This window comes from Gopherus flavomarginatus, chromosome 6, assembly GCF_025201925.1.
Source record: "Gopherus flavomarginatus isolate rGopFla2 chromosome 6, rGopFla2.mat.asm, whole genome shotgun sequence".
NCBI classification, from domain to species: domain Eukaryota; kingdom Metazoa; phylum Chordata; order Testudines; family Testudinidae; genus Gopherus; species Gopherus flavomarginatus.
The window spans coordinates 78,202,968-78,491,325 of NC_066622.1; the positions used below are offsets into that span (position 1 = coordinate 78,202,968).

General features: G+C 41.9%; 2 protein-coding genes across 4 annotated transcripts in view; both read right to left on the reverse strand.

Moving 5' to 3' along the window:
* Nucleotides 1-2,788: 2,788 nt before the first annotated feature.
* On the reverse strand, nucleotides 2,789-200,769 carry DLG5 (discs large MAGUK scaffold protein 5). The gene is made up of 33 exons (XM_050959879.1): nucleotides 199,834-200,769; nucleotides 125,058-125,126; nucleotides 98,464-98,629; nucleotides 84,752-84,895; nucleotides 79,301-79,484; nucleotides 72,825-73,084; nucleotides 67,176-67,488; nucleotides 62,509-62,739; nucleotides 53,590-53,774; nucleotides 52,654-52,779; nucleotides 51,588-51,720; nucleotides 50,524-50,651; nucleotides 47,994-48,169; nucleotides 47,453-47,556; nucleotides 46,386-46,478; nucleotides 43,112-44,131; nucleotides 34,955-35,093; nucleotides 32,071-32,215; nucleotides 30,555-30,676; nucleotides 29,825-29,914; nucleotides 28,261-28,429; nucleotides 23,304-23,466; nucleotides 22,279-22,412; nucleotides 19,933-20,097; nucleotides 19,407-19,590; nucleotides 16,739-16,887; nucleotides 16,162-16,332; nucleotides 13,592-13,788; nucleotides 12,972-13,115; nucleotides 12,612-12,739; nucleotides 11,635-11,744; nucleotides 8,191-8,300; nucleotides 2,789-4,473 (listed from the first exon to the last, which is right to left on the reverse strand). Exons 1-33 carry the CDS (start codon nucleotides 200,147-200,149, stop codon nucleotides 4,370-4,372), a joined length of 6,072 nt encoding a protein of 2,023 aa, XP_050815836.1. The 5' UTR covers nucleotides 200,150-200,769; the 3' UTR covers nucleotides 2,789-4,369.
* Nucleotides 200,770-240,133: 39,364 nt separating this feature from the next.
* Nucleotides 240,134-288,358, reverse strand: part of POLR3A (RNA polymerase III subunit A) — a 1,141,582-nt gene continuing 1,093,357 nt past the window's right edge. For 2 of the 3 annotated variants that reach the window (XM_050959979.1, XM_050959978.1), the window contains 28 exons: nucleotides 288,176-288,330; nucleotides 286,696-286,935; nucleotides 284,825-284,987; nucleotides 284,466-284,602; nucleotides 281,822-281,925; nucleotides 281,003-281,144; nucleotides 280,299-280,439; nucleotides 277,474-277,543; nucleotides 276,740-276,867; nucleotides 274,691-274,829; nucleotides 272,654-272,818; nucleotides 272,230-272,402; nucleotides 270,645-270,756; nucleotides 269,350-269,468; nucleotides 267,674-267,811; nucleotides 264,774-264,944; nucleotides 263,620-263,733; nucleotides 262,307-262,342; nucleotides 258,590-258,676; nucleotides 258,413-258,495; nucleotides 256,166-256,336; nucleotides 255,410-255,503; nucleotides 255,192-255,284; nucleotides 252,382-252,546; nucleotides 250,384-250,548; nucleotides 249,869-250,000; nucleotides 246,008-246,140; nucleotides 240,134-243,495 (listed from right to left, as the gene is read on the reverse strand). In XM_050959979.1, coding sequence (XP_050815936.1) covers nucleotides 243,350-243,495; nucleotides 246,008-246,140; nucleotides 249,869-250,000; nucleotides 250,384-250,548; nucleotides 252,382-252,546; nucleotides 255,192-255,284; nucleotides 255,410-255,503; nucleotides 256,166-256,336; nucleotides 258,413-258,495; nucleotides 258,590-258,676; nucleotides 262,307-262,342; nucleotides 263,620-263,733; nucleotides 264,774-264,944; nucleotides 267,674-267,811; nucleotides 269,350-269,468; nucleotides 270,645-270,756; nucleotides 272,230-272,402; nucleotides 272,654-272,818; nucleotides 274,691-274,829; nucleotides 276,740-276,867; nucleotides 277,474-277,543; nucleotides 280,299-280,439; nucleotides 281,003-281,144; nucleotides 281,822-281,925; nucleotides 284,466-284,602; nucleotides 284,825-284,987; nucleotides 286,696-286,935; nucleotides 288,176-288,330 — 3,716 coding nt within the window. In that variant the 3' untranslated portion in view covers nucleotides 240,134-243,349. The remainder of the gene's footprint in view (nucleotides 243,496-246,007; nucleotides 246,141-249,868; nucleotides 250,001-250,383; nucleotides 250,549-252,381; nucleotides 252,547-255,191; nucleotides 255,285-255,409; nucleotides 255,504-256,165; nucleotides 256,337-258,412; nucleotides 258,496-258,589; nucleotides 258,677-262,306; nucleotides 262,343-263,619; nucleotides 263,734-264,773; nucleotides 264,945-267,673; nucleotides 267,812-269,349; nucleotides 269,469-270,644; nucleotides 270,757-272,229; nucleotides 272,403-272,653; nucleotides 272,819-274,690; nucleotides 274,830-276,739; nucleotides 276,868-277,473; nucleotides 277,544-280,298; nucleotides 280,440-281,002; nucleotides 281,145-281,821; nucleotides 281,926-284,465; nucleotides 284,603-284,824; nucleotides 284,988-286,695; nucleotides 286,936-288,175; nucleotides 288,331-288,358) is intronic. The other variant, XM_050959980.1, reaches the window with a different exon arrangement.

Below are 288,358 nucleotides of genomic sequence, written 5' to 3' on the forward strand. Positions count from 1 at the left end.
ATGTCTTTCTGTCGGGATCTTCAGCCTCTTGATACTTGTTTGGCATCACTTTTCTACGGGGAACTGCAACAGAACAGATGCTTAGTGGTAAAGTCTTGTCCAAGTGTCTTTACTCAGAAGGGGAAGATATAAACTATGACTGCTGGATCTATATGCATCACATCACAAGAGAAGAAAATACCATACACTGTAAAATTTCTTGGGTATAGAGTTAATACAAGAAGACATCATGTTCTGCAAACATTTAACAAATAAGATTGGCATCTGCAGGAACTGCACCCAATGGCAAATGGTAGATATACTGGTCTGACTCAAAGACAATTTGACTTGACTAGTCACTGTTTTGATGGAATGTGATTGGTTATCGTCTATATCACCTGGGATTACTTCTGTGCTCTGGTAGGGCGGAACTTTTAACACAGAATGAATAGTAAATACTTTTGCTCACACATGCAACAATCTCCTGACTCCAGGTGAATAGGGACACTTGTTTTGGGTAAGAACTTTTCTTCATACATTAGCTCAGTCACAAACTTGTTCATAAATGGCATAGTAACAAAGGGGTGTGAATGATGCCAAATCAACCTGAGGTTTGGAATCTGGGTGAAAGTTTAAACACACTTTTGGAATATTCACTTTAGTACAATTCTCTCTCAATTCTAGTGTAGACTGTCTCAAATTCAAAATGATAAGTTGGTGAAGGTATAATAATCACTTCTGTTAAAAATAAAAATTGCTTTTCTTAGTGTTATGTAGGAAGAGCACGATGCCTAAAACTCAACCCCCCATTTTTACAAACTATTTGAGGACACAGGCTGCACATCTTACTTTAAAAACAAAATCATACAAAAATATTAATGTTCAATTTCATGCATCATAGGGTTATTTCCAGAACTTGATGAAGCAACAGTAAAAATGACCGGATAAGGCAAAAAGAAATGTTTGCACACTCCATGCTAGTGGACTCCATTTAAGAAAGACATCCTACTAATGGCTAAGAAAACAGTCTGAAATATGGTAATATTTTGAAAAGGTCACTAGGTAAAGTACTGTGCTATGTCTGACTGCAGGCATAAGATTTTCAGAACTCGCTTTCTAACTACTGCAGTTTTTAGAACAGGCCTATGTGCATTATGTAAAACACTGGGCCAAAATTATTTCTTCTGGAATTACTGGCAAATCTAGCCTTGAAGTGTTGTGTCTGGCACTAAGTCTGTCTCAAATTAAGCCAAAAAGCTGAGAATAGCATCTGACAAAGATTTCCATTTCAATCTCCTGAAAGTCAGAGCACAGGGATAGTGTGCTCTACTGACCCACAACAGTTCACTTATTTCTCACATACACAATTCCCTGCTTGATAATAGGACTTTTCCCCTCAGTACAATATTATGTAAATTCCTGTATTCTGACTAAGGGCCATAATTGGGTATTCAAAGTATAGGGATGCAGATAGGAATTGCCTTACCTATCATGCAGTATGACCATGGGAGGCTAAAGTTGGCTGCCTGGCACTTAGAAATTAAGTGACTACTGATGCAGGAATATTCAGATATGATAATCTATACCCTTTTAGCTTCCACATAAATCAGTGAAAAGAGCAGGCTGTGTCTGCCTATAATGTAAAAGCTGGGGTACAGACTTGCATGATGGGCCTCAACCTGATGTTGAAAGTCTCATGTGCCACCCTTTCACACTTTCCTCTCTGGTAAGTAGCCTTGATAGCAGTGATGTTAGCTTGATCTGTAGTGCAATTTAAAAATTCTGTCCAGACAAAACCAGTACTGAATTTTTCATGCCGATAAAGTGCTTCTTTGAACAAACCCAGAATTCATTCCTCAAGTCAACTGCATTATCCAGAAGTCTCACAAAATTGCACTATAAATCTGTCCCAAGCCATGGATGCCTGCACATGCTAAAAATAGACCTAGCCAAAACCAAGGCAGTCATTCAGCTGATCAAGTTCACTGTATTTCCTATCACTTGGCTTTAAGGTACCAAGTTATGTGTGTTGGATGCACTAGGCAAGAAGATTATCTTCTGCACTCAGGCCACACTACTTAATCCATGTTCTCCATGGATTTCTTCACAACATACCTAGTAGTTGAATTACAAGTCTTCATGAGGGTGTTGCTAGGAGGATGGTGTTAGGCTGGTTCCCAGATGACTGAAGCATGTTGTTCATAGTTGTTTTGTTTACATTAGTTCAAATGGTTTTGGTGTCCTTGCTATACACTTCTGAAAAACTACCACTGTATGAAGTGGGACACTCACTATGCTGAAGAATATGTATATGTGCCACCCCAAAATTTCCTTTCTTCAAGTAGGAAGGGACACAGATCCTGTGCAGGGTTGGGTACTGGATCACCAGTTTGGTAGACATGTGATGGCCTACTGCAGAACATGAAAACTTGGTTAAATGAATTGATCTTAATATTTTACTTATAAAAATATAGGTAAAGGACAGTTTTTCATCAATTATCTCAATTGACAGGTGCTTCAGAAAGGAATGTATCCTTGAAACATCTATTGACAAGTCTGAATTCTTCCAACACCCTGAAAACCCAGGGAATTGGAGGTAAGTGTACAAATTATGCCTGCAGAATCTATTTTGTGGAGACAGCCTGTGTGTACAGAGCCCACATGTCAATTTCAGTCTACAGAATTAAGATTTCGTATGTGAAATGTTATGAGTACAATAACTAAAATTGGCTCCGTATGTCTCAAGTAAAAGTGAGAATATACAATACATAAATAGTTCTCATGCACAAGTCAAGTTCTAGAAATTGACTTAACACAATAATCAGTTTCTTTACTTTTTTTTTTTAATACAAAGTGACATTTTTATTTTTAGTACAGAAAATCCAAGTCAGAACTGTACCTGTCTGTTTCAATTGTACCACTGGAGTCCAACTCTGATCTCAACTTAAAAAAAATATAACTGCTGTCCCTCAACATGTAAAGTATTTTTACCAGTAATTCATCAATACATTTCCTATATTTATTTTTTTAAAAGTATTTTGAACTATAAAACAGTATCTGGAAAACAGAAGTTAAATTTTAGGACCAAATTTTTCTTTGAAGAACTGTACAAGAAGAATCCCTTTTTTAATTAAAAAACTGAAAATAAAAGCAAAACTACACAATGTTGGGTAAAACTACAAAATACTTCTTGCTACATAATGAAATGTTAGGAACAGTCACTGAGAAACAGTTCTACTTCAAAAGAACAGCTGAAGTACAGTATCTACAAACATGACATACAGTTAAAGAGAGATAACAACAAACTTTGTGTTAGGAACACAGACTCAGAAGTGCAAAAACAAGAAAGGAACTGATACAATGGAGTTTGGTACAATGGGTACATAATTCTTGTAACCAAAACTAAACGATTGCTTATTTGTTGACAGTGACAACACTAACAATTATGGTACCTCCCTAAAGGCTTTTAATCAAAGCCCTAAAACTGTGACTGTTCTTATATTAAATAAAAATCTATGTGAATGCTACACACTGAAGTACAATGCATAAGAATTACCCTGCAAAATTGCACCAACATAAGCTTTCAATATTTACAGTCTCTGAAAGTGACAAACACAGCATGCTAGGCCTAGCTATTGACTCTCCCCATCTCTATTTAATCCAGGCCCAACAACCAAAAATTATTTCTCAACACACATTAAGTTTAGATTTATCAGATATATTATGATGTTCAAATATTCGATCCATGCTTAAAAACGAAAAACAGTATCTTTGACAGACAAACGTTTGTATTTTATCAACAGTGGTCTGCCCTGTAGAGGAGTGCACTCCCTTCTGAGCTCACTCCCAAAATGTACCGTTCACAAAACCCATGTGATTATTCGGTAGTCATGTCAGTGTGCTCGGAAATGGTCAGAATTGCAAGGTAGAATCACACTGCCCACAACCATTCATTCATATGTAAAAACATCACTCCATTTTGGAGATATGCCTCATTTGGGGAAAGGAAAGAAACTTAAAAAAAAAAAAAAAAAAAAAAGACATTCAAGTAAACATCAACAACCAAATACTTGGAAAAGGTTTTTGTAAACTTGTCATTCTAAAGGGTTTTTGTTTCGCAGCATAACTAAATTAATCTCTTACGAAAAAGTACACCTACGTTATATCCCATTCTGTTTTGCATAAAAGCACACCATAAAATCCAAGTTCTTCTGATAAAGTGATCCCTCTCTTCAAGCACGCCTTATGGATGTTTTTTTGTTCAGTGTATCAATCCCCTTCATAAATCAATCATTTATATCTCTACAGAGATAAAAATGGACAGTGTCCATTGGACAAAAAGAAATGCCAACTGTTAGTTACATCCGTAGAAGAGTTTCATGGCAAGTATCTATAGCGGGCCAGCTGGAATCCACAGGACTTTATTTTGTTCTTGATCAACCGTTGTCATAATCTGAGTGCAAATGCTTGAAAGGGCTCCTCCCTGGACAATACCTACAAAAATAAAGAACATTGCAGTCACACACATCAGGCACTAGAAAAAGCAATTCTTAGCCAGGTATTTTCCTACATAGTATTTATCAACAGACCATGCATAAATTAACTACTTGGATAACTGGCAGATACATGAATATGGGTAAAACAATAACAATGATAAACAGAGCAGAGAAGTTAAGTACTTAATATGCAGACTCTCCTGCTAACCCTTAAAATGACAAAGGAAGGCAGTCAGAGCTCTGGCTATAATCAATTAACCAACTGTTTTGTTACTGAGTCCTTTGCTTGCTATTTTCAGAGGCAGATAGCAGAATTTTTTCATTACCCCTAAAGATGGCCAGAACCCCATCATATCATAATAAACCCACACAGCTGAGCAAGGGTGTTCAAGATTTAATATTTATATAGTAATACGCATAGAAATTATATAGCTGTAGCAACTAGGTGCTGTTTACAAATATTTAAAATTAATTGTATAGGGCTGAGCTAAATAAAACTACTGGTGCTGCCACCACAAACTTATTGAGAGGACTATGTTGTGTTGTTTTGTTTTGGGGGGGGGGAGGGAGAGGAGAAGCAAATAGCCATAAATACACTGTGCATAGTGTTCGTAGGCATGCCAAACTCAGACAAGGGTGGAATGCCAAGCAGAACAAGTTCAAAAGGCAAGGGCCTTCTTGTTGACAAATTCGTACTGGAGAGCTCAGTCTCAAAAACTAACAGCCAGAGTTTTGCATCATGGTGCTACCCACTGAAAAACTTTGCCCAGTACTCTCAAGCCATGTAAAATAACTAGAGCAGGCAATTAGGAACAGGAAATGAGACATAACCATAATAATAATCCCCAAAGCTTTGGCCTTGCACGTATTGACATTACTCTTAATGTCCTGCCTGCTGGTCCTTGCTCTAGCAATTGTTCAGCTGCAACGACACTGGTGTAGGGGGGGAAAAATCAGCATAGACAAGGGAGAGTAGACCATGGGAGCTTTAAAACATTAAAGAGTCCCTTACATGTCTCAATAGTTGTGCCTGAAAAAGCCTCTGTGACCACAGCTAACACTAGTCTAGAGTAATAGGAAAAAATAGCAAGAGGCAGATGTTTTTTCGTCTTCTATAATACCACAAAAATGTATTCTAATTGACGCAGCACACCGTGCCGTACCAACACTATGAGAATTTGGAAGTAGAATGCACTGACTCAAAAAATGACAGGTCTGTACATGGGAAAAGAGCATTTAAAACGCAATACGATCAAACCAAGTGTCCAGTCTCTGAACTAAAGATGGCCTGAATGGGCTAGTGACCCAAAAAAGTTGGTTACTGAAGCAGCCCCAGGGTTCAGACCTCTAGGTAGTCACACCAGGGAGAAGAAGCTATTGTGTGCAAGATTACATATCGCTCTATACTTAAACTACACACTTTTCGCAGAACACTGCCACGTCAGTTAAGCAGTGAATCTTAGCCTGGGAATTTTTAGTATGTCAAAAGTATAATTCAGTTTCAACCTAGTTATTTTGGTTCTGTCTCAGTAGCATCCAGGAGCATCAAATTGGGGCACCCAAACTGCTAGTTCACGCCTCAGAGAACTTACAAGGCCCCTCATCATGCGATGAGTCTCTGGTCAAACATGATTTTTTGCAGGATTGGGCCTCAATTAAGACAACATGCAACAAGTGGGGGCAACACCCACTCACAAGGAGCAGAGGATATCATATGGTTAGTTATGTGCACATTTACAAGGTTCATGGTCACTTCTTTGAAAATGGAGTAGTTCTCTTATGTAATAAGCTGGAAAACTGCCATTGTTAATGATTTGTGAGTTCTCAACATGCAATAGTAATACCTTCTTACGGAGAGACAGACCTGTTCCTAAAGATACTGTATATTGTGTGTGTTTATGTAAAACCACTTCTGTAAACATCGCAGTAGAATTTCTTCTAAATTAAAAGAAACATTAAGGACTATAGCTCTACATAAGGGCTAGGAATTACACCTCTATCTCAATATAATGCTGTTCTCGGAAGCCAAAAAAATCTTACAGCGTTATAGGTGAAACTGCATATTGATTTGATCCGCTGGAGCGCACAACCCTGCCTCTCAGAGCACTGCTTTACTGCATGTATCCACATTTGTGTTATATCAGGTGGCGTTATATCGAGGTAGAGGTGTATTCTTAAGGACTTCATGCTGCACTCCTAGGCACCTTTTGTGTAATGTTGGGGCCATTCGCTTCTATGGTACTGAGATTTCAGCCTGAATGTTATGAGTTTATGCAGAAGAGTTTGGTGCACTGAAACGAGCTGAAGTATCCTTTAAGTACTGCAGCACTGTCTTGGGTAAAATATGTTAGAAAACATTCCTCATATGTTCAGTGGCTCATATTATGAACTATGCCATTAAAACAGACCTCTGATACGATTATGTATAATGGTTCCATTCCAATGACAGTGTACCTGCCTTCTTAAACCCCACCATAACACGTCATATCAATATGTACTATCCCAAAGCCATTAAATCCCACTATAGCTTTCTTACATTAAAACTCCAAAATATACCATACTATAGCAGCCAAAAAAAAAAAAAATCAAATAAAAAATCAATGCATGTTGTAGTGTTATGGCAACAGTCACGCTGTTCCCATCAATAACACTTACACTTCATGTAGTTTCACCATAATGCTCCCAATACCGGGTCATTTGTGCCAAGCCATTTTGAGAGATGTCATTATAGAATATAGAAGATACTCTAAATACTAAAACCAAACAAACAAACTCCATGTTATAGACCAGAGGTGTGCACAAACTACGGCCTGCGGGACCGTTCTGCCCAGCCCCTGAGCACCTGCCCCGGGAGGCTAGTCCCCAGCCCCTCCCCCACAGCCGTGCCGCGGGTGCAATGCTCTGGGCAGTGGGGCTGCAAGTTCCTGGGGTAGCACAGCTACAGAGCCCGGCCTGACCCGGGGCTCGTGCTGTACGATGTGTGGCTGGCTCCAGCCAGGCGGTGCAGCTGTAGCACCGCCAGCCACTAGTGCTCCAGGCAGCGCGGTAAGGGGGAAGGGAGCGGGGGTTGGGTAGAGGGCAGGGGAGTTTGGGGGGTGGTCAGGGGCCGGGGTGTGGATAGAGGTGGGGGCAGTCAGAGGGCAGGGAACAGGGGGGTTGAATGGGGATGAGGGTTCCGGGGACGGTCAGGGAGAAAGGTGTGGTTGGATGGGGCAGGGATCCCAGGGAGGTCAGGGGGGTTTGGATGGAGGAGTGGAGGCAGTTGGGGCGGGGGAGGTCTGGAGATGGTCAGGGGACAGAGAGCAGGAGGGGTGGATAGGGCAGGGGTCCCAGAGAGGGTCATCAGGGGGTGAGAAGCGGGGGCGGGGGGACAATTGAATAGGGGCTGGGCCATGCCTAGCTGTTTGGGGAGGCACAGCCTCCTCTAACTGGCCCTCCATACAATTTCTGAAACCCGATGCAGCCCTTAGACCAAAAAGTTTGCCCGCCCCTGTTATACACTAAGCACTTGTGACTTAAAAAAAATAAAAAATGTAGAGAGAAAGATGATATATTCTCTCTTTAAAAAGAATCAGAGCACAAACATGACTGGAACCAAGGGAGAGAAAACACACAAAAAGCCTGCTATGTAGTAAAGGTTCTTTTGAAACATAGTGTAGGTGGAATGACCTGCTATTGTATTCTTACTGAAATGATGATTACAGTAAATACTAACCTGTGAAGTACTTGCTATATTCCTGTTCTATTTTTTGAGCTGTCTCAAATTGTTCTTTGGAATGTTTTTGTGTAACTTTGTCCCTCAGAAAGATTGGGTCTTTTTGCTCTCTATAAGAAAAGAAATAAAACATTTGCTTAACAGTTATTCTTTCAACAGACTCTAGATGAATTACATACAGTTATGGTAATGTCCAAGCCTCTGATTAATTTTCAGGCATACAGAGAGCGCCATCTGGAGATTCAGTGTAATATTACCAGTAATATGAGGTTTAAGTGATATCCAAGGCATATGAATTGCTGTAGTAGGAAACACAGCATAACATTAGCAAAAATTCACTCAGTGAAAGCAAAGAAAAAAACTTCCAACTTTTCAGTTTTAAAGGATATTTTCAGAAGTCTCAGATCATCCTACACTTTGAAAAAACACTAAAGAAACTGCTCTATCGAAGGACTTAAAATGTAAAAATGTATTTATTAAACTTTTCAAATAAACAGAGAATCTTATAATACAAATTGGGAGGGGGGGACAAGGGGGACAACTAGGGACAAGCTGTAAAGTCCTCCTCCAGATCAACATTTTTCCAGCACTCAGGACCATTTAGATCCATGGATTTGGTTCAAGCCCATCTCTAGAAAATGCTCTCATAAGTATGAAACAAAGATCTGACATTTTAGCTATCACACTTTGCATACTGCAGCAACTGGGCTAGGTAGGTACAGAGCCCTAACATAAACAGAGGCTCTCCTGGGTATTAGTGAGTAAAGGCAAGTTTCTGTCTGAAATGGTAAAAAGCAGATAAAAGTGGGAGATAGCTTGCCTTTGCAATGGTGAGCTAATGCATCAAGCTGGGCCAGTGTTGGTGTTATTGTAGACATGGTCCAAGTTATCAGAGTGGTTTTCAAAAGCATCTAATTGATCTAGGAGCACAGATCCCTCCAAAAATTAATGAGACCTGTGTTAAATCACTTTGATGCTTTTGAAAATCCTACTATTAAACTTCTGATGCCCAGGCCAGGTACTCCCAATGCTAACGTGCTAATACACCTAATTTTGATGAGCACTGAGAAATCACGACTTCCTGTGTCAACAGTTCAATCTTACACAATATTATTCTATTTAACTTGGTTTTCTAAAACAGCAGCTGTAAGAGCTATTGGCCAGCTTTTCAAGAGAGTGTTCAACAGCAGCAGTTTCTTTATATTTTGAAAATCTGGCCAATAGCTAGTACAGCTTTACACAGTTTTATTACATCTGATTCATTTTCTGGTTATATTTAAAAGAAGTGGTGGCGTTTTACTTAAATAGATGTGCTTCAAAATTCATGTTTGGGCCTTGATTAGCATCTAAGCACTGTTTACTTGAAGACAAATAACTTAGTATTAGGGCTCTCAAGCAATTAAAAAAAAAGCATGATTAATCATGTGATTAAAAATTGTGTTTAATCACGATTAATCATGTTGTTAAACAATTATAGAAAACTATCTATTTAAATTTTTTGGATATTTTCAAATATTTTTGTATCAATTACTACACATAATATGAAGTGTACAGTGCTTACTTTATTTTTAATTACAAATATTTGCATTGTAAAAAAACGAAGAAATAGTATTTTTCAATTCACCTAATACAAGTACTGTAATGCAATCTCTATCATGAAAGTTGAACTTAGAAATGTAGAATTATGTACCAAAAATAACTGTGTTCAAAAATAAAACAACGTAAAACTTTAGAGCCTAGAAAGTCCACTCAGTCCTACTTCTTGTACAGCCAATTGCTCAGACAAACAAGTTTGTTTACGTTTGCAGGAGATAATGCTGCCCGCTTCTTGTTTACAATGTCACCTGAAAGTGAGAACAGGCGTTCGCATGGCACTGTTATAGCTGGCGTTGCAAGATATTTATGTGCCAAATACGCTAAAGATACATATGTTCCTTCGTGCTTCAACCACCATTCCAAAGGACACATGTCCATACTGATGACAGGTTCTGCTAGATAATGATCCAAAGCAGCGAGGGCTGATGCATGTTCATTTTCACAGCCGAGCCAGATGCCATCAGCAGAAGATTGTTTTTCCTTTTTGGTGGTTTGGGTTCTGTAGTTTCTGCATCAGTATGTTGTGCTTTTAAGACTTCTGAAAGCATGCTCCACAGATTTTGGAAGGCACTTCAGATTCTTAACTGTTGGGTCAAGTGCTGTAGCTATCTTTAGAAATTTCACACTGGTACACTGCTACCTCAATATAATGCCACCCGATATAACACGAATTTAGACATAATGCGGTAAAGCAGTGCTCCGGGGGGTGAGAAGGGGGGTAGGGAAAGGGGCGGGGCTGTGCACTCTGGTGGATCAAAGCACGTTCAATATAACATGGTTTCACCTATAACACGGTAAGATTTTTTGGTTCCCAAGGACAGCGTTATATCAAGGGAGAGGTCTACCTTCTTTGTATTTTGTCAAATCTGCAGTGAAAAGTGTTCTTAAAATGAGCATGTGCTGAGACTTCTATAACATGAAATATATATTGCAGAATACGGGTAAAACACCAGGAAACGTACTGTTCTCCCCCAAGGAGTTCAGTCATAAATTTAATTAATGCATTCTTTTTTTCAAATGAGAATCATCAGCATGTCCTCTGGAATGGTGGCCAAAGCATGAACGGGCATACAACGCTTAGCATATCTGGCATGTAAATACCTTGCAATGCCAGCTACAAAAGTGCCATGCGAAAGCCTGTTCTCACTTTCAGGTGACATTATAATCAAGAAGCGGGCAGCATTATCTCCCGTAAATATAAACAAATGTATTTCTCTGAGCAATTGGCAGAACAAGAAGTAGGACTCAGTAGATTTGTAGGCTCTAAAGTTTTACAGTGATTTGTTTTTGAATGCAGTTATGTAACAAAAAAAATCTACATTTGTAAGCTGCACTTTTGCGATAAAGAGATTGTACTATAGTACTTGTATGTGGTGAACTGAAAAATACTATTTCTTTTGTCATTTTACAGTGCAAATATTTGTAATAAAAATAATAATATAAAGTGAGCGCGGTACACTTCGTATTCTGTGTTGTAACCGAAAACAATATATTTGAAAGTGTAGAAAAAACATTCAAAAATATTTAATAAATGGAAATTGGTATTCTATTGTTTAATAGTGCGATTAATCACAATTTTTTAAAATCGCAAATAATTTTTTCAGTTTAGTCACAGTTAACTCACGTGATTAATCAACAGCACTACTTAATATGCTTTATATCAAATCATGGTAAGTTACAGAAGTCCCTTCATTTTATCCCTCTGTTGCATGGTGATAAGTCTACCTACCTCATAAGAGAGTTGCAAGGCTTAATTGATTCACATTCTGAGATACTACAATGAAATGGACTATACAAACTATTACTGTATAACAAAACAAGTGGCTGTAAGCTATATTCCTCACTTACTTGATTTGCTTAGCGTTTTTGTATCGAATGAAGATGACAATAGGGTAGATATGAACACTGTGGAGCCGTTCAATGGCATGAGGAGCAATGTCCAACAGACAATGACAGTCCTAAAAACAAATATTTGGGTAGAAAGCATAAGCAAACTTACAAGGCCCCTATTAATCCCTCAGTGAAACCCCAGTAACTCAATGGAATTTCTGCTTTACATTTATATGACAGGGGATTAAGCAGGCAGTAACTACAAAGTGCATTGTATGTAAAGGATTTATCAATCCTTAGGATGACAAAAATACATGAAACAATAAACCCTATTTAGAGTACAAAAAAAAAAATCTATTAATAGAACAGGCATTTATTTGAGGATATTTGAGAATCAATTAATCTCAAACCTAGTGTGATAAAGGATTCATTTTTGTCTTTAAGAACAGATAAATAATCTTTCATATCTCCTAACTAGACCAAATATGCAGCTCTACTCCTTAAGCAATAAGAGTATCTATCTATCTGGCTTGACAGAACACATTTTAATTCTGTTAAAGTCAGTTTAGAGTTTTCTTTCTTGCAGTGTTTATGAACTAGCAAATTTTATCCAATCTGAGCAATGTTAAGAAACTTAAAAATATTTTTAAAAATCAAAAGTTAATTCAAACTATGCAATGCACAGAATTGCTTTTTTTAACTAACATTAAGAGGACTTAATAAAGAACCACTAACACAAACAGTTTCTCTACACCTAGGACTATAAAACAGTCTTTGAATAGTGACATGATGAAACAAGGTAACTGCATTTATATTAAATTACCTTGTTTTTCTCAATAAGAAAATGCCCTGGGAACAATTCTTTGGTAATCTTTTGAAACAGAACAAAATCAGCACTAGTACAATTTTTTTCAGGAAACACAGTATATAATAATTATCTGTAAATTTTATAGTAAACTGGAGAGCGAGAGAAGACACCATAAAGAGACAATCACCTTCTCTGTTATCTCCTTTATTGAAGCTACTGTTGTCACATCAAAATGTCCACTCCTTCGTTTGTAATCTATAAACAAACAGTCTTTCACTCCCCGTTCGATGGCTTGTTGGGAAGCTTTCATCACTTCTGTTTCAGAGAACAAAAATTGATACGTCATTCATTTATATTTCTTAACAGAACAAGATTTACAGGATAGAATTTCACAGTCCTGCTTTCCCGCCCCCCCCCCCCAGCCCCCAAATCTTTGTGCTACCCTTTAATCCAGTTGTTAGGCCAGATGATTGTGTTATTTCTACAAGTACAAATAAACGTTACATGGCAAGACATATAAAATTGCTCTTATTAATTGTACATTTACCAAGAGGACATCTGCAAAATTTTCCAGGAGATTCTTTGACTAGCATGTCCTTCACAGCATCAAGTAATGGTCCTAGAATGAGTACGGGCCTGGGAGAGGTACAATGCACCTTCTGTACACGCTGATAAGCCAGACTCACAGAATCTAAAAAGAGTAACAAAAAAGTCACTTATGCACAATTTAAAATTTTTTTGGAGTATCGTTCAGATAAATAAAGGGCACACAACTAATTACAAAAGGTTTCAATATAAATCTTTGGCAATTTACAAAGGGCCTGTAGTCCTGTTATAAGAAGCTGGAATTAAAGGATTTAAACAATGCTGGTGGCATAAATGTCAAAGAGCTTTTTTTTTTTGGGCTAACCCCGCTCAAAAGGTTAAATTTTAATATTCATATAGCAGGGGATGGACATTTTCTTTTTCAATTAAGAAATTACAAGCACTAATTTGAGATGATGATCTAGCTTGTCATTTAATGCCTATCTTGGTGCCTGATGACAATGAGTGTCATAGGACACAGATGATTCTCCAGTGTTTATATGCAGACCAATCAGAAAACCACACTTCTCTTAGGTGTTTTTTCATAGCCTTAAGAAAACTAAATATAACGAAGGCACTTGCCATCCAAGAAAGGAATGGAGTCTGTACTGATTGTATCAAGAGCCAGTAAATCTTTTCCATCTTTGGAACCACTACGTTTGTGTTTATGCTTTCTTCTAAAGAATGATCTTCGAGCTGCTGCTGACAAAGTCTTAGTGGAGCTGTTTTCATCTTTAGCCTCAGACATACTGTGTCTCCTATAGAACTCCTGGTCCATCCTACAGTGAAATGGATTGAATAATTGTATTCAGGTTAGCACAAACACATAGGGATTTTAAGAACAATTTTTCACAAAAGAAAAAAATCTAACATCACTAAGGAAAACTTGTCTAGGCCCTGGTCTACGCTACGAGTTTAGGTCGAATTTAGCAGTGTTACATCAATTTAACCCTGCACCCGTCCACATGATGAAGCCGTTTTTCGACTTAAAGGGCTCTTAAAATCGATTTCTGTACTCCTCCCCCAACGAGGGGATTAGTGCTGAAATCGACCTTGCCGAATTGAATTTGGGGTAGTGTGGTTGCAATTCGACGGTATTGGCCTCTGGGAGCTATCCCAGAGTGCTCCATTGTGACCGTTCTGGACAGCGCTCTCAACTTAGATGCACTGGCGAGGTAGACAGGAAATGACCCACTAACTTTTGAATCTCATTTCCTGTTTGGCCAGCGTGGCAAGGTGCAGGTGAGTGCAGATCTCATCAGCAGAGGTGACCATGATTGATTCCCAGGATTGCAAAAGAGCTCCAGCATGGACCGAACGGGAGGTACGGGATCTGATCGCTGTATGGGGAGACGAATCCGTGCTATCAGAACTCCATTCCAAAAGATGAAATGCCCAAACATTTGAAAAAATCTCCAAGGGCATGAAGGACAGAGGCTATAACAGGCACCTGCAGCAGCACCGAGGGAGGGTCGACTAACGAGTTGGCTTACAGGGAATTAAAATCAACAAAGGGGGTGGGTTTGCATCAAGGAGAAACACACACAACTGTCACACAGAACGGCCCCCTCAAGGACTGAACTCAAAACCCTGGGTTTAGCAGGCTAATGCTCAAACCACTGAGCTGTCCCTCCCCCCACTATTCCAGGCAGGACTGAATCTCCATTAAACTTTTCAGGGTTGCTCTGACAGACCTCACCAAAATGATTGTCAGCCACTGATTTCACAGAGAGAGGGAGTGGGGAGCAAATGAATACAAAACACTCTGATCGCTTTCTTGTTTTGATCCACTCCATCTCTCTTATACATCTTAGGGTGGCAGCAGACGGTGCAGTATGACGGCTAGCCATCGTTGTCTCCTGGCTGCTCGCCAGAAGTTGGTGCAGTACGACTGCAGGCAGGACTGAATCTCCAGGAGACGAAACTTAAAAAGAGAATGACCTGGAGTCACTCTCATTTATGTCCAGGCACCCCTGACAGACCTCACCGAGGTCTGCCAGGAGCATCCATGTTGCCCAGGTGCCCCTGACCGACCTCACCGAGGTCGGCTAAAAGAGCACCCAGGAGACGACGACGACGGCCACAAATTGTAATGCACCATCTGCTGCCAAAAGGCAATGAGCTGCTGCTGTGTAGCAATGCAGTACCATGTCTGTCAGCACCCAGGAGATGTATGGTGACGGTATGTAGGGTGACGGTGAGCTGAGTGGACTCCATGCTTGACGTGGTATGGCGTCTGCATGGGTAACCCAGGAAAAAAACAAGAAATGATTGTTTGCCGTTGCCTTCATGAGGGAGGAGGGGAGGGTTAACGACATCTACCCAGAACCATCTGCGACAATGTTTTTGATCCGTCAGGGATTAGGATCTCAACCCAGAATTCCAATGGGTGGCAGAGACTGCAGGAACTGTGGGATAGCTACCCACAGTGCAATGCTCTGGAAGTCGACACTAGCCTCGGTACTGTGGACACACTCCGCCGAGTTAATGGTTTTAAGTGGGGACACACAAAATTGACTATTAAAATGGATTTCTACAAAATTGACTTCTATAAATTTAACCTAATTTCATAGTGTAGACATACCGTAGGGCAACTGCCAAGTGATCTCAAGCAGCATCAACAGAATATCCATAATCTGAAACTACTATTGATCAACAATGGAAGAATATATCCCATGTATTATATATCTTAAGTCTGACTTTCTGGGCCTTTTTTCAGGCACACTAGAATGTGGGTAAAAAGCACTAGAAAGAGCTTGACAAATTCTGGCTGAGAATTTTGGAGGAGATTTTTTAAAGGTAATTAGGTCCCTAATTCCCAGTGAAAGTCAATCTCCCCCTACCATAGACAGAATGGAAGGTATCACACTTTTGGTTATAAGATGAGGCACTGTCTGAATCTTCTTTCACAGCACAGTACTGTGTCTCCTTTCCACTTTTAGGAGGTTACTATTAGCAGCACTAAAAATGACTTGATGGAACATCTTATTTAATTAGATGTTATTAAAACATGCCACCCCTAAAATAACACTTCTAGGAAACTCATACCTCACAGGAATCACACAGCTTTGAAGACTCAAACCCGGTTCTTTCTTGTTTATAGCTCATCGTTCAGGAACTTTAAGAAGCAATTTGTCACTGAGGTCACTTACATATATTTGCTGGGAATCTGTCCTCTCTCTAGCTTTTGAGCATTCTCATCCAGCTGCCAAGCCATCCAGCAACCAAAGTTCCCCTGTGGTAGAGTATCATCAACATACAAAATGTCATCCTTCTTAAAGTTTAAATCCTGCTCCACCTCTGCCAGCCGATCATAAAGTGCTCTGCAAAGAGAGACATAAATAGACTCTATAACTGAAGCTCCACCATCTCAAGTGAAGCAAGTGGTGTAGATATTTAGAAAAATAAATGACTCTGTTGGAGTTGGTCTCTAACATTCCAAATGCCCATATAGTCAGAGTGAAGTACGCAGTTACACCTGGGATATAGGTTGCACACTTTCAGCAATTGCAAAGAATCAAGGGCTAGCTGAGATATGGCATTGTGCTTTGAATTTCCAACATAAGCCTTAAGACTGATTTGCTGCCTCTCTGACCCCTTGCATACAATGGTCAGCATACTATTCTAGCAGCTTTGTACGGTCCATTACCTTTAAATTATTTGCAGCTACATGTGATTCTTGCTGGCAAAATAGTTAGGACACTAGCTATTTAATGGACATGTCAATACCTGATATAGAATCCATCTCCAGGTAACTCTTTAATCTTGTTGAATTCTTCCATTCTGTACTGAGTCTTTACTCTTATATTTTCTCCTGGCTTCAGCATTTCAAGGTAGGCTTCCTCAGCTGTTTTATTTCGCATATCAACAGATCCATACTGTAAAATACAGAAAAACCAAAACTCATGAGGTCTCGGAGCTGATGTTGTGTCTTACTAGATTGTAGGATTAGAGTGGAGCCTGAGGAAGCATGTGAAGTGAGAGTTTGGTTGTCCCAATGGCAGGTACATGTGTAAAAGGAAAACTCACCATAGCATGATACAACACTAGTGTAGGCACCAGTTAAAATATCCAGTATTGAGACAGAGAGTAGGATTTTTAAAAAATCCCTGAAGAAAATGCAGTGGATATACACAGAAAGGGAAAAAGCCACCATATTCCCTTAGCTGTTCTGGACACAAAAGCAGAAAATCACAAGATTCCAAGGAGCTCTTATTTAGGATTCCTAGAGAAACCAGGTGGGTGAGGTAGGCTTGTACTGCACTTCAGGGTTAGGTCAACGTAAGCCACCTTACATTGACCTAGCTAAACGTCATTGCTTAAATTTGGCTCCTGCCAACGTCAATGTATCTTTATGCTGATTGTAACACCACTGCCCCAAGCAGCATAGAGTCATGGTTGATATAATTTGGTTGACGCAGTGTCATTGTGTTGTTTATGTCGACTGTTACGGCTTTCAGGAGCAATCCCACAATGCACTGGCTGTATGCGTACATACATAATCTTGCAGACATGGCTATAATCTCTTTTACTGCACCAACTTCAGCTGATGAGAGAGAGAGAAGCTTTCAAGCTACACAGAGCTCTTCTTCGGGTCTGGGAAAGGTACTCCCAGAGTCACAGCAAAATGCAGGGTGGAACAGATTGTTAGCATAAGTAGTGAGCACATATTATAAGGTATTACTCAAGGCTGAGTGGCATTAACACCTCTGCAGTCAGAGGACAAAAATCCAGTGTTTCTGTTCAGTCCAGGATTTTTATTTTAGGATTCCTGGGCAAATCAAGTGGTCTGAATCAAGGCATAAACTTAAAAACAAACCCTGCACACCTCCAACATATGGACTAATATCCAGAAGTAAGCGGGTACAATGGGCACATCTACCAAAGTACTCATGTGGACTCCAACACAGCAGGATCTGGGCAGCTCACAAACAATGTATTTATCCTCCCAACACCCCTGTCTGGTAGGGAAATATCCCCATTTCACAGATGGAAAAACAAGCCACAGAAAAATTAACGGGTTGCCCAAGGTCACAAGGACAAGACCAACCTTCTCTGTTACACAGATCGTCCCTTCTCCTTGCTTCCCTCATACTCTTTCTCCCCCCCCCCCTTTTTCCCCCTGAAATGGGGAGAGGGCCTGCGGTTCATAGGGGCTATTGTATCCCATCTACAGAGTCTGGGCTCAAGTTTTCCCATCTAGAGCCTACTACCCTCTACAGCAGTAATCCTTCAACTCTTAGTACATGTACACCAACACTAGTACTTCAGGCTTATGTGTGGTTTGTACTCTAAACTCCGTCTTTAGCAAAGATAAGCCTCTGTGTACTGCTAGTGATTGCCAACTATTTAATTGTGAGAGTTATAACCAAGGCCCTATGCCCTCAGTAGTATATTAGGCCCGAGCTATGGGCAGGGACTCCCTTCCCTCCTCAACAGTCTGTTCCAATGAACACAGAGTTCTTTGGGAAATTTAGGGTTTTCATACTAATCCAATTTTTTGTATGCTGCTGCAGCTGTTACTCTAGCAGCGTGCTGCAGGTCTTTGTACTGACAAGGAGTAAGTGCAGCGTAGGTCATGGGACAGTTTTCGTTCTGGGAAGTGGATGATTCTCCTCTGAAAGCAGTCTGAGGTCTTCTCTGTACTGAGGGTTTGTCCTAATTACAGCCATCTGTGTGGCTGTACCACTGCAAACCCCCACTGCAGACAGACAAAACGGTGCTAACTGTGGCTCAAAGCAGTTTACCACATCTACACTAGGAAATATACATATGGCTGAAAAAGAGATTAATTTCTGATAATGGTCATTTCACATTTCCCAACAACTAGTTGCCCCAAAACACCCTGATCTAGTTGCTACTCCAACCAACAATGGAAAATAAGCACATTTCTGCTAAAATGATCACCTGTGAAATAGTTTCTGTTGGTATTTAAATGCTTCTGAGACTTAAGTCTTAACACACCGTTGAAATGATGGGGACAGATCTCAGAGCTATTGTTTCAAACAGACTCAGAGTTCTCATCACTTAGACATTGTTAATGTTTGAGAGAGCTGTCCATCTGCACTAGGTTTTCCAGGGTTACTAACACTAGTGGAAATGAACTGGTCTTAGCGGGGGGGAACTTTTGCCGAGTGCCCCCAGGGGAAGCAAGGCCTAACATGAAGTGAAGAAAAGAATGCTTTAGGACAGAAGCCTAAAAGAAAACAATGTATTTCCTATGGGCAACTGCATGGAGCTATCAAACCCTCCAGAAAGTGCTCTGCTGTAAGGAATCTAGCAGCAACAACCAATTTAATGGACTGCCATCAGGCATGCTCTCAAGTACATGCTTTTTTAAAAAGTTGAAACATTAGAAGGGAATATGTCTTCTATATTTTGTATCTTCACAGTTTACCTCAAGTATCATGTCTCCTGTTACTAGTCCATCAGGTCCTTTTGCTGGGCTGTCATCTTCTACATCAGACACAAATATTCCATGCAGGTTTCCACCACATATCTGGATTCCAAGCTCCACTTGGGATTTTTTAATGACAACATTTCTTGGTTCAGGGGTCCTCTTGTTTGTGTCCACAGTGACCCTTTTGATAACAATTTGAAAAAAGTGTATTAGCTGGTCTCACTTACAGTTCAAGTGCACCTAGTCATCTGAACAAAAGTAGTCTATTTGCCTCCTTATTACATCTCTACAGCATAACTTCAACTTCATGCTTCCTATATCGTTCTCAATTAAACTAATCTTGTTGCTACATTTGTATTTGAAGTGCTTCTCAAATAGGTCTGCAAGAAACACGAAAATTGTTTTATCTCAAGGCTCTTGTCTATTGAAAAATGTCAGTGCACTGCAGGAAGCACATTTCATTTTATGTCTTGTCCTTCCCTCACTTTTGGAAAGCAGAAAATGACATGGTCAGACTATTTACCTCATGGAATTCCGGGGACTAGTTGCAGGTGTGGTTTGTTGGGATAGAGGTGTCATTGTTCCTTCATCCTGTTCACTCACAGTATCAATTATGGAATGATTGTCAGGGGTTGCAGCTCCACTGCCTTGAGGAGTGGAATGATTGCTGACCGGTTCTAAGCGAGAACTAAACAAAGAGTGAGAGATGGTGTAAAACACATTGATAAATGTTAACAGTTCAACTTCAGACATCAAGGAACATTTGTAATTCAGATACTGGTTTTCCCTGGAATCTCAATCTGGGCTATAATCAAGTTGAAATCAATTGAGAAATCTCAAAATAGTGCAATCAGTATAAACTTTCTAAATTTCTTTTTAGGCAAACTTGCATTAGCGTTATAGCTAATATCTTTGGGTTCTGTTCTGAAAGACTTCTCTGGGCAGACCTCCCAGTTAGGTCCTTGGTTTCTACAGGGAACTATACTCCTCAATAGTATATTTTTGCTTTTTATTGTGATTTCTGAATAAATAATCTGAATTAAATTATCTGGAAATGCCCTGGGAATGTCTTTTCATGTCTATACTGGGAATATCATTTAAGAAATCCCAATAGCCTCATGGAATTGCAAGCATTGTCATAATGCACATTATGAAAGAGAAAGACAGACTTTTAAGTGTGATCATGTCTGAAAAGACTATTAGTAGTTTAACTGAAGTGGGACTGATTTTCAAATACTTTTTGGGAAATCCTCTGACATGTAAACGGTTAAAAGTTTTTATAAAAATACTAAGAGCTGCTTAAGATCCCAAATCAGACAGGACTGCACCTTCACCAGGTCTCCTTAAAGGCAATTGCAGTGTCTTGAAATGTATTACCTGCATATACAAAAGCAATTTGCAGTTTTGGTAACTGTAAATGGACATGTACAACTCAACATGTGACATGAGGGTACTTATGGAAGCTCTAAAGGGCACATTTAAAAATAAACAAAATACTATTTGCAAATCAGTTTCTGCTTTCCTTACTTGCCAACAACTGAAAATCAGTACCCCGTGGGTATGTCTACACAGCTGCTGGGAGTGAGTCTCACAGTTGGGGTCACTATTGCTATTTTGCGGGGCTCACTCTAGCATACTAAAAATAGGAATACAGATGTTCCAGATTGGGCTGAATCTTGGGCTCTGATGCCTACAGAAGGTGTGAGGGGGGAAGAAAAAGGGGAGTGGGGCTTGAGAGCCTGATGCCAAATGTCATAGCAACATCTGAACAGCTATTTTTAGTGTGCTAGCCCGACCCTTGCTAGCATAAGTCTGCTGACTGAGGCTGCAAGAGTCACTCCCAGCAGCTGTGTATAGTTACCTACCTAGCATTTATACTGAGATCTTGTCTACATTTACCAGGGGATTGACGTGCGGTGATCGATGCATTGGTGGTCAGTTGATTTAGCAGGTCTAGTGAAGACCCACTAAATCGACCACAGATTGCTCTCCCATCGACTCCTGTACTCCACTGGATCGAGAAAACTATGGGAAGCATAGTGTGGACCCCGCGGTAAATAGGTCTAAGTTACGTTGACTTGAGTTATGCGATTCATGCAACCCAAATTGCGTAGCTTAGATCGACTTTTCCCTGTAGTGTAGACAAAGCCTGACGTTATCGCAGTACACACCTGCTATAAGCACAGGACAACAGTAACAACTAAAGCTGACCAAGGAATGTGGCTGCTTAAATACTGAGGGTGTCATTAACTTGTTTTTTTCCTCTTAAGAACTACAGTTCGCCTCTGTGAATGTCCAGGTAGCCTCTCCAGGGTAGATTTTCTGCCTTCCCTCCGTTTTGCTAAACCAGCCTGTTTCTAAGGATTCAAGTGGATTCTTACAGAAACAATTCCTTATTTTTTGAGATGTAGTCCAGTATACTTTAGATAAGAGTGTCCCCTTTTCAAAGGCCAGTAGGTTCTTCCCCCAACATCTCTGAGAAAAATTCCTAAAAAAGTCTATATATAATTGTACAGACTTTGCCAAAAAAACCCCTTCAGTACTCTTGTGACAAAGTGTCAATGCTACTAGAGCTCCTACAGTAAACCAATGTGTGATTACTATGGTAGAAAGGAACATTTTTGTTTTTAGTTTCATGCTTCTAAAAAGTTAATTTTTCCTTGTTTAGTCTTAAAAAAAAAAAACAAAAAACAAAAAAACGCCCTGGTTTTAAAATGGATGCTATTCACCTTGTTTTGTTTTTTTCTATGCACTCATTTTTTTTTTAATCAAAACATCTTTAGTTAACAGTCTCAGTTTAGAATGTTTTTAATATCTTGATAAATGACAGACCAGACAACAGCATTTTCAAGGTCTAGCTAACTTTTACCTCGATCGTGAGTGATTGCCAAGTTGATACATATGTGGGTTGTACTGAGCCAGAATAGTAATGGTGTCACATTGCTGTCCAATGATCAGTCGAGCCTGCTGCTCTGTAGCATTTCTCAGATTTATTCCATTGAACTAGAATGAATAAAATATAAGACATTAGACATCCAATTTTCAAAGGAAAGCCAGCAAAATCATTACAGAGTATCAGCAAATCAGGATGCTGCAAGTTGCTTTTTGAAACCCGAGTCTCTCAATCTGTGGGAGTGCTGCGAGATGGTTGTCTGAAGAAGGGAGAGAGAGAGCGCGGCTACTGAACTATTGATTTTTCTTTTACTATTTAATTCCTCCTTTGGAGGAATCAATGCAACTTTAATATTTGACAACTTGATGAAAATCCTGAAATGCTTTTCTTTTTGGATGACAGATAGCATTCTACTGAAGTACTGCAAAGATTGTGAAATAGCACCTAAAGTTGTTTTTCTGTTGAATATTTGCTAGTTCATGTTACACCATGATAAATTGGGTTGCCAACCCTCCAGGATTGGCCTGGAGTCTCCAGCAATTAAAGATTATGTTATGTAATGAAATCTCCAGGAAGACATCCAACCAAAACTGGCAACCCCAGTGATGAATGATTTTAAGTACTGATGTGTTCAAGACAAGCTCTGGATCCAGCTATGAATTTCAAACACCAGGTTTCTGGTTTTCTGGCTCCATGGTTTTGCTTCAGGTACATCTATCTTCCACAAATACTGCAGCAGAAGACTTGGCTGTCTACACAGCCACCTTCAAAGCAGCATTATCCTTTATACAAGACACGCTTAGTAAAGTAAAAACTGATGAAACTTCATATAGAATTAATGAAGTATTATTTTATTATGATAATCTAGAATATCCCTGTTATTGTATCATTTATAATTTTGAGAGACAGGTTCTCATTCACAAGATACTTTGTATTAATTTTATACTCACACAACTGCATTTGTTTACTAAGTAGTAGAAATATTAAGCAAACAAAATTACCTCCAGTAACTGATCACCATATTCAAGACCAGCTTGTTGGGCAATGCTCCCACCAGTTACTTTAGATACAAATATCCCACCGTTTTCTCCGCTCACAATGGAAATCCCTAGTGGCTCAGATCCCTTTTGCACTTTAACATGGCGTGGTTCTTCCATGTATGGCCTTTAAAAGGAAATTGTTAAAAACTGATTTTGACAAAATGGCACTTGAAGCATGATATTTAAAAGCGACATGCACTATGTATCCAAAGTGGAATATCAAGAGTGGTTTAAAAAGCTACTAAAAATACTCTAAACGGCCTACGCATTCCTTAAACACCATGCAATGTACAGTGGTTGAACTAAATGTTCATCAGATACACAACTCTAGATACATGACTTCACAAAAAAAGTTATGGCAAACGTGAATTATAAATACTATGATGGTGAAATAGGTAGGAAATAAACCTCTACATCCATATTATATAAAAGTAAACCACTATATATAATATGCAATTTACAAACCATACTCTAGAAAGGCGCCTTACAGTTTATAAATGCTGGGAGTCTTAATATCCAGTGAAAATAAACATTGCAAATAATAAAGTGGTGAACCAAGAGAAGCCAATACACAATATCAGTCTTATACTTGTATGCAGGGAAATGCAAATTAGTAATGAAAATTAAGCAGTTGCAAACTCAAGCTTTAAGACAGCAGTTTGCATGGTAGCATTACAATTACCATGCAAATTCTCCTTGAGGGAAATTATCCAAACATGTAAAATAGCACAAGGTGCGCAATGCTGCTTGAGAAGGACAACTTTATATCATGCCAACCTCAAACTCCTTAGTGATGAGAACCTAGGCCTAGGAGCCAGAGGGATTCTCAGAAAAGACCTATTACGGAAGAGATATCTGAAAGATGCAGAAGATTTGAGAAGAGAACAACACTTAGACACACATTAGTAACAGACACTAATATGTATAATGAGAGAATAGTCTATACACATTTTAGAAGGAAAGCCTGGTGCAGTTTTCTTCCCATCTTTTCCTCCATTTACAGTACTCTTAATCTGATCTGTATGTCTGTTTCTTGTTGAATAGCAGTGTGTTATAAAATGTAAGGTAAGAGTCTATGAGTCTCTCAGAAGAAGGTGCAATTTCTACTCCTTACTCCAAAAGGCAGAACAAATCACAACTGCCTGGCACCTATAATTTTTCATGTGATGCCCAATTCTAACCCCTTCAAAATGGCAGAACAAGACACACTCTCCTGTACCACTAAAGGCTTTCATGGCACATGCAAACAGAAACATTAACCTTCTAGAGCAGCGGTTCTCAACCTGCGGCCTGCTTACGGCCCAATCAGCAGTGTGTGGATGAGGCCCTTGTAACACAGAGAGCTGCATTTGTGGTCCACAATGGTAAATAGGTTGAGAACCACTGTTCAAGAGAATGCTTATAAAATGGTGCTGCTGGCTCCCTCGGTAAAATTTTCAAAAGCACCCAAGTGACTGACTGACAGCTTTGGAAAGGGGAAGGTGGGAGAACAAGGTGGACTTTTCCCCTTTATTACTGTAAAAACAACATTTATGGTTGTATTCTCTCTTTCAGGAGCACCAAAAATCCTTAATGCAGGTTCCTTCTGATTTGCTTTTAATTTCTCTCTTCAGCCAACCATTTCTCCTCTCTCCCTACCTCCTGCCTGTGTTAGCAACCCTTTCCAAGACAACTCTCTTCTGGTAACCCTTCTTAGTAGGGGCATCCTCAATGTCACAAGTTTCTATGAATAAAAGAAAGGTCTGGTCTAATGGCATAAGCATAATTCTGGGACCCACAGACTCCTTAATTTTAATCCTAATGCTGATACTAATTCCTCTCTGGGGCACTGGCTGTGTCAGCATCTCCATCTGAGTATCTCTATCTGTAAAATGAGAACAGTATTATTGACTAACCACCATTACAGGATAGAATCACTGCTAGGACTGCTAAATCAGTGCACTTTGAAAATGCAAAGCACTATGTGCTAAACATGTATTATTACAAACACACTTAATCTACTTTAAACCAAAAACTAAATGTTCTTTTATATGCTGTTATATTAACTGAGATGTGCTAAGTCCCAGAAACCTGAAAATTGTTCAGAAACAGCATTTAAATTTCTACTTCTTTAGGACATTTAATCCATTCTGAAGACAGATGCAGCTCATCTCACATTACATTCTTAGAATAGGATGCAATCACATATAACATGGCAATGCAAAATTTAGTAAATTGGATTCTATCCCTAAAGCTTCCTTCGTATTTTTTTTTTTAACTACCCCTTAACCTGTTCCCGCATGTATATTTGAATTTCTCCATTGTGCGTGGGAAGGAGTGTTGCTGAAAACACGTTTAGCCCAAATTCCATGTTTTAAAATGCACCTCTACCTCGATATAATGCTGTCCTTGGGAGCCAAAAAAAATCTTACTGTGTTATAGGTGAAACCACATTATATCGAACTTGCTTTGATCTGCCAGAGTACACAGCCCTGTCCCCCTGGAGCATTGCTTTACCGCGTTATATCCAAATTTGTTTTATATCAGGTCGTGTTATATCGGGGTAGAGGTGTATATGTGGAATACATTTTCTTGGAAATCAAATCTGAACACCTCTATTCCTGTACACAATTTTCAAATGGATAGAACTAGCATTATCTTGGGATTCTATTAAATGCAGATGGAAATTAATCAGTAATGCACAGTTAGCTGAGCATCTAATAATAATAAGGGAAAATTGTAATGTTTAAAAGCTATCTAACTTGATTAGTAATTTTGATAATCAGCTATAACACTTATTTCTGCTGTAACATTCACTTTATGTGGTTACAAGAATGTTTTAAACTGATTGCTTCTTTTGGTCTGCTTTTAAAAGTTAAATTTTTTTCATTAACATCATAGTAAATAGTGTTGATATTTTTGGTTCATTTATCTCACCTTGAAAAAGTTACAGTGTGTTAAGATGTGTGGAGGGTCAGGGGAGTGACTCAGTCTTTTAAAGCACATAAAACTTTTAGAAAAGTGTTTACAATGGGCAAGTCCCATTTATTCAGGGACACCAGCTGCTCTCACTAGCGATGCTTTCATGAACTAGGATCATAAATATGAAAAGTAAAACCAGCAACTTCTTACTCAGCAGATCCTTACTTTGTGTGTCTGGTTTTTTCACACAAGCCTAGCAAATCCAAAATGGCTAAAAGTGAGTGGGATTTTACTCCTGCTTGTACATCATCAAAAGAATTCTTTATTAACAGTATGTCTTCACTACTGGCTGGATCGGCAGGCAGCAATTGATCCCTGAGCACTCTCCCGTCCACTCTTGTACTCCAGTTTGGTGAGAGGTGCAGAGTTGATAGTGGAGCGGCAGCAGTCAACTCACCGTAGTGAAGATACCATGGTAAGTCGATCTAAGTACGTCGACTTCAGCTATGTTATTCACGTAGCTGAAGTTGCATAACTTAGATCGATTCTCCCCCCAGTGTAGACCAGGGCTTAGTTCCAAGCTCTTACACCTGCATAGCCCCATTGACAGGAATATGAGATTACACAGATCTCACTGAACACATCATTTGTGCTGCCAAAATGCTCTCTCCATTAGTTATGTGCAAGAAGGGGAAAAACCCTGCTTGATCTTCAGATTCAATGGTAAGCCTGCAAGGCTGACCATTAGCAGAAGCATCTTTTTACTTGAAAACTGAATACAGTTGTGCTAATCAGGGTGAATAAATAAATAAAGCTCCACAATGTGCTTTCTACAGTCACTTTCAAAACAGCAATGTACAGTACAATATATACGTAGTGGAATAAAAATTGCTGAAATATCTTCAGTTACCCTGTGATGAAACCTGATAAAATTTCATAAAAGATTTATTTTAGTATTATTATGTAGAATGTCTTTGTTATTGGATTATTTACATTTTGAGGGCCAGGTTGCTATTCATACAATCGGGGTCTTAAAGTGCATATAAATGTAATTTACTCCCACATCAAGGTTTCTTTATTCTGCCAAAATGGTGTAAAGAGGCCTTAATATAAATACAAATCTGGCCTTTAGAGTCCATAGTTTGTTGTTTGATATTCTGAATTTATGTAAGCTCTGACAAATGCAGAGGTAGCACTTTTACAATAAAAGTAAAAGCAGAAGTCCAAAATGAATTAGCACAAGCTGAATGTGCATTATAAGATACAGGGATGTGACATCAACAAAAACCTACATTATATTAAAAACCCAACATCTTACTTAGGCTCCAAACCTGCAAACACTCAGAACTTAACCTTACTATTGTGAATAATCCCATTAAAATCATTGGAACTACTTCCGGTAGTAAAGTTAACCAGGTACAAATATGTTTGCAGGATCAGGGCCATGGTCCTGAATTTAAACCTTGTTGAAGAGATCTGCTTGGACTGAATCACAGCAAGTATAAATGATGGTTAGGCCTGGCGGCCAGTCACATTAAAAAGTTTAGCATTAACCACAAACTATTTATCGGGTCTTCATTTTCTTTTGACTCCTAGTGAAAAGATTCCACCAGGGACCGACATCTGAGCAAGCCTACCAGGAGGAGGAGGAGCAGTCCACTTTAGGAGCTGTACCTGTTTGGTGAAACCATTAATCTAACAAAAGATAACTTGCTCTACACATCAGTCTCGGAGTTTCTGGAAGCTTTAACATTACCCTATAACTTCTGAAGGAAGACTATGTGAAAGAAGCTTCTTTCACAACACATACATACATACATACATACATACATACATACATAATAATAATAATAATTTTTTAAAAAAAGAGTAACAAGACTTAAAGTACACCTCAACACGTATAATATACTCCTGATTTTGCACAGCCAATTGTTTACATTTCTTCACTCTAATAAACTATCAAACAAGATTATCTTTGGTACATCTATATGAAGGATGATGACAACTATCACCTTACCTATCTTTTCTACGCTCTCCAATTGATACTGGGCTAATAGAAATCCTAGGTAACGTAGAAAGCGAATTCTGTGACTGGCTGCTGGCAAAAGATGATGTTTCCAGGTTCAGTGGTGATTGTGGAGGGGTTATCAGGCTGGGACTGCTACATTCAGAATGTGACAGTGAACCTGTAATAATAAAATAAAGGGATTCAGTTTTTATATGTAGTGCTTATTGTAAATATCTTGCAATGGAGGAATCTGAAAAGACATTAAAAGACCACGGCACACCAATAATACAAACGTGATGCACAGTTTACATAAGTATGAGAAGATATTTACACATGCAATATCCTTTCAAATGTGAGTTGATATTACTACTTTAGAAATTGAGAGCACTGGCTTGAAACTAACAGTGAGAACCGACCAGGGGCAAGCTCCTTCAAATGAATATTTAAGCGCACATGAGTAATGGAAAGTTTGACATAATAATGGAATAAAGACAATCTCGGAAAAAAATAAAGATCTGAATGTTAGGGACAGTCTCAAAGGAACACTCTCCTGGGTTCTGGCTATAGAATGCCTTATGAAACATTTCAAAACAACAACAGAGCTTAAGCAGCACAAGTCCATGCACATAACCTATAGGTCAAATACTGCAAAAAATTATTTGCGAAGATCTACAGTTTTAAATAAATTTGCTCTATTTTTTCTACCCAGGAATATTTGACTGAACATTCCTGCTCGTCAGCTTGTTCAGCTCAATCATTTGCTGCATCAGGGAATGTTGAAGAAAGTAAATTTGATGGTAGTAATCACAAAAGAAACTTGTTTGTAAGAGCTACATTCCTTCAGAGTACAGTAACGTAACATATGACCTATATATGTCCAATTAAAGCATCTTTAAATTTTTAATTAACGATACAGAATACTCAAAGCAATAATGTCAGTCAAGAACTTGCAAGCAATTTACAGACTGAATTCTACTTGTGTAAAATATTCTCTAAAAAATTAAAAAAATTGTTCTGCTGTACAGTTCATATTGTTTGCTGAAAATAATTTGTACTATTCTATATATTTCCAATCATTAAAAAAAATTTGAAAAATGTTTAAGTTCTCTGATGAAGAATGATTTATATAAGCAAATTAATTAATATGGAAAATCCTTTAAACTTTAAATTCATATCCTGGTTAGAAAGACTTCAATTTGCAAAGAATATAGTGTTTCAGAGCTAACAAAATTATGCATACACCTTTTATGGAGTCATTTCACCACTACTGTAAAATTAGGAAATGACTTAAGATGGGACTAGAACTCTTACAGAGTGCTGTGTTGACACATGGTATTTTATCAGGAGACTTGTGATAATTGATGTTTTCAGAGAAGCTCCAGCTCCTGGAATCAAGTGCTTTCATTTGGAAAAGTAAATAGGAACTTTCTACTCCTTGTAGTTATGAGAAAATCCTTGAAAAAATAATTTTAAAATCCTATGATTTTTAAAACAATCTTTTGGGGACTGGACTCGTGAATTTTTAATGCTGGGGATCAGCAACAAATAAAATGTTAAGAATAGAAGGTTTTACCCCTGTCGGAGCCAATGATGGACCTTGGATACCTTGGGGTTAAAGGGATCTTAATTCTTTCCGTTCTGTACTGCAAGTTGCTGGAAGAACCTATTTTATAACAAGAAAATATCACAATTTATGACACATGTAAATGCAAACAGATAACACACATTTAGGCCCTGATTCTAAAGACAAGCTAAATGATCTCTATGTGGGTGCAAGAGTCCAGTTCTCCCAGCAGAATCAAGGCTTACCAAAAAAAATCCCTTTATAATCCCACTTTCATGGCTGGCAAACTGCCTAGTGCAAACAGCTAGTACAGCTATGGCATTGCTTAAATGTACCCATTACTGAGTGCTACAAAATGACTGAGCTATCCAATACTTATTTGGGCACCAAAGAGCTCTTTAAAATGTTTTTTGGCCAATTTACAGGACTGAGATATAACACATGTCCTGATCACCTGTGAGCATTGAACTTCCACTGGCACATTCGCACTCAGCTGTGACATACTAAGGAGAGGCAGACGGGTTGTAAAAGGGGTTTCACCCAAATTTTTTCAGTAAGGAGAATGGAAGCTTAAATTGTAAGAGCCAGGAACTTGAAGCAAGAAAAAATAATGGGCCCTTAAGGTTCTGACAGCTATGAAGGATCCCTGAAAGATGCTTTTAGTAGGGTGGCATTTTCTCTGCTTCGTCTTAGATGTAAACAGAGTACTTTGCACGAACGAATTTGAAATGTTAATTACCAAGTCTTGCACTGGATGGTAATGAATTTGAACCATGTGAAGCTCTTGTCCGTGAATTTTCAGAATAATCACTGGAGTGTTTGTGACTTAGGTCCAAACTCAGGCGACCTTGGTGCTGAGCACTGCATCAAAACCAAAGTAGGTTATAGTATCTTCAAAAAAACAAACAAACAATCTCTTCAAAACTAACATTACCCCAGCCAACCAGGGGAACAGGAAGAAACCCAACCCCGCCGAGCAGTGAAAGATACCCGAAAAAAGTGTATCTACAGCAGCACATTGTAGCTCACTGCCATTGCTACTTTGTTTTAATTCTCTAATACTATTTGGACAGCAATTTAATCCATTAATTTAACTGCAATATATCCTTAAAATCGCTGAGCCATAGACAGCTGTATTCTACAAAGTATTTCATAAGAAGCACATTGAAGCACAATAAAGATACTTTATTATTCAGTCCCAGAGAAAACATTTTGTTTTGAGAAGATATTTGTACAAGCTAGTCCCAGACAACACATACATAAGACTTCCTGACATAACACTGAATAAATTTTTGCCAATGTGACTGTCAGCTACCTAGCATATTACTGTACACCACATAGACTGCACTCTCCAAAAATTGTTCTTGAGACTGAGTTATGTATATTATGAGAAACATATCTGTTCTTCATGAAATATGCTAATAGATTATTACTTACTTGGAAGTCAGAATTCAGTGTTCATATATCAGATTCTTATATAGACGGTGCACTGACTCACAGTTCAACAGCAATCATTTCTATAGGCTTTAATTCAGCTCCCTAAGCTTTCTACAGAATATGTACTTCATGATAAATTCAATCTTTTTCTAGTAAGCTTCTGGGTACAATTTTAAATATTTGCAAAATATATACTAATATAACCTATTCATGAACAAGGTCTTGGTTTAATAATTCAAGTAGGGAAGCAGGAATTGGGTTTGATCTCTGACTTTACCAATGAGAACATAGTTGGGCCCAAAAAAATCCACAATAACTTAATAAATTTGCTCAAATGTAATTTATTGTCTTCAATCATAGGTAAGGTTCAAAATTTCAAAGCCATTTAACTATGGAAATTCCAAATGGATCAAAGAGTTGAGCCAGTGGGAGACAACAAAACATCAGTCAATGTTTCAGATCAGGGTAAGTTTTTAATTACCTTTAACTCAAAGAGCTGGCTGAATTTTCTACAGACTTTGCAGTCACTTTCTCCTTTACTTTCAAATCATTTTCAAGCAAAAATGTCCAAGCCAAAGTTGCAGGGCTTTCTTAGGGAAGGCCATAGTAACATTACATGGGAAGAAGTCACTGCCTTTACATCATGTTTGTAAAGTGCTTTGAGATTCTCGGATAAAAGGTGCAACAGAACTATTATTTTACATTATGCTGCACTAGTATAGTGTTCGTCAATGTGCACAGCAAGAAGCAGCTTTCTCTTATTGATTTTATTTATAAATATCTTAAAGATCTAAGGTTGTGAAGCTCTGAGTATATACCTGGGATGCAGATGCTGATGGCAGATTTGGCTGGCAACGGACGGGCAATTGTTGGTGTGAACTCTGTGGCTCCAAGCAGTATAAACTGGATTTCTCATGACAGCAGTTACTGCAGGACATGGTGCTAAACTTCTTGGTACAGTACCTATTTTAAAGTGGACAAAATATATGGTATGAGGCATACTCAAGATGCTGGCATAAAGTCATTTGCCTGTAACATTTACGCAAATAGCTAATAAAATGGGAAGCTGAATACCTAGCTCCAAGGCTCAAACCACTATTTAGACTGTCTTATTGAACAGTTCAAAGTTTACTTGCCCACCAAAAAGATGTCCTCTCCTGTCTCAAAGTCATGATAGTGTCAAACATGTAACTGAAATAGTTCCATACTTCCAGCTGAATAATAATTAGAGAGCGCCCCAATTTTAGTGTGGTGCACAAAAAACTGATCGCGGCTACAATTGTTCTTTTTCCGCTTCAGTGGGCTCATGTACTTCCAACTTCGATAGTGTCCTATGACCTCAGACTATAACGATTCACAACTCCATGAAACTGACATTTATACGTGAATCTCATTATTTAAGGTTTTTATTTAAGTATGCTCATACTTTACTATCAAACAAAATGTTGTTCAACAACAGTTTTGGTATTGTAGTTCACAGTTGCAGAAACATTTTGAAAGACAAAGAATGAATATTTACTATCACATCTACTTTGATGAGGTTTGTTCTAAAATTAAGGGCACTATTATATAAAAATAAGGAAATGGCTTTTTTAGTTAAAATACTTGCCAATAAAGTTACAGTTATTAATTAATAATAGTTTTATTATTGCATTTTACAATACTTCGGATGAGAGATGCTATGTGGATTAAGAACTCTCAGTTTTACTAATCCTGATTAAATAATATCCTCATTTACAGGTGAGCAATGTGAGGCACAGAGGCTGAGTTTTCTGCTGTCAGCCAGTAATTTTAGTGACCATCAGGATGATAACCAAGGAGGCACTAACAAGAACGGTGAACAATATTCAAAATTAAACTTCATGCCTATTTGAGCTAGACCTTGGCTTTGAGAATTGCTGAACGGACATACCTCAGACCCTGCTCACTAAACTCAGGCAAATACATATTGGTATCTCTGGGATCCTCTATGCTAGTTCAAATGCAAACCATACTAAACCAGTATTTTGAAAGACACCGGGAAAAGATTTCTACCTACCAGTGGCCAGGTGGATGCTCCCACTGGCCACCATATCAGCCAGTACCTCTACATCAATTCTACAGTGGGGTTTTTGTTACTGTTGTTTTTTAAAAAGGTAGGCAATGAAGCTCAAATGGCTGCTTTGTAAACTTCTCCTGCAAGAAAATGCTCATTTTTGCTAGTGATCTCACACAGTTGTCTCACACTGCCTTTTTAGCAACTAAAGTAAACTTCTCGGGTGTGCAGCTTCAATCTGATTGGAGAAGGCAGACAGTATTTACATTAAAATTGCACCCAGAGGCCCCAGTGGGTTAGGCACATAAGAGCCTTGAAAATCTTAAGAGTGTCATTTGTCAGATCAAAAGGTGAGAGGCAAAAGAGGCACAGAAATGACTTGCTCAAGGCTACACAGCAAGTTAGTGGCAGTGTAGCAGAGCGGTCACCCCGATCATGCCCTGAAAGGTGTAAAACAGCCCTGGGGCAGGGAGAAAGCTAGGCTGATTGGGAGAAGCAGCCATAGTGGGGCCGTGCCCCAATCAGGCCACAGCTGGCCCTATAGAAGACACACACACACTCTAGCTTCAGAGGGAAAAGGACCTGGCTGGATGGGAGCTGAAAAGGGTACCTAGGGTGAAGCAGTGCTGGGGAAAGGCAGAGGGAGCTGGGGAGCTCCAACCTAGCAAAACCCCAGGCTGCAGGCCTAGTTTAAGACCTACAAACAGGTACTGGGGCTAGAGAGGGGCAGCCCAGAGACAGGCAAAAGCAGCAGGTCTTAACCCCTTTGCCGATGATGAGTGGTTTACAGACTGCAGTCTGCCCCAGGGAGCGGGGGCTATATGATGACTGGCAGTAGCCACTGAGGCACAGTGGGGATAGAGGGTTGGGGATTCCCTGGAAGGAGAGACCCAGAGACAGTGGGTTGCTGCTGGGGGCAGAACCCTGAAGTAGAAGGGAACTGGGGTCTGGGAGGGACACAGGGGGCAGCAGAAGGTGAAACATCAACCATAGAGGGCACTCCAGGCTGGAAAGAGCTTATTCTCGAGACAGCCAGCAGGAGGCGCTGCGCCGGTGAGTCATCACCCCGCCACAGGCAGTGACAGGATTAGAGTCCAGATCTATTTATGCCCACTCCAGTGCCCCATCCTTAAGACTACGCTGCATCTCCACTTAGCATGAAGACCTTTTCCGAGATCCTTGTGAAGCATGAATAACCTTTCTGACTCTCTAAATTCATGAGTTCTCTACAAATAAATTCCCAGGTCTCTGGTTATGTCTGAATAGCGCAACTTGAATCTTTTGTGATCTTTGGTGTATAGCACCCACCACAACAAAATGCAGCTTGATGTGATAGCAAGACAGAGAGCAATGCCCAAGGGACCGTCTGTGACTCCATGGTAAGATGTTGCAGTGCTTTAGGAGTTCAATGGGTTGGTGAAATCTAATTAAAGAACATACCACCAATTTGCTTTCTGATACTCTGCCCTGAGGTTGGCACTCATGGTTGTGAACCAGTCCAGACAGTGTGACAATCATAATGGTCACTTCTGGCCTTCACATCTACGAACTGAATTCTGCTTTGAACACAAAATGAGTAAGTCTAGCTTGCTGTCAGAATATTAAAATTGAGGAAAATTTATCACCATAACATTACAGACATTACCATCCAGGTCAACCTCACTAACCTGCTGACATGGCTCCAGCGTACAAGGAGGAAGAGACAAAACCATCACTGTGCCTAGTGGAACGTTTTGGGGAATACGGCGGCCACTCCTGGAGCTCCGGAGAAAGATGCTCTTCACTGGCTGGAGTGTATTTCTGTACCTGTAAGCAAAGTACAGAATTCAATCTGCAACTAATCCAGAAAGCTTTGTATAAACTGGTACAAAAATAACATCCTGGCTATCACTTGATGTTGATTATTAGGCTTTGATCCCACTACTTTACTGATATCACTGTTCTTCACTTTTCTTTCATGTTGTCTTCATCTTCAAGCTCCTCTCTGCCAACATCTCAGCTCTCATTCTCTCCCATAGGACTCTCCCAATCCCTTACCTATGGCCCTCCAGTCCCTCTTGTGGACTCTCTGTATACTACGCCCACTGTCCTCCTCATGCCTTCTTCCCCCTTTATGGCCCTGATTCAGCAAAGTACTTAGGCATGTGTGTTAACTTTGAGCATGTCAACAGGCCCAGTGACTTCAAGAGCTTGCTCAGATGCTTAAAAGTTATGCACCCGGCAAATTATCTTGCTGAATCTATGTTGGAACTCACTCCCTCTTCATGCATGCAAAATGTCTACCCCTCTATTCAAATTCTTTCTTAAAAACACATTGGTCCCACATGTTTTCAACAACAACCCCTCCAAAAACAGATGTTTAAAAACAAATTCTACACTTTCCCCGCTCCCAGCCATTAGAGCACATGACTGCCTAAAACAAGACTGGCTGCTGGGCCTGAAGGTGTAGCACTCTGTCTCAGCTTTCAGGTGCAGGTGGAGCAACTTCTCATCTGGCTGCTTTAACAGGAAAGCTGAAAGAACTGCTTTGGTGGATACACATTTCTACGTTGTCTGCTTTACACAGAGTGAACAGGCATGGGTGAGTGAGGAAATCTGATGTGCACTGAGATTTCGTTGGCCAAGAATGCCAGTGAGTTTAGGCAGCTGCAAGCACAGTTTTTTTAAAAAATGCATAGCCCTCATAATGCTATTTTCAAGGTAAAAACAGTACAGCATAAAAAACCATGATATTAAAAACATAATATACAGAATATGAATCACTAAAGGCTTCTCAGATTTCTTCATGTGACAGGAAAGTTGTGTTACATAGTGAGAGAGATTTAACACCACACACAGGCACGCATTCTTACTGCCATGCCCTCCTTGCTGCATCAGCAGCAGACATGACTGTTACCCAACCATGAGAAAAGCCATTTGTTCATCTCTCGTTTTTTCCCCCCTCAGTCTGATTTAATTAAAATTCTCTAATACACTCAATCATCTTGATACCCAGGCACATTCCACAATAAAAAGCACAACAACAAATATACCCACGAACTCTGCCACACTGCACATCCTGTATATTTCTGACATAAATTTAACATTAAATAGATTCACATTTACATGTAGGGCAACACTCTGTCTTTCAAGCTGAGGAAGGGGTACTGCCTAACCTGCACCAGCCTCAACCTAAGAGTAGCTCCAGAAGACATTGTTCTTGGCGACACTCCTTTGCTCACAATGCCTCCCTTGCTCCTTGGCATATACCAGCTGATGGGTTCCAAGGCTCTGTCCACTTGTGGGAAAGTAGCAGACACATAGCATCTGCACAACTACCTAGTTCAATCCAATCCACAGCTACCTAGTCCAATCTAGCTATCGGACCAGAAAAACATCCTCTGCAATACGGCTATTATTAGCATTACTATCAAAAACGGGACATTTTCATTTCTGATTTTAAGTGTATAAATATGGAACTTTAATCTAATTTTCTGTATTTTAAATATCTTCATTTTCCACCACTAACCCTTCTCAAAGGCCCAATATTAGCTTAAGTACAGCCTCTGCAATTATTTTAGCTATGATAGTGCATAAAAGTCACTCTTGTGAATGCCATTCTTTTAAAAAGACACTACACAAACCCAATTTTAAACCCTGCTCTGAACTTCACAGCTCTCTTCTCCAGAGAGAAATGTGTGCACTCTTGCATCTCCAAACCTGAAACCCTCTCACATGGGTATTATTCATTCAACATGCTGATGCATAAACCACCTTAAAGAACAAGTTGCAAAATTATGCTGTGTTTTCATTATCTGAAAAATATTTATTGGGGGTGCAGAAACTATAAATCTCTATCTATATGGTAACTCCAAGACCCTTTGGAAAGTATTACTAACCAATACTGACATGTCCTGACAAGGTTCACCTGTTCCTATCTTGATTGGTAACAAAGGTACAGTGGAGTCGCATCTTACACGGGGGATAGGTTCGAAAGTCAGCGCATAAGGCGAAAATCGCATATAGTCAAAATTACCCTTGAAAATCCCTTAAATCACCCATAAAGTACAGTATACACCCCTGTACAGTAATATGTATAAATGTATAATATATACGGTAATGTACAGTACATAAGAGTAAATATGCAAAATATAATTTTACAGTACTGTATTTTTAATTACAAGGGGTCATCAGGGCTTGATGTCGATCCAGGAGACGGAGGTGACAAAGAGCGAGTCGTAGATGAAGTGGTTCAGCGTGAGAAGTTGATTGCGTAGGCTCTGGTTCAGCGTGAGAAGTTGATTGCGTAGGCTCATCTGCTGCTGGTTGTTCTTCCTTGAAAAACATGGTGATTGGCAACTGTCGCTGTTGTCTCTTGAGCTGCTCAAACATTTCTTGATACGGTCTCAAATCATCCATAATACTACGTGCGATTTTGAGGCTTTGTTCCATAGAGGGATCATATTTAGAAGTTAAATCATTCAAGTGTTTCACTGCTTGGAATACTTCAGCAAATTTATGAAGATTCCAACTTGCTGGCTCTTCCTGTCCGTCGTCGTCATCTTCTGTAGACGATTTTATTGGTTCCTCTAACTCTTCATTAGTCATTGTTTCTCTATGGCTCTCAATTAATTCTTCAATTTCTTCCTCAAGGATGTTGACAAAGCCGTCACCACCCACCTGCCTGGCCACCTGAACAATGTGTTTCACTTCTTTGTCAATGGTCGGGAAACCCTTAAAATCATTCATACATTCCTTCCATAGGTTTCACCAACATGCATTGACTGTTTCAGGCTTGATTGCATCCATTGCCTATTTAATATAAGTGATGCAATTGGCAATATTGAAGGACTTCCAACACTCCCTCACATTAAGATTGGGATAAGCATTCTTAGTGCTACGTATCCGTTATGAACATAAGCCTCATGTATATTGCCTTGAAACAGTAAATCACGCCTTGGTCGAGAGGTTGGAGGATGGAGGCTCCAGCATGGACCGTACGGGAGATGCTGAATCTGATCGCTGTATGGGGAAACAAATCTGTTCTATCAGAGCTCCATTACAGAAGACGAAATGCCAAAGCGTTTGAAAAAAAAAATCTACAGGCTACACAGTGCTGCGTGACAAGCGTAACGGGAAGCCAGAGACTCAAACGGATGCTCATGGAGGGAAGGAGGGGGTACTGAGGACTCCAGCTATCCCACAGTCCACAGAAGTCTCCGAAAAGTATTTGCATTCTTGGCTGAGCTCCCAATGCCTGTAGGGTCAAACACATTGTCCGGCGTGGTTCATGGAACAGCTCGTCAATTTACTCCCTCCCTCCCCACATGAAAGAAAAGAGAAAGAAATCGTCTCTTGACTTATTTCAATGTCACCCTATGTCTACTGAATGCTGCTGGTAGACGCGATGCTGCAGCAGTGAAGAGCAGTATCCGCTCCTCTCTCCTCCCTGGTGGCAGACGGTACATGCTTGATAACTGCTGAATACCCCTGGCTGGCCTCAGGGGCGCCTGGGTAAAAATAGGAATGATTCCTGGTCATTCCCAGTAGATGGTACAGAACGGCTGGTAACCGTCTTCATCATAGCCACGGGGGGGGCTGAGCTCCATCAGCCCCCTTCCTTTCCGGTGTAAAGAAAAGATTCTGTACTGCCTGGACTATCATAGCAGTGGGATGCTGGGCTCCTCTCCTCCGCACCGCTTAATGTCCTGCCTGGATTGTCATAGCACGGGGAGGCTGCCTCCCCCTCATTTTATCTCACTAACAAGTCACTGTTTCTTATTCCTGCGTTCTTTATAATGTCATGACACAAATTGGGGGGGGGGGACATTGCCAAGGTAGCCCAGGAAGGTTCGAGGAGAAGGGAAGCAACGGGTGGGGTTGTTGCAGGGGCACCCCCCATGAATAGCATGTAGCTCATCATTTCTGCAGGATCTGACACGGAGCAGCTGTACTCTCTGATACACTGCTTCTCTAGTACACTTGAACCATATTCTAGGCAGGACTGACTATTTTTAGAAACCATAAAGGAGGGATTGACTCGGGGAGTCATTCCCAGTTTTGCTTTTGCGCCCCCGGCCGACCTCAGCAAAGGGCACCCATGATAGCAGCAGACAGCACAGAAGAACAGATAACCGTCATCTCATTGCCAAATTACCCTTGCAGCAGACGGTACAGAATGACTGGTAACCGTCTCTGCTATCATGCAAAAGCAAATGAATGCTGCTGTGTAGCGCTGGAGTATCGCCTCTGTCCGCGGCATCCAGTAAACATACGGTGACTGTAAAAAAAAAAAAAAGCTGAACGGGCTCCATGGTTGCCATGCTATGGCATCTGCCAGGACAATCCAGGGAAAAAGGGCGCGAAATGATTGTCTGCCATTGCTTTCCCAGAGGAAGGAATGACTGATGACATTTACCCAGAACCACCCACGACAATGATTTTTGCCCCATCAGCCACTGGGCTCTCAACCCAGAATTCTAAGGGGTGGGGGAGACTGCGGGAACTATGGGATAGCTTCGGAATAGCTACCCACAGTGCAACGCTCCGGAAATCAATGCTAGCCTCGGACCATGGACGCACACCGCTGAATTAATGTGCTTAGTGTGGCTGCGTGCACTCAACTTTATACAATCTGTTTTATAAAACCGGTTTATGTAAAATCGGAATTATCCCGTAGTGTAGACGTACCCTAAGACTCGCACAATTTAAATCCTGGGGCATGCCCTGGCCCAAACTAACTAACTAAGCTGAAACTTTATTGAACTGACATGGGTACTACTAACAACGAAACGAGTTCTGGGATGAGCTGCAACAAAGCTGGAGCAAGTAGTTTTGATGCACTGTCACTGGCGGCAAGAAGGAACTGAGGGTGGGTGGGGGAGCGCACGGCTCCCCTGATAGCATGCTATAGAGACGCCACTCCAGGGGTTGCAGCAGTGCTCCCCTTATGGGTATTGCTGAGGGAAGAACTTCTGGCACCGGTGCACGCGGCGAGCATGCACACCTACTGCAGTATACACATGAGCAAACACTCGAAGAAGTTAAATAAGCGTATGATGAGATTCACCTGTATTGGTTTTCTATTCAGAAAATGCCCATGTCACAGATGAGAGCCCTTTAAATTTCTTGTACTGTAACTCCTCACTTAAAGTCATCCCGGTTAACGTTGTTTCGTTGCTGATCAATTAGGGAACATGCTTGTTTAAAGTTGTGCAATGCTCCCATCTAATGTTGTTTGCAAGCTGCCTGCTTTGTCCACTGCTTGCAGGAAGAGCAGCCTGTTGCAGCTAGCTGGTGGGGGCTTGTAACCAAGGTGAACCAGCTGCCCCCTCTTCAGCTCCCCGCTCCGTTAAGTTCCCTATGCTGCAGCTGCCCAGCAGGCTATCAATCCCTAGTTCGGCTGTCCCTCCCCCCACTGCCATGTGCTGCTCCTGCCCTCTGCCTTGGAGCTGCTCCCAGAGACTCCTGCTTGCTGTGCATGGGGGGAAAGAGGAAGGCTAATGTCAGGGTGTCCCCCTCTCCCGTGCTCCTGCACTCCACTTACCCCTTCTCCATATAGAGCAGGGAGGGGACATGGATGGAGAGAGACAGAGAGAGCTTGGGGCAGCAACTGCTGTCTCAACTTCCTGATCCACTTAAGTGTATTGTCTTTAAGAGTGGGTCAGCTTACTTAAAGGGGCAGTGTGCATCTCTCTCACTCTCCCACACACAAAGTGTTTGTCTGTCTCTGTCTGCTATGCTGTCTCCCCTCCCTCCTGTTTGTGCTGCCTTGATGAGGCCCTACATTAACAATGTGTTAACCCTTGAGGGCTCAGCTGAGTGCTAGTTCATCATTTAGCAGCAAGGCATTCCCTGGGAAATATCCCTCCCTCTTCCATCCTGTAACTTCACCACCTCAACCAAGCTTCACAATCATCATAGCTGTGAACAGTATTAAATTGTTTGTTTACCTCCTCACTTAAAGTCATCCCGGTTAACGTTGTTTCATTGCTGATCAATTAGGGAACATGCTTGTTTAAAGTTGTGCAATGCTCCCATCTAATGTTGTTTGCAAGCTGCCTGCTTTGTCCACTGCTTGCAGGAAGAGCAGCCTGTTGCAGCTACCTGGTGGGGGCTGTGTGTATATCTATATAATATATAGTTTTTTGTCTGCTGAAAAAAATTTCCCTGGAACTTAACTCCCTCATTTGTATTAATTCTTATGGGGAAATTGGATTCGCTTAACATCGTTTCGCTTAAAGTCGCATTTTTCAGGAATATAACTACAACCTTAAGCGAGGAGTTACTGTATTAAATAAAGATGATAGACAACATTTGTCTAGACGTTAAGGACAATATAAATGTGCTGTGCTTACAGTGACTGATTACTACAGTTCAAATAATAAGCATCCGAGTAACAGCACACATAGATCAACTTGACATTCTATTTAAAGTAAATTCCTTGCACTCAAATGTATAATGGTTTGCTTATATTTTGTTGGGTATGCTCCAAAAGGCAGCAGTTGCCTACATATTAGTTTCTTGCAGTGCAATTCTGTTTTAAAATGGCACCTTCTTACAGGCCACATCTGCTTCCTGTGCTTATTCAGTAATAATCTGCTGACTTCACTTACAACAGTAAACTGTTATTACCTTTATACTGCTGTCAGCACTGCAGAGTTAGCTGGATTCTATTCTGGCTCAGATAGAATGTTTAATTAAAGGCCCAATCCTACAGGCTGACAAGTGTCTCTTGAACTCCCACTGAAGTTAAAATAGGAGCGGAAGGTGCTCAGCAGAACTGGCAGAAATTGCTATATTTTTATTGAGAAAAACTGTAATGAAAGTTTTCCCACCAGCTCTAATACCAAGCGCTTTGCAGAATCAGGCCCCAAATCCTGCTCTCGCTTATACCTTCTACTCCATTGCCCGCTCTCAGTTACACCTTTGCAAACCCACTGAAGACAGTGGGTCTGTTCCTGTGTAATAGATGGAAAATCTGACCCACGGATATGGAGGCCTTGGGGGAAACTAACCCTGCGGCCATTTTTCCTTTATCTCCCAGTTAACACCCTATCGACCTTAATCAACCACTTGCAATCCTTCCTTTGTCTACGTTAGTAACAAATTGCCAAGTATCTCCATGGAGGGATTGTTCATTCATGCCTTCTGCCACAGCAAAACCAAGTGTTTTCAGGTCCATATCCTCCTAATAAATATTGTCAACATTTACAGAGTACAACTGCACTTTAACCACTATCAACTTCAGACCAGGTTTACAAAGGTATTTAGGCACCTAAAGATGTAGATAGGCACTTTGTGAGATTTACAAAAACACCAATGTGAATCAAGAGCCAAACTCTCATTGACTTTCAATTGCTTTTGTGACTCCCACTAGTCGCCCATCTGCATCTTTGGTCACCTAAATACCTTTGTAAACTTGACCATCATGATTCAGTTTTTGCATTTTGTCAACATACATTAGAGAACCTAGAATTATTACTGAGAACATCTGGTACCAAAGAGCCTAAAAACCATACAACGTTCATCAAGCAAGACACCATTATCCCTCTTCGTAGCCATCACTGGCTTTTTAATATTGTAACTCTGAGAATTACTTTTGTAATTCAAGACACACAAGAATTTTATTGAAGGTGTCAGGGGCCAATATTTTCATTACTATCAATTTTGGGTACCCACTCTGAGACACCCCAAAGGGCCCTGATTTTCAGAATGTGCTGAGTATCTATCCTCTGAAAATCAGGCCCCTTTGAAGTGTGCCAAATTGAGTACCCAAACTTGAGTCACTTTTGAAAATAATGGCCAGAATCCCTGCTTTGTGCTTCCGTATATTTAATTTGTACCTGAAGTGAAGGATTAGGAATGGGCACAGGGGTCAGTTTATGTCTCAAAGCAGGTGCCGATTTTGGTCTTGGTCTTTTTATCTCTGGCTCTTCAACTCTTTGAAAGCCAATGTCATCTTCACAAGATTTTCTTGAAGACAGATGAGTGCAGTCGATCCCCTCCTCCCTGTAATAATGCCCAGCATTCCTGCTGTGCCCCTTGTGAGTGTCTGAGTCCTGCTTAAGTGCCAATGACGTTGGGGGGTGGGCAGTAGCTGGGCTGGTAGGTGGGGATCCAGTCGTTACAGTAGAGTCTGATGCAGAACTTGTCTGCTGTTTATGTTTAAATTTAATAGAGTCACTTCTCTTGGGAGGGGTTGGAGGAGTTGAAGCCACTTCAGCTTTTGAGGGCTGAGGCGAATGCGTGGACACCTGATTAGTGGAGAGATAGTCCATTTTGGGAGGAGTCTGTGGTCTTTTGAAAGTGTCAGGGTCGAAGATGGACTTCCTTTGTTTTGGCTTTTTGTACACAGTGAACTTTTCAGTTTCTGCTGTTGAAATATTGACCATCACTTTAGGCCACGTACCACCGCTATGCTTAGCTCCATGCCCTTTGTCTAGGGTGGTCTCAACCATGATGCAGTCGGCTACCGTTGGCTCAAATGGAAGCCTCCTGCCATCCAAGTCAACAAGTCCATAGCCTCGTTCCCCATAAGCGTCTGGACTAAAGGAGCTAAGACTGTGTTCTGAATTACTGTGGCAGCTGTGCACAGCACTCCTGCGAGAGTCTGCCCGTAAAGCACGGCTGGAAAAGGGTGTGTGATCACAGAACGAACCACTCCCCTGGTCACTCTGGTCCTTCTTGCCATCCAAGATGTCTGGATTGAAAATGTCTGTCTGTGTTGAACTGTTGTGTTTCAGGTTTCTTTTATTCTGAACTTGTATCTCTGATGTATGAACCCTGCAGTTTGATATTTTCTCTGAATCCTTCAGGTTTTCAAATATGTTCTGACCGCTCCACGATGAGCTCTGAGGAAAAACCTAGGAGGAGAAAAATATTTAATCAACTCAAGACTGTGGCAGATTTGGATTTTGCACATGACAGCCTCACCTCCCTCTCTTTCCCCCAAGCTCCCAATTTACATGGAGACTGTACCGTGAAGATGAACATCAAGGAATAAGCCTATATTCTGGGGAAAACGATGGATAGCGTGTGCGTGGGTGGGGAGACTAGGGAGCAGCTTAACAAAATCTCACAGATTGCTGGTACAGGGAATCAGACTGAATGAGGACTGATAAAACAAACCTTTTTGATCTTTTAAAAATACTTTCACAGAGGCAGCATGGTGTAGTTGATAAGGCCCTGTACCAGGAGTCCAGAGATCTGGATCTAGTTCTAGATCTACAACTATGCTGAATGACACCGGGCAAGTCACCTTTAGTGTCTCTGTTTTCCTTTCCACCTTTTGTCTGTCCTGTCTATTTAGCCTGTCAGCTCTCTAGGGCAGGGACTCTTACAGTGTGTATGGGGCACACCTTACATAATCGGCCCCTAACCTCAGTTGGGGTTTCTAGGAACAACCACAGTATGAAATGTAAGTGTTTCCCTACTGACAGCCCTTCAGAACGACAATTTCTTTTTATTCCTTATCATGGGCAGAGTCTGCTTTTCCACCAGTGATCCTCACTCCTGACCCAGAGGGGACCCTTTCTAGGGGCAAAAGGACATATCAGTTTCCATATCCATGCAGACTTCCTGCAGCTGATGCTAATGAGGGGATTATATTACCAGTTCTGTTGGTAGGTTCATTTTTTTATGTGAACAGCAATCCATTGGGAACTGAACTGAGAGTAACCACTGAATTTCACATACTGTAGAATACCTAACAGCCAGGCAAAGGTGGTAACTGATGTTGCACTCAATATGACTTTATAACAATATGCCAGTAAGTGTGAATATAATGTAACTGGAACATGCTTCATGCAAAAGGTCTCTTGTTATCATTACAAAGCTTTAGTCTACTGAGTGTGGTCATCCTATATGTATGTACGTATCATTCTTCTATCTGAAACTAGAAATATAAAATATAACTCTGAGGGCCTATTGTAATTATGCAAAGCGTGGGCCACTAATGGTGGTCTGGAATCTGGATGGCTCCCATCAATGAGGACAATTGACTGTGGATGGCTCTGTTTGCTTGCAGATCTTTCTGTAAGTCAGGCTGGGAGGAACGAGGGCTTGAAGTCTTATAGTAACATGTGATCATGCTATCTGAACCGGTATCCATCTTTAACATGGCACTTTTCCAGTTAGAAGGAGAAGTGGGAACCCAAAGAGGGACAATGGATTTCCTCCTTGTGCAAAAGATATATAAGGGCGTGGAACAGAACAAAGGGGGCTGCAGTCATGAAAAATCCCTTAGTTACCGCCTGAGCTGGAACAAGGACTAAACCAGGGGAAAGGATTGGACCCAGACTAGGAAGGTGTCCAGTCTGTAAAAGAAGCTTCCTGGAACATCTCTGAGGGTGAGATTTCATTTGTAATCACTTTCTTACTGTATTAGGTTTAGACTTGCATGTTTTATTTTATTTTGCTTGGTAATTCACTTTGTTCTGTCTATTATTACTTGGAACCACTTAAATCCTGCTTTCTGTATTTAATAAAATCACTTTTTACTTATTAATTAACCCAGAGTATGTATTAATACCGGTGAGAGAGAGAGAGAAAGAGAGAGAGAGAGAGAGAGAGTGTGTGTGTGTGTGTGTAAGAGCAGCTGTGCATCTCTCTATCAGTGTTACAGAGGGTGAACAATTTAGGAGTTTACACTGTATAAGCTTTATACAGGATAAAAATGGATTTATTTGGAGTTTGGACCCCACTGGGAGCTGGGCATCTGAGTGTTGGAGACAAGAACACTTCTTAAGCTGTTTTCAGTTAAGCCTGCAATTTTTGGGGAACATTGTTCAGACCTGGGTCTGTGTTTGTAGCAGGCTAGTGTGTCTGGCTCAAACCGGGCAGGATACTGAAGTCCCAAGCTGCCAGGAAAAACGGGCTCAGAGATAGTCCCAGAACATCAGTTGGCAGTCCCCAATGGGCTTTCTGTGATCCAACCCATCAAAGTAACTACTGACAAGGACCAATCCCTACTAACCAGGGCAAAGCCATTTCATTTAGCTGAGTTTCCACATTACTGTATTCATTTTATGAATGTATTCTTCTCTCCTTTACAATTACAAAAAATTAGTATAAATGTACAAACTGCTTCACTTCCTCCTTTTCTGTCCCCACACTCACCTTCATCAATGAGAGGGTAAGGGAATCCCTACAGTTTCGTAGCAAAGCTTCACATTCAGTCAGTGATTTATTATCTAGTGCAATGCCATTAATCTGCATAAAAACAAGGGTAAATTAGCAAAACAAACCTAGCAGCAGGCAATTGTCTTAGTTTACATACACCAAAAAACCAATCTAACTAAAGCAGAAAGGAAAATGTCAGTATCTTGGTAAACTGGATCATTTTTGCATATCAGGAGACTGTCTTTTTCAGATAATTTCACTAATGAGAGATTTGCTCTAACCAGAACTGCAAGTATGGACTTCCTTCTTCACTGGAGCTGGTATTTAATGTATGATTGCTCCACTGCATATACCTCTACTTATCTTTATATATTTGCATGAATCTACACTCCCTGAGATCTGTTACTCTGAATAAAATATATAACTTATTTTAAAGATATTATTCAACAGATCACAGACCCCCAGCAGAGATAAGTAGCATCCTGGACGAAACAAGAAGCTAATCACTTTCTTTAACTTGGTTCTGGAAGAGCAAGTATATCAGAGGGAGAGTCTTCTCAAGTTCAGAGGATCTCTGAAGGTAAAGACAGGCTTTCATGGGATTTTACAAATTGCAGGAGCACCTGTAGTTTAATCAACGCATCCAGAAGTGGAATGGAGACGTAGGTCCAATTTTAAAGGAAGAACAGCCATAAAATCATCCCAGATAATTTCTATTTCTAAACTCTAATGGAGGTCTAAAGAAGGTTCCTTGAACTGAAGTCCTTGTATTAAGTCACCTTACCTATCGTTTATTGTGAAAAGGGAAGTCAGTGAGATTGTCAACAAATACGTCTGCTGGATGAGTTACTGCAACCATATTTTCAAAACTTCACCAATGAAACTACTAAACGTGGGCTATATTTTCTATTATTCACCCAACCTACTTATTCATTAAATCATTAAATTTAAAACAGAGAAAAACATGGTAAAATGAGTCAAAAAAAAGTTTTAGGTTTTTAAAAAAAAGAAATGTGTTTCATACTATCTGTGGTACTGAAATTCTATTTGTTCTTTAGACTTACGGCAATTATTCTATCTCCCACAGCAAGGGACCCATCTTTGGCAGCAGGGCTACCGGGCACAACAGCAGCAGCAAATACTCCATTTTCTAAACTAATTCCACTATCTGAAATCCATAAAAATAAAATAAATTCATTCCTGCAGTTCAAATAATTTAGCACATATCTGACTTACCTGCATGAAAAAGAAACACAAGTAATAAAAATGTAGTTGAAAATAAATTAGCTTAACTTCTAATAACATTAAAAAAAAAACGAACAGAAAAACAATGTGAAAAGGGTTACAGATAACCTGAAATTTAATATAGCTTTACAAGCACTTTCTACTGGAGAAAAAAGATTGTAGGGATTTGCAAGCTTATTCAGCTGAACTAGAGGTGAGAAATGATACATTAGCAGTATCCGTGCAAGAAATCTATCCTTAAGTCACTACTTCTTGTTCTGTTAAAAAAACATCTAATGAGAACCCTTATCTAGGAAGTCATAACAATTCAAGTGAGTGGGACTAATAGCCTGCCCGGAGCATTCAAACGTAAATAATTACCTTTATGCCCAGCAAGATTGATGTGCAGGGGTGTTATCACTTTCCCGCCTAAGGACTTCCTTCTTCGAATCACCATATTAATAACTCCTCCTCCATTAAGTACAGCTTTTATAACTTGCTTCTTATCCTTATTAGTAAGATCCACATCATTTATCTTCAGCAACCAATCATTCACTCTGGCAGTTAAAACAAAGGCAAGGAAGGCCATGTTATAAGAATACTTTGCTGCACATTGAAAATATGCAATAATTAATTAAAAGGATCATAAAAGCACTAGCACAACCTTGATATGCCACCCTCAATTGTCTAAAACTTCCCATTTCTGAAAAAAGTATGATGATTCCCAGCATCTATTAATGACATTGAGTAAGCCCCAGATCCTCCTGGTTCCACCGCCATTGCTTACGTCACTAGTCCTAGTCAAGTTACTGATCCTTGTGGTGAGTGGCACTGCTGTACAGGTATATTAAGCATTATTAGTTCCATGTTAGAACTGGCCTAACTAAACACAGGTATTTAAAACAATATTTATGAGAGGTAGGTACTCTTGTAAAGTGAGTAAGTCATGGTTATTATCTCAATAGTAGGGTTCTATCTCAGATTTTGGCAAGACGCTTAAATTTGCCATTCTTCTGTTACCCCAAATATTTTATTGTTCTTGAAAACTGTCTTGTGCATGAGACAATCTCAAAATCTACCTGTGTTTCAAGTATTCTGATGCAATTTTCTTGGGCAGAGATAGAATTTCATTAGACACTTCCAAAAAATTTCAAATGGGAGCCATTTAAAGCCTTTTAATATCAGAGCATACTCCCTTAATTTAAACAAAAAGGTCACAGTATGTTTCAGCTTTTAGTGAGAGCTCAACTGTAAAATTCTGAAAAAACATGAGTCACAAGGCAAGTGAAAGTCAGCCTTATAATAGGACTGTGGCTGCAACTTTAACTATGGAGAGGCTTCTTTCCATAATAAACCCCACACACATCTGCAGAGCCTGGACAAAAGCTCTGGTTCTACTGCGTCAAAACACAAGCCTCTACCACTTACAGAAAAGGAAGGTCTTCTCTAGCTTTGTGGAACAGACACCACGATTTTTTGTAAGCTTAACCAACCAACAGAGGGCCAGATGCTTGCATAGTCCATGATTCTAATTCCACTTAAGTAAGGGAAAAAACTGCAATTGACATTATGGCATCACAACTGGATCACAAACTATCCATAATCTTTCCCCCCACAACTATAGCTTGCCCACAAATTCTCAAGAAGATCTAAGGGCTTGTCTACATCACAAAGGTGCAGCGCTGGTGAGGGTGTTACAGCGCTGCAACTTAGGAGGTGTACACATCTGCAGGGCATCACCAGCGCTGCAACTCCCTGTTTGCAGCGCTGGCCGTACTCCCGTTTTGTCTCGGGTGTAGAGGATCCAGCGCTGGTAATCAAGTGCAGACACTTACCAGCGCTTTTCTTGACCTCCGTGGAATAAGCAGGTATCACAGCATACCTGAGGAAGCCTCTCTGGTAATCAAGCAGGTCTCCTTCCCCGGTTTGCTCTCGCGTTCCCCGAACCCCTGTGCAAGCAGGTCTCCTTCCCTGCGGTTTGCAGGGGGGTTCGGGGAACGCGAGAGCAAACCGCGGGGAAGCAGGTTTCCTTCCCCGGTTTGCTCTCGCGTTCCCCGAACCCCCGTGCAAGCAGGTATCCCTCCCTGCGGTTTGCTCTCGCGTTCCCCGAACCCCCGTGCAAGCAGGTCTCCTTCCCTGCGGTTTGCAGGGGGGTTCGGGGAACGCGAGAGCAAACCGCGGGGAAGCAGGTCTCCTTCCCCGGTTTGCTCTCGCGTTCCCCGAACCCCCGTGCAAGCAGGTCTCCTTCCCTGCGGTTTGCAGGGGGGTTCGGGGAACGCGAGAGCAAACCGCGGGGAAGCAGGTCTCCTTCCCCGGTTTGCTCTCGCGTTCCCCGAACCCCCGTGCAAGCAGGTCTCCTTCCCTGCGGTTTGCTCTCGCGTTCCCCGAACCCCCCTTGAAGCTGCCCAACAGCGCTGCAGTGTGGCCACATCTAACACCACTTGCAGCGCTGGTTGCTGTAAGTGTGGCCACTCTGCAGCGCTGGCCCTATACAGCTGTACTAATACAGCTGTAACAACCAGCGCTGCAAAATTGTAGATGTAGACATACCCTAAGTAAATGGCAAGTTTGAAGAGACAGAAACAGGTTAAGTGCTAGAGGCAGACAAACCAGCAACAGACAAAGTCAACATTTCAAACCGGGATTTTTTTTTTTTAAATTATCTGTAAATCAAGAATAGCTAGATTTATTTCCATAATGCTTTGCAAACACCACCTTCTTACTGCAATTTTCAGATCAAACCAATTTTCCAAGCCTAAGTTATTAGGGAGCTAAAACAAAACCCACTTAAAATATGGAGAGGTGACCAACCATCCATAGTATTTTGATTTTTTTTTTCATTTTACAACCAAAGCAAAATAAGTAAGTGTTTCCAATTGGCATGCAAATGATTTACCAGTTAACACTGTACCTTAATCGACCATCTGCAATACTTCCTTTGTCTACTTTGGTGACAAAAATCCCACAGTCTCCAGGGAGGTATGGTTCATTCACACCTTCTGCCACATCAAAACCAAGTGCTTTCAAGTCCATATCCTCCTAACAAACATTGTTAATGTTACAAGCAATTCAACTGGAATTCAAACTAATTTGCATTTGTATGTACACAGAAATTGTAAACTGACTACCAGGTTTCAGAGTAGCAGCCCTGTTAGTCTGTATCCACAAAAAGAACAGGAGTACTTGTGGCACCTTAGAGACTAACAAATTTATTTGAGCATAAGCTTTTGTGGGCTACAGCCCACTTCTTCGGATGCATAGACTGGAACATATATTGAGGAGATATATATACACATACAGAGAACATGAAAAGGTGGGAGTTGTCTTACCAACTCTGAGAGGCCAATGAAGTAAGAAAAAGATTTTGAAGTGGTAATCAAGATAGCCCAGTACAGACAGTTTGATAAGAAGTGTGAGAATACTTACAAGGGGAGATAGATTCAATGTTTATAATGGTTCAGCCATTCCCAGTCCCTATTTAAGCCTAAATTGATCGTATCTAGTTTGCATATCAATTCCAGCTCAGCAGTTTCTCCTTGGAGTCTGTTTTTGAAAGACAACTCCCACCTGTTAGGAACTAATCTCCTTATTTTAAAAAATATTATATATATTTGTTTATATATTTACACACACCATTTTTATATAAAGGCAACAGTTGTGTGGTTTACAAGATTAGATGGCAAAGTTATCTATTGTTTGTACTCCACAGGAGGGAGTAGATTTCCTGTAACAAATCTTTTTGATAATGGTCTATTGTGCTTTAATGTGTCAGCTTTTCATATCTGACTGGTATGCTATTTGTTGTAGATACTGCATTTATGGTATGTAACCACAATTAAAACTAATAATGTTTAAAAATACATATTCAACAAACAGCATTATTTTTATAACCCATTGTACAAGGGATGTAATGCTGAAACATCACACAATTCATTCATATAACACATTAAAGTCTTCAACGTATCTTGGGCTTACTCGGTCTTTTTCAAACTCCACCACTTCTGTTTCCCATTCCAGAGAATCTGTGTCTATAGCTGAATCATGAGAACTGTGGGCCATCAACTGCCGAAACCTGGCTTCCTTTTCCAACTGGTTCTCCATCTTCTCTCTATGGAATGAAAGACATGTATTTATAGGTGATTCAGCAGCTCCCTTGTAAAGAAATGAATGAATGAGATTAGGTACTTTACAGTTCCTTCCCTAATTTAGCAATACAATCTCTGCTCAGTCTATCCAATCCCATAATCTAAGTAGAAACCTGAAATCACTTTTTAATACTTTATTTCCTTCCTCCACTCTGAAAAATTATGTAATGCATGTTTTCTCCTCTTATTTATAATTCAGTGGGAATCTGGAGGTAATGAACAAAGCTATAGTGAAAGCCTGACTGCAGTGAAAGAGTTGCTTCAGTGCATTTCAACAGACACATTTAGTATGTAGACATGTTCAGAACATATTATGCTTTGACTGAGCAGTCTAATCAGAATAAAGACTCTCTTATTTGCTGGGGGGTAACATGACTAACCAGCCAGCTTGTTTTGCCCTTTGTCAGGCATTTTACACAATGTTGATCTACAAATTCATCTACACATGTATCCTATTGTGTACAACAGGCGTTTAAGATTCATTTAATCTTAACGGAAATGGTGGGTATATTGCAGGCAAAAGGTTATGATAAGCCAGGGGCACATAGATTTCAAAATAATTACTATTTCATCAGTATATGCTGACTTGAAAATTTCTCTTTATCTAACTGAATAGCTTTTTAAAAGCATTAGAACCAAGATGCTTTCTTAAATCTCAAGCTGCAATAAAGCTTTTGATTACTGTTTAAGCTGAGTAAGTTACTGAAGTTAGCTGGACCAGAACAAGTCCTGCTTTGTGTTGGGGCAGTGTGTCTACCCTAAGGGTTTGTGAACTAGTGTTTATCTCAGTCACACGGATACAGACTTCGCTTACACAGACAGGCCTGAAGAGTCTGTTAATGAAAGGTTTCTAATATACAAAGCATTCTGTGCAATGAAATCATTTTATAACATACTTTAGTTCCTTCAGTTCACGCACAGCATCATTTTTTTGCTTTCTCATGTCATCAAGATTGCGAAGAGCTTCTGCCAAGTCACTCACAGCTCTGTCTCGCTCTCTCCTCAAGTTGTCACACAAAGTCCTTGAAAACAACATACATTCAGGTAAAACTTTAAAGCTGCAACTTACATTTACTAACTTACAGAACCCTGAATCCTTATACCAATCATGTCCTTTAACTGCTACAAAATCCTTCCTTTAGAAATTCCACTTTTGTACTTAGTGTTTATCTAGAACAAAAGAGGTGTTAGATGTTTTACAGACAGTAAGACCATGACTAGATCCTCAGGCCTTGGCTGCACTCACACTTTACAGCGCTGCAACTGGGGTGTGAAAAAACACCCCCCTGAGCGCTGCAAGATACAGCGCTGTAAAGCGTCAGTGTAATCAGCGCTACACCCGTAAGGGATGTGGTTTACATGCAGAGCTGGGAGAGCTCTCTCCCAGCGCTGCCGCTCTGACTACACTCACACTTCAAAGCGCTGCCGCAGCGCTCCCGCAGCGCTGCCGGGGCAGCGCTTTGAAATTCCAAATGTAGCCATACCCTCACAGGCTTCATGTCCCTTGCTTTTTTAGACCATGGGTACTACAGAGTTGGCTACTATACCACTCTCTGACTGCTGTGCTGATGGGCTCTGGAGGGATGTTTACTAGAGAGAAGTTAGTATGGTGATAATGGGGATGTCTTCGAAGACCCTACCAAATTAAGAAGGGCTATCTTCCTATTACTTAAGTACACTGTGATAAAATCACGTTTTGGCTCAAAAAAAGTTAAATGATGTGCTATCAAAAACCATCAATCTCTGAAAGAGTCAGCTGCACTACAAGAACACCACTGCCATTTAGCCATTGAAATTATGAAGAGCACCAGAATATCATCTAACATGTTTACCGTATACTCTCTCTTTCTGCAACTATCTTGTCCCGCTCTTGAAAGGCCCAATCTCTCCGACATTTGGCTACTTCTGCTTCCTGGACGGCTTCCTTTAGCTCCTGTGACATGGCCTCATATTGCTTCCGAAGCATTTCAATTTCTTTGTTAGCTCTTTCTATGTCCAGTGTAGCAGAATCTTGGATCTATGAGTTCAAATATATAGAAATATATATTTTATGTACAATTCATAGAATGAGTATTCACACTGGGTTTTGTAACCCTTACTACAGGTTTGTTATATGAAGGGCTCAGTCCTGAAATCCTGCCACAGACTAAACTATCATTCAGTGGGAATCCCAAAATCAGGTTGAATTTTGCCTGCGTAAAGGGTTCAGGCTTGACTCCAAGCATTTTAGTCCATAGGAAGAGAGGACGGTCAATGACTCACAGGACTGATCAATGGTAGAAGATTCTTCCTCTTAGAGCAAAATCAATATATACTTCATAATTCAGTGATATCTTGCTGACTCATTGATGTGTTTTAGCACACAGAGACAGAAGGTGTCTAAGGACAGCTAGAAACAAGATAACACAGTGAACAATCATGGCACAGACTGGCTGTTTTAGTGTCTAGGACTGATCCTGTAAAGGCAGTAAACATCAGATGCACAGATTTACAGTACACCTACGCTTGTGATTCACAATCCCCAATCTCCCATGGAGAATAATAGCTCTCCAAGCAGTTTTTGTTTTAATTCAGCGTTTTAGAAAAGATTTTATTTCTCCTTTAAAAAAAAAAATCCACACCACTCTACCATTGCAGATTTCAAAACACCAAAGGAAATAGCGACAATGACAACGCTGACTGAAAGAGAACACTTCCATGTGTGCCCACAAGAGAAACAATTTTATTTCTAACACAATCAGACTTCGAGCCCTAATCTTGCAGATAGTTACAAGTCAGTTTAACTTGACATATGTGAGTAGTCCTGATGAACTCAATGGGACCACTGTCTTGAGTAAAGTTAAGCAACTGTGTGTTTGCAAGAACAGGGTCTAAATACATATAGAGGGGTCAATACACCCAGGACACTACACTTTTAGGGCTGTATGCCTCCACGAATGGTTCTAATTGTAACCATTCATGCTTAACCCCCCCGCCACATTCCAACCCACCACTCTGAAAAGTGTAATACTAATTCATGAGAACTAACAAAGGCAACAAAAATTCATGTCTTGCCTTTCGGTGTGCTATCTCCCTTCCCACTCTTCCGCCCACACCCCCACCGCATCCCTCAAAACCCCCAAATGAACCCACAGCAACCAAGATTTGACTCCATGTAGTATGTATCCAGCAGTGATTATATCACAGAGATCTCCACTCAGCTTGTTCAGAATCCTCCACTCCCCTTCATAAAACAAAGACAGGCCCTAAGAACTCACATTCAGTGATTTCCCTGTACACCCTCCCTGAATTTCCCCAACACCCCTTCCCCTAGTTTTGTGAACTAGTTACATGCCAAACCTGGAGGCTAAACTTTGCGACTTTGTCCTCACAAACAACTATTTCACATTTGGGGACAATACATACCTTCAAGCCAGTGGCACTGCTATGGGTACCCACATGGCCCCACAGTATGCCAACATCTTTATGGCTGACTTAGAACAACGTTCCTTAGCTCTCGTCCCCTAATGCCCCTACTCTACTTGAGCTACATTGATGACATCTTCATCATCTGGACCCATGGAAAAGAAGCCCTTGAGGAATTTCACCATGATTTCAACAATTTCCATCCCATCATCAACCTCAGCCTAGACCAATCCACACAAGCGGTCCATTTCCTTGATAGTACTGTGCTAATAAACGATGGTCACATAAACACCACCCTATACCAGAAACCTACTCATCTCTATACTTACCTACATGCCTCCAGTTTTCATCCAGGACACACCACACGATCCACTGTCTACAGCCAAGCTCTAAGATATAACCACATTTGCTCCAATCCCTCAGACAGAGATAAACACCTGCAAGCTCTCTATCAAGCATTGTTAAAACTACAATACCCACCTGCTGAAGTGAAAAAACAGATTGACAGAGCCAGAAGAGTACCCAGAAGTAACCTACTACAGGACAGGCCAACATAGGAAATAACAGAATGCCACTAGCCATTATCTTCATCCCCCAACTAAAACCTCTCCAGCGCATCCTCAAAGATCTACAACCTATCCTAAAGACCATTCCCACTCTCACAGACCTTGGGAGAAAGGCCAGTCCATGCTTACAGACAGCCCCCCAATCTCAAACAAATACTCATCAGCAACCACACACCACAGAACGAAGACACTAACCCAGGAACCTATCCTTGCAACAAAGCCCGATGCCAACTCTGTTCACATATCTATTCAAGTGACACCATCATAGGACCTAACCACTTCAGCCGCACCATCAGGGGCTCATTCACTTGCACATCTACCAATGTGATATATGCCATCATGTGCCAGCAATGCCCCTCTGCCATGTACATTGGCCAAACCGGACAGTCTCTACGCAAAAGAATAAATGGATACAAACCTGACATCAGGAATCATAACATTCAAACACCAGTAGGAGAACACTTCAACCTCTCTAACCACTCAGTAACAGATTTAAAGGTGGCAATTTTGCAACAGAAAATGTTCAAGAACAGACTCCAACTAGAAACTGCTGAACTTGAATTAATATGCAAACTAGATACCATCAATTTAGGCTTAAATAGAGACTGGGAATGGCTGAGCCATTACACACATTGAATCTATTTCCCCATGTTAAGTATCCTCACACCTTCTTGTTAAACTGTCTCAAATGCGCTATCTTGATTATCACTACAAAAGTTTTTTTTTCTCTTGCTGACAGTAGCACATCTTAATTAATTAGCCTCTTAGAGTTGGTTGGGCAACTCCCACCTTTTCATGTTCTCTGTATGTATATCTATCTCCTCACTATAAGTTCCATTCTATGCATCCGATGAAGTGGGCCCACAAAAGCTTATGCTTAAATACATTTGTTAGTCTCTAAGGTGCCACAAGTACTCCTGTTCTTTTTTCGGATACAGACTAACACGGCTGCTACTCTGAAACATGCCAATTTAGTGACTGTTTGGAAATTTGAATTGAAACTGAAACATTACTACACACTTTAAAAGCATATACAGTGTATGATAAAATATGTGTATCTGAAAGCATAGTAAATTTGAGAAGTATGAACATAGACTAGATTCCTTATATAGCTGCTGTTTTTTATGACAATGTCAGTGCATTCATTTCGGTGATGTTGGCCAACCTAATAATCTCAAATGATGATTTGTAAACAAAGTCTAAATGAGTTCTCTCTGACAGCTAGGGATGAGCTGGGGGCTGGGGAGAAAGGCTTCAGGACAAGATTGTATTTACATTCACATCTTATCTACTTAGGTATCCAGCAAACAGAGCTGTGTTGCCCAAGTGATAGATTTTGGCTGGGGTTGGGTTACAAATCACTTGAATGTGGGGTGTGGGAGTGGGGTTGGGAATGAAATGTTCTTATTGTATGAGTAAAGGGCAGTAGAACTATACTTAGCCTGTGATGACTGAGGGCATCAAGAGAGATGGTGGGGACCTGTCCCTCTCCACTGTTTAAAGACAGAGCTGATTAGGCTCCACAGATAGTCTTTTGTTCTGTTAAGTGACCACTGCAGCTGAAATCACTGATAATCAGGTCTAAGTGCTTAGTCCTGCTGTGGGGACAGTGTTCCTGTGGGTACAGTGTTTTTGTGTAAAAGACAGCCCAGACTGCACTGGCAGTGAGGTTTCCCTCAGCTGAAATCACTGAGAGCTGGGTGGAACCTCAAGAGACCAACTCGCAGAGGTCACAGTGGCAGGTGGCAGCAGAAGGTGACTGTGCAGGGCCATTGGCAACAGAGTGATGAAGTGAACGGTTGCACAACGAACAGTCATGGCCAGAGCAAACAGTGAGCAGCTGAAGGAACGAGCAAGGTGTCTTCTTGCCCCCCACCTGGGAGGTGAACTCACGTGAAAGCACCTCTGACAGCTTAAATAAGGGGCACGTTAAATAAACATTTGTTTGCTGGACTATATTTTAGTGACTTTGCTCCAGAATGCTAGATTTGTGACTGGGAATGGAAACTTATATAAATATATAAATATCCAGTGGGGATCCAGTGGACATAGTGTACTTAGATTTCCAGAAAGCCTTTGACAAGGTCCCTCACCAAAGGCTCTTACGTAAATTAAGCTGTCATGGGATAAAAGGGAAGGTCCTTTCATAGACTGAGAACTGGTTAAAAGACAGGGAACAAAGACTAGGAATTAATGGTAAATTCTCAGAATGGAGAGGGGTAACTAGTGGTGTTCCCCAAGGGTCAGTCCTAGGACCAATCCTATTCAATTCATTCACAAATGATCTAGAGAAAGGGGTAAACAGTGAGGTGGCAAAGTTTGCAGATGATGCTAAACTGCTCAAGATAGTTAAGACCAAAGCAGATTGTGAAGAACTTCAAAAAGATCTCACAAAACTAAGTGATTGGGCAACAAAATGGCAAATGAAATTTAATGTGGATAAATGTAAAGTGATGCGCATGGGAAAAAATAACCCCAACTATACATACAATATGATGGGGGCTAATTTAGCTACAACGAGTCACAAAAAAGATCTTGGCGTCATCGCGGATAGTTCTCTGAAGATGTCCATGCAGTGTGCAGAGGTGGTCAAAAAAGCAAACAGAATGTTAGGAATCATTAAAAAGGGGATAGAGAATAAGACTGAGAATATATTATTGCCCTTATATAAATCCATGGTACGCCCACATCTCGAATACTGTGTACAGATGTGGTCTCCTCACCTCAAAAAAGATATTCTAGCACTAGAAAAGGTTCAGGAAAGGGCAACTAAAATAATTAGGGGCTTGGAGAGGGTCCCATACGAGGAAAGATTAAAGAGGCTAGGCCTCTTCAGCTTGGAAAAGAGGAGACTAAGGGGGGATATGATAGAGGTATATAAAATCATGAGTGATGTGGATAAGGAAAAGTTATTTACTTATTCCCATAATACAAGAACTAGGGGTCACCAAATGAAATTAATAGGTAGCAGGTTTAAAACAAATAAAAGGAAGTTCTTCTTCACACAGCGCACAGTCAACTTGTGGAACTCCTTCCCTGAGGAGGCTGTGAAGGCTGGGACTATAACAATGTTTAAAAGGGAAATGGATAAATTCATGGTGGCTATGTCCATAAATGGCTATTAGCCAGGAAGGGTAAAGAATGGTGTCCCTAGCCTCTGTTCATCAGAGGATGGAGATGGATGGCAGGAGAGAGATCACTTGATCATTGCCTGTTAGCTTCACTCCCTCTGGGGAACCTGGCATTGGCCACTGTTGGAAGACAGATACTGGGCTAGATGGACCTTTGGTCTGACCCGGTACGGCCGTTCTTATGTTCTTATGTTTCCTAGTAGGCCAAGATTTTTAAAATGCAGTATTTGCCAAGGTTATCATCTCATATTGTTGCTATCTTGAGAGGTCATTATGTTGGGCACACAATGTACTAAACATTTTTATTATTACAATTAATTTTTACATAAGAATGGTCATACTGGGTCAGACCAATGGTCCATATAGCCCAGTATCCTGTCTTCCGACAGTGGTCAAGGCCAGGTGCTTCAGAGAGAATGACCAGAACAGGGAATCATCAAGTGATCCATCCCCTGTTGCCCATTCCCAGCTTCTGGCAAACAGGCTAGGAACACTCAAGGCAGGGTGTTACATCCCTCCCCATCCTGGCTAACAGCCACTGATGGACCTATTCTCCAGGAATTTATCTAGTTCTTTTTTTAATCCTGTTGTAGCTTTGGTCTTCACAGTATCCCCTGGCAAAGAGTTCCACGGGTTCACTTTATGTTGTGTGAAGAAGTACTTCCTTTTGTTTTTTTAAAACCTGCTGCCTATTAATTTCATAGGGTGACTGCTAGTTCTTGTGTTACGTGAAGGATTAAATAACATTTCCTTATTCACTTTCTTCACACCAGTCAAGATTTTATAGACCTCTATCATATCCTCCCTTAGTCGTCTCTTTTCTAAGCTGAAAATTCCCAGTAATTTTAATTTCTCCTCCTGTTTCATACCCCTTGTCATTTTAGTTACCCATCTCTGTACCTTTTCCATTTCCAATATCTCTTTTTTGGGATAGGTTGACCAGATCTGCACACAGTATTCAAGGTGTACACATACCATGGATTTATATAGGAGGCAATATGATATTTTCTGTCTTATTATCTATCCCTTTCTTTAAAAAACAAAGGGTTCAGAGTAGCAGCCGTGTTAGTCTGTTTCTGCAAAAAGAACAGGAGTACTTGTGGCACCTTAGAGACTAACAAATTTATTTGAGCATAAGCTTTCATGGGCTACATCCGATGAAGTGGGCTGGAGCCTACAAAAGCTTATGCTCAAATAAATCTGTTAGTCTCTAAGGTGCCACAAGAACTCCTGTTCTTTCTAAAAAAGCATACAGAATGCTAGGAATCATTGACTGCCGCTGCACACTGAGTAGATGATTTCAGAGAACTATTCACAATGACTCCAACATCTCCTTCCTGAGTGTTAACAGCTAATTCAAACTCCTTCATTTTGTATGTATAGTTGAGATTGTTTTCCAACGTGCATTACTTTGCATTTATCAACACTGAATTTCATCTGCCATTTTTGTCGCCCAATCGCCCAGTTTTCTGAGATCCCTTTGTAAAACTTTGCAGTCTGCCTGGGACTTAACTACCTTGAATAGTTTTGTATCATCTGCAAATTTTGCCACCTCACTGTTTACCAATTTTTTCCAGATCATTTATGAGTATGTTGAACAGTCCCAGTACCGACCCCTCAGGGATACCACTATTTATCTCTCTCTATTCTGAAAACTGATAATTTATTCCTACCCTTTGTTTCCTATCTTTTAACCAGTTACTGATCCATGAGCGGACTGCCCTCTTATCCCATGATGGTTTACTTTTCAAATGTCAATTTAAATTAAATACATTTTAAAAAAATTATGTTTTATATATTTTTATAGAAATCTAGACATGTTCTATGTTTTGGTGTAACTTGCATTATCCTTATGTTAAATTTGCATTATCCTAACAAAACATTTACTTTATTAATATCTCTTTTATATATCTCATTGGTCCTGACACCCCCCCTGTAATTTCAATTCCTCAGGAAACCACTGCTCACATTTCACTCCTCTTGAATCCCCTGCTGTAAAGATTCTTAAAAGCTGTTGTAACAGCCATCTCTCATTCAGCAGTAGGCTCCTCCTTTGGAGTCCATCAAATGCAACGCTTTACCTATATGGGAAGTGGAGCACACTGCTGAGTGACAAGGTGCTACCGGTCCTGCCTACATGAAGTATTCCTAAACTCGTGCTGATCCTCTGCAGAATGCTGTAAGTCAAGCCAAAGTCTTCCCATATCAGTGGCTTTTGATGCGGGGGAGGTGGAGAAAAACTTTCTGCACAACAAGATAAAGAGTTGGAGGCATGATAGCCAACTGAAAACAAGAGGGTTCTGCACAGCCCAGTTGAATTCCTACTTCTATTGCTCACTCGGATGCTGATTCAAGATTGACAAATATACCTGGCACAGAAAACTGAGGACAGGGAAATTCTTCTGGTGAAAAGAGTCTATTATGATACAGGATTGATACCATAATGAAATTAGATGAATGAAAATACGCCTTTTTCATACACACAAAAAACCTTCTGAAGGGTCTTCGCTAATATCAAAATTACTGTAAATCCTGTAGTTCGTTCTCAAGCATGAGAAGCAGGGATAGTGTCGGATTTTACAGTATATGAATGTACGTGATATATTACATACAATAGATCTACAAACATGCAAAACTGCAAGAATATTTTAACTTGTTTACATAATCACTAACAGTCACAGCTTGATGTGTTCCATCATCCCTTTAATGATCTGTATATCTTAGTGTGATTGAATGTACAAAAATTATGCAGAACAGAAAAACTTTAGTCACACATAAATTGTTCTATAAAGGTTTAAATTGTTGGCACACACAATAAGCATGTTACAGACATAAGTAGCTATGTAACAGATATATACGAGCACACCAGCAGGAGGTATTACAGATTGTTTTAAATGATTGAGAGGACTCATAGCAGCAAAGAAGGGGCTAAGGAGAGCCTTTAGATCCAACTACCCCCACCCTGCTACACCTGCAGCCAATGCCAACCCAAGAAGGAGAATAAAAAGACCACCTGACTCAGTTCAGGGCTGACAGGCAAAGAGCCTGCTAGCCGGAGCAGCCATTGGAGGAACAGCACGACCCCAAGGAGCGCACAACACTCAAATCAGAGACTAGTGGGGGAACCAAGCCCAAAGGAAAGGGCAGGGACGCGCCGCCTCACCCCTCCTCCCACCAGAAGACTGGGGGACAGACTGGTATTTGGGGATTTTTTTTTTGTTATTCAACATTTTTGGGGTTGAGCCCCTCAAAAGACTGACAGGAAAACTAGCTGGTGGGACTGAGCTTGCCTCAGTGGGGTCCTGGAAGATCCATAAGGGGGGGTGATGCTCCAGCCACACCACTACTGTAACCTGCTGAACTGTTGGGCTATAACAGTCTGTTAACCATATATTAAAAAATCTATTAACCATTTATTAACTCTTTATAAATGGAAACTTTAAAACTGTGACTGACTGACTTACTTTAAACAAGTAGTCTAGTCACTCCCCCCTCATAAGGAGTGTGTGCAGGCATGCATAAGCATTCTTCATTGAATTAAAAAAAAAAAAAAAAAAAAGCTTTGTATCAAGACATTTACATGCCTGCCGAATGGCATTTACTCTCCTCGACCTAAAAAGAAAAAGCCTTCTACAAAGACAGCCAGTACCTGACGAGCTTGGTAATATTCCCTTAGCAGATGGTCTCTCTGGATGATAGCTTCTGTTCTCTCTTTCCTGGCAACATCTCTTTCTTCCTTCACTGTTTCTATATCCTTGCAAGCTTGATCAAGCTCCTTCTGGGCCTCAGCCTTGTCCTTCACTTCATGACAGTACTTTTCCAGCAACTCATTCCTCTCACAAATTGCTCGATCTCTTTCCACTAAAGCTGAGTTTAGCTCCTACAACGAGACCCATTGTTTGCAGGGTGTTAGGTACAGAGCAATATTTCTTCTTTCCAGTTGAATACACATTGACACCTTAAAAACTGAGGGCGTATAACGAACATTCTGCGAAAAGGGGAATTGTACAGCTCTGTTCCCATATTAAATTCAGAAAAAGAATAGCTAACAATGTTCAGCAAAGTGTTAAAACTGCCACACCACCACCTTTAAACACCTTGCTGTCTGAATAACGAAGCACATAATCTAGGAACACTCATGGTTCTGAGAAACCTGGAGAAAGGACATTTGTTGCAAGTCCTCAGGAGTCCTGGATAGCCAGTCAGATTTAACGCAAAACAATCATATTACATATTTTAAACGTATTTTTATTCAAAGTTGTAATAACATAGTGCTATACAGCTCCCCTTTGCAGAATGTGAGCACAAACCTTTCCCTTTTGTGTTATTTCAGAGCAATTTCCTTCATTATTGCACAGCTGAGATAATATTTTCCAACCTAAGTTAATGAGTGTCCCGTAGCTTCACATTTGTTTTAAAGGGACATGAGTATCTTACAGTGTAAGACACCAATTGTGTGCACATGTACCGTGAAGTGTTACTATTATAAGAATACGATGTGCCATAAAATACTGTGAACAATACATTATATTGAATGTAGCATGCAAATCAACTGCAAGGTGTGAACATTCTACTAATGGGCCTGTGCAACATCATGAAGACAAAGAGTTATTCTTAGGAGACTTTAAACAGAGCTGTTAAGATCATAAAAACAATCCTGCTGTTATACTGCAACAAAGATTTTTGTATAGCAGTTAGAGTAGGAGACTTGCACCAGGACTCCTGGGTTCTATTCCCACCACTCACTCACTGTGTGGCCTTGAACAAATCATTTGTCCCAATTTTCTGAGGTGCTGACTTCAGTGGGAGCTGTGGTTGTTTAGTGCCTCAGAAAAAAAACAGGCCCACCACATCAGTTTGTAGCATGGCTTGAATAATTTCTCCGCAGAAAGTGCTTTGAGATTCTTGGACAAAGGTGATATAGAAGTAATAAAGCGTCATCGGTGTTCAGCAGAGCCAAAAGGCCAACAAAGCATTGGGGCAAAGGAATCACTCCTGAAAAGGCTTTTAAATATTAGAAAATCATACTTTAAAACTTTGGGAAAATTAGGCACTGCAATAATTTTCTCAGAGGTGCTCACACTGATATAAAATAACGCAATTCGCTGATTTAGGACAGATATCTCTTCTTTCCAACCAATAGTAAGGCCTCCTCTCAGCTTCATTTGTTTTATGCAGTTTAGACTGAACAGCAACCTGACAGCACAAGATCAAATACCATCCGATGCCCGTCAAAACAATTCCCAATAGAAAATGCTGCTCTCTGATCTGAAGAATCATTCTGTGTGGCACCGGCATGATGGCTGAATAGGGTAGAGTGTTAAATTCCACACAATGGTGGGAAAGCAGGACTGCTGGATATGAGTAGGTGAAAACAGACTACCAGTGTGGAAGGGAAGATTGCTAACATGGTTGTGTGTCCAAATCACCAGAGAATTCTCTTCTCTTTAGCCAACAGAAATGGATGCTGTAAATATAAAAAACTGTGGAACTTCAGTCCCAAATCCCAGCTGAAGAATTTATCCTATTCTCTTGGTAAACAAGAACTGCCATATTGCTATTATTTACAAAAGGTGATGCTATAACTATAAGCGTGGGACAGTGCTAATAATGATTGGGCAACTGTTGCTCATTCTTGCTCAATTTGCTTCTGCCTATAGGTATGTAGAACTCAAATTACACAGTTTCATTACTATATAATCAAATGGAGAATGTAGCCAGTTCACAGGCAGAAAGTGAACTGCTGTTCGCATCTGTGATAAAAATTCTTACTCTTGTAGGAAGTTTTCAAATGTGAATACATTGTGATGAAGAGCCCCATAAGATACAAGAGCGAAGACAACGTTTTCGGCAAAGAAAAGAACCAACTGAATTGCTGAGAGAAAAGTATCATATACCCAGGTAGTTGCTTGTGCACCCCCATCCTAAAAGTAAAATGGTATGGCAGGCTACCTGAGCCTGCAAAAACAGACATAAATCCCTTATCGAAAGCTCTGCGTATGGCTAAAATCATTGGGCTCTTGCCTGAAATTGTCCACAATAAGAACGCTTAATTCAGTTTTCCTACTTTTGATTTGTTCTACCACCTGTGTGCGCCATACATTTCAGAAGTGTCTGGCTATGGTTTAATCCATTTGTATTGGAGCACACAGGATGCCTGAAGATGTAGAAACCAGGGAGTAGCACTAGGTCTGAGAGTTCATGGCTCATTTGTTCATTTAATTTTTAAAAGCTAAATTATAAGAAAAACCTCTAGCTTTGGTAGCTTTTACATTTTAGTAATAGCACAAAAACTGCATCACTATACACAGATGTACTGCAGGATGAACATTTAAAACAGTTTAAATTGATGCAGTGCTGTTTTAGACAAATAGCTATGACCATAATACATGACCGTCATAACTGCAACATATCAATAGGTGGAGCTACACACAATAGGCAGCAATTGCAGTATGAGATATACTCAAACTCTTTGAAAGGATAATCCCATTTACATGGGATTCTCATGCATGGTACTCCAAGTGGAAGTGTCACTTGATCAATAAACCACCCGTATATCCCTCTCAAATTCCTGCCCAGGTACTAGATCCAGTCAGAACTAGATAAATGCAAATTCAGATGGTCAGCATTACATAACAAAGCAACGTCCTGCTCAGAGGCAGACTATGCCCATAATTAAAAAGAAAAACTGAAGTGACAATTAAAAGAGTTGTTCTAGCAAAAGCTATGGCGGCAGCCTCACTTTACAGACACAGGAGTTGTATCTACCCTTAAAAAACATTCATAACATTTTATTTTAAAAAAATGTCAGCAACTAGCACCTTGTTCATCAGGATTATCTCCTCCTTCTTGTCCCTATTCAACTACTCATTCAAGTGGGCTTTCAAGATTGTGAGCCAACTCTCCAGGAATGCTTATTTATTTTATTTTTTTAATCCTACGCTTAATAAGCACCCATGCAAATTGTTGTAGGAACTGTGTTGATTGTTAAATTATGAGCATTCAGTCAACTTTGGGTAAGATTTACAGAAGTGTTCAGAATTACCTTTATTCTGCTTTCACTGAAGTTAATGGTAAAACTATGATTGTTTTCAATGAGATCGGAGTTAGGCCAACACTGAGAGCTTCTGAAAAACCCACCTTTTGGCATTGTCTATGCTACAGCACTGCAGCTATGGTGCTGCAGCTGTGCCTCTATAGAGCCATAGTACGGACACTTCCCATGTCGATGGAAAGGGTTTTTCTATGTAGTTAATCCACCCCTCTGAGTGGCGGTACCTAAGTTAACAGAAGAATCCTTCCATTAACCTTGCCATATCCACAGTAGGGTTAGGTTGACCTAACTAAGGTGCTCAGGGTGCAAAAATTTTCACAGCTGAGTGACATAGCTAGGTCAATTATTTATTTTATTTAGTGATTTAGATTCCAGGTAACTGAACTTAGTAGGTGCTAGCTGTTAGACCAAAGTTTTTTGAAGTTGGTTGCTTCAGTGTTGGCTACATAGCCTAATCCATATTTATGTATCTAAATACAAGAGATCTGGTTTTCAGAAGTGCTGCAGTTAGATATTATTATATAAAGGATTATTTGTGATCCATGACAAGCGTGTGAAAGAAAAGCATAAAAAAAGATTGATGGGTACTAGAAAAAATATTTGGTCGTATGTGAATCATACCTAAGCAAAATATTTGAAAACTGAATGACCAAGTGAATACTATTTTACTATTTAGCAGAAAGCTGCATTTGTAAATCCTACTAACAGCACTCGTGTTTTAAACATTTTAAGAATATATTGCTGAAGTAATACCGCTTTCGGATTAATAAAATTATAAAGCAGTGCCGATATTTTTGTAAATCGCAGTGCCAAATGTCCTCTAATTTTGAGAGACTAAATGACCAAGAACAGTGGACATACTTGTAGTCTTTGAGTTGATGTTAAAATGAGACAGAGTCTATTTTATAATGCTAGGTCTTATTCTTAATAGATAATACCCAGATGTCTCTCTCAGCTACCAGTTAAAAATGAAAGAAAAAAATTATATATCTGAGTTCTATCTATTGTTATACAGTGCCTCACTTGCTGGATACAAAAGGCTGGCTTTTTAAAATGAAGAATTTGAAGTGAACTGATCAGAACAAGTCAAGTGCACAGCAGATCACAGCTGACAGGAACTCGACTGTATAAAGAGTGCCACCAGGAGAGAATTTCCTTTTCACAATGAAGCCACATTTCCCATCTTTTTTTTGCACAGCTGCGAGAAGGCACTAGTAAAACCTCTTTATCCTCCCACCCATAATAAAATGGTCCCTTGGTACCTGTCTTAAAGCTTCCATCTCTTCACTAGCCACTCTTTTCTCTGAGGAAGTGTTTTTTAGTTTGGACTCTGCAAGCTCTAGCTCAGTTTGAAGTTTATCCACCTCTTTGATCACTTGGTCTCTCTCACTCATTATGAGGCGATACTCATTGAAAACAGAGTCTCTCTCTTCCTTGTACTTCTCTGCATCCTTCACTGCCTTCAGCTGCATTGTTTTGAACCGCGTCACTTCTGATTGTAACCGCTCCATCTCTCTCTGCAACTCCTTGTTCTGCGCAGTTGCTTTGCTTAGTTCTTGCTGAATTGACTCAAACCTAAATAACAAAAAGAAACAAAGGCGCTTGCATCATTTTGAATTTTCCTTTTATAGAGTTGTAGAAATGTAGGGCTGGAAGGGACTCAAAGAGTCATCAAGTCCAGCCCCTTGCACTGAGGCAGGGCCAAGTCAACCTAGACCATCCTTGACAAGTGTTTGTTCAACCTGTTCTTAAAACTTCCAATGATGGTGACTTTGTAACCTCTCTCGGAAGGTATTTTCCAGAGTTTAAACTACTCTTATAATTAAAAAGTAGTTTCTAATGTCTAGCTTACATCTCTCCTGCTGCAGATTAAACGCATTACTTCTTGTCCCACTTTCAGCAGACCTGCAGAACAACTGATTACTGTCTGCTTTGTAACAGCCCTTAACTTATGTGAAGACTTACTAGCTTTTCTTTCTCAAGACTAAACATTCCCAATTTTTTTTTTAACCTTTTCTCATAGGTCTCATAGATAAACCTTTTATCATTTTTGCTGCTCTCCTCTGGATAATCTTATTGTAATGCACATCTATATAACCAAATGCTTCCAACAAACAGCAAAACTTCACAGAACACCTTTTTTTAAAGGGCACCCATCCACACTACAAACTGACAGCAGTTTAACTACGTCTCTCAGGGGTGTGAGAAATCCACACCCACAAGCGACAGTTATACTGACCACACCCCCAGCGTAGACTGCAAATATCGAAGAGAGAGTTTCTCCCATTGGCCTAACTACTGCCTCTCACAGTAGCATCTTCACTAAAGTGCTACAGCAGTGATGCATGTGGAGACAAGCCTTTAGTGTATTAGTGCAGTCCTTTCCAATCATTTCTGTCCCAGGAGCCCCTCCCCCATTCCCCAAACTCCTGTCCCACCTGGCCAGAATCCATTTAGGGATTGAGAAGGGCCAGGTAGTTGCAACTAAAGATTTGTAATTAAAACAGTAAAAACATGCACTTGACGCAAAGAAGCAGTAAAAATAAAGCGAATAAAAATGTTACAATGTATATAAAATGTGATCAATAATAATACTGAAAAACACCATTACAGAAATTAATGGTCTGTTTTTGCCTGAAATAACGTGTTCTGTTCTGGGCACTCCATCCCAGAAAGGATATAGCAAAGGCGAGCGTGGGAGGAGAAATGGGGTCCCAGATCTGGACACTGGAAATTATCAGTGTCATGGTTTAGAAAGGAGATAAATCAGAGGCATGGAAAATAATGTGGGGGATAAGGACAGTAATTTGGATGCTCCTGTTTGCCTTATTTTGATAAGAAAACAAAGGGACATCAGCTAAATTAAGGGCAACAAATTTAAATTTGGTTTAAAAAAACATTTCTTTTTAACACAAGGTGTAAGAGGCAAGAGCTTAGTGAGATTCAGAAAAGACTTTGATGTCCATATGAATAATAAGAGCATTCACAGTTATATTGATAGAATTTTAAAAATAATGAAGGATATAAGCCAACCACTCACTGATGGGAGTTTAGAAGAAACTTCTCCTAGGAGCATATTCTTCCATAATTTTACACAAAGGGATTTCTTTGCACCTTTTTTCCTGAAGCATCTAGTTATTACCAATGGCAGAAACAGGCTACCTGACTTAATGGACTTCTAGTCTGATCCAGCATGGCAATTCCTATATGCCTCTGGCATAATCTGTGTTCTCACACACACACTTGGCATGATCTAGCCTGATTGTCAGGCTGTGCCAGGCTCTGGGCATATCTGGCAAGCAGGGAACTCTACCTGAGATATTTAGTTGAAGGCACCTGCAAATTTAAAGCATCTCCATGCCACTAATGAAACATCTGTCAGTAATTTGCAAGCGTCTCCCCTGCCATTAGTGCAGATTAAAGAATCTTCTTACAGACCACTAGTTTGTAGAGAACAGAAAAATCTACTGTTAATTACCGTATATACTCATTCATTAGCCCGTTTGTTCATAAAACAGATAAGTAAAAATAGCAAAAAACTGTATGACCCTTTCATAAGTCAACCCTGTATTTCAGGGGTTGGAAAACTTTGGCTCCTGGCCTGTCAGGGTAAACCGCTGGCGGGTCCGGACGTTTTGTTTACTTGGAGAGTCTGCAGGCATGGAGACCCTCAGCAACTTGTGGCCGCGGTTCGCCATTCCCAGCCAATGGGACCTGCGGGAAGTGGCGCGTCATTGGCTGGGAATGGAGAACTGCGGCTACAGGGAGCTGAGGGGCTCCATGCCTGCAGACGTTCCAGGTAAACAAAACGACAATATATTAAATCAAGGATCCGCAACCTTTGGCCCGCAGCCCACCAGAGTAAGCACCCTGGAGGGCCGGGCCGATTTACTTGCAGTGTCCGCAGGTTCGGCCGATCACAGTTCCCACTGGCCGCGGTTCGCCACTCCAGGTCGGAGCCAAAGGATGTGCTCGCCGCCGCTTCCTGCCACCCATATTGGCCTGGAGCGGCAAACTATGGCCAGTGGGAGCCATGATCGGCTGAACCTGCTGATGTGGCAGGTTAACAAACCGGCCCGGCTCGCAGGGGTGCTTACCCTGGCGAGTCGTGGGCCAAAGGTTGCCGATCCCTGTATTAGATATTCAATTCAATGATTCCATAGAGTTTAAAATCATCAAATTTTGGTGTAGACCCGTGTATAAGCCGAACCCTGTTTTGATGCATCACTTTTTTACCAAAAAATATTTGGCTTATGAATGAGTATATATACAGTACTTTATTTTTTTTTCCTTTTGCAGTTGTGGGCAACCATGAGGATGAGATTGAACCAGGCATAGACAATACATTAAAAGCCTGTGAGATACACATCCATGATGCATAATCTTGTGGCTATGTGCATTCCAAGCACCATTACAGTCACAGAGAGGGGAAGGGAAGGAAAAAATCAAATCAAATCAGTATCTGCTGAACGGAAACGGATGATCAGCTATAAAGAAGATACATGCTATAAAGAAGATTCTGTATTTTTAAGCAGAAAAAAACAACCAACAGCTCTGAGCCATCAGGAAGTATCTAAATGGGGAAGGAAAATCATATCTTCTGTAGAGGATTCTTCTATCTGTTAAACTATCATAATACGGATAGCTGAGTAGATATATAATGAAGTTCCATGTGGAAAACCAGGCTTCAGAACTGACCTTGAGCTGACTGCTCTGTGCCTCCAAGGAAGAAAGAGCAAGAGACAGCTGGCATCATACTTTCACAGCTCAGAGGCTTCCTGTTCTGTCCACAGGGTCAGTGCAGCATTTGCAGCTGCCGTTATGAAAGAGGATGAGTTAAATTGTAAGGAGGACTAAGTTGAGGTATTGGCCACCATTCCCAAAGAGTGCTCACTGGGGGACAGACTATATGCCACGTCTCTGTTTTGATGCAACTCCATACAATAGGTGGAATAGTAGGGGTAACTTAGTCCATGTTCAAAATCCTGAGGGCCATGCCGAAAGGAAAAAGGTGTTCTGCACTCAGACTACCAAGCCATGTTTTGTTACACACAAACAAAATGCAATTTAGACTCTGCTTAAACATGTTTTTAAACCAAACTGCAGTTAAAAAGTGCTGAAGTTTGCAAGTTTTGTAGTGAGTTAGTCTTTAACCTAAACTGCAGGTTTGGTACATTTGATACTCTGAAAAATGAATTTTGATAAGAGCAATATTTCATGCTTAAAAGCAATATACTGACCATGCACAAGGATTATTTTCAAGCTGTTTTTAATGATAATTTTGCCATTCAGTTAAATATATTTTTGATTGAATGGTTATGAAGAGGGAAAAAGAAGTCACAAGCAAAGAGCTAACAGGTAAAACCTCCATAACCATGAACGCACCAGAAACAAAAACAAAACACACCATATAAAATTAATAAAAACCATGAAATAAAGTTCCTCGGTCCAATACACTTGCTTTCCCATATGCTTCTGAGGAACAGGACTGCAGTTTCTCAAATTCCCCAGACTTGACATACCACACAACACAATAGATTTACTAACAGACTTCATTTCTTCATTAGGACTCTTTCAGTGACTATACAGTACCAGCCTTGAGCAGAGTATTCCATATGCCTCATTAAAAGTCAGTATATTATGCAACTCCCCAAGCAAGTAGATTCTAGAATTTAAACAGAAGTCTGCATATAAAATTTACTTCCTCTCTAAAGAGGAGTCCTATAGGACAGGACCGTAACATCTGTCACCAAGCCTTTGTCAATGCAACCAGAGTTCCCCCACTGCTCACTACTGCATGTTAAGCTTTTGCACATTTCCAGGAGTAAACAAAGCAGTGTATAAAACGTTCTTTTAAACTTCTGATGCATCACAGATACATAAATGGCAATACAAATGTGTCCATGCCACAGCCCTCATACCAGCTAACAGAGAGTTCTGTGTTCACGGATGATGGGAGGAACTTGGAAAACCGTGAGAAAGAATTTTAGACTTTCAGCTCTGATTCTGATAAGGAATGCGGTTATCCCTAACTTACGGCAGGAAAAACCCATGGCACCCACAACTCACCCATACACATCCTTTTCAGGCCTTTTCTACACTTGTACATTTCTGACCCCCTTTTAAGCATTCAGCTCTAGCATAAGCCAGGCGCAGGGTAGAGATAGATGACATGGTGCTAAAAATGCCTGTGCCCACTCTGTGCTGGCATTACCCAGCTGAAAGCCCTGCTAAAGAACAGGTCAGAAGTTTCCTAGTGAAGGCACACCCTCGAGGGCTTCTGTTTAGCAGACTCTAACCAATGATGTGGTCAGGTTGCTGCACCACTGGAGACCAGCACGCAGTCTAAGATAACCTTCATGGTGCTGTAAATGTTTCTCCAGGCATGGGGCCCTCTTCATTAGCGAAAACTCCACTCCCAGAACAAGAACTCTACCTGGCAGCCTATGTTTATGCTACAATGGATTCATCATCTATTGAGTCGAGTTCATTAAACCCAGCAAACAAAGCCCCAAACATTTCAGGTTTGATAACACCTAATATATCCTTGAATGTACAATTGACTCTTCTTAGATAGGAGTCAAATACAGCTCAGAGGGAAGAATACCATTATGAACCACAAGTTCTCTTAGATGAACCAAAGGACAGTTTTTACAGGATTTCATATAGATAAAAACATAATCCTGGAAAAGGTTGGGCAGGACAATCATTTACTCTCAACGATTTTTAGTCCCTGAAGTTGTGCATGGTGGTGGCTGGAGTTTTTTGTATACTCATTAAGGGCCTTCCACTGTAGACACACAAATGGTAACATAAACCAGTATTTGTCTAAACATCTTTTTATAATGCTACTTGCAGCAGAATTGGTATCGCCTACACAAAGTACAATAACCACCAAAAGCTGCCTATACCTTCTAAGAGAGGAGGAATACTGCTGCTGGACATGTATTGCTGTGTCCCTCTGTTTCATTAACATGTCAATCTGCTTCTGAAGACGCCTGTTCTCCTCCTCAATCTGTTCTAGCCGGCTAAGTTCTGTATTGTGGCTTGTTATCTTCTCATTGTACCGTTTCCTTAACGCATCATAATCCTTTTTCACACCTTCTAGCTTGTCCATTGCTGTATCATAGAGTTTATTTAGTATCTCTGAGGATCCATTCTGTTTCATAACCTAAGAAAGAAACAAAAGGATAATTTCAGTAAGAGGTAGACATAAGAGACTTTTCACTTGTTTTTAAGTAATATGAATATCTTAGGAGACCTGTTAATATATGAACACTACGTAATTTTTTTGCTTACAGCTACTTGTCCCCTCAAACTCAATGTCCAAGAAAAAACATTTAAGTTGAATTAGGCCATTTTGAAAAGGAAATCTCTACATACAAGGTTCTTACCTTCAGGTTGGTAATACTCACATTCAATAAATTTAGATGGAAAAAACATGACTATATCAATAGTCCTATAAAAACTGTTTTGCTATACACAAGCAATCTAAATAAAAAAAAAATCAACACACACAACACTAGACAAGGAGATATCAAACTTAGTTTGCTACTACTAGTTGAATAAATATTGATAACAACTTCTCCACATTTCAACTGCCAAATTATAAAACACTCCTCCAAAACATGACTTTGGAAGCTGTGATAACAGTGATAATGCTTCATTTTATCACTCTCACTCACAATGACAACTCAAACTCAAATAACCTAAGTTTCAAGAGATACAAGGCTAGGCTGGGTAAGATTTACATACAGTCATGCATTTCAATATTCATCATTATTTCATCTAAAAAACATCTAGTAAAGAAGCATTTGTTCAGAAAGCTACCCATAGCTAGATTATTTTGCTCCTAAAAACATTGTGTTATGTTTAAAAGGGTTGAATCTAGCCTAAAGTTTAGATGCATTTAAGGAGGGTACTAAAGAAACTTAAAAGGAATACTTTCATAAAATACTTCCCGCAGCTCCCATTGGCTGGGAGCAGTGAACCCCAACTACTGGGAGCTGCTGGCACTGTCTGGCGGCCCGCCAGCGAATTACCATGACAGGCTGCATGCGACCTGTGGGCTGCAGGTGGTCCACCACTGCTCTAAGGAAAGAGTGCTGACAGTTTCGTTGCAAGGACCACAAATACAGAGAGCAATCTTATGGATCACTTCCCCTTCTGTTCATGATCACACAGACTACTAGGATACCATTTGCAATTGCCCAACACTCTCTTGGCAATTATACACCTCTACCTCGATATAACACTGCCTTTGGGAGCCAAAAAATCTTACCACGTTACAGGTGAAACTGCATTATATTGAACTTGATTTGATCCGCCGGAATGCGCAGCCTCGGTCCCCCTGGAGCGCTGCTGCTTTACCGCGTTATATTCGAATTCGTGTTATATCGGGTCACATATCGGGGTAGAGGTGTAGTTAAGGCTACCATTTAGTCATGAGTATGGACAAAAGTCATGGACAGGTCGCAGGCAATACACAAAAATTCATGGCCCTTGACCTGTCCTTGACCTCTGCTAAAAATACCCCAACTAAATCTTGGGGAGGGGAGTGTTGCTGCCCGGGGGTGGGCAGTGGCACCAGCTGATGGGGCTGCCGAGAAGTGGCTGTTCCAGCTGCCCCTGGGACCGCTGCTTTGGTCATCCCCAGGGCCAGCTGCCCGGGGCCAACCGAGCAGCAACCAGAGCAGTTGGCTACAGGGCCGCTCATACAAGTGGCTGCAGAGCCACTCCAGCAGCAGCTGGTGTGGCTGTCCTTGGAGCCAGCTGCTTGGGAGGCCCTGGGGTCAGCCACACTGTCCGCTGCAGAAGTCACAGAGGCCGCGGAAAGTAACGGAATCCATTACTTCCGTGACCTCTGAGACAGACATGGAGCCCTAATTATAGTCACTGATGGCTCCTTAATTCCTGCTGCTTCTACACATGCTCAGGATCCTCTTTACACTGAGACATCTAGCCTCTTGGAGAAGCAGCTGGAAATGAACTGTCCAAGAAAAACAAGTTCTGAAAAACAAACAAATAGTACTGAAACCAAACTTAGGGGCAGAATATTTGAAACTCTCAGACAGAAGCAAACATTTTCTCACAACCTAATATGTATGGGGCCCTTTCTCATTGACGATGTCTTAAACAACTATCAGCTTAAGTAAACTGAAAGAGAAAAGACAAGACCAAACATAGCAGGAGTTTATTTTAAACTTAGTCAAAGGTTAAAATGCAAATGGGGTTTGGAGGGAGGAAGGGAAGAAAAGAGAAAATGCCACAAACAGGAAGGGCAGTAATAAGGAAGATCTCCCATCCAAAGCTCCAATATGAGGAAGAGTAAATAGTCCAAGCTGGACCTAAGGGTACAGCCATGGCAACGAAAACCTCATACGTGAGCAGTAGAAACGTAAAGGCCAGGCAGCTGCTGTACAGGAAATCAAGGACAACCCCACAGAGTAGGAGTCATTTGATCAACAGTTTTTGTTTCTCAAGCAGTTGGGCTGCTATGTTTTGCTATAGTCTGGCGATGGCATGACACGTCAGAGAGACCGTCAAAAATAGAATTAGATTAATCCAGATGCAAAGTGACAAAGACTGAGATAAGACTGCTGACATTCCTTCAGGACAACATGATTCACACTGACACACCAAGAAAAGGAGCCACGCACGTTTCTCACTGTCAGAGTAACAAAATTTCCTTGAAAAGGGTAATGATGAAGTTTGCACAATATTGAATTATTTTGCAAAAATAAATGATAGTAATAACACTCCGACTTTATGCTGTACTTCCCATCAAAGAATCTCCAACTGCTGGACAAACATTGAAGCTAATGCCATTCTGTGGTAGGTTTCACATCACCATTTTACAGAGTGAGAAACTAAGGCACAGAAAGGGTAAGTGACTTGACCAAACTCGCATAGCAAGTCTGCAGTATAGCAGAGCAGGAAATAAAAATCCAAACTTCTGTAGTCCCAATTGTTTCATATACAAAGATGTATAGGAGCACCCCTTCAAGTTAACCTGATATCAGAGGAAACGAGCAAGACAAAATACAAAGAACACTCATAAAGAAACAAACCAAAAAAATCCAACTAAAAACATGGTAAACACCTCAGTCTGTATAGCTTATTTTGACTGTTACCCTTCAAGCCTGGCAAGTAATTATTTTTGTTTGTATAGACTTTGCTTCTGAAGCTTAACCATTTGACTTTAAAGGCTGTCTCATGAATCAGCCCACAGAGTTAGGCAAAGCCATCTATTCAGCCATTCTACATGTTACTGTAACTGTTCTAACTAAATGATCCCTTTTCTGTAAAGGAACCATGGACTCTCTGCCACTTCCAGGTTGTTTTTTCTGCCAGCCTATTTTGCCTATTTTTCTCTCTAGCGTGTGAACTTTACTAAGATTAAAAAACCAAGCACCTTGGTGTTGAGACTGCTTAATTGTTAGAAACAGCCATTATTTCATCCCTGCAAAGCTCTTCTTTTAAGTTTGAAGTTTAAAAGCATTAATCAACCTGTAGCATTGTTCTAACTGAATAGTGTCTGTGAACCTAAATAACCAAACTTTGTTCAATCATTCCCCTAACCTTTAAAGGTGTCACTGGGAGAAAAAAAACTGCCACTCATTTTTTGTGGTACTTTTACAATATAAACACAGGCTGCACTTTTGCATGTCCATGGCTATTCCTGTCCCAAGAAATACCTAAAGATCAAGGGACAAAGCCATTCTTTTTTCATTATTATAAGCCTTTAAATTAGATTTAGCATGACTAAAAATTATAATTATCCAGAGTTCTTTCTTCATATTAGGAAAGGGTCAACTCTAAGAACAGTTTTATTTTAAAAATGCTCTCAACTTCGTTACTATGGGTATGATACGCTGTTCAAGAATGATGAATAAACAATCAACAGTTAACTATTAACAACGTGCCCAAAATTATCAAGTCAGCACTGATATGCTTTAATTCACTGTTATTCTGGCAGAAAGCGATGCTGTAACTTGTGTTGTGTTTTCATTGTAAACCCTTAAGTTAAGAGGTATGTAATTCAATTATAAGTCTCTTAAGGCTGAAATTTAGCCTAAGGGTTGAAATGAGGTTACAGTAACATATTTATATATAAATTCCTATCCCCAAAAATACCAGACCAAACCAAACACCTGCACCCAAAATACTCATGTAGCCAAAAGTAGTCATATCCATTGTCTTTTCAGGATGGGCCACAATCAGTATTTCCACTGACTTCAAAGGGCTTTGGAACAGATGCACAGAGCTGAGTGCTCAGCATTTCTGAGAATTGGGCCACTTATTTGGGGTCTTAAATATGAATTTAGGAGCCTACGTTTAGGCACTCATTTTTAAAACACAGAAGTTTTAAAATGACTATGTCCCTTCAAACTATAAATCAGTGTTAAACTCAGACATTTGGGTCTGTTGATGTCAAAAGTCCTTCTTATTTAACAGTTTATGTAATCCCAATTCCTCTTTACAATTAATTGATGCTTCAAATTTTTTCCTACTAGTACAGATAAATTAAAGCCAGTGATTTTTTAACTAAGATTCTAAGGGACAGCTCCCTTTTATTTTACTGGCAAACAAGGAGGGGAGCATACAGAGCAATTATAAACAAGGTAGATCCACAACTCACTGGTAAACAGATTTTACACTGGATTCTAAGGCTACACAAAGGAAGGTACTTGTAAAAGGGCAACCAATCTGTAAGAGCAAGGATGGGCTGGTAGATGCAGACAGACACAGGCACTCTGAGTAATGTCTCAGAAGGTATATTTAATATCTGCCTCTGGCTGATTGAGGAGAGTTTAAAAGAATGTGGATTTTTTGTTACCTGATAACAATCCATACGTTCTATGCCTAGATCATCTATGCATATGAGAGAAAATATCTATTAAATGAAAAGAACGTCTTGGCAAGTCTTCTCATATGTTCCTTAAGTTGTCCCTCAGTCTAACTTGTCCGTAATGTCTAATAATGGATTCCCTTGTTTTCCTACTTTTCATATTTCTCTCTTTATACAGTGTCTTCTCCTTCCTATCCTCACAGTCTCTCCATTCCAGAATAAATACCAGCAAAGGAAAGGAGTTATTTAAGTTAAGTGCTAATGTGGACACAGAAACAAATGGATATAAATTGGCCATCAACAAGTTCAGGCTGCAAATTAGATTAAGGTTTCTACTCATCAGAGGACTGAAGTTCTGGAACAGCTTCCAAAATGAAGCAGTAGGGGCAAAACACCTAACTGTCTTCAAGACTGGGCTTGATAAGTTTACGGAGGAGATGGTATGAGGAGACTGCCTACAATGGCATATAGCCAATCTGCAACTGCTAGCAGCAAATATCTTCAATGGCCAGTAATGGGACACTAGATAGGGAGGGCTCTGAGTTACTGCCAAGAATTCTTTCCCAGGGGTCCGGTTGGTGGGTCTTGCCCACATGCTCAGGGTCTAACTCACTGCCAAATTTGGGGTTGGAAAGGAACTTTCCCTGGGGTCAGACTGGCAGAGACCCTGGGGTTTTGGTTGTTTTGCCTTCCTCTGCAGCACTGGGCACGAGTCATTTACAGGTTTAAAAACTGGTGTAAATGGTGGATTCTCTGTAACTTGAAGTCTTTAAATCATGATTTGAGGATGTCAGTAGTTCCACTAGAGGTTAGAGGTCTAGTTCAGAAGTGAGTGGGTAAGGTTCTGTGGCCTGCAATGTGAAGGTAGTAAGGCTATATGATCATGATGGTCTCTCCCGACTTTAAAGTCTATGAGCCTATTCATCTCTTCCAGTCCTTATTCCCTCTCTCACACACACTGTTCTCTCCTTTCCCCCAAATCAACTCATCATAACCTCAATCCACAGCAATCCATACCCTTCCTCCTCCTTGCACGTCCCCATGCCGAAATTCCCCTCACACACATCAAAGCTCCCAGTCAATCCCAGCTGACACTGCTAAACTACGGGGGAGTAAGTAGTCTCCTTTTGGGTTTTTTGGGAGAGGCAAGTAGTGAACTCCTCATCCTATTAGAGGCCGAAAGACATTTCATATTGCAGATCCAAGTTTGCAGGTTTTAAAAGTAAAGATTTTTCTAACTGAAAGACACTAGATCCAGAGTCACTGAAACACAAGGAAGAAGGAACCACACACAAGATCAATTTTAGAGAGTCACTTATCAGAGAACAGTGATAATTAAATGTACACACTATCATTGTGTTTTAAATGGCAGTTTTGTGAGTTGCGCTGTCAGATATATGATGTATAGGGAAAATCACTCCAATTGGTTCAATGGTAAAAAGAAAGGCAAGTGGTATGCCAGCCATGCAATACTTTACATTCCATGAAAACATTAAACAGCCGCTCAAAGCATTCGTGCCAAGAGCTGCAGGCTACCTGCTGTTGCTGGCTGCGTAGGTCTGTTATCTCTTTCTGATCCTCATCATGAAGTCTCTTCATTTCCTCACATGATTGCTGGAGATGGTTATGCTCTCGCACCAACTGCGTATTCTTCCTCTTCAAGGTATCCATGTCCTCCTTCAACTGTGACTGGTCACTCAGCAGTCGACTATGCAAGGTACTAGAATGTCACCAAGAAAAAGCACTTAGATGAAAACTTCACAGGAAGCCCTTTTCATGCAGATACACTAATCCATATCAAACTAAGTCAAAGTTTCAAATTAAAAAAGGCAGATGAAATTAACTAACTCATTTCTTCAGATCTGAACATTCCAAATGCCATCTAAATCCTATGGACGAAAGACAGGCAGCACAACCAGAGACCTTCTGGAGTTAAGTGATTTGAAAGCTCTGTGCAGCATTAAAACAGATATATTACAGATTTATGCAGAACAAGCAGCCTACCCAGTAGACCATTTCAACAAGGAAACTGCTAAACAGGCACAGAAACTGTGTCCCTGGGCATACAAGATCTTCTAGGCAAAATAAATTAGCTGCATATTTGAACAAAACAATACAATACAATAGAACAAGACATCAGTGGACTAGAAAAAGCTTTCTGCTCATTTGCTTTTGTTTCAAAAATATTTTGCAACACTTCTAAGCAGGTAAAGCTACCTGTTGTTATCCCAAATTGGGTATACTGCTTATAATTGTTGACAGGTTTATATTCACATTTAAAATCACAACTAAGTCACATTATTGAGGATATAATTCAAACTCTAATTCAGTACAGCAGTACAGATTGCTGTTGGAGCAGACCAAGAGATATAATTAAATGGTATTAAGTTGCAGTTTAGAGAAAAGAAAGACAATAGGATGTGGTCAGGTTTTATTGTTGAAACAAAGTGATTCAGACCTAACTCTCACACCTACCAGGGAACTGTTCAAAGTCCCTATGATAAAATTGCTGCTGCCTGTAGTTTCTATTTCTCTTTCTTTCTTTTTTGTTTTTAAATGATTGGAATCAAATTTACAATTAAAAAAAATCTGTAGAACTGTTCTATAAGTGCACTTTGTACTCCCACTTCTTTCATAAGCAATAAGTGAGCTACATTTCCTGTACAAAATAACCCAATGGAGAGCTTACACAAATCAAACAAAAAAATGTGGCAATAATTCAGGCAAAAAATTAAGCCTTTGGTAAATTATTTTTACAAGACTAAACATATGTAATCCTTACACCTGGGTTTGACTGGTCTCAGATCTGCTATTCAGATTTTACTTAGATTGCAAGTTCTTTGGGGCAGGCTTTTTGGTTTTGTATTTGTACTGCACCTAGCACAATGGGGTCCTGGACCATGACTGGGGCTCCTAGATGCTACCACAATTAATACAATTGTCATGGTATAATTCCCCACTCTGAACCTTAGTGTCCAAAAGATGGGGTACCAGCATTAATTCCTCTAAGCTCAATTACCAGCTTAGTACTTGTAGCGCTGCGACCAACCAGGAATTCCAGTGCCTGGTACACTCTGGTCCCCCCAAAACCTTGCCCGGGGACCCCCAAGACCCAGACCCTCTGGATCTTAACACAAGGAAAGTAAACCCTTTCCCTCACCGTTGCCGCTCCCAAGTTTCCCCTCCCTGGGTTACCCTGGAAGATCACTGTGATTCAAACTCCTTGAATCTTAAACAGAGAGGAAAATGCACCTTCCCCCCTTCCTCCTCTCTCCCCCTCCTAGACCTTCCCTGAGAGAGACAGTAATCCTAACACAGAGAGAAATTAGCCTCTCTCTCCCCTTTCCCTCCTTTCTCCCCACCAATTCCCTGGTGAATCCAGACCCCGTCCCCTGGGGTCTCACCAGAATAAAAAAAACAATCAGGTTCTTAAACAAGAAACTTTTAAAGAAAGAAAGAAAAAACAGTAAAAATTATCTTTGTAAATTTAAAAAATGGAATAGGTACAGGGTCTTTCAGCTATATACACTGGGAATACCTTCCCAGCCTAAGTATACAAGTACAAATTAAAATCCTTTCAGCAAAATACAAATTTGAACTCCTTCCAACCAAATACACATTTGCAACTAAAGAAAACCACCATAAGCCTGACTCGCTTTATCTACCTAGTACTCACTATTCTGAACTTATAAGAGCCTGTATCAGAGAGATTGGAGAGAAACCTGGTTGCACGTCTGGTCCCTCTGAGCCCCCAGAGTGAACAACCACCAAACACTAACAGCCCACACAAAAACTTCCCTCCCTCAAGATTTGAAAGTATCCTGTCCTCTGATTGGTCCTCTGGTCAGGTGACAACCAGGCTCACTGTTCTTATTAACCCTTTCCAGGCAAAAGAGATATGAAGCACTTTTGTTCTATTAATTTTTACTTATCTGTTTATGACAACAATGTTAAAGTCAACCCCGACTAGAGAGCTCCACCTACTCCAAAATAGCTTCAAGAATAATTCACAGGACAAACATGATTTTATGCATAGGCCTCAAAATTAGGTGTCTTGGATTAGACATCCAAAATAACTAGTCACTTGAAATCACAGGCCAACTTGGATAAAAGTTTTGTTGAAACCAGGGTAGTGCCAAACTTTCAAGATTTTGGTTCAGCATCCAGAACTCACTAAACTCAGAGTCTGCACGACACATACTAAGATAAATTCATAGCGCAAAAAATATCTATAGTTGAGTAAGGCTTGGTTCTAAACTTAGCAAATTCCTTGGCAAGCTGTGTCTTTCCCAGAAACACCTAACACCCTAATAATAGGCCTCTAGCTCCCCATTAGTCTTCATTCAACTTAGAGCAGGGCTCTCAAACTGGGGGTTGGGATCCGTCACGGGGTCACAAGTTATTACATGGGGGGGGTCGTGAGTTGTCAGCCTCCACCCCAAACCCCGCTTTGCATCCAGCATTTATAATGGTGTTAAATATATAAAAATGTTTTTTTAATTTATAAGGGGAGATGTCACATCAGGCTTGCTGTGTGAAAGGGGTCACCAGTACGAAAGTTTGAGAATCACTGACTAAGAGGAACCAGTCAAAAAGGGCTTAACAGACATGGCAGACAAGATTCCTGCTGAGCCTTAGCTGCCATTGCATCCAAGGTGTCTCACATTCCCGACTTGGGAAACACTGCTGGGCATACTCTATCCCAGGAGTCGACAACCTTTCAGAAGTGGTGTGCCGAGTCTTCATTTATTCACTCTAATTTAAGATTCCGTGTGCCAGTAATACATTTTAACCTTTTTAGAAGGTCTCTTTCTAGAAGTCTATAATATATAACTAAACTATTGTTGTATGTAAAGTAAATAAGGTTTCAAAATGTTTAGAAGCTTCATTTAAAATTAAATTAAAATGCAGAGCCCCCCCGGACTGGTGGCCAGGACCCGGGCAGTGTGAGTGCCACTGAAAATCAGCTCGCATGCCGCCTTCGGCACACATGCCATAGGTTGCCTACCCCTGCTCTATCCTAAAGCATGTTGATTTTTAAATGTAAAGAAACCAGGACCCAAAAAGACCGCAGGATTTGGTGGATCCCACAATTTTGGAGCATGAGCTTTCGTGGGTGAATACCCACTTCGTCAGATGTGTCTTCACCCACGAAAGCTCATGCTCCAAAACGTCTGTTAGTCTATAAGGTGCCACAGGATTCTTTGATGCCCAAGGATGTGTTTTTAATTTGAGCTACTATGGGAGGAGAGAGCGGGAAGAGGGGAGGCCCACAGGTCTATCTGAAGTGGCAGGTAAGGAGTCTACTTATCCAAATTTTAATAAAAGTTCATTTTGGGGAAAAGTGGGCTTACCTCTGAGACAATAAAAAATGCTGGTTTTTTTTCTGGCCAGATAGCCTCAGAGTACCTAGTCTTATACAGTACTTAGTGCAAGCATAAAAATGTGCTATTGCCTTGCATTTGTCATTTTGTAAAAGCCAAAACTGCTGTTCCTCAGAGAAAATTATATTCTTAGTGTACTTGTGTACGTGAGTGCAATTACAATAGAATAATCACTCTCAACAGCCTTTTGTCCCCAACAAGTAAAATTTAAATCCTTAAAATCCCTTCGTACTGATATAAAACATAACCAACACAAAACATTATAATCAGAGATTATAGAACTGTGGTTTGCAAATGAGGGAAATAAAATTCTATCATCACTTCAAGGAGTGCAAACATTTTACATTAGCCTTGCACGTGCACAGAAGAAGCAGTTACGGGGATCTGACTAAAAATAAAGATATCTGTAGTTTCATCTAGAATTTATTAGCAAGCAGAACAACTTGGAAAGAGAACTAAGGACAGAGTGTATCCAGCTCGTGATCTCATGGAACTGACATCTAATAAATAGGAAACAAACCACTTCTGAAGGACCCTTAGATAATGACAAAGGTATAAAGGGGTAACACAGTGTGTTGCAAGGATCTTCTATTGTTCCTCCATTTTCCCTTCTTCAAAGCAAAATCAAGTGGACAGACGGGATCAACAAATCTCCCCGGCAAAAATCCATGCAGTTCACTTAGTTTGCACATGGTGACTTTTTTACTAACATTTTTTCAAATTTTGCCTGCTGACGGTGTAAGAGCTACAGTACTAAGCCAGCCAAATCAGACAATGTCTTTCCCAGCTTGTTATAAACTTATCAATTCTGCATAGTGCCCCATTAGAGAACATTAGTCTTAAAGCTAATTCCAACATAATATTTGCCTCTTTTTTTCTCTGTAAGGTGAATACCTTTCCAGTTAATAAAAATTAAACGGGTCTAAGATCATGTACATGTCACATTCATTGTTGCACCAGTACCTGGTTTTGAGTCCAATATCTTGATCATCATCAGAGCAACAAACAGACGCAGGTAACTTCTCCCCACAACTTCACATTTTCACAAGTGCTCATTGATGGTCTAACTCTGCTCTCAAAGTGTTAAAGCTCCCATTGATTTCAATGGAAGTGGAGTCAGGCCAATGCAGAATCCATTTAAAAATCCCACCTTTTATTTTTAGACTGGCTGGATCATGAAATATCTGATCTCACTCATACTTTAGTTACTAGTTTGCCTTGCTCCATTCCACTAAACTGCAATTCCATCCTGGCTTTAGAAGTTGCTATTAAAAGATCCCTAAAGATCAAAACCAATGCTTTTCCCCTTCCGAAATCACAGAACTTCACCTTTCGCAGTAGGTGAAATAAATAAAATAATAAAAACCTTTGACTGTAGAAGATCACAAAATGTTGCTATTAAAACAGTAAGAGAAGCAAGACGATGGCAAGGATGATGTAATTTAAAATTGCCATATTTTAAAAGATCCAATATCTCAAGATCGACCAGATAAACACTCTTGGCAGACCAGCACTAAATTACAGCACTAGTAAACTTGTCTAAGCACTGCTCGTGAACCACTGAAGAGAAAGTTTTCACCCCTACCTTTTTTGTGTTACTTACTGATAAAAATCTGCCTCTTTGGCTGCTTCTTCACATCTTTTTAGTGTCTTGGTATGTTGATTCTGTAGAGACTGTAGGTCTGACATGGCTTTCATACACTGGATCTTCAATCTTTCATAATCATGACTTGGTTTTGGACTAGGCCTGCCATGGAAGGGAAAAATAAAACTAGACTTTAATTATTACATCAGTGGAGATTTGTGAAGTGACTATCCAGTTACTATTTAGCAAGTAATCATGTCAAATCTTGAGATATTGCTTTAAAAAGTTACACTATTTAGAATCTATTACAGTGACAAATCAATTATTCAAGACTGACCCTGTGTCAATATGCTGCAACGGAAAAAAAAGGCAATTCTCCTTCTACACCATTAATTTCTGCATACAGAATGCCATTACATTTTTAGATTTTTAAAGTGTGCTATCAGAAGTCCCTGAGGACATGAATAAAGTGTTGTTTTTTTTTTTAATTAAACACTATTACAAATTGATTCAATGCTTCTTGGCAGCAGTCACTTCTAAAACCCCACCCAGCCAACCCCCTGCTCCGGAAAAAAAACAGAATAGCAACTTACCCTGAAGGCCACCTACTCTAGGGTTTGGTGCACTAGAGGGTGAGGAGTACATTTGGGTCTGGAGCACCCTCAGTTAAAACACATTCTAGCAGCCCCATGTAAACCAGAGTTCAAATATCTCAAATACTGTGGAAATGTGCGGAGAGAGGCAGCCTCACGAACATAGGAAATAATTAAAACAATTCAGATGTTCTTAGCTACAATGTTAGCAGTGTTATAATTTTGCCCGGAAATCAAGTGGTAGTCAGTAGAATCACAGAGCACAGGTTTAGTGAGCTTGCTATGGAATATCCCACTTAAAAAGCCAACTATCACATTTGGCACAAGCTATATTTTTGGGAGGCTTTATGGTTTTAAGGTCCTATGAAGAACTACAGCAAGATCTGCACCCTAGAAGAAAAGAGGTTCTTAAGTACTTATAATGCCACTGTTACCAAAATATTTAAATACCTCTCAGTCTTGAATTTATTTATCCTCACAACGCCCCTGTGAGGTAGAAGTACTTATCCCAGTTTTACAGATGAGAAATGGAAGTGCAGAGATCCAAGGGCTTTTATACACTTACAGGGATCCAGGAGTGCAGCTGCAGCTCCCCCAAGAGGTGGTAGCTATGATGACAGGAGAAGCCCTTCCACTGACACTGTAGTGCAGGGGTAGGCAAACTTTTTGGGGTGAGGGCCAAATCTGGGTGGGGAAAATTGTATGCAGGGCTGGGGAAGGGGTGCAGGAGGGAGTGCAGGATGTGAGAGGGGGTGCGGTGAGCAGGAAGGGGTTCAAGGCAAGGGGCTGGGGCAGAGGAGGGGTGTATGAGGGGGCTCAGGACAGGGGTGCAGGAGGGATGTGGACTGCAGGAGGGGGCTCAGAGCAGGTGGTTGGGGTGCAGGTGGGGTTTGGGCTCTGGCCCGGCGCCACTTACCTAAAGCAGCTCCGCGGTGGCAGCGGCATGCACTGGGGTCAAGGAAGGCTCCCTGCATGCCTGCCCTGGCCCCATGCCATGCTGCTCCAGGAAGCGCTGCAGTCCCTGGGGGGGCGGGGAGATGGAAGGATCCGCATGCGCTACCCTTGCCACGCCTCCAGGTACCTCCCCCGAAGCTCCCATTGGCTGTGTTTCCTCATTCCCGTCCAATGGGAGCTCCAAGGGGGGGGGCGGTGCCTGGAGGCAAGGGCAATGCACAGAGCCCTCTGACTCCACACACACACACCCCCGCCCTGGGGGCCGCAGTGAACTGGTGCCACCTGCTTCTGAGAGAGGAACGGGGCCTGCCGCGCCAGGGGGGCGATCCTGTGGGTCAGATCCAAAGCCCTGAGGGATCCGGCCTGTAGTTTGCCCAGCCCTCCTGTAGCAATATCTACACTGGGAGTTCGGTCAGTATAATTGCATCACTCAGAGACGTGCATTTTCCACACCCCATAGTGACGTAGTTATACAAATGCAAGTTCGTAGTGCAGACCTGGGCCAAGTGACTTGCCAAAAGTCACATAGGCTCTGTGGTAGAACATGGATCTGAACCTGGCTCTGAAGAGTCATGACTGGCACCTTCACCACTTTATATTGATAGAGAGATACACACTGTAAAGAGATGTAACTCTTATAAAGAGATTATTTTCTTTAACAACAACAACAACAACTCAAACATGTATTAACAACCCATACACCTCTCCCAGGGACAAAAGAATTATTTTACAAAACAGAACTTTCCTGCTACATAATTCAGTCAGTCACAGTTGACTCTGCTTTCCTGGGTTAGCCTGCCAGCCCTGATCTCCTCAATGAATTTCAAATGGGTAACAAGTGCATGCATCTGTGACAGCATAAATTATCCACCTAACTCATGCTGCTAAATTCAACATCTGTCGAAGTGTTATGATCATATTTTAAGCTATTACAAATGAAGGATATAAAGATTTCAAAGACTCAAATTTAACTGTATACATCAGACATGCTTCTACTAAATACTCCAGGAGTTTTATTTTATTCACATAAGACAATATGCTAATTTTTAAGAAAACACACCACTAATAGACTCTAAAGAGATGTGCAAATTACAAGCCACTCTAAATCAAGCTGACTTCAGAGACCAGAATTTAAAATTGTATCAGAATGACTGGATAAAAGTAACAACAACAACAAAAATCATCTACCTTGGCTGGCATTTATCAAGAACTCTCACACAACTCATTTACTGAGCTAAGGCACGATGGAAAGGTTTTTTTCCGAAAACCCCCTAGTTGTGTGAAACTCTACTAATTTTGGTGTTGGAAACAAACCAAACTGGCAGTATTTTGTCTGAATGTGTTTTTGGCCCATTAAACTTCTGTAGAAACTCTAAATTAAACTCTTTGCTGTCTCTGGATAGCCACAATGTTTTTCCAAGACTGAGTTTTCTGGTTTCACAATGAAACATTTGATAGTCACATGATCTGTCTCCTGGGTCCCCTAAAAATCAAACTAGCCAGTCGGCAATGAACAGAGCTGAGTGAAACTCCGATTTCTTTTTGAACCTGTTCAGTCTCCTACCAAATTTGGTCAGTTGCCACTTTAGAGCACATTTCCCCACCCTCCAAATGTCAGCACTGCAAGCTCAGCCTGAAAAGTAACCCGGATTCTTTCTGCTTCAGACACAAACAGCAGTAACGAATCTGGAACTGAAATTTAGCTGGCAGTTCGATTGATGAGGAAGAATGGAAGTGGTCTTTGCACAGCTGCAGTGGTGAGAATAGCAAAAACAAAATACTGCTCACATAAGATGTGCAGACTTACAAAGAGTATGTGAGCAATACTAACGTGCCCATTTTATTTTATTTATTATTTAAGGAATAGAGCTATATTTTGACTGAAGAACTCAAAGTGAGTGATTGTGTCTCAGCATTTAACTCCCCTCTCCCAACATGAAACTGATCTTGGGAACAACTGTCTTGCCTGACAAATCGTAGCAGCATTTAAAACTGAATTTCACATTACAGATAAACTTCCAATAACGAAGCAGGACTTTCATGAACACTATTTTTACATGTTCTCCCAACAAGAATGCCAAGCAGCAGAATACCCCTTTATTAATAGTGCTGTATGAGTTATCAGCATTATCAACTGTTAGAGAGTATTTCCTTTTCAAAACGTTAATCCAAGTTACCAAAAATAAAAAAGTCATTCTACAATTAGCCACCCCTCCGACAGAAACATTCAGAACCCAACTATGACTTAAATGAGGCTTTAGGGTGAAATTATTGAAAGCAGACACCATCCGTCCAGAGTAATTAAAATGATGTTAATTGAAGCACAGTTTAAATCCCAGTAAATATACTATGCTTATTGAGTCCAATTAACACATGCTCATATTAAGCTTGTAATCAGAAATGTACATTTGGCAAAATATTTCAGTGTGAGAGATACAACCAAAAGGCAACTGATAAGCCTGTCTCAAAGGCAAACATTTGTTTTACTGTAAAGTGAAGAAAGAATGTCCTATGTCTCAAACGAAGCTGAAAGTTAATACTTAGAATCCTTACCTTATAAGACTCAGCTGGAAATAAACACATAGAAATACTGCAAGTGTACACAATCTAACCTACCTAAGCAAAGGTGGTGCTAATGACAATGCCAATACTTGTATCCTAGGTAGCTGGTCCAGATGTAAACAGAATAACGTTCTATATTGCCATTTTAGAGGTTTAAGCCCCACAAACTGAGGGCAATGTGGAAATGCAGATGGAATTATATTACAGATCAAAAAATCAAAGATCATATTGTTACAGCAATACACATCCTTTTAAAACTATACAGCAGTCAGATCAGAGTTCAGATTTGGGCAATTTTACTTTGCCTCCAAATTGAGGAACTATATTCCCTAGAGCAGGGAGATTATTTTCATTAAAGAGATATTTGTTATATTTTATAGAAATGTCAGTTTCAAAGAATATAAACAAATCTATACATCCAAAGCGTAAGAATTATGGGTCAAATCCTGATTTGACTCATATACAATAGAACCTCAGAGTTACAAACTGACCAGTCAACCACACACCTCATTTGGAACCGGAAGTACACGATCAAGCAGCAGCAGAGACCGGGGGAGGAGGAGGAGCAAATACAGAAATACAGTACAGTACTGTGTTAAAAGTAAAATATTAAAAAAATAAAGGGAAAGTTTAAGAAAGATTTGACAAGGTAAAGAAACTGTTTCTGTGCTTGTTTCATTTAAATTAAGGTAGTTACAAGCAGCATTTTCCTTCTGCACAAATTTCAAAGCTGTTTTAAATCACTGTCCAGTTGTAAACTTTAGAAAGAACAGCCATACCGTTTTGTTCAGAGTTATGAACATTTCAGAGTTACAAACAACCTCCATTCCCGAGGTTGTTTGTAACTCTGAGGTTCTACTAAAAACCTCCCCCCACGAAACTCCCTTTGGATTCCAATGGGATTGCCTTCGGTATACATCACGGCAAAATTGGGACCTGGTCACATTAGCAAGGAAATACAAACTAAGATGAATAACCAGTGCCTCTATTGCTGGTAATATCTCCAGCAGCTTGAAAATGTTTACATTTACTATCTCCCCTCTACGTGCAGTAATTGTTACAGACTACACATAATGTACTGTCAGCTCTCAAATGCAGCTTTCATTTTTGTGTTTCAAATTCTTTAAGGAAAAAATATTAATAAGGGCAATTAGAATAGTACCTGTAAGCATGTAACATACTCCTTCAACGCATAAACTCTAGCCAAATACTGGTCACACCACCATGTACATGCTGCACAACATATGTACATGCACACACAGTCACTGACAGATGTTACTTTAGCGTGAGCAACCCTGCTTTTACCCAGCAGGATGCCAAGTATCAGACAGCACTGCTTTTGCTCTTTTCAGGAGCTAAATGTGTGGCAACTCGGAACTCAGTTCAGCTAGCACTCTCTGGCATGGCAGTACCTACTTTTGAAGCAATCACTCCCCTTTTCCAGCATACTCCACTTGTATAGAAGTGATTTTAATCCCCCTCATCATGACATGCCAGGATCTCAGTTTGTCAATACCACCCGTTTACACCCACAAGCAGAAGGAAAAGCACAGGTATAATAAAAGCTAACAAAAAAAACACTTACATTAAGAGCTGGGGGGGAAATTTAAGGACAAAACATTTTTTCAACACACACACACACACACACACACACACACATACACATTTGGGTTGACCAAAACGTTTAAAGAATTTGACAAATTGTTTCTGTCAAAAAAAAAAAAAAAACCTGAAAAACAAAACGGTTTCAATATTTTAAAAATGTTTTAACTTTTTCACCTGAAATAATTTTTCATATGAATTGTACTTCAAATTCTTTAACAAAAAGGAAATGAGGCAAAACCACAAAAACTAAAACAAAATGTGTCCTTCTGGGTCAAACAATGTTATAATTATTTACTTTTTCTTTTTGGTTTGGCCACCGAAGCGGGGGGGAAAAGACAGTTACCTTTTCCGTAACCGGTGTTCTTCAAGATGTGTTGCTCATGCCTATTCCACAATAGATGTGCGTGCTCGCCACGTGCACTGGTGCTGAAAGTTTTCCCCCTAGCAGTACCCCTAGGGGAGCGCCCCAGTGAACCTGGAGTGATGCCTCTTGCCGGACAACTCCGACAGAGGAGAAGGAGGGTGGGATGTGGAATGGACATGGGCAACACATCTCAAAGAACACCAGTTACGGAAAAGGGAACTGTCTTTTCTTCTTTGAGTGATTGCTCACATGCATTCCACAATAGGTGATTCCAAGCTATATCTATTGGAGATGGGAAGGAGTTCACAAACTCTCAGGACGGAGCACAGCCCTAGCAAACCCAGCGTCCTCCCTGGTCTGAGAGACAATCGCATAATACGAGGTGAGCATGTGAACTGAAGACCAAGTGGCAGCTCTATAAACGTCCTGGATGGGGACATGGGCCAAAAAGGCAGCCGACAAGGCCTGTGCCCTAGTCGAGTGCGCCTTCACAATTGGTGGTGGAGGGATTCCCGCCAGGTCATAACAGGTACGCATGCACGAGGTGATCCAAATGGAGAGCTGCTGAGTGGAGATTGGCCGACCTTTCATGCACTTGTCCGAGGCGATGAACAGTTGCAAGAACTTTCTGAACGGCTTAGTCCGCTCCAGGTAAAAAGCCAGAGCCTGTCTCACATCCAGTGTGTGGCGGCGGCGATCCTCACTGGATGCATGGGGCTTGGGGTAGAGGATCAGCAGAAAAACGTCCTGACCCATGTGATAGATGGAGACCACCTTCGGGAAGGGTGTGGGCAGAGCTGGACCTTATCTTTATGAAACACCGTGAACGGGGGCTCAGAGGTCAGGGCCCTGAGTTCTGAGACCAGCCTAGCCAACGTGATCGCAACCAGGAAGGCCACCTTCCAGGAGAGGTGTGACTAGGAGCACATGGCTAGCAGCTCAAACGGGGGCTCTGTGCAACACCTGGTTTAGGTCCCGTTGTGGTACTGGGGACCTAACATACGAGAAGAGATGATCCAACCCCTTAAGAATCGGCCAGTCATAGCATGGAGAATACCATGTAGCCTTGCACTGGCAGATGGAAGGCCAATATGGCTGCCAGGGACACCTCGACTGACGAAGGTGCCAGGCTCTGGTCTTTAAGGTGAAGGAGGTAGTCCAGAATAAGCTGGATCAGGGTGGCCACCAGGAAAACACCCCGCTCATCCACCCATCTGGAAAACCGAGACCACTTTGCCAAGAAAGCTCAGCGCATGGAGGGCCGCCTGCTTTCTAGGCGGACACGCTGAAACCCTTCCAAGCACGTCCTTTCCTCCCTACCTAACCATTGAGCAGCCACACCTTGAACCGGGGTCAGCGACGATTCTGCCGAGTCACGAACTGGTCCACCTGGGGAGTTCCCCACACTTGGAAAAGTCTGTGCACCACCTCTGGGTAGAGAGACCACTCGTGCTGAGAGGAGAAGTCCCTGCTCAAGCGATATGCCCATGCGTTCCAGGTGCCCAGCAGATGGAAGGCCTGTAGGCAGATATTGTTGGCTATACAAAATTCCCACAGCCTGAGGGCTTCGTGGCAGAGGCAGAGGACTGGGCCCCACCTTGTCTGTTGATGTAGAACCTCGAAGCTGTGTTGTCCATGAGGACCCTGACCACTCGGCCCTCCAGGTGCGAGTGGAAGGCCAGTTCCTGAGCTGAACACAGACCTTGAGTCTGAACGTTCCCCACCTGCACTCCCCATCCCAGGTCCGAGGCGTCGGACACCAGTTTGAGCGACGGGGCCCTGCCTCTGAACGGGACCCCTTCGAGCATGTTTCTTGGGGAGGACCACCACTGTAGGCAGGTGATCACTGGCTCGGGCACTGGGAGGACTTTGTCCATTCTGTCCCTGGCTTGAGAGAACTCCGACGCCAATAAGAGCTGGAGGGGCCTCATCCTGAGTTTAGTGTGACGGACCACATACATGCCTGCTGACATGTGACCCAAGAGCTGGAGGCATGCTCTGGCTGTCACCAGAAACCTTGTGACTGTGTTGATGAGCCCCTTCAGAGTCTCGAACCTGTTCGGTGGGAGGGAGGCTCTTGCAGATGAGGCATCCAGGACTGCCCCAATAAACTCTATGCGTTGTACCGGGACTAATGTGGACTTGGTATTGTTTACCAACAGGCCCAAAGTGGTGCACATGGACAGAAGAAGCGCCACATGATCCCACACCTGCAACCAAGATTTCCCCTTGACCAACAAGTCGTCCAGACAGGGGAAGATCTGGACCCCCCACTCCCCAGCGCCTGAGGTAGGCCGCCACCACTGACAAACATTTTGTGAATACCCATAGGGCAGCATACAGGCCAAATGGGAGAACCATAAATTGGTAGTGTTCCTGCTCCACCGTGAAACGGAGGAAGCGTCTGTGCCCCTTGAATATATGAATGTAGAAGTACGTGTCCTGCAGATCGAGGGCGGCGTACCAGTCCCCGGGATCCAGGGAGGGGATGATGGAGGACAGGGAGACCATGTGGAACTTGAGCTTCACCATATACTGGTTCAGGCCTCGCAGGTCCAAGATGGTCCTGAGCCGCCTTTGGGATAAAGAAATACCAGGAGTACCACCCTTTGCCTATGAACTTCCCCAGTACCACTTCCACTGCTCCTAGGCCCAGGAACCGCACCACCTCCTGCTAGAGCAGAACCTCATGTGAGGGGTTCCCCAGGAGGGATGGGGGTTGGGGGGAAGAAGGAAACTGGAGGGTGTAGCCCCGGGAGATGGTGTTGAGGACCCATTGGCCAGAGGTCAGCTGTGATCACTCCAGGAGGAAAGCGCACAACCAATTGGAGGAGGGAAACTTTTTTGAGGGTGGATCCCTGATAAGAACTGGCAGGGCGCCCCCGGGTGTCCCATCAAAACCACCTTTTCCCCGCTTGTTTACCCTTGGAGGACCCAGGCTGGAGGGCAGGCAGAGACTGTCTCTTGGGGGCGCCTCTTATAGTCCCACGACTTCTTATAAGCAGTCTCGTATTTTGAATGGGTGGCCTGAGCAGGAGTCTGCTGCGGCTTGAACTTAGGTTTAGCCAGAGCTGGAACACAGAGACCCGGAATCTGGACTGTCGCGCGGGAGTCTTTCAGGCCATGCAGCTTTGTATCCGTTTGTTCCACAAACAGAGCTTTGCCATCACATGGGAGGTCCTGCAGAGAGGTCAACACCTCACTGGACAGCCCAGAGAGCAGGAGCCATGATGCCCTTCTCATGGACACCACGGAGGCCATGGACCATGCAGCCGTGTCCACTGCATCTGAAGCTGCCTGCAGGGTTGCCCTGGCAGCCGCTGTGCCCTCCTCCACCAGCACTTTGAACTCCTTCCTGTCACGCTCCTGGAGGGAGTCCTCAGACTTGGGCAGGGAGCCCCACAGATTGAACTCATATCGGCCCAGGAGAGCCTGGTGGTTTGCCACCTGTAACTGGAAGCTCGAGGACGAATAAATTTTTTCTTCTAAATGAGTCCAGCCACCTTGAATCTTTATTTTTCGGGGTAGAGGCTGGTTGGCCCTGCCATTCCCTGTGGTTGACTGACTCAACCACCAGGGAGTTAGGAACAGGGTGAATGTATAAGTGTTCATGCCCCTTGGCGGGTACAAAGTACTTGCTTTCCACTCTCTCAGAGATAGGGGCCAATGAGGCTGGGGTTTACCACAGGGCATTTGAAATTTTTGCCACCCCTTCATGGAGAGAGAAGGGCACCCTGCTTGATGCCAAGAAGGACAGTACATTAAACAGGGAGTCCTAAGGCTCCTCCATCTCCTCTGCTTGGAGATGGAGGCTTGATGCCACTCTTTTAAAGAGTTCTTGGTGGGCCCTAAAGTCCTTCTGTGGGATGGAGGGAGGAGGGGCCATAATCGCCTTATCCAGGGAGGGTGAAGAGACCGGCATGGTACTTTGTGTGTCCACCGGCACCAGAAGGTTCACCACGTGGTCAGTCTTTGGGCACAGTGGCAAGGATGTATGTCCCACCAACTCCTTCCTTGGAGGTCTGGAGAGGGAGGCCAATGGTCCTTCTGTGGCTGTTCGGCCTGGCCCATTGATGGACAACTACGAAGGTAGGCCAGGCTGACATGTGACTTGCTATTGTCCCTGGACCAGGAGAAGCAGTGGCACTGGGAGCAATGCCGACCATGGGACCACAATCCCAATGTGGAGGACCAGTACCATCAGTAACAACTGCTCCGCGATTGGCTTCGGCGGGTGGACCCGCGAAGGCGAGACACAGGTGATTGACGCCCAGGGCCATAGTGGCGGTGCTGTGGCGGGATCCTGGAGTGGGACAATGAACAGGAATGACGTTGACGTTTGTGCTGTGACTGCCTGTCACAGCCCCTGTCCCCCCCAAACAAGGACCTTTGGTGTCGTCTGCCTTGGTCCCATTGGTGTTCACTCCTCGAGGTGGAGCAGTGCGAAGAGTCTCGGTCAGACAGAACCCAACCAGACAGCCTGGTGGGTGTCAAGGGCGATCCACGTGGACTCTATCCTGAACGGTCGCTGGGCAACGAATGGCATCAGAAACATTCTCTCAACCGAGACTGGTACTGAGCTGGGGGTGACTGTGGAGATCTCAGGAGCAGCTTGCCTCTGGAGCGCAGGGCCAATATCAGCGGTGCTCCAGTGTGGAGGGCATCCGGACATCCAGGGAGGCCTGCTCTGTATTGGCCGGGCTACTCCATTCGAGTCAGAGGCCTAGCAGCTGTGGGGATCGAGGACTGCCCAACATGGGTCTAGCCTCTGTCCTGGGTTTACTCCAGTGCTGCAGCAAAGAAGGCCTCTTCCTAGCCTTCTTGGCATGCCCCGTGGACGGGGAGCAGTGCCGACTAGTCGATGGCGCTGAAGAGTTGCTGCGCACCAACACTGCAATGCCGACTAGGAGCCACATGCCGGAGCTGATTCCATCAGAATAGACTGGAGCTTAATGTCCCTTTCTCTCTTGGTCTGAGGCTTAAACGACTTGCAAATCTTGCAGCGATCACTGAGATAGGTTCCCTCAAACAGCATGAACAGGCCGTGCGTGGATCACTCACTGGCACAGATCACCTACAAGTGTCGCACGACTTAAAATCTGCGGCACGGGGCATGCCCCGGCCCGGGCACACTAGCTAAACTAAACTAAACTAACCTAACCTAACTACAGGTACCGTACACTGAATGAAAAAGCAGTTTTGGGGATGAGCTACACTAACGCTGCAGCAGAGCAGTTCCAAAGCACCTTCACTCATGGCAAGAAGAAACTGAGGGTGGGGGGAGCGCATACCGCCCGTTATACCACGCCATGGAGGCGTCACTCCAGGGATTGCTAGGGTGCTCCCCTACTGGTACTGCTAGGAGGAAAACGTCCAGCACTGGTGCATGTGGTGAGCACGAGCACCTATTGTGGAATACACATGAGTAATCACTCGAAGAAGAAAAAATGGATATTCACACAGCTCTACTTACACTATCTGGGCTCAACCCTGGGGTCCTACAGAGATCAATGGGAGTTTTGCATGGGGAAGGACTGGAAAATGAAAATTAAAAGTATTATCAAGGAGATTTTTTTTTTTAAAGAATGAAAGTGAAATCAACTCAAATCTATTCATTTCCTATTTCTGAAATCCCTTTAATTGTTTGGAAGCTAGTACCTATCCCTCTTTAATATGAGGTGTTTAAACACTGGTCAACCACAATATTTATTTTTAAAAAGTAGTTCTTAAGACTGTGAAAAGCTTATAAATGTATTTTCCATTGCACACATTTCCAGCAGCTATAGCAGTGGATTGATCTCTTGTTCAAAACAAAGAAAAAAACTTGGCATTCTAAAAGCCCAACAAAATCTTATAATAATATCCTGACTTATATTACAATAAATTATTGTTATAAAATAGTCAAGCAGCCAAATCTTTAAATCAGGCAAAGTCAGTCTGCTTCAAATGGGAGTTCTTCCTGAGTAAGGACTAAGTGAAAAAACTTAATAACTTCAGGATTTGGCCAAATGACACACAAAAACACTTTGGATATCCTTTGATAGAATATATGACAGAAGTTCAAAGGGCTTAATGCTTATTAAGTAAGTCTCACAGCACCCCTGTGAGGTAGGCAGAATGGCTGGCTCAGAGATTAGTAATGGAAAACACAGCCTTTCAACTCCAGTTCACTGGTTCAAATCCTGACCACATTCAGAGGGACTTAAAGTTTGCAGTTAACAGTCTTGCTTCTAATACTCAGGTTAGCAGAGACCCCATAACAATAGGCATCAACACTGACAGATGGGGAAACTGAGGCACAGACTAAGATTTGCCTCAGGCCTCCCAGGAAGCCTGTGCTTGGCAAATGCATTTCAGCATCCAGTGGCCGTGGGACTAATTTACTCCAGGGCTCAACATATTTCCCTGACAAGTACTATGCTGAGGACTGAGTCTACTAGTGATGGTGGAAAATACCTCTACTAGCATAGCCCTTCAAACCCATGTTTCTATAGGTTCACATCCTCGCTCCTCCAAAACAAACCAACCCTTTCCCCATCTCCATTCACCTCCCTTGGAGACCCCACACTCTGAATTAATGCTTCCCGCCTAACAACGGATTGCTAGGCAGCCCCCTTTTCAAATTAAAACAATGAATATTGGGGTTGCCCAGGCTTAGTTTATTGGGGGTGGCACTAATTATTTAAATTTGTGTGCCCAGCATTGCTTGATGGAGAGTTGCACATTAATAGTGTGCAGCCCCCACAATCAGTATATCCTCCATCCGCAGTAAGCTAGTGCTGGGGAGCCCCCCTTTCCTACAAGGGATTTTGTGTTGGGCCATATCTCTATGGAGGGCTCTATTGCTGCTGCTAGTCTATCTGCCCTGTTCTCACACAGAAAACTGCTGGCTTCCTCTCTTACTCCCAAAGAGAAGTGGTTGGGATGTTGCTCTGCTCCTTGGCTTCCTCTCCTTTGCTTTGTAAACAGAAGCAGCTCTATCCATTCTGCCCACTGACTTTCTCCATTGCTCCTCAATAACATTAGCTATGACTTCTTCACCCTTCCTCTCCAAGGAAGGAGCAAGTGACTTTCCAGCCCTAAGGAACCCACTCACTGTGGGCAAGTGGGTTTTACAAGTGTTTTATATACTCTCACAGCAGAACTCTTGGAGTGGAAGAGATGTTCACCCCTCTCTTTCTAATCATTAGCTCAGAAGCAATGGGCAGTAATATGTGGCTCTTAATCCTACATGTGGTCACCCAGTTTCCCCTGACGATCCCAGGAAGAAGTTAGGAGAACGCTGTTCCCCAGATGACATAGGACCTTGTGGTTGGTCTCAGCCCCCCCCAAAACTACAAAGGTAAGTGGTGAGAGGACACTCAGGTCTGTGGAGAATGGACTCATACCCAATGATACATGAATTTCCATGGACTGGAAAGCTGCCAATGTTCATTTGAACCCAACAGCAAAGTGGGTTTGAAAAATGCCCTTCTATAGGCACTTGACATTTGTCTTTTGTTGAGGTAACACCCAGGAACTACAAAGCTATATCTCTTCACCATCCACGAGTCAGCAACAAATATTAGTGCCAGGTGTATACATTCTGGGAGTGGTATAACACATTTTGCAATCTAATTTTTTTATTATTATTATTATTTTTTTTTTTTTACCTGCAGTCATCGAAGGTTGATCCAGGAGATGAAAGTGCAAGGCGCTTGCGTAACTCATCCCTCTCGCGTGTAACCTGGCGGAGCTGAAATAAAATAGTCTCTAGTTTCTCATTCATCTGCCTTGTGTCTAAGACAGGTGGTGGGGATGATGCTTTGCCTGTCGTACCTGATAAGAATATAAACATTTTGATGAGATTGTCAGATAACTTCTCAAGGCTTGAACGAATAATATATTTTCATTATAATTAGCCAGGCTAAATGGATAAAAAACATGCATAAGAATTTTGTTGTTTTAAAAAAACAAACAAACAAACAAGTTGCAGTCCTGCATGCTGGCTCGTGAGGCTCCAATGAACTCACTCAGACTGTGAGTGGGTGCAGGGATCTGAAAATGCAGACTGGTTTGCAAGATATCAAGGCCTTTACATACTTGTTGGTGACTTTGTTGACAAGTCAAGGTGATAGAAGTGCAAGGCATTTTATGGGAAATAAGTAGCAGCACACAGAGAGGCCTCTGTCTACACTGGATATTTATCCCAGTTACAGACACTGGTTGCCAGCTGCTGGTGTGGCTGCAGTATTGCAAATCCCTACTATGGACAAAGATGTTATTGACAATGGTGAAGCCTATTGCATGGATGAAACTGGAATAAGGTCCATCAGTGCATGTAGCAGCTTTGCTAATCTACACCAGGAACAACAAAAATGCAGCTGCTCCAGAATTCCACCCCACTTTCTGCAACACACACACACACTTAACCTAACTATATACATTCATTGTTTTGCAAAGTACTGTATTACAATTGACACTCTCTTTAAAATAAATAACTTGACCTTTAGTTAACTATTTGCCACCACTGATGATGCAGGATAAGCCCAAAGTAAAACATGGAAAGCCTGAGACATTTTGAGACAGTCTCTCAAGCTTCACTAAATCAGCTGCCAGGATAGAATCTATGCCCAAACATTGTGGATTAAGATGGTACAAAAACCCATAAAGACATTAAACATTATATAACAACTTTAACATTCAAAAAGAAACTGGTATGTAATACCTGTACTGAATGACAAAATAATTCAATACCCCATTACACAACAGATCAATCCAGTACATTTGAAATATGCCTTTAAGAAATATATATATCAAAAGGTACATATGAAAATTATCTTGCATTACATTTTAAATATTATTTTCTAAAATGAATTAATCACATATTTATCAAGCTGAATTACATGACCAGCCTCCCAAATGGGTTGTCACACATCAGGTTTAGATGGCTGTATCACTCTTGTTGTTATTTAAATTTCAGCAGTGACTGATGGTGTACATTCCCTCAGATAGCTATAAACATCCATGGTTCAGGTCACTGTAAGAAGAGGTTAACTTCCAGCCTAGACTTGTTAATTTGAAGTATTCTGTTTCAAAACATCCTGGCATTAAATTCAGTTGTAATTTTAGCTCTGCCAGCTAATTTGTCAGATTCTAATCTTAGATGCAGGTCACAGATGAGAAGTTATAATCTAGAGCTATGTTGAGATTTGTAATTCTGTAATTTTCTAATGCAGTTTTCCACAACAAAAACTGACAATTTGCCTAAGTTATAATTTTTTTAAAAATAACATACAGATGAAGGATTTTAAAGTGAAGCCTTGTTAAGATGTGCTTGTATTATAATCACACCTGCTTTCATCTGAGGCCCTCAAAGCACATTACCAAGGTAGATAGTATGATATAGCATGGCCAGAGGCAGCAGGAGAATGATAGATGGGAGATATGTAAGCCTCAGGATGATAAGAGCCTTATTCCCTGTAGAGGGAAGAGAGGCTGCTACAGATTAATTAGAGAACCTGACACCAATTAAGCCAATTAGAGCACCTGAAGCCAGTCACCTGATAAAACCCCCCTGCTTTAATCAGACAGTTGGAGGAGTGCAAGCAGAGTGGTTTGGTGTTGGAGCGAAGAACAGTTTGGAGAAGTGCCGTGGCAGACGAGAAGACCAAGACCGTAGGTAAAGGGAAACCCTGCTTGTGCAGAGCAGAGAGACTCTACGGACACAAGAGGTTGGGAAAAACTTGGCCCAAGCGGAGAGAGAGCAGGAAGCCCTACAAGCTGAAGGGCCGGAGAAGGAAGTAGCCCAGGGGAAGGAATCACTAGTTCAAGTGGTTCGCCGCTGTCCCTGGGTTGGGACCCGGAGTAGAGGACGGGCCAGGGTCCCTCCCTCTCCACTCCTGTTTTCTGGGACATTAGTGGGACAGCTGATATTCCCATTCAAGAGTGGTAAACAGCACCCTGAACTCCCTACAAGAGGGCAAAGCGCGGGACGCATCATAATAGTGCTGCCAATTTGGCACAGTAGTTATCACCATTTTAAGGATAGGCAACCTGAGGCACAAAAATTTCAAAAATGTTACTGATTTTGGGTGCGTTACTTGAGACACTGTATTTCCAATTTTCAGAAGAGCTAGCCACACAATTTCAAATGAATCAATGGACTCTCAGCATTTCTGAAAATTATGCCCACCATCTCTCAGATAAGGCACACAAAAACTGAGGGAACAAAAATCAACGGCAATTTGAAAATGTTGGCTTAGGTCCGTGGTTTTCAAACTGTGGGTCGCGACCCAGTACTGGATAGTGAAATGTAAGGCAGTGGATTGTGGTGGATATGGTCAGCATCGCCGACCGAGCCATTAAAAGTCCCATCAGTGGTTCTGCCCAGTTAAGACAGGCTAATCCCTACCTGTTCTGACATCACACTACACCCCTGAAGCGGCTAGCAGCAGGTCCAGCTCCTAGGATCACTGCCCCTACCCTGAGCACTGGCTCCACACTCCTATTGGCCAGGAACCAGCCAATGGGAGCTTGGGGGTGGTGCCTGTGGGCGAGAGCTGCATGGAGCCACTTGCAAGCCTCCGCCTAGGAGCCAGACATGCTGCTGGCCACTTCCGGGGCGCACTGCAGCCCATGGTGCCAGGACAGGCAGGAAGTCTACCTTAGCACCCCGACTGCATCACTGACAGGTAGCTGCCTAAGGTAAGCCCTGGCCCCAGCCCTGAGCTTCCCCGAATGCCTCTTCCTGCACCCTAAACCCCTCATCCCCATCCACCCCAGAGCCCCCTCCCACCAACCCCAAACCCTGGATCCCCAGCTCCGTTGGGTCACGGGCATCAACAATTTTCTTCAACTGAGTCACCAGGAAAAAAAAAAGTTTGAAAACCACTGGTTAGGTGACTTACCCAACACAACATAACAAGAAATAGTTGGGAGCAGAATCAATACATGCTTAGACATAAAGAACAGTTCCTTTCGGTGTTCAGTAAGAAAGCCTGTGCCTACCACAAGATAAACCATGAATTTATAAAAAAATAAGTGTATGAAGAAATCCAATGAACTGTATGGTTTTGCTAGGTTAGAAATAATAAAAGGCAGATATGTTTGGCTCTACAAGAACCCACTGTGTCTTCTTTCTCTGACGTTTTTAAGTTGGAGATTCAGCATCACATGATTCCCTATGGTACACTCCCCACTCCTATTGATTTCAGGGCATTGAATAATCTAGATACCAAAGGTAGTTGTGTAAGAACTCAGTTTGGCAGTATCTCTGCTGTCCCACAGTTTTACTTTATAAACTCTCTGCAGTTCTCCATGGTTTGCATGTGGTACAGAGGCTATATTTCAACTGTTCATGTTCTAGGACAGGGGTTCTCCAATTTCATTCCACTGTGACCCCCTTCTGAAAACACAAATTACTACGCAACCCCAGGAGGGGGGACCGAAGGCTGAGCCATGCCACCCTGAGTGGGGGAGGGCCAAAGCCCAAACCTCACTGTCCTGGGTGGGGAGAGCCAAAACCAAGGGCAGGGGGTCTGTAACCTGAGCACCGCTACCCAGGGCTGAAGCCCTCAGGCTTCAGCTTTGGCCCTGGGAGGTGGGGCTAGGGCTTCTGCCTTGGGCACCAGTAAATCTAAGCCCGCCTTGGCAACCCCATTAAAACATGGTTGCATCCCACTTTGGGATTCCGACCCACAGTTTGAGAACTGCTGTCCTAAGCAAATGGACTGAACTGAATGCATGTCATTGTGACCCATATTCCTATACTGCTAGGACTTCACCCGCTGTCCCAGTGTATTGAAGATCTGATCCCTTTGTCTTTGGTCACCAAAATAGGTACATCATGGGGAGTGGCAACACAAGTAATATGCAAGCAGCAGCTACATGGCTTATTCCAACTAGCTTTTTTAAATATTGTAACAAACAAGTCAACTAATTTCATTAGACTGTGAACTCTCTGAGGCAGAGATCACCCTTCTACTCTGTGGCCCAGACAGAAAAAGGTACCTAAATACATATGTGACTTTACTACAATGGGACAACTTATGCTTTGAGTTATGCATGCGGAAGGAACTTACTGGATCAGGGCCTATGTTTGTACAGCACCTTGCTCAAGTGTGTTCCTGTCATTACTGGAGTGTCTAGCTCAGGGGCAGGCAACCTATGGCATGCATGCCGAATGCGGCACATCAGCTGATTTTCAGTGGCATTCACACTGTCCAGGTCCTGGCCACCTGTCTGCGAGGGCTCTGCATTTTAATTTAATTTTAAATAAAGCTTCTTAAATATTTTTAAAACTTTATTTACTTTACATACAACAAGAGTTTAGTTATATATTATGGACTTATAGAAAGAGACCTTCTAAAAACGTTAAAATGTATTACTGGCACGTGAAACCTTAATTAGAGTGAATAAATGAAGACTCAGCACACCACTTCTGAAAGGTTGCCAAGCCCCGGTCTAGCTGTTCAGGCAGTTTATTTATATACTGCATGTTTATTAATATACGGCTAAATATTTCAGATAACAATTTAGTACTATCACAACAAAAATGGAAGAACTAGTAACCACGAGAACTGCTCTGAAGTCAATCTAGGGCAGAAACAGATACCCCTAAACTGAATGCTCATTGGACTATCTTCAACTTGATTTGCAAATGAGCCTCCTTCACATCCCTACCTCAACTCATAAGGTTCCCCCAATCCATCTTTAACAATTTCACAAATGTCACCACTGAGTAAAATTAAGGTCCATCTCCTTGAGATGGATTTTCCAATCCCGATGAAAAGTTCAGCATCATTTTGGAGAGGATAACAACTCATACACAATATTTTTTACTGGACCAACTTCTGTTGGTGGAAGGTGCAAGCGTCCAAGCTACACAGACCTCTACCTAAAAAGCTTGTACCACCCACCGGCAAAAGCTGGTCCAATAAAATATATTACTTCACCTACCTTCTCTCTCTTATCCCGGGACCGACATGGCTACAACAATACTGCAAACACATATAAAATAACAGTTGTAAACTACATGCAAAATGATGGGTTTGTAATGCAAAGAAATGGTGGGGAACAGTATTTCAGGTTGGTGGTTTGCTTTAACTAGCAACAGGTACATAAAATGATCTAGATGGGATAAACAGAGAAGTACAAAAGGAGAGAAAAAAGATCCAGAACTATTTCTTGTTTGTAATGATGTGGACATATGCTGAGAAGCAGCGTTGTTTAATGGTTAAGCACAGATCTAGAGCAAACATGCATTCTAATCCTAGTTCTGCTATAGATTTGATGCATGTTTTTTAGGCAACTAGCTCTTTCTGCAGCAGCCTACGTATCTGTCTCCACTTGCACTGGAATATTAGAAGGTCAATGGGAACTGTAACAATAATAATGTAATGATCACTGGGATGTCCTTGAACTGCTTGTTGACAAATACTTACTCCAGAGGCGAAAAAAAGGAAAACCTGAGTGCCTGATGTTCATGAAAAGCCCGTTGGTCAAGAACAGTCCATTGTTAAGTAAACATTGACCACTCTCCTACTTCCACAGCCAATTTTCACTCGGGACATTAATTGTATAAGCTCTGAGCAAGCCCATGAAGGCTGCTCTGGGGACTTAAGCATATGAAATGTTGAGTTCTCTATTTCTGCACCTCATTTTTCTTGCCCCCTTTTGTGATACAACAATCAATGTCCCTGGGTCAGTCTTCTTTGGACTAGAAGAATGTCCTTGTGCACAGTTAAAAATCTAAGACAAGGAATACGAGTTTCCTCTAAGTAATGTGGCACAGTAGCTAGCCTTATATGACAAGTTCTCAAGATACGCAGCCACAAAACTGGAAAGCAATTACTATTTTTAATTTAGTAATTGTCACTTCTACAAATACCTTCAGAATAAGAGTTTTGATCACAGTGTTTTAAAATTAAATATGCAGAATAAAACTAAAATGTTTTTCATATGGCTCAAGTATCTTCATTAATTTTGTCACAAGTATTGATTAAAATAAAGCGAAAATGATTATTATTGAAAGTCTAGATCAAAAACATGTATGCCTTTTGCCTTGGGTAAATGTACATTTATAATGTATACATCCCCCTCCTATCCCTACAAAGAAGTTAAAGAAAAAAAAAAGCTTCTATTTGCCCAATTTACTAACAACTTTACATTTTCAATAATGCTATGAGACCTTTTGTAGTATTATGTGTGACTTGTATATACTTCAAATAACTCAAGTAAGCCTCTAGCTCATAAGAAAAATTCAATACTCTTCATTTCCCTTAAAGGGAACTTTTCTAGCTGAATGCTAAAAGTCTTGTATTTCATCTGACACCTTGACGTACTGTAAGGAAAGTGACCTGTGCTTACTGGTCTGTATTCTTTTTCCACCTGGTTGCACGTTTTACACAACAGTGTTTCGTTTCTGTACTTTAGCCAATCAAACTGGTCTTAACATGCACAAGTTTAAAGGCTAAAGCTCTATTATCTAAATAATTCGGCCTTTCAGTAACTTACCTGCTTTTTCAAACAAACCAGATTTGTCAAAACATATTTATACAATTACTGCCAAGTGCAACTTGTCTGTCTGCTTACAAAAGCTCACATCTAGCCTCAAGAAGCGATCAGTATGCAGGTCACTTTTTTTGCCCCATCTCCAGGAAAACAGTGTTCCCTTCTTACCACTGAAATAGCCATATTGTTCTACTAGGGAATGGTTTGTAAGCAAAATTAATTTGCTTACGTGATACTACATACATAAAATCTACAGGAAACATTAACACTCACACAACATTACATTTTCACAAAACAATCACTCCATATCTGACCTCTTGGTCCTCATCAAAGGAAACTTGCAATACCACCTTCAAAAGATGAGCCTGGGAGCTTATTCCATAAGTTTGTTAGACACTAAAAATCACGGACTCAGTAAAGACACTGGATTTATGGCTCATTACAACAATCTATAACCCAATTTATCCTACAACTGCACACTTCACATGTTAACATGTGAACTGCTTATGCTAAACTATTTAGTTGTGACAGATGAACTCTGTAAGCTGGAAAGCTTGTCTCCATCAACAGAAGTTGGTCCAATAAAAGATACTACCTCACCCACCTTTTCACATTAATGTTTGAGCAGGAAAAGCAAAATCCAGATTTTGAAGTATCCTTCATAAATTCTTTTTAAAAGAGCTTAAGTACTCATACTGTAAGTAATTAGACGTCAAATGTTTGGGTTTACAAAAATCTGCAAAAATCTTTTCCTTTTACATGCAGAACATACAATCCCTGATGACTGATCAAATGAGAGTAGTGCATGCTGACCCTCAAAATATTGCTCAAAGTTAGTTCCATAGATTACATACTTTGATATTTCCTAAAATGAAAGTCTCTGATCACAGTTCTTGAACCAAAAAGAGGAAATATCTATGGCCAAATGCATGAGTGACAGAATCGGAAAACATAAGCTGGCCAGGAAACACCACAGTACTAGACAATTTTGTAGCGCAATTCTGAATGGAATTGATTGGTGAGGAAGTAGTAAATCTAAGTGTTCCTAAGAATATGTTATCAACTTATTACAAAATAGGATAAACCAGTCATTCACTCTATGGACGCTGTATATCTGTGATGCACACTTGTGACATCATGAGGGCCTGTGTGATCTACTAAAATATAATCTGAGGTCATCGAACAGAATGCTCACTTCAGGTTTTACCACAAAATTATTATAAACAAGTGCCAGCTATTACATGCAAATACCAAAACAAAAAGACATTATTCAGCAAGTTTTGCACATGCTGTGCATCCTCTACTACCTGAATAACCACCAGGGGAACTCAGATCATCAAAATATTCTTATGGTCCTGTGAATCATGACTCAGAACATCTCAAAGATTCTTGCCAAATGAAGACAAAAGACAAGAGTCAGAAGTTATTAGTCATTTATTTGTGTAGCATTTGTTTTAAGAAAATGTTTACATCAAAACAGCAGTTCACTTCAGCAAGAGCAAAAAAACTAGGATCATGTCCCAAAGACTAAGGACAATTTAGATGCATACATTAGAAGTAGCATAACAAGATGTAGCAGGCAAGCGACAAGAAATATTCCAATAGAAAACTACTATGTAGATAAAGTAAAACATTAGTAGAGGCAAACAACAGTCCATTAAAAACGTGAAAGTGAAAGGTACAATACTGAACTGTAGGGGCAGTTTACTGTGACAGGCAGAGACCATAATGAGCTGTGAAAGCAGTAAGAATCATGTAGTTTACGCACAAGACAAAATAATGTGTGGCACCTGCGTGCTTGTAATGCACAGTGAAATGAACCAACATTACCAGTGTGTAAAAAATTCCTTTCAACGCAACTGAAAATAACTAAACTTAAAATTTCTGAAAGACCTGGGGGGGGGGGGGGGACGAGGGGCTTTGGAAAGATCCGTGCAAAGATAAACACCGTCTCAGCTCACTGACACGCCCACAAAAAGGAAGAAATAGATCAGTTGGTCCAGAAAGAATTCCTAGAACCTTGCTAACTATAATAAGCAAAGTAGAGGAAGGCTGTTTTGCAGCGTGTGCAGCTGAAACTGCTGCTTCTGTTTCTGTGGGATCCGACTGGAAGGGAAGACCACGCATGGCATTTTCCTGACCCTACATCTCACACACGGGAAACAAGGAGAGCCCATACATAGGTATCCCATATGTATTCAAGCTGACTGTCAGGGCATCCAACAAATCAGACAAAAGAGAACAGTGATTCCTTTGGTAAAGTCTTTGGAACAGGGAGCCATAAAGCAACAAGGCACTGGGCACTAAGATAGATTGATCTAAAAGAAAACAGCGGACAGCAAGAATGGTCACTAGGCATGTGAACAGTCAAGCTGATGGAGAAGTCTGGGGGAAAGAAGCCTTCCAGAAATAACACTCAAGGTGAAAAAGATGGAGACACAAAGACCGTGGATCACTTGCCTTTATTCAAACCAAGGTAGAGAAGTTCTGCCTAGACCTGCAGATTGGACACCAGTGATGAGTTGCCAGATAACACCAAGATACTAAATATGAGAAAGGGAAATGGATGAACCAGAATGTGATGAGCAGAAATCCTAGTTTTCCAGGATTAAAAAAAAACAAAAAATTCTCTGATACAAAAACAAAAATCTACATTTTTCTGCAAATAAAATGAAACTGTTTCCCGCAGCTCTCACTGGCCAGGAACCGCAAACCACGGTCACAGGGAGCTGCGGGGGGGCCATGCCTGCAGACCGTCAATGTCAGCAAAATGTCTTGTGGCCTGCAGTCACATTACTCTGATGGGCCACATGCAGCCCACAGGCTGCCCACCACTCCTCTATGCTGGAAGCAGATTACTGAAGTATGTTTAGCAATGTAAATTTAAAGCGCATTCAAAAAATTAGCCACAAGAGGGAGAGGTTGTGTACATTGAATAAGTGACATTGGTATCTTCAGTAAAATTAAGTTAATAGTTAATATTGTTTTTATTTTTTCATAAAATGTAAAAATTAAAGATCCTGTGTAAAAATTAAATTCTGCATTTTTCCATGGCAAATGAATTGCTAGGATTCCTGGTAATGAGACACCAATAGTGACTGGAGTATGTTCTGACATATATACTACAGACATAGGTCTGAAATTAATGAAAATATACAAGGGGATAATTGGCACTCAAGGTACTACTTATGTGACAGGCCAAGCCAGCTGAATCTGGCCTTTAAGGAACACGGTGGGAACTAGGCCAAGAAATAGAGAACTCATCCAATGGAGGTCACAATGGCTCGTGACACAGTAGAGACCAAAACACTCCTAGGACGCTGAGGAAACAGTGTTACTATACAAGTTAAAAACTCTTTTCCAGTAAATTAACCAATTACCAGAGTGAAAGGCCAACAACCTGATGTTATTGTATTTGACTATATAAAAAGTATTTTGATGTGGTATACTGCTAGCTTTCTTAATGACTAAATGGTTTTCCCATTCATTTGTGGACTTTCAACAACTCATGTAAATCTTAACATATGTTGACAAGGAAGCAAGTGACAAATGTGAGATAGCTTTACCAAATGTACATTTTGTGCTTGTGTTGCCATAAAGGAAAAAGATTCCCAGGGCTGACCTGGAGAAAGAATGAGGATAGTTATTCTAAAAGCCAGAAACAAAGAATGTTTGCCTTTGACTGAAAAACAAGTCTTGCAAAGCATGTTTATGGATCAGTTAACAATGTTCCAATGGATATAGAAACAAGTCACTCTACTATGAACAGATATAGAAACACTGAGGAAATAAAGTGAAATGAAATTGATTAAAGATCACTGTTAAAAATAATGCATAAGAACATAAATAAGTTGGACACTGATAAATGCAAGACTAAGATTGTGAGAAATAAATTATCAGATCTTTATTAGGAATGAAGTGTTTATTGCGCTGAAGTAACTAAGATTTAAGGGCCCAAAATTAAGCAGCCTCAATGAAAGACTCTCTCAAAGCACATTCTGTGGCACGCTGGTTAAGTCCACAAAATGGTGGGCACAGTAGCTCTCATGGTGGAAGTCATATACTTTGGACAAGCCTGGCACTGGAAGGGAAAAAAGTCTTAAAATCATAGTGCCAGTTGTGGTGGTGATTGTTACAGAGTGTAATGACAATCTTGATGAGAAATGCCAGTACAATAAAGAGTGAGGACAGAGGCACCTGTGGCTAAGGACATGGAGCCAGTGGTGAAGAAATTAGAGGATGTGAGCAATATAATGGAATGTAATTAATTGATAGATAATGAAGACCAGACAACAGGAACTGGCATGAAGGGACTGACACTATAGAGAAGTCAGCATTCAAGATAAAGGAAGGAAGAAAAGATTTAAAATATTTATTAAAGCTGATGTTAAAAAAATTGTATAATACATAGGTTGAGAAAAGAATGTCTGTATATTGGGGTACAATGCTTATATTATCCGCAGATATAGAATTTGTTTTTAAAAGTCTATTATACAGAGTACATAATCAGCAATAACCCAAATTTAGGTGAATAGATTTAACAATACAGTTTAGATATTAGAATCAGAATACTCGGGTACATCACTCATGAAAAGTTGTACAGAGATTTGTTTGTGGAAAGCAATTATATATATCTCAATGAGTGGAGACTGTCCCTCAGTAATTGAGAATTAGATAGATTGTCCATTTAGAAAATACAATCCATGAGAAAAGTATTTGTTAATTTCCTGACTGATACAACATTAAAGGGGAATGAAAAAGGACCCACTGGACGAGTGACAAGGTCAGGGTTGGCATACCATGTCAAGAAAGAATCTGAAAATAGGAAGAAATGGAGTTAAGAACATGGAACAATGAATTTAATGCCATCATGTTAACAGAGTTTATTTTAATTCAGAAATCTATTAAAATGCTTACCAGCAGATTATCCTCAGAGTCAGACACTGCCCTCTCTCTGCACATGAAATGCTTATTTATGTTAACTGGAGTTTCTATACAGTGCTGAGGGGAGGAGGAAACCAATCTCTCTACACTCTGAAATACAGCCAAGATAACAGAGCTAGAGGCAGAATTTGTAGCTACAGTAGGGTGGAATAGAGGGGGGCCAAATTTCAGAAATTATAATCTGGCAGAGGGAAAGAGTGCCAAGTGATTAAGTTATTGAAGAGTGTAAGGAATCATACGCCAGTGACCAGATAAGTCTTGAGACATAACGTGAACTGTCAGAGTTAATTAGGAAAGACTATTTCAGAGGGTGCAGGGAGGGATAAAGATCTACTCTCTACTTTGGAGAGACAGAAAGACGTCTAATTTTGGAAGAGGACTGAGAACAAAGTGGAGACTAAAAAGAGGACAGGTGGAAGGAGAGAGTCTCGTCTGTGATTCTTAGAAGACTAAAAGCCAGTGAAAAACGAAAAACAGGCACCGTGCTTCTGTTTCCAGAACAAACACTGGTGGTTTAAAAGTAATGTATCTTAGAACAGGGTAATACTTTGACAATGCAGATAGCACAATATAATATCTGAAAAGGAGAAAGGCATATTGTAGTATTCCAGGGAGCTAATAAAAAGACAGATTCTGGAATCCCACCTTCAAACAAACAAACAAAAACAAATAAACAAAACAAAACAAAAACAAAACAAAAACTAAACTAAACAAACAACCCCACAAAAACTTTGTTAAATCCCATAATCTTCTGTGTATAAATGATGTGGGTTATCAAGGTTAGTAGGGGGTGGGGGTGGAGGGAAGTGACTTTTGGCCACAAATGTGGTTGCTTCACTTTCTTTTGAATGCATCCCAGTCCTCCTACTTCCAGGTCCAGGATGGTAGCTACTGGGAGAGGAAATGCTTTATCTGCAGCACTTGTTAATGAGTGAGAATTACTAGTAGTACATGACCCCAGCTAGCACCAGAGGCAAAATGTTTCTTTACAAGAGTGCTGCCCTGTTCTTCCCCAGCAGCTTATTCCAGTTGTCCAGCAGACAGCAGGTACTGGCTAGCAATGCGGGGAGGAAAGGGGAGAGAATAGATAGTACCCCATTAAGGAGCATTCCATGTATGGTAAAAGGGGAAGGGGAGAAACAACATGAATAATAGAATATCAAGTTGGAAGGGACCTCAGGAGGTCACCTAGTCCAACCCCCTGTTCAAAGCAGGACCAATTCCCAGACAGATTTTTGCCCCAGATCTCTAAATGGCCCCCTCAAGGATTGAACTCACAACCCTGGGTTTAGTAGGCCAATGCTCAAACCATTGAGCTATCCCTCCCCCCCCGTTACTAATTTTATTCCTCTGGATAAGGAGGAAAGCAAACAAATGCTGATTCATACCCTGATCTTGTAAACACAACTGTGTGTAACTTTATGCATAGGTGTAGTCCCAGTGAACTCTGCGGAACTCTGATTCTGTGTAAAGTTCCTCACATGCACATGTGTTTACAGGATTGGGCCCATATGGGTTACAATCCACAGGAGGAGCACCATTCACAAACCTGGTTAATGGTCTCAACGTTTAGGACAGACCTGGGGTCACATGGATTTAAATGGGTCCAAAATTTCACATCTAAATTTTAGCCTGGCTACACAGAGTCACTCCAAGATTACCTTAATCTTGAAACTTTCATATAAATTAAAGAGAATGTCCTTTCATTTTATTGAAGTGTTAAAACGTAAAAAATTCTTAAATGGATCTCAATAGGGTAACACTAGTTTTTTTTTTTTTAACTTGACCGTTAAAAATTGCTTTTACAAATCCGTATCTTAAAATACGTTCTCCCACTTCCCTCCCTGCCACCCTGCATTCCATTCCTTGAACCAGCACCTCCTTTTTAAGTCCTTTTCCAAGTCATTTCTCTGGTCACTGTATCCCTTCCCTATGGCGTACCTGCATGGAACATCCGCCCCACACTTACAGAACGCGCTGCGACCTCTAGACTAACTGCCTTCACACCTCAGTTAAAGCCCTCCCTGAACCCACTGTGGGGAAGGCAAAAAAAATACCACTCCACCTAGGCCAATCTGGTGGAGAGGGAAAAATTCCCTCCCAGCCTGCTTCGAAAGGCGCAGCTAGCACAAAGCCCACAGCATGTCCTGAACAAACCTGGTATTTTGCCACCTCAAGGGTAGGGAGGGTGGAAAAAGGACTTCTCATGCCCAGGCATGCCCCCTTTCAACCCTTCTGTTCCCAGGCAAGGAATCAGTGTCACCAGACTGACCCACACCTCCATTTTTGCAGCAGCTTCTGACCTCGCTCCCTCTCTCCATCAGTAAAGCACTGTTGCCTTTCCTTCCACAAGTCAGACAATGTTCTTCCATCCCCGCCTGCCTAGCTTAAAGCGGTGGGGCAGTCATTATCTGGACATTAATAAAAAGCATTTTCAGGAAAGTTATGCTCTAGAAATGATTATTCTAAAAGAAGTTCTATGACTTGTGTTATACAAGAAGTTAGGCTATAGGAGTGGCTCTCAACATTTCTAGACTATTGTACCCCTTTCAGGAGTCTGATGCATCTTGTGTACCACCAAGTTTCACCTCACTTAAAAGCTATTTGCTTACAAAATCAGACATAAAAATACAAGTGTCACAGCACGCTATTACCGAAAAATACTTTTCTCAATATTATCTGTAATTATAAAATCAACTGGAATAAAAATATTGTACTTACATTTCAGTGTATACCATATAAAACAGTATAAACAAATCATTGTATGAAATTTTAGTTTGTACCAACTTCGCTAGTGCTTTTTATGTAGTCTATTGTAAAACTAGACAAATATCTAGATGAGCTGATGTACCCCCTCAGAGACCTCTGCGTACCCCTAGGGGGAAGCTCACCCCTAGTTGAGAACCACTGGAGTACGTGATCACAAAGGTCCCTTTTAGCCTTGGAATCTATGAATCCTAAGATTAAAAGCATATTGTAACTACCAATAATTATATAGAACTCTAATTACGTCTTGAAAAGTTACCAATAAAATACAGTATTTCTATGAGCTGCTCTAAATTTACTGCTAATCTGAACCAAAAGTTTACAGGCATTTCTTTTTGTCTGGTGACATGACAACACAACTTAATATGTCATGTTAGTGGGTTTCACTCTTCACAGAAGACCTTCTTGCTTTCTCGTAAGGATCACGTATGATTTGCTATATTGCTATTTTAAAATATTCATTAACACATGTAAATGATTAAATAATTCTTAATTAGCATAATCAGCATCAACAACAAATACAGCAAAATATTCAAAACATTTCAAAATTATATGTAAGAAAAAAAACATGCTTAGTCTTTTTTTAATCTTTTATTCAGCTTGCTATGCCACACTAGGTCAGCTAAATGTTAACAGAACTTCTTCCTCAAGCATAGAAAGAATCATTTCCATTAAAGACAACCTATACATATATTTATGTGTGAGAGAGAGAGAGAGAGAGAGAGAGAGAGAGAGAGAGAAACACACACACAGACAGATAGAGACCAGGGGCAGCTCTATGTACTTTGCTGCCCCAAGCATAGCAGTCAGGCAGCTTTCGGAGGTATGCCTGTGGGAGGTCTGCCAATCCCACGCCTTCGGTGTACCCGCCGCTGAATTGCCGCGGGACCGGCGGACCTCCTGCAGGCATGCTGATGAAGGTAATCTGACTGCCGCCCTCACGCCCCACCCCTCCCCAGCTTGCCGCCCCAAGCACGTGTTTGGTGAACTGGTGCCTGGAGCAGCCCATGACAGACACACACAAACATCCCAGCAGTTTTCATGTGCAAACATCTGCAAACTACTCTTGTAGTTGAAAAATCATCTGATTTGCATGACAAAGTGCTCAAAGCAATTAAATTGTCTAAACAAAATTCTTTTAATAATCTGGAGAAACTGCTGCCTATGAGTTTCTAAAATCTTTCATCTGGAGCCTAAAAAAAAAAATGTAAAAAGTAACAGCCACTGTGAATACTAAACAAGTCCCTCTGAAGTTGCTGGGTAAACTGCTCCCAGAATCAACAACGCCTTCTCAACACCATATATTAATGTTTTGGATTTAATTATTTTCAGGCACTGCTACAAACCATGTACCCATACAGTAGAGTATGTAAAACCTAATGGGGCAAATCACTAGCGGAAAAAGAAGTATTTCGACTAACATGTTCAAAATGCAATAATGAACACAAATTTAGGGCTAGCTTTTAATTTTACAGCCTACCCTGAGTAAGAGGAAGCATACAGCTGCACCACCTCAGAAACACACATTTTCTTATTAGTTTTCCCTCCATCCCCTTTGCTTTAGGGTGAAAATCTGCTGCTGCTTTCCAACAGGAGTAGATTACTCACCCTTCTATGCAGACTCAACTCTGCTAACTGGCGTAACTGACGATGGGTGCAGAGCCAAGACTCCAACCATTCTTACCCCTGCATGGCCACTAGTGCAGCAGTAGTGGCATCACAGAGCCTGTTCTGCTCACTGCTCTGGTATCCACTTAATGGTACACCTCTATCCCCATATAATGCGACCCGATATGACATGAACTCGGATATAACGCGGTAAAGCAGTGTTGGTGGGGGGTGGAGGCGGCTGTGCACTCCAGCGGACCAAAGCAAGTTCCATATAACGCGGTTTCACCTATAATGCGGTAAGATTTTTTGGCTCCCGAGGACAGCGTTATATTGGGGTAGAGGTGTTGTTCCACTGAGCCCACATTTCTCCAGCTTACTTATCAGAATGTCATTTAGGACTGTGTCAAAAGCCTTGCTTACATCCAAGTATATTATGTCCACCACATCCCCCTATCCACCAAACCAGTTACCCCGTCAAAGAAGGAAATCAAGCTGGTTTGGCATTTTTTGTTCTTAGTAAATCAGTGCTGGCTGCTAGTGATTAACCCTTCATTATCCAGGTATTCGCAAATTAAACGTTTGATACATTGCTCTAGTAGTTTCCCAAGTATCTAGGTCGTGCTGACTGGTCTATAGGTCACCAGCTCCTCCTCCTTCTCCTTTTTAAGGATGGGCACTATGTTAACCCTTCTCCAGCCTTCCGGGATCTCTTCCGTCATCCATGAGCTGCAGATTTTATTGCCAGAGGCTCTGAGATTTCTTCAGCACCCTGAGGTTAATAGTATCAAGCCCCACTGACTTGAATTCATTCAAATTGGTCAGAAGATCTCTGATGCATTCATTACCTATCCTGATCTGTATCCCTTCCCCTTCATTGTCTATGGTAACTTTGCTAGTTGTCCAGTCACATTATTTTTTGTGAGAAGACTGAAGCAAGTAGTCACCGAGGAGCTCTGCCTTCCTGTTATCTTCTGTTACCACCTCACCTTCTCCACTTAGCAACAGACCCCACCATCCCTGAGATTTCTTTTTTATCTTACATATTTGAAGTATCCTTTCTTGTTGTCCTTCTTTGCCTTGGCTTTCCTGATTTTGTTCCTACATGCTTGCGCTATTCCCATGTATACTTCCTTTGTGCATGCCCCTCCTTCCATTCCCTGTATGTGTCCTTTTTAGTTTTTAGATAGCTAAAAAAATCCTTGCGCAGCCTCAGTGGCTTCCTGTGGCTCTTCTTATCTTTCCTCTGCATCAGAATAATTTGATGCTGAGTCTCTAGTACTACATCTTTTACAAACTACCATCCCCCTTTGACTCCTGTTCTTCCTAATTGGTCTTTCCATGGGATCTTGCCTACTATTTCTCTGAGTTGGTTGAAATCTGCCTTTCTGAAATCCAGTGTCCTCCTTTCCTTAGGATCTTGAACTGTATAAGTTCATGAGCACTTCCTCCCAACTTCCTGACCACCTTCGCGCTCACAACTAATTCACCCTTGGTAGTCAAACATGATCCAAAATGGATAACCTCCTAGTTCAGTAGTCCCCAAACTTTTCATGGTTGCACACACACACCTCTTACACCTGTCCCCCCACCCGGGAGTGCGGCAACAGCTCCTGGGGGTGGGGGAGCACAGACAGAAGTAAGGGGTCTGAGGCTGGGGTTGGGCCTGGGGCCAGGAACCGAGGCTGGGTCAGGCTTGGGGCCGGGAGAAGAGCCGTGGCCATGAGCAGGGAATGTGGCTGGGGACAGGGGCTGGACCAAGGTCGGAGCAGAGCTCAGGGCGGAACAGGGTTGGGTGGCGTTCCTACCCCACCCCCAGGAGGGCTGAGCCAGGCCTCACAGCACTCCCCCTCTGTCCCCCGCCCCAAAGGTTCCTTCACTTCACCCTAGGGGTTTTCACAAGGAAGCTGGATGGTTTAGATCCAAGAAATCCTACATCTTGGCAGGGGGTTAGACTACATGACCCTTACTGTCCCTTCTAACCTTATGATTCTATGACTATTATAGTAAAAACTCTGAGCATTCAAAATGATATGAGCAAGCAACAGAATGACAGGGCACAATCCAAGAACCATCCAGGAGGATGCATAGCTTCTATCCCCAACAGAAATGCTGGAGCAAACAGAAAAATATTTAATCAATACTCCCTTAAAAACAAGTTGTGCCTACTTTATGTTCCCTCCCCACAACACTACTGCCTGCCAACAGGGGCGGGTAAACAGAAGCTATCACCTACATGCTCTGCCACTGCTTTCTGCCCAATTCTTCAGTGACAGTGCTGCTCAGTGCTTGGTGCATAAGCACTTATCTCCATAAAAATTAGTCTGATTTCACAGAAGCTGGATTGTGGCTCCGCTGATTGATTCTGCCTGGCATGGGGAGCAGGCTGATGAAGGAAGCTTCTATTAACACACAAATATCTTTGTGATCAGCAGGGAATACTGAGAAAGGAAATACAGCAAGACTATGACAGTTTAATGAAGAGTTGCTCTGGTGGGGTGGGGCAGGTTTGAACCACAGTGGTGTGGTAAAGGGAAACGAACTATTGCAGTTTGTATCACATCTATTCTGTGGATAACAGGATTTCTGCCGCTGGTACTGTCAAAACAGCACCTTTCATGTGCACAGCACGAGCTTTATCACAAAAAAACAAAAAGGAAGCAAAGAGAAAGAAAGAAAACATCATCTGCACAGGTTTGGCATTACGATGAGCACTTGTAGCGTAAAACATCTCAGGGATCAGTGACCGTAGCAGAACTACACAAGTCAATTTTCTATAGATTCTATTCTCTCACACACACAGCCAGACAGTGACCCTTGCTGCACACAGGGGAAGGAAAGGGACAATAAGGAATACTCATTCCTCTCCTAAGTGTGCTACCCATATTGCTGGTAGCAGTGCAAGTGGGAGAACAACAGCTGCCCAGTTGCTAATTCCCACCCTGCACAGCTTGGCAGGAGAACATGCAGGCAAGGTGGAGAAGTAGTTGGAGCCTTCGCTCCTGCCCCATTCCTAAGGCACCACCAGCACTGCCAAGCCGACATGGAGGGAAAGGCAATCTGTGCCAGCAAAAGGGCTGAGGCAGCTAATTATAGAGCTAGAGATAGGCAGGTCCTGAATTATTATGAGTCACAATTCAGTCCATGCTCTGCTCCAGGGACAGCAGAATGATGTGCTGCCCTTCACTGAGGGCAGACTGTAAAATAGCAATTTAACTCATGCATATATCAATATATAAACATAATGGGGGGGTGGCAATTCTTCAGCTATTTCCCAGAAATATTATACATAAATTGGCTCTCTCCAAAGCCCCAGCTATTTATGTGCTTCAGTGGGGAAACAGAAATCCTGGTACACATTGACAAAGCCGCTCAGATCAAAGCTCATGTTTTTTGCATTTTACCCTGAAGGCCTATCACAAAAGGATAGCAGTTATCAAGCATTTGTCTAATCTAGATTACAGAATTAACATGGAAAAGACAAAGGCAATTTTGACAAATTCCAGAAAATAGTCCAAACCTTGTAAAAAGTCAAAATACGAGTACTCGGGTTCCTAGCTTTCTGAATAAGCTAATACAGGGGTGGGCAAACCTTTTGGACCGAGGGCCAGATAGGGATTACAAAACTGTATGGAGGGTCAGGTAGGAAAGGCTGTGCTACCTCAAGCAGCCTGGCCCTGCCACTTATCTGCCCTCTACCACTTCCTGCCCCCTGACTGCCCCCCTCAGAACTCCTGACCTATCCAACCCCATGCTCCTTGTCCACTGACTGCCCCCTCCTGGAACCCCCACCCCTAACTGCCCCCAGGAATCCCAACCACTATCCAACCCCTCCTGCTCCCTGCCCCTGACTGCCCCGACCCCTAATTCACATCCCTGCCCCCTGACAGGCCCCCTGGGACTCCCACACCTATCCAACCCCCCCTTTCCGTTTCCCATCCCCTGACACGCCCCCAGAACCTCCATCTCATCCAGCATCCCCCTGCTCCCTGTCTGCCTCAACCCCTATCCACACCCCCACTCCCGAGACCCTCCCGGGACTCCCATGCCTATCCAACCGTCTCCTGCTCCCTGTCCCCTGACCTCCCCCTGGGACTCCCTGCCCCTCATCCAACCTCCCTTCTCCCCGCCCCCTTAGCATGCTGCTCAGAGCAGCAGGAGCTCACAGCCCCGCCGCCCGTGCTGCCCAGCAGGAGGAGTGGGCCAGAGCGCTGGTGGCACGGTACGCTGAGGCTCCGGGGGAAGGGGAACAGCAGGGGAAGGGCCAGGGGCTAGCTTCCCAGGCCAGGAGCTCAGGGGCCGGGCAGAACAGTCCCGCAGGCTGTAGTTTGCCCACCTCTTAGCTAATGTGTATTTACAAGCCAGGCATACCATTCCCAAACTACAACAGCTACATTGCCTGATTTCATGGTCCACTGATTTTTTTCATGGTCAAGAGAGTCAGTTTAATTGTCCTGGGCTCCATAGCATTGATGTGCATGGATTTTTCTCACAGGGACCACCTTGTTTGTACTGTTCTGTGCTCTACAGGAGCGCAATTGGTGAAATGGTCACATTAAGGGCCATGAAATCCCAGGCCAGCATCAAAGCCTCCCAGTGCCTAAAAGAAACCAACAGTTGTGCGAAGAGCAACTGGCTCAAGCACAATGCAGGGAAGAAAAAGGTTATGTAGTGGGAAGAAAGGGATGGGGAAATGAGGCTATTGGCTAATGCTCTGTTCCTCACCAATGGTGGAGGACAGCAGACCCCAGAGCATTGAAGGGTGTGGAGCATTAGGATCATGTTAGACTCATTGCTAGTTCTAGACATGCAGACTCCCATAGTGCCAATGACCTAGCCATAGCAATCCCTGCTTTCATCTCTTCCAGGTTAGATTACTGCAGCCCACTATACTGGGGCTGAATGCAACCAAAGCAGCTGATGTTGATAAAGCATCTTGTAGTGTGTCTCATAAGCAGCAATGTGAACACCTCATACCTGTGCTTCCTAAACGTCACTGCCTCCAATTCATTCAGTTGCGGAATTAAAAATCCTGGTCCCTATCTCCAAAGCCCTTAGCAGACTGGGATCCACCTGCCTCATCCTCCATAACTTTGCAACATAGCTACTCTCTTCAAGGAGAGCACAGCAGGAGACACCCTGGGTAAGACTACCAGCAACTGAGGGCAGAACATTCCAGGCAGCAGGACCCAGGCTTTTGGACTCCTTGTCAGAAGAGATCAGTTTAAGTCTACATTCAGATCGAAGTTCTTTTTCAGTAGGCTTTTCCCCAGGAACACTGCCCACAAATAAAAACTAATTAAAAGAAAAAGCCTTGTACATATAAACGCACACATCCCTGTAACCCCAGAGGAATGGATAATTTTTCTCCTTCAAACTTAGTTCTGCACTTAGATATCAAGGTGACAGGCATCTTGTAAATATAGATAATTCTCCTTCTCCTCCAGGTCCTGCTGTTCCTCTGACAAATCTCACTGAAGGCTTCTCCTCCCTTGAGGATTCCCAGTGCCTGGCAGGCTGCTCATGGCCTGGATACAAAGTGACACAGCATGCATCATTACAGAATGGAAGGTAGTTTAGGGCACCAGGTAGAGCAGAAATAGCCTGTTCTTAATCCCTATGGAGTGCTGCTTCACCGAGTACCAAACGCCTTCCCGCTCCCCCCAGTTTATTGTCCATCCAGAATGCCCATTGTCCTTCCCCCAAGTCTCCTGGAAGAAATAAACACTATTCTCCTCCCTTAAGTAAATTAAAAAAAAAACCCCAGCTAATTACTAAGCAACAAACCCAAAATAAAACAGAAATCTGTGGTAGAGGGAAGACATGTTCTCAGTGGGACATATGCCATGGGCAGGAGAGAGCCAAGGGCAGCAACTGCAGATGAATAACTGAGAAGAATGAAGAGGCAAGTCTTTCGGGGTAATATAAGGACCTAAAATTGATTTGTAGAGTATTGCTGCCATATTCCTAACAAAAAGGAGAAAGGGCTGAAATTTGCAGTCAGTACTGGTGACCAGGATTGCAGAGTATATACATTTATATATCAAGTTATTTATGGTTCTCTCTCTTCACTTCACCAGTTATTTCCCCACAATCCGTTCGTGCAGTTAGCAGAGATACACAGCAGGACTCAGCAATTACCAGCTCTGGTCCATTTGCACACAGAATGGTGCTACTGCAATGCACATAATTAATATTACAATAAACCCCAGTCATCAGCCAGAACCATATGCTAGGCACTGTATGAACGCTCACTAAAAAAAAAAAAAAAAAAAAGACAATCCCTGCCCCAAAATATTTATGCAGAATATTTATACAACATCATCATGACTTATAAAAGAGTGGATACAACAATATTTTCATACATCAAGTTGTCCTGGACAGGAGCTACTTACCACTATTAAAGAAGATTAAACCAGAGGACAGGTGCCAAGACAATTCTGTTTTTATTATCTGATGTCAGGGCCTGAACATTAAACTCACCTACTCACCCCAGCTGTTGAGTAGCTTTCCCTGATGAGTGGGGAAATGATAACAAACCTAAGCTACAACTTGCTGCAGCTTCCGTTTTTCAAAATGAAATTACATTGATACAATAGCTTTCAAAATATGAACTCTTTCTGATTCTGCTGACTGTTCCAGGGCTTTCCCAAGACACTGATCAGTTTCACTGCTGCTATTCAGAATCCTGGGGCAGCTGTGAAATTAACAAGAACCTTTTCAGTTTTACTCTGTCTCAATTTATTGGAGCTATTCCAGGACAGAATCACCTAATGAAGAAGATAGGGGAGGGCAGCAGATACCACCACCCCAAGGCATCCAAGATGCTCTGGGCTGGAAAGACTGAGAAAGAATTTTCTCTATTTCAACAGTCAGGGAAGGGGGGTGGGGGGAGAGATTTATAAGACATATCAGGCTCCACGGTGCTACGAAATATGGAGCCCACAAGCATGGTCCAAGGTTAGACAACCTCTCTGCTAGATAGCTTGGGGCAGGATTTGGGTTTCTCTCTCAAGTGCTTCCCTGAGGCCCTATTAGAGGCCCTCAAATCTTCTGTATTTCCCTCCAGCAACTAGTAGTCCCAGTTCTGAGCCCTATTTGACACAATCAAGTGGAGTGGAACTAAAATTTGGAAAAACATTGATGGAAACAGGAGGATCACCTGAGATTATCCAGAGGTGAACAAATGAGCTGGATACTAGATGAACCTGTCTTTCCCCCATGAAAGAGAAACAGATGGATTCAACACACACACACACACGCGCCAAAGTGGACCTGTTTGAAGATTTACATTTCATTCAGAGGACATTTCTAACAGATTACTTTTCCCTTTCTTCCATATTGTGAGCATTTCACATGCAAAATCTGTTAGTTTCATTGCACAGAATGTTCTGTTAGTGAAAATCTATTTCAGTATACCTTTTTACATGTAATTTCTGAAACATTGTGGCAATTTAGTAATGCTAGGATTCCATTCAAGGAAGCCACATGAAGCCTTCAGGGCTCTGGCATGCAAACAGTTTCAGTTGTGATGGCTTGTCACTCAACAAATCAAATAGTGTTAAAAGAATGTAGCTGTAGTTGTGAGGTGACTTGCAAACAAAGAGCTTTTTTTCCTATAGGCTGGTTATTAAGAGGCAAAAATATCCACTGTTACTGGGTTCCATAAGAATACAATGAAAATATTAAAATTATTATTTTTCCCTGCTTAGAGAGGAGGGAAGTGACTGGATACAAATTACAGTTACATAAATGAGCAGAATATTGTGCCCTACAGTCTGGCTGCAGAATTAACAACTGTCAGCTTCAAACAACAAAGTGAGTTCATTTACCTGTGCAGGAGCTATATACACTACACTTACTAAATTATTTCAAGGGACCTGAACTATGAAGAATCCTAAAACTACAAATATTGATTGTTCAACATCTTTAATAGACCGCCTTCAGTACATGTTAAGAGATGTTCCATCATTGCCAATTCTTAACAGTATCGAGGCATCCCCTGAAGAGGTTTGTGTCCTTTAAATAAATACACAAGCCAAACTGTCACAGAGCAACACTGACTTTAGCGTCAAAATGAAAGTAGTTTCCAAGAACTCTACATCAAGACCCTGGGTCATATCTTGGACCACTGGATAGGTAAGGAAGATCTTGTCACATTCTGTATAATCTTCCTCTGGATTTTGCAGAATTTAGGAACAATCCACTGTATTTTTAGAAGTAAGACTGTGTTCCAAAGTACACTGAATTCAACAGAAAGATTCCCATTGAGTTTGACAGGCTTTGGATTGGGTCCTTAATTATTTATACTGCTGAACTGTTCTACATATTAGTTTTAATTTACTTTTTTTTTTTTTAAATTCTCCCACCTACATAAGCTCTTTCGTTCCCCCTCCTCCCCAAGATTTACCAGTTCCTACCTAATAAATTAGGGTTCTACTCCCTCCACAGTGGGAGAGTGAACACACAAAACATTTAACAGACAATATGAGTTTATCTAACATTTGCAGCCTCATTCTTGTGAAACTTCCTGTGAAATGTCTGGCAAATGAATCCAACCACATTGGGTAAAATAAAACAGCTGCTTATTTCTGTAAAAAGCAAGCAACAGTGAAATAATTAATATATTGGCATATGAGAAGCCACTATTAAGTTTCAGTGTTAACAACAATTGAAATGTGGCGGTTCATGACTCAGGGCTACTGTTTGTCGTTAACTACAGACTCTAGATGACAGGACTACATTGGTCTACATTTAGCAGAAGTACATCTTTGTATCCAGAAGAGCTAGAAAAAAAAAAATATATTTTTGAACATAAGCATGAGTTCTGCAAAAAAGTATCAGAAAGACCTGAAGTCTATAGACATGCCCTAAATCTGCACTAAAGCATGGAATTTCTGCAACTTATTTTGAAAGTGACATTAGTCAAATCCAAATAAAAATAGTGTTGAGTTACAACAAGATCACAGAGCTCTCTTTTCTGTTATTCTTATTGTAGGTACTGAGCTAGTGGCTGGAATAACAGTAATTCCAAAGGAAAACAGCTGTATTTCACAAAACTCTTTATATGATGATACCCTGGTTTGGATGACAGTATAAATCACAAGACGACATACTATTCAGAACAGAAATGGAAACAAAAATGATGTGGCTGCAGTTGGATCAAGGCCAGTCACACAAATCCTCCCCTCCCTCGCATTTTCAGAAAATACGCACCTGATAGACAGGTCACAGGAAAATGGAATTATGTATAGCTTGCTGGGATGCACTGCTGGAGAAGGAGTGATGTAAAATGTGTTTATGCTCTCAAAAGACAACTTTTGATCCACTCATCTCTTCTCTATTAAAATGATCAAAACTGCAAAATTTAAATAATCCCATTCCAACCATTTAGTATGTCCATCTACAGTACTAAAAAGTTTCTTTGGCCAAGAAACAGATGAATATATGTTTTTCTTTTTAAAAATAAAAATGTACACATCTTCCATATGCTGGCAGCCACCATGCAAGTTTAGTCTTGAAAAAAATCTGCAGCGTCACATCTTTCCATTATTTCAGCAAATAGTTTTAGTCAAGACTGAAATCTTGTTCTTGCATGTTGGAGTTAAAGTTCAATCCGATGTCTAAAGACATCCTTTAACAGGCAACTGACTTGTCTTGTGCTGTCAGAGAAATCTACAGATGTCTGATGCAACACTGGAACTTTAAAATGCAGGAGTCCATGACCTCTATTTAAGATTAATCACTTTCGTGAAGATTGCACAAAAATTTTATTTGTATACATGGAAAGCTGAATAAACTGGTAACCAAGCTTGCTATTTCAGCTCGTTTTTATTTTAGACCACACTTCACTCCCTCCAAATTCCTAAATATCATTTTCACCCTCACTCTCTTAAAAACTTCCAAGAAAGTAAAGTAACCAATACTATTAAGAACAAAGGGAATATTAGTCAATCCTTAAGTTCTGCAGCAACTGGACAAAGTTTAAAGAGTTGGATAACATTTAGTTAAAACCATTTTTCATTCTCTTTTCCAGGTGTTTTTTTTTATATAATCTCCATATCCGATTATGACCTACAAGTTAAAATACACAGGTACCATTGTAACGACATTGCTGTTATTATGGTCATTAATATATAGAAACTTAGTTATGTCATGTAACTCAAAAGATTTTAAACAGATTTTATTGGCTGCTCATTGCTAAGCAATTACATTTAACTATAAAATGTTTAGCCCTGCCTGCAACACAAATGAAGTATATGCTTTATCATTGTGCAGACATATGCAGTTCACGCTCACAGTTCAACACACATTTACATTTGTTACTATGCACAACCCGGAGAAATCCATTCATCCTTCCAATAGTGATTATTTAAAATGTATACCCCACAGAAAAGCATACAATTTAAGCTCTTCAATATAATACTTTACTCACCAATGCTACTGAGAGAACTGCTACTTTCGGAATCAGATGGCATTATGGACAGCACACTGTAAGTGGACCCTGGAATAATAATAAAAAAAAAAGGTTAGTTTTCTTGCTTCACTCCCCCGCCCCCCAGCTTCTCTTCGATCCCTCAAGAAAGCATTTGTGCCAATCTCTTAACAGGTCAAACCAGAGGTACAGAATAGAGGGATCTCTGCTGAGATTCAAGAGAGAGTTTGTTGTTTACCGAGGCACTTCTATAGCACATCACTAGAATGGTATCACAGTAATTGGAATACCTGTGGTCACTGGCTTCCTTTTTCCATTAACCATTCTTACTCAGCTGCATTACCCCTAAACAAACAATTACTTCTTCCAGCACTTGAGAGACAGTAATGTCTGGCATAGTTCAAGACTTCCAAAAGGAGGCCTATACTACTAGCGCTTTCCTGTTTTTGAGACACACCAAAGCTTCTATCTGAACATGGCACCTGCTTAGGATATGCTGACCCTCAAGAAGCCATTCCCAAGCTTAAAGAACTAATTTCACTGCTTGGGCTTCAATAAATCCAAGCTGCATCCATTTGCTTCCTTCAAGTAGCCACTCTTACAAGAGGAGAGCCTCAATACTATTTTGCTAATATTGGAAGATACTGAAGGCTGGGATCTTTTATTATTATTATTATGATGAAGAAAGTTAGCTAGATTTTATTTACAAGAACAAACAGAAAGAAAGGTCCTAATTGAAGAGCTCGCTATCAAACAGAACACCACCTCCTCCCCACCCACTCCCCCCAAAAAAATCCACCACAGAAAAGAGTGAGGGAAGGGGGTTACCAACTGTAAGGTAAGTGGCACAACAAGAGAATTTCCATTGGGTTATGAAGTCTACCCTCGAGGAACCTGGCCTTAGGCTGAACGTGGCTGTAAGAGACTCTTCTTTTTTTATTCTCCTAATTCTTTCCTCTCGAGCTTTAAGGTTTGTTTCTTCCAGGTTCTTTGGGATTAACAGCTGAAGCACTGGAATCTATGTTTCCAGTACAGGAAGCAAAAATACAAAAAGACTAGGAACTAAGAAAAAGATAGAAGTCTTTCTTGGTTTCCATCCTTTCAGATATGTCTCAACCTACCCTAGCCCCCAGACCAACTGGCTATTTGAAGGAGGAAAGAGAAGACATATGACAAATAACAGAAGCTTCCTCCCCCCATCTCTCTCCCCACTCCCACCACCACCTCCTCACACTACAAAATAAAATGAATATCAAAAACTGAGGCCCAGATCTTCAGCTGGAATAAATTGGTAAATAAATAAATAAAATTCAATGGAGCTATGCCAATTTACACTATCTGAGGCTCTAACCCTGAATTAGATAAAACTGGAGCAAATGCTGCAAAGATGAGAGCAATGTCAAAGTAGTATGCTGATGCCACAATCAATCCTTTGATGCAGACTCTTTAGCTTCACTAACAAACAAAGAAATACATACTAGAGAAATTGGGTTATTTTACCAGACAATTTTTTGCAAAGAAAGATTCAAAATGCCCTGGTTATTGAAGAATTCTAATTGATTATATAAGTTGATTATAACAACACACATGACAAGTATGTCCCTTTGATACAATGGTTTCAGAGAACACTACATTAGTTACCTCCCCTTCCCCAATACTTCTGAAGTTTTTGATGTGGTAAAATAAGTTCTGTTCTTTGTTACTGCTCATTAAAAATAAGATAATTTGAGCACCCAACTAGAATCAACCAATTAGTGCATCTCAGCATATGCTTCTTCCACACTTTCAAACTGCCCTTCAGCATGTCTTGTAGCTCACGCCTGAGGGGTGGGGGTGGGGGTGAACAAAAATTGGCCAACGCCTTAATTTAAGTGTGAGCTTTTACAAGATATGTGTAGCAGGAGGAGATCAAACAAACATAGGACTGGAGCAGGATCTGAATGCATGTCTTTAAAAGGTTAAAGCTAATCAATCACCTTAAAAAAATCACCTACTCTCATCACCTGTTTCCTTTTATGAATACAAGAAAAAAACCTTTCATCACGGGCATTGTAAATGGCTTCTGGCCCTTTCCAAGAGCTCCTGATAAATTGAAATCCAGGAGTGCTCCAACTCCAAAAATTCAGATTTTTCTCCAGAACCTGTTTCATTGTGGATTTGTAGATAGCTAAATTTGCTACTCTGCAAGGCATCTCAGTGACATAAGGGACTGATTGATAAGTGGAGAGGAAAGATGTTCTTGTGATTAAGGCTGCTGACTTTGACTCACAAGATCAGGATTTTGTTCCCGGTTCTAACCATGGCAATCATTTATTTTCTGTATCTCAATTTCCCAAACTATAAATATATTTCCCCAAGAAGGTTAATAGGATAAGTTAATAAATAATCATGGGGCACTCAGATATTACAATCATGAGCACTGCAGAGAAGTTGAAAAATATAATAAAAATTAGCACAGAATTTTCTCCCTGTCACCCAGTAGGACATCCTTTCAACAGTCACACTTCATACTCAGCCTGAAATTTGTAACAGACACTGAAGACACCATGATGGTCCAGAATGTCACTTGTCTTGAGGTTAAAAAAATAGCTGACCCCTTTAGGTTTTGGCTGAGATTCAAACGCTCCATCTTTCCTAGCTAATGAGGGCTGACAGATTCGCATATAATGCATATGCTGTGGGAACATACCTTCAAGCAGCAGTCAAAAATGGATTATGAGTATAGCATTTATTATCACTTACATACTGCTAATGGCATGCTAGGGAATTTATGACACATGATGAGACAGGCCCCTTCTCTAATCAGCTGATAATATAAGGCCCCAAGCTGCAAATGCACCCATGCATCTGGAGCCTCCTTAAAGTCGATGCAGTCCATGCAGGTACAAGATTCTGCTTATGCACATGCAGTACCAGGGCTTAAGTAAAGAAAAGAAACCATACATGGCAGAGAGGATACCAGCGTACAAACATATCATGGTTATGTTTGGTACATATCTTGTGGGTCCAAGATCAGCAGCAGTAGCATCTCCTCCTCCCTAGATGCCCAGTTGGCCCAACCAATAATTTTTCAGCAATAGAAATTTTGTTCTGCAACCCGTCTATCTGCTGCAATGTTTTTTCTCTCAAAGAAGTGTAATCTTTAAAAGATGAGCATTTGTAAAGAGGCCCCTCTTGGTAGGTTTTATAGGAATGTACAATTAACACAGAAGTAAAGCTCTTATTTTTGTTTTTGAAGAAGGATGTAACCAGAAAGAGTAAAAAATCTGGTCTGCTGTTGCTGACCTGATTTTAGACATTTTCAAGTAAACAGTAGTACAGGCTGTCTCTCAAAATCCACACTAGTCTCGTCAAGAATGGATAAAATATCTCATTTTGTTAGATCGCTGTTTTTATTCATCTTCAAAAAGGTTGAATTTGTTCAAAATAAGCAAGCCCAATATTTAAAAAGGAGGCAAAAACTCTGTAACAGAATTAGAATTTCATTTTGTGAAATACACCAAGATGGTCTAGATAAGTAAAGCATGACTTCTTCCTAGAAATAGTGGGAAGATGCAGAATAGCTGTGGGGAAAACTATAGGGGCAAAAATCTGACAGACGTCATGCGGCCACCTGAACACATATATCCAAGAGGAAGGGAGAAGAATCTATCCATTCATAGCTTTCATAACTTCCCTCCCCCTCCACCTGCAACCACAAAAAATTGCTCTTCAGGTTCTTCATGATAATACAGAATATGGAAAAGAGTTAGGCCTGGTCTACACTACTGTCATAAACAGATAGTAGGAGTTAATAGAACAGATGTACTTTATATCTCTTTTGCCTGTAAAGGGTTAACAAAATCAGTAAGCCTGGCTGTCACCTGACCAGAGGACCAATCAGGGGACAGGATACTTTCAAATCTTGAGGGAGGGAAGTTTGTGTGTGTGCTGTTAGTGTTTGGTTGTTGTTCACTCTGGGGGCTCAGAGGGACCAGACGTGCAACCAGGTTTCTCTCCAATCTCTCTGACACAGGCTCTTATAAATTCAGAATAGTGAGTACTAGGTAGATAAAGCGAGTTAGGCTTATGGTTGTTTTCTTTATTTGCAAATGTGTATTTGCCTGGAAGGAATTCAAATTTGTATTTTGCTGAAAGGATTTTAATTTGTACTTGTATACTTAGGCTGGCAGGGTATTCCCAGTGTCTATAGCTGAAAGACTCTGTAAAATATTCCATCTTAAATTTACAAAGATAATTTTTACTGTTTTTCTCTCTTTAATTAAAAACTTTTGTTTAAAAACCTGATTTTTTTTTTATTCTGGTGTGAGACCCCAGAGGACGGGGTCTGGATTCACCAGGGAATTGGTGGGGAGAAAGAAGGGAAGGGGGAGAGAGAGGCTAATTTCTCTCTGTGTTAGGATTACTTTCTCTCTCAGGGAGAGTCTGGGAGGGGGAGAGAGGAGGAGTGGGGAAGCTGAATTTTCCTCTCTGTTATAAGATTCAAGGAGTTTGAATCACAGGGATCTTCCAGGGTAACCCAGGGAGGAGAAGTCTGGGAGAGGCAATGGTGAGGGAAAGAGTTTACTTTCCTTGTGGTAAGATCCAGAGGGTCTGGGTCTTGGGGTTCCCCAGGCAAGGTCTTGGGGGGGACCAGAGTGTACCAGGAACTGGAATTCCTGGTTGGTGGCAGCGCTACAGGTTCTAAGCTGGTAAATAAGCTTAGAAGAATTCATGCTGGTACCCCATCTTTTGGACGCTAAGGTTCAGAGTGGGGAATTATACCATGACAACTACAAACTTAGATTGACATGTCACATTAAGTCAAACTAATAACGTCTGTGCACTACGAGTCCCTTCTGTCAACCTAAGTGGCCTGTAAAGTGGACTTCTGTACTCCACCTCTGCAAGAGGCATAGTGCTTGATTCGATATCCATGGGTCAACATGGGGATAGCGTAGACACTGTGTTGTGTAATTTGAATGAATTAGCCTCCAGGTGGTGTCCCACAGTGTTCCACTGTGACCATTCTGGAGAACGCTTTCAACTCCACTGCTCATCAGCCAGGTACACAGGAAACAGCCGCTCCTCTGCTAAAGCCCCCGGGGAACTTTTGACTTTTCATTTCCTGTTTGATCAGCATGGAGAGCTTGCCAGCACAGCTGATCATGGAGACTCAAGGCAGTAAACGCGCTCCAGCCTGGAGTACACAGGAGGTGGTAGATCTGATTGATGTGTGGAGAGAAAAGCGTGTGCAGGCAGAGCTCCGATCCAGCAGAAGCACCACTGACATCTATGCCAAGATTGCACAGGGCATGGGGGAGAAGGGCTACACCAGGGGCAACCAACAGCACTGCCTGAAAATAAAGGAGCTTCAGCAAGCGTAACAGAAGACAAGGGGAGAGAACAGTTATTCTGGTTCTGCCCCACAGACATACTGCTTTTATGAGGAGCTGCATGCGATTCTCAGTGGCGACCCCACCATTACCCCAAAACGCTCCATGGATACCTGCCAGGAGCCCCGGGTGACCCTGAGCAACAACCTGGAGGACACCATTGATGAGGAAGAGGAGGAGAATATAAGGCAGGCAAGTGGAGGATCCATTATCGCCAACAGCCAAGAACTATTTTTAACTCTAGAGCCCATCCCTTCAAAGGACCAGTTGGTGGCACAGCATGCACTGCTGGTGAATACACATTTCCAATCAAATTGTACGGATTACATGCTATTATTTTTTATGTTTAATCTGAACAAAAAAGTAGGGGTAGTGGGTATCGATGGCCACTCCAGCTACACAGAGGATGCTCACCGAGAAAGACTGTTTATATGCATGGGGATGGCCCTGGAATCCTCCACGGAGATCTCTAGGAAGCTTTCACGGAAGTACTCTGTAGTCTTTTGCAGAAGGTTTCTGGGGAGGGCTGCCTTATTACATCCCCCATGCTAGGACGTTTTCCCGTGCCACTCTAGTATTAACTCTACTGGCATAATTGCAGCACACAGCATAGCAGCATACGGACCAGGTCTTACAGCATCTGCTCCCTTGTTGCCTCTGTTAACCTCAGGAGAGTGATATCGCATAGGGTCACCTAGGGGGAACACGGGGAAGTTTTGAATGCTTAAACCACAAACAATTCAACAAGTAATCTGCCCCTCGACCCTGTTTGGGGACATCTGGGTCACACAACCATGCTTTCCCAAACAAGCCGTGGTTGTGGTTGGAAGAGCTCACCATGTATTGCAAGCAGCATTGAAAAAAAAAGTGGTGGGGGTGATGGCTTCCTGTTTGTCCACCCTCTCCCCACTCAGTGCCACCTTTGTAAAAAACAAACTGTTTGGGGAGCTTTAAACACTGGTGCCTGTCCTCAAACACCATCCAGGTTGCTAGCAGAAAGGGACTTTTCTCAAGTTTCAACCTGCGATCCTAAGAATGTCTTCACAAAAGCAGCAGCACAAGACCTCTCACCCATGCCTCATGGCCTTACTCACCATGGCTGGATCAGCAAACCGACTCTTGCAATAGCCAGTGGTTGTGATTACATTGTGGCTTGCAGTGTAGTGTACTGCGGGGCGGGAGAAGGGGTTATAAAAATATTAACCATGCACCCAAAACAATGTATGCACTGTCAATGCTACCCTTGTGCTTTGCATTCCTTGGAGCTGAAACCTTGTCTATCAGTGCATCCTTCACACTGAGACTTTCCCAGATTAGGTGGTGGAAAAAGACGACTCGGGAGGACAAGATGAGTAACAAGATGGAGCTCAGAGCATGGATGATTACACTCTCCAAGAACCAGGACATGGACAGGAGAGCATGCAGGGAACATGAGCATACCACGCAGGAAGAGATGCTGTGGATAATGAAGGATATGTTGAGGCATCTAGTTGAAGTTCAAGAAAGGCAGCTGGATGCTAGAGTCCTCCTGCAACCTATGCTGAACCTGCTGCCATCATCGCCCAGTTCTATATCTGCCTCCCTGAAAGTCCTATGAGGTGGAATGGGAAAGTTCAGTATCCCTTGCACTCAACACCAGGGGAGGATACAAGGACCAGAAGGTGCCCATTCCCATACCTCTGTTATTGCAGTGCATCTGTAAGCAAGCTTTCCTTGTTTCTTCGCCTCCCCTCCCCCCACCTGTGTTATCAGCCCTTTTGCCCCAGGTTATTTTACTTTTTTTTGCTGTCTTTGTGTGCATAAAACTTAATGGATTGAGGAGAAAAGGCTCTTTATTCATTCAACACACAGTGGTTGGTGGGGGTGGAGTTTACAGGGGAGAAAATGCACTGGAAGGAACAGTTTGGTAAGAAACAACATAGGTAAGTGTCACGTTACTCTGGCTCATTGCTGAAATTGGTTTTCAAAACCCTGCGGAGACACAGAGCCCCTTGATGTGCTCTTATTGCCCTGGTGTCTGGCTGCTCAAAATTGGCTTACAGGCGATCTGCCTAAACTTTTCTCCCTTTGTTTCACAGATATTATGGAGAGCACAGCAGGCAGAAACAGCTTTCGCTGAGGTCTAACCTAGTAAGCAAACAACACCAGCGACCTTTTAAACATCCAAAGGCATATTCCACCACCATTCTTTACTTGCTCAGCCTACGGTTGAACCAGTCTTCACCGCTGTCCAGGCTGCCTGCGTACAGCTTCATGAGCCATGGCAGCAAGGGATATGCTGGGACTCCCAGGATCATGACTGGCATTTCAACATCACCAATGGCTATTTTGCAATCTGGAAAGAAAGTCCCTGCTTGCAGCTTTCTGAACCGACCTGTGTTCCTAAGGATGCTTGCATCATGCACTTTTCCCAACAATCCCACGTTGATGTTGAAATGGCCCCAGTGATCCACCAGTGCTTGCAACACCATTGAGAAGTACCCCCTTTGGTTTATGTATTCTTTGGCAATGTCACCTGGTGCCAAGATAGGGATATGCGTTCCGTCTATTGCCCCACCGCAGTTATGGAACCCCATCGTAGCAAAACCATCCACTGTGTCCTGCACGTTGCCCAGTCACTACCCTTCCAAGTATAAGTCTGTTAATGGCCCTGCAAACTTGAATCACAACAGATCCCATGATAGATTTACCCACTCCAAACTGATGCTCCACTGACCAGTAACAGCCTGGCATTGCAAGCTTCCACCGAGCTATCACCACTCGCTTCTCCCCCGTCAGAGAAGCTCTCATTTTAATGTTGTGCTTCAGGGTGAAGAAAGCTCCAGTTCCTGGAAAGTGGCCTTAAGTATTCGAAAGTTCTACACCCACTGCTTGTCATCCCATAGCTGCATAACAATGCGGTCCCACCAATCAGTGCCTGTTCCTGGATCCAGAAACGGCACTCAGCTGTGTCAAGGTGATGCATGACAATTGTCAGCAACTGCTAATTGCGCCGCTCTATGTGTCTTCCAGCCAGGCTGCTTGTGTGGCATCACATTGTACCATGAGACAGCTCCTGTATCAGCTGTGTAAATACTGCAGGATAAGGCATGAGATGTCTGTAATGCTCACAACAATAGCGTACAGCTGAGCAGGGTCCGTGCTTATGATGCTATGCCATCCATGGGAGTAACCCAGGCTTACAAAAAAAAGGCACGAGAAAGGCTTGGTTTGTTTGTCGTTGATTTCAGGGAGGGAGGTAAGTGCATCATGGGAGTCTAACTCCATGCTCCCATAACCACCTGCGCCAACATTTTGGTCCCATAAGGCATTGCAAACCCAACACAAAATTCGACTTGGCTATGTGCTTGCCGGTTTGATAAGTGCTTCATGGTGTTGGAATTATCCCTATACCAGTATTTACATATTGGCAAAACAGTGTCTTATGTGAATTACTGTACTCCTGTCAGCTACCACTGCCTGAGACTAGTCAAAGTGATCCAGCATTGAAACTATTGTTCTACCTGCTCCTATTTAATTAGCCTGGAAAGGGGTGGGAAATACAACAAAAAGCAAAACTACTCAAACACTGAATTTTTTGACATTTTATCATCACCTCTAGTAAATGTTTTATAAAGTATCTGACAAATGTGGTCCATTTTCCATAGCAAACAATTTCAAAATTATAATTTTCAGATTTTTTTTAAAAGTTGTAAATGGCCAATTCATCAAATTTCACAGAAAATCTTAAAATTAGAGAACTACAAAAGTCACCCAAGAGGGAAGAGTGAATGTTTCACTAAAAATATCACTACATTATTCAACAGGTTGGCTCACACAGTTCCATTTTCACACAGACAGATCAGCTAGATGCAGGTGCTGTTCTTATTCCTATGCAGAGATTTTTTTTCCCTCAAAGATGGGAAGCATTTTATTAACATTATTCAAAGGGCACTTCGATTTTTCAAAACAAAATTTTAATTGACATATTTGCTTTTGGAGTCATCAATACTGAAGAAAAAAAATAGAACATTAGCCAAAGCAACTTTGTGGTGTTAAGAGTTAAGTATATAATGTAAAAAAAATTTAAGAAATAAATTGGTGATTAAATAAGTTTATGCTGTAATAAAGAAGTACTGTACTCCGCACTCTTCTGTTACTTGTCTTTCAAGAGGTCATTTCGTTTCCTAGTATTCCAAGATACAGTCCCTTAGTACAAAATTTTGTTACACTTCATTTCAAGCCACTGATTCAGAACAATAACCCTCCCTTTCAACAAATTTCAAGATTACAATATGAAATAATCAGATTTTGATCAACACACAGTGCATTATATTCACAGTTCCAAAATGAACAGTGACTTTTATATGCACTCTCTCACACTCGTAGTTTTCATAGCTTTATAAAGAAAAACAAAAAGATGAAGACAAAACATCAGCCATTTTTTCCTCTGTTACACAGCAAAATTGATATTGGGGCAATTCTTATTTGCTATTCTACATCATGATTCAGACCCTAATCCTGCAATGTCAGCCTGCATCAGCGTTCATTGCACTTCCTATTTTATTAACAATTTTAAGATGCCCATTTACGACTTGCTCCGATTATCAGATTTCCTTGAACAAGTGTCGTATTTATTGGCCTGGCAATACAGCAGCCACTTACGTACCTCAAACACAGCACTGGATTTAGTCCCGGAACACTGAGCCAACATAGAACAGGATTATACCATGATTTATTATCCTCAGAGAGCAAACCTGAGAGGTAGTGGACTTTCATTTCCTTCCTTCCCCCTCCATAGACCTACAACATTGAGTCATTCATGTCCATTTGAGTTTAGTATGACTTGCTCTCCCAGTTTAGGCAAGATGATGTCGTGGGGGTGGGGGGAGGGAAGAGGGAGAGTTACACATCCAAAGAGAATGCCAATGTCAAATGCTGCTAATTCCTCATTAATGATGCCAAGTCACAGCCACAGCCACCAGGCAATGCAGTTCTGCCATGCAAGTATTTAGTACAAGCCACAAAATCCAATATGGGAGACCAATGGAGGCAGTTGAAGGGTGTGGAGGGAAGGACAGGGATGAGATTAAAAGATGGATCCCACAGTAATTAAATGAAAACATTTCTCTTCTTGTGCCTCTAATTAAAATACTTGGCATCAGCTGGATTTGGAATAGACACTGAAATAAAAAAGGCAAACAAGGCAAAAATTGCTATGCCCAGACAGACCACAGAAATAGGACAGCATGATTTGCTCCTTCTGCAAGAAAGTGAGAGCACAGAGCCAAACAAGGGTATCCCTGCAACTGACTGCTGATTTGCTGCCAAGTAGCCAGTTGGCCAAAAGTGTCTCTAAATTCATTACACGGTTTTGAGATAAAGAGGATTTCAGGGCTACTAGCCCCACACACAACGCCACCTGTCAGAACTACAGCTCCACTACCATCTTTTCTATCTCTCTTTCTCTCTCTCAATGTCACATTGAACTGGACCACGCTCACAAGTAGGTATCTCCAATATACAGACAGCTTAAGTAAAATTGCCCAAACTCTGTCAATTCTACGTATGCTGCTAATGTCATTCCTGGGGAAGAAATCTATTGCCATGTGCTTTTTTAGTCTTCAACACTAGTTCACAAAAGCACATTAAAACTCATAATTAAAATAATAGGTTTAAACCTGTAATGCAATTCAGAACCTCCAAATTAAATTCAAATCACCTACTAACTCTCACCCTCTCCAATTTCCTAAAATCTGCTGTAGCACTGACAGTTATTTAGAAAATACCATGGCAAGCATTCTCAATTAGTAAGCTTTGCTTGATGGCATGCTCCTTTAACATAAGATAAGAGGTTCTGTTTGAATGAATCTGTTTGCTTCACATGTAGGAATTTTGAACAACCAAATAACCACAAACATCTTCAGAGCTCTACTTTAACTTCAGATATTCTAGGGGTTCAATCCTGCAAGGTGCTGAGCACTCCGGGCCCAGTCCTGAAATCCTTAGGCATACACCTAACTTTAAGCACAAGTAGGCTCAGGCTTAAAGTTAAGCATGTCATTAACTGCTTTACTGAACTGAAACCAGAGGGCTTAACGCTTTACAGGACTGAGCCAAAAGTGAGCAGCTACTTTTCATATACTCCTTTCAGTACATGTCTGAACTACAGTGACATCAAGCAACTCTCTCTTCATACCCCCCTCATTGCGAATTTCCATTATTTAAACTCTACTTTTCCCTGCACTTTGTCTGTCACCCAATTCCTCACAGGCACCAGCTAATTCAACTTCTTGTCAGCAAACAGTTTCTGACAGAGTCCCAATATGCAGGATGAGAGGGCAGTGTGACAAACATTTGTTTATCCACATCTCAGTGCACAAAACTAAACTGACTTTGGCAGGACTCCCACTTGCTGTGGGGGAGTTAAAAAGTTTGACTCAAACTGGAAATGACCCAGATTACCATGTTCCCTTTGCCTTTCACGTCACAAGAAAAACTGACCAAGGAGCTGAAGAATCACATGCTTTATCTGTGAGGCTATTCTTTTCTTAGAAGCCTGTGCGGTGAGGTTTGTCAGAAGCCATAAAATACATAGTCATTCAAGTGCTAAGTTCTTCTTGTAAGTCATGTGATACTTACACAAAGCCCTGAATGTACTGCACTAATTCAACAGGAAATTTGTGTCTATCTGTGCCATCTTTATTTCAGGTGTTTCACAATCACTTCACTTTAAGGCTGACTGGGATTCCTAATAAGGCTAGAACTTGCCAGTGAAGGAAAGAAAAATCAGAGGTTTTATTATGCAAGTGAAACTAACCTTCCTCTTCCCCTACCCCTCACATTTTTAAAACCACTTTTACTCTAAAATTATTTTACATACTAAAATTTTGATTCCTTAATATTGTACCCTAAAGTATAAATTCTTCCCTTTCAATCTTCATCACTATGGGACTGCAAAATGGAACACTAAATTGCTTTATAAAGTACCAAATGATCAGAATTATCTTCCAAGTGCTTTACAGAGTTTAACCCTCAGTGTTTCTGCGAGGTTGTTAAGAACATTATTACAATGTAATTTGTAAAAGGGAAATAATGTAAAAATATAGGCTAGCTGCTTTAGGGTCTAAGACATTCTTTTATTATTGGAGGTTAAAAGGTGAACTTTTCCTGGGGACAAGAATTTCCATAACTGCAAAAAATTTCTTGCACCTTCCTCAGAAATAGTAGAGACTGCTACTGGTGACTTATGGTCTGATCCAGTATCGCAACTCCTATGTAACCTGGGATACAGAAGGGTTAAGGAACTTGCACAAGGCCAAAGAGATTAGTGCAAGATTCAGATTCTGGAGTTCCCAGCACCCCATTGTGTACTCAGACACAGCATCTGATTGTGAGATGGTAAGTGGTAAAACACTGGGCATTTATATCTGGGAAAGTGTTAATTACCTAGTCACTTTTCACTGACATAGTGAGGTGGGGGATGGGGGGTAATAATAGCAGACTGAATCAGGCAGGTGCAAGGAAAAAAACCCAGGAACCTCTCACCTCTCCATAGCAACAACTGTGCTAGTTCCGTAGACTTTTCTAAAAGATTAGTTGCTGGTAGTGAGTTATATTGAAAAGATTTTACAATAAAGCTTTTCAGAGGATCTGGGTCACTGGAATATTCCTGAGAATCATCTGAAGACCTGAAGATGGCCCCTTCAGTAAAAAGCAAGAAGACAATAGTAGAGACAAAAAATAAGGGGAGGAATAGAGAGAGGGGAAAAGATAGCTTCCTTTGCCTTTTGTGTAACATGATCTGTCATTAGGATACACTTGCTGTTACCCACATATTTTCTTACCATTATTTGTCCTTATTTGTAGCATTCACAACACTGGGACAATCATCCCCTTTTCATACAAAAGATACACCGAGGAGGGAAGTTATGTAAAAAGCTCCTCAAGTCAAAATTTACAGAGTTTCTGGCACCTCCTGTCCACAGGGTAGGAGGCTCGTGCCAGTGCTTAGATTGAGAGCATACAAAGCAGTTCTGCCATAGCCTTGTTACTTTGTACTCTGGCTTAGACGGGTGGGTGGTAAAAAAAGAATTTTGTAGGCATGCCACCGTTTTATCTACATTTATTCCAAGCACTGTTCGTGCCAGAGCATGGAGTATCTTACATTTATGATCGCTAGATAATGTAGACACCTAACCCATAAACATCAAGGCCTCCACACAGCAATGAAGTCCATAGTTGCCATGGTTCTCTACCACTCTTCCTTCCCTGGATAACTGATAGACTGTCTCAGTGATCAGCCTTGCCCCGTGACGGTGTCAGCATTCAGTACCCCTTCTTATGGGGCTTCGCAAAAGGCAGGGAAGAAATTAATATTTCAGGTAACAATAACCTACGTAGTTATTACCCAAGCAGAACAAAAAATCCTGCAACATTCTGGTTCAAAATGGAGTATGGCATTGAAAAGCAACTTTTACTTTTGCCTACTTGCTGTTGGTTTGTGACCCTTTGTTGTCTGCTTTAGTCTGCTCATTTTCTACTTGACAAGCTGTACGACTGTACACTACCATAACATTTCAACAGATGAGATGCTACCTTTATGACAAGGCAGCTTTCCATCAGGAGTCTGATTTTCCAAGTGTTGGTGCGCTGACCTTTTTGAAAATCCTTTAAGGCTGGTTCCCAACATGCCTAGTCGGTATGAAAATACTGGCATACATGCTGTGCTGTAATCTACCTAGTGTACGGTTGTATAACAAATTCCCATTTGTATTATAGCATGTGCTGCATTATTTGGATAATTTCTTATATAAAGAAACCATATTTTACAGGTATAAACTCAAAAGGGAAGAAATGAAGTAAAATTTTCAACCGTAGTCTAGCCTTTGAGTGTTGATTCTTTAAACTTAATGATTAATTAGCATGGGGGGAGGGTTTCCACTGAAAGCTACATGTACAGATATAACATTGTTATGATATTGTAAATGCCACAGATTACAAATTGACACAGAATGCAATTATATAAACACATATGAAAATTAAGTGTGGTCCTTACAAAATCACTACTGCCCCTCTGTTCTGCAAAACAGTGCATCATTGGAAGTTAATACCATATCAGAAAAATATCAAAATCAATTTCCCTGGGGGATTCCCTAGTGATTTTGAAGAATAAATTAAGTTTTAAATACTACTAAACACCTTATTATGGGAAATCTTAATCTCCTGCCTGCTTGTAAAGTGTCTAGCAGGATTGTGGTGCTGTATATCCATTTTCATCACAGCACCTTTGATTTTCAGTGTTTATTATCACAACCTATGTTTAATTAAGATAATACATTTTATGATTGTCAGCCACCATATTACTGAAAACAGAATATCTGCAGTACTGGTAATTATGGAGGTGGTCCAATGTCACATCAAACGTACTCCCGACTCATTCATGTTTTTAAATTGCTGTAAGTAGCAAGGATTGACTAAATCAGTGTTTAAATAAATGCTAAAATGTCACAACAATAACCGTATTCTAACTGCTTGGCATTAAACTGTAGACATAGGGGGATCACAGGTACATTACAAAGGATGATATTTTAAATCAGTGTCAGGTCACGCCTCATACATATGGGGAGGATGCTGATGTAAGTGTTGCCTTTATTTTCAAACACAACTCAGAGTTTATTCAGGGCAAGAATGTGTCCCACCATGTGAGCTCACAGAACAGTACAATGATAAAAAAAACAAAAACAAACAGTGAGGATTTCTTTGAAAGCTTTCCAATATTCTCAACAGGAAAGCCTCCTTAGCTCCCACAAGAGGCTGGGAAGACTAATCCTCCTAGCATTCTGCAAAAACTGCTCTTAACCCTCATAACATGAATCATATTGCACTCAGTTTCCCAGAGTAGCAAACACTGCTTGCCAGGCACATACATATTCACTTGTAGCAATCATTTTCTGGAACGCTTAAGAAAGGAGATCTTCTACGATACAAGCCATTAATAACCATTATGTTTATTTGCTGGATAATGCATGATAAGCCAAGGTAAAGAGTAAAACTTTTTTTTTTTTTAAACCAGCTTCACGAAGCTTAGCGTCAGAGCTTCTATGGTCTGCTCCAAAAATTCCCTCTTAATCTACGCTATAAAAATCTAGGATATAAAATGGCGTTAATAGTAATTTCTCATGCATTAAGGACCAGAGTAACAGTGATTCCCCCTAGGCTTCAATAAGACGAAAAGTAAAAAGACATTTGCAAGTCTGTTTCTTAGCTACACGGATGGGATAAAATATACTGTCAACTCTCTGGGGCAGGATCTGACCTAAACTGCATAGCCGGCTATTAAGGGCAGTGCCGGTGCACAGCACGGAAAGGCGCCTCTCCCCAGGCCCCACTGGCTGGGGAGAGGCTCCTCTTCCCCAGCTCCAGGCTTCTGCAGCAAGAGAGGGCTGGGGGAGTCCTCTCTTCCCGCTGCAGCCCCAGTGCAGCCTGCATCCTAAACCCCTCATCCCCGGCCCAGCCCAGAGCCCACATCCCCAGCCAAAGCCCTCACCCCCCCTGCATCCCAACTCTCTGACCTAGCCCTGAGCCCCCTCCCACACGCCGAACCCCTCAGCCCCACCCCTGCCACATATCACTTCCATATTGGTGCACAAAACAAAATTCATTCTGCACATGGACGTAAAAAATTAGAGGAAACATTGGGTTTGACCCAGTCTGTTACTTGTTTGTACAGCATTTAACACAATAGGGCTCGAATCCTTGACTAGGATTCTCAGGTACTACTGTTATAATAAATGTAATCTCTGGGTGGTGGGAGACGGGATCCTTCCTCTCACTATACTATGAGCAGCTGAAATCCAGGGGCAATGGGGAGCCAGCCCTTCAACATCCTCTTGTGTTTGCTCCAAACTGGTGGAGATGGAGGCTTAACACAGCCTCCCTTAACTTAATACTGCTAAGAAAAAAGGGACTTCCTCCAAACAGACTCCTGGAGCATGCCTTTCTCTCAAGGTTAGAGAGAACAAGACTGTAGTGAAAACCAGTGTTCCAGGTCTTAACAGAAAACCACCTTGGCCAAAGGGTCCACATAGGACCTAAGCAAGAGATGCTTTCTGTTGAGGACTTGAATTAAAGCCTCCAGGCTTCTCACACCATTGTCAGAAGGAAATCTCTTTTTCCAGTCGAACACTAAGCCGGGGGAACAGTTTTCAACAAGCTCTTTTTGAGACTAATTGACCAAACCAGCATGCCAAACAGCACGCTCACTGACTTCTCTGCTTAGAATGACTGGGCCCTGGGCAGTCAATGAAACCGGACATCACACTAAGCCAACTACTTGTCACCTTGATGATTTGGGTCCATGTTATGGGTTCCATCACCAGGCCAAAGTGCAGTGTGGAACTGGAAGTTAAGGGACCTACAGTGAACCTTGGAAATCTCTGGTGTCTTGAATATGCAGATGAGAATCCTCAAAAGACATGGTAGTAAGAAAATTGCCAAAGAAAAATGGCTGCTATCAGTATGAGAATGATCTCCATTTCCAATAGTAAGCACTTCTAACCCACCAAGGTTTAGCACCTGATGCTGGCTACTGGAGCTCTATGGGATTACAAAGAGGTAGCATCAAATTTCTTCGAGAGCTGAATGGGAGGACCTGGGCAGCTGACCCTAACGAATCACAGATGTAGCTTCTGAACACAGGTTCCTCCTGGCTCACTAGTGAAGGAGTGCAGTACTCACTACTTTTGAAGGAGGAAGGTGGAAATGAAAATTTGACAAGCAGCCTAGCAGTACTAACGAGACAGCAAGCTTGTGTACTAATGTGGCCTCATTCCACCTGGAGCCAAGCATATCATCTCATCTCCCCTTCTCCCCACCCAGTAGCAGAAGTCGCCAAAGGACCCTGAATCTAACCACCTCTTTGATTTCTGTTTCCAGGCAAGTAACTTATGAGCGAGGGAGATATGTCAACTTGATATGGGCCTAAGACGTCACTATGCAGGAAACAAGGAAGCTCCAATTGGTTGCCAATTACACCATTTTTGATCACTAAAAGCTATCAAGAACCAGAAGACAAGACAACCTAAATCCCTTATATCAAACATGCAGCCCATGGGCTGCATCCGTCTTTATGTAACATGCATTACATACAACTTCTGCAGAAGCTAAGCTTTCATGTAAAAGAAAAATAAAGTTTCTAGCCCTCACAGTGGTGCCAACAAAACCAAAAAAAACAAAAAACCAACAACCTGCCAAATGTGAACCAAATGGAGTAGTTTCTTCCTTAGTTTGTAAGCAATGGCTCTGAGAGGTGTAAACTCTCCCCCATTCATCTCACTGGGATGTTAAATTTAAACTCTAATAATTTAAGTTTAAATGTCCACTTCTGAGCAATAATATTTTGGCCCTCAATCCACTGACATCTGGTTTAAAAAACATTCAGGTGCAAAAAATTCATAAACCGATATATCTAGATTCACATACTTAGTGTATATATGTTCACACCAGTATTTCAAAGTATGATGTATCACTGAGAAACTGTACACTGAGTTAATGAGAACTTCAAATCAAATACCAAGTTTGCCCTTATTTTCACTTAGTGCTAACTATAAAAATAAAAACATTTAGTTGTAAATCTTCATACAAAAATTAAATTAGATTAAAATTAAATCATAATAGCAGTTTATCCTGTTTGTTGGGTTGCCATGCTACAATGTATAAACTAGACAGAAGAACAAACGAAAGAGGAGATGCTGGCATTGAAACTGCAGACGCTGACATTCAGGTGGTCAGAACTCTACTACGTAAGCAGAGAAAGTGAGCATTAATTCCACGAGATTAGCCTCTTAAGACATCCAGTCCTTTCATTAACTCAATAATGCTTGGAACCGGGCATTTCCCACTGCAAAACACACAAAGGGCATGCGTCTAACTGCCAGCAACAGGAGATTTATCACACATCTAACAAGATATTTTCTAGCAAATCCAAGTCACTACAGAAGGAAGGAACGTTACAACTCAAACTTTGCCAGGTCACTCATCAGATGTACATATCAACCAAGCAAGTTTCTACATCCACATATTCTTAGGCACCATCTACACACACAAGCTATGCTGCTTTAACTATACTGGCACAGTTAAAGCAGTAAAATTCCCTTTTGTAGGGACAGTTATACACAGTTTAAAGGTGCTTAATACTCATACAATTTATTCCTGTACAGGAATGGGAATAAGCAGTACTGGTATAAGGCACATTTATACCAGTATAACTGCATCAACACTAGGAGGAGTTGTATTGCTAGAATTTTTTTTTTTTTTAAACAAACTAATTACACACCTGACCAATTCAGCCATACCAGTAATGACCAGGCCTGAGCCATCAGAAGTAGAGTAGAAACTACTGGTTAACATCCCAAAGTCCAAGTCCTTGTTAGGATGGCCCAGCATGACTGCATACAAGGAATTTTGGATATACGTTAATACATATGTCTATCTCCATGACCATCCCTTTGATAGACTTTCATAGATCAAGTAACTTGATAGACCTATCAAGCTTCTTTTAATAGCATAAAAAAATTGTTTGAACAAATAAATTACAGAGAAAACTGACTTAATTATGCAACAACTAAAAAATAGCTTCCATTTGAAAAAGAGGGTTAATCTCCGTGCAAGGCTACTCTCTCTAGGAAATGTTACAAATATCAAAAGATCTCATAGGGCTCTCTTTTTATTCAGCTGGGAGCATTATACAGTCGACTTTTCTAATAATTTCTAATCATTCTATATGACTTACAAATCATCTCAGTCCCACTGCTCGTAAAGACCACTTCAGAAGAGGTATCAATAAAGTCACCCACGTTCAAATTAAGTGGGAGTTAACATTCCAGATACCTCATTTGAAATTTAAGTGATATGACCAGACTGTACTCTTCTTAAGAATTTGCCCTTTCCATCAAAGCCGGCACTTCTGAAAGAAAGTGATTCACATTTCCTGGCATAAAACTGAAGTAACTTCTTTCAAACTTAAAATCACATGCAGATGCCATCAACTAAGACCTGATAAAAGAATTCCCAATAGAGTAACATTCAGCCCACTGCACACTGAAACAGGGAACTATTCCCAGGAATGATGAGATTCATTTAAATACGTAAAAGTTGGGCCTTACATTTTATTTTTGTTGAGCGGTGGTGGGGAAACCTACACACATTCAAATAGAGAATATGTTCTCTTCCAACTACTAATCCAAATTAACAGCGGCCATTAATTGAACTAGTAGTATTAGAAAGAAAGATTTTGATATAATCCATACCGCAGAATTAGTATTTTCTCCCTCTTACTTCTTTCCTCACCACTACCTGAGATTTTTTGCAGGCTCCCTAGTGCCTGTCCTAGGATTTCAGGGTGGGGAAGAGCAGTAGTTGAATGTGTCAGTGGGGACTGGAACTGAGGCCACTGGTTAGATGCACCTGCAGTGAGTAGAGGCATATTTGAATCTGAGTCCATTTTCCCTACTGCCTCCCTCCCCCCTCAGCTTCAGCAATGACAGGGAGGTTGAGTTTTGCTGAGCAGGGGCTTTGGACTTACTCCTGCATTTTTCTAGTTAGAACTTGGGGGCGGGGGGGTGCAGGAGCTGGGGGGCTCAAATTGACAACACAACCAATGTTCCCAGCTCAGGGGGGTGGGGGTGGAGAAGCTGCCCAGGATACATTCTCCCCCTGGCTCCCAGCCAGGAGCGGGGGTGGGGCAGGTAAGAGGAGCTAGAGCCCAGCTGACCTGCTTTCTCATCAATTTCATGAAGATATGAAATTGACAAGAGAGCTTACAGACCGTGTAAGTAACACAGTGTCTACAGAGACACTGGTTGGCCCTAACTACACCAATATAAGCCCTACACCTCTCCTGAAAGTGCAGTTATGCCAGTGTAGTAGGGCAGTGGTTCTCAAGCAGGGGTACATTTAGGTCTCCCGGGGGAGCATCAACTCAACTAGATATTTGTCGAGTTTTAGAACAGGCTACATAAAATGCACTAGCAAAGTCAGTACAAACTAAAATTTCATATAGACATTAACTTCATACTACTCTCTATACTAGACACTGGAATGTAAGTACAATATTTATATTCCAATTGATTTATTTTATATGGTAAAAATGAGAAACTAAACAATTTTTCAATAACAGTGTGCAGTGACACTTGTATTATAGACTCATAGATTTAAGGTCAGAAGGGACCATTATGATCATCTAATCTGACCTCCTGCAGAATGCAGGTCACAGAATCTCACCCACTCACTCCTGTATCAAACCTGTGTCTGAGCCATTGAAGTCCTCAAATCATGATTTAAAGACTTCAAGGTGCAGAGAATTCTCCAACAGGTGACCCATGCCCCACATTGTATTTTTATGTCCGATTTGTCAGCAAGCCATTTTTAAGTGAGGTGAAACTTGAGGGTACAAAAGACAAATCAGACTCCAGAAAGGGGTACAGTAGTCTGGAAAGGGTTGAGATTCACTGGAGTAGGACACTTACATTGGTGGGACAAGACTGTAATATAGCCACTGACATAATTAGGTCGACCTAACAGTGTAGTGTAAACCAGGCCTAAGTAACTCCAGGCTACCCATCATAAAAACTGACATTTCTTTAAAAATTAGACAATTTGGAACCAATTTTTTAAAATATGTTAAGTTTTAAGAAACTTTCCAGAAACAGACAAAAACTTTTCATAAAAATGACACTGTTTTAACCAAACAAACAAGTCAAATTCCCAAACTCATGGGTAAAGGTAGTAACAGTCATTAACTAGGAACATACTGAAACATCTGGTATCACGGACCAGAATTTTTCAATCTTGACAGTGAAATGGAGACTGAGACATCTCAGCCATATCTAAAGTTTACAGGTCTGAAAAGAACATATCTAAGCCCTGATTTGGAAAAGTAGTTAAATGTGCTTCACAGAATCAGGGTCTTACTGCAGAAATCAATCTGTTCACAAAAATTCTACAATAAGAATTTGTGGAAAACTCTTCAAAGTAGAAAGAAAATTGACAAACATCACTGAATCAAATGAACTCACTGTCTCCCACCATGGCAGAGAAAATAACTTGAATCATTATGTGCTAAAAAAACCCTAACATCCTGTCAGCAGTGGGACATTTACCTGGAACACAAAAATGATTTTCTACATAAATGCTCACCTTGCTCCCTAAGGTGTGGTTTTGACCGGGTCAGGGCAGAGGAGATTCCTTCTGAGGTTTGGGAGGGTAGAAGAAATCTCAGCTGGGAGCAGCAAAGGCATGTCATGTGCCCCTCTTCTCTTCTCCCTCCCCTTGTCTTCAGCTTGTGGGGGCTGATTCTTTCCTTCTCCCTTCCCTCTTCTTCCTTCTGTGTTCTCAGGGCATATGCATGTGTTGGCAGGGGGGGGGGGGGCACAGGAAAGCGGGCAGGGCTCTGGAGCTTATCCCGTCCTCTTCCATGGGGCGGCACGGGGGCTGAATGACTTGTTCCTGTTTGGTGGTGGTGGAGCATGAGCAGGGCTGACAGTATTTCTTGCCTAGGCAGGATAGCCATTGTGAGATGCAGAGAGGGCACGGACTTCACTTCCACCATCAGGTTTACAGCACACTGGGGCTTACTGGCTCCCATTGAGATTTGCGAAATAATCCTCCTCGGTGGTTACTCTAGTTAGGCGATAGTTTTGCATAAAGTTGCAGCCACCGCATTTAACCATAATATGGTATCGGTCTCATTGTCCGGGGGTCTACAACAGAGGTAATGGTACAAATTTCACCTCCAAGAATAAATGGATTCCAACTTTGTTTACATTTTTAGTTTTGAATAGGTTTTGGAGATGTACTGTTTTTTCTCCTACTGAAGGTGATGTCACTGGAAGCAGCAATCTGTTCTTATATGTATCCCCTTTCACTGGTACTGGCAACAAGAAGGGCAAGGGGGGACAGAGAGAGAGATGCAGCAAACAGCAGGAGCAGAATGCCAGTGCATTAAAAAAAATAAAGACATCCATTGTTCCACTCATATTCATATTGCTAGCAACACAGTGCAAAATGCTTTAACATACAATTAAGAACTGATCAAGTTATGTCAAAGCTATGAATTTTCAAATATATGGAGAGAAGTGCCTCTCCACAAGAGATGTTGCTGTAGCACTGATGAGTTACAGTACTTTAATTACAAAGCGTGTGAAGTTAGTTTTAATGGAAGACTGAGTTCATCTAGTCAATTATACAGGAAAGGATTTTAAAATGTGCTTGTGTAACTATGACATAGCTTAAGATGGATCAGCATTTAGAAGTGAAAAGTCAAAAATATTCCTTGGCTGTCTTGATTTATTTCAATCTCAAGTAGTGCTGATCCTTCCTCCATCATAATTTTACTCTTCGTCTACCTTTGTCAGGAAAAGATTAATGTGGATCCACTTGAAAATTGTGCACGTTGCATGACAATCTTATTCCTGCATTATGAATCTTATAAAAATTGTGGTAAATGTGAACACGTATCACTTTTTAAAGAGCTTTTTGAAAATTATCTATTTATTATATCGGTAGGATGCTTCAGAGGCTGAAAGAGACCTCAGAGGAAACAGCCAAAACCATTGGAAAAGTTTTGGTCTAGAATAGGCTGTGTTGAAAATGGAGCTGGCAAGAGATAGGTCTTCTGAATTTTTGCTTCCCCCATGTGTACTGCTTTTTACGCTGCAGGAAAAAATAAAGATTCCAGCTCTTCACCACTAATGCTTTAAAACAACATTTTACAAGCCACAGAAACAAGATTTGATGTGAAACTAGTAACATATGCACCAAAGCTATTAAAATCGAGAATAATTGTGGGGAATTTGAGGGAGATTTAATAAATCGGTGCTCGATATGATTCTGTGGATGTAAAAATGGTCAGTACTAAGGGCTTCTCGACATCAATGATTATTTCACAACAAGCTGGCATGCGAATCCACCCCACACTAGCCTGCTGTGGACTAACTGTCCACATGGAACCTGCTGACGGGCATTAACAGCTTGTCAATATGCTGTGATCTAGTCCCAGAGAGGAAGACAATGTAGCTTTACAGCACAGAACGGTAATAAATGTAAAATGAAGGAAGCAAAACCCAGATACTGGAAGTAAAAGATGAACCCTCACTTCAATAGCAGAAATATTTCATATTCTTAATAAACTTTCAGGTGTTTCCAGAGTTTCTGGCCAAGGGAAAAAAAGTCTGATAACCCAGTTATCACTGTTTCTCCCTCCTCACTCCTTTCCCTTGGGGGTCATGTTAACGTTAACTAAGAAGAGACCTAAGGCACCTGAGATTCTTTTACAATTATTATTTAGAAATCAGCTACATGTTTTCAGTGATTTACCCTGACAGATACAAGTCTGGATACTGTAAATTAGATACAGAGGTCTGAATTATTTATTTTCAAAATTATTCCGCGCATTTTTCTACATCTCCCTTGGCATACAATCAATGAAAAGGAACTTTACACCTCTAAATTAGTGTGTAAAAAAAATTAGCACTAAAAATCCAGCCTGCCTAACTAGAGATCTCTACTCAAACCTCCATCTGAAAGCAAAACTGATTAAGTAGAAGCGTTCTGAAGCCTGCTTAGAAGATGGGTCTGTTAGGCCAAAGGGTGAAAGAGGAGCATAAACTGTAACATGAAGAAGAATGCAACAGAGTGTCCTGTGGCCCTTATAGACTAACAAATGTATTGAAGCATGAGTTTTCGTGGGTGAATACCCACTTCGTCAGATGAATGACGCATGAAGAATGATAGCGTCGTGTCATTATCTGTGCACACTCATTACTGTGATATCTGAATGCCTTACAAGACAATTAACAGTTGGTTTGCCACCAACTCCAGATGTATAGAACACAGACTCACTAATCTCCGATAAGCTACAGAGAGGGACAGCCACCATGGTATACAGGACACAAACCACAGAAGGATTTAGAATTCAAAGCCAATCCTCAAATTGCACTCAGAATGAATTTGGAACCAGTGAAATCTCTGGAAAACAGGCATCTCGTTCCCTGAAACTCCCCCATGTAAGTGGAGGGCAATGCTCTGTGCTAGCTGAAGTGTGAGTGCTCTTGAAGTGCAGCCCCAACTGAACTGTTTTATGGTAACACAATCTGGAGGTGGCAAATTTATGGAAAAGTGTGGCATAAAGAGCATCCACTAGAGAAGGCTGTCAAACCAGCCACTACAATCTTAGCTACTGTGCCCCTTTGGACAGCTGGTAGCAGCCCAGGGTCCAATAATACTGCAACATTGCAAACCAGTGTTACCAAAAGGCAGACAGACAGACACACGCACACCCTTGTTAACCAAAGGGAAATATAGTATCTCCCCACTTAACATCCTCTCGCTTAATGTTGTTTCAATCTTACATCTCTTACAGAACATGCTCCATTTAAAGTTGTGCAATGCTTCGTTATAACAATGTTTGGCTGCCTGCTTTGTCCACAGCTGGCAGCCTCTCATCAGCTCCTCTACACTCCCCCCTCCAGCACCTCCCGCCTGCCGGCAAACCCTGCAGATCAGCGCCTTCCCCCTCCTTCTGCCTGCAGCAATCAGCTGGCTTATAGCGTTCAGGAGGGTGGGGGGAGGAGCGAGGACTCAGAATGCGGAGTGAAGGGGGAAGAGGGGGGGAAGAAGAGGTGGATTAAGGGTGGAGCTTGGGGGAAGAGGTGGCATGGGCAGACCGAGGGTTGAGCCCCCCACCCTTGGTGCTTGCAGACTAGGGGAAGCTGCCGCTGCTGCTGCGCAACATGTTTCTTCTAGCCTACAACACCTTCAGCCTCCTTGCTTGCCTCATTGTCTCCAGTTCCAGTTGGCTGTGCCTGTGTGGGTAAGGCCGGGGCACCTCTCAGCTATAGAACTGTACTGTACTGTATGGCCAAAAAAAATTCCCTGGAACCTAACCCCCCAATTTACATTCATTCTTATGGGGAAATTGGATTCACTTAACATAATTTCACTTAAAGTCGCATTTTTCAGGAACGTAACTACAATGTTACATGAGGAGTTACTGTATTTTACTTCTGGTTACTTTCAACACTGATATTTTCCAGACTGAGCCTTCAACAGCACTCTTTTACCTAAGTTCCCATAAGTGCAAATGCTGAAAAGGAACACTGCATTTTTGGACACCAAACAGGTAAACCTCAATTTTACTAAGATCTCCAGATACATGTATGGAAGAAGAATGTGCTTGGCATTAAGGAGATCTGGACTATAGTCACAGGTCTGACAGGTTTCCTGTGTTACCTTGAGCAAGTCATTTACTCTCTTCGTATACACTTGTAAAATCAGGATAATACATCCCTACCTGACAGTGGCATCATGAGGATTAATTCACTAATGACTCAGACACATACCTAGGTGGCAGAAAACTTCTAGACTGCAAGCATGCCAGGGAAAATTCACCATTAAGACATGGACTTCCACAATCCACTCCCTCAAATGGAAGCAATTACAGATACATCCCACCTGAAACGGGGTGCAGAGGTAGATTAACAGCATCCAAGGAACATAGTCTTGTAAGAACAGCAACTGAATATGAATGCAGACCTGAATAGTCTGAGGATGTTCAACGATGTTCAACAAGAGACTCTGGTTCAAGCAATCGGGCCACCATGTTCTATATAAACACACAGTGAGGCACCAGAATTTGCCCTTCTGCTTTGGGAAGCCCTGCAGGTGCGCAATTCAGCAATATCTCACTAGACACACTGAGCAACTACTTACCTACCTAGCTAGAAAGAAACAGATATAGACAGGCCATGAAAATGCACACTGGTATCACACAAGCGACCCCTGGCCCAACAGGGCAGTGGATCACATCTTTGAGGAGAAGACACCAGACAGCGATTCCTCCAAACAAGAGACTCTCACTCTCGTCAGCCAATAGACAACATTCATTTAACTTCCTCGTAGCAAAGTTATCAGCCATGCTCAGGAGAGAAGTGAAAGGTTCAGTGAGCCTAACAGCCCTCTCTTGTCCAAGACAAATTTGATGCCAGCACCATCTGAAATAAGGCGTAGAGTCTGGTTACAGCTAACTGCACAGAACCAAGTCTACTCCTGAGCCAAAATGGCCCCGACTCTCCCACCTTCTAGGTATTGTATTTTGGAATCTGTTAGCCTTCCCTACTGCGCACAGCTTTTTGTCCTCTCTGTTTTTTTAATTTTTTTTTAAAAAGACAACTCTGGAGATTTTAGATTCCAAGAGTAATAATCTGTTGAGATGGGTGCCTTTTGAAATAAAATACCTTTAACTGGTGTTCTCTGAAAACAGACCCTTCAAATTTTGAGCCAAGGAGTCCCAGACAAGCCATATTTGAACCAAGGCAAAGTAATCTTTTAAATATGTGCATCTTCAGAAAACAATTATCTCTTTCATGCAAGAAACAAATGTTCCATTCTCCAATGCTGTAGTTATGGGTAATGCCTTTTACTTTTGGATAAAGGATGGGGAGAAAAAAGTAATATTACCTGGTCTTGGAAGACATTAATTGAGAAGAACTTTACAACCAGCATTCAGATTGAAACACCAGTTTCAGCTAACAAGGACAAGAAACCCTTGCCAACCACCTTAAAACATTTGATTGTTCCATTTGGCTTTTTGATCGACAATAACTTCCGAATCAAATCAACTTTCTGAGAAATAACCCAGAACTCTCTGCCTAGCTTCAACTCTCTGCCTAGCTCTTTTGATTTATTTAATACCACTACTCAAGGGCATACAACTTCAGAGAAATAATGGAATTCTTAAAAGATAGTGAGTACTTAAATAACAACTCATAATTAAGAGAGACAGAAGGGTTCTTATTTGATTCAACTTCTGAGAGCGCACGTGGTGCCATGAATTAAAAGACTCCATTTAGTTCCACATAGCTTCGTATTTCTCTAGTAAGGTTCAGGGCAAAACAGCAAAGGTGGCTGAATTAATGTCTTAGTCCCAAAGGTAACACACCTCGGTGTCACTGTTAATTAAGCTAAAGAGCTCATGTGTGCTTGTTTTCACCATAAAACAGTCAAATACGATCACTGCTCCCATTCTACAATCTTCTGTACACAAAGCCAACACTAAGTAAAAACAGTAGCCCATATTATATAAAGGACATGTGTGAGAGTATTGGAGGGGGGCAGGGGAAGCTGGAAACATTATTTCATTTTTCTCAAATCATGGGAAGATTTCTGTGAGCACCCAGTGCTGTCGATTCAGTGTGTACCAAGTCTGTTGCCCTTTCCATAAATGAACAATGAATTTAAGAGGATAAACTGTAATTTTAACTATCACAAAGTTGCATTAAATAGAAATAGTCCCCAACAGCTCTTTACCTGTACATTTTCCATGCTATTTTCCTTTAATATAGTAGTCATTTTTGAAATAATGTTCTGGAGAACGAAGAACACTGGCTGAACAGCAAATAGAAAGCATTCTGCAGCGCATGCCAAACATGGTACCACCACCATACATGGATGGCATTTCCCTATAGATGGTTCTACGTCTTAAAGTCTCCCAGAGACTATGCTTTGCCCATAGAAAATCCTAGAGTGGCCAGGAATGTTTTCTGTCACTACAGGCAGTAACATAAGAGGTTTTACTCCATCCTTAAAGGTGTAGACCTGGCAGCTGCAGGAAATGCTTGAAGAACTCTCCAAGGAAGGGACTACTTGCAACATAATATGCTTACTGAGTACTCAAAGGGCCTTGAAGGAACTCCAGCTCATACAGACCACCTATTAAGCGGTACCAGTTGATATGAATGCATCAACCTCAGCGCTCTGCTCTCTATACTTGTTCCCAAAGAGTACCTAATCAGCTTCAAGGCCTTAATCTTCATCTTCTAGGACTAGAATAGGATTGACCCCAGTTACCTCAGAGACCACTTATCTCCAGGACCAGGATTACCACCACAGCTGTGCTCATCACGTACCATGGAACAATCGATAAAGAGGGCAAAAGGACACACTGCCATGAAAGCTCACAGCTCTAGAACATCCTTTGGAACAACCACAGATCTAACCACCATCTAATCTTCACATAAAACCCAGTGCTTTGACTTGGCATTTCCACAAGGTGGACAACGAACAAGTATAACTTGTAATTACCTGCCCATGAGACAGGTAGCTTATATGTGCAGGATATGCAAGCAACTCATGCCCTTCAGAGACAGAGTACAAGCTCTTGAGGCAAGAGTGGCTGAACTGGAGGAGCTAAGGGAAACAGAGAGGTATACAGAGGAGGCTTTCAGAGACACAGTAGTGCAGTCCCACCTCCATCTGAGAGCCTCTGTGTTGTTGAGGAGAATGAATGCCTCAGGGCATGAGAGCATCAAGAAAGGCACAAAGGGCAATGATCCCATAGTTGGGACCCACCTTCCAGGAGAGGTCATGGCACCCTCTCACTCTGAGGATACCACTCTGCAGGCTAGCACCTCAGTTATTAGGATAATATAGGCAATAGCAGTGGGGGATTTGAAGATCTCACGTGATATTTAGATAGCCTTACAGGCACTGCTGGGGAGGAGCCAGTGATCATGGTATATGTACATACTAATGACATAGGGAAAGATAGAGAAGAAAGAAGAGGTCCTGGAAACCAAATTTAGGCTGCAGGATGAGAGATTAAAGCCCAAAACCTCCTTGGTAGCACTCTCACATGCAGGACCAGTAAGACAGGCAGAACTGCAAGATTTCAATGAAAAATGAGATGGTGTAGGGAAGAGAGATCTAAGTTTATTAGGAACTGGGCAACCTTTGGGGGGGAAGGAGTGACCTATAGAGGATGGATGGGCTCCACCTAAACCAAACAGAACCAGACTGCTGGCACATAAAATTAAAAAGGTCATAGAAGATTTTTTAAACTAAGGGCTAGGGAAAGCAGACAGGTGCAGAGGAGTATGTGGTTAGAGCAGTGACATCCTTTACGGATGAATTTATTAAAGGAGGAACTCTAACCTAGTAAAGAGGACAGGAAAGTTGGTAAAGTATAAACAGGAGATAGTGATGAACAGTCAAATGAAATAGAGTCCTATTTAAATAAAAAACACAAGAAAGCAAGCAAATGAATACTGACAAAACATACAAGTGCTTATATATACAAGGGCGGCAGGTTTTATAAATTTTTGGTGGTGCCCAGAACAGGTCCAAGCCCCGCCACTCCCACCCCACTCCCCACACACACCTGTCTTGTAAGCCAATATATAGTAACTCCTCACTTCAAGTTGTCCTGGTTAACGCTGTTTTGTTGTTACGTTGCTGATCAATTAGAGCAGTGGCTCTCAAACTTTTTTTTCCACAGACCACTTGAAAATTGCTGAGGGTCTTGGTGGACCACTTAATGATCTTTCCAAATGCTTAATGTACCGTTAGCTAATTATTGTAAAGCACTTTGGTAAAAGTGCTATATAAAAAAACGCCTACATAATAAACAACTTTTTTTGTTCTACACACAAAAGCACACAACTCATATTTTAATATCAGTAGTCTTAACCTTTCTAATACGATGGATGTGCCCTCTCTCCCCTGCTGCAGCAGCCCTCAAGCTGGGACTGGGAAGAAGGGGTGTTCTCTTCCTTTCTCCTCCCCACTGCAGCAGCCCCTGAGCTCTCTCTGGAAAGCAGGCCGGAGGGGGGCGGGGGGAGAGTTTCTCCCCTGCCACAGAGCTGAAGCTGGGAAGGGAGGGGGGTCTCTCCCTAGCATCTGCAGCCCTGAGCCTCTTTCTCTGGCCATCATAGCCCTGCACATCCCAAATTTCCCCCACGCCCTCTTCTCACACCACTGCCCTCTCCTACCTATTCCCTATTCCCCCCAATGCCACCACCTCACCTTACATGTGCATCTTCTCCAGAGTCCAGGTAGCTAATTAGAGGAGCCACCCACATCCTGATTTTTCACACTTGCTGTCTGGTCACCCTATGTGCAGGGGGGAGAGGGGTGCTGCTGTCAGGGTGTCCCCATCCCCCATTCCTTCCCCCCACCCCATCTTCACTGAGCAAGGGGGGACACAACAGGGCTCAGAATGAAGGTAGCTTGCTGGCAGCAGCTGCTGTCTCAAAGCCTCTCTCTCACGCACAGGGTGTGTGTCTCTGTCTCTCTGCTATGCTGTCTTCCCCCCTCAATTCCTGCTGCCTTATAGTGTGAGGCTGCATTAACAATGTATGAACCCTTGAGGGTTCAGCCAAGTACTAGTTCATCATTTCGCAGTAAGGCATTCCCTGGGAAATATCCTACTCTCTGACTCCACCACCACAGCCAAGCTTCACAATCATCATTGCTGTGTACAGTATTACATTGTTTGTTTAAAACTTATACTCTGTATATATATATAAAATATCGTCTTTTGTCTGGCAAAAAAAATTCCCTGGAACCTAACCCTCCATTTACATTAATTCTTATATGGAAATTGGATTCGCTTAACATAGTTTCACTTAAAGTAGCATTTTTCAGGAACATAACCACAACATTAAGTGAGGAGTTACTGTACATTTTTTAAAATAATGTCAAAATGTGAGGGCTCTGGGGTGGGGCTGGTGATGAGGGGTTTAGGGTGTGGGAGGGGCTCAGGCAGAGGCCTGGGGTGCGGGGTGAAGGCTGTGGATAAGGGGGTTGGGGTGTGGGAAGGGGCTCAGGGCTAGGGCAGAGGGTTGGGGTACAGGGGGTGAGGGCTCTGGGGTGGGGCAGGGCTAGGGATGAGGAGTTTGGGGTGCAGACATGCTGCCCCGGGGCAAGGGCTGGAGAGGACGATTCCCCCCCAGCCCTCTCCCTGCAGGCAGCTCTGGGGGAGCCCTCCCCCTTCTCCCCCCCGCACCACACTCACCTCGCACCACTGCCACTGCATGTGCTCCTAGGGCCCCTTTCAGGTACAAGAAGCCCCCTTGTCTCCCCTGCAGTGGGTGCCGGGGGGGGGGGGGGGCTGCCATCAGGTGCACCTCCTCCCCTGCTGTTGCCCCTCACTGTAGCTTCACTGGGGGTGGGGCATGGGGCTGCCCTTTGTCCAGTGTGAGGCAGGAGTGGTGACTGCGGACGGGGGTGGGGGGCCCTGTGCTGGTAGAGGGTCCCATTGGAAAATGAAAGGGTCTAAGGGGGAAGGGCAAGGTCAGCCTGCCCTGGCAGTAGTGGATTGGGGGGAGGGGGGAGACAAGGACCCTGCAGTGGCAGTTGATGCAGGGAGGCAGCATGCAGCTGCAGTCTGCTCAAGGGACCCGGGAAGGCAAGCAGAGGCAGCAAGCTGGGGCCCGGGGACACTTGGGGGAGGCACGTGGGGGAAGCACCTAGAGTGTTTGGCATTAAATGAGGATATTAATAAAACAGGCATCGTGGACACTTGGTGGAATTAGGATAATCAATGGGACACCATAATACCAGGGTACAAAATACACTGGAATGACAGGATAGGCAGTGCTGGTCTGGGAGTGGCATATGTTAAAGAAAGCATAAAACCAAATAATGTACACACTAGCATAGAAACTTTACGGATAGAAATTCCATGCTCAAATAAAAAGAGTATAGCAGTAGGTTTATACTACTGACCATCTGACCAGGGTGCTGACAGTGACTGCAAAATGCTAAGAGCGTTTAGAGAAGCTACAGAAGCAGAAAGCATAATAATGATGAGGGATTTTAACTATCCTCACATTGACTGGATAAATGTGATATTAGGGAGTGATGCAGAGATAAAAGTTCTAGACACCAGGGCTACTTATTGGAACAGCTATTCCTGGAACCCACCAGGGGAGAGGCAATTCTTGTTTTAATCCTTGGTGGAGCACAGGATCTGGGCCAAGAGGTAACTATAGCTGAACCACTCAGAAACAGTACTCTTGAGAACAATGTGCAAAAAAAAAAAAAAAAAAAAAAAAATTCTGTGCACAATATTTTAAAATTCTGCCAATGTCATTTATTTATTGACAAATGTGGAGGCTCCAGTATGTCAGTGGGGAGCACAGGCCATTGTAGCTATAATTGTGGAGGTGGAAGATTACTCTGCAATCCCTTCCCCCCACACCACCTGGACAGTGACTCAGCAGTGAGGCTGCACCCGACTCTGACATGCCCCAGAAGCGCCCCACGGTCCAGGCTCTCTGCACCAGGTGTGGGCAGGTAGGCTCAGCCCAGCAGGATCCAAGCATTGGGGGACTTAGTGTGGGGTGATCCAAGTGTGAGGTGAGAGGGTTCTGTGTGGGGCAATCTGGGTGCAGGCAGCTCAGTGGGGAGAGTCTGGGTATGGAGGGGATCTGGATGTACAGGGCTGGTTGGCAGGTTCTGGATTTGGAGCAAAGGCCTCTGAGGCAGAGGATCTAGGTGAAGGTGGCTAGAACTCAACGGGGGAAGGGGGGCTCTGAGTGTGAGGGGCTCAGCAGGGGGTCCAGATGCTGTGGGAGTGGGGCTCGGTGGGATAAGGGTCCAAGTGCAGTTGGTTAGGGCTCAGTGGGGTGAGGATCCAGGTCATGGGAGGGGGGTTGAGTGCGAGAGGCTCAGCAGAGAGAGTGGTCTGGATGCAGACAGGTGGGGCTCACTGGGTGCAGGAGTCATGTGAGTGCAGGGGTGGGAGTCTGGGTGCAGATTAGGCAGAGGTCCGGAGGAAGGGCTTGGCAGGTTGGAGGTTCGGGTGCAGGGAGGTCCAGATGCACAGGGGTTGGGCAGATAGGGAAGCAGCTTCCTGTACAGTGACCTCGCCTCCTGCAGCTGGGGAGCAATGGGGGCAGGAAGTGGGGGGAAAGGGTAGGGAACTGGGGATGGTTTCTGGGGGTGGGTCTGATCCAGCCCAGCCACTCCATGCAGGGGAAGTGCACTTCACCACTACCCCAAGCCCAGCCAGGACTAGCCAGGAGGGGGGTGGGGGAGGAAGGAATGGAAAAAAGTCATTAGACTGACTGTATTGCCATTAGAAAAAGGAGGGGAATTTTTAAAAATAAAAAACTCTACAAAGTAGAAGGTATGAAAGTCTATCTTTGGAGACTTTCTGCAGATGTGTTTAAGTGACATTGCAGCTGTTCAGTAGAGAGAACATTTTAAAAGAGGAATAAACCTCTGGACCAGAAGAAATCCTAAAGAACAACCAGAAGCAAAATTTTAAAAAGCCTATTGCTTCAGCTTGTAGCTATAATTGTCAGGAAAGCCTGACTTGCCCTTTGTTACTTAAAGGCAAATAGTGAAAACAAAATTAGAACGAGCCCATGGCATGCTCTATACCTAGTGAGACAGGTAATTCGATGTGGCACCCTCTTAGTAATTAAAGAAATGGGCCTGGGAGAGCCAGTTATTACTGTTTTCTTCTTTAAATAGGACAATGACAGAAGGGATGAAAGAAGCAGGAGCTTTGTCCGCAAGGGGAATGAGCACTGGGTTGGGGGAGAAGAGAATGCTATTAAGAAACTGGAGATTCTCATACCTCCTCCAAAATTAAGTAAAACCAGTGCTGCCTAGTGGGACCAATAACAATGCAAACTATAGTTCTACAACTTAACATATCTGTGTGAACCGTCTGCACACATAGCAAGTGCTTGGCAACTGCACTGATGTTTCAATCATAATTCAGCAATAACGGAAAAAGTCTTTTTAAAAGTATGTATATGCATTCATATACCTGGCACACACACCCCTATGCCACTCCGCTTCACATATGCAATTAATTTGGTACAGATCAAGGGTAAAATCTACTTCACTCACAAAACACAGATCCTGAATAATTAAATACCACGAGAGTGGTGAACACCACCTCCTCCCCAGCACCAGCCAGGTGTTATCGCACCCCTCTCTGACATGATTCCAACCCAGGGATCGGCAACCCTTCAGAAGTAGTGTGCCAAGTCTTCATTTATTCACTCTAATTTAAGGTTTTGTGTGCCAGTAATACATTTTAATGTTTTAAGAAGGTCTCTTTCTATAAGCCTATAATACATAACTAAACTATTGTTGTATATAAAGTAAGTAAGATTTTCAAAATGTTTAAGAAGCTTCATTTAAAATTAAATCAAAATGCAGAGCCACCCGGACTGGTGGCCAGGATCCAGGCAGCATGAGTGCCACTGAAAATCAGCTTGCGTGCCGCCTTTGGCACCTGTGCCATAGGTTAGCTACCCCTGTTCCAAACTATGGACGGAAGCAGAGACTGCAGACCCTCCAAGCCACTAGCTCTACATAGGTGCAGATATCATTGTCCTCTTCAGTGCCCTCTGCAAGGCTGGTGGAGGCACCCGTTTCATGACACACAAGCGATGCACAAGCATTGTCTGCCTGCTTCTTCTCCCATTGAACTTCCTCCTCCTCCCTATGCAGCACTTAAGCAGTATAGATTGTCTTGCTATCTGGCACCGGACATCACTGGTCAATTTCATGTTAAGTTACTTTTCCCTTTGTGGACAGAAAAATGGATATATGCAGGGTGAGCTTAAACATTTTTTTTAAATGTAGAATATTTATTCTGCTATTGTGAGTTGGCACTTATGGAATCTGTTCTCACCACTTGTACAATACCTGCCATAAATTTCAACTACAGACTGGATTGCTGATTAATACGTTTATTAAATTTAAATTATTTTAATCTTTTTTTAAAAGAACTTTCCTCTATCTAAATGCCTGATGATGCTAATATAGATTAAAAAGCATAACTCAAGGTATTTGAGAAATAAATCACTGAAATTTGTTTTTGTATCAAGTTACATATTTTCTCTTTTTTTTATTTTTTAATATTTCCAAGATAAGCTCTGCAATGGTATTATGAGCAGCATGTATCCTAAGCACACCAACATATGCTTTAAAAAATACAACTTTGGCAGCTGCAGCTTTTAATTCCACCTCTGGCTTCACTAATGAGCAAGACAAGCACCAAAAACAACAATTTCAAGAATGCCCCGCTTACACATTCAGTTCAAATTCTAAAAGGTTGAGATGGGTTTCTCCTGAGTATGTGAATTTACAGACCAATACATATGGGAAAATAGGTTTTAAAATTAAATATCCCACTAAGAAGAACTAGGAAAAGCTCACACATCAAGAACATCGTATTGAGCCTGCAGACCAGAAACAACTGTGCATCTGTTTAGAACAGGAAGGTTAAACAGACAGAGGATAGGAAAACTAATGTACAGCAAGTTTCACTTAGTTCTGCATTTGGTCCAAGGGATTGCCAGACTCGCAAGCTCAAGACCTCAATCAATGATGTATGAAGCTTGCTGAATATATTACAAAAACAAAATGTTTATGGGTATTTTGAAAATGAAAGTGAAAAAAAATATTTCATGTCATTAAAGTTCTCACCGATTAGCAAACTTACCTAACCAGAAAACTCACTCCTGGCTGTGAAGTACATAGGAAGTCAAAATTCAGATTGGTAACAGGTACTCACAGTCTCAACTAGGGAAAGACTACAATCTCTGCATGAAAAAGCAAGGCAAAGGCTATCACCACGAGAAAAAAAAAAACAATACCATGAAAAATTCAAAATCAGATCCATGAAGGCCCCCTTTATATGTGATCAGCATCACCAGTAGATGGTTAAAAATTCATGACATCTTCTCAATTAGACTCTCTTTTTAAATTAGCAAATTTACAAATGATTTCCAGTGACAATTACATGTGATTAATGTAGTATCTAACTATCACCTGCAATATAACAGCCATATATTAAGCCTGGTAAATGGCCCATTGAAGACAAGTTATTCCATAAAAGTATACAGCAGAAGTCATTGACTTTATCTTCATATAATAACTTCCTCCCGCAAACAAAAACACCTATCCAACTAAATCAGCTCTGTTTCTCTTTTTGCAAAGCTTTTAAGCAGTCTCTAATTAACCACAGAAAGTCTGTGTGGTTGAGACTTTTACTGAAAGACTTCATGTGCCACAGAGCACTATCAAAGGGAAGTGGGTTTTCACACTCATACAATCAAGCCACAAAAAAAGCCTAGTTTTAGCCTTAAAAGGTTTCCACTTCCTCACATTGCAAAAGCCTTGAGACTGTATAAAATAATGCCTGAACTGGAATATGTCAGCCTGAAAACAGTTAAGTGATTTGCTAATAAAAATATTTTTCTGCCTTTAAACAAGGTTTAGCTACTCACTCAGTTTAGCTTTTACTTTTACAAAACACTTAATACTTTTATGGCTAAATTACCAGTATTATTAAACCTGGCTGAAGTATTTGACAGTCAGTTCTCCAAGATACAGATCAAAGTTAAAATCAAAAATAGGGCTACATCAACCCCTTTCAGGAGGAAGGGAGAGAAGCAAAGGGAAAAAGAAAAGGAAACAGGACTCTCAAACTTCCATGTGTTTTCTCCATTCTCCCCTCCCCATCTGAGGGAGGAATTAGAAGTCACTCAAAAGGATAACTGATAAATCACCCACCCAACTTTCTAATACCTTTCAAAGCATCTGTAGGACTAATGCATTGTTACTCTTCCCTCGCTCCCAATTTTTACTGATGTTGTTGCTGTTTGTCGTCTCATGGGCTCACGACCAAGGTTCTTTGTCTGCCGGCATGGACTGTTGGCCTCACCACCAGCCCCCATTCCTCACTGTGACTAGTGTTGGCAGGCGTCCAGTTTTCACCAGAATGGTTGAAAAGGGACCCTAGCAGCTCCAGTCAGCGCTGCTGACCAGGACGCTAGAAGTCCGATTGGCAGCGCAGCAGGCCTAAGGCAGGCTCCCTGCCTGCCCTGGCTCCTGGATGCAGCCACATGTCCTACGGCTCTTAAGTGCAGTGACGGCCAGGGGGCTCCATATACTGTCGCCACTCGAGCGCCAGCTCTGAAGCTCCCATTGACCGAGAACTGTGGCCAATGGCGCCTATGGACAGGGGAAGCATGCAGAGCCACCGGCCATACCTCCACCTAGAAGCTGCCAGGAGAGACCTGCCAGCCACTCCCCGGAGCTGCCTGAGATATGCACCGCCCATAGCCCACAGCCCAACCTCCTGCCTCAGCCTGGAACCCCCTCCAGCAACCAAACTCCCTCCTGCACCCTCTCCCACACCTCAACCCCCAGTCCTGAGCCCACATTCCACACCCTCTCCCACGCCCCGACCCTGAGCCTACTCCCACACCCAAACTCCCTCCCTAAGTCTGCACTTCCTCCCACGTCCCATCCCCCTGCGCCAGCCCTGATCCTCTTCCTGCACCCAAATTCCCCCACTGAAGCCCACACTGCCTTCCGCACTCTCCTGCGCCCCAAACACCTCATCCCCAGCCCCATATCAGAGCCCGCATCCCCAGCCAGATCCCTCACAACAACCCCCTACCAGAGCTAGGAGGCCCCTCCCACACTCTGAACCCCTCATTTTGGCCCAGAGCCTGCACCCCCTCCCACACCTCAACCCCTGTCTCAGCCCAGAGACCCCTCCCACACTTCAGGCCCCACCCTGGAGCCCGAACTCCCAGCCAGGAGCCCCTTCCAACACTCTGAACCCCTCAGCTCCACCCCCTAGCCCAAAGTCTCCTCCTGCATTCCATACTCCTCATCCCCTGCCCCACCCTAGACCCCTCACCCCACCAAGAGCCCTCATCCCCTCCCACTCCCAACCCCCCTGCCCCAGCCTGGTGAACATGAGCAAATAAGGGTAGGGGACAGCGTACGACAGACGGAAGGAGCTGGACTAAGCAAGAGGGGGGCCCTCGAAAAAGGTGCAGGGCAGGGCAGGGCAGTTCAGTTTTCTGCAGTTAGGAATTTGGGAACCCTAATTGTAACAGATATTGCAATCACATGCAGTATCTTTTGTGGAGCATATTGTTTTAAGTGTCTGTATCACTGTGGGCTAAGGCATGTATGTATGATTGTCGTCTGCTCCATTAGGGTAAGGTTCTCATAGCTCCTCCAGAAACCGAAAACAGTAGGGAGGGAGAGTGATTAAGATTAATTTTTAAACACCTCCAGAGAAGTACCACCCCTTAGGAGGTTTGCAGATATTGTATTTTCCAGAGACCAACAAAGAAAAGGCTTTAAGCATAAAAAGGCTCTGGTTAGACTGACTCAGGGCCTTCTTTCTGATCCAGTAAGCAGACAAAGGGAAAGGTTAGAAAAACTTTGGCCTAATAGGGCCCCATAAGACTCATCGTGTATTTAAATCTGTTTATTCTGAAAATAAAAGAATTGCAAAGAAAACCTACAATAAAAGTGCTTGCTTGGAAAGAGTTGTGTAGTAACTTGTGCCTGCTGGAAGTTGCAATACACCATTCATAGCTTCAAAGAAAAAAAATCAAAGCACAGGTGGTGGCCTTAAGGCAGACTGGCTTGCTGGGGAGATCACAGTTGAAGGCAGGGAGCTGTACAGCCTTAAAATCCTGGTCAGGATCTCTCCACAGAAGAGAGGGACAGCTGGGCGCCATAAACCCTAAGTGAGCATCCTTGAGAGATTCTGAGGGGGAATACAGATGCAGTTACCCTGAAACTGTGACACCGCTTTCAAACCCTGGAACGCAAGACTTAGTTGCCGCCTTGCCCTTGGCGACTTCATCATAGCTATGCTTTGCACCCTTGTCTGTGGCTGGTTGAAGACACAGAAGTTCAGTTAATAGCCACAGTGACTACACCTCAGCATCAGCTTCTTACCACATAATTCATAATTTGCAGGATTTCTGCCACATGATAAATGTATTTGTTGTATTCCACAAAGAGGAAATCTATTAAATATGCAATATACATGGTCCACATATGTTCTAGTAGTGGCTTCTGGGTGGCTGGGGTCGGGGTGAAAGTAACTGAGGACACTTCCTGGTACGGGGGAGGAGGGCGTAGCTCTGGGCCCTGGAAGGGGCAGGGGTCTGCATCCCCCAGCCAGCCCTTGGACCACGCCGCCTGGGGCTCCCATGTTGATTTAAAGGGCCCGGAGATCCAGACACCACTCCTGCAGTAGGGGCAGCAGCGTCCGGAGCACCAGGCCCTTTTAAATCGCCGGCCCCAGGGCAGCTGCTCCCTTTGTGCCCCTTCCATCCCCCCTGCCCATCAGCGGCCGGGGGGTGGGGCATAAGGGGTAGGGATGTTAAAGTGCTACAGGGTCCTTTGCCGCAGCAGCGCTTTAACATTGCTGCGCCCCACCCCGTCGGTGGCCCTGAAACAGGGAGAGTGCAACATTAAAGCGCTGCCACAACGTTGCTGCCCCTTCCCTCCCGCCCCCCCGTCGGCTGCCCTGCTGGTATGGACTCTACCAGCAGGGCCCCCAGTTGGGAGGCAAAAGGGGCAGGGACGTTAATGTGGGCCAGTGTGGGTACTGGCTCACTTTCACCTCTGGCTGGGGCAGGAAAGCAAACGTTGACAGAGTGAATTGGACAAACCTTAAACCTGGATTAATGTGAGCTTCAAACGGGCCTACTAGGTTAGAAAATAAATATCAGAGAAGCAGCTGGGGGAAAAATAAGAGATGTGGTTTTTAAAGTAGCCATACCACTTTTCCAAACTGCCGAGGGCATGGGGGATCCTATAATCACACATGCTATGTAACTAGATTACTTGTTCATTTCTCGGATTTTAAGAATTGCAGAAGTAATAATATTGGAAAACAATTAATTATATTAATTATGCACACTGAGCAACTAAATAGCACTATACTTGCCTCAACTGCCGACTGCATATCCATTAAAATTACAAGAATTTATCAATCAGAATTACTAAGTGAGCTCAGGGAGAGCATCTTTGAACCAATGCAAGTTAAAATGTATTAATGTCGCACATAAATCCTTAATAAATAACCCTTGCATGCAAGTCAGCAGCATTTATTTACAAACACCATTTCAAGGAACATAAAACCAGCATGCTATATTTCTCTGTATAATAAATAATTGCTATAAAATCAAAATAAAAGTCTTGGAAATACACAAGAGCTAGAGAATGTCAACATTTTTCTTTCTAGAATCAAACATGTTCTCAGTACCTCAGCACTTGTCGATGCATCTAAAATTATATCTAACTGAAACTGTATACGCAGTCTTATTGCAAGGTGGCTACAACACTAAAAATATTATACACTAAAACAGCAACTTTTATTCATGTGATTAGCCCTTATTAGGGTTGTTAAGCGATTAAAACAATTCATCACAATTAATTGCGCAAATAAAAAATTAATCGCACTGTTAAACAATAATAGAATACCATTTCTTTAAATATTTTGATATTTTCTACATTTTCAATATTATTTCAGTAAGAACACAATACAAAGTGTACAGTGCTCACATTATTTTTTATTACAAATATTTGTGCTGTAAAAAACAAAAGAAATAGTATTTTTCAATTCACCTCATACAAGTACTGTAATGCAATCTTTTTATCCTGAAAGTTGAACGTACAAATGTAGAATTACGTATAAAAAAAAACTGCATTCAAAAATAAAAGTGTAAAACTTTAGAGCCTTCAAGTCCATTCAGTCCAACTTCTTATTCAGCCATTCACTAAGACAAACAAGTTTGTTTACATTTACAGGAGATAATGCTGCCCACTTATTTACAATGTCACCTGAAAAGTGAGAACAGGCATTTGCATGGCACTTTTGCAGCTGGTATTTGCAAGGTATTTATATGCCAGGTATAATAAACATTTGTATGCCCGTTCATGCTTCGGTCATCATTCCAGAGAACTTGCTTCCATGCTGATGATGCTTGTTTAAAAAAAAAAAAAAAAAGCCTTAATTAAATTTTGCCTGAACTCCTTGGGGCAGAGTAGTATGTCTCCTGTGCTGTTTTCCGTGCATTCTGCCATGTATTTCATATTACAGCAGTCTCGGATGATGACGCAGAACAACACTTTCACACAGATTTGACAAAACGCAAAGCAGGTACCAAATTAAGATATCTAAAGATAGCTACAGCACTTGACCCAAGGTTTAAGACTCTGAAGTGCTTTCCAAAATCTGAGAGGGGTGAGGTGTGGCGCATGCTTTCAGAAGTCTTAAAAGAGCAACAGTCAGAAGTGGAAACTATGGAACCCAAACCACCAAAAAAGAAAATCAATCCTCTGCTGGTGGCATCTGACTCAGATGATGAAAGTGAACATGTGTCAGTCTGCACTGCTTTGGATTGTTACTGAGCAGAACCCATCAGCATGGACGCATGTCCCCTGGAATGGTGGTTGAACCATGAAGGAACATATGAATCTCTAGCGCATCTGGCATGTAAGTATCTTGTGATGTCAGCTACAACAGTATCATGTGAATGCCTGTTCTCACTTTCACGTGAAACTTTAAATAAGAAGCGGGCAGCATTATCTCCCATAAATGTAAACAAACTTATTTGTCTTAGGCTTGGTCTACACTAAGAGTTTAGGTCAAATTTCGCAGTGTTAGATCGATTTTACCCCGCACCCGTCCATAAGACACTGCCATTTCTGTCAACTTTAGGGGCTCTTAAAATTGATTTCTGTACTCCTACCTGACAAGGGGATTAGCGCTGAAAGTGACCTGGCCGGGTCGAATTTGGTGTAGTGTGGACGCAATACGATGGTATTGGCCTCTGGGAGCTATCCCAGAGTGCTCCATTGTGACCACTCAGAACAGTGCTCTCAACTCCAATGCACTGGCCAGGTAGACAGGAAAAGCCCCAGGAACTTTTTGAATTTCGTTTCTTGTTTGCCCTCCGTGGAGAGCTCATCAGCACAAGTGACCATGGAGTCCCAGAATCACAAAAGAGCTCCAGCATGGCCCGAATTACAGGTACTGGATCTGATCGCTGTATGGGGAGACGAATCCGTGCTAGCTGAACTCCATTCAAAAAGTCTCCAAGGGCATGAAGGACAGAGGCCATAACAGGGACCCACAGCAGTGCCACGTGAAACTTACGGAGCTGAGACAAGCCTACCAAAAAACCAGCGCAGCAAACGGTCGCTCCAGGGCAGAGCCCCCGACATGCCACTTCTATGATGAGCTGCATGCCACTCTAGGGGGTGCCCCAAGAACTACCCCAGCCCTGTGCTTTGACTCTGTCAATGGACTCTCATGCAACAGGGATGTGGATTTAGGGAACAAGGAAGAGGAGGACGACGATGATGACACTGAAGTTAGAGCACAGCAAGGAAGCAGAGAAAACATTTTCCCCGACAGCCAGGAACTGTTTATCACCCTGGAGCCAGTACCCTCCCAACCCTCCCAAGGCAGGCTCACGGACCTTGAAGGCAAAGAAGGCACCTCTACTGAGTGTACCTTTGTAAATCTTATATGATTATTTGCCCTGAAGACTTGAGATGCATTCATGGCCAGTACAGCTACTGGAAAAGTCTGTTAACATGTATAGGGATGGAGTGGAAATCCTCCAGGGACATCTCAGTGAAGCTCTCCTGGATGTACTCTCAAAGCCTTTGCAAAAGGTTTCTGAGGAGGGTAGCCTTATCCCATCCTCCATTAACACACCAGGACAGTACCACGTAGTCTGGAATCATTGCATAACAAAGCATGTCAGTGTATGCTCCCAGTGTTTGCTGGCATTCAAGCAACATCTGTTCTCTCTCTCTCTCTCTCTGTGTTATCCTTAGGAGAGTGCTATCATTCATGGTCACCTGGTTGAAATAGGGGAATTTTATTAAGAGGACATTCAGAGGTGGCCATTCCTGCTGGGCTATTTGCTTGTGGCTGAACAGAAATCATCCTAAATGTTAACCACGAGGTGGGGGGAGGGTTGAAGTAATTATCCCAGAGAATAGGATGGAGTGGAGGGCTTTAGTTGGGTTTGTGCTGCACATTAACCCGAAAACCATAGCCCCTCTTTCAAATAGTCAACACATTTTAAATGGCCAACCCAACGGATGCTTGATATGGGACACGAGGGAGCTGCTGCTTGAAACCATTCCTATATGTTATGAAGGTTAAAGATGCCAAAAGACTGTGGCTTACCATGGCTGCCTGCAAGCCGAATTCTGTTGCCCGCCAGCCCTGTGTGTGTGATCTCTCACACCAAACCAGCAGGCCCTCAATATAAAGAGTCAAAATGCAATCTTCTAAAGAAAGCACATGTGCTATGTATTGTTAACAGCTTAGTTTGCCATGGAAGAGTGTACCCATTGTTCTCTAAAATGTGTCTTTTTAAAACATTGCTCTCCCTTTTTTTCCTTCCGCAGCAGCAAATGTTTCAACACTCCCCGTATCATCTTCATCCCAGAGGCTAGCGATGATTAGAAAGCGGAAAAAAACACACTCACGATGACACGTTCTCTGAGCTCATGCAGTCCTCCCACACTGAAAAACCCCAGCAGAATACACGGAGGCAGACAATGTCAGACTGCAGAAGAGCACAAAATGAACGCGAGGACAGGAGGGACGTGCAAGAGGAGATGTGACATCAGCGTGATGAAAGGAGGCATGAAGCAATGTTCAGGCTACTCGAGGATCAAACTCATTCTCCGGCATATTGTTGAGCAGGACAGGCAGGAGGAGGAATACAGACTACTGCTGCAGCCCCTGAGTGACCAACTGCCCTTCTCCCCAAGTTCCATAGCCTCCTCACCCAGACGCCCAAGAACGCGGTGGGGGTGCCTCCAGCCACCCAGCCACTCCACCCCAGAGACTACCCAAGCAACAGAAAGCTGGCATTCAATAAGTTTTGAAGCGCAGTGTGGCCTTGTCCTTCCATCATCTCCTCCTCCACCACCCCTCCCGGTGCTTCCCTCTTCCCCCACCTTCCCCCGGCTTCCTCGGCAGTTATCCCCCCATTTGTGTGACAAAGTAATAAGGAATGCATGAATTTTGAACAGTGACTTTATTGCCTCTGCAAGCCATGATCAAAGGGGGGGGAAGGGAGGGCGGTTTATTTACAAGGAAGTGAAGTGAACCAAGGGGGCAGGTTCTTATCAAAGAGAAACAAACAACGTTCACACCATAGCCCCCTGACCAGTCATGAAACCGGTTTTCAAAGCTTCTCCGATGTGCACCGCACACTGCTGTGCTCTTCCAATTGCCCTGGTGTCTGGCTGCGCGTAATCAGCGGCCAGGCGATTTGCCTCAACCTCCTACCCCGCCATAAACGTCTCCCCCTTACTCTCACAGATATTGTGGAGCAGACAGCAAGCACTAATAACAAGGGGAATATTGTTAAGTATCAGAGGGGTAGCTGTGTTAGTCTGGATCTGTAAAAAGCAAAGAGTCCTGTGGCACCTTACAGACTAACTTCTTATAGACTAACAGATGTATTGGAGCATAACCTTCGGTGGATGAATACTCACTTCATCAGATGCATGGGAATATTGGTTTCGCTGAGGTCTAACCAAGTCAGTAAACTATGCCAGCGCACTTTTAAGTGTCCAAATGCACATTTTACCACCATTCTGCACTTGCTCAGCCTATAGTTGGACTGTTCCTGACTATTATGTAGGCTTCATGAGCCATGGGAGCAAGGGATAGGCTGGGGTAGGTGTGAGCGCACGGTGCTGCCGACTGGGCACACTTCCTTGTAAGCCAACCACCCTCCTCTCCCCGCTTTGATCTCTGCTAGCAGAGGCAATAAAGTCAGTGTTGTTTCAAATTCATGCACTCTTTATTACTTCATCACATAAATGGGGGGATAACTGCCAAGGTAGCGCGGGAGGGGTGGAGGACGAAGGAAGCAATATGTGGGTTAGTTGTTGGGGCACCCCCTAAAATGGCATGCAGCTCATCATTTCTGCGAGATGTCTGGGGCTCTGACCCAGAGTGGCTGTTTGCCTCTCAGGTTCTTTCGTAGGCTTGCCTGATAGTCCAGGCAGAATTGGATCTCCATTAGAAAAAAAAACTTAAAGAATAGAATGACCTGGGGAGTCATTCCCATTTTTGTCCAGGCACCCCTGACTGACGTCACTGGGGCCAGCCAGGAGCACCTGTGTTTGCCCAAGAGCCCCCGACCGACCTCACTGAGGACAGCCAAGAGTACCCATGACAGCAGCAGACAGAACAGTATTACTGGTAACCATCTTTGCCAACTTGCAAATGCAAGGAGCTCCTGCTGTCTGTCAGCAGCACTCAGGAGATGTACAGTGACAGTGAGCTGAGCGGCCTCCATGCTTGCCATGGTATGTTATCTGCATGGATATCTCAGAAAAAAACAAAAAAGGCTAGAAATGATTTTTCGCTGTTGCTTTCATGGAGGGGTGCGGGGGCTGACGACATGTGCCCAGAACCACCCGCAACAATGTTTTTGCCCTATTAGGCATTGGGAGCGCAACCCAGAATTTCAGTGGGGGACAGAGACTGCAGGAACAGTGGGATAACTACACACAGTGCAATGCGCCGAAAGTCGACGCTAGCCTTGGTACTGTGGACGCACACCGCCGACTTAATGCACTTAGTGGGGACACAAACAGATTCTAAAAAATCGACTATTAAATCGAACTAATTTCATAGTGTAGACATACCCTTAGTGAATGGCTGAATAAGAAGTCGGACTCTGTGGACTTTAAGGCTCTAAAGTTTTACATTGTTTTGTTTTTGAGTGCAGTTATATAACAACAAAGATCTACATTTGTAAGTTGCACTTTCACAATAAAGAGACTGCATTACAGTACTTGTATGAGGTGAATACACTATTTTATCATTTTTACAGTGTACATATTTGTAATAAAAATATAAAGTGTGCATTTGTACACTTTGTATTGTGTTACAATTTAAATCAATATATTTGAAAATGTAGAAAAATATCCACAAATATTTAATAAATTTCACTTGGTATTCTATTGTTTAACTGCAATTAAAACTGTGATTAATCGTGATTAATTTTTAAATCATGATTAATTTGAATTAATCACGTGAATTAACTGTGATTTACAACCCTAATCCTTATACAAATAAGAAAAAAGTCAGTACAGACTGCAGAAATGAGTGCTTGTTTAGTATCACCTCTTACAAGAAATATTCTTACAAAAAGGCACTCAAACATTGGTCTTACACACAGAAATAGTACACAGAACAATTATTCACTGTTTAAAATCCTCAGAATGGGTTCTATATATCTACTGTATTTTGTGCTAGTAGTGCAGTGTAACACAAATGACATGATTTATTGAAGCCCAAGTCACTGGGACACTAGCTGACAGGTTCTACAATCAAACACAGCAGCTTGCTGACAATGCACTTTGGACAGCCAAGCATATAACAAAAGGCTGTTGTTCTAAGCTAGCACCAGCACAGTGGCTGAACCAGTTGGCCCAGTACTGTATGCTGGTCTAAGTTCCAACAAAGACTTGCTGTGACCTTACCAGACAATTAGTATGTTGGTGTAGAATTACACAGTTCTAAGAGGTCATTCACAGATGAATTTCAGTACTGCAATGCAACTAGTTCTGGTTTTTGTTTATTTTTAAAGACATGATTAATTCCTTTACAAACTAACTTTCGGGACAAAAAAATTCTGAGGAACTAATTAGGCTATATTTCTATGAGCATAAATTATACTTCCTATAGCATGTGAATGTCTGATCGGTATTTTAAAGTCTTTTTAACATTATATAGTAATCGTAGTTTACAACAGAGATGTAATGATCTGCACATGACAGCATGCATGTACAATGAAAAACAATGTGTCCCCATCTCCCACAAGTGTCTAACTAAAAGCTGGGGTTAAATTTGTCGGTCAAGCCAATTAGCAAGGAAGTGAGGAGATAGTACAGGATGAGAGAAGCAAAGAAAACAAGCCTCTTAGTTGTCAAAGCTGCTGAGAGCATTAGTAATAAAATTTCTCTTTAAACAGGAAGAAGATAGGAAGGGTGAGAACAAAGAACTCCTGGGAAGGGCCAACAGCCAGAATATTGCAATTGGGCAGAGAGAGGAGAGATTGAAATAAAAAGTAGAACCTATAAAAAGATTCTTGAACTTCCTCAAAAACCGCACAAGACTTGCACCCCACCTAAGCAGAACTACTGTATGATCTCACACACAGAATTCACCTGCATCATCACCAAGAGAAGCTTTTTAGGTATTACAATATCTAGCAGACTTTTTACTCTACAGTACTGATCCTAAGACAATACATCATTTGGGGAGGAAGACAGGTTCCTGTCCCAATAATGTTATATTTAAACAGAGAGAAAGTGGGTGAGGTAATATATTTTATTGGACCATCGTCTGTTGGTGAGAGATTCAAGCTTTTGAGTTACACAGAGTTATTCTTCAGATCTGGTAAAGGTCCTAAGAGTATCACAGCTAAATATAAGATCAAACGGATACTGTAACATAAATAGTTAGTTCCCATATTAAGGTGAAGTGGCCTTGAATGGTCCCTTAGAATATGGTCCCTTAGGCATGAATACTCATGCCTAAGAATCTGTTCCATCTTGTATTTATCTGTGACTTTCTTAGGCCATTTCCACACTACAGAGTTAAGTCAACTTAAGTTATGTCGATGATCATAAGTCACTTAAATAACATCGGTTGTGCATGTCCATACAATGCTCCTTGGGTCGGCGAAGCACGTCCACAGTCGGCACTCTTGCATTGACAGCGAGAGCGTTACATTGTGGGTACCTATCCCACTGCATAATTCACCACCTGCTGTCACCCTCTGCCACTGGGAACTCCGAGAATGGATCTCTACGCATCATGGGGATGTGCGTGATGCAGTTCTTTCCATCCCATCATTCCATAGGCTCCCTACTTTGATTCATATTTTTTTTTCAACTGCCCTTGTTAACCATGCACCTGCCATTTCTGCCCCAAACATAGATCCTGAGCTGCTGACCAATCTGGCGATGAGCCACATGAACACAACTCAGTTGGTCCTCCAGTATTTTATGAGCTGCAAAACAGAGCATGAATAGGTGATGCCTGCCCTGCTGTCTGCCAAACAAATAATTCAAGACTGCTGCTGGCATTCACAGACCATCTGGCCACAATGGAATGTCGGTACTGGACTAAGGAAACACGCTGAGTAGTGGGATTGCATCGTGATTCATGTATGGAATGATGAGGCGGCTACAGAACTTTTGGATGCAAAGATCCATCTTCATGGAAGTGTGTGCAGAGTTTGTGCCAGCACGGTAGCGCAAGGACACCAGAATGAGATCTAGCTTCGCTGTGGAAAAGTGAGTGGCAATCAGTGGCAACTCCAGATAGCTACCAGATGCAAATCAGCTTGAAGTTGGAAAGATCACTGTGAAGATTAATGGCCTTACACACTTGCATTACTTCAATCGCCTCCTCCTATGAAGAACTGTGACTCTTGGTAATGTGCAGGAAATCATTGATGGCTTTGAGGCAATGGGATTCCCTAACTGTGGCAGGGCGACAGATAGAACTTATATCCCAATTTTGGCTCCAGACCATCTTGCAATGGCATACACCAACCAAAAGGGCTACTTCTCCATGGTCTTGCAAGCAGTGGAGGATTACCAGGGCCGTTTCACTGATGTCAATGCAGGGTGGTCAGGGAAGGTGCATGATGCACATCGGACTGTACACTGGGACTTTCTTTCCAGACCAGAAGGTTGCAATGGCAGATGTGCAAATTCCCACAATGATCCTTGGAGACCTTGCCTACCCCTTTCTTCCTTGGCTCATGAAGCCTTACACCAGGAACCTAGACAGCAGCAAGGAGCACTTTAACAATAGGCTCAGCATGTGCTGAATGACCACTGAATGTGCCTTTGGCCAATTAAAAGGCTGCTGGCCCTGTCTTTCTGGCCAGTTAGATCTCAATGAGGAAAGTATTCCAATGGTCATTGCGGCTTGCTGGACTCTGAATATTTGTGAAGCGAACGAGGAAAAAAGTTTCCCCAGGGATGGACTACTGACACTGATGGGCTGGCTGATTTTGAGCAGCCAGATACAAGATGCAATTAGAGGTGCACAGCAGGGGACTCTTCAAATCAGGGAGGCTTTGAAGGAGCATTTTGACAGTGAGTCCCAGTAACATGTCTTTAATGTGATACATTCAGCCAGGCAATGATTACTTGCTGCCTTGAATTATCCTTGTAGTGTTTGCCTCTTGACCATTAATTGTAGCGAGCAACATTCCTACCAACAGCCACTGTGTTTCAATGTTAGCAATAACCACCGTGTGTATGTCACAAATAAAGACATTTTATTTCAAAGACTCAAGTTTAATAACAGGACAAAACACAAATTTTTGGTCAAATGGGACATAATGAGGAACAGTCTCGCAGTTAGGGCTCTCACCGTTGTGTGTAACTCTAGCTTTCTTTGAGAAAGCAGTCCCTGGGCATGGAGTGCACGGGATATGGAGAAGGCCCAGGAACACACAAGGACTACAGTAGGAGAATTTGGGGAGAGCATGGACCAGACTTCTGTAGCAGTTGCAGGGGGAGCCATGCATGGATGTGCTCAGATTGCAGGGTAATGAAGGACTTCATCATCTCTGTCTCGTTCTCCAGGAGCTTTATCATCTGCTCCTTCCCCCAAGTCATTTCCAGGCTACCCAGCCTCTGTCTTTCATTTATTATCTTCCTCCATGCTCGTTTCGCTATGTGTGGCATCTGTCGACTGCAGCACTTCACAAAACACATCCTCCTTACTCCTACTGGTTTGCCTCCTTATCTGACAGAGGCGTTCCGCCAGTGTGAAAGAGTGGATCCTCCAATACACATCTACAAAAGCCAAAGAAACAATGAATAGAGAGTATTCATCAATCACAAAAGTTACACACACCTTTCTCACTGTCCCTGGGCTAGCACATAGGTCAGCACAAGTCCCAAATATGGTGGGATGAGGGGCGCCAAGGAAAAAAGGGCAGTTTGCGAAGGGGGTTACAAGGCTAGGAAGAGTACTCTGAATATTGGTACCCTTTTCCACAGGCTGGGGTAATCGAACCAGATCTCTCACTCCTAAGGGTAACCCAAGATGAAAGGGTGCATCTCTTCCATCCATGTGACTTCCAGACCAGTTCCATATGCTGCTCGCATGTGTGCCACTCTGGCTCCTGCAGAAATAATTGCTGGGTTTCACAGCAACGTTTCCTATAGTAGGGGCAAGAAACAAAGCCGCTCTGCCAAGGAACTTTCAGCAGAGGATTGCAGAAAACCTACAGAAAAGTTTCCTAGAGATCGCCATGGAGGATTCCCAGGACATCCCGGTATATATTAACAAACTTCTTTGCCATGGACTCACTGCATAGATGGAAAGGTTCCATTGTTAATTTCCATCCCTTATCCCTCCTCTACCATATAACAAAGCACATGATAGCTCAATCTCCTCTCACCGTGCCATATCAAAGCAAAATGATCACTTACCGGAGCTACCCTCCCCTGCTTCTTGCCAGAGTCAGAATGTTGGGATTGGCTAGACCCCTCCGGGAAAGCGGTCCTGACTCGCCACACCACCAGACAATCCTGTTTGCTCCACATCATCCTCCAGCTCCACTTCCTCACTGAGGTTGAGTCCGCTGCCTCCAGTCCCGTCTAGGACTCTTGGCAGTGGAGGTGGAGTTGCCAGAGGATGCTGTACAAGTCCTTTTAGAAGCAGCTTGTCTTTGGCGCCACATCAAAGCGACTGTTGGCATCTCTTGCCTTCTGGCAAGCCTGCCTAAGCTCCTTGATTTTGGCATGGCACTGCTGCATGTTCCTCTCCTACCCCTTCTCCTAGCAATCAGCCCACAGATAGCAAAGTTGCAACTGCACAGCCTCCTCTCCCAATAGACTCAGAAGATCCAACAGCCCCGGTATGCTCCATGTGTAGAGTGTCCGTTGCAGAAAGCTGGCTTGGTCAGCTGGGAAGATGTTGTGTGAACTGTGCACGCCAAGCAAATAGGAAAAGGAATTTCAGAAATTCCTAGGCCTTTTAATGGCAGAGAAGTGCATACCTGTGTACCTTCAGGAGAGTGAAGTTCGAACTGCTGACAGGAGCGGTCAGGACTGGCATTGTGGGAAACCTCCTGGATGCCAATCAGGGTGACATAACCAAGCACAGTGTCTACACTGATGCTGCATCACTTTAAATTGCAAAAAGCTCTATGCCACTTGTCAAGGCGGTTTTATTATGTCGGGATAGCAGGGCCGTTACCTCAGGAGGAGGAGCATTTCAGTGTGTATATCTCCAATGTTTGGTCAATGAGAGCTGACTTTTGGTCAACAAAACTGCTGAGTGTGGATAAAGCCTTAGTACCCTTCCTAGTCCTGAAGGAGAGCTCTGTGTAGCTCAAAAGCTTGTCTCTCTCACCAACAGAAGTTAGTCCAATCAAAGATATTACCTCATCCACGAAGAAATTGGACAGATTCAAACCAAACGTTTTAAGATTTTCAAAAGTGTGACAGTCTTTTAATTGCAAGAGGGGGAAGTTCCTGATTCGTAGGTGATGAGGGTGCACAGCTCATCTTAAGATTCCCTAGTTTTCAATCTGCTGCTAGTATCCCTCCAGCAAGTTATTAGAATCACTCACCATATAGTGACTAGGCAAACCAAGAGTCAACCACTCAGAACTTCTATACACCAGTCACAGCACCCTGATAGATAACATTAGGAGCAGAGGATCTGCCTTCATGAAACAAATCAACAGTCTATCTAATCTGATAGTAGGATTCCATATAGGAAGACAGAGTACCAAATGCTTCGCGGAATCAGTGGCCAGTTGTGTAATACTGAAACATAGAAGTAATTTGTTTTTGCCACAGCTAGTTATCAGTTTATGGCCTGAAGCAAGAAGATGAATTGGAGCAAGGCTCTCTAATTTTGCTTAACATAACCGAGACGAAGGAGGGGGGGAGTGAGGGAGTTATTCTATGCATGCTAAATCTTTGTGGAATATATAGAACTCCTTACCTCCACACTGCAGTGATTGCCACAGATGTGTTACACTGCATTAAAAAAATAAGACGTACGCTGAAGGTTAGAGGTTAAGGCTGTTAGCATGTTTTACAACATAAAATTCTAAAATCTAAATATTGGGCTATTTTAATACATAAGAACAGGCATCACAACTCAAAGTGGTGAGGGCCATACTACTCCAAAGAAAACAGCCAAGGGCCGACACCGTACCCAAAGACCCCCTCCCTAGCGCCAAGCCCCTCCAAAACACAACACCTCCCCTGGCGCCCCCCAGCCCCCCATATATACTGCCCCCCAGCACCTCCTGCCCAGCAGAAACAAACCCTCCTTCCCCAGTGCTGCCCCATCGAAACAGCAGTATTGAACCTTGGTAATATTTTATAGCAGGCCCCTAAGGTAGTATAATTAAGGTAAAAGAAAAAAATGTCTTTTTGCAAATAGAATAAGATCTTTCCCCAACTTTGTAATCAATTGCCCTGTTGAATTAATGAAGTGTGAATGAGGAAGGCATGGAAGGCAGCACCTCCAGACAGCTGCAACCCTTGGAGAGGGGATGGGAGCCAGACCAGATCAGAAGAACAGGACAGCCATTGACTCCTCGCTTGCCTCCTCAGCCCTTTACCCACCTGGCTCGCCTACTCAGCCCCTGCCACTGCCCGCCCTCCCGCCTGCCTCTTCAGTCCCCCCTTCCCTGCTGCTGGCTCACCCGCCCCTTCCCCATCACTGCCCGGCCCCCACCTCAGCCCCCCACCCCCCTGGCTGGCCTCCTCACCCCCCGCCACTGCCCACCCACCTCTTCAGCCCCATTCCCTCACCTGCCGTTTGCCTGCTCACCCCCCACGGGCCACACAGTGAGCCCACCTACTCACACCCCATGGGCTGTACAATGAGCCCATGCGGGCCGCATGTTGTGCAGGCCTGCATTAGAAAATGGAATATACTCCAATTCTTAGATGCAAAGAATGACCCTACTCTGTCCTGTTTTCCTCTCATCAAGATTTACAACAGCTTTCAACCACACAATTTATATAAGGTTTTTTTTAAAAGAATAAATTACAGCCGTATTCCCTGTGACATACTATGATCTGACTTTTTAAAAACTCTGTTGTAAATATTACAGGCTTATACATGTATATAAATGCTTTTGTGTTTTGTTCTGAATAACTTTTAAAACTAAGTGAGGGTGGCACTATACCTATATAATATCAACCTTATAAGGTTTTGTACCCATTTAAGTTTATATTTATTTTGAAATAAATGATCGTTTTACCTATTTCCTTTCCATGAGAGCATTTAAATATAGTTTACCTATAATCAAGAATATTTTCAGGACCGTGACAATTTCAAAAGCTTAAATAAATTTGCAAAAAAAATTATTTTTCCCCTAATTAGTGTGTAAGAGTTTAAGGGGGCTTTTCTCTTCCTCATTAACTGAAGTTCTCAATATAAAGAGAAAAGAATAGCCAAGCTGATTATACCGAGGAAAAATAATTTAAAAAACAAACAACTGTCATTTGTCAGCTATAACTCCAGTATTACAGATACTTCTTATTGCTATGCAGCCATAATACTTATATATTAAACTCAAGATGAGAAGGAAAGTTAAGGCACAGATCAGATTTTCTAATTTTAATGAGCATCTGCATTTTTTAAAATTTATTAATAGATCATCACAATAACTTTTTTAAATATTTCACACATTTTTTAATTATAAGTGGAGCCAATAGCTCTGCCTAAAGTTAAGGTTGCCCTACACTTCTCATTATAATATCCTATTTTCAGCTAGTTACAACAATTTTGCCAAACAAACTGTTTGGGATGAAATTTTTACATACCATGTCTGCCTATGGCTGAAATTTTTGGAATGTTGCAGCAAAAATGGTTCCGCCATTTCTGAGAATAAGGTTAGGGAACATGTTTTTGGGTTTTTTTAAATTTTTTTAAAAAAACCAATGGGCAAAATAATGCATTTCAACCATTTCATCAAGAATCTCTAGCACTTCCCTGCTTTGGAAGAGGGAACTGAAGTTTGGCACAGGAGTCACATTAATGTCTGGGATGTGTCTTTTGTCATCCTCATGAGAATTTGCTCAAATTTGGACTATTTATAAACCCCTGAAAAATCTTATTTTTCAAAACCATTTCTGAGAATGAGGTCAGGGAAAAATATGCTCCATCCCTACACAGCTCCTCTATGCCAACTGGACTGTGCATGAACTATGTCCACACAGTGACTGAGCATGCTCCATCCCACAGCTCTAGGGACTAAGCAAGATTTCTCCAATTGCTCTTCACAAGTAGCTAATACCTGGGCAACCTTAATTTGGCTCCCTTGTATGTGCGCATCATAACTCAGTCTTCACATGTAAGTTTTCCAAAGGACTGCAACCTCAAACATAGAAAAAAGTGTTCATTTTAACAACAAAATCACTGTAGTGAAATTCATCTGCACTAATTTACAGAAAACAAGCCCTTTTTCTAACTTTCAAGTAGTGCTTTTCAAAAGGGAAAGGATCCAATGATTGAGGCCCAAAACGCTGGGGTTTCGTTTAAACTTTTCACAAAACCTGTAATTGGAGAAATAAGTTTTCAGAACTTTTCTCTTAATTCAATGAAAACCATTTGCCTGTAGAGCTTAGAACCCAAACATCGGGCCATAAAACTGGAAGGGTCTATTTTCAATGTGCAAGCACACAAAAAAAAATGGCAAAGCTTTTTTCCCCCACGTGTCCATTTTAATAACTGATTCAACAAGTTGCTTAGGCATATGCCCAATTTTAAGCAAATGAGCAGTCCTACTGAAGTCAAAAGAAATATCGCATATACTCGATCGTAAGCTGGTTTGTTTATAAGCCGACTCCACCAAAGGTAGATAAGTAAAAAGGGAAAATTTTTATAACCCGTTCATAAGCCAACTCTATAATTCAAGGGTCAGCAAACTTTGGCTCCCAGGACATCAGGATAAGGTGCTGGTGGGCCGAGATGGTTTGTTTACCTCGAATGACCGCAGGCACGGAGGTAAACCTAAGTAAAAGTGTCCTGGCGCGCCAGCTGGTTACCCTGACAGGCCGGGACAGCAACTAGTGGGGAATTTTTATTACTATTTTTTTTTGGGGGGGGGGGGTCAGCAGAGTAACCTGTGACCACCCCCCCCCCCACGACCCCACTCCTAGCCCAGGACCCACACACACTCCCCACCCCATCCCTTCCCACCTTGATCTGGGGAAGGCCCAGAGAGGATGTCTCTGGCCTGGCCACAGCCTGCTTTGGCAGGCCAGACCGGGCAACGTGAGAGCAGCATGGCCAGAAGCAGAGAGACCCTGGCCCCACCTCTTCCCTTCTGGCCTTGCTGGCTGCGCTACCTCTCCTTGCTCCCTCTGTTTGGGGGAGGGGCTGTGTCCCAGCTCTTCCTCTCTATACCCGTTCATAAGCTGACCCCTTTCTCTGGTGTTTCCCTTCTTTATTAAAGAAATTCGGCTTATGAACAAGTATATCGTACTTATGCCTTTAAACTTGAGCATGTACTTAAGTACTTCGCTGAATTGGAGCTTTAAAGAATTCATTAAATAGTAAGGAATTCGCTTTTCAGGTGAAGGTATATTTCAGGGGTGAGGGTATATCATTTAAACACAACAGTGTCTTACTAAGTTTGATTGTACTTCATACTAAGAACTAAAACCATGTCTGCAATTTGCCCAAAGCATTAGACTTAAGGGACTAAAAATGCTTGCCAGTTTTGCAAATAACATTATAGCAATTTTTAAAAAAAGATAAATGAACTAAGATACGAAGTACACGTCCTTCTTCCCTCCCACCACCACACTTGCGTTAGACGGAATTTGTGAAAGTTTCCAAAAATTAAAGCATTCATAAGCAGGCAATCATTCCTAAGTACACTATATATCTTGAGTTTCTTAAACAGTGAAGCAATGATCCCCTTATACATCAGTAATCAAGTTACCATGCCACTGCTTCTAAAATCACTAAATAATCACAGCCAGGATAATACAGGCACACACAGATTTAGGACTTGTGAAGCTCTTTGGTAAAAATGATACTTTTAAAAAGAATATTTGCAGTTTAATAATATTAAGTAAAACACTATTAGCCCAATTCTATAGGCTTTACTCAGGCAGTTTCACCAACATCAGAGTTTTGCCTAGTTAAGAACTGAGAACCAAAACTCAACAGCACAGCATTTTCCCCAACATTCAAACCTTTGAAATGTAACTGCGATCGCAGAAATGAAACTTCAATTTTCCCCTTTCTGATAATTAATGACAATGATGGGTTTGCAAGATGAGAGAAGCTGCCAGCAAGATGAAAAGAGAAATAAGAGATGTCAAGAGAATTTTTTTTAAACAAAATTCATTTCTAACTTCTGAGAAATGAAGACCAAAACGTTTTGTTTTGCCTTGTAATCACTGAACTAGGACCCAGATTTTTCTCACACACCTTTCTCTGTAAAGTAAATTAAGATATTGCTATAAGCACCGCCTCTGCTTCATACAATTTATTTTAACTCATATTTCTAGTAGAATGGGATACAGAGGGAGTTAGAGGAGCGTATAATGATCAAATCGGTCAGCAGTATCCCACTGGCAGTGACTGAAGATTTTGTGATTAATATTTGGTCTGGGTTGGTTTTTGTAGAGATTCATTAGGAAGGTGCAGATTATTTGGCAACAGCCCTTCAAAGCTTTCTGGTTTTAGCTTATTTTCTGTATCTTTAGAATGCTTTCACGTTAGACCCCTTTTTAAAAAAAATGAACACTACTGAATTTAAAAACAGTGATACAAAACTGTACGTTAGAATAAAGCAATGGGACATGCTAACCTATACATGCTTTATAAAAGAAATCCCGGCCTGTTTTACACTGTTTCCTTCATCATCTCATGTGCACATGCTTTTTACTCTAGATAAAAACATTTTAGAAGAGTTCCTGTTATCTTACAATTTAGACATTCCTGTGAATGAACTTTTGATAATCTTTGAAAAGTGGGATAATAAACCTTTCCACCTAATGATAATTTCTCTGCAAAACCAAAAGCTATCACAGTTGATTATTTATATAGATATATATATACATATATATATATATATCATACACACACACACACACACACACACAAAATTTTAAGAAAAGCTTTTCATTCTCATGTCTGAATAAAAATATTGCAGCATATATAACTCTGACTCAGCCAGAGTCACAACTTCTTAAGACTGTTAAAGTAGTAACAACATTTAAACAAGCATATCTAATACAAGGACACTTGACATGTTACTTTTGATAAACGATAATATATGGGTAATGCTGATCATTGGCATGCATACATAGATGTAAATGTATATATAATATTATGCATGGTTGTACCTTAACCAATTTTTATAGGACACATTTGGTTCAACACACCTTTCACTCCAATTATAATGAAATGCTTGAGGATGCACGAACGAGTTGAAAACCTCAGGATAACCACCAAATAGCCTACACTGGCACTGTGGTGTCATTTCTGGCGAGAAATAGGAAGGTGTAGTGGTACAAAGTGAACACCCCTGTATAAAATTTCAGAATATTAAAAAATTGTATCCTTTAAGCTCCATTCCTGACATGAGCAAATGTTGAGAAAGAATTTTGTTACTTTGGCCAAGGCAGTTAACCCATACCTAATGAAATCCCCCTGAAACAAGTTGGCAAATTTACAAGTATTTGTGCTGGTTTCTCCCAAATTTTATCATCAGAGTTTAAGACAAAAATAGGATTATTTGCTTGTTTTTAAAATGAGAGTTTAAATAAGATGGCAAAATTTCTAAAACCGTTATTAAACGGTCAGTAATTTCAATAAACAGCTCAGACAATTTTATCTTCAAAATGACAGAGGCACAAGTTTCCCATGATTCTTGCCTTGTATACTTATATGAAGCTATTTGAGACCCCTTATAAAAAAAAGTTGGGGGAGACAGGGTTAATCCACCTACATCATTTGTGTTCCTTACATACTCAAAGACCAATACAATTTCTTTTGCCATAATCAGAAATCCCTTGTCAAAACGGTGAAGCTAAAAATATTTAGGCATTCAACCACTACTTAGCTGTATAATACTATTTAGAAAAATAATGTTTTGTTACAATTTCATAGTACGCGTGTGACAGTCAGCTAGTGAAATTATATCCATTGCTAGTTCAGAGACATTTTACACATAGCCCACAGTTCAAACAACACTAACCTACGACCCATAAACAACCTTGGCATTAGTGTTTAACACATGCTCTATTTCTTTAGGCATCTATGAATGTTCAAAACAAATAAATGCCTTTTTAAAAAGGTTACAGATGCATACAGACCTATTTATCCAAAATAATGCAAGAACAGCTACATCTCTCACACTTGTATCATGTTCTATACCTTCAATCCATAAGTCATTAGACTTTTGAAAGTAAACATCTACCATACATTTACCTGTACTATTAATGTGTTTCATGACCTGAACTAGGAGCTTTACAGGTATTCTTAGTGTAAAGATATTGAGTGAAACAGAGATATGACCTGCCCTATAAATGTTTCCTCACATACCTTTTAAATTTCCCTGCTCCCCACTTTGCAAGATTACTTATCACCAAGTTCAGGTTCTGTAACCTTTGAATTGAAGTCAATTTTTTACAGAGTTAGTTCAGTTTTTCCTCTGTACTTATTTTCCTGCTATTGTAAAGCACTCTGGGGTGCCTGTATGAAGGGTGCCATATAAAATAAGTGACTAGTAAATACTTTAATCCACTAAGTAACGTAAGACTTAGTTACCTGGAGACTCTGCTTTGGTCCTTAATGCAGAATTTGGGGGAGGATGAAAGGGAAGAGGGTGCATTTTTATATTAAAACCCTGTGGTTTCATCCAGAACCAAAAAAACAAAAAAACTAAAAAAATCAAATCACATTTTTGGGTTACAAAAATAAAAACTCCATGCCATATTTTTTTTTAATTAACACAAGAAGCTACAAAAGAGGTCTCCTGCCACCAAGGACCCTAGAGTTCACCTAAGAAAGAACTCTTTGGCAAGTTTGAAGCACTAATACCTTTATGGAAGTTTAAAGCAGGGAAGCTAAGATGACATCTTCACAACAAGCCCTACTGTTACTTGAAAAAGTCATCCTGACATTATGAAAAGAGAGAGAAAAGCAGAACAAAGTGATTGAGAACCCTTTCAGAAAGAGTGTTTAATTTAAGAATGTAATCAAATCCTACTGACTTCAAATCGGACTTAAGAACACACTTAAAAGTTAAGTATGCATTTAAATGCTTTCCTGAATTGGATCCTGGAAAGGAAATACCAGAAATCTTTAATACTAAAATAAGATTCCTATTTAGAAGTACTGGAAATACACAACACCTGATATTAGATAGGATTAAAACAACTGACAAGATTTCATCACTGGACTTCCAAGGTCAGAACGGCTGAAGCATCCGTTCTAAAAAGCTATTTGTGACTACAGCTGAGCAAATAACTGATTTTTTTGGTCCAGTGGCCAAACAAAAAAAATTATGTTTTTTTCCTCACCAAAATGAAAAAAAAATTCATGAAGGTCAATTCAACATTTTCAAAATTAAGTATTTATTTGAATCAACATTTTCATTTTTAAATGAAATTTTTTGTAACGATTTATTTAGAAAATGTTCAAACCCACTATTTTGACTTTTTTGAAAAAAAATACATAATTTTTTATTTGGTCAAAGCTATTTGCAGAATATGACTCAAATCTACTAATAGTTTTGGTCACCGTGAAACTGAATAGTACATTTGCCAAAAACGCAACCAAAAATATTTGCCCCCACTCTACTTGTGACCCAGTCTCATAAATACAGGAAAGATAACTACTAAGGAATTATTCATGTAAGTTATTTCCATGCTTATAGCAGAACAAAAATGTTGTAAAACATTATGTAGGGGAGCATTCCCCTATAGCGTGGAATACACATACTTGCCTCCTAACCCCTCCCTGGCCCCTGGCTTTCTTTACCATCTCTCCACAGGCCAAGCTGACAATCTTAAAGTTGGATATAGATGGATGACGCAAAAGTTGATGTTCTAATGTACTGAACTCATGCAGTTATCAGGCTGGGGGAAGCACTCAAATGCACAAGTCAACAAAACATGACATCCCGGGCTGGAGGGAGGCCAACAGTATAACTTTGGCTTTCTTCAACCACCTTGGATTTTGAATAAATGCGGAAGCTGAGTGAAGAAAACCCTAATACACAAAACTAGATGAGGATGGGCTGTGTGAACTCGTAGGCTCTTTTTCATTCCAGCTACTGCACTCTAGTCACTACAACAAGTAGCTAGTTATCTCATTCTCCTCTGAGATCAACAAACTTGCAGGGGATTGATGCCACATGGCAGTCATCAGATGGCCATCTGCTGGTGTTGATCCCATTCCCACGTAGCGCTCTCGCTAGATTCACTCACTCAAACAGACTTGGTTAAGGTTCAAAATTAACCTTCCTTTACGCATTATACCTGTTTGTACAGTTCATATTATTCATTAGTGGGAGTTTTCCCCACTGATCCCTCAAAAACAAAAACCACCACACAAAAAAACCTTCACATTTTTGAACAGTTTAAAACTCTAATTTTAGCTACCCATTGCTCACAGAGAGATGTGCATGAAAGATGGAAAAATACTTTTTTTTGCGAGCAAACAAATGTTTTCATGCAGTTCTGAAAGCTATCTCAATCATGACTTGGCAGCCACTTTGCCAGAAGCTGTGCTAGCAGAGGATGTGGCATACCCTCAGCAATGCTAGGAGAATCAAAAACTTTTGTTGCAGGGTCCTCCTTGCAGCCAGGTCAAGATTTTTTATTTTATTTATTTTTTTAAACATCTGTCAAAATCAAAAGGTCATTTCTTCTGCAAAACAAGATATTGCTACTAGTATTGGAGAGCTTGCATGGAGATATCCTCTCTGCACTGCTTATGTGCTAGTGCTAGTCACACAAGCAAGGAACACAACCTTAAAAAGTCAGGTTTTGGCTGGTGAACTGAAAAAGAAACTAAGTAATCCCAGTTCATGATTTTTCAGAAATATCATCAAATATTTAAGACTAGTTTAACAAACAGGAGAAATAAAAATGGGACATTTTGTAAGGAAGTGGTTTTGAATTAACACAATGTTACATTAATTCATCTCATGTAGACTGCTGCTTTTCCACTGTCATCCTTAATTATAACAGAATGATTAGAATGCCCATTTCCTGAATGAGAATATCTAGTCTCACTGCTCTTATGAAGCAGATTATGGCCCAAACTTCCAAAAGTGCAAAACACCTGACTTGGAAGTCAATCTCCCAGTGCATAAGCACAAGATGGGAATGTTCATCTATTGGACCTAGCTGGAAAATGGATTGATATCTCCATTCCCCTCCCAACAAAAATTCTAATTACAAATAAATTTTCATTGAAATTTCCCAGCAGAAAAAAATTTGGCTTTCCATTTTTCTGATTCATAGAACATTACTGCTTTTCCATAAACGCTTCTATTTTTTTTTAAAAAAGTTAAATAGTCAAAAGCCCAATTTTCTGATGAAAGTAAATGTTGGAAAATTTTTGACTAGCCCTACTATGTGCTCAGACACCAGAGAAGCACATGCACTCTCTAAACACTGTGCCAAATTAACTACTGTTTAAAAGAGATGTAAAATGAAATAAATGAGTATTAGTGGCCAATAAAGATAACAGCAATATCTGAGGGTTTTTCAGTGCAAGGACACATTACTTTGAGTCCCTTAGTGCCAAACTTTTTTTTTTTAAATATATAAAACCACACATTTAATGAGGTGGATTCAAAGATCTACTACATCAGCCACTTCAAGCCTCAGATGTGAGCTCATATGATCATGAGAAATGCAAACATATATCCCGTTTAAAACAAACAAACAAACAAAAAGTTAACGCTGTAGCCTTGTGTTACAGACTTACAGGAAAATGAATAGAATTTAACCTCCCACGCACTGAATGATACACCCATTCCTACATAACAAATCTCCTTATGAAATAGCATACAATGCAAGTGGGAAAAAAAATGTGTTCAATATAGCTAGGTAATATTTAAATAATAGTCTTCACAGCTCCACAATTCTGCCTTACTGGCATCTTGGTAAAGAAGGAAATAAGGAGCTTTATGCGAGCCGATACCAATTTTATGCTATAATCTTATTTTTCAACAGCCGTGCTCTTTTTATATCATCTGGAGAGTGTACTTCTGGATCTAAGCTAAACAGGCGTTTAACACCTGGGTAAAGATGGGAAGGAGAGAGAGCCATCTGGCATGTAGAACATTGCACATATCATTTGCACAAAGCTTTCCCACTTAAATTTACAGGAGGAAAGAGCCACTAGAGAAAGATGGAGTCATATTTTAAGTTTCATCCTAACAATACTCAATACAAAAAGGACCACTGATAACCTTGTTTGCCAAATGAAAGTTTCTCAATATGTAATTACTGAGTTTCAGATTAAGTACATATCAATACCTTCAATACCCTCCTATGCTCTAAAGGACACAAAAGGTCAATCAAGGTCCGCAGATGAACAAAAAACAAAAAAGGAGCAAAGCATTTTAAGCCACATGGATTTAGGGGAAAATTATCTTTAAACCTCAAAATGTGACACTACTTCCTACTATTATCAACCACATTCTCCCTCTCAGTCAAATCACTGTTGTGCCTGTGTCATTTTCATCTATACCGCAGAACAAAGTACTCCAGACTGCTGTAGAGATGCCAAAAGTCAAATGAGGTTCATGAAACAATAGAAGAATAAGCTTGGATTGTGAGATAATGCCATACATCTTTAAAACACTGGCCTAGATATTTTCAAGACCAGCAATTTGGAAAATAAACCACAGCACATAACTTGGGGATCACTCCTATAGTACAAACTCAAGCCAACTTCTCATGGATATTGTTGAGATTTTTGCCTAATTAAGGACTGAAGAAACAGTCCCAGACCCTTAAATTTCTGGATTTTTTTTTTTTTTGGTTGGCAAAGAAACAGAAAAGTAAATACTCAAAATAAAGTATGTCTGGCCAAAATTATTGCTGTTTCGGGGATTTGAGTATCCACCTCCCCTCTGCCACAAACACTAGTCTCAGAAATATGCACGTTCCAGCCAACATCAAGGACGCTTGTGCGGACAGAGCAACAAAGAGAAGCCTGTGTTAGCTGCTGTAGCATAATAGTAAAGGAACAAAAATAGACAGTCTTCTGTTATTGCCAGAAGCCTTTTCTTATTTATACACACATGCATATTGACACACACACACACACACACACACACACACAATCAAGACTATTTCTTTAAAAATAAAAGACCGTAGCTCTTAAAAAGAATCAGTAAAGGTAAAAGACAAGAAGGAAAACCACCTTTAGACTTAAAAGCCTCTCTCCTCCTGAAGAGATTCAAAAAACACTCAACAACAAAGCACACAAAGTTCTGGTCTTGTCTACTCTGTTTATTGTGGTGATTGGAGAACTAGATTAGGATGCTGTCAGTATCAAGCAGTTGATCAACTGAGAGGAAAAGTGTTTTTTCTTTTTTGTTCAGACAAAAAGCTTTGGGTTTGTTTTTGTATTTTAACCACTCCTGTCTAAATCAAATGCCCTGTAAGCAGCTGGAAGAGCTAATCTGTTTGTTAAAGATGAAACACACCCTGCTTCTTCAATTAAGAGTTGAGCAAGCTCCAAATCACATCATAGTCCTCCCTGAAAATGTCCAGGAGGGAAGATCAGCCTGGACATTCCTGATATTTTAAAGTAAACAAGTGGCTTTACAACAATAAAAACTTCAGGCCTTCTTTAACTCTCAAAAAAGGGTATACAACCCAATTTTCCCCACCACCACACACACACCTTTGCACATCACCTCTAAGACACAGCATTCAACTCTGTAGGATCTAATTATTAAATAGTCTTTCTTGAAGAGTCATTGAAAAATACAAAGCGGTTCAAACAAAAAAAGGTTAACAGGTCAAAAACAATGTAGAAGAGAGGCATTTACTTGACCGGGGGGGTGGGAGGAGGAGGAAAAATAAATACTAATAGAAGAAAATCTGTGAGCATCCCAACAAGCTCCATTTACGGAAGTCACTGACATCTGACCATGCCCCTCCTTCTGTGAGAAGATGAGAGAGGGAAAGCGGACCTGGAATCACAAAAATAAGGCCAAAAGGCCAACACCTCAAGAGAGTCCAAAGGCAGATGGTACATTCAGGTTTTTTATAACTACTTCTTCTCAAGGACTTGAATTTTTATTTCACCTAGAGAAAATGGGAGAAAGAAAGCTGTACACAGGGAAACGGACACAGGTAAGTGACAGGCAGACATGGAAGGAAAGTTGACTTAAGAGAACAGAGGCAGCAAGGGAATAGTAATTTTCAGTTTGGATTGTTAAAATGTGGTGATCACATATATAGTAATGAAACATTTGTATATGTTAGTGTTTATATGCAGCGACAACAGCTTTACTGACAAAAACAAAACTAAGTGGAAAACATCAAAACTTAAGGCTCTGGGATTTTAGTGCATTGATATTTTAATAGAACATAGTTTACCAATACCCAATAATTCTAGAATCCCAACTAAATTTTTACTATTATTTAGACCGTACGCCCTTTGGGGTAGGGCTTGGGTCTTCTGCTGTGTTCATAAAGTGACCAGCATATTTTGAGTACTACAGTAGAACTTCAGAGTTATGAAGTGACCCATCAACCACACACCTCATTTGAAATGGGAAGTAAGCAATCAGGCAGCATTAGAAACAAAACAGCAGCAAATACAGTACCGTGTTAAATGTAAAAAACTAAAAAAAAAAAAAAAAAAAAAGGGAAAGTTTAAAAAAGATTTGACAAATTAAGGAAACTGTTTCTGTGCTTCTTTCATTTAAATTAAGATGATTTAAAGCTGTATTTTTCTTCTGCACAGTGAAGTTTCAAAGCCGTATTAAGTCAACGTTCAGTTATCAACTTTTAAAAGAACAACAATAATGTTTTGTTCGGAACTACAAACATTTCAGAGTTACAAACAACCTTCATTCCTGAGGTGTTCATAACTGTGAGGTTTTACTGTACTGCAATCCAAATACATAGCTTCATTACTTGCAATGCCCAAAGGTACAATAGGTGCATCACTGAAGACGAAGCTCATCCCAACAAATTTACTATCCAGGGACCTGATTCTGAAAACACTTGCGCACATGAACAACTACTAACATAAGTGAGGATAAGTGCATGCATAACTGTATGCAGGATAAAGGGTTATGTTTGGATGAGCCAATAAGCCAGGCTGGTCAACAGCAGAGAGTGAACAGGCAGGGGGGTTGGAGTGAATACCCATATGAATGAGATAGATTAACAACTCATGGTGGTTCAGTTAAGATTTTTATATAAAAGTTTGTATAAAAAAATCAGACTAGTAAATATGGTGAACATTCTTGACTGGCTTACGATGAAAGAGCCAGTTAGAATATGGCTTTAGAAGGCCCATTTGGAGATTTTTTTTGTTTTTGTCATCTTACCTACAAAAGAAATTTCTCTATAAATCTAACAAGTGGGAATTTATAGCAAGTATGTAAAAATTTGCCAGAGCAGGACCCTGGAACCTCTCCCTCTACTGCCCTGCCAACAGAAATTTGTATTGTCTTTACGTTTTCCTCTGCTTTGTTTCCCTAGCTATAGGCCTAGTTACGTGCAAGGAAAGCATGCTGAATTAAACCATAATGTCTCATTTCAAATTCAGCTCCTTATCAGCTGACTTTTTAAAAACAATTCAAGATTTTCTAAAACAATCAATTATTTAGAGGAAGCCAACTATGCTACACATAAGTGAGTTACAGCAGAAGTCAAGCCTGGATCCATTTCACTGACTTCTTAAAATATTATACAATTTAAATATATAAGGTCTGTTCTTGCCCTCACTGCCATCAACTGGAAATGGAAAGGGCTTTTCAGATGTAATACATTATCCTTCACTTACTGTACCTTAAACATTCATTTATGAGAGACAAAGCCTGCAAGAACTTCCACCCCAATTATAGGCCCCTCCATTCCATAGGCCCCCTGCAAAGCACATCTGTATGGGAGAAGGGTTGCAGGAATGAGAGAAGCTGCTGGCTCTGCAGCCTATTACCAACTTCTTCCCAATTCTGAAAGTGTTCCTTTGCAGGAACCAAGCTCCCAGCATAGGGTATGACCATGGCCACAATACTGTAAGCCATCCCCTAGCTTATGGTAATTCCCATCATGAAATTGATGCTGAGAAGGGTTAGCATTTAGCTAAGATATCACCCAAGGGTGGGACCTGGGAACCAGCTGCCATTAGGCTTAGGAACAGTTTAGATATACAAGGCCTGTGCACAAATAGCTCTAGCTTCCAAAAAGCTAGCTTCCAAAAAGGTTTTCAGGAGCCAACCCCCGCTTGCAGTTACATGAGAGGGCTGAGGGGAAGGAGAGGGAGTGAGAGAGAGCAAGGAAGAGCCTCAGATGCAGATCCTGCCTCAGATGCAGAAGCTCAATGAGTACAAACTTGCCGACGACTTCTCCTCTACATCAGAAAGGTTCAGGCCTATTATCAAGGGCATTTATCAAAGACAAAACCCCCAACCTGCCAGCTGTATTTTGATTTTTGAAAAGTGGGTCACAGCTCGTGCTTCCAAATGATTACGATTAGTCACCACGGAAAATCCCAGAGGAGCCTAAAATAATGCTCCATCTTAATTTATTATCGCAGCTTTCATTACTCATGTTAAAGATAATGATCTCCATAGGTTTTATCACCAATACTGCAGAAAATCTGTACAAGGAAAGGATTCATAATAAAGTATGCAGAGTAGTTATCAAGAAAGCTTTTAGAGAAAAGCTTGGCAACCGATTACTATTTTACTTTAGCAGCCCAAATGTGGTAGGCACTGTGTGGACATATAGGAAGAGACAAAATCCATGTCCCCAAGATCTTACAATATAACAGGTGTAAGAAGGAAGGGGAAAGAGGGATACAACATACAATCAAACACTCAGGATTATTGACATCTAGACAGTTACATAGCTTTTGGGTAAGTTGAGGATTTTTAAGTATGTCATAACATTAAGGAGCAAAAATGGAGTGAGGGGAAAGATGAAAATAAGAGCAAGGGAGCAGGAAGATTAATGACCATAAAGGGAAGACGGAAACTGGAAGGGAAGGGAGATTGAGGCTGGACAGCAGCAGGAGGAGGTCAGAGCAAACAGCAGAGAGAAAAGAATACTCGAGAGTTCAAGCTGCAGAACCCAGTCTTCTGGCATCACTTGTATAGCCACTACTCCCAGGGACTTGTTCTGACCCAATACTGTTCCCCAGAGTCTAGGAAAGAGGCTGGAACTATAGTCTGATACCTCTGGAATGAGAGTCACCTGCCAGAGTCTAGGTGGGTCTGCTAGAGGGGCCACTGCAGCCTTTAAAAAAGGCCACATGAAAACACAATGTAACCCAGAAGAGTGAAGACATTCTAATATCTATATCACTGACTGAAAACTGAGGAAGGCAATCCTTACTTGCAACACAAACACCACAGCTAGTTCCACAGGTGATTCATTTCCCTTACTGATTTGGAGCATTCTTTTTAGAAACTGTGAATTTTTACTATGCATTCTAGGATGGTCACTGCTGGATAAGCATTACAGCAAATGCCCAGCTGCAAAGAAGCCTTCAACAATCTTATTAAAAACTTATTAACTGTACTTATACTTAGTAGTTCCCTGGGTATTTGTAAACTACTAAGCAGCAAAATTTCCTTCTTTGAGCTCGTTAGACCACTTCCAAGCAGCTACAACTTGATATTACTTCTTGACATACGTCTAGCTTCTCTCAAAATATATGTAATCTGAGCAGACATTCAGAATTTGAGAACATCAAGAAACCAGAAGATTGCTACCAAGCTGGCTGGGAAATACCTGGTCAGTTTCACTCAGCACTTAATAGGGCAAAGGGTCTCAGTCCCCACCACAAAGTAGTCTTTTCTGAATGCTGCCTAAGCAACTGCATAACTTCTAAGCTATGTAGTTTAAAGAATTCTGCAATAGGGTTTGTGAAGTTTATCTGATACCTACTAACTAGATGGAAAAATACCTGTGCTGCCCCACATACCTCACTCCTATTTCCAGGGAATGAAAACAGTATGCACTGTTTATTGTTACACTCAACTGTATTTAATTGCAACATATACTTCTGAAATTTCTCTCTTCACTTCTCTCTTTTTCATTGTCATAATGCATGTTTTCATCATCTGATGCATCTTTCCTTCTCTCCCATCCCACCTTTCTTATCTCTTCCTCCTCCTTCCCCTACCACAGGGGCAGCCAACCTCTGGCTCCAGAGCCACATGCAGCTCTTCAGAAGCTAATACGCAGCTCCTTGTATAGGCATTGACTCGGGGGCTGGAGCTACAGGCATCAACTTTCCCATGTGCTGGGGGGTGCTCACTGCTCAACCCCTGGCTCTGCCACAGGCCCGGCCTCCACTCTATCCCTTCCTGCTCCCTCCCAGAGCCTGCTGTGCCCTCTCTCCTCCCCCGCCAGAGCCTCCTGCATGCCAGAAAACTGCTAATTGGGATGTGCAGGGAGGGATGAGGAGGTGCGGGGAGTGGGGTGGAGGAGCTGATGGGAGGCTGCTGAAGTATTATTGTGGCTCTTTGGCAATGTATGTTGGTTAATTCTGGCTCCTTCTCAGGCTCAGGTTGGCCAGCCCTGCCCTACAGTATGTCCACCACTGCTTCCGTTTTACCTATCCTCCCAATTCTCTCTCACAGTCACTCCCTCAAATCTTCCACCCACATTCACTTACCAATTCACTAGTTCCTCTGGCTCTCTGCTCCCCATTCTCCTTCCAGATAAAGAAAACTGACTCAGGGGTTTCTTTATCTCCAGTATCCCTTTGGGGAAGGAGTCAGTCACTTCAGGGCTACTTTGTTCTCTCATTTGTCACTACCCTCTGGAGAAGCAACTCCCAGCCCCACTGCTCACTCACTCTATTCACATAGCAGCAAGGAAGTGGAAAGACATTTTAAAAGAAAATAAAGATTACAGTAATCCAGAAAAAAGCTCACTGGGTGGCTCAGGGTGATAAGTCACTTACTCATTTTTTGAAATTGACTGCATTAAGTTGACAAAGTCCCTCTAAAGCTAAAACAAGAAGAATTTCCCTTTTACCTCAATATTTTTGTACCCTTATAGGATTTCTAAATTTTACCTGTTGGATTGGAGATTAACACTTGGTCTCTGCCCAAAGATGGTTAAAAAAAATTTAATAATTCAACTTTGAGCAAACTCTCTTCAGTTGTTTTTTTGAACTAGGTTTACAAAATTATCCCCCATCCCCGTAGAGAAACTCTCCAATGAGTGAATGGTTGAATTTCAAACTTACACCCCAGACCTGCAAACATTTAAGCACATGTGTAACTTTACTTACACAACTCGTCCCACTGGCTTTTAGTGTTTTCTGGTCTCAAGACTTGTTACATAGGCCTTAATCAGTGATATGTGCTCTGTTATGAGCATCTGAAACACAGTACTGAAAGTGCATACTAAAAACTTCCATATGTTATTAGCAGCAAACAAAGATAGATGCATACACACTCCACCACCAAAAGCAGTTGTTTGCTTACAAGAATTTACCAGCTCAGCTGTTAAAGGAAAAAGAAACTGTGAAACTGACATGCTTAACAGCTTTGAACAGGGTGTACTGGGGCTTTTAAGTTCAGCAAGCTGTTTTAGCTCTGGAATACAGAGATTAGGGCACCTTTTAACGCCACACACCCATTAACTCAGCAGCAGAAAACTTACAAGCTCAGCAACCTGAGTAGTTCTGGACAGTTTCCTTTCTCCCCCTAGAAAACCATAGAAATGAAGCACAAAAAAATAGGTTTGATATATCAAGCACTCCAAAGCTACAAGGTATCCTTGCTCCCTCAGTGCTAACTTAGCAGCTACATTTGTAGTGTTTTTATTTCTGTTTTGCTTGTTAGACTCAAACTTTCATATACTGTTTGCTATTAACATAAAATACATATGGATGTGTAACATACCCAAAAAAATTGTTAAATACACTTTTTTGCAATTTATCTGATTTCACAACATTAATGTTGCAACATTAATATTGCCCCAATTCAGTAAGATACTTAAGCATGAAAGTAGTCTTTTAATACCCCATTAAAAGGGAAAAAAGCTATACTATTAAGATATGCAACTACTATATGATTAAAAATACCTTGCCAAGTCAGCTATTTAATTAAAACTCAGAAGTTCATAAGATAAGAATGTGCAAAAATATAGGAAGAACAACTGATAAATAGCTTCAAAGAAAGAATTAGCATACACACAAAGTTCAGTGTGGTTTACAATGCCCCCAAAAACACACACACAGATTTTCAAATGGACATTTTCAAAAAATTAATGTAAATAATTTGTATAGCAAGGATCCATCTGCCCAGATCTTTTAATTAGCCTATGCAGTCTTGGGAGATACATTAAAATTTATAATGTAATTTAGAAATATTAACTGAAATCATTTATTAGCAAATCTTAATACTGTAATTTTCTTCATTATCTTAAATGAATTTCTAAAGGGAGATACCATAAGAACTATATGGTGCCTGTACTATCACTAAGCAAAATAAAGCATGTAGCACTGAGTTTGTGTTAATTTTGCTTTGTCAGAATATTATTTCTTGTCAATTATTGTCATGCACAATGCTCTAAAATTAAAACCAGGTCCTCTTATAACACAATATCACAATAATAAATTTAAAATAATCTGCACAGAAGACTTTTAAAAAAATAAGCACGACCAATTATCATTCACAATGTAAGATGTAAATGCAGCAAAGAATCCTGTGGCACCTTATAGACTAACAGACGTTTTGGAGCATGAGCTTTCGTGGGTGAATACCCACTTCGTCAGATGCATGTCACCCACGAAAGCTCATGCTCCAAAACATCTGTTAGTCTATAAGGTGACACAGGATTCTTTGCTGCATTTACAGATCCAGACTAACATGGCTACCCCTCTGATACTTAAGATGTAAATGTGCAACATGTATTCAAATCTTAATAGCTGCTGAGCTAGGAAAAATGCTATAAAGAAAAGCAAGCTCCTTTTAACTTGGATCATGATATATTTGCTTTACAATTCCTTTAGTAATTACTAGAACTCCCAATCTCTCCCTAAAACATTCAAAACAGCTGTTTACTGGTCTGCAGACTATGTCTAAGGGGTCCACAAAAAACCATTGTTACCATAAACCAGTGGTTTTCCCACCTGTGAGGTCAGCAGACCATGCCTAAGATTTCCAACGGGGTCCACACCTGCATTTGAAATATTTTAGGATTCCACAAATGAACAAGATGTTGGAAACCACTGCAATACACCAACAGATTAGCAATCTCATGGAGACCAGGCAAGTGGGACAGATATGTCTAGAACTTATATCAATGTTGATGTGGATTACTTGCTTAAGCCTCTCTCTCTCACAAAGAAAAAAAAATAGACCCCCAAATTTGTTATATGTAAGCAGTCTACTGCATGTTACTTTAACCTCCAACAAGCATTCAAGATATACACTGCAGATAAATCTTGCCTCTGCCAAACAAGCCTATAATTTAATTGTGCTTGTCCTAAATTCCTTCATTAGCCAAACTCTAAATAGTAACTTGAAAAACTAATTCAGGAAGATGCCTTATATTAAATTAAAGGGACACTTAGCTTAGGCCCAGTAATTAGTTTTTACCTTACTTTTAATAAAAGCATTTTACAAAATGGATCAATAGAACTGTTTTCACTAGTTACTTCTTAAATTTTGAACACTTTTGTTCAGATATTAACCATGCCTCCTTCAGTATTTGCTACCCAAACAGTGCAGCAACTCAACCCACATAAGAACAAGAAAATGAGTCTAATTTCATTATCCACAATCAAAAGAAGTGCAAAAAGTCAACTATGTAAATAGCAAAGTGTGAAGCAGATTCAATTCCAATTTAATATAAAATAAGTATCATTTTTAAAATTTTAAATATGGGACCAAACATGCCCCTTCTAGGTGGCCACAATTAAAGATTAACTCCTTTTCTGTAATATATTCAGTATGCAAGTGAAAATTTAGGTCCTGATCCTGCAAAAATGTTTCTAAGTGCTTAACTTTATGCATGAGTTAGTCCTACTGACTCCAATGAGACTCTTCAGGTATGCACAGTTAAGCACACTCCAGGATCAGGATCTTAATCTTTTACCAAACATGACCACTGTCTCTGTTAAAGTCACTTTAAAAATCTCTTCTGTACTAACTTGTAAAAATGTCAGTTTCAATTAGATGAAATTTTAATTCGAAAAAGGTTGATTTTTTACTGTCAAAAACTAAAATGTTTTGAAAAGTGTTTGTCAACATGAACATCTCATTTTACATACAAGGTGTACCAGGTGTATATTCTTACTAACAATAGCCTCATGCGTTCATGCAGAAAGGAACTAATTTTGCCTGTTAATTTCAAATGCCTCCTCCCTTGGGATCTCAGTATTATGACACTTTCTATATCCCACTCTCAGTTTATTAACACTGTATTATCACACATGGTGGATACATCCACCCCATTTTTAAATTTTGTTCTTAAGACTAGGGAATTCCAATAGTTCAGTACCAACAGTTCATTAAATGCAGCTTCCAAACAAGCCCATATTGAGCATCATATACAATATTATGGGTCCTATTCTGAAAAGCACTGCATGCCCTCAACTTCCACTGATGTCAGACCACACAATATAAGAAGTCCTGAGGTCCGTTGTTCCCGTGAACTCCTGATATACATTCAATAGAGGAGACCATATATTATAATATATAGTGATGTTAAAAAAAATACACATTTTCTATGTTTATTATAAACTTATAGCTAACAATTAAAAATAAGAGTATGGTGTACAGTGTGATAGTGTATATTATAAAGGCAAATCCATAAATATTTTCCAGGTGAAACAGGCAAGCTTAAGAATCTGATTTTTAAGACAGTTTGCTTCAATTTTCCTAAGAAAAATTATATGGTTTACATGATCCAGGAAGCACCTCCCATAGATAGTTTCCTCACTGTAAACAGGTAAGTCGCCCTGTCTAAATCCACCTTGGATGTAAAAAAGCTTTTTCCTTATAGCCAGATGTTAATGACAGCCACTATAAAACAGCCCCTGCACATTACTCTAACAACTGCATATTCTTTAAAGCCAATCTACAATGCAGCCTTGAAATTTAGATAAATTGTAGGAGCATTAATTTGGAGGAACAGCTGCATTCATAAAGTCTCAATATTACCAACTTCATCCCTTTTTTACAAAAAGACTCTCTGATAGAGTCCTAACTGGGTTTTGGGGGTGGTCTGACAAACTAGGAAGTTTAGTCTCAAAATTCCCACCTCCATCTGACTGAACAATGAAACATGTTTTCTCTCTCCTCTCCCCCAACAAATACAAGTTATTATAATATAGATCCAAATGTATCTGTATTCAAACTGGACAGCTAGTCAAAACATTTGCTATTCTTTTCAAACAGTAAGTACAAAAAATCTCCATGTTTTATTAGGCCAGCACAGTTCAATCTGCAAAAGAAACAATTTCACAGCTGCAACTATTCACAAAACTTTAACCATTTAACAACATTAAACTTCAATGGAGTTTACAAACAACAGGCAGTGTACAAAACAACACTATGGACACAGCTTAGTCTTCACTGGTCCCAGGATTCCAGAGACAGGAACAGTAATAATGAAAGTATGAATGAAATAATTATGTAACTGTTTTGGGAAGGTAATGCAAGGTACAGTAAATGCTAACACTGTTACTATTACTTGGGAACAGGCAGCAGCATATCTTCCTGAAGAAGGAAAAAACGGTTGGGAGCAAAAAGACAGACCAAAATAAACCCTCAAACCTAAAGTCTGAAGAAAATATAAGCAATAAAAGACTAGGACCCAGACCCTAAAAGGTATTTAGGCACCTCACTCCCACTGATCTTAACTACCTTTAAGTATCCAGGCTTAGGTATTTTCACAGTTTAATTAAGAGTGGTCTCTCCAAAAGTGCTCCCTGTAGACCTACTTCTCCTCCCATTGATTAATATTAGCAATGTGGTCTAGTGGCCAAAAATTGGGCTGGGCTTCAGGAGACTTGGGTTTGATTCCCTGCTCTGTCACTGACCTCCTGGGCAAGTCACTTTATCTTCCTGTCTGTTCCCCCATCTGTAAAACGGGGATAAGACCGCCAAGATCTCTGGATGACGCGCATCACAGGATTATTACTACTGACTTAAAGGGGTGGTAGAACTAGGCCAATGCTGGGCACCTGCCTAAATTTCATCCTAATATTTTTCCTCCTGATTTAAGAAAATCGGGGTGTGGAAGGACAGAAACTGGTTTCCACTCAAACCATTCGCGTATCCCCAGCGGAAGGGAGCCATCCAGGTAGCAACACTCCAGCCCTAAGAGAGCATCCAGAACCACCACCCCCTCCCCAAAAAAGGCACTCAGGCAGCGAGCCCTTTACCCCTCGCCCCAGAAGAGTGCACCTGGACACCGCCAAGCGCACAACCCAGGCGGGCAGCTCCGCTCCCTCGCCCCTCGGAAATGCAGCGAGGCAGCAACCGCTGCCCGGTGCCGGTCCCTCTCCCGCCCCCACTCACCAGCCGTCTCTCCGGGCGGCGCCCCCGCCACCCCGTTCAGGTAGAGGATCGAAAGCAGGTGAGGCTGCGTTTTCTCCAGGGCCACCCGCAGGTCTTGGAAATGGTCCCGATCCTTGGCCAGCAGCAGCTGGATGAGCCGGTCAGCCTTGCTGGCACCCCCCGCTCCTCCTCCGGCGGCTTCCTGCAGCTCGTGCAGATCGCGGGGGCTCAAGGTGCCAGCAGCCTCCAGCAGCTCGATCACTTTGTCCACCTCGGTCATGGACTGGGCCAGGCTCTGGCGGCACTGAGCGAGCAGCTCCTTGTGCTTGGGCTCCATGGCCGCTGCGGGCGAGCCAGGGCAGCCAGCCGCCGAACTTTGTCTGCCTCCCTCCCACCCCGGCGAGGAGCGCCGCGCCGCGCTGCCCTCCCCGCACCCCAGACGGGCAAAGCCACCCGCGGCTCGGTGCGCCCGGACAGATGCTGTCCGGCGGCGGCGCTTCTCTCTTCCTGCAGTGGCGGGCACCCCCGGGCAGCTCCGCGTCTCCCCCGCCTCTGGCTACTCCTGGGGCTGCGACCCAGACAGAGGCTGCGGGCTCCTCTCCCCCAGGACAGACCCGGGCTGCGGCTCTTCTCCCCCCACCCGACACCCGCAGCGCCGACCGGCCGCCTAACTTCCCCGCGGCCGCCTCCCTGCTCTCCGCCGGGCAGACTCCGCCTGCGGCAGGCGCTGGAGATAGAGGCGGCTGCTCCCCTTGCAGCTGCCACCCCCTAGTCCCGAGCCGCTGCTCGAACCACTTCCCCACCCCCTGGCTACAGGCCGGGGGCCGCGGGGCAAGGAGGGGGCTGCCGGGAGCCAGGCGGCTTCAGCGCCGAGCGCCTCCTCGCACCCGCAGCCATGTTGGTTGCGCGGGGCCGCTGGCCGCCCCACGGCAAGGCTGCAGCCATGCCTCTCCCCGCTCCCCCCAGCTCATGCTCCTCGCCTCCCCCGCCCCGGCCGCCGCAGGAGAACGCGCCCCCGGGGCCCGCCCAGCGCCAGGGAGGCCGAGAGCGGCCAGGCCAGCGGCGGCTGCTCCCTACTGCGCTCCTCCCAGTCCTGTGCGGGGCTCCCCGGCTAAAGTTTCCCCCCCTCGGCTCCCCACAGTCTCCTCCGCCATAGCCCGGCGGCGGCGGCAACGCTCGCCTCCTGTCCGCGGCCTCCACCCGGCTGTCAATCAGGGGCTCCCCGCCAGGCCATGTACGGGCAGGGGAGGCGGGGCTCCGGCGGCAGCTTCTGCCTCTCCCCGGGGCGGGGCACCTAGCACGGGGGAAAGGGAGGAGTCCTCCTAGCCCCCCTCTTTCTCCGCCCCCGGGAGCCCAGCCTCGATCCGCACTGCTAACCTTTCCTCCTCTCTGGCTGGGGCATCGGTTCCCGAGGAAGAACTAGACACCTCCTCTCTGGCTGGGAGACCATCTTCCCAGGGGGAGAGACTCTGCTCCCCACACACACACAATGCACCCCTGGGATCCCATCTCTCGTGGGGAGAGAGAGGAAAAGCAGTCAGCTGAAGGGAGGGTGGGTTCTCTCTTCAGCCCCTTGCCCAGGCATGGCGTAGCAGGCATGGCTTACATAAGCAGGGAATGCTGTCTCCCCGCCTGAGAGACTGGGGTGGGAGGTCCCTTCTATTCTATTCTCTTTCCCCGCTCTGGAGCTAAATACAAACATGTAAATAAGAGTTTTTGTAATGTGTAGCCTGTTGGAGCAGTTTCTTCTGTCACTGTGAAATTCTGAGTGACCGAGGCATACCGTAATATCCCAGCTAGCCATGTGGGTCTATCCAGACTATGATACTGGACAGACCCACATGGCCAGCTGGACTATTACAGTGTGCCTTGGTCACTCAGAACTTCACAGTGAGAGAGCAAACAGCTCTAACAGGGTAGGCTCCCCAATACAGTAAAGAAGAAACTCCATTAGCAGTGTGGGGCATATGACAAGCAGCTGGCCAGTTCTGACTCTGCATAGTAGAGAGTCATGGTGCACACATGCCCACTCCTTCATTGCAATATAATTCTTGCCCTTTGTTTGGTCTTTCTTTGACAAGGAAACAGAAAGATTACATGTGGGAGGAGACAGTCTTCCAATTTATTCTCTCCTCTCCCTCGTCTCCCCCCCTCAAAAAAAAAAGGATACAGAGAGAAGGTGGGTGGCAGTAGAAAAGTAAAAAGGTACGATGAAATAAACTGTCCATATACTTGAGCCAAAGATGAAAGGATTTGATTTGAAAAAGAAAAGGGAATGTACTCCTACATCCTGTACCAAATACATTTCAAAAATGAATGACAGAGCAAAGCTCCTTCAGGCACTCACAGGGTATGAGATTGAGTGGATATGCCACTGCCATCTACTGGAACGGTTATATCACAGCTGCTCATGCACAACTGACCGGATTTATTAGCCTATTTGATGACACTATTAATACTGAGCAGTGCAGTAACTGGAATGTCTATTGCAAAAGAAATACTGTGATTACAAAATTTGTTGTTGGTCCAAATCAGAATAAAACCAACAATTGTTGAAGTTTCCTTGTCAGATAGCACACTCATCAGCCATAGCGCCTCCTTGTGTCAGGGTGCAATGCTGAATGGGGCCCTTGCCTCTGGCACCTCCTACAGGCCATCTCCCTCCATCACATCTTCTGTAGCCTGGCCTTCTGGCCAAGTGATATAAAGTTCCCAGGTAACAAAAGGTCACAGCTAAAACTTCCAAGAAACTCTTCTACCCCTCTTGGGCTCTACTGCAGTGTTTTTACTGGCCCTCTCCACAGGATCCTCATCTGCTCCTGCAGTTGGGCTTGCATTCTCCTGCTTCAGGGACTGGAAGGGGAACCCAGGTCTACTGGCTACTTCGAGTGCTATCGCAGGGTCCCTGATTAAGCAGCTAGGTCTGTTTCTTCAGAGGTAGTGCTGTTTCCTAGGCCACTTCCTATCTCTAAGCCCCCTTGTACTGCTTACCTGCAGCCTGTACTTAACACAGCCTCCCTTTGGGTCTCAGGCCTCTGGCTCCCCCCCTTCTCCTCTGAACTAATAAGTCTTCCATCCTTCTCAGGCTCCGCTAAAGTGCTTTTACATGCCCTTCCAACCAGCAAAAGAGTCTTTCCTTCTCTGCAATTTCTTTTCCTCTAGACTGAATTCTCCACTTTACTATGTAAGTAGTCCTTCCTGATACCCAGTTGTTGGGGTTACTGTTCATCATTAAGTTGCTCTATCACTAGGGACCTACCAAATTCAGGGTCTGTTTTGGTAAATTTCATGGTCATAGGATTTTAAAAATCATAGATTTCATGATTTCAGCTATTTAAATCTGAAATTTGACAGTATTGTAATTGTAGAGGTCCGGACACAAAAAGAAGTTGTTGTGGGGGTCGCAAAGTTATTGCAGAGTGCAGTGCAGAAGTGAGGATGGCATGGTATGGTATGCCACCTTTACTTCTGTGCTGCTGGTGGGGCACTGCCTTCAGAGCTGGGCACCCATCCACCAACCACTGCTCTCCAGTTACCTAGCTCTGAAGGCAACGCAGAAGTAAGGGTGGCGATACCGCAAACCCCTGAAATAACCTTGCAACCCCCTTGCAACTCCCTTTTGGTCAGGACCCCAAATTTGAGAAACGCTCGTCTCCCCTGTGAAATCTGCAGAGTATAAGGTAAAAGCACACAAAAGACCAGATTTCATGGTGGGAGACCAGATTTCACAGTCCGTGAGGCATTTTTCATGGCCCTGAATTTGGTAGGGCCCTACATATCACCATCAGCTGGGGCCTAGCTGGTAAGCTGAGCCTGGCTTCTATTAAAGTGCCAGGCTTTCCTGCAAACCAAAATTTTCTAAAAAAGTTAATGTTGGGTCAATCAAAACGTTTTCTTTTGATAACATTATTCAATCATTTTATTTTTATTTTATTGTATTAATTTTATATTATAGCTTATCATGTAAAATAAATATCAAAACAAAAAGTTGTTTCAAAACTGAAGCTCGGTTCAGACCTCACTGAACTATTTTTTTTCCAAAATGAAATTTTGTTAAATTTAAGACATTCTTGGAAAGCATTTAGATTTAGATGAATCTGCATTTTCAAATGGAAAAGCTTTCCATCACAAAATTTTTGACCAGCTCTGATTAATACCTTACATTTACATATTATCTTTCAACCCAAATATTGTTATGTATAACATCCAAACTGCGGGGAAAAAGCCCAACCTGTGGCAGCAAGTCTCAGAGCCCAGGTCAACAGACTCGGACTTTTACTACAGGGCTAAAAATAGAAGTGTAAACGTTTCTGCTCCGGCTCTGAAACCTGGCAAGGGAGGTGGGTCTCACAGCCAGAGCTCCAGCCTGAACAGGAACATCTACACTGCTATTTTGAGTCCTGTAATGTGAGCCCGAGTCAGTTGACCTGGACTCTGAGATTCACTGCAGCGGGGAAGGGGTTTGCACTGTAGATGTATCCATAGAGATCACTTCAGTCACCCATAAAATGCTGCTTGCTGTAGAATGAAACATAGCAGCTGTGTAACAGCAATAGTACTTGTACACAATACTTTAGCCCAGAAGGTGAAAGTCAGGCAGAATATTATTAGTTATTTAGGACTAGATTCTGATACCATCACTGGAACTGAGTAGCACCTTACTTTGCAAGAAGCTGATGAAACATATCATGGTATCTTTAATGACCATAAGCAGTCATGACCTCAGGTTTATATTTTATCTGAAAGACAGCACCTTCCCCGGAGTAGTGCCCCTAACAGCATGCTATGACATTGTATGTAGTTTAGCAAATGGTAGTGTTGTCTTGTATTGTTGCCCTTTGCCATAATTGCATTAGCACAGCTAGAAATGGAATCAGAGATTGTGACAATTGTCTAGACTTAAAAGTAACAATGCAATCTTGCAGTATTTAAAAGGACAATCGTGCTTTTAAATAGTTTCCACTCATGTTTGTGCCATTGTTTGTAATCTACACTTAGGAGTTTGAAAATGAAATGTTTTTCCTTTTCTGATTTAGTTTTCATGCTTAGCAAACATATCTGTGCTTAGCAAATGGAAATGCGCATGGTGATTTTTTTTACTTCCCTGTCTATTCTTCAACATCTTGAATCATCCCTGATAATGGGGTTAATCCTCAAATAAAAATCTTTGTTTGCTAACAGTTAAGGTTGTGAAATGCTACTACAAACATGTGTAATTACATGCATTATTTAAAAGAAAACTAAATTAAAAACTATGGAAAGTTGTCCAATAAGGTTAAATATGCAATTCTGACACCAAACCAAATAACTGCATTCATTAACACACAAACTGCAAATTTCCATCAGTATAAAAACAAACCAGCCTTAAATCTGTCCCTGTAATGATGCCAGTCTACAATATTTCCTTCCTTAATCCTTTCATAACTGGGGCCTGACCCTAAAACAATTCATAATACTATTTAAGGTTAGTAAGGTGAGGCACCCATATTGTAAGGTCAGTTACATTTTGATGATGGATTTCTTTTAAAGGGCTCTAAGGCTGTAGTTGTGGTCAAATGGCATTTTAAAAAGGTTTTACTGCTCCCATCCTTCTATCGCTTAGGCCTGGTCTACACTAGGCGTTTAAACCGATTTTAGCAGCGTTAAACTGATTTAACGCTGTACCCATCCACACTACGAGGCCCTTTATATCGATATAAAGGGCTCTTTATATCGGTTTCTGTACTGCTCCCCAACGAGAGGAGTAGCGCTAAAATCGGTATTACCATATCGGATTAGTGTTAGTGTGGCCGCAAATCGACAGTATTGGCCTCCGGGCGGTATCCCACAGTGCACCACTGTAACCACTCTGGACAGCAATCTCAGCTCGGATGCAGTGGCCAGGTAAACAGGAAAAGCCCCGCGAAATTTTGATTTTCATTTCCTGTTTGCCCAGTGTGGAGCTCTGATCAGCACGGGTGGCAATGCAGTCCCAAATCCAAAAAGAGCTCCAGCATGGACCGTACGGGAGATACTGAATCTGATCGCTGTATGAGGAAACAAATCTGTTCTATCAGAGCTCCATTACAGAAGACGAAATGCCAAAGCATTTGAAAAAAAAATCTACAGGCTACACAATGCTGCGTGACAAGCGTAACGGGAAGCCAGAGACTCAAACGGACGCTCATGGAGGGAGGGAGGGGGTACTGAGGACTCCAGCTATCCCACAGTCCACAGCAGTCTCCGAAAAGTATTTGCATTCTTGGCTGAGCTCCCAGTGTCTGTAGGGTCAAACACATTGTCCGGCATGGTTCAGGGAATAGCTCGTCAATTTACTCCCTCCCCCCCCACGTGAAAGAAAAGGGAAAGAAATAGTTTCTTGACTTTTTTCAATGTCACCCTATGTCTACTGAATGCTGCTGGTAGACGCGATGCTGCAGCAGTGAAGAGCAGTATCCGCTCCTCTCCCCTCCCCGGTGGCAGATGGTGCAGTAGAACTGGTAACCGTCCTTCTTATCAACCCGTGAGTGCTCCTGGCTGGCTTCAGGTGAGGCTGGCCGGGGGCGCTTGGGTGAAAATAGGAATGACTCCTGGTCATTCCCAGTAGATGGTACAGAACGGTTGGTAACCGTCTTCATCATAGCAACTGGGGGCTGAGCTTCAAGCAGCCCCCTCCCTTTCATGTGAAAAGAAAAGATTCTGTACTGCCTGGACTATCATAGCACCAGGAGGCTGCCTCCTTCTCATTTTATGTCACTAAAAACTCAGTGTTTCTTATTCCTGCATTCTTTATTACTTCAGGACACAAATGGGGGGGACACTGCCACAGTAGCCCAGGAAGGTTGGGGGAGGAGGGAAGCAATGGGTGGGGTTGTTGCAGGGGCACCCCCCGTGAATGGCATGTAGCTCATCATTTCTGTGGGATCTGACACGGAGCAGCTGTACTCTCTGATACACTGCTTCTCTAGTACATTTGCCCCATATTCTAGGCAGGACTGACTATTTTTAGAAACCATAAAGGAGGGATTGACTCAGGGAGTCATTCCCAGTTTTGCTTTTGTGCCCCCGGCTGATCTCAGCCAGGGGCACCCATGATAGCAGCAGACAGCACAGAAGGACAGATAACTGTCATCTCATTGCCAAATTACACTGGCAGCAGACTGTACAGAATGACTGGTAACCATCTCTGCTATCATGCAAAAGCAAATGAATGCTGCTGTGTAGTGCTGGAGTATCGCCTCTGTCCGCGGCATCCAGTACACATACGGTGACTGTAAAAAAAAAAGCTGAACGGGCTCCATGGTTGCCATGCTATGGCGTCTGCCAGGGCAATCCAGGGAAAAAGGGCGCGAAATGATTGTCTGCCGTTGCTTTCCCGGAGGAAGGAATGACTGATGACATTTACCCAGAACCACCCGCGACAATGATTTTTGCCCCATCAGCCACTGGGCTCTCAACCCAGAATTCTAAGGGACGGGGGAGACTGTGGGAACTATGGGATAACTATGGAATAGCTACCCATAGTGCAACGCTCCAGAAATCAACGCTAGCCTCGGACCATGGACGCACACCGCCGAATTAATGTGCTTAGTGTGGCCGCGTGCACTCGACTTTATACAATCTGTTTTATAAAACTGGTTTATGTAAAATTGGAATAATCCCGTAGTGTAGACGTACCCATAGTGTTATACCAATTATATTATACCAGTAAAAACCAGCAGGATCTTATTAAAGGGGACAAGACAAAGATGCCACATTTATTATGATAACAATTTGATTCATGACTAACAACTAATATCTTAATTCTTATACACATACATTATACCTAATACCTATACACACACACATACATTCACATACACACACACACACACATCCATCAGATGTTCTGCAGCTGCTGCATAGTTACCAGTCCTGATGATAGCTTAAGTTCATAGCTTAATTTTGTAGCTTGGGTTCGTAGCTTGTGGCGGCTAACTGGCCAGGAAAGCCGGGCACAAGGACAAGCTGGATCTCTGTTGGGCAGGCACTGATGTCCTTCCATGTTGGCAGCAGAATGTTACCCAGAGTCTCTCATCTCACCCTTCTTTTTTATAGGCTTTTAGTTTGGATTCAAAGTCTATAGGTCTTGCTGTGTCACGCTGCCTCTGGGTTTGGATTGATCACCCATCAATTGCAGGTGTGACTTTCAGCCTTGAACCTGGCTTTGATCTTCCTTCCGTTGTTCTGTTGTCCTTTTCTTTTTAGGGTGGATGCTTCTTACTTTGTTTAGGCTGTTGTGTAGGTCTTCAGCCGTTGGTATTTGAACTTTATCTCATCAGGACAGGCTGGGGCTGGAGGTTGATTCCGTCATCCACACATACCTCATTCACACATCTAAACTAAACTAATAAGATTACAGCAGGGTTTGCAAAAATGAAGGTTGGTGGAAGTTTTTACAAAATGGAGTGAGTGTTTTAAAATGGGGTTTGAATTACAATATGGCAAACAATGAACAGAAGTTACAATGTAGGCAAGTGTAGTGAATGGTGAACAGAAGTTATATTAACAATTAAAAACAATTTCATTTATCAGTTCTACAATAGAAACATCTTAAATTTGTTACTCAGATTCTCTAAGTGATATTCATACAGTAAAAAGTTTCTCAATCCATTTGTATAAAAGTTGGACTTTGTCCATGGCTAACATGTCTGCTGTTACAAAAACACAGTAGAATCTCTAATTACCAAAGGCGGTCATGATCTCAGATTTATATCTATCTTCTCTCTCACCTCCATGGCACTATGCAGATAAACTGATCTCAGTAATGATATAGAAAGAAGACTGCCATCTCCATACTAGGTATTCTTATTGTAGGTCCTGACATAATATTGTATTATTACTTTCTGGTGACAGAGTATTAGATGAACCACAAAAACTAACGGCCTGATTTCCAGAGGTGCTGGTCACCCACAAATCCAGTTGAAATCAATAAGAGCCAGAGGCACTCAACAAGTTTGACCACAGCTAATGTTTAGAAACTGGAAAAAACAATCACATTATGATGTTGCATTTGGGGCTTAAATTATTTTGACCATCTCAGAATAAATATATGTAAAGTCACAGTCATCAGTTGTTCTCGCTGGAGAGTATTCTGATGTTAATGTTACTAAACAACAATACAAATTAGGGTGAGGATTGGATTCAAATCAAAGAGAAAACTGTTGAGTTCCTGCAAAAAATCTGGGCTAGCTCATGCAGCTGAACCCTTTTTCAAGAGAGTATTGTGAGCTGAAAATTGGCCTATATATAAAACTTCAAAAATCATGCCTGTTGTGGACGTCAATCAGACCTTTAACATTACTTTGACAATATTTGTAGGTGGTTAATTTCCTGATGTTTTTCTTTTTGCAGTTTATAGAATCTGCCATATTTAGGGTTATTGAAGACTGATTTACCAGGATTGTTTCACCTTAGAATGCCAGTATCTTGGCACATCAATCCAGGTGGCACTTAGTCTGCAAAGAGGCTACGTACCTTTGGGATTTGCCATGATGATGATGCTCTTGTTGATGATGGAGGATTCCCAGCCCATTGGATTGAATCTGGTATTCTGTCCACATTTAAGTGAACACCATGGTGTCTTGTGATTTCAAGGATCACCCACTTGTCTCTTCAATTAGTGCTAGTGTGCATGCCTTATATAAGCCTCTAGGTTGCTGTTTTACAATTAATTACCAGTCACCACTAACTGCATGGAAATCACCCCCACTCCTGGCTACAGCAGAAAGGCCTAAGGACTACAGATAATCCTAGGGTGAAATCCTGGTGCTTTTGAAGTCAATGGGAGTTTTGCTATTGACTTCAGTGAGGCCAGGATTTCAGGAATAGATTCTTCAACTTTGGAACGTGTCAAGGGGAATGAGAAGGGAATGAGTGTGAAATCTGGAATAGGAAGAGAGAAAAAAGGACAGAAAGCACAAGAGTACAGGGGATATAGGGTCTGATCCAAAGTCCACTGAAATCAGTGAGAGTCTTTCCACTGATTTCATAGGAGTTTAGATCAGGGCCACAGACAGAAGGAGAAGAGCAGGAAATCAGGTAGAGTTTGTACTTGGGGTGTGGGGAAACAGAGAGAGATAAATGGCTAAAATGGAAAAGCCTGTAGGAGACGGGAAGCATTTACAGGAAAGGGTGGGAGAATCTGCCTGACAGTGGAATGGATGGAGATAATTGGGGAGGGGGAGGGGAGAGGGATTAAAGGGTGGATCCAGGACCAGCTTCAAGTTTTTTGCCGCTCCAAGCAAAAAAATTTTCCCATGCCCCCCTTCCCCACCCCATTCCAACCCCTTCCCCAAATCCCCGGCCCCGCCTCCTACCCCGGGCGCACTGCATTTCCCCTCCTACCCTCCCTCCCTCCCAGGCAAGCCTGGGAGGGAGGGTGGCACGCTCAGGGGAGGAGGCAGAGGTGAGCTGGGAGGGAGCGGTTCCTCTGCCCCCCCCCAGGGTTACTTCCTGCAGCCTTCTCCATGCCCTCCACGCCACAGCTCACCTCTGCTCCACCTACTCCTCTGAGCATGTCGCCACTGCTCTGCTTCTCCCCGCTCCCTCCCAGGCTTGCCGCAAAACAGCTAATTTGAGCAGCAAGCCTGGGAGGAAGGGGGCAGAAGTGGAGCGGCAGCGCGCTTGGGGGAGCAGGCGGCAGTGGAGCGGCGGTGAGCTGGGGGGGGAGTGGTTCCTCTGCCCCCCCGGGGTTACTTCCTGTGGCCTTCCCTGTGCCCCACACCCCACCCTGCCACAGCTCACCTCTGCTCAGGGCTGGCCTCTGGCTTTTTGCACCCCAAGCAAAAAAAAAAAAAAAGGAGTCGGAGTGCCACCCCTTGGAAAGTGCCGCCCCAAGCACATGCTTGGAGCGCTGGTGCCTGGAGCCAGCCCTGGGTGGATCTGAGATAGAAGAAAATGATAATGGGTGCTTGTATTTGCAGTTTGGGTACATTGGTTCAAGAAAGTTCAAACTAGGGGCACCAAATATGCAATTATGGAGTATTAGAATTTAGGATTTAACTGGAGACTGTAGTTATTCCACTTGTGTTACCTGAGTGACGACGTCAGTAGGAGTTTGAGATGTTAAATTGCTACTTGTTCTGGCATATACACAGCTGCGCAGTTGTAAAGTGTGCTGTGTAGAAATAGCCTTAATTTCTTCTGTGAATGTATAGTGATAGAGGCTGTGCATTCATAGAGAAACATCTCTGAGGAGCTCAGGGGCTGGAGTTCACTGATTGCTACATGCTAGGCAAGGTTTTGGCAGGAGGAGCCTTGAGGAGTTTGCTAGAGGAGGAAAACTGACTGGTGTGGAGGGAGTGGGGACACAGTCTAATCACCAGCAAAACTGTCTTGCTGAGGTTGAGAGGTAACACAGTGGCTCAGAGCTCTGTTTGTCCCCAGCAGCATGTTACAGGGGACCTGATCAGATTAGCACGTTGAGAAGTACAGTTGCTTTGTCTTGACTCTCGTTTTAGAAGGTGTTAATTAGACAGGTCTATCTCTCACTTTTAAATCCTACCCCACACCACGCCTTCCCTGTTAGCTGATTGCCCTGAGCCAGAAGCAGCCCCTTCTCTCTTGTCCCAGTCCTGGGTTTATCAACAGCTTTTTGCTGGTTTCAGAGAAGCAGCCGTGTCAGTCTGTATCCGCAAAAAGAACAGGAGCACTTGTGGCACGTTAGAGACTAACAAATTTATTTCAGCATAAGCTTTCGTGGGCTACAGCTCATCTGATGCATCTGAAGAAGTGAGCTGTAGCCCACGAAAGCTTATGCGGAAATAAATTTGTTAGCTTTTTGCTGCGCATCAGATAACGCTCATTATGCAAGCAGCAATAAGAGCATTCACACAGGATGGTGTGTGGCCGTCAATGTGCATCTCTGTGTACACATGGCTGTAGTTTGCTGTGAACTGAGGGCATGACAGTATCTTGGCAGTATCTCATACTTCTTTGCTGGCTGCTGAGCAGTGTGCATTCTGGGATTTTCTTGCTGTGCACTGTGGATAGTAGAACACAGGCTACTTCAAATTTTTAAAAAGTCCCATGATTCATCTGTCTCTGTGCTGTATATCTTGTATGGACAGGCTAGCGCCATTTTCAAATTGCACCCTGTGCTGACAACCTTTGATACTCAGAATACCCAGAGGCTGCTTGGACTGTGTTTCTGCACTCAAAGCCAGATGAATTTGGGTAGGGACTTCACCTGCAGCACCACCAAGCAGATGATGTGGTGGCAACAGCAGTTCCTCCAGCAGCAGGAGGGTCTTCGGTGGTGGTGGAACTAGGACATGGGCAAGAAAGAAGAACAACAAACTGAGCAGCTGGTAATGGAGGACTAAGTCCTGGAGCAGCTTCACAGCATGCAGCGCCGTTTCTGGGCTTGGGAAACCAGCACTGACTGGGGGAAAAGGCTTGTTCTGCAGCCCTGGAATGACCAGCAGTGGCAAGATCCTGTCAGGATGGGGAAGATAACCTATTTGGAGATGGTCAGATTTCTTTTTACAGATCCAGACTAATATGGCTACCGCTCTGATTTTTGGAGATTGTGCTGAACTAACCTCTGAGCCACAGTGGCAGAGTACCAACATGTGGTGTCCCATACCCATGGATAAGCAGGTTGCAGTTGCTATCTGGAATCTAGCCACCCCTGAATGCTGCCATCTGTAGCAAACCAACCTGTCATGAGGTGATTGACTATTGGGACCATTGTCATGCAGGTGTGTGCTGCTTGGAAAAGTTATTGTTGCACTGAGTAATGCTTAGGAGATTACTGATGGCTTTGCACACATGGGGTTCCCAAACTGTACTGGGGCACTTGATGGGACCATGTGCCTCTTATTTGCTTCCCACATCAGGACTCAGAATTCGTAAACAGAAAGGGATATTTCTCTACAGTGCTTCAAGGCTTTATCAATCACTGTGGCAGACTTACAGACATAAATGCTGGATGGTCTGGAAGGGTCCATGATGCTGCGATATTTTGGAATTCAGCTCTATTTAAATTAGCAGAGAAAGGACTGTTTGCCCATGGGAGCACCAGGGACATTAATAGTGTGGAGATTGCTCCAGAGCTGGAGTCTGGGAGCAGAATGACTTCTGGGAGCAGGGATTACCACAGGGAGGAGTTGCTATTGTTCCCAGTAGTCCACATTGCCCAGGGACTGCGTAACATTGCTGGGGGCTGGTTAGCAGTATCTTGGAAGCTAGGGGGGATGGCATTGGGAATTATGTTCCTGTTCTGGATTTGTAGTTTTACTATCCTGGGAGGTGCTTTTATGGTGTCAGATGGGTTTGCAGGGTGAATCTGGGAACAAGGTGGATAGTAATCCCCTCTGCATCCTTGTTAGGCTGTTCTGTTATACTGAGGCTGGTGACTAGGAAGCAAAGAATGGCCTTATTCAACACGGCAAAGCATAGACCAGCAAGCTATGCTGTCAAGTTATCCCTCACGATGGTCTTTCCAGCAGGAGTGGAAGAGAGTTACTAGCTATACTGGTAGGGAAAACCATGCAGCTAGTCCTCATAACCTCCAAACAAAAACTGAGCCATTTATCAACCTTATAGTTGGCTTTATTTCTCCCTCAGTCATAGATAAAGGTTTGCAATGATGGCCTGGAGTATTCCCTGTTACTAGTCTGTAAGATTGTATACTACAGGGCATTTACAGGGAAGCTATATTCTTTTACGGTCATGCAATTTCCATGCCTCCCTCATGTGCAATGGGAACACCAACCACCCTTTTCCTGTAACTGTTGTCTCAAACTTTTGCACAAAAGAATGTTTTCCTTATTCAAATCTGCTGGGGGAAGGAGAGAGTAGAGGCTATGGCTTCACCATGCTGCCAACCACCATTCTGAGGTGGTGAACCAGTATTTGGAGTGGGGTGAGTGTGGCAGTGTTTACTAGGCAGGAACTGTGAGGGAAAGGGAAAGGAAAGCATGCAGGCCCATGGGCCTATACCTAAAAACAGTTGGCAGCAAGGGATTTAGCCCATAATTGCCCTGCCCAAGCAGCCACCATTTTGGAAAGGTGTACGGGGCAGGGAGGAGGTGCAAATAGACAGCATGGATCGATGGAAGGAGGAAGGCAGGGACCATGGACTCGGAAAGGTGTCTAGTTCACCTCCACCTACAATCCACCTTAGGGCAACTGGAACAGAAGCTAGCACAGCAGTACAGCATAAGAACAACAAATTAAAACAAACAGCATACTATTAAACAAATAATAAAATTTAGATGTGCAGGGCTGGAATTCTACTTGGCCAGCATCAGGGTGCTGAGTCCCAAAGAGATCCAGGCTTTCCATGGATATTTCTTCAGTGGCGTCTTTGTGTTCATCCCCTGATTAGTCTTACAGGTCATCCTTTTGGGTGTGAAGAATTGTAGGGAAGAGAGGCTCCCAGCCCCAGTCTCCCTATACCTGACTCCATCTCCTAGCCGAACCAGTCCCAATCTCTTCTGACACCAACTCTCAATTCTTCTCTGCCCCTGCCTTGGCTCTTATCCCCTCTGCTTCTTCCTCCATGCTCCCTGAGCCCAGCAGGGGATCATTAAGTGCACAGGAAAGACAGGCTCATTGCTCACAGTTCTGGTGCCCAGTCTGACCTGGACCCTGCACAGCCTGGAGTAGTAAATGCAGGGAAAGTTCTGCTAAGCCCCAGGCTGAAACAGGCCCATTGTGAATGGACACTGAGGAATTAAACTGCACAGCTCTAGCAAGTCCCAACTAAGCATGTGCAAACTGCAATTTTTCAAACTCATAACATTTGGTCAAATGTGGTTGGGTTTTCACAGGGACAACAGAAGGCACATCCCTGACAGAAACACCCTTCCCCACCTTCCAAATTCAAGTCCCTACTTCAAAGCACTAGAGTTTCTCCAAGAAAAGGTCACCAGATTTCTTTTAACATGGGCAAAACAACATATTTTCCTTAAACTTGTTCTTGGAAACAGCTGGATCATTTTGGCTGAAATGCCCTGGTCCTCCTCCCCATGAATCCCTCCTCCCCCACAAAAAAAAAAGTGGGGAAGGAAAGAAAGAACTGATGCAGATACCCAGTATGTAAAATTTCAGCCCAAATGGTTAGAATTTGAGATTCATAATCATCTGAAAACAGGATCTTATAATGGGAAGTGCCAGGCTCCCTTAATAAAAAGGAGTGTACCTGCCCTGCCTATAATCATGGATTTCTTGTCTCTAACAACCTGGAGCAATTTGTGGCGTTCTGGAACAATGATTTTCTTAGGCTGACTTTTTTCATGTTTTCCTTTTTCAGAAAGAATAAAAGGGTTACATTAATGTTTCTAGCTAGGTATTTATGAAGCTCCTCAAAACTGGTAGCTGGATGTGAAATAAAAGGTTAAGGGATCACAATTAAAAAAAATTGTGAAGGGCTTTGGGAGATTTTCAAAGACACAATTTACAGTTTGAAAATTATTACAAGAACCCTAATTGCCATTTATGCCTTTGAAAATACAAAGGGGGTTTTAACATGGAGATTATTGTAGCCTGATTAATTATTAGTTATGAGATTATTAGAATACAACATACATTTGGTACAGATGACAGGTTCTTTTACAGGCTGCTACTTAGAGTTAATTGAGAAGATGGAATTTGGTGAAGCACACAAACTTCATGAGCTTTAGTTAATATAGGCAAATATGTATATTATAATTGAAATCATAGAATAAACATTACTATACTGATCTTATACTTAAGTGGTTTCCTGCAATGTGCATACACACAACCTTGCATTGTGCATACTTACAACTTTATGAAGACCACTGGAAACAAAGATGAATGGAAAAGTAGTTGGAGCCTATCAGAAGCAAGGTCCTGATTCAGTCTGCACTATCTCGGGGACAGAAGTGGATTTTTCAAGTTGATGTCCCTTTAATTAAAAAAAAATTTGCAATTTCATGTTTGTCTAATGGGCCAGGAGGCAGAAATCTCCCATTTATTCCGAGAACAGGAAAATGCCACAATAAGTTTTCTCCATGCTGTCCAGTCAAAGTGCCTCAACTGGAAAGACCACCTCTTGAAGTGAGATGGCTCCTCAGCTTCTAGGTCCTTCTGTCCTCGGATTTTCTGCCACAATTGCTAACCAGTGCCAAGTGTCACATGGATGTGTTAGTAAGAAAAGGAGAGCTAGAAAGACTGGCTCTCTTTCTGAAAGCTAAGAAACCATGAGTTAGAGGCTTGATGCAGGAATTACTGGGGCAAATGTCTGTGGCCTGTGTTATGCAGGAGATCAGACTAGATTATTATAATGGTTCCTTTTAGCCTTAACATTTATGAATCAGCACTTTGTCTTACACAGGGCATCACAACTATTTTTGGGCACTACAGCGTGGGGCTGGATATGAACTAGTGGGCTTAACTGAAACCCAGACCAGGCAAAAGTGACTATTGCTCCCAGTGACTTTAATGGAATGGTCATCCAGACACCTGACATTAAAAAACAAAGGGCAAAACAAGGCTACTTCCCAGTTAATCTGTAGGAGCTACAGATTTACCTAGCTAAAGAGGAAGAAAAACCTTCCCCCCTAGGCTGAAATCTTTCATGACAAGTTTTAACATGAAGGTTAACTGCAGTATAGAATTGAAGTGCTGGCCATTCACTAAGCAGAACCCTGCTTAGAGCTCTGTGCATGCACTGTTGCCTGGCTTCCTCAGAAAACTGCTTCCACAGGTGGACAATGAAGGAAAATTTGTTGACCTGCCATGCTTTGCAGACCCAGAGAGTAACTATGGTCTTTCAAGGATATCCTTTTCCTTTGTCAGACACAGAGTTCCTCCTTTAAGCATTCAGTACTGTCCCCTTCCTGAGAGCAAGGACCCTGACTCCACCCAGCCAGGAGCGGTGCCAGGGTTTTTGGCGCCTTAGGCGCAGGGCCAGCTCGCCGGTCCCGCGGCTCTGGTGGACCTGCCGCAGGCATCCCTGCGGATGCTCCACCAGAGCCGCGGGACCAGTGGACCCACAGCAGGCACGCCTGCGGGAGGTCCACCGGAGCAGTCTGCCGCCCTCCCAAATCCTGGCACCCTAGGCGATCGCCTAGGTCACCTAAATGGAAGCGCCGGCTCTGCACCCAGCCTTGTTACCAGGATCTTTGGAATGAAGTTGGACCATTCTCTTTAGCATCTTCAGGAGATAACATTTGGTGGTGGGGTTGCTTTCTTCCCCAACTGAAACACAGTTTTAGAAATTCAAAAGGGGCTGTTGCTTGAAGTCTGTTATGGGAATGTTTCCAGGCTGACAGGTCTGCTCTGGAGTTGAGCCCAGAGAGGCCATTTATACCAACCATTTCCTATTACTTCTTTTAGTACCAATGGGAGATTAGAAGCAAATGGCTGTTAAACATCTTATGGTGATCATTGGAATAGATACAATAGCCAAAAGAGAGTAGAAAAAGGACCATGCACATACTGATAATTTAGGTGAAAGACAAACAGGCACTTGAAAGAGGCAGGTGGCTTTAGTGGTTAAGATTCCTACGGTAAGTCACTAAATAGAGTTCCCAGAGCCCTTACCAAATGCATCATTTTACTTTATGAAAAGGCTCTTTTTTGGTTGTCATAGCAATATGTGTATTCAAACTAGATTTAAATCTAAGGAATGCTGAAGAAAACAAAGATAGTTTATTATGTTTTCCTCTACTCCTTTTCACATTTGAAGTATCGCTCCTGCAAAGACTTAACCATGTGCTTTCAATTTTACACCCTGTGACTAGTCCCCCTGGCTCTCCAGCATAGCAGCAGAATTTATCCCCTTGACTCTAAGTCACTGAGAACATATGTGACAATGGAAGGATCTTGGGCTAGATCCATACCCCCTTGAAGTTAACAGCAGTCCTGTCAGTGGTTTTGATAGACTTTGGACCAGGCTCGTAGCGCATTATCTACCAACTTATGAATTTTATTCCACTATTTAAAAAAAATGGATGGCACATATGTTTTAAAAGAAATATACAATGGGAGATAGGGAGACTGCTTTGATAGAGCATATAATCTTTACTGTTGGGTATTAAGCCACTTAGGTGCGGGGAAAAATCAGGTATGAAAAATATGCAGATTTACAGAAGTACTTGTTTCATGAATTTTGGATGCAAACTCATGAATTTTAAGGCAGTGGTTACTTTGCTGCATAGAGTTGTTTCAGCATTCTGAATTCATATTTTTGTTTTTTCTCTGTGTATTTATAAAGTCGTACCTTGATTTTGCATGATTTTTACAAATTATGGTGAAAGCCAGATAAATAAATTAGTACTGATGGTAACAATTGTCCCCAGTCCTATCCCTCCTCCTCAAGTCAATGAGAGCCCTTTCATTGATTTCAGCAGGCTTTAGATCAAGCCCCAACTTTATAATAAAAATCATACACAATACAACTGAATTATGAACTCTCCAAGAGTCCTAGGGATAGGTCTATAAAAGACAAGCAGAGATTTCCCAGCCCCCCCCCCCATCATATCCTCCATGACACTTTTTCTCTAATACATGATGATAGCAAAGAGCTCCACTGCCAGCTTTGGCCCTGACCTAGTCCCCTGGACATCGATGGAGTCTTACAAATGATTTCAACAGGATCAGGGACAGGCCCTACGCCTCTTTCTTGGGAAGGAGTAAAAAGAACCACACAGGACAAATGCTAGTTGCATCATTTACTGAGCTTCTGGAAACTGCTCAGCCCACGATGATGGGACATGAGATAAGAATCTAAATCAAAGAGAAAATGCTCTTCTATCAATCCTACATCTCATTTATCTTACATCCTCATTTGATGGCAATCGTAAAGTATGTGATCACTCCATAATCTTTACACTACCCCCGTGAAGGAGTACTATGACCACCATTTGGCAGATAGGGAACTGAGGCACAAAGAGGATCATACAGGAAGTGTCTGGCAAGAGCAGGGACCTGAAGCTTGGTGTCCCAAGTCCTAGGCTAGTGCCCTAACCGCCAGACTACTCTTCCTTAACTCCTATTGACATCACATTTCAGTATGTGAAAGAACTGTAGAATCAGTTAAGGGGAAGGGCACTGACAAGAGCACTACGTAGGGAAAAAAATGTGTGCATTTTGAAAATGAGATACAATCATCAATGAAGAGAAAAGCAACAAAGTTGATGCACAAAGTACAAACTCACTGCTCTGCGTAATCGTTATTTCCCCAGAAGTCACTCAAGTCCAGAGCTGTAATTTTGATGGCAATAAATATCTGCATCTAGCTGTGCCAGTGAAGTGTTTTTTCCTTTTGTGGTTTAATTGCCCTCGGGGAACGGTTCAGAGTAACCTTGCACGGCTGAGTTACGCAAGCCAGTGGCACAATATGGTTTACGTAGCTCTGTTACAGGGAAGCATTGTCACCACCAGTGACAGTCACAGTAGGCCCAGGGGGAGGAACGTCTATATGAGGAATGAGAACAGGGAGAAGAAACTAAATATAAAAAGAAATCACACAAGATTGGTAGCAGCAGATTCAGACAGAAGGATTAGAACAAATGTATCCCTCTCCTTAAGATGAAGACATTAAGGGCTTCTGTCATGGTATAATCCCCACTCTGAACCTTAGCGTCCAAAAAGATGGGGTACCAGCATGAATTCCTCTAAGCTCAATTACCAGCTTAGAACCTGTAGCGCTGCCACCAACCAGGAATTACAGTGCCTGGTACACTCTGGTCCCCCCAAAACCTGGTCCGGGGACCCCCAAGACCCAGACCCAGACCCTCTGGATCTTAACACAAGGAAAGTAAACCCTTTCCTTCACCGTTGCCTCTCCCAGACTTCCCCTCCCTGGGTTGCCCTGGAAGGCCACTGTGATTCAAACCCCTTGAATCCTGAAACAGAGAGGAAAATGCACCTTCCCCCTTCCTTCTCTCTTCCCCTCCCAGATGCTTCCTGAGAGAAAGTAATCCTGGCACAGACAGAAATCAGCCTCTCTCTCCCTCTTCCCTCCTTTCTCCACACCAATTCCCTGGTGAATCCAGACCCAGTCCCCTGGGATCTCACCAGAATAAAAAAACAATCAGGTTCTTAAACAAGAAAAGCTTTTAATTAAAGAAGGAAAAACAGTAAAAATTATCTTTGTAAATTTAAAATGGAATAGGTACAGGGTCTTTCAGCTATAGACACTGGGAATACCCTTCCAGCCTAAGTATACAAGTACAAATTAAAATCCTTTCAGCCAAATACACATTTGCAAAATAAGAAAACAACCATAAGCCTAACTCGCTTTATCTACCTAGTACTCCCTTGTCTGAACTTATAAGAGCCTGTATTGGAGAGAAACCTGGTTGCACATCTGATCCCCCTGAGCCCCCAGAGTGAACAACCACCAAAAACTAACAGCACAGCACAAAAACTTCCCTCCCTCAAGATTTGAAAGTATCCTGTCCTCTGATTGGTCCTCTGGTCAGGTGACAGCCAGGCTCACTGTTCTTGTTAACCCTTTCCAGGCAAAGAGATATGAATCACTTCTGCTCTATTAACTTTTCTTATCTGTTTATGACAGCTTCCCACAAACAAAGAGAAAGCAACATTTGTATAAGCAGCAAATCTCTTCAAGTATGGCTAATGGAAGCAAGGGGGTGATACAACCCTAAAGGATGTCCAGATTAAAAAAAAAACCAAAAACCGCAAGCCAAGAGCGTTTGCATTGGTACACTGGAAAGTGTGGGGAAATGCAGTGTAGAGTGCTTGTTTCTCCTCCCCAGTGCACTTTTGCATGACAAGCAGGGCTGGTGTAACCACTAGGCGAACTAGGCAGTTGCCTAGGGTGCCAAGATTTGGGGGGCACAAAAAAGCAGTGCCCCCCTCACATTTTTTTTTTACACTATTGCTCCCGGTGGGGGGATGGGCCACTCACAGCTGTGTTAGCACCTACCTCTGCGGGTGTCCTCTGCAACCGTGGGCTCCACCGCCTCCCTCCGGCACGCCCCACAACACTGCCTGCCCAAGGGCTGCAGATCAGAGCAGGTGATATCAGCCCGCCTACAGCTGGCCCTATTGACAACAATGCAGCGGCAGGAGGAGGGATGAGGGTGGGGGAAAGGAAGAGGAGACCGTGGCCACCGTCCACCTGCGGGGGTGGATCATGGCCCTGCCAGAGGATAAAGGGTTAGAGAGCTGCAAAAGTGTAACTGTCCTCAGCATTTGCCACATTCCAAGACTTCATCCTCATCCATCCTTGCAGCCCTGTGGAGCAGGTAAATAGAGTCCCATTTTTGGGGAATCTGGGGCAGAGAACAGGGACATGACTTGACCAAGGTCACCTGGGGAGTCATTGTCAGAGTCCTGCTTTGAACACAGGAGATCAAGGCTCCTAGTTCTGCTCTGGCTCAGACCATTAGACCAGAGGCCTTCCAGCCCTGAGCTCTGCACCTGCTCACACAAGGTATTAATCTGGGATTCAGGGGCAGCACATTGCAAGTTTTAGGTGAAGAAACACAGCTGTATCGAGCCCTTATGGCTACAAGGAAAATCTTCCAAAGGTGATGGGCATCTAGCCGACACAGTTCTGTCTTCTTGAATCTGCAGCCAGCCTGGGACAATAGCTCTAGGAAGTGTGTCAGTAACTGTTAAGTCTAATTACGACACCATCAGAGCCAGATTTTCATGTAACATGGGTGACCAGGTGCATAGTGCACAAGCACTGCAAGTGTGCGAGCAACTCAGGTTAAGTGCAGCTGAACCCTGGACAGGCTGCAGCACCCAAGAGATTTTTGTTCTCCCACTGAATGACAGCAGATGCACCAGTAACTTTACTAGGTAGAAGTTTAGTGACCACATTAGGGCTATATCCTCTCCACTTCCAGCATTGGGCCAACTGCCCCCCATCATTCTCCTGATTGCTTATATTGTTAGTGATGGGAGATCTGCTGTGGATTGAGGGGTGTATATGGACCTGCCTTTGCAGGCTCAGTCCTAGCCCAGCATTCAAAATAAATTGCCCTGAGTTTCAGAAGTACTAAGAACCCTGGAGTTCCCACAGACATCAGGGGAACTGCAGGTGCGCAGCATCTCTGAAAATCAGGCCCAGAATGACACTGATGCCTCTGCCCTGGGCCAGAGCTCTCTGAGTAAGGGGCTTTAGCAGCATTTGGCATGGGGCAGAGTAAAGCAACCAGGACAGTCATGACAGAGGCTGGAACTGTGTCGTCGCCTCATACGTGTGGGGAAGACAGGCCTTCAGACACCCCCTCCCGCCTGCATTGCACTTTCCAGACCAGGAGCAAGGAACCATTTCACACCTTCGCGCTGAGGGGAGCTGAAGCCCAGAACAGGGAAGTTACTTGCCTGAAGTCATCCAGTGAGTTGGTGCCAGGATGGAGAATAGAAGCCAGATCCCAACTCCCAGCTCTGTGCTCTGATCCCCAAAACAGCCCTTTCCAGATCCATGGGGGGGGGAGGAGAGAAGAAAGGACTCTAGCCATGTGCAGGAGACCCAAGGCCATTTATTTTCATTAAATATGTAGACTAACTAATGAAATTAATAAATTTTCAAGCTGAACGTGTATTAATTCTAATGAACAATGCCATATTATGCAGTATTCATTTTTTGAAAGTTTATAATAAGCGATGCTCCAGTGGGAGGGGAGGTGCAAGGTGGAAGTTTTGCCTTGGGCGCAAAATATCCTTGCACAAGCCCTGGTGACAATGGCACTATACCTAGCACTCCCTTTAAAGACAAACAGAGGTGAAAGTAAGCTGGTACGGGCTGGTATGGTGTGCCGGCAAGAGCCGATATGCCGCGCTGGACTGGCTGTGATTTAAAGGGCTTCTTTGCTATGCCAGCTTCTTTGGCAGTGATTTAAAGGGCTCAGTGCTCCTGCCACTGCAGGGGGCCCTTTAAAATCGCTGCTGGAGCCCTGCTGCCACTGGGGTAGCAGCAGCAGGGCTTCGGCAGGGATTTAAAGGGCCAGAGGCTCCGGCCCAGCCCCAGCCTGAGCCCTGCCTTCCTGGGGTAGCGGCGGCAGGGCTCCTTTTTGCAAGACTGTCATATATATATACTCACCCTTATCCTTCGAGGCATGAGCATGACTTACCTAAGCTTCCGCATGGCCTAGCCCTCTCCTCACTTTATTTGCTCCCCACTGTTCCACTGTGTTTTGTTTGAACTTTAGAATGCAAGTTCTCTCAGGCAGGGACCACACATTTATATTAGTCTGCCTGGTGCCTAGCACATTTTTGTACACTCGGCGAATAAGCAACAGTATAGTGTTAAAAAATCATTGATCACACCTCAAATCACAAGAAGCTTAAAAATTATTTTGGTAAGTAATGTGTGTTAGTGTCTTTAACCTTCTGCTTTCTGACTCTTTACAGTGCACTCTGTTCATGTTTCAAGCTTTTCTCTGCAACCATGAGGGTTAGAAGCTTTTTAAGAAGGCTGCAGTTGAGAGTCTCATGTAATCACATGACTCCAGAGCCTGGGGCTGTAAAAAAAAAAAATCATCATGAGACTCTGGATGAAATTGCAAGTTGGCTGACTAATAATCAACAGTTTAGTGCAGGAAGTGAAGACTATATTCAATTCATATCACAGAGGAGGTCTTAGGCCAGAATAATGTATTCACAAATACTAGAATTTGACTCAGGTTTCAACAAACCTATCCTTAGAATAAGTATTAGAGGGGCCTCCAATGACTGTTAGAGGTCAGGGCCTCACTGTAATATCTCAACCAGAAGATGCAAATCCAGCAGGGACACCTAATACCATGTGGGGTAACTAAAAGAAGAGTGTACCTATTGAATCAATTCCAGCAGCACCTGTGTGCTCCCATAGATCTGCTATCGAAATATTGAAACTCTTGAGCCCTGCTCACTTTATAAGCTCTGACAGGATCACAGGACTTGGTGTTATGACTTTCCAACATAAACCACAAACAAAAGATTAGACCTAATTTTTAACTTCTATAAGGAATAGTTTTCTTCTAATTTTTTAACGGATTCTTGATCTAATTCTAATATGAAATGTTCCAGTTAAGACTTTTTATTTAATGGGAGATAAATTCCAGCTTACCGTGTTCTAATTCACGATGGCATTTCTATATGCTGCCCCAGAAGCAAGACTTACATTAAGATAAAGCTTCCTTGCAGTAAGGATTTTCCAAGACTGCTCATCATTTGTCTGTGTGCGTCAACACTACCAGGCTGCTTCTGACTCACCCTCACAGTAGTCTACATAATCCCCCAGCCTCTTATTTAGCAGGTGGAAATGTAGACTGTGCTAAAATCCAACAGAAGCAGCAGTTTTTGCCCTGCACTACAGATGGTCAAATGTCACAGATCTGCTGCTTTGGTTTTCATGCAGCTGGTTGAATAAAGATTACAGACAAATCATTTATTTGATGACCAAAGTGAACAATTCAACTCTGTTATTCATCAATATTGTTGCATTACCACCAGAGGCATCATTTCAGAAAAATTCGGGGGGAGGCCCAGTTGCATCAGCACATAGAATGTTCTCTGACCCCAACAGCATCACCAATGAGAAGAACTAGGCAATTATTGCTTTCCTATTGACTGCATCCAAAATCTGGGCCGGGGGCAAAAAGTAGAAGCTATAATGGAGCATGTTGACCTATGACAAGTCTGGAGAGAGGGCAAAGCCAGGTTGGAGGAAGGTATGGACAGCTGACCCCCTTGCCCTATAGCAAATGACATTGATTGCCACCTTGTCACAGCATGTGTGTTTTTAAGAATCAGTGATCAAACAATAGTTTCTGGGCATATTAATTGCCAGTGAGAGCAGTCAAATGATAGGAGCAGGGTCCTAGGTAGCAGATGCCTGTGTCCCATTCCCAGCTATGTCACTGCCTCACTGGGACTCTGTAATGGTCCTCACTCGGGGGTCTGGTTGGGGAGCATGGCCTAGTGGTCACGGCTGCAAGCCCTGACTGCCAAGGGGGCTGTGGGGAGAAGAGTCTGGGCCCTCTCACTCTATTGGGCTCTGACTCAGGGCCCTTTAGGCTACCAATAGTCTGGCAACGAAGGCTGCTTAAAGCTGTCCTTCCTGGGCCAAGGCTTAATCCAAGGCCTTCCCCTGGTGGGGAAATTCTAACCACAATAAGTAAGAGGAAGTTACCAATGTCCAAGGTCCACATGATATCCCTCTCTGGTTGTCTCTGGGGTGTGTCTCACGGAGGGCCCCTTTGGGCCACTGTGTCAGCCTTTAGACTTCCTTCTGCCCTGCGCTGTGCTGCTGGAGCTGCAGAGGTCTGCTCACCTCCAGCTCTGCCACCCAAATGAACTAATTCCCTGTCTTTCATTCCTCCAGAAAATGGAGCATTTGCTGCAGGGGCATGTGTGTGTGTGCACATGCGCACGCCAGGTGGGAGCGGGGGGGAAATAAGAGGGCGGGGGAGCTGGCTGAGCCCAAAAACTAATCCCTTGTTCTATTGGGGGGTTTGTACACCCCATCACAGACTCCTTGTGGAAATTACTAATATCCATGTTTCAGGCTACCTGCCCGGAGAGAGTGCATTATCCACTTTTACTTACCTCTCTCTCAGGCACTGCATGAGGCTGAGTTTTCGTATTTGTACACTGCTTTGAGACACTGCACTTCAGGTCTGCTGTAATTCCACGCCCATCCCTTGCTTCTTACACTCTTCCCCATCTTTTCGTTACAGGGCTGTCAAACAATTAAAAAATAATCACAATTAATGCATGATTAAAAAAATAGTCACGATTAATTGCAGTTTTAATCTCACTGTTAAACAATAGACTACCAATTTACATGTATTATAAATATTTTTGGATTTTTTTTACATTACAACATAAAATAGAAAGTGTACAGTGCTTCCTTTATATTTTTTTAATTACAAATACTTACACTGTAGAAAAGAAACAAAATAAATACTATTTTTCAATTCACCTCATTCAAATACTCTAGTGCAATCTCTACTGTGAAAGTCCAATTTACAAAAAAATTTTTTAACATAACTGCACTCAACAACAAATTAGCATAAAACTTTAGAACCTACAAATTCACTCAATCCTACCTCTTGTTCAGCCAATCACTAGGACAAACAAGTTTGGTTACAATTTGCAGGAGATAATGATGCCCACTTCTTATGTACAATGTCAACTGGATGCGAGAACAGGCATTCACCTGGCACTGTTGTAATACAAAAGTGAGCACTGTACACTTTGTATTCTGTATTATAATTGAAATCAATATATTTAAAAAATGTAGTAAAACATTAAAAATATTGTGACAAAGTTCCTTCTCTACCTTGGTGGGTCCTGCAATTATTGGCAGATTTGCTCACCTCAGTGATCTTCTTCACAGTCTGGATCAACATCTCCTGTGTCTGATCAGGAACTGGGAGGTTTGGGGGGAACCTGGGCCCACCCTCTACTCCAGGTTCCAGCCCATGGCCCTGTGGATTGCAGCTGTCTATAGTGCCTCTTATAACAGCTGCATGACAGCTACAACTTCCTGAGCTACTTCCCCATAGCCTCCTCCAAACACCTTCTTTATCCTCACCACATGACCTTCCTCCTGGCGTCTGAGAACGCTTGTACTCCTTAGTCCTCCAGCAGCACACCCTCTCACTCTCAGCTCCTCTTACTCCCAGCTCCTCACAAGCACTTCCTCTCCTCGGACTCCTCCTCACTTGACTGGAGTGAGCTACTTTTTAAACTCAGGTGCCCTGATTAGCCTGCCTTGATTGGCTGCAGGTGATCTAATCAGCCTGTCTGCCTTAATTGGTTCTAGCAGGTTCCTGATTACTCTAGTGCAGCCCCTGCTCTGGTCACTCAGAGAACAGAAAACTACTTATCCAGTGACCAGTATATTTGCTCTCTACCAGACTCCTGTACCCCATTGGTCTGGTTCTGTCACAATATTTACAATAAATTTAAATTGGTATTCTATGAACAGTGCAATTAAAACTGCAATTAATCTTGACGTTTTAATTGTTAATTTGTTTTGCATTAACTGCAATTAATGAACAGCCCTACTTTTCACTTTACTACTTCCTTTCCACCCTCACAATGTAGTTTCCTCAGCAACCCTGCCCCCTCCACCTAGAAAAAAGCATTTTATTCTTGTGCAAGCCCTCCCCTTTATTCTCCCTCACATGTCGCTTCTCAAGCGATCAGTTTTATTTTAATAATCTCTCCATCTCTCTGCAGCTAGCCTGTCCTCTAGTGTCTCCTTGTATTTGTCTGGTTGAATTTGGAGACCAGTCCTGAGATGTGGAGTACCCTCAGCTGCCATTGAGTGCCGTGGGAATAGTGGATGCTCAACATGTTGCAGGGTTGGGGTGGGAAACATCTCTTACCCTGTTTGTTAAGCATTGTATACATTTAGTGCATTACATATGGGGATTTCAACATCTTAAACAGTTCCAGTTTAGGAAAAGCAGCTCAAGATAAAGGCTTGTCATATCACCTCATCACATTTCTCTACTTCAAATCATAAGGACTCTGTTCAGAATCTCCATTTTCAGGTTTGACAAGTTGTGTTCACAAGGTAATGGCCTAGCACTGTTAAGTCTATTCTCAAAAAGAGGTCAGACAACACAGGCATCTGAACAGCTTGTGTTTAACATGAGACGGGATCCGAATCATTCTAAGGTTAAGGTCAATGGTATCCCTGGCCATGATCAGCCAACATGGGTTCTTCTTCAAAAGAGCACTGTGAAATAAGTACTTGAAAGGAACTGGCTTGCAAGCAGTCACTGACTTGTGTTAGCTTTAAAACAGTTAAGCAGAATGAATCTCTTAACTACTTCTGTGTTTTCAGTTGGCTGTACTCACAGAAGATTACCTGCTTAATATGGTTTTCAGTCCTACGTTTCAGTCACAGCAACATTGTCTTTAATCATCTAATCATTACTTTTACATTAGTGAAGCAGCTCAAACATGACGGTTACTCAGCTGGGTGGCAAAACCTCATGCTTTGGAAAAGCTTTTGGAGCAATTATTTAAGTGCTTGCTAAAAGAACAAGCGAGTTTGTAACTTTTGATTAGCCTGGGAGAGGGGCAAGAAGGGATACTCTATCCACTCTCCATTTCCTTGGCAATTGGCCTCCCCCTTGCAAAGTATAATCCACTATGTATCCTGGGGAATGACCACATCCCTTCACTCTTGAAGTCACCTCTTTGCTCACCCTTACTCCCACCCAGATGACCATAAAATCAGGGCCAATTTTCTGGCCAGAAGGAACAAGCATAGTTTCTTCAAGACTCACTGGAGCCAAAGACTAGACACTTCGTGATTTGGGTTTTCCCAAAAGTGCTCTCCTCATCTTAATATTCTTTGTAATATTACCTTGTTATTTTTCTTCTCATGGATATGCTTCTGCTTTGACATTGCAAATGCAATCAAATCATCATAAACAGCACAATTCCTCCTATGTAATAAATAACTACTCCAATCTTTTCCTTCTAAAAACTGAATGCTGCTCTCTAGTGGTAATTGAGTATCTAACTACTTGTTATATTAAATGGAAAGCAACCATTGGAGGAATGCTTTTCTTGGGTTCATAAGGGTGTATGACGAAACTTTCTTTAGATCAGTTTGTATTACAACAGCGGTTCCCAACCTTTTTCAACTGGCAGGCGCCGGACAACAAGCCACAGAGGACCGTGGTGGTGGACGAGCATCTGCTGAAATGTCACTGACAAGCAGTGTCATCCAGAGGCATTGCTACTGAATTTCGGTGGCAATTCCTCTGGATGACACTGTTTGTCAGCAGCAAGCAGTGTCATCCAGAGGCGTTGCAGCCGAATTTCAGTGACATTTTGACAGGTGTTCATCCGTCGGCCAGTACGCGGGCGCACTTAGATGCCCCAGCGGGCGCCATGGTGCATGCAGGCACCACATTGGGGACCCCTGCCATACAAGGTCAATCAAGTGCAGAAGACCTCTGCTTGTTTTCATGAGCACTCCCACAACAGAGTACCATGGTTCTTTAAAACTGAAGGACAATCACTTATTCTTTCAATTTACCCCTTTAACTATAATGTGTTCTTCAAGATTTATCCCTAAAGTGGCAGAATCAATGCTGTGGTCACAGCTGAAGAACACACCTAGATATTTTTACGTGTAGTTTACATAATAGCTTGCTGCATATTTGTTCAGCTGGCTAATGGTTCTAATTGATTCTGTTCATGTATTGTACAAATGCTAAGTAGCCTACTTAGGAAAGATCAGTCAGATGTATACATACAAAATAGGAAATGACTGCCTAGGAAAGAGTACTGCGAAAAGAGATCTGGGGCAAGGGTTGGCATCGTGGAGCACAAGCTAAATATGAGTCAACAGTGTAACTGTTGCAAAAAAAACAAACATCCTTCTGGGATGTATTAGTAAGACTGTTGTAAGCAAGACACAAAATAATTCTTCCTCTCTACGCTGATTAGGTGTCGTCTGGAGTATTGTGTCCAGTTCTGGGCACCACATTTCAGGAAAGAGGTGGACAACAGAAAAGAGCAACAAAAATGATTAAAGGTCTAGAAAACATGACCTATGAGGGATGATTGAAAAAATTGTGTTTGTTTAGTCTGGAAAAGAGAAGACAGGGGACATGCTAACAGTTTTCAAGTACATAAATGGAGGATGGAGAAAAATTGTTCTCTTTAACCTGAGAGGATAGGACAAGAAGCAATGGGCTTAAATTGCAGCAAAGACCGTTTAGGTTGGACATTAGGAAAAACTATCTGTCAGAGTGGTTAAGCACTGGAATAAATTGCCTAGGGAGGTTGTGGAATCTCCATCATTGAATATTTTTAAGAGCAGGTTAGACAAACACCTGTCAGGGATGATCTAGATAATACTTAGTACTGCCTTGAGTGCCGGGGACTGGCTTAAAGACATCTCAAGGTCGCTTCCTATCAGAGGCGACTCATGGGCGGGGGCACATAGGGTCATATCCTCCCCCCTCCCCATTTGCTGTTGGCTTGTAATGAGCATGCTCACACAGACTGAGCATATTCAATGACATTGCTAAAGCCAGCTGCCCTCACTCTGCCCACCCATTATCGGCAAGCACTGGTCATCTCTGCTTCCAGTCCTACGTTTCCGATTGTACTGCAGGAATTGAGCAGGTTGGGTCTCTCTCTGCAACTTTACTTACTGGCTACACTCACCAAGAGTTGAATATGTAAGACTGTTAGCTAAGTGCATTGAAGATAGAAATGATTATTTATCAAGTACATGCCAGATCATTTCACTCGCACTTACATGCCAATCCTATACAGAACTATAGTTCACTTGCTGTAGGTTCCAAGGATATACCTGTCCACAAGTCCATTGCTTCACAATTGGCTATTAAACTCATGTAAAAAGCATACTGTCTTGCTCCATTAACTTAGTCTAAAATTTGGTTGATGGGTACTTGGGAATTGTAAGTAATACCTGGAAAAAAATTCAGGAAATATTTTGCTGTATTTTATTTTGCAATTTCATATTATAATACAGTATCTGTTTGTCATATTGATTTTGTATTAATTATGGGGAAGATCTTATATTACATTAGCTTTTTTTAACTTAATGTAGGCATGATGACATAACTCTAGGTTTATTTCCAGCTTCGCTGACTCACTGACGTCTCAGTAAAGTCTCATATGCTTTGGTTTTTCCATCTGCAAAATGTAAACGATACATTTGTGAAAATTTCCAGAAAAAAAAAGTGTTATGTTTTAAAGATTATACTTATTACATAGCACCTTCCCCAGAAAGTTTGGTTCTCTCTTCAGTAGTTTATTCTGGCACACAAGTTCCTTTTTCTTTGCACAGTATTTTCACCCTAAATATTTTTTGTATTAAAAACATAACTCAGGGAACAGACAGTTAAGGCGTATTTGTCAAGGATAAAGATTATGAAATCTTATTCCACTGGTTTAAGTTATGAGCCTCTTCTGTAACCATGATAATTTTGTCAGATTTATATACACATCTGTCAGAACTATCTGGGGTACATACGTTATTAGAGAGAGTAATGTAAGCCAGGCTTGCAAGACTGTCGGGAACACTCACCAGGCCACCCTTAACACCAAACACCTGTAACCCTCCCCCTCCCCCAAGCTTTATTCACATCCCTCTGTATATTCTTAGTCTACTCCTTCGACCCATATGCACAGATATCATAGCAGCATACCTCATAGCAAGCTCTCAACTCTCCATGCCTACGTCACGCTGCTCGGCTCCTCCACTTGACTTGTCCTATTACCCCCTCCACTCAGTCACCCTGCAGCTCCCCCAACTCACTAACATTCTCCCACTACTACTGAATTCACTGGCCTGTCTCTCCTCCCTCTTCATCACCAGATCTGACAAACTGCTGCTGAGAACAAAACAACTGCAGGGGTGGCCTTAGCACCTTTCCATCCCTTTGGACCCCAATTTTCTCATCAGCTGCCTTAGCTCTGTGCTGCATGCAACCCACTTTTTCAGCCCCACAGAGGGACCAGGGATTCTGCTCTACCTAAAGCCCCATCTAAGGAATAGCCATAGAGCAGCTGGGGTCTTTGCCCCCTACTGTGTAGGTGATAAAGAAGGCAGGTCTCTTTCCCTAGGGAGGCAGAGGGGTAGGAACAGTCTAGGACCGGCTGTGGGAGAATGGGGCAGGATGACAGAGAAGGGGTGCTCCAGGATAGGCCTCTACAGTAGAACAGGTTGGGAAATGTTTTCCCTCTCCGCCCCCCCCCAACTTCCAAACCTCAATGAAAACGAATATAATGTGTGTCTAATTTTTTGATGAAACATGGATTTGGAAATCATAGGGCTTCATGCTCCCATTTTCCTCTTTAGGCCAGGCCGCCTGGTCAGACCACATCTCCCACTTGCAGCACAGAGGGCAAGCATGGACCTGGGGAAGGCTGGAAATGAAAGGATTAATGGAAGATGTAGTCTGGATGGGGAGCCCAGTTCAGAAGACAATGGGGACATGAAATAACTCAGCTACAGTCCCATGAAGCAGTGTGGCAGCGTTTCCAAAATGAACAATTTGGTTTGACCAAAATGTTTTATGATTAAAAAAAAAAGAACATTTCTGCAGAACAGACTCTAGATGCAAAAATTTTTAGTCAAAAAACCCAGTTTTCAAAATTTCCAGTTCTAGGCTGAAGGTAAGTGATGGGAGAGAAGCTGGCCTGACCCAGGAAGAATGCAGCCCAGGGCAGCTGCTAGTCTTCAGTGCCCTGTAAACAGGCCCAGAGTAGGGAAGAGTCCAGAAGTGCCAGAAGGGGACCATTGCAGCTGGTTCTCCGTTTGCTGAGTTGCACAGCAGAGGCCCACATGGTTCCAAAGTGTCACAGTTTTACTACAGGTCTTGCAATATTTAGTGTTTTCCTTAACGCCCCAACTCATGGAGACTAATCATTATGGGACTCTGCTTTCAAAAATCCATCAAGGAAAGGTTCTAGTTATGGTTGTGGAGAAATTTTTTTTTTAAACATGAAGCCTGAAGGCTAAAAACCAGAAGGCAAACGTAAGAAACCCATTTTTTTAAAAAGAAATTATTTTAAAGACAGTCTCATGATTTTTAAGGCTTGAGGTTGGCAACACAGAGGGAGGAGCGCTCCCCCTTCAGCCTGACAGTGAAACAGCTACAGTTGCTCTCAACTGCTTGGCTGCAGCAGCATTGGTTATACTGTATCATAGCTGAGATTCTTTGTAATCATAGACCTTAAGTGCTTGTATTCTGCAGAAGCTGGATGCATTGGTCATACACATATGGGAAAGCATTTGAAAGCAATTAAGTCAGCATTTGAAACAATTACTTATTAGCTGCAACCAGATGGGTCTGATATAAGTTGAGACGAAAGATCCTGCAATGTCAATTTGGTTTTTAAAAAACGAAGTGAGAAACAGAGATGGAGTCTCATCAGAATCCTGTGAAGTATTTTGAAATTTAGTTTGGCTTTACTGAATTGACCATATCCCCCCCAAATAACTGCCTAGGAGCAAAGCCCACACTATTTGGTTTATTTTGTTGACTTGACAAGCGAGTATAAGATTGATTAGCAAGTTTAATTTTTTGGATTTCCCTTTGCTATTTTTGTCAATATTCAATATTTTTGGGTTGAACAGATTGCCAAGTACACAGTCTGGTTAGAAGGGGCATTCAACATAAATTCGTGTTTAACTCAGTTTGTATCTGCTGTACAGAGCAGGAAACATCTGGATCTTGCACTACAGATCCACTTCAATTGCTGTCTAAAACCAGAATACTTGAGAAGGCATTGGTAGGGCTAGTTTCTCGTTAGTATTCATGAATTGACTTACAAGTTTTGCATTGCAGACCTGAATTAACCACGTACTGTATTTGTAAGGAGCTTTGTTCAGTGGTGCCTTACAAAAATAAGATGTGATTTGACATTGAAGATTAGCTGCGGAAATGCACTGCAGCAGGTTGAATTTAAAGGCCTGTAGCCAACACATGAATCAATTGCAAGGAGTCCATTCATGTTTTCAATGTATGGAGCACTACATATTCAACATCAACTGTAATTTTTTGTCAGTGCAAGTGTTGGTGCCACTAGGTAGAAATCTTCTTGCTTGAGGCCTGTGTGAACCAAAGTACCTCCATGTTAAAAGCCTTTGTGTTAGCCTCACTAAACTTTTGTAACCTTCTGTACTAATGAATGTGCTGACTGTAACCACCTGTGTCATGAGCTGACAGCTAAACAATAAGGCCGTAGTTAGCAGGGCCGGTTAATACTAGATACTGCTAATATTAGATAAGATAGACGAAAAGCAGATGTTATGGCCAAGGCCATGTGCATGAGAAAGAAGCCCACACAGTGGGAAAGTACAGAAAGAAAGATATAGGGGGGGTATAAATACTTGTGCCCCGCCTGCATGCGGTATGCAGGATTTGAGATTGTTATTTCTCCCTTGCACCTTATTTGAGCTCAAATAAACTTGTGTTTTGCTTTTCCACCTGGTGTGTTCATTGGCGCTACGCACTCTGGGCAACGGACCCCACTGTTGCTTGCCTCGGGCACCCTGTGCTGGCAACAGTTCTTGGGTGGGCTCAAGGCTGAAAACTAGCCTTGCCTGGATCCCTCCTGGTGGTCAACAGATCGCAGTGATGACCAACCCCAGAGAGCACAACGGTGCAACGCGCTCGAGTAGTGGAGAAGCAGTTGTGGGCGATGGTGAGGAACCGGTCCCTTGGATAAGGTAGTGTCAAAGTTAGAATCAAGACTCACAATTTGTCAGACCACTCTGTTTATTAGCGCAGCGCTCCGCCAATAACATTCAGAATATGTGAGTGGCCATGCAAGACCCAAACAGTCTTATTTATACAGATAAAAGAGCGGGAATTAGACAAAGGAACAAAGAAAGCAAAACAGGAAAATTCACCTGGGGCACAGCATGCATATCCTATTTCCTTACTAACTGTTATCGATCTAAGGCTAATGCTTCACCAATTGCCCTTAAATGGTGCAATTGTTCTATGTTAATGTCTGTATTCCTGACACCTGGTTGCAACATTCCAACATTTTTGCTTAAAGATACAGACAACATTTATTTAATCCTTTCTATTCTTAATATATAATTTATTTTACTTTCACAGTAGGAACAGTCCAGTGGTGTGGACTTTTGCCCGAGGCTGGGGATTGTAATTGCCAGTCGTAATTAGAGGCTGGGGATGCCCAGTTGTTGTAATTCCCATTAGACAATAGAGCGTCATATAATGGGTCAAGGGCATGGTATGGGGCGCCAGGTACGGTGTACACCCTTAGAATTGGAAGGTGTTTGGTTTGGATCCAATGACTAAGCATAAACTGAAAAAAATTAATAAAAATAAAAAATCCCCCACCATATCTCCTGTTCTTCCCGCTATCTGGCGCAGTGCAAGGATTCAAAAGCAGGTTAGGGATAGTGCAGGGACAAAGGAGGGACCTGCCTAGAAAGGGGAGACCCTATGTCCTAGTGCACTCTCTTCCTGTTGTAGCTGCTAAAAAAAAAAAAAAAAAAAAAAAAAAAAAAAAAAAAAGCAGGGGGGGAGCCAGTGTGAGTGACTGTTACCAGAAGACACCTAGAGTACCCTGTGAAGCAAAAACTTGTTACCAGGACTACTCTAACGCAAGCCCGGTAACTAGTGGATCTTTAGGAGGTCCGACCCATGGTGGGCTGACTCGGCCTGGCATCATCTGTTAAGGAAGCTACCTGGGTCTAGGAATGTGTGTACCCATCTTCCCTTCCCCTTTCCTTTCCGTGTGGGCTACTGACAGTCTGATCATCTCACTGGATGCAATCAGAGTAAGCAGCGCCGTCTCCCAGAGACTAGGCGATGCTCTTTGCTGAAGGGAGATGTAGGAGGGTCGTGGTCATCCTCGTTAGCCTCTCCTGCATGAGTACCCTGTAGGGAAAAATCCTTAGTTTATGAGCCGCTAGCGCAGACAGGTCACCCTCCCTGTGTGTGTAAGTGGAAAATGGCTGGGGGATAGTCTAAACATTCCACCTCACCCCCTAAGGGTACCCCAGCATATTACATATACGTACATTATGGTTCATCAACCTGTAGGTATTTAGAGAATTGGAATATTTAAACGCGTGAAAATCCATCTAAACAATGCCCACTAGAAGGTACTTCAATCTAGATAAGATCATACATCTAAGAGGAGTGTTTAATCACCAAAAAGCCCTGATATAGCTTGAGCAAATTTGTCTATTGAGGAAAGGAACGGGTTAATTTGAAATTCAGCTTGGCCCAGGGATAAAAAGAAAGTTGCTCTGTGTTCAAGATCAAGAATCAACGCAGACTATGCTAAGTACAAAGAAAAACTGCTTTCGGCCCCAGCTGGCTGTGAAAAAAATATAGACAGAGGAGAACCAAAGGCAATACAAGTTACAGAACTGAGATTACAGTTGCAAAGCTTAACTGTCCAGTAAGATCCAACAGTGTGCCTTTGTGACCCTGGAGCCAGTGTGGCTTGGTGACACCAAAGAAGCCACAGGCAGCCGACCTGGACTGGAATCTCTGAAAGAGACACCGCAGGAGATTCCAGGGTGTAAAAGAACAGCCCTCCCAAGAGCGGAAGCATGTTGGAAATTCTGGACAAGCTGTATACAGGATAATCTCCTGTCCACCTCTCCCCCTTCTCTGAGCATTATACACAGAAGTGGCCAGTGTGGACGTATGTGTGTGAGTATGAAAGGGGCTTGGGGCATTAATATTTTTCCTGAGTGATGTGGGAGCGTTTCCAACATTCTCCGTTGTTGTTCTATTATTTTATTAATGAAGCTTTAAAATTCAGTTATATGATGTGTTTTCTTTATCTTCCCCCAATGATCCTGTAATGTCTGCCTGATCACCTGACATGAGGGATAGATTGATAACAGAAATTTGTCACAGTTTGGTGGGCAATTAAGAAGGGGGGAGCCCTGCAGAATTTACACCATCTATTTGTTTTACCCTTGTTATTTTGTGTTTGCTTTGCTTGGTACTGTTGGTGTTGTATGTTGAGAACTGCATGATTAAAGTGAGCCCTAATAGGATAAGGAAACGTTATCTGGTTTTGGTTAAATGGCCTTTGCCCAATGGGCCATGTGTTTTTCTCCAGGGGGCAAGCCTCACGAGGAAGGACTCGGGTAGTCTTGTGAGTAAGAATGTTTAAGGGAAGAGACCAGGAGGGGTGGGGGCTAGTTGAGAAGCCCACCCTCCTAGCTAAACTGGTAGTGGAATAAGTTGGTGCCCATGGAAGGGACAGTTCAACAAGAAAAGCAGGATCGGGCCCAGGCGGGCAGGCAACAGACAGAGAGATTAGAAAACAGGTTGGAAAACTTTAAGGGTGTAGTGGAAGGAAGGAGTCAGTAAGTGTAAGCATGGGGATTTCAAATACCCAGGACTTACTTGGGATAATGATTTGAGTTAATAAAAGTAGCTGCTGGGAGACAAGCAAATGATTTAAGGGACAGTGAGAAGTTAACTCTGTAGTTGCTGGAGGGAACAGCAGTTAAACTTTGTAAAATGCTAAAGAAGAAAGTTCTTGGTGTCTGTGAAATGTTTGTAAATAAATTCAGGCAAAGAAATTATTGGATTGCAATCATTTGATTTGGCTATGAACAATTTAGTTGAATTAGCTGAAGAATGTATACAGTGTTATGTAATGGAAACCTGGGCTACCTATGAAACTAATGCAAGAAACTATGGGGTAATTCCTCTGTTTTGCCTGAAATCAACAAGTAATTTGTATATTTTAAGTGATGATTGACTGCCCAGAAGGGGTAGATCTGTTTTTTTTGTCTTTCAGATAATCAGAGAAAACTGATGCCAGCTGAACAGCATTCAACTACCATGCATTTACTGGAACAATAGAAATTATGTTTTGTGTTCTATGTTCTGTCTTGTGGTGTTTGTCTTGCTGCCGGAATTGTTGTGTTTAATATTTTCATAGAATAGTCTAGTTTAAAATCAAACAAAAAGGTTAAATTAAAATGCAGATACTTGTTTTGTTCAACTTGGAATACAAAGTGTTTGAATAAATCAGGAGAATGTGATATACTAAAGTCTAATGCATTTCCTTAAGTAAGAAAAAAATTTCATTGGCCAAATTGTTAATTGCAAATATTGTTGTTAAAATTTGCATACCAACAGTCTTTGAAAGCAAAGACATGAAAAGTTAACCCACTCTCCATATTGTACATGGGATCTTCTGGCTATCTCAGATTTCTAGCCAGAGGGCTGGGGATGATGGAAAGCTATTGGACTAGAGGTTGTATTGAGTGAACTCCTCAAAGTGGGTGTGCTTGTCCTGGCTTGTTGCTCCAAGGCTCTGTAATAGGATTATTTTAGTGGAAGGGTATATGTGGCATACATTAAATAATAAGACTGATGTACTGTATAATGGCAATGTTTGTGTGTTCATTGTTGGGAAAAAGGTGTATAAGTAAAAAGTGGAAGTTTCCTTTGTAGGTTAAAAGAAGCCAAGAAAGGGAGAAGGACAAAGAACAGAATGAGTTAACTGGAAAAAAAAATAAAATAGCAAGCTCAGGCTATAGATAAAGACACTGACTCCACTCAAGGACACTGCTCACAGTTAAGACTTGGCTGACAATCAGGAAAAGGAGGGCTTGAATTTGCCCACGCAGCTATAAGGTTTGCAAAACACTGCTAGGCACTAATGAAATGTGTTAGACTTCTTTTCTCATAGGTAAAGAAGCGCTACCCAAAGACCCTAGCAGCCCTGCCACTCCTTGGAACCAGGAGACTGGATCAATGTAAAGGTCCACCAATGAAAGACTGCTCTGGCTCCATGCTGGAAAGGCCCTTATTAAGGAAAGGTATCTGACTACCAACACCACTGTGAAGTGCCCAAGACTGACTGCTTGGATCCAAGATTCTCACTGCAAAAAGACCCCTCCACCTCAGGAGGATTCTCCTACTGATGATTAGCCTATTTCTTTTTCTAGCTCCACTGTGCCTTCTGGACAGCAGGGGAAAAGTACAAGGTGAAGTGCTAGTAACCTCTCCCTTGTCCACTGACAGATCTACTGGGTCTTTGCATTTTTCTAGAAAAAGCAAAACCATTACAGGGTGATGTGCTGGTAACCTCTCCCCTGCAGGATGCTGCACCATGACTGTTTTGGGAAAGAAGGAGGAACACTCACTCCACTGAAATTGCCAAAGTCCAGGAATTCCTGACTAGAAAGGACATTAAGAACTGACTCTGGTGAAGAAACAAAGAATTATACACTGGCGGGAGGACATGTGTGGGACCCATGCTTGGGAATGTGGTATTGATTGAATTTTGAGGTTTATTCTACAGGCTGCGCCCTGTGTTCTGGATAAACCCTTCACCATGTATTGCTCTCTCTAATTGAATTTTAAATAACAAGTACCCGAAGAGTTTGTTCCGCCACTAAAAATTTTACCTGTATTGAAACCATTCCAGTGACTAATAATGTAACCCCCTCCTATGCTATTAATGTTAATGCCTTTTGAAAGTACCTGAGAATAGTTAAATAACAGGTGTATTATATTACACCAAGGAAAGATGGTATTGAATATCACTGAGGCTGGGAAGGCATTGCAGTGGGATCTAGTATGTGTAGGAATTCAGGATTTCCTGAATGACCAGCTGATGGCCATTCGGAGTGATCTTGAGTACCAGACTTGGCCCACTGCCCTTACAGATGCATCAGGAATACCATCTGATCTGTGATCATGGAGACATACTTGGACACTTTCTGGGTGGAAGTATGGCTTCACGGGGGGGTGGGGGGGGCACCCGTACAGGGGCTGAATGCTGTACCTATGTCCCAGAAAACGCACAGGATATTAACAAGCACATCATGTCAGCCGAACAGACTTTTGAACAGTGGAAGGCCTAGGAAAGGGAACCCACTATTTCTAATTCCCTCTGGGGCTGGTTACCCAACCTAGGGGACTAGGGGAAGGCATTGTTCGCCTCCTGCTCACCGGTGTGGTGTTGCGTATCGTTACTCTCCTCTTGCTTGCTGTAAAGCACTCCAGCTCCCTAGAGCTTAATCACGTTATCCTTTGAATGTGAGAAAACTCAGCCAAAAGTTTGTTGAGTGTTCTCAAAGGAGGGAGTTGTTGGTGCCACTAGGTAGAAATCTTCTTGCTTGAGGTCTGTGTGAACCAAAGTACCTCCATGTTAAAAGCCTTTGTGTTAGCCTCACTAAACTTTTGTAACCTTCTGTACTAATGAGCTGATTGTAACCTTTTGTACTAATGTGCTGACTGCTAAACAATAAGGCCGGACTTAGCAGGGCCGGTTAATACTAGATACTGCTAAAACTAGACAAGAGACGAAAAGCAGATATTATGGCCAACGCCATGTGCATGAGAAAGTAGCCCACACAGTGGGAAAGTACAGAAAGATACAGAGGGGGATTTAAATACTAGTGCCCCGCCTGCGTGCAGTGTGCAGGATTTGAGATTATTTCTCCCTTGCACCTTATTTGAGCTCAAATAAACTTGTGTTTTGCTTCTCCACCCTGGTGTGTTAATTGGCGCTATGCACTCTGGACAATGGACCCCACTGTTGCTTGCCTCGGGCACCCTGTGCCGGCAACACAAGTATTTTTCTAGTATTGAAGCAATGTGTTAAGTCTTCAAAATGATTGGTTTCCAGTTATTGGATACAGATTTAAAATAATTGATAATTCTAATCTGCCTGAATTATTTTAAATAAATGAAGGAGAAAGAGGCCACGTCCCCATCAGTAATTTGCTCCCAAATTCATTGAGCATATCAATGCATCAGTAAGCAGACCGAAAATTTCAACTTCCCCTCTGTTCCTTTTTCTTATTATTAGGATAAGCAATATATTAAATTTAGTGAAGACCATTAAAGCATGCTTAGAACAGCACACCGAAAAGTTTAAGTTGTTGAATGTTTTATTATGCATATTTACAAAAACTGAAGCAGTCATTTGCTCCAATACAAAGTCCACCACAATTACATCTTTAGAAAAATCTTTACATACAGCAACACAGTACAGTACAGTACAACAAGAATCTTCCATGCTACACTCAAGTATTTATCGGCAAGAAGGAGGAGTTTGTAATCCCTCAATTTGTGTCTTAGTCATATTCTTAAAATAATACCTCCCCCAACAGACCAGATCTACTGGTCTGCAAGAGGGCCATCCAACTGAAGTATGCAAGTTTACTCTGCAGCTTGCATTTTGCTGCTGCTTTCCAAAAATATTTAAGAGTGGCCTGTAATGAGTTTAGTACCAATTTCTACACTAGTGATTTGTAGGCATCCAAATCTGTCCTCTTTTTATCCTGCTTGAACTTACACTGGATATGCCTCAGTAGTTCACCCAAAAGCCACAGATTCACATTTTAGGGTAGCAATACATAAAACTTATAAACTAGGTCTTTTCTTTTTTTAATTCATCCACCTCCACGTACAGAAATCACTGCTTCATCTCAGACTCTACAGACAAAAGGGCTAATATTCTCTTAACACAGCATTGTATCTTTCTATTGGCCATGGAAAGTAATAAAAATCACATTGCACATGCACCCTGTCCCAGATACTAAGTCACCTCTGGATACACCCAGGCAAGCAGCAGGTTAGACACAGAGCTGGCTTCAGTTCATTACTGTACAATCTTAGCCTTAGAAGTTAAGGAGGCTGCTCTGAAGGCTATCCTTTTCCTTTCCATCCTGACCCAAGTTACGAAGGTATTTGAAGCAAATTTGCTGTGCCTGCTTCCAGGCAATATTGCTTACCAAAGAAAAACAAAAAAAACATACAGTTCTTAAAAGTTAATCCCCCCCCGCCCCCTCAAATCATCAGTGTACATTCAGGAATACTGTATTTATATTGAATGGTTTTAGTGTATCTTCAGTCTGAAGATTACTCCAATGAGTTAAAGGGAAAGTAAAGGCATTGTTCTAACTCCAGTGGGTTAAAGGGAAAGGAAAGACATTATTCTAACTAGAATTAAGCAATTCTATTTCAGTACTTTCGTTATCAAATATGAAAGATGACTTATCTACTTCGACTTAACTCATTTTAAAAAAAACAAAGTTCACAGAAGCTTGGCTGACTTATGAGACATTTACAAAAATAAGGCTGCCACGTGCTTACAGTTTCAGCAACATAACATATGCTATACCATGAAAAGTTAGCTGTGTATCATCCGTGTACACAAAAGCCTTCTCTTAACCTTTAATGACAGTTTTGCTTCACATTTTGTAACCTCCATTAAATCCTCACTGGAACAGAATCTTTGGGGAGGAAAAAATATAGCACCAAATCATCATTTAGTATAAGGAGAGTTTATGGAAATACAAAAGGCAGAATTTTGCGCAGAAATTAGACAGCATTGTTTTCTATTAACAATGGCAATATTCAGTCACTCACATTACTCACACAAAACAGAGGTGAGTTGGTCTTCTGGTACATGCCCCCCAAAGTCTGGTTCTCTTACACATTTACTAATACATACCTCTGCATTTGGGTGAGGAACAAGGTGGTGTGAATTGGGCTTTCAATGCAACTTTCTAGTGTTCATTCCTCATCTTTAGGAACTGCAGATGTGACTTCTGCAGCTCCCATTGAAAGGCAATTTCCACATACACCCTGCCCATATTCATAGGTCAGTGTGTTGAACAAATCTTTGTCAAAACTGAACAGAGAAAATAGCTCGGTTGTATTGATAAAAGCAAACTAAAACCCTAGATAGCACTGTGAGAATATACAAGGTACAATAACCTGCCACACTGTAAGAATCCTAATGGCTATTCATATACTACAAAGCATCAGATTTCTCAGATTTACACTGTATAACTTATTTTCATCTAAATCTTGTACTACAACCTCACATACAGTGCATGTGTCTTGTACACCCCTCCCTCATGTTCAGCTGCCCTCACTTTCCCAAATTTAGTTAGTTAGTGTAAACCCAGAGAACAGTTCTTCAGTACAGATTTTCCTGACTACTCAGTGTCGTTACCAGGATTTTGCTTACAGGAAGTCTTCATGTCTACAGACCAGCAGACTACGGATATACAGCAATAATCACCTGCTCTTTGGGGGGAAAAAACCCTGATAAAAGTAGTACCTTCTACTATCCCGCATTACAATCAACATCTACTGACAAACCATCACATGCGACTTGACTTTTCTTTAGCCTTGTCATGAGAACATCCAAAACAATGTTACATCTCTTGTTAAGCTCAGTAATGCAGCAATAAACCAAAAGGGAAAGATAGATTGCAGAGACGATTTTCAGGCAAAAAGGCAGCATATTTCTGCTACTATTTAATAATGTCTTACTTCAGCATTTTGCTAATCTCAATTAGTAGATTCAGCACAAAGGACACATTGTGTCCTTGAGCAAAAAACTTTTCTTGTAGACAAATTGCTTACACTGCTTTTCATGTTGCACAGACCAATACATCTTGTTAAACCTAATAGCAATTATATTTCTTCTGTAAAGAAGTTAGTAGACTGAAAGCTTGCCTTCCTCTGGTATCCTAATGCTTTAGCATATAATTCTTAGCTGTAACTGCCTTATATGCACTTTTTGTAGTCATTTAACCAGTTCTACTAGTGATCCTCTAGCGACAGCAATCCAAAAATTTCCACTTCTAAAAAGGCACCGATGTCATTGCACCTGTGCTTTGTATTCGAAATGCCTCAACTCCCAACACCAAGAAGTTGAGTATCTGTCGGAAAAGGGATGTTTTTGTTTGTGATGACATAGGGAAAATAAAGTCAATTCCTATTATACCGCATTTACCACGCTTTGGGAGTATTTATTTTAAGTAATGTAACAATTCCTCCAGTTGTCTTCCAGCTAGTGTGTTGCATCTTAATATTTGTAGCATGGAAAATTCTTTCATATTAGCAACTAAGCATTGTCAACTACATTCATTTTCAACCAATTTCTACTTCTGTATAGATGAGTATCTCCTTTAAAAGTCTGTATCAGCAACTAGTGAACAACTGCCCAACTCCTATGACAATATTTCATTTACCAAGCCACAGCTCAAACTTATTTTGAGATGAGTGTAGTAAAAACACTTTAGTTTAAGCTTTATACCATGTTCTTGCAAACTGGTGTTGCGTAGCTCCTATGTGATAAGTGGAATATGAAATTCATTATCAAAAATAAGGGGCCTCCTAGGAGGGGTTGACTCCTTGTCTGCTTTGTGCAGCAGTTTGAAGAGTCCTGTTCCAATGTTCATTGGAATTCCCATGATGATACACTCAGAAACACCTAGGAGAGAGAAAAACCACAGGGTTAAGTGACTAAAAGTTTCCAAAAAATTACTTGCTTTGTTGATTCCCCTCTGTAGATATCCTCACAGCAAAACCTTGTTATAACCTTACATATAAAGCCAAGCCTGTCAAAAGCTCTCTCCATCAGACACAGTTAAGCAAGATGCTCATCCCAACCAATAAATGTTTCTCATTTGCCAACCATCAGCAGTGAAGGAGCTTCCGTCATAAAAATGGATTTATAGCTTTGTTTGACATTGGAATTTACAGTGGGCAAGGCACTGCCTATGGTTTTGTATGAACCAAACTCTGCTGGGAATTTATCCTGCATGTTGACCTGTCTACTGTTTGTCACAGCGGCAAGGCTTTTGTGCAGTCTGGTAAAGTTCTCTTAGGCTGACAGATTTTCAGTGAAATGAAGTCTGGAGTTTCTCACCACTTCAGCTGTTCTGCATTTTTTTTTACACTTGGTGACTCAGAAGGGCAGGTGTGGAAAGTTATCAATCTTACCATGAATTTAGCCTTCAAGAGAGCTCTAGTGCCTTTGATGTGTCAGTTAATATATGGTTTGGAAGTGAAGCCATGAATGCATGCAATACATGGGGACATGCAAAAAGGTTATTTCCTAACTTTTCAGCAAAGTGCTGTATTACTGTGTTTTAGATATGTACTCCTAGAACACTGCTCTTCAATTACTATATATTCAAAGATTTCAACTTTTACACATGAAAATAAAAAGCAGTGTTTTGTCTCTACTTGGATTGTTGGCTCTTTGGAGCAGGGACTGGATTTTTGTTCTGAGTTTCTACAGCCTAGCACTATGGGATCCTGGCTTATGACTGGGGACCCAACACACTACAATAATTCCAGTAAGTAATAACGAACAGCAATAACGTGTGCCCTTCAAACCAAAATGATGATGTACCTATATTTCCTACTCGTATGAACATGTGATTGTACACAGCTTGCCTGTAAGAAAAACTGCCAATACTACCTCTACATTTGGAAATAAGAAAGTTTTGTGTTCTGTCCATCCTATTTCCTTATTTGAACTAAACTGTTACAGGAAGAGGGCAGCATGAAAAGGTCCTTAATAAAATCTTGATTGAGGAAGAGGGAAACCCAGTCAGAGGGGACTTTAAGCAAACATTTTCTTTTCCATACCGTTCAGGATGGAGCAAGTTCACCACAGGACCCTCACTTTAACCACAATCACAGCAAAGAAAACAAATATTAATAAAAGTCAATCACAAGGGAGGCACAGATGGCTAGAAGGAGACACAGCTCTTAAAATATGGGCTAGCCATGCCAAGCTTTCCGAACTATCTTCACCTATTCACAAGCATTTCCAGCCACAAAGTAGTCAGTGGATTCAGCTCTATATTTTCAACATGTCCCAAATGAAGCCTCTATTAGTATTTTTATATTTCAGTAGCACCCAGAAGCCCTAATGAGAGATAACGGCTCAACTATACTAGACTCTGAACTAACATGTAGTCAAGATAACTAGAGTTGTAATGAAGTCTGCCTGCCTCCCCAACTCCTTAGCTTAATTGAGTAGATAACTGTCTAAACTGAACTTAAATTGAATGGGGAAACAGATTTCTAATCATGTACAGCGTATGCGTGAAAACTTAAAATTAAGGGATTGAAAGGATATACAATCAAATGACAAAACTCAAATATTTAACTATCAAAGTTGATCTAGAAAACTGCATCAGCTTTTTTACATTTTAAATTTTAGTCAGTTTGTGCCTTTCACCCGTTCAGTGGAATAAAAGAAAGCTGCAACTGACATTAGTTCAATAATTTATAAGCCTAGAAATAGGCATGTACATTTTGAAGGTGAACTAAAAAGCTTTTATCAGTTTGAACAAGAGTTCTCGCTAGGATTTTATACCTTGTTTATCCCCATGGCCTCTGAGTGCCTAAGAGTTCAAGCCCCTTGGCCATCTGGGTTTTCTTGTTGCAGTTGATGAAACCCATCATAAATATTCATTATTCCAAGTACCACAGATATGTACAGCACTTTAAAGTACAAACAAAAAGGGAGCCTAAAAACAAAACAGAGAACTATTTTCCTTAATTCACTTTAGGTCTTAGTAATGGTCAGCAAAACTTGTAGAGTGAACACAAGAACACTGATCTTGCTAGGTAATTAAAAAGAGGGATGAATTTCCTGCTATTTCATTTAGTTAAGGGGGAAAAAAATCCCAAGGGACAAATTTCATCCCCAGCAGCACAGGCAGGGCTCCAACTGACTTTAATATCTTTGGATGAGAACAGGGTGTGGCCCTAAGGTAGTGTCTGTCAGACTTCTGGGGTCAACATGTTTTATCCAGCCCCACTTCTGAAGCTTCTAGAATGTGACCTAGATTCATTTTAGTATTTTGGGAGGCACACTGAAAGCTTTGACAGGTGGGCAACAAACACACACACACACGCACGCTTTAAGAGTGTTTTGCAGATGAGTGAATACTGCATGCTACAGTCTAACCTACAATACCTACCACACACAGAATCCTTTTGCCCAAAGTAGGCAGCATCAAACAGATGGTCTGCAGTCTTTTCAAAAGAAGCCAGCATTAACACACTTTCCTTCATTTTTGCCAGCCCAAACCTAGTAATGCCCAGGACTTCACCCTAGACCAATGCAGAAACAAAAAGAGAGTCATGGTTCCAAAGGTTTGGTTAAAGTTATTGAAGAATCAAAGTAAGTGGATATGACAAAATATATAGTTTATTTTAACAGTACTGAACGGAAGTCTACAGTCTGAAGTGTAGCCTCTGTTCTGCTGCTTCATGCTTAAGTCTTTTGAAGGTTAAGGCTTTGGTAGTAATGTAAGTTTAAATAAAACCAAGAAAACATTTATTCATATGCTGTAGGATAAGCTATAAATTGCTTGAAACTTTATGATGTCAAAGAAATTGGAAAAGGTTTGAAACAAAAAAGGCATATGGATGACAGAAAAATGTTCAACTATTAATCAACCACTTCAAAACAAAACAAACCTCATCTTTGTGGAGGTTGCTAGAAGGCTGCTGTAAAGAATTTAGCGGAGACTGTCAGTTATTGTTGGCTGATAAATCTGACTCCAAGTGTAAAATGACTGGATAATGCAAATCCTTAATTTAATCACCTTAGAAAATCCACTTGAATTAAAACATATTAGATCTAGTCCTGTTTCTAACTCATGTTGCTACATGATCATAATGGACCTAGTACAGTTCTGATACATGGGACAGAAGCGTAAGGCAAAGAAGTTGATTCTGGAAACCTGACAAGCTTACCAACACTGCACTCTGTGCCCCTTCTCCAATGAAATAGAAAGTGGGGCTGTGGGCTTGCTGCAGACAAAATTTTGGAAAAAAGTGCCACAACCAGTACAGAAGCTATTGCAGTCCCAATGGTGCAACAGTAACTGCCCTGCAGCTTCGGGAAAACAAGGAAAAGCTACAGTTCCTTAGACGCTTTCCCTGAGGGAAAAATTCCCCTGCGTTAAACTCCTGTACTATAGCTGAACACATGGGAAAGGATTTGCTCCATTATGTACATTAACACAAATACAGCTCGGTTATAGTCAACATACATCATCATGGATGTGAATAGCTATTTTCCTTTCCTGAGGAATACTGACATTGCATCAAAATGGCCAGTGCTATAACCCTAGTCCATATGCCATTATGTAATCTGCTTCCATTTACCAAGACTCTACCCTGTCCTCTGCTATGAAGCACAACTGTTGAACATGCTTGGGTGCCCACACCAACCCTATGCTCTTCATTGTAATGTGCCAATGAGTTGACCTCCAGGGTGAAATAAGGACACCCACAACCTCTAAATGAAGCTCTTCAAACAGACTGCTGTTCTCAAATTATGGATTAAGTCACCATTTAAGTTTGAGATATCAACTCAGTCACAGGGATTAGTGTGATTAGTAGTTACTTTAGTATATAGCCCAGGGTCGCCCGGGGGTAGGGGGGCAAGTGGGGCAATTTGCCCAAGGCCCCAGGCTCCGCAGGGACCCCCAAGAGAACAGCTGGAGGTTCCCGCCCCAGGCTCCACCTCTCGCCCAGAGCCTCAGAGCATCTAGCAGCATCCTTGAACAGTGCTGTAGTGTGGCTCCGGCAGGGCCCCTGAGCTCCGCCCCGCTCAGAGCCACGCGGCAAGGGGGCGGGGCTGCGAGCTCCAGGCCGAGCGGATGGAGCTGAGCTCAGCCTGGAGTTCACAGCCCCGCTCCCATACCACGCGGCTCTGAGCAGGGCGGAGCTCAGGGGTCCCACCAGAGCCACGCTGTAGCTGTCGAGGGAAGCTGCTGGATGCGCTGAGGCTCCGGGTGAGGGGGGAGGCAGGAGTAAGGGGCTGGGGTTGGGGGGGTTGGCTAAGGGGCAGGAAGTCCCAGGGACAGTCAGGCCACAGGGAGGGGGCAGAGGTTGGGGGGGGCGGTCAGGAAATGAGGGGGTTGGATTGTGGGCATTCTGGGGGTCTGTCAGGACTCAGCAGGGGGGGGTGGATAGGGGTTGGGGCAGTCAGGGGACAGGGAGCAGGGGTGGGGTCTCTTGGGGATGGTGAGGGGACAAGGAGCAGGATGGGTCAGGGATTTTGAGGGGGAGTGGGCAGTCGAGGGGCAGGAAGTGGTTGGGGGCCAGATAGGGGGCAGGGGCAGGCTGTTTGGGAGGCACAGCCTTCCCTACCCTAAAGTTCATTCAGTAGTTTGAGGCTTGCAGAAGAGCCAAGCTGTTAGCTTTCCCATTAGGGCTACCATCTCTTTTACTTCTCAAATGCCAAATTATAGTCTGTATTTAATTTCAGTGTCACAGGGAGATTCATGTCAGGGAGGGTAGCTTCATTGAAAGTTAGCCATTGGGGGAGGGATCACATAAGAGCAATATTCTTCCCAACCCTATCAAAGGAGACCCCCCCTTACCCTGCATTCCCTGAGGCTTCAAAAGGGTTAATTCAGTGGTTCACGAACTTTTATACTGGTGACTCCTTTCACATAGCAAACCTCTGAGTGCGACCCGCCCCCCCCTTATAAATTGAAAACACTTTTTTATACATTTAACACTATTATAAATGCTGGAGGCAAAGCGGGGTTTGAGGTGGAGGCTGACAGATCGCGACCCCCAGTAATAACCTCATGATCTCCTGAGAGGTCTCAACCCCAAAGTTTGAGAACCCCTGGGTTTATTTAATTTTAGCACCCTGTGTCCATTCACATGCTTGTGCTATTTTGAGCATTTTCACAATGTAGGCTCATCCCAGATTCTGGAACAAGCTCAAATGCTCAGTTCGTGGAGTATGTACATAAGCTATACTAAAGACAAACCCACAGTAACCATCTCCAGTTTGTGCGGGACCCCATGGAGCCAGTCTCTAGGAAACAGATAAATGCATGGAGGTTAAGTCCATTAATGGCTATTAGCCAGGATGGGTAAGGAATGGTGTCCCTAGCCTCTGTTTGTCAGAGGGTGGAGATGGATGGCAGGAGAGAGATCACTTGATCATTACCTGTTAGGTTCACTCCCTCTGGGGCACTTGGCACTGGCCATTGTCGGTAGACAGGATACTGGGCTAGATGGACCTTTGGTGTGACCCAGTATGGCTGTTCTTATGTTCTAAGCTAAATGAACCCAAAGTTATGGAGACAGATACGAGTCAAGGAAGCCAGTAGAGTATCAGAAACCTGGAAAAATCTCTGACTGGATGGGCTCAGGTGTTTGGTCACAAGCTGAGGTGGTTCAAAAGTTTTGGATTTTTTTTAAGCAGAATTTTTTTTATTGTTTCTTTAAACAATCAAACACAGCAAGCAGAAAATATTTGGCCACATACTTCTAAAACCCCAAACCATATTCAGGTTTTGGCAGACTAATTTCAGCGTTTCAATTAAAAAAACATAACAAATTTTGAAGGAAAGCAGACATTGTCCTTGATTTCTCTCTTCTTTTTAAAAACCCCTAGTTTTCGATCCAAAAAAAGTTGACGGAAAATATTTGTCCAATCCTTTTAATGAGCTTTAGTGCCTTTTAGCACTAGCTGATGCTGAGAACCAGTGATACCCTGTAACGAAGTTCTCAAAACTGGATTTGTGCCGAGATGTGGAAGGTTTATTTTTCCCAGGGCCAACTGTTGGGCGGAGGGGGAGAGAGCAAGTGGGGCAATTTGCGTAGGGCCCCGCAGGGGCCCTCACAATAATAAAGTATTGCAATTTTTTTTATAGAAGGGGCCCCCGAAATTGCTTTGCCCCAGGTCCCATGAATCCTCTAGGCAGCCCTGATATAGCCTATTAATACTCTTCAGCTAAAAGCTCTTCTGACTGACTCTCTAAAGATAGTTTGGATAAAGAGACCAAAAAGAACACAGCACAAACCTTGTATGTCATCAGATCTGATAGCAGCATAACATGCCTCCTGTCAATGCTCATACCATGATTTACCATAGTGTACTGAATCTCATTGATAATGGTTGTTCGAGCAGCTTCAATGCCTAGTGTCTTCTCTACCTAGGAGAGAGATCATGTTGGATAAATGAAGAGGAGAAGTACTTGGAGTGCTGAAACATTTCTTTGCTTGCACATGGGACTGAAGATTTTCTTAGTGATCTAACTAGAAAAATCTGAAGTGATTTTCCTGGGATGCACATTCTACCAACCCCACCACTTTTTTGTCTTTTTAAAAGCACAACCTTAATTAATAAAAACCATTTGCTTATTAAAAGTAATTGAAGTTGGCAGCTGAATTAGCCTTTTATGATAATACACACACTGACAGGTTACTTGTGAAAGCAGAAGTGATCAGTTGTAAAGTGCATTAACTGTCTGTAAATGAGCATAAATAGGAATCAAGATGCAGCCAGAAGTAGTGATAAGAGATACTTGAGCACTACCTCATAAGTGTTGTTAGAAGTAGTCTTAGTTCCTTTGACTCCATGGGTGGCCATGACAGCTCGTAGGTTATCACCTTCCACCAGAAGTTTGTATTTCTCCTTGCCACTCTGCTCATCAATGTGAATGACAGCTCGAGACACCTCTGGGATACCTTGCACTACAATCTTTTCAAAATAATAAGGTTTCTGAAACTCAACTTGTCCTGTCCATGCAGCTTTAAATAGACAATGCAAGAACACTTACATCTAAGGCTTCAAATCAGTCCTCAAAGCTATCTAAAAACTCCACATTAAATTATATATTAGTGTCTAATTTCTATTGTGTTGAATGCTCCAAAAAGACATGTAGAGGGGCATTCACCACATTACTGTTTTATAACTAATCTTCCCTGCCCCCACATCTAGGGGGTTCAGAAAATCAGATGTACCACAGATCTTTACCTCTTCCTCTGTATGGTACTCAGCATGCACCCTGTCAGTTAAAGGTTTTGTCTGCAACTATGGGCAGGTCCAGACTAGAGCTTTAAATCGATTTTAAGAGCTCTAAATCGATTTAAAGCTGTAACCGTCCACACTACAGAGTGCATAAAATCGATTTTAAGGGTCCCTAAAATCGATTTTGGAACTCCATCTAAACGAGAGGAGTAACCCCAAAATCGATTTCTTAAAATCGATTTCATGATAGTGTGGACGGACATCGAAGTTAATGGCCTCCGGGACGTATCCCACAGTGCTCTAGTGGCCGCTCTACACAGGTAAAGGTACTCTACTGCTGGCCAGGTAAACAGGAAAAGCCCCGGGAACTTTGAAATTCCATTTCCTGCTTGCACAGCGTGGTTTGCTCTCGCGTTCCCCGAACCACCCAGCAAACCGCAGGGAAGGAGACCTGCTTGTTCGGGGAACACAGAGCAAACCGGGAAAGGAGACCAGCTTCGCTGCGGTTTGCTCTCGCGTTCCCCGGACCCCCCTGCAAACAGCAGGGAAAGAGACCTGCTTGTTCGGGGAACGTGAGAGCAAACCGGGGAAGGAGACCAGCTTCGCCGCGGTTTGCTCTCGCGTTCCCCGGACCCCCCTGCAAACAGCAGGGAAAGAGACCTGCTTGTTCGGGGAACGCGAGAGCAAACCGGGGAAGGAGACCAGCTTCGCCGCGGTTTGCTCTCGCGTTCCCCGGACCCCCCTGCAAACAGCAGGGAAAGAGACCTGCTTGTTCGGGGAACGCGAGAGCAAACCGGGGAAGGAGACCAGCTTCGCCGCGGTTTGCTCTCGCGTTCCCCGAACCACCCAGCGCGAACTGACTGTGTGCCGTTTACAGGAAGGGGGGGGGGGTGAAGCTGTATCCAGAACCACCCAGGACGGGGACTTTGATCCCATCATGCACTGGGCTAGTAACCCATAATTCCAAAGGGCAGGGACCCGTGCAGGAACTGTGGGATAGGTACCCAGAGTGCAACGCTCAAGCAAAAGATGGATGCCAGGGAAAATGGACGCTCAACATCGATGTAAGTACCTCTTGTGTGGATGCACAAAATCGATTTTATAAAACCTGCTTTATAAAATCGATTTTAAGCACATCGATTTTAGGCTGTAGTCTGGACGTGGGCTATGTTTAGACCTAAACTATACATGATCCTCACACAAGCTTAGCAATGCATTTGACAGATTTTATTATAGGCTCCTTTCAAAACCTGCCCTATTTTTAAGTCGTAGAAAATTTGGTACTCAAATAGCACTTTCCATCTTCAAAATGTCTTATGATCAAACATATTTTGTAAGAATGTTGCAAGAAAAATATTGCAGTCTCCATTTTATGTAGGGGGAGAGACATAAGAAATGTTAAGGCTGAAACAAGAGCCAGCAGCATTGCTGGCATTAGAACTAAGGAGTTCTGGACTCAGACAAGTGGACCATATTGACACTCAATACAATCTAGAAACACAAGCGTAACCCACATGCAAATTGAAGCAGTTACCAATTGCAAAAGGAAGAGATTCTGCTTACCTTTGGTAGCTCTTCTTTCAGGGACTGCAAGACATAATACATTGAACTCTTACTATTCTCACGAGGGGTCACGCACACAACTGCCTCTCCATGAACGGCAACATCCCCAGGCTTCACTCTTAGCTTAGATGTGCAGATAGAATATCGCACAGTCTCTGCATTCACCTGTGGTAAAATGATTCCTTGAATATTAAAATATGTCCTTTAACCATCTTAAATCTTTCAGCCATGCAGAAATCAGACTTCTGCTCCACTAATCAACCAGGATACTATTGCAGCTGGATGGGGCTAACAAATGGAATGCATGCAGATCACCACAAACTAGCTCTCAGAGTAAAATGTGCCCCTCTGCAGATGGTCCACACAGGCCCAGATGCCACTTCAGTCTCACTGACGTGTTGTATAAGGGTGAACTTTTATTGAATATGACAGAACTAAAACTGTTTGCAGTGTTATTGCAATTGTGTCAGTCCCAGGATATTAGACACACAAGGTGGGTGAATAATAAAGAGATATTCCTGTGATACTAGTAAACCAAGTGCCAGAGCTGGCATTAGTTAAGAACTGAAACTCCTAGTTGGAAACCAAACTAGCTCACCTGTATGATAAGTTTTCTTCAAAATAGGTATTAGTCTTACCAGAATATATTTAGTGTTTAGATTCGATGAAATGCTTGCAAGTTTCTGCATGCATTAGTCTCACTTGTAATGCCTGTACCCCATGCTATAAGAAAATATGCAAGTACACCACTATCCCGATATAACGCAGGTTCGCATACAAGGTGGTAAAACTCTGACACGCTGCTCTGAGCAGCGTATTAAGGGTGCCAGGCTAGGCCAGAGCTGAAGGGCTTGACAAGGGGCAGAGGGTCTCTGGGGTAGTCAGGGGCTTACTCCACCCCCACGCCAGGGTCTGGGGGGCAGGAGCTGTGGGAGGGCACTTTTGGGGGCCCCGCAGTCCCACAGTGGCCTGGGGGATTAACAGGGGGCCAGGAGCAGCCTGCTCTGCTTCCCTCTGCCCAGCACCAGCCATGTCGCTCGGGGAAGGGATCCCCCCCCACCCACCAGTAGCAGTGGAAAAGGAGCAGTCCAGCCCCAGCCCGCTCCACTCCGCCAGCTCCAGATACAGTGCTTTGCTTCCCGTCCCAGGTCAGTACGGGGGGGCATCCTCTCCCCAACCTCCTCGCACTCACTGGCAGCGGGAAGCGGAGCAGTCCAGCCCCAGCCAGCTCCCAGCTGTGGCGCTCCACTTCCTGTTGGGCAGGTGAGTGCAGGACCTTTCCCCAGCCACCCACCAGCGACACAGCTGGGGCCGGGTCAAGGAAAGAGGAGCGGGCTGGGGTCATGTCGCTCCGCTTCCCGCCGCAGGTGAGTGGGTGGAGGAGGAAGGAGCATCCTTTCCCCAACCTCCCCGCACTCATCAACCATGGGAAGCAGAATGCCAGAGCTGGGAGGTGGCGGAGTGGAGTGGAGCGGGCTGGGCTGCTCCACTTCCCACCGCTGTTGGTGAGTGCCTGTCAAGGGGCGGGGGGATAGGGGTCGGAGCAGGGGACAGGGGGGCTGGGGGTCTCTGGAGGGGGCTGTCAGGGAACAAGGGAGGCCAAAGCAAGTTTGATATAACATGGTCTCACCTATAACGCGGTGAGATTTTTTTTTGGTCTCCTGAGGGCCACGTTATATTGGGGTAGAGGTGTATTGCTTTATAAAACTTGGAAAATGTTCATTCTGAATTTGTGAGCCCAGTTGTCACGGAAATCACCTCCCACACCCAGTAAGGAGGCTTATCAAGATTAAACGGGCCATTAAGAATAATCATAGTACAAAGGACTGATGAACGGCCCTATCAAGACCTTGGAAATGCTATGTACAAGGGAGTTTGTCTCATGAACTCGAAGGCCAAATGTAAGAGATAAAACAGGGTTTCAGGAAAATGTGTAATCTCTTTGCTGTTTTAACTCACAGGAGCTGAGACATTAAACAGAGGCAGAGATCCCCAGGGGCAACCCCTGAGTCCACCCTGAAAGACATTTTGAATTGACGGATTAACACATCTGTCATCTTTAGGAATCGTATTTAGGAACTCAATTGTGCATGTTTGCTTGCTTTAACTTGTAAATAACTTATTTCTTTTTCCTAGTTAATAAACCTTTAGATAGTTTGTTACAGGACTGGCTACAGGCGCTGTCTTTTGTGTAAGATCTGGAGTAAATGACTGGTCTCTTGCGATCGGAAGCAACCCAAACAGTACAAGATTTTTGGCATACATGACCATTTATCACTAAGTCCATCTTGTAAAATCTAATTATAAAGCATACCAGATTGTGTTGTCTGCCCTGTTTTTGATGCTCAGACGTGAGCTACTCCAGACAGCATGACAACTACCTCACCCACCTTGTCTCACAGAACTCAATTTACCACATAGCACAAGAGCCATTCACCTCAGAAGATCTGTTCCTAGCAAAAGGCTCAAGAGAAAATAATTTCAGCAATGGTCTACTTACAAGATAACCATAATTCTGTGCAACTTAGTTGTTCTATTGAATAAATCCTGAAGTTAAATAGGTCAGGAAACCTGAACACTGCCTGCCTGTGCTATTCCCAGCTCTAGGCAATGCTCTGAAATGTCAACTTTGAGTACTAAACAGAATCGTAAACCTTATATGGACATCCCATGGATGGCACTTTCCATTTGCTCTTTAACTAGCTTGTTTCATTGACATCTCTGAAAAGGGCATCAACTGGTGTGGAGGAAGGGACCACTGCTTGTTCTGGTTTTCCAAGTAGTACAGTCAACAAGATCTGGAAACTCACCTCTAGTCTCAGCAGTCTAATCCGCTCCAGAGAGAGCTTGACCAGTATAAAGCAATCATCAGGAAGAAACACTTCTTCGATGTACTCTGAAATCTGAGATCCAAATGGAATAGTTAGTATCTCTCTGAGAATGGTTACTGTCCACTGCAAAGAGTCTGCAACAATACAGACTAGAGTTTTAAAATTTAATGTAATGCCAACAATGAAGATTTTCCTACCTCTCCTAATAGGGTTTTCTCAATTCTTCCCTTAACCAGACGGGCAAAATCAGAATCATCATCCATGTCCAAGTGTGCTGTGATAATAGGTGTGCTACACAGAATAAGACAGCAATAAAATTTACTAGCTAGATTATAGAACAGCAGCTTTCTGTTACATCCTAGCTTCTGTGATCTGTCTCAACTACCATCCATTATAGGGACAAATAGGACAGGCTGTAAAAGAGACTGCTGCTTGCTAGGAAATAATAGTACCCAAAATTGACACAATGTCTAAGAAAACTATTCTTTAAATATCTCAAGCTTGAAGGAATAAGACAGTTATTGGAATTCAAACTCCAATGTATACATACTCCAAGAGGTTACAGTAAGTTTTTATGGCTTAGTCTACTGTAGCAGTGCTTAAATATGGCTCCAGGTGCACATCAGAAATATACAAGTGTTTTGATTACTGTTCTAGCTAGACCCATCTGATGTAGACTAATCTCTTGACAGTCTGTAGTCTTTAAAGTGAGAGTGTTTAAAAGGAAATGAACACCTAACTGTGTTTTGGCCACTAGAAAAGTCATTATTTGGATGGACTGAAATATGAGATTTTCTGCCAATTAAGATACAAATTTGATGAGTAACTTAGTTCATCTTGTTTAGATATTTGACAGTGTAAGCCTCGCATATTCTTGCAAGACAGATCCTACTTTGGGCTGCAGGTTAATCACTTTTCACTAAAGCAGAGGAATTAAAAAAAGGTTTCAGTACCTGATTGCTTTGGAGGCATTAATAATTTCTTTGATTCTAGGAACACCCAGAGTGATGTTCATTGAGGCAACACCAGCGAAGTGGAAAGTTTTCAGAGTCATCTGCGTGCCAGGCTCACCAATACTCTGAGCACACAGAGCTCCTACTGCTGAGCCAGGCTCCATCTGTGCCCTGAGAAGAAAGTCAGGGGTTAAAAAACAAACCAACCAACCAACCTCAAGTCAAAGACACAGGATAAAACAAATTGCTCATTAAGATACTAAATCTAGGCTGAGCAAAGTTAAGCATTATTCCAGGAGTGCTAATAAGAGTTTTTAAACTGTATTTTCTTCACCAGTGCTGGGGCTGGCAAGAAAAGAGACAAACACCAATTCCATGGAATGTGAATGACTGCCAGGGGCATAGAGAAATTCCGCTGCCCCAGTTATAACACATTCCACAACTGGTCAGGTCAACTAAAAGAAGCTCATCTTCTTCTGAAGTATTAGGTTCTGGCCTTTGCTAGATACAGAATTCATCATCCGATGGACCAATACACTGGCAATTCCCATATTCCAAATACAAATTCTCCATTATCAAATTGTTCTTGATGGGTTGACAAAGCTAGAAGATTGGATTTCAATACATTATAGCGGCTTTTTTTTGGCGTTTCAAGAGGAAAAAGTTCTGGATCATGGGTCACCTTAGAGAAATCTAATTTTGGAGAGGGAGAGACTCTAATGAGAATAAAATCAGATCATGTTATTGCTTCATTATAGCATCAATGCATCTGCTATTCAAACAGATAACAGCAACAGCACGGGAAGTTAAGTATGCCACCGTATGCAACGTTAAGCTACAAAGGAGAAGAGAGGTTTTGATGAGAAGTTAGATTTTAAACTGTAGTTTTTTCAGGACATTGCAATTAACATTTCTATTTTTGCAAAGAGTGAAATGGGATCAACACTCCAGAGCACATTTTCCCCCCAAACACCAAAGTCAAGAGAGAATGCCACCTGCTAAATCAGCAGTGCAACCTTCAGCGTCACCCTGGGTTTTCCTTGGAGGATACCCTTCCCAATACAAACCAGGCCTTACAGTTGTTAGCCTGTGAGATTTGATGCAATCAACAAAGAGGTTGTATGGCAGCAAACAATAGTTATTTAAATTAGGGCTGGTCTACACTCAAAACTTACATCGGTAGCTACGTCTCTCTCTGACGGAGAGAGTACTCTCAGTCCTGGTAGGAGTTCTCTCCTGTTCAACTACAATGTAACTAAGCAACGAAATGCTTCACAGCAACTAAGTCCCTTCCAAAATTACATCACTGTGATAAATCACAAGGAGAAGATTACTACATCAAAACCTTAATTAAAACCAGAATTTACTAGTGTACCTCGAACACCACCCAAGGCTATACAAACAGGTTAACACCAAAAAGGGAGCTGTGGAACAGGTAACATATGCTTTGCACCGAAGAACATTACCCACATGAGCATAAGCTAAGTAATCACAGCAAAGAAAACCAACATGTCAGTTAATAACAAGTCTGCTGTAAATTATCTTCTACATAAACCTAGTGCTTCTAGAACAGTGGTTTTCAACCTAAGATTTCCAAAGAGATCTGCACCTCCATTTGAAATTTTTTAGGGGTCAGCAAATGAAATTTTTTTTTTGAAAACCACTGTTCTAGAAGCATTAAGCCACAGCAGAAATAAGTTTAGCAAATAACCAATGCAGTGAGTGCATGTAGGAGACCAGAGGATAGTTGTGACCCTCATTTATATCCCAAATGAACCAATCTCAAGGCATTATGAACCTTCTCTGTACATATGAATCAACTCATGATGAACAGAGAGAAGAGCCTCCAGACTATCAGTGTTTTCTTACAGTACAGAAGCTGTCTCCTAGAAATGAGTGTCTAAAGATAATGATTGTCTATAGTCTGCTTATAGATCAAGATTAACAGTCAAGGATGTAATGGCCTTCAAATTGACATAACTTGAACACTATCCTAACACTAAGGCCATATCTATACTCTCTCTTTTGTTGGTATAACATATTGCTCAGGGGTCTGGAAAAAACTTTACACCTCTAAGCAACATAAATTACACCAACAGAAGCAACAGAAGGCACTATTGTTGCAACAATTACATTCTCAGATTTAAGTCAATCAGTTACAAGCCCTACCCCTAACTTGTATAAAATAGTGGTGAACCATCAGTTGATATAAGCCAATTAGAAGAAAACAAGTCCTGAAACTTGTACCTCATGTATTTGTCCCTACAGGTCTCTAGAAACTTCTCTAGCTGCGTTGGGGTAATTCGATCCAATTGGTACAAGACACGTGGCTGAAGAGACAATGAGACACAAATGTTAGAAATCCAATGGATTATGGAGCTTTACTGTAAGTGCACTTGTTGTTATCCCTCTGAAGACAGTTACCTCTGTAGTGCCATTGTCATTAATACCATATTTGTCCCTGGTTTTCTTGATCTTTTCAGAAACGCTTTTGATGAATTTTTTAATTTCCTGAAATTAAAAAAACAAGTAAGAATTATGCAATAGATTAGGGCTGGAGTATGAGACTACTGTGGGAAATGCTATTTGGTTACAGATCTGAAAGAACTTTTTTACAATACTAAATAAGAACTGCACACTATGGGAAGGAAGACAGCAAAACCTAGGCACACAGTGTGTGGGTACCACAAACCAAATTCACCCTTGACGTAACTGGAAAAAAAATAAATCAACTGTAGCACATCAGGAATTTATACCAATACAGATAAAAGTATCCCTTCTCAGCATTCTCCTAGAAATAGACAAACATAGTTTTGTCTTTGCTGACCTAAGATTTTCCACTTTGGAGGATCTCTGCACTTCCCACTTACTCCTCTTTTTCCTGCGCCCCAACTGTTGCGTTTTAGTTATGCAACGCCAATATTAGTGACAGGCTCACCCAACAATATTTTAAAAGTTAATGATTCCTGCAGAGTTAAGTTCTCTATTTGCATGCAAACAGGATCAGTATAAGCAGTAACAAAGCAACCTTCTCCAAACTCTGCTGCTGTGTCAATGTACTTCAATAGTGACTTGGAAGAACTATTTCTACAGCAGAGGACAATTCAGTTTTCAGTCTATTCAAATCCGTGGCCCCTCTGGTGAGGCAGTCAACTTTGCTGACTGTGTGACGTCGATGCTTATCCACTAAGTCAGAGGTACGCAACCTATGGCATGTGTGCCAAAGGTGGCACGCAAGCTTATTTTCAGTGCATCTGACGAAGTGGGTATTCACCCATGAAAGCTCATGCTCCAAAACGTCTGTTAATCTATAAGGTGCCACAGGACTCTCTGCTGCTTTTACAGATCCAGACTAACACAGCTACTCCTCTGATACTTATTTTCAGTGTCACTCATACTGCTTGGGTCCTGGCCACCGGTCGGGGGGGCTCTGCATTTTAATTGAATTGTAAATGAAGCTTCTTAAACATTTAAAAAACCTTATTTACATACAATAGTTTAGATATATATTATAGACATAGAAAGAGACCTTCTAAAAATGCTAAAATGTATTACTGGCATGCAAAACCTTAAATTAGAGTGAATAAATGAAGACTTGGCACAGCACTTCTGAAAGGATGCAGACCCCTGCACTAAGTACTGCACTAATCCCACCAACTCTGAGGTGTCCAAATAATCTGCAGAGCCATTCAGTATCCTCAGTAATTGGGCATTTAAAAAGTTATTCCATCCACTAAAAAATATCAGGAATAACTGTTCTAGATATTTCCCAACCACAGCAAGTACTACAAATAAAAACTGTCAGAGTATATCAGTCACAGCAGACTCTGCACATTAACTCCAAGATGTGGATGTTTTGCTCAACATTCGAGGCATTTTTAGTTTAACAGTCCACTACTGTAAATCAGAATTTCCAGACAAGGTCAAAATGGAAGAGTTAGATAATGAAAGTATGCCCCAGGAATTGGTGCTTCATTTTATCCCCATTTAGAAGATTACAAATATAAGATATTTCTGCCGATTCTCACCTTGCAGTATACTTTTCTCCCTTTAATCATGTTCACTGAAAAGTCTACTTTTCACTTTTACAGATCCTTCCACCAGACCATCTCAAACCTCAAGCTTTTATTCCCCCTTAACAGCTAAATATTCAATAGCCACATGGTAAGTAAGCATGATCTCCCTACTACAGATGAGCAAATGGAAAGGGAGGTTAAATGATTTGGTAAGGTTACACAGGAAGCAGTACTTCCAACTCTAAGATACCAAAAATCATGAGGTGGTTAAAAGCCATACAACTTTGTGAACTTTTTGAGCCACATTTCAATTGCTGCTTTAACCAGGAGGGCTAGAAATTTACTTTTTAAAAAATGAAAGCCTAGATTTTTACCTAATCACATGCCTTCCAGAGCTGGGCTTTTTGAAAATAAATGAAACATTCTAAGACTTGCAATGAAATGGCAAGAGTTAGCAACAGTGAGAATCTTTGACAGAGATAGGATAGGACCCAGACAAGCAAACTCATTTACTGACAGACAATGAGTTTGCTTTAACTGTTCCTGAATACCTAAACAGCTTTCAAAACAAGCAATCGGAAGGCTTCTGAGCTGCAAATCCTAGGTGATCAAACTGGAGAATTGGTCTGAACTCAAGATGAAATTCAGTATGCGAAGTGCAAAGTACTTCATTCAGGAAGGAAAAAAAAATCAAATGGGGAATAACTGATTTGGAGATACTACTACTGTAAAGGATCTGGCTGCTACAGTGGATCACAAATTGAATATAAACCAACATGTGATGCAGTTGTGAAAAATGCCAACATCACTCTGGGGTGTATTAACAGGAGCATCGTATGTCAGACATGGGAGGTAACTGTTCTACTCTGTTCATCACTGGGGAAACCTCAGTTGGATACTATGCCCAGTTTTAGGTGCTACACTTTAGGACAGATGTGGACAAACTGGAGAGAGTCTAAAGGAGAGCAACAAAAATGATAAAAGGCTTAGAAAACATGCCCCATGAGGAAAGGTGAAAAGAACTAGGCATATGTAGTTTTGAGAAAAGAAGATTGGGGGGGGGAGGGTTTGACCTGATGGTCCTTAACATTTTTGAAGACTATTATAAAGAGGACTGTGATGAACTGTCCACTGAAGGTAGGAGAAGTTCACCTCTACCCCAATATAACGAGACTCCATGTAACACTAATTTGGATAGAACGCGGTAAAGTAGTGATCTGGGGCGGGGGGGGCTGTGCACGCCGGCAGATCAAAGCAAGTTCGATATAATGCAATTTCACCTATAACGCGGTAAGATTTTCTAGCTACCAAGGACAGCGTTATATAGGGGTAGAGGTGTAGTAATGGGCATAATCATCAGCAGAAACAATTAGAAAGATTTTCCAAATATCCTAACCTAACTATAAGGGTAATCATGCACCAGAATAGGCTTCCAAGGGAGACTGTAAAAACCCCATCATTGGATATTTTTAACATGTTGGACAAATCTGTCAGGAATGGTCTAGGTTTACTTGGTCCAGCCTCAGTGCAGGAAGCTGGACTTGATAACCTCTTGAGGTCCCTTCCAGCCCTACATTTCTATGATTCTCAATTAAAGGCTAGTTTTAGCCATCATAAAGTAATGATGGTACAGAATGCAAAGTGAAGCACTGGAGAGAGATTTACTATTTCCAAGGGTCTTCCACATGCATGAGAAGTAGGGAAAACCACCAAAGTTCCAAAGACCTTTTCAAGTGTCAACGGGAAATGATGCTAAGTTACCTCCAATTGCCATATACTTCTGAAACAAGCTTGAGTTTCAGGCTATTAGATTGAGTTAATAACCTTAGGTCATTAAGATGACTGATATGAGAGAGGAGAGAAAAAAGTGGTGTGCCAAAGTAAAACCTTAAGTGACTAATTCTTGGAATTTAGCTAGCAGGGACCTTCTCATCACATCTGAACTTTGTTTTCATTCAAAACTTAAAAAAGATGTAGTGGATTAATGCAGGCGAAATCTTAATTATAATTTGCCAGACAGTAACATATACAGTCCCATTTGTTACTGCAAGATCTTGCACAAATATCTTAAGTTAAATAGTACTAACATTAATGCTCATACAATGCACACGCATGCTACAATTACCTCATTATATTTTTCATAACCTGTCTCAGTTAATGCCTTCAAGAATGAATGGTTGGGGGAGGATGAGAGAGGAGAAAAAAGTAAAAAGAAGAAAAAGTAACAATGTCTGCAATTTACTGGTCAGAAATAAATCTTTCAAAAAAGTTAATGCTAAGTGATGTAGCTATATCTGTGCATCCTAGTTTGACTTCTGAAAGCAGCATTAAAATCTAGTGCAGTTCTAAAATAAAGAGAATTAACTTTGAACCTTGTAATGCTATCAGATCAGAATTTATTTCTGGGAGTGATGAAGAAATTGTTTACCAGCCCATGAAGTTGAGATTTGTATACACTTCTATTTGTATCCACAGTACAGTGTGGATAAGCCTCAGGAAACAAGCTCCAATACAACAAAGCATATATTGGAAGTGCTTTGTTGGATTGGGAACCGTAAGAAAATGAGTGTTTACTAAAGGGAGCAGGGAAAATGACAAAAGATAGTTACACAAAAGATGGATAAGAGAGAAGAGCTCGTGATATTAGTACCTTCACAGTTATATGTCAAATATTACATTATTCCTTAATGCTCCTCTGAGATAGCTAATTACTAGAACTATTTTACAGATGGTAAAAATGAGGTACAGAGCAATCAAGAGATTTGATTAAGGTGTTACAGCAGGTCAATGGTTGGCCCTTACTCAAACGACTAGACTTTCCTTCCTTTATAAAGCTATTGTAGCAAACACAAATTTACCCAAGACGACAAAGAAAGAAATTAATTATCCATACTGAAGTGCTAGTCCAGGGGTAGGCAACCTATGGCATGCATGCCGAAGGCGCCACACAAGCTGATTTTCAGTGGCACTCATACTGCCTGAGTCCTGGCCACCAGTCCGGGGGGCTCTGCATTTGAAATTTAATTTTAAGTGAAGCTTCTTAAACAAACATTTTAAAAACCTTATTTACTTTACATACAACAGTTTAGTTATATATTATAGACTTATAGAAAGAGACCTTCTGAAAATGTTAAAATGTATTACTGACAAGCAAAACCTTAAATTAGAGTGAATAAATGAGGACTTGGCACACCACTTCTGAAAGGTTGCTGACCCCTGTGCTAATCATACACCATTGTGAATGCAGTAATCAGAAATATCTTCAAGACAGATTAGTACAGTAGGTGTTGCTTCTAGTAGTGGATAAAACTTTTTTTCTGAAAAGCTCTTAATCAGTCTTTAAATAAAAGCTCTCTCAATTGTTTAAAATCCTTGATTTATGAGGGAAGTGATATTTCTTCTTATTTCATGGATTATGAAGATTAAAAAAAAAGTTACCTGTAGGAAACTGTCTTGGCAGCAAAGGAATTCAACTTTCTTCATGATGGATTCAGCAGTTAACACCAATTCATTTTTACTAAGAGCTGGTTCATTTTGACATGGATATACCGCCTTAAGCAACAACATAAAGAGTTATACTTCTATATATATAGAGAGAGAGACCACAGGGACATTAAACATTTTAGAGAGATTAGTTCTGTGTTCCACATGGACAATAGAGTCATTTAACACTTCACTGAATAGTGTCCCAAATATATGTACTTGGAAAAATCAATCCAAATATATGTTTCTGATTACACAAATCAAATTATCACAGTCAATCACTTAAGTCCAAATTGCCACTTCCACAGAAAACCTTTAGTCTTAGTCAAAATAAAATATGAACATTCTGAAAAAGACACGTTCAGCATGTTTAGCATTCAAGTGTTTCACAATACCATGCTAGGCTTAGAGACAGCAAACAAGGCTCTTTTCCTGTGAGCTGAGAAATCCAACAACGCAACACGGAAGAATAATTTTCAGAACATTAGTATGTGCAATAAGGAACCAGTCAATCATCCAATTAAGTCAACAGTAGTCCAACCACTGACTTCAATGGGCTTTGGGTCAGGCACTAACACAGAGTAGGCAACCTGCAGCACACGAACTGATCTTCAGTGGCACTCACGCTGCCTGGGTCCTGGACACCGGTCTGGGGGGGCTCTGCATTTTAATTTAATTTTAAATGAAGCTTCTTAAACATTTTAAAAACTTTACTTTACATACAATAGTTTAGTTATATATTACAGACTCATAGAAAGAGACCTTCTAAACACGTTAAAATGTATTACTGGCACACAAAACCTTAAATCAGAGTGAATAAATGAGGACTTGGCACACCACTTCTGAAAGGTTGCCGACCCCTGCACTAACATCTTAAAAAACCCCAAGTGATCATCTAGTCACTCAATTTCAAAGAAAGCTATAGAGTTCTTTACTTAACATAGATCTGTAAGAAATTAAGTTAAAAAAAAAACAACCCTTATTTTAGAATGATTCTCCATGTTGTATCATGACACTTTTCCTCTTTATGTTCCAAATAGCATTACGTGCCTCTGACAACTAGAGAGCCTAAATGTATTTCAAACAAATGGATTTCAGAAAAATCTTACTCTGATGTTGTCCAGGACTCGCTTGAATTCCAAAGGTTCGTCTTTTCCTTCCATAGCGGCAGGATCTAAGCCATCTCCCCCATAAATGAACTGTATAATGTCACCAGTAGAACTTCTGACAGTGAGGTCATATTGAGAGCAAAGATCTTCCAAAGATTTCACCAGCCGTCTCTGGAGGGAGGAAAAAAAAAAAAAAAAAGAAGAGGAAGTAAAAACAGTTGTTTTTTAGGAATACCCATGCATTGGAGTTACAAAAACCTATGGAATGTGGACTGAGAAAATAAAACTTTTTAATTCATACACCATTCATAAGATTTTTTTATATTCCCGAGAGCAAAAAAAAAAAACAAAAAAAAAAACAAAAAAAAAAAAAAACAAAAAAAACCACACAAAAACTCAGTAGCAATAAAATATTTAAAGCATTCTGAAGGCCTGCAAGCTTTCCTTCCTGCTCGTCCTATCATGTAATTTTGGTGCACACAGACTCAAATTTACCACCATTAGAACCTGATACAGCCCAATTTATCTGGAATTTAAAAATACAAACATGTTTTCAAGGAAATGCCTTTTCAATCATGTGGTTTCTCTAACCAGCTTTGCTTCCTGGAATTTTTTAGAAAAAATGCAAGAACATAGGCGGCACATTACCATGTATATGGTCTTATAGGGAGAAGGAAGGAGCAGAGAGTGTTAAAAATATAACCACTGAACATCTGCCTCTGAAGTTGACCTTTTTAAAAAAAGAGAGAGTTTTTTAATTTATGAGTTAGGCTTCAAGGTGTTTGTGGCACATGTTCAACCCACACAGCTGCGATTTGGCAGGACTGGACAAACAGGTCTTAAGGAATGTGTGTTCACTTCAATTTACATAGAAATAGTTACAAGGTCCTTGAAAAAGCAAGAGGAAGACGAAGCAAATCTGCATTTTAAGCAAACGGCAGCATGAAATGAAATCTCTTTTACGAGACCCGATGTCTCCATCCTCATAGCTGGAAGGAATTTTATCTAGGGCAGCAGTTCTCAAACTTCATAGCACCATGCCCCACCCCTCTGACAACAAAAATTACTACATGACCCCAGGAGGGGGGACCCAAGCCTGAACCCACCCCAGCCCTGCTGCCCCGGACGGGAGCCAAAGCTGAAGCCCAAGGGCTCTCGCCCTGGGCAGGGGGCATGTAACCTTAGCCACCCTTCCCCGGGCTTTGGCTTCAGCCCCAGGCAGTGGGGGTTGGGCTTCAGCTTCAGCCCCAGCAAGTTTAACTGCAGCCTTGGTGACTCTGTTAAAATGGGGTCCTGACCCACTGTCTGAGAACCCCTGATCAAGAGGTAACCCTTGGGAAAATACATTTCAAAGGATGACTAAACTATGAAAGTAATGGATAAAACCACCACACGTTGTCTCTCCCTATCCATTTCCCTTTCACTCATCTAAGATGACAAAAGAAAGCCTATGGACTTAGAGAGCATATCCTGACCTGAAACTTAGGCAGCAATGTTACTAGAAACTTGTGGTCAGAATTTCACCTTGAATCAAGTCTAGTTTGTTAAGTTTAGAAAGTGTTTTATCTTTATTTTTCTTGTAACCATTTCTAACTTTAATGCCTTACATTTGTACTGACTTAAAAATCTATGCAGTTTTACAATCCAGTGTTGTCTTGAAACTGAACTGTGAGAGTAACTCCATTTATGGTAGCAAACTGTTGTATATTGAGCCCCTGGAGGGTCAATGGACCTAATATAGCTTGATTGTCCAGGAGAGGGCTGGACAAGTGCAGAACACACTTTTCTGGGGAAAATCTGGGACTGGAAGTGTGTGTGTGTGGGGGGTCACAAGGCAAGTAGTAAGCAAAGCTGCTGGAAGCCAGAGTGCGGCAGGTTTGCTGCCAGACTGCTGGGGTCACTGTTTCTGGACTTGGGCTGTGGCTACACACAGACACTCAGGGGTGACCTGCATGCTGTCTGTAAGCGGCCTAAGTGGGAGCTACAGCAGCAAAGCATTAAGGCCCCAAGGTTAGAGGGCCAGTGGTAACACAGCCCCTCACTGGTCTGGATTGCACCTCAGAATGTTAAACCCTCTGAATGGGGTCAGAGATTGCATAGAAATATATTGAATAATGCCTCTACATAAGAGCCTTGACATGATCTTATGTATTCAGGTATGTGAATTTCAAAAGCACTCACACTGGGCCTTCCCTCTGATTAAAATTAATGGCAGAATTCCGATTTACCTATACAGAAGCAAAAGGTTAGGCCAGCCTTGAGTTACTTTTGATCATACCACCTTAAAGTAAGTTTTCATTCTTGAAGAAGGGGCCAAATTCTGCTTGCCTTACTTGAGTAATCCCACTGAAGACCTTGAGATTACTCACAAAAATAAGGCAAGCAGGTTTGCCCCAGGACAGTCCATGCTTACATTTGGGTACATAATGGAGACAACTTCCCTTTTGTTTTGATGGGTCAAAACAAAAAACAAAACAAAACAAAAAACAAAAAAAAGAGTTTGAAGTTTCACCAGTATCATCTTTGGTTTTTACAGGAATGAAGGCTCAGTGACCAAAGCATCATCACCAGCACCTGATCCACTCTGATGCTCCACACCCTCAGACCTTCATTAACTTCAAGAGAAACTGAAGGCACTTACCACTTTGCAGGAGCTGCTCAGCAAATCAGGACACTTTGAACAACAATTGGTCACTGTACTCAGAAGATACACGGCCAGTTACCACTCCCATGTCACTTAACGAAAGCCCACTTTAGAAGATCAATGATTATACTTGCCAACATCCAGCGCTAGATCAATGAGGTCTAACAGCATCTCACATTAACGATATGACTGACAACCATAACCCTCTTGCAACAGCAAAACTGTTATACATCTTTATACCCCTGTGGAGCATTACCTGCATATATCCAGTTTCGGCTGTTTTTACAGCTGTATCAACTAGACCTTCCCGACCAGCCATTGTATGGAAGAAGAACTCAGTCGGAGTCAAGCCAGAATAGAAGCTATTGGCAACAAAACCTTTTGCAGCTGGAAGCTGGAGGGGAGGGGAAAAAAGTTCTAAAAAAAGTCATACTACACATTCTAGAAGTCTACAGTAGAAAAACATTTAGTCTAATAGGACTATGCACACGCTCCCGAGTTGCAGTCTGGTTGGAGGACAATGTGAGCACTCATTTTTGAGTGGGGAGGAGGAAGAATGAGTGAGAGAATACTTCTACCAGAATCTTCCTAACCTGAGCCTACGGAACAGAGTATGTTACATGGTTCATAGAGTTGGAGCTTCTAAATTCTTTTGGAAAGCTTGTTTTGGCCATTGATGAGAGTCTGGTCAATAGACTTTACACAAAACTGCTCAAAGCCAATTTACAAGTTTATTAAGCAAACTGAGTAACTACAGGATTGACTGGAACCTTCTCTATACTATTCCTAATCCCATCACTAGCATCTGACCCAATTCCCATATTCTGTGAAGCAGAACAGTGGATTGAGAGGGTAAGAGGCACCAACCCTTAAAGCAGGCTACTTTGTACCATCGTTTAACTAGTAACAGACAAGTTGGACAAGGTTGGGAAATTAAAGTTAAGACATTTTCTCTTTGTAAAAGCTGATGGAATTTATATTATGTGTATTTCTACCATAAACAAAAGTTAGTTACCTGGAGCATTTTCTTAATAAAAAGGGAACTGCAGATTCAGGTTACTGGACAGCAATAAGCAACTTTCTCTATTAGTTCAGAAATTGCAACTGAGTCCTGGCAGGTAGTGATTTAGAGTTACCACTTGACAGGTATTCAGTAACCTGAATGACATGAACTGGTGAGCTTGGGGGTGTTCGAGGGTTGCTATATTGACACTTCTTTACTAGGAAAGGAATTGATACCATTATTTTAACTGGCAGTCTCAGATAGGACTGTATTAACGTGGAGACAGTTCTAGACTCTTGACCTTGGAAACTGGTCCCTGCACAACAGGATTGAGAAACATTGATATAAAGTTAGCAATACTATTTGTCATGCTGTACCTGTTCTACAGAGAAATTCAGACTCCAGAGTGACCCAGTGGATATACTTCACATGCACTACAATTCTTGAAATCCATCATAAAAACCAAAACCAGCATCACAGCACCCATGACACACATTAGTGCAATGAATCAGTATTCAAAAGAAAGGAAAAAAGGCAAAGATTACAAGAATCTTGCTGGTAAGCAATGTAAGAATCATGAATATATCCTCAGTGTTATTTTAAAGTTATTTCAACAAATATTAATTTAACATATTAAAGTATTGTTTAAATATTTCAAGGAAGGGACTATTTGGCAGAAAAGGGCAACCAGAAGTTAAAAGTTCAGCTGTTAAGGTTCAGGCTAATGAAGATTCCTGAAAATAAATGAAGGCAAAGAGCATTAGCTCATTGTCCCTACTTCCTCATTCAAAATATTGTACTTGAACTTTATGGTGTTACCCTTGGAGGTAGTCCTTCACTAATGGAAGGACCGAGTAACGACTCATCTGAACTTATTCCCAGTTCACAGATGGATTTCATTGAATCTAATTTAGTGCAAGGCTACTGACCTTACAGTGCTTCTCGAAGTGAGGCAGAGACCTATTTTCAAATCCATCAGGCACGCGTGACCCACTGATAGCCTGTTGTCCTACACAGGCAATCATCTGGGATATATTTATAAAGGAACCTGGACAAACAGGAGACATCAAAATTAGTAATCCTTTGTAAAGGATGCTTGTTCAAACGAGATGAATGGTGCACCACTTACTAAGTCATTAAAAATATGTTTTAAATGTGCATCGGTCAATTAATTCAATTCTTCAGTTACTTCTCCTATTCAGTCATATTTACATTCACAGGCCAAAAATCAATCAATCAATTAATTAATTAAGTCATCCCTACAAGGAACTCCCCCTCTGTCAATCAATGAATCTAGTTTTCTGTGGATCATGGATCTTTATGATATTCTTATTTGATTGTAGACCTTAGGTTAACTTGCTCGGTATTTTTATTATACTATCAACAGCATATAATCCATGTCTGTTAATGCCAGTTCTTATTATTTCATTGTTCAACATCTCTTCTGCTGTTGACAGATGCAATATCAACTGCGTTAAAAACCCATCTTGAATTCAGAGTCTATTTTTTCTACAGACATAGTATCATTTGATTAACTCCTTCTGAAAACAAGCAGGCCACCATAAAACTTGCTATCACTTTCACTTCAAGATCCCCAAGTGATTTAAATATTAATAAAACTTATTCACCCCTGTGAAGTATTACACCTATCCAATGCAGATGGGGAAATGGAAGCAGAGAGTGCAATTGACTTGCCCAAGGTCACATAGGAAATTAATGGCAAAGATCAGACAACATCCAAACAAAAAAAGAAAAACAATTATTCAACTGATCTTGTGGAAGCAGAGATCAGGAAAACAGATCATGACATGGAATGACTTGATAATAGATGTGGAAAGTCTCCCCGATGATTACTTTTTCTGACATACTTATATTTTTGCTGGGTTATTTAACCTTGGGGTAATTAACGTGTCTTTATTTGTGTATTTCCACAAGATTCCCAAGGGCACTTAGGGTGCTGGATGGATGCTCTTATTGTAGAGTAACAAACATCTAAATAAAACGGAGTGTGATTATTTACAAGTTTATTTAAAAAGAAGCTAGCTTTACCCTCTCAAAAGGAATTGATAGCAATGCTACATGCTACAAATCTAACACTTACACAACTGCATGTTTTACACAAAACAGACAACATAATGATTAACAAAAAGGCAGAACAAATAATTAAGGGCAAATTATGTAGGCAGCAACTTCACACAATTCCAAAACTTGACTAATATCTTACCTTTAGAACCACAGAGAGCCATGATAAGGGGACTGTTACTTTTATCTAGTTCTCTGAGACAGGCACTGCCAGCATGGTCTCTGATCACAGAGAGTTCTTTAAGGATTAAGGCCTAGAATCAGAGAGTTTAGATAGTTAGTATTAGTAACAAATATGCACATAGCAGTATACTAAGGCTAGCCACCAAAAAACCTTCAGTAGTATTCAGTATGAAGTCAAAAATAGCATCAAAAACGCAAACAGGAGCATTAAGAGAAAAAACCCTGCTTTTTTAAATGCACGAGAATCTTAGTAAAATGAACTACAGAACTGGAGACTCACTATAGACTGGCAAATTGTCAGTAAGACAGTAAGCAAATGTATATAAAAGATACTGCATCACAAAATGAACTTTGTTCGTCTGTCAAGTCTATTTATACATGTTCTATAAACATTACTAAATGTAATGCTTGCACCAAATACAAGAGATCTTATTACAACTCTACTTTGACAAGTATGGCGAAACTATTGCATTTTGTGACCAGCATCAGACTTGATGACTAGCAAAGTGAGATCCTATTTTAGTTTTATAAATCTTAAGAAAAATAGTGATTGAGCATTTCTAGAAATATACTAGATAAGAGGATCAAGGCTTGAAACTGTTAAAGAGATGACCTCTACATGACTACCCAGGTGTTTCATGTTAGGCACATATTTAAGTACAACAATTCATTCCTCCTAGTTTTCCAACAGTCATATTTAAAACCCACTGCATATTTTACAATCTATTAATCAAACCTCACTATCTTGTAATAGGTTTCAGAGTAGCAGCTGTGTTAGTCTGTAACCACAAAAGGAACAGGAGTAAGGTGCCGCAAGTACTCCTATCTTGTAATAGGCTGGTATGACGACTTATTTTTTAACAGTCCTGTCTGTAAGAAAGGCTGGCTTTGGCCTAGTTTGCAGCTTGCCTGACACGAGCGAAATGTTGCTTCACATGATCTTGTCATCAAGTAAACTTGTTTACAATAGCTATATAGGACAGAGGACAACATTTTTAAAACAGGATGTGCTTAAATTCAAGAAGAATAATGTATCTATAAACTGTGTTGTCAAAAGCAGTTAGAAAAATGGACTGGAAGGTCCCAAAAAACCCCTATGCAGAGAAACAGGTCAAAATGACCTGGCCAAAATATGCACAATAGTGCACAATCAACCAGAGAAGAGACCACCACAAAAACAACAGAAAATTACATGCCAATTAAAGTTCGCACATGAGTATTGTATGAGTTACATAAGATACTTATCTTCCAATCACCACTGGTGTCATGAATGTTAAGTAATGAATATGTAATATGGATGTGTAATAAAATGGGCAGTCAGAGTTTCGTTAAGAAAAATCCATGACGACACCCTAAGCCCCAGGAGAAGGTTAACTAGCCATGGCTTTTTTCCGTATGTTTGCTGTTTCATACTTTAACAGTATTTGTAAAGCAAGGTATTCTTTTAGTTAAAATAAAGGTTTGATTTAATAAACCTTAGTGTCTTGGCCTGAGTGCATGGCACTCATATTGAACACTATTTTAACAAGTGAATCACCACTCACCTCTAATGTCTCTTCTGCGGTACAGCCAGGCTGCTGCTGCAGCTTACCAGTGCGCAAAGCTTCAATGTATTCATCACATTTCTTATAGCCATCATTCAGAAGTTCATATTTAGCCTTTAGCAGTCCCTGTCCTGGAGTTACATCACCAATCCCAATTGAGAATCCACGGTTAGCTACAGTAAAATATAAAAAAGTTCAGTTCACTGAGTTCTTAGCAGATAACTATCACAGAATTTCTCCCCATTATATGGCATTTGCAAATATGTCAAGACAAAGTTGTGAACAGGTGCACTTTTCTCCATTTCCATCAACTTAGTATCTTATGATTTTTCCTTCTCTAAACAGGGTACATTTTTAATAGAAACCTTCCTGGATTTTTACATTAAAATATTCTACAACGAAAGGCACCTCCCAGGTTACTTACAGAGGTAAACAGGAGCAAGCCTGGCTAGCCGTGACATAGCATCTGCAGCCTCTACCTGCCCCCAGTCTCTCAGCAGAATGTAAAAGATATTTTTCTTGGATCCAGATCCTAAGGTTCCTTTGTCCATACTGCCACTCATCAACTGGCTATTCTGGATTGTAACATCTGGAGGCACAATGGAAAATACTGAAAGCCTGACACTCAAAGAGACCAAGAGCTTAACTTAGGTTACTAGTAATTTAATAAAGTTTAAATCATAACAGTGTGGGTTGTCAAAACAAAAAAGCCTCCAAACACACACATTATGCCTGTAGAAGTAGAACACTGAATAAAGAGGATGCAGTGAAAGTGTCTCCAAAACAATCCTTCCCCTGCAACTCCATTTCCCATACATTTTTAAGTCTATTTCCCATCCTTTCTCCAGGTAAATGCTTCAATTGCCAGATTCTCTTTTAAGAACAGCAGTAGCCCATAACTTAAAGCAACCTTAACATTGCACATTTTAATTTTTTAACTCCCACAGAAGAATTAAATGTGATAAAAAGCAATTTTAAATCTTCTGAGCAACATCTTAAATTAGTCTATTTTTGTTCACATAGTTTAAAGCACAGTAGGCAAATCAGTGCAAGCAGTTTCCCAGCCAAAAGCCACACTTAACTTTGATAAAAATATTAAATAACTATAGTAAGCGAAGAACCATTGAAGAGAGTTGTTTTATTTGGGAACAAGTCAGTAATTGGACACAACAGCACTAGAAAGTAAGCTATTTAATATGTGAGCACTCCAACTCCAATATGCTACATTCAAGGAAGGGCTTGGGTATATAGATGGATTTAAATCATTGCATTGTCCTGACTCAGTAAAGGTACACCATAGTTACACGTACACTAGGAATCGGTAAGCTGGTCTATTAAGTACTCCTAGTGCGGACACAGCTATACCTGCAAAGGGTAGTAACCTGCTATAACAACCTCCCCACTCCCCCATGTCAAACAAGCTATGCCAGTGAAAGCAGTTTTGCTGGCGTTACTGCATCTTTACTAGGACCTACGCTGGCATAGCTATGTGGGTCAGGCATCACTACCAGCAGACCCAACTTATTGTTTTATTTTTTTTTTTTTTGAAAAAAAGGATGCAACAAAATCTACTTGCTGAACAGTAAATAATAGCCATTGACATTCACTGATGACTGAGTACACTGCAAAAGCCATGTTGGGATTTCATGAGGTCCTGCAGAAGACCTTTTCCAGACTGGACTGTTGTTGCTTCACAAAAGAACAGGTACGCTAAAGACTGCAACACTAGCTTTGAAGAAACTCAGATGGATTGTCACTTCCACTGAGGCTGCCGACTCCAAGAAACTTGGGTTTCCACTCCATCTTCTAAGGCCTGTTACATCCCTCTGCAATTTCTTCCTATGGTGGGAGAATTTTCTCGGGTTTACACTGCTCTGCTCCCCTGCAGCTAGTTCATGGTGAAGAAAAAGGTGGCAGGGGCATGGGATAAAAACCTCACTAAAACACAGGAAGGATTTTTCTGGTTACAGAAGTGGTTAGCTATGGACTGCTGGTTTAATAATATCAGATGTGTAATATGCTCACTGTACAGCGACTCTGTTCTGCCCCATTTCCACTTTCCCTAGCTTCAAGTTCTGCATTTGTCAAGTTTAAAATGGTAAGATCTTTGGGGCAGAGACTGTTTTATTTTAAAAATCTCTGTAAGGTGTCATGACAAGTTAAGTGCTATATAAATATTTTATTAATAAAATTCACGATTTTTCTGTAGTGTTCTGTGTCTTAGCAAACAACAACTTTTGAGAAATTGCCTATTTTGTATGTGAATCAAATAGTCACATTCTTGCATATTTTACTTGCATTTTCATGTTTAACAGTGAAAAATAGCATTTAACAGCATTTTCTTCAGTCACATTTCCCTGCTGTGAACTCAGTTACAGACCAGTAACAGAAAAGTAGTCACTGGCGCAGATTTGTTATGAACTCATAATTGAGGAGCAGTTGAGCAGGCAAGGTCACTCACAAGAATCATTGACACACAGATCCTCCCCTCTGCCAGAGTACTGTTTTCCTTTGGTTCGGAGATTCGCTTTCACAGCACAGTCATCGCTAGGTTTCAGAATGAGGCTGAAGACCTGCTTTCCAGTCCACAAGGTTACAGGCTGAAGGCAACAAAGGGAAACAATCAGAAACAGTCAGAATGTTTTTGATAGGGTTATAGTACCAAAACAGCCAACTTCAATATGCTGCTTTAAAACTGTGGTTAATATCTTGACGGAACAACCTGTGCCAGTCAGTTTGTGGAGATGTCTGCCATTATTCACTTAAGTGAGAACAGAAACCCCACTACCCCAAGGAACCGGAACTTAAATATTTTTGGATGAAGGACAGAGGGCAGATGTGCAAATGAATGACTACTCCCTCCACACCGCCACGTCCCTGACACTGGTTGAAATAAAAAAAATATATATATAAAATGTAGATGATTGCCAGCTTCACCTCATTCTCCACATTTACAGTGCTGTAAATCTGGTTTCTCTTGTTCAATATACAGCACTTTTGTGAATAAGTGTGCATTTGGCTTAGAGATCACATTATTGTGTACTTGACCCAGATGAAATACAGCTAGCCAACATAAGCAGCTGACACAAACATCTAAAACATTTGGCAAAATGTTATTGTCAGACTCAGTGTCTTGTTACAAAGGAAAACCTTTAGCTCACCTCAAAACTGACTTCCCATAAATGTTTTGATCTTTGCTTTAGATGATCATCATCCTTGGATGCTCCAATTCCCCTATCCTCTGAACACATTAATAATTAAATATCCATGTGCTGGAGAGTATCAATTTTAAGATCACTCTAGGTATCAGTACACATGTTCATTTGCAAGTCATTTACTTAATAACCGATTAAGCAGATAATCAGAACACAAACATCAAAAATTCCTCTACATCACAATAAAAAGTGCATGACTTTTCTCCGGACACATATACACTGGTGATGTATAAACGCCATGTTATAAACTTAATTATGTCATCAGAATGAAGATTGTGCAGTTGAATATGAAATAGGACCATAGGCAGCTGTGGAGCAGAGCTCTTCTTAGCTCCACTTCTTCTATCCCTGATCCTGCTCCCCAAGCTCAAGCTCCACTACCCCGCTAAAAGTCCCCCAGGGTCCCTAGGATGTTTTCCACTGTCTTAAATGCTCTAGACTCCCCATGGTGTTACTTGTATTGTGGTGTAGGAGCTGAGGACAAGTCAGTAGGAATGTGGGGAGGGGGGCAGGAGACTGAATGGGAAAGATGAAGATCAAGTTCCTTTTCACTAAAACCATCTGTGTTGAATCCACAGGACTCCTCAATGCATGGAGGTGGCAGCAGCTAAAATATCAGTACCAGATGATCCATTCGAGTACTGATGCACCAACATGCAGCCCCCACTAACTCCTGCGTGAAATCCCATCAGGACTGGGGTCAGTGAAATTGCAAAGTATAGGCTCTGAGGGGACAATCACCTGCTGCATTCCAACCCCTCATGTCTGTGAAGAACTTCACCTGCATCTATATTCCTGGTTTAAGGAGCTTGCTCAAAATATATCAGATTACAGTTCCCCTCTTTCAAACCACAGTAGGTATGTTGAGGCAGCAGGACCATAAGGAACCCTCATCATGCCAATATGCATAGCTGACTCAGCGTAGTGGAGAGCCAAAGCACTGATGATTTGGGGCAGATGGATTGCATACTGCAGCAAGACAGGTAGGCTGCAGAGTTCTAGTTACTCTCCCTAGATTGCACCACTTTTCGCTACCCATGGCCCTGACTTATAATCCTCAAAGCATGCTGCAAGATCTATTGTGAAGGTAAAGCAGCAGCATCAAGACCTGCTTCTTTCTCCATCTCCATGCACAATAAGTTTACAGCACAAGTAACCACTCTAAAAACAACTGTCGCTAAAATTCTGTCTTTTGGCAGCTGTGAGAATGGGTCAAGTACGCATAACGTGCAAGAGAAATCAGAGCCAAAAATCTTTGCAACAGTTTAAAAACAAAACTCAACAGGACCACACACCTTTAGGATTGCTGGGGGTGGAAGGAGAACTTTAATCTTCTCATCCTTGCCAACCAGGATAGAAGCAATAATTTGACAGGCCTTGGCTCGGTCAAAAAAGGTGTCTTTTAGTGTGAGAAGATAGGCACCTGGAACGTGAAAAAAGGTTAACCTGACAGGCTGAAGTAAAATTTAAAATGATTGCATGTTATGCATTACTCTGACCACGTTATCCACTTGATACAGATCACAGCAATGCAGATGTAATATTGGCTCTAAATTCTTTCCCTGCACTTATGATTTTTAAATGAAGCCCTGTACCAGCAATTTATAAATGTAAAAAATTATTTTTTCTCCTATTAGATTTAAAGTCTAAAAGACCATCTGAGAATTGCTATCAAAACATCCTCTTCCTTATGAAGTCTCTGGCCACTGATATACCCTCTGGATGTTTCCTATAACATTAAATAACCTTGCAGACACATAAGTGACACCATTAACTTAAAGGTAACATTTTTTTAACGCAACTGGTACAAGTAACCCCTTCATGCCAAATTATAATTGAAAAGCCCTGTGAAGCATCAGTTTCATTGCTTCAAAGTCAGGTAACCCATTTTGATACGTCTTTCAACAGGGCAAAAGTTTTTTGTTTTTTTTTTAAATTTCATTTATAAATTTATATGGGACATTATTGATTTTCAAAAAAAGAAACATTTAAGTCAAACACATCTCTAAAATGATCCTTACATACAGACCTGTAAGAAAATCTTGAATAGCAGCAATCAAAGGCTCTCCATTTCTTGGTGTTACCAAGTTTGCTTTGGTCTGTAGAACACAAGAATGAAAAATGAGTATACCTGAAATATTCTGTAGAGAAGATTAATTTAACATACATTACTATTGCAATACAATTGAAAGAACAGACCTTTCAAGGCAGAGCTTGTAACAAACATTAAAGGCCCAATCCCATACCTTAAGTGTTAGGATTTACTCTGGGACAAATCCTGTAAACTGGAGGAAACCCTAGTTCTAGACCCTATCCTCTCCCTACAGCTAATACACATACACATCTAAGGGTATGTCTACATCTACAATTTTGCAGCGCTGGTTGTTACAGCTGTATTAGTACAGCTGTATAGGGCCAGCGCTGCAGAGTGGCCACACTTACAGCAACCAGTGCTGCAAGTGGTGTTAGATGTGGCCACACTGCAGCGCTGTTGGGCGGCTTCAAGGGGGGTTCGGGGAACGCGAGAGCAAACCGGGGAAGGAGACCAGCTTCGCCGCGGTTTGCTCTCGCGTTCCCCGAACCCCCCTGCAAACCGCAGGGAAGGAGACCTGCTTGCTCGGGGGTTCGGGGAACACGAGAGCAAACCGCAGGGAAGGAGACCTGCTTGCACGGGGGTTTGGGGAACGCGAGAGCAAACCGGGGAAGGAGACCAGCTTCGCCGCGGTTTGCTCTCGCGTTCCCCGAACCCCCCTGCAAACCGCAGGGAAAGAGACCTGCTTGCTCGGGGATTCGGGGAACGCGAGAGCAAACCGCAGGGAAGGAGACCTGCTTGCTCGGGGATTCGGGGAACGCGAGAGCAAACCGCAGGGAAGGAGACCTGCTTGCACGGGGGTTCGAGGAACGCGAGAGCAAACCGGGGAAGGAGACCAGCTTCGCCACGGTTTGCTCTCGCGTTCCCCGAACCCCCCTGCAAACCGCAGGGAAGGAGACCTGCTTGCTCGGGGGTTCGGGGAACGCGAGAGCAAACCGGGGAAGGAGACCAGCTTCGCCGCGGTTTGCTCTCGCGTTCCCCGAAGCCCCCTGCAAACCGCAGGGAAGGAGACCTGCTTGCACGGGCATTCGGGGAACGCGAGAGCAAACCGGGGAAGGAGACCTGCTTGATTACCAGAGGCTTCCTCAGGTATGCTGGGATACCTGCTTATTCCTCGGAGGTCAAGAAAAGCGCTGGTAAGTGTCTACACTTGATTACCAGCGCTGGATCACCAGCGCTGGATCCTCTACACCCGAGACAAAACGGGAGTACGGCCAGCGCTGCAAACAGGGAGTTGCAGCGCTGGTGATGCCCTGCAGATGTGTACACCTCCTAAGTTGCAGCGCTGTAACCCCCTCACCAGCGCTGCAACTTTGTGATGTAGACAAGCCCTAAGCTATAGATTAGGTTAGGGAAAGACATGGAAAGATACATACTCCCTTGCAACCTGCGTGTTCAGCACCAGCCACCAGATCTGGGGATCGAGAGGGATGGCATATATACAAACAAGTTTTACTCATAGAAAAAAAATGTCAGGCAACCCTGGCACATTTGGGAGGTTACTTTCCAAACGCATGCGCGCGTGTGTGTGGTGAAATCGACAGATGCAGGAAAGGTAGATTCCCAAACACACAAGTAAAACCAGAGAGAGAGATGAACAACAAATCTATGTCACATGGCTCATTAGCAAGACTGTTGAGTCTAACTGTAACAGATCTTTGGTCAGAGGGGGAGGAAGAGTTTCTACTGACAGTCCTTGAATTGATAGGTCAAGTCATTAGTCAAATTACAAGTACAACGGATAGTATTGTTGGTGGCTCTTGTAAAGTTGTGAATTTGATGACCACGTCATTGATCTGTTTCATCAAGTGCCTACATTGGCTACTTCCTCACTTCTTAAATCTGATCTGGGTCCTGTGTGGCTGTAGTCTTGGTAGCCTGAAGATATCGGAGACATACTATAAAACTTCAATCCCTAGCATGAGTAATTGCTAGTCTGAAGGTGAAGTAGCTGCTAGTGATCTCCCATATATCTAGAGCCAATGTCAGGGTACAGCATGAGTCTCCCCAGTAGGGTCTTCTCAGATGCACTTGCCACTGCTTTACATAACACTCAATTGGCTCCTAAGGGCTGGTCTACACTCAAAATTTGGTCTAGATACCAACAGCCCTTGTGATGAAAAATCCACACCTGAGCACCACAGCTATGCTAACCTAAACCCCAGTGTAGACACAGATAAGTCAACGGAGAATGCTTCTATCAACCTAGCTACTGTCGCTCAGAGATATGGAGTTCCTACAGTGACTGAAAACCCTCCCCCACCGTTACAGTCTGCATCTACACTGGGGGTTACAGCAGCATAGCTATGGTGCTGTAGTTATGCTGCTGTAGGCCATGTCTAAACTATGGGCATCAAGTCCCAACTTACTTTTGAAAAGGGAAGTCACTGCCCCACTGTTGCCTTATCAGTTGGGAGAAGATTATGTATGGTGGCATAAGGTAAAATACGTTCCACAGCAAAAGCCCCTCATTTCTGCAGCATGTCACTACAGGAAGAAATGCACTCAGAACAAACCACGTTTTCAGGGATATTAAGTAGGTATCACTGTGATGCCTCAAACAAACAATTTTCTGAAGGTGCCTTAACACTAGCACAGAATATTTCAGTTGGCTGCAGAATTTAGCATTGGTCTCTTGAAGCTGTCAAGCGGTCTACTTGAAGAATGCAGCTCTCACTGGCAACTGAAAAATACAGGGTGCTGCTCATACAGAAATGCATTATCACACTACCACAAGCCAGACAGTAAGATACTCCATTTACCCCCATGAGAATCAGTGCTTCTGCTTTGGCCTCCTCTGTTTGAGGAAGATGAAGATTCATTTCATCTCCATCAAAATCAGCATTGTATGGTGTACAGACACATTCATTAAACCTGAAGGTCCTGTGGGGCTTTACTCTCGCCTGCAAGAGAGATAAGAAGTGATGCCACAGACACAGTGAATCTCATCAAATTTACAAGGTTCCAGAATCTACAAGTTTTGAGAGTGCTTTCCTTGCAAGCTGTGCTTTTACATTTTTTTAAAATATAAAAAAAGACTCGAGATGATACATCTAATTACTTGTTTTAATTTACACAGTAACTGGTGGAGGCTTACCAAGTCACTTAACCAAAGCTGAGTGAATTTATTTACTAACCCCTTGACCCTGCAACATTACTTGCAAAGTACAAGATGCAGCATGTTCTTAGATACCAGGGTTCTTATAACACTGCATTTTTTTTTATTTTTACAACTATTGATATGCATATATACATGAACAAATGTAAAATCAGTGGAATTTGAATAAAAGACTGCTCGGTTTCACTTTGACTCCTATGCACAAGCACAAAACTATTTTGTTTGGATCATTTCCACGTAGTGTTTTAAGATGCAAAAAATCAACACAGTTTGAGTGAGAAATTAACAAACAAAACTAAACCACTAAAGATTAAAGTTACATGATAGCCAGGCTGTGTGTATACTCACTATGTGAGCCATGATGCTCAGCTTGTGCAGAGAGGGCTGTCGGTTGAACAGAACTATATCGCCATCTATGAGATGCCTCTCTACAATGTCACCATACTTGAGCTCCTGAGCCATCTTCTCACGGTTTCCATATTTCAAAAACCTTGAAATAAAAAACACATCAATAGAGTCAAAATCTCTTGGAAACCCCCCCCCCAAAGAAATAGGATGCTCTTTAGTTGTCTCTTATTTGTACTCTGATTTCTTAAGAAGTCTCCAGTGACGGCCACTTTGAACCAGACATGCGTTCTTCAAGTTTATTAAATATTAACAGTGTCTCTGTCACTGAGTGCAACTGAGGGACAAGGTTTTTCACAAAAGTTTTAAATAAGGACTGAGGTCAGTTTAATATCAAAGATACAGTAGAGTTATGTTAACTCAGCAAATAGCTACATCATTCTCCATGGCAAACATGGAGCAGTCAGCAAACACAGGATATTCATGAAAAATCAACTTTCTTAAAGAAAATTTATTAGTTTTAAGTTATCAGCAAACGGGGTACGTCATTGACATGTAGCAATCGAACCGTCGCTTACTAGCAATGACAATGAATCTATGCCTACCAAAATGTTCTAATAGAAGGATTTATCTATGGTCATGTTTGCTTGCACAAGCTACCTTTAGGTCATGGAATATTGTTTATATTCTTTATTGAAGATTACAAACAAAAAAAACCAAAAAACCGGATGAGTCCCAATGATGATAATCTGCTGATTTCACTTCAAACAATTAAATCAAGTAGTGGTGGTAGGTGGAACGTGAACCTTTACAGATAAGTACCTTTTCATTTGTGTGTGCCTCTGTTGAATGAAATTAGCTCCAGGGTGAACTTCGGGACCGTTCCGTACGAGTTTCCTCATAAAATTTAGGTTAGCTTTGTTCACCTGCAACATGTACTGTACCAGTTAGAAACAAGCGAGACATTTTAAACACCACTTGCTATTCCTTGGGTTTGTGCTTTCAGATTTTCAGGATCAGTTTAATGGTAGTTGTCCCTTCATATTTTAAGCTGCTGGAGGAAGGGGAAGAGAAGAAAAATACAAGCCAATCTTGACCTTACGGAGGCAAGACTGTTGAGTGAACTGGAATGCATAGCTTGCTGGCCAAATTCACAAATAGAGGGAAGCTTGAAAAGCTCTCTAAAAATGCTGGGATCTACATTAAAATTAGGGCTATTAAGCAATTAAAATTAATCACGCTGTTAAACAATAACAATACCATGTAAATATTTCTGGATGTTTTCTACATTTTCAAATATATTGGATTTCAATTACAACACAGGATACGAAGTGTATAGTGCTCACTATTTTTATTTTTTTTATTACAAATATTTGCATGGTGGGAAAAAAAAAAGGTATTTTTCAATTCACCTAATATAAGTACTGTAGTGCAATCTCTATCATGAAAGATGAGCTTACAAATGTAGAATTATGTATAAAAATATAACTGCATTCAAAAATAAAAACGTAAAACTTTACAGCCTACAAGTCCACTCAGTTCTACTTCAGCCAATCACTCAAACAAATTTGTTTACATTTGCTGGAGATAATGCTGCCCGCTTCTTGTTTACAATATAACCTGAAAGTGAGAACAGGCATTCAAATGGCACCTTGTACCCAGCATCGCAAGATATTTATGTGCCAGATGCTCTAAAGATTCATATGTCCCTTCATGCTTCAACCACCATTCCAGAGAACATGCATCTATGCTGATGATGGGCTCTGCTCGATAACGATCCAAAGCACAGTGAACCGACGCATGTTCATTTTCATCATCTGAGTCAGATAACACCAGCAGAAGGCTGATTTTCTTTTTTGGTGGTTTGGGTTCTGTGGTTTCCGCATCTCTTAAGACTTCTGAAAGCATGCTCCACACCTTGGCCCGTTCAGATTTTGGGCAGCACTTCAGATTCTTAAACCTGAGCGCTGTAGCTATTTTTAGAAATGTCACACTGGTACCAGCTTTGTGTTTTGTCAAATCTTTTGTGAAAGTACTCTTAATATAAACATGCGCTGGGTCATCATCCAAGACTGCCATTAACATGAAATATATGATAGAATGTGGATGTAAAAGAACAAGAGACATAAAATTCTCCCCCACGGAGTTCAATCATAAATTTGATTAATGCTTTTATTTATTTATTTTTTTTAAATAAAAATGAGTGTCATCAGCACAGAAGCATGTCCTCTGGAATGGTGGCCGAAGCATGAAGGGGCATATGTTTAGCATATCTGGCACAAATACCTTGCAATGCCAGCTACAAAAATGCCATGCAAGCACCTATTCTCACTTTCAGGTGACACGGTAAATAAGAAGCAGACAACAGTATCTCCCATAAATGTGAGCAAACTTGTTTGTCTTAGTGATTGATAGAATAAGGAGGAGGACTGAGTGGACTTATAGGCTCTAAAGTTATACATTGTTTTGTTTTTGAGAGCAGTTATGTAACAAAAAAAAATCCACATTTGTAAATTACACTTTCACAATAAAGAGATTGCACTACAGTACTTGTATGAGGTGAATTGAAAATATTTATCATTTTTACAGTGAAAATATTTATAACAAAAAATATGAAGTGAACACTGTACACTCTGTATCCTGTGTTGTAACTGAAATCAAAATATTTGAAAATGTAGAAAACATCCAAAAATATTTAAATAAATGGTATTCTATCAGTAACAGTGTGATTAATCGCGATTTTTTAAATGGCGATTAGTTCGAGTTAATCACATGAGTGAACTGTGATTAATTGACAGCCCTAGTTAAAATGCAAAAAAGTCTATGTTAACACAAAAGTAATATTAGAATTTTAAAGAAGAAATGTGAACAGTTTTCTTTAGCAAAGCTGACTCAACCTCATTACACAGCTGGGTCTATTTTGTGGTACACAATTAATCAGAGCAATGAGAAAAAAAAGTACAGACACGATCACAGAAAGAGTAAGATGCGAAAGGAGTGATTTTTTAGAAATACGTACAAAGCCAGTTTTCATTCTGACACCCAGTAACATATATGAAGTTGTACAAAAACTTAAAATGGGTTGGGCAAAACTAACTTCGTTGTTTTTCAGGATTGTCCCTTCAGGCCTCTCTCCTCACAGTCTGCATCAAGCATTCCCATTGTCTTGCTTCGTGAAAGAACTCAGCTTTACAATGGACAATGAACCTATGCCACTGGCCTTCTGGTGCTGACTGGAGGCACTGAGTACCTGAAGCTGCATGCCATTCTTCGTGTGTGTGTGTGTGTGTGTGTGTGTGTGTGTGTGTGTGTGTGTGTGTGTGTGTGTGTGTGTGTGTGTGTGTGTGTGTGTGTGTGTGTGTGTGTGCGCACACACTATTGACTCCCTTTTTCTCCAGTGATTTGAACCCCACAATGGACAATGCAGAAAAATGCATGAAAAGAATTTCAGTTTCACACCACTTACTTTTTCAGGGAATGTTAATATTTTGGCAACGTGAACAGGCACAGCCACTTCGTCTATTCGTAAGTTGGGGTCAGGTGAAATGACTGTTCTGCCTGAGAAGTCCACTCGCTTTCCGGACAGATTGCCTCTAAACCGACCTAACAAATAAAGCAACTTAAAACTAGCTGGGAAAACAGTACCCTTATACAAAATGGTAAAGTGTTAATACAGCACAGTAGGCACATCATACAGGGAAAGCCTTGCTAGCTTGATCTACAAACACTGACCTGATCACTATGCAATGGCAACCGTTTTGGCTAAAAAACACAAACCAATGAAAAAAACTTTTGGGAGGTGGGAAAGGAAGAATTTAGACATACCCTGCTTCCCTTTGAGTCTTTGAACAAAACCTCTGGTCCATTTCTTGGGTGCCATGTTAAGAGGAATTCCAGAGAGCTCACTGTTAATGTAGAGGGCACATTGCAGCTGTAGGAAGTCCCAGTCTTCCATTATCATCTGTGTTTTGGCTCCCGATATCCTATGCTAAACAAGACAATTACCCATTTCACAAAACAAATTTAGTGACACACAAAATTGGCATTGAACAAATTTTTCAGAAAGCTTTGCATCACACTAAATCAACAAGACATTGGCACCTTCACTATAAGGAACAGTGGGCCACATTCTGTTCATGTGTGAATGCTGCACGGATGTAACTGAGCAGAAGTTGGCACCACACATTTTCCTTCTGGCAAAATCAGCTTCTGATTAATGACAAACTAAAGGATTTGTGTTTGTTTGATTGACTGACCATTTTAATACTTAAATGTATAATACAAAGATTATGCTGTGGAGACGAGATTCATTAAACAATTAACTTAGAGTGGTGGCAAACAAAATTCCATTGTGTTCAGCCCTCTTCCGGGCAAAGACCATCACTCAAGATTTCAATCCTGCATCTCTGTGGCAGAAACTAAGCTGGAACAACAGGTTAAGCCAATCTGAGGATATAGTTCTGTTGCGCAACATCTTGCAGAGAAACAGGTTATAACCCAGTGCTAGTTTCTCTTTTTCCCGGGAGACAGCACACACAACCTAGAGCAGCATTTCCCAATGTGGGAGAAAAATTGGAGATAAAAAGGACTAACTTTTGGGGGATGGTGAACAAGCTTCTCAATTGTTCTCCAGTTTCAGTTTTTAAAAAAAGTTTCTAGCTGTTACTGTTGAAATACAACCATGGAAGCACGACCTGAATATAACTCATGTCTGCCTGAGTTAGCAGACAGCTGAAATAGCTCTGAGCTGGGAAATGCCCCATTGATTTAAATGAGTGCTAACTCCCTTTATCGATGCACTTTTCTTCACAGATTTAGTTGCACTGCATTAAATCACTTATTTCTATTTAACTTAAACTTGTTCCTAATCAATTTAAACTAAACCCAAGTAAATCTGGTTTAACCCAAAAAAAATGTGTGCAGACAATCTTTTGCAGTGGTTTAAAAAAAAAAATTAAAATTGGTGAAACTCTACATGCAAACAAGCCCAATAAGCTACTCATTTTGGGTAGGCTTTGAAGACTACATGGAAGAGTAGAAAGAAGTGAGAGGGAGAGATCAGCTTTCAGAAGTCTGGGAAATACTGGCCTGGGGCAAAAAGAAAGCTGCTGAGCTGCACAACAGCCCTTCCAACTAGGTGACAGACTTGACTAGCTCCAGCATCCCTTTCGGTCCTTAACTAAGCAAGAATGGTAACTGACTTGAATTCTTAAGAGTGATGGGGTAGAGAAAGAGGAAAAAAAGACAGGCTCCCATACACATCAGAAGGGAAGCTGGAAGGCCTTCCCCGGCAGAGAGAGACAGAGAGGTATAAAATAAGAAAGCATATGGGTAAAGAAGGGTGTGTGAATTTCTGGGCCTATGAACTATTATTTCCTTGTGCTTCCATCAAGGGCAACAGTCATCACAAAACATGCTAAATGTAGCATAATGAGAATACTTCAGGAAAAGCAATTAGTCCAGTCCACGTTTAGCAGGTCACTAACACGCTGGTGTAACACCAAGAGCCAAACACCAAGAGAAAGCTCAATCTGAGTCCACCATTCCATGCCATTTCACATAGGGCCAAATACTGCAGCTGTATCTTACGCTGAAGTCAGAATGAAGTAAAGTAAAACCAATTACCCCCAAGTCTAATCCAGCCTTTTATTTATTTATTTATTTTTTAAAAGAGCAGCAGTTGCAGGCAGGCTCACCTTTTTGATTACATCATTGAGGAAAATTATCTCTGTAAGCTTCATCGTCAAGTCATCTTCGTTGGTGCCAGATTTCAAGTCGCTCACAACAGAGGGTCTGATGCACAAGGGAGGTACCAGGAGTCGTGTCAGTAGCAAGTCTGAAGGCTTTCCTGCTTCTGGATTCATCAGAAGCAGAGGTATATCTTCTGCTGGGATTCTTTTGAAGAGGTTCAACACCATTAAAGGAGTCAAGTTCTCCTACAAAATTAAAAGAAGAAAGTCATATTGCAACCTTCAAGGGCATAACAGCTCATTTTTGGCTACATCTTAATAGTGTTTACTTCATTTGCCACCCTTCTCTGCCAATTGCTCAAGTAAAAAGTCGATTTAAAAACAAAACAAAAAACCATATGTAGAGGAAGTTATTCTTAAAGGCAAACAAAAACAAATATGTCTTTTGGTTTGTTTATTTAGAACTGCAGTCCCAGTAAACTCTGGCTCATTGATTCTTTCCCTCAAGCTTCTCCTCTTACTCGTATTGCTATAGAAAACTAACTACTGTAACAACTAATCTAGAGACAGAAATCTAAACTGGAAATAGTGTATTTCATCATTACTTGCCAAGCAATGTAATCATCTTATAACATGCTTGCAGTAAGGTATAATTACCACCAATTTCAATTACTAGAGGTCACAGATTACAGCATTATATCCTACATAATTTCATTAATTTTAAAATAACTTGCTAAACCTAACCTTTTTTTCCTGACTGAAGAATAATACATTGCTGACATTTCACAATTCACCAATAAACACAAAGCCGGCAAGAAATGCCTGTCTTTATAAAGCTGCCCTACTGCAATTGGAGAGACACACAAACTCTGTATCACAATGTTTTCTATTTGCATTTTCCAAACATCCATACCAAGAACTGAGTGACCTGTTAAAATCCAAGGGAAAACCCACATACAATGCCAAGCTCAGCAAAACCACGAAAACTATATATATTCTTGTACTATACTTTGGTCACTCCTTCCTGTTCAGTTCTCAGCTCTTCCAATCATAGGTAGGGTTTATGGAGTATTACAAATATTCAAGACAGTGACTGAAGGTAACTGTCCCCAGAGATAGTCTGCAGTAGCCTAAATTTCTTCTCTGCTTCCTGTCACCATGATTTCACCACTAAGTTTTGTTCACTGACTGCCACTGATCCTATACCAGGAGAATCCCTATCTTTTGCATGCAAGAAACTGTGTACCACAATTACTTGACTGGTTAAAGATGCTGCTCCTTGCAGAAATCATTAACATCTCCCTCAGCCAGGTAGTATGGTAATTGTTCTTCAAATTCTCCTCTCCACATATCCAAAGGCTGGACCAGCACTAGTCCTTTACCCCTATACTAAATACTTCAGCTCATCATTCAGGAATTTATGTATCAAAGTTAGCAGAAAATTTAAGTACTGTCAAAACAGGCACTGGTAGACACACTAATTCACCTGAGCTCTCCCCAGCAAGGATTCTACTTCTTTGTTATGTTCTATGGCAGTTTCAAAGGACTGAAGGAAACTGGATACTATTGGATCCACCACTTTCTTATTGGTCTTGTACTTCTCATGGATTATCTTCAATAAGCCACACTTCTTTACAGTACCTACAAGAAGACAATTTTGTTAAAAAAA

Bases quoted from the DNA above. Each gene is read 5' to 3' on its own strand.
- DLG5 (XM_050959879.1), bottom strand. From the start codon at position 200,149: ATGGAGCCCAAGCACAAGGAGCTGCTCGCTCAGTGCCGCCAGAGCCTG. The intron at 46,479-47,452 runs GTAAGTCTAAAG...GTTTTTATGCAG, and splicing joins TGGGAGATAGAATAATTGCC to ATTAATGGCATTGCACTAGA. The intron at 32,216-34,954 runs GTTAGTGAGGTT...ACTTTAAAATAG, and splicing joins CGCTGGAGCCATGTCAGCAG to GTACTGTACCAAGAAGTTTA.